Source organism: Narcine bancroftii, chromosome 7 (assembly GCF_036971445.1).
Source record: "Narcine bancroftii isolate sNarBan1 chromosome 7, sNarBan1.hap1, whole genome shotgun sequence".
NCBI classification, from domain to species: domain Eukaryota; kingdom Metazoa; phylum Chordata; class Chondrichthyes; order Torpediniformes; family Narcinidae; genus Narcine; species Narcine bancroftii.
The window spans coordinates 26,156,723-26,374,807 of NC_091475.1; the positions used below are offsets into that span (position 1 = coordinate 26,156,723).

General features: G+C 42.6%; 5 protein-coding genes and 1 long non-coding RNA gene across 15 annotated transcripts; 2 read left to right on the forward strand and 4 right to left on the reverse strand.

The window, feature by feature from the left end:
- Positions 1–14,156: 14,156 nt before the first annotated feature.
- Positions 14,157–43,798, reverse strand: ndufv3 (NADH:ubiquinone oxidoreductase subunit V3). 2 transcript variants are annotated; one of them, XM_069889207.1, is made up of 5 exons: positions 43,583–43,798; positions 38,770–38,808; positions 30,938–31,022; positions 27,382–28,104; positions 14,157–14,383 (listed from the first exon to the last, which is right to left on the reverse strand). In XM_069889207.1, exons 1-5 carry the CDS (start codon positions 43,694–43,696, stop codon positions 14,223–14,225), a joined length of 1,122 nt encoding a protein of 373 aa, XP_069745308.1. In that variant the 5' UTR covers positions 43,697–43,798; the 3' UTR covers positions 14,157–14,222. The 2 variants fall into 2 exon arrangements, with proteins under 2 accessions (XP_069745308.1, XP_069745309.1); XM_069889208.1 differs by lacking the exon at positions 38,770–38,808 and having other exon boundaries at positions 43,583–43,795.
- On the forward strand, positions 43,496–75,479 carry wdr4 (WD repeat domain 4). Of its 2 annotated transcripts, XM_069889205.1 has the most exons (11): positions 43,510–43,799; positions 43,997–44,032; positions 45,331–45,465; positions 45,566–45,722; positions 46,710–46,822; positions 48,258–48,318; positions 51,336–51,425; positions 51,516–51,583; positions 59,990–60,164; positions 65,875–65,944; positions 67,268–75,479. In XM_069889205.1, the coding sequence occupies exons 1-11, from the start codon at positions 43,720–43,722 to the stop codon at positions 67,426–67,428; spliced, it is 1,146 nt and encodes a 381-aa protein (XP_069745306.1). In that variant the 5' UTR covers positions 43,510–43,719; the 3' UTR covers positions 67,429–75,479. The 2 variants fall into 2 exon arrangements, with proteins under 2 accessions (XP_069745307.1, XP_069745306.1); XM_069889206.1 differs by lacking the exon at positions 43,997–44,032 and having other exon boundaries at positions 43,496–43,799.
- On the reverse strand, positions 65,340–149,308 carry pde9aa (phosphodiesterase 9aa). 5 transcript variants are annotated; one of them, XR_011341628.1, is made up of 22 exons: positions 148,269–149,308; positions 146,169–146,500; positions 135,145–135,252; positions 131,180–131,250; positions 128,651–128,728; positions 127,352–127,395; positions 123,940–123,994; positions 123,778–123,848; positions 110,712–110,796; positions 104,349–104,403; positions 103,611–103,685; positions 97,588–97,674; positions 92,551–92,655; positions 92,185–92,267; positions 88,382–88,538; positions 88,079–88,192; positions 86,834–86,938; positions 82,550–82,678; positions 81,154–81,249; positions 75,537–75,600; positions 71,351–71,481; positions 65,340–65,700 (listed from the first exon to the last, which is right to left on the reverse strand). XR_011341628.1 is itself a non-coding variant. In XM_069889203.1 (21 exons), the coding sequence occupies exons 3-20, from the start codon at positions 135,211–135,213 to the stop codon at positions 75,550–75,552; spliced, it is 1,530 nt and encodes a 509-aa protein (XP_069745304.1). In that variant the 5' UTR covers positions 135,214–135,252; positions 146,169–146,500; positions 148,269–149,308; the 3' UTR covers positions 66,921–71,481; positions 75,537–75,549. The 5 variants fall into 5 exon arrangements, 4 of the variants coding, with proteins under 4 accessions (XP_069745304.1, XP_069745305.1, XP_069745302.1 ...); XM_069889203.1 differs by lacking the exon at positions 65,340–65,700 and having other exon boundaries at positions 66,921–71,481; XM_069889204.1 differs by lacking the exons at positions 65,340–65,700; positions 71,351–71,481; positions 75,537–75,600 and adding an exon at positions 76,971–78,841.
- On the forward strand, positions 79,285–136,462 carry LOC138738626 (uncharacterized). Its single transcript, XR_011341629.1, has 3 exons — positions 79,285–79,437; positions 83,350–83,401; positions 136,377–136,462. It is a non-coding gene; the product is annotated as an uncharacterized lncRNA (long non-coding RNA).
- Positions 149,309–166,050: 16,742 nt separating the features above from the next.
- Positions 166,051–193,060, reverse strand: LOC138738628 (V-set domain-containing T-cell activation inhibitor 1-like). The gene is made up of 5 exons (XM_069889214.1): positions 192,955–193,060; positions 184,573–184,622; positions 176,239–176,580; positions 172,836–173,105; positions 166,051–167,970 (listed from the first exon to the last, which is right to left on the reverse strand). The coding sequence occupies exons 2-5, from the start codon at positions 184,619–184,621 to the stop codon at positions 167,918–167,920; spliced, it is 714 nt and encodes a 237-aa protein (XP_069745315.1). The 5' UTR covers position 184,622; positions 192,955–193,060; the 3' UTR covers positions 166,051–167,917.
- Positions 193,061–196,906: 3,846 nt separating this feature from the next.
- trim45 (tripartite motif containing 45) lies at positions 196,907–213,016 on the reverse strand. 4 transcript variants are annotated; one of them, XM_069889212.1, is made up of 6 exons: positions 211,932–213,016; positions 210,928–211,514; positions 206,548–206,677; positions 204,521–204,635; positions 200,532–200,658; positions 196,907–198,544 (listed from the first exon to the last, which is right to left on the reverse strand). In XM_069889212.1, exons 1-6 carry the CDS (start codon positions 212,396–212,398, stop codon positions 198,396–198,398), a joined length of 1,575 nt encoding a protein of 524 aa, XP_069745313.1. In that variant the 5' UTR covers positions 212,399–213,016; the 3' UTR covers positions 196,907–198,395. The 4 variants fall into 4 exon arrangements, with proteins under 4 accessions (XP_069745313.1, XP_069745312.1, XP_069745310.1 ...); XM_069889211.1 differs by having other exon boundaries at positions 204,521–204,632; positions 210,928–211,664; XM_069889209.1 differs by having other exon boundaries at positions 210,928–211,664.
- Between the last annotated feature and the right edge of the window lie 5,069 nt (positions 213,017–218,085).

Consider the following 218,085-nt stretch of genomic DNA (forward strand, 5'->3'; position numbering starts at 1 on the left):
TTCCAGCATTTACAACATGATCCCACTACCAGACATATCTTCCCCTCTATGCATTCCATAGCTCCCTCTGTGATTCCCTGTGCACTCATTCCTTCCTATCAATTGCCACACTTGAGCCCACATCTCCCTCACCACAGTCTGGGGCCCCAAACAGGCCTTTCAAGTGAAGCAACTGGAAGGTTGCTTTGCTGAGCACCTTTGTCTGCATTAGTGACAGGGACCTGCCAGTGACCAAATCTGTATCACACTACAATACTCACATGTCCGTCAATGGCCTTGTACTATCCAACAAGACCACCCTTAAATTAGAGAAGCAACATCTGATTTTCCATCTGGGCACTCTCCATCCAGATGATATTAACTAACCTGCTTCCCTCTCTATTCACCTCGCCAGCCTCCCGGCTCGCCGCTGTTCCCACCCTCCCTTCTCCACATCACTTTGCGACCACGTCTCCCCCCACCCCCCCCCCCCCCATCCTTGCCCTTTTATTCGGACGCCTGCTGATATTTTTCATCTTGATGAAGAGCTGAAGCCCAAAATGATGGTTATGTAATTTTATATTTGATAAATAAAGGACACAGTTTGACCTCCTGAGTTTCTCTAGCATTGTGTTTTTACTTCAACTACAGTGTCTGCATTTTATTCTACCCAACATAAGCGTGATACTATTGAAACGCAGGAGGGAATTTGACCTGGTTAAAAAGTACCTTAAAAATGAATCAAGTTTACCCTCCTTCACCTGGCAATGCTGAAGTCAGTAAGGGTGCGAGGGGAAAGTAAGTTTTTTTAAGGATCCAAGGGAGGCAATGGACTTTGTAAGAACTTTGCCACTGCTTGGGATCAAATGTAAATAAGGTGGAAAGAGAAAATCAGGAAAGATGGACTGTAAATATTGTAATTGTGAGGAATACGAGGGGGATATATTTTTTCATGTTAATTTTTAAATATTTTTTATTGCACCATGAATCATATCAATAACAATATTTACAAATGTTCATTTTTAAAATAGAGTGACATTTCCTTTTTTTTCCTTTTTCCCCTTCATCCCTCCCCCTCCCCTTCAAAAACCAATAAATAATAAAACACATAAAACAAAGAAATAACAAAAGCAAAGAAGTCATATCCTCCACTTTTACATATTTAAATCTTATCGTGCTCATTTTCATATCACTTTAGAGATGGAGGTTTGAGGTTGGCATTTTCTAACATTTTATATATGGTTCCCAAATTTGTTCAAATAATGTAAGGCATCTAATGTCTTTTAGATTGTAGGTAATTTTTTCTAATGGAATACACTTGTTCATTTCTGTATACCACTGTGGTATTTTTAGGCTTGCTTCCATTTTACAAGTTGTAATAATAGACTTTTTTGCTGCTACTAGTGCTATCATAATAAATCTTTTTGGGCTCTATCTAATTTTAGTCCTAATCTTTTGTCTCTTGCATTATTTAACAGAAAAAATTCTGGATCTTTTGGTATATTATTTTTTTGTGATTTTGTTTAATATAAGGTTTAAATCTTCCCAGAAAGTTTTCACTTTTGAACATGTCCAAATTGCGTGTAATGTTGTTCCAGTTGACAGCGGAAGCATCTATCCGATGCTGTTGGGTCCCACTCTTTTAATTTCTGAGGAGTAATACATAGCCTATGTAGCCAGTTACATTGTATCATATGTAATCTAGTATTTATTGTGTTCCTCATTACTCCTGTCCCCATGAAACTCCTCCCATGTTTTGTTCTTTATCCTTATATTTAAATCTTTTTCCTAACTTTGTTTCGATTTATACCTTGTTTCATCCTCTTCCTTATATTGCAGTTTGTTGTACATGTTGGTTATAAATTTTTTAACTATGATTGTGTCTGTGATTAAATATTCATAGTTGCTACATTTAAATAAGTTTTCAACTGGTAATATGCAAACATTGTACCTTGTGTTATTCCATATTTATCTTTTAATTGCTCAAATGTTAATAAATTATTTCCCAAAAATTTCCACTGGCAACTAAAGCGCTTAAGGCCTGACTCACCGGACCCAATTGGGTCAATGAGTTGCCTTGGGTTCTACTGGGAGTTCACATTGCCCCAAAGGAAGATTTGTCTGCATCATCGGCAGAGATGGTTTATGGCACGGTACTTACAGTGCCAGGGGACATTCATTTCACAACCAACTCTGACCTGGATGTCCTTCAGCAACTTCGACACGGTATCACTAGCAGGAAACCTGTTCCTATCAGCTGGCATGGAACCCCTAAACCACATGTGCCCCCACAGCTCCTCAATGCTGATTTTGTTTTTGTACACAGACACCCAAGAGCGCCGTTACAAAGACCATATGAGGGCCCTTTCTGCGTGATTAAGAGGGACGGAGTTGTGTTTACTTTGGACATTGGGGGACATTCGCAGCTGTTGAGTGCAGACAGACTCAAGCCTGCCCATATGGATCCCACTGCACCCATTCAATGCCCCCAGCCCAGGTGGCATGGGCATCCTTCTAAGGCACACGCAACTGGTGTTTTAATTTCTGGCGACGATTCTGGGAGGATGATGTAGCGGGCCGAGCGGGCACACAACACGGCAATGCGAACTGTCGCTGGCACGGTTCTGCGGGCGTGCAGAACCCTAATGCAGACATCTGCTTACTCACCTAATGGACCGCATGCGAGGGATACTGAGTGCCGATGAATGCCACGTTGAGCTGTTGAGTCTCCTGCCGGAAGGCGCGGGACACTCACAAGGCTAAATTTAAACCTGCCGGTCCCTTGGATCAGCAGCAATCTCATAGTGACATCCCATCTTGTCCCGTGGAGCCCGGGACACACAGTATATAAAAGAAGCTTGTAAACCCTGAATAAATTAGTCTTGAATTGACTTCTCTGGCGTGTGTTTGTATTTCTTTAGTAGCTCTACCATAGGAGCCACTACACTCTTCTATTTTCTTTATTCATTTTCTAGCCCATTCCTTGAAAAATAAATTATCTATTGTAAAAGGGATTAATGGGCTTTGTGTCAATAACATTTTTGGTATTTTATAATTTATCTTTTTTCCTTCCAGGTGTATTCTCTTCCATATTTTAAGTATGTGATGTAATACTGGTGAATTGTATTGCACTAACTTTTCATCCCATTTGTAAAGTACATGTTCCGGGACATTTTCTCCCAATTTATCTAATTCTAACCTAGTCCAGTCTGAAAAATATCTTACCTCTGCTGCCCTGTAATAATTTTTTGAAGTTTGGTAGCTGCAGCCCTCCTTGTTTGTATCTCCGTGTTAATTTTTCTAGCGCTATTCTTGATTTCTTATCCTTCCATAAAAATTTCCTTACTATTTTTTTCAGTCCTGTTAAAAAAATTTCTGTCGGGGAAAACATTTGGAACAGATATTGCACCTGTGGAAACACATTCATCTTAATACAGTTTACTCTCCCTATTAATGGTAGCTCTTTCCATATCTATAAATCTTCCTGTATTTTTTATTAATGGTTCATAATTTAATTTGTATAAATGTTTTGTTATTGTCTATTCTGATACCAAGGTAATGTATTGCCTGTGATTGCCATTTAAAAGGGGTTTCTTTTATAAATTCTGTATAATCATCTTTGTTCATTGGCATCACTTTGCTTTTGTTAATGTTAACCTTGTATCCTGATATCTTTCCATTTTCTTTCAGTTTCATATATAGTCTTTTTATTGATCTATCTGGCTGTTAAAGACACTATGATGTCATCTGCAAATAGGCTGATTTTATATTCTTTCTCTTTTATTTTTATTCCTTTTATAATAGCTTCCTTCCTTATCAACTCCGCCAATGGTTCTATAACCAAAGCGAACAGTGAGGGGGACAATGGGCATCCCTGTCTTGTTGGCCTGCTCAATTTGAAGTGATCTGTCACATATCCATTTACTACTACCTTTGGGCTAAAGTTGAGATGGCCTGTATTTCTGAAGTCGAGGTGTATCAATTTATATTTTGATGGAATGTAAATTTGTTGAGGGAATATAATATGCTGATATTAAAACATTTATTAAAATTATGGATTGAAAAAAATAAAATTTTAGGATCAAAAGGTAAATTGTCAATTTTAACACCATTATGTTATAATCAGTTTATTTCTTTTTCAATGTTTAATAGTCATTTAAAGAGTTGGGATCCTAAGGGTATAAAAACATTACAGGGTTGTTTTGTAGAAGGACAGTTTATTTCTTTCAATCAGTTGAAAGAGTGTTTTGATATTGCTGAAAATTCTTTATTTGTTTATTATCAAATTCGATCTTTGGTGAAAAATATGTATGGTCGAGAGATGATTTTACCTATATTGACAGAATTCAAGTCTTTGATTTCTTCTATACCAAAAAGGGGTTATATTTCTGTTATGTACCAAGTATTACAAGACAATATGGATAAGTCGGAATGGGAGAAATCTAAGCTTAAATGGGAAAATGATTTAGCTTTTGTTTTTCCTGAAGACTACTGGGCAGATACGCGTCATGATAGTGTTACTAAATTGACGAATGTGCGGTACGGAATGGTTAATTATAACTTTCTACATCAGTTGTATTTAACCCCAGAGAAATTGAAAAAATATGGTTTTAGTAATTCGGATGCTTGTTTCAGATGTGGTGTATGTACTGGAACTTTTTTACATGCTGTTTGGTCTTGTATGCATGTACAACCATTCTGGGATGAAATTAAGTTAATTTTGGAAAAATTATATAATTTTAAGTTATCATTAAATCCATCTATTTTTTTAATGGGTTTAAGGGGATTAGGGTTGGATAAATTTCAAATTGCATTTATATATTTAGCATTGTCTGTAGCTTGAAAATGTGTAGCAAGTACATGGAAAGATAATATAGTGATTAATATAATGCGATGGCATAATGAATTGAAAGCTTGTATTGTTATGGAAAAAATTACATACAATCTGCATGACAATTATTCTTTTTTTGTTAATAAGTGGTTACGATATTTGGAATATATGCATTTAGATATATTTTGATTTATTATATGCTTTTAGTTTCTGTTTATATATTTTTAGCTCTCCCTAAGAGAGTTGGCTGATGGGGTGGGAGGGGGGGTAGGGACTTGATTTTTTTTGTTTATTTTTATTTTTTAATATATATACTCATATAAATTTTTCTTTATGGAAAGTATTTTGTATTACTATTAATGATTCTTCAAATAAAATTTTTAAAAAACAAAAAAAATCTACTACCTTTGCTAACAGTCCATTATATAGTTTTTTTGTTTTTTTTTTTGGTTGACCGTTTTGAGTTTTGTGTGCCCGATGGAGATGTGGGGGGGCTGGTAGTCATGGTGGGGAGCTGGCTGATGGAGGACCTCAGTTTTCTTCAGGCTGACTTCCAGGCCAAACATTTTGGCAGTTTCCGCAAAGCAGGACGTCAAGCGCTGAAGAGCTGGCTCTGAATGGGCAACTAAAGCGGCATCATCTGCAAAGAGTAGTTCACGGACAAGTTTCTCTTGTGTCTTGGTGTGAGCTTGCAGGCGCCTCAGATTGAAGAGACTGCCATCCGTGCGGTACCGGATGTAAACAGCGTCTTCATTGTTGGGGTCTTTCATGGCTTGGTTCAGCATCATGCTGAAGAAGATTGAAAAGAGGGTTGGTGCGAGAACACAGCCTTGCTTCACGCCATTGTTAATGGAGAAGGGTTCAGAGAGCTCATTGCTGTATCTGACCCGACCTTGTTGGTTTTCGTGCAGTTGGATAATCATGTTGAGGAACTTTGGGGGACATCCGATGCGCTCTAGTATTTGCCAAAGCCCTTTCCTGCTCACGGTGTCGAAGGCTTTGGTGAGGTCAACAAAGGTGATGTAGAGTCCTTTGTTTTGTTCTCTACACTTTTCTTGGAGCTGTCTGAGGGCAAAGACCATGTCAGTGGTTCCTCTGTTAGCGCGAAAGCCGCACTGTGATTCTGGGAGAATATTCTCAGCGACACTAGGTATTATTCTATTTAGTAGAATCCTAGCGAAGATTTTGCCTGCAATGGAGAGCAACGTGATTCCCCTGTAGTTTGAGCAGTCTGATTTCTCGCCTTTGTTTTTGTACAGGGTGATGATGGTGGCATCACGAAGATCCTGAGGCAGTTTACCTTGGTCCCAACAAAGCTTGAAAAACTCATGCAGTTTGGCATGCAGAGTTTTGCCGCCAGCCTTCCAGACTTCTGGGGGGATTCCATCCATACCTGCTGCTTTGCCACTTTTCAGTTGTTCGCTTGACGTCCTGCTTTGCGGAAACTGCCAAAATGTTTGGCCTGGAAGTCAGCCTGAAGAAAACTGAGGTCCTCCATCAGCCAGCTCCCCACCATGACTACCAGCCCCCCCACATCTCCATCGGGCACACAAAACTCAAAACGGTCAACCAGTTTACCTATCTCGGCTGCACCATTTCATCAGATGCAAGGATCGACAATGAGATAGACAACAGACTCGCCAAGGCAAATAGCGCCTTTGGAAGACTACACAAAAGAGTCTGGAAAAACAACCAACTGAAAAACCTCACAAAGATAAGCGTATACAGAGCCGTTGTCATACCCACACTCCTGTTCGGCTCCGAATCATGGGTCCTCTACCGGCACCACCTACGGCTCCTAGAACGCTTCCACCAGCGTTGTCTCCGCTCCATCCTCAACATCCATTGGAGCGCTCACACCCCTAACGTCGAGGTACTCGAGATGGCAGAGGTCGACAGCATCGAGTCCACGCTGCTGAAGATCCAGCTGCGCTGGATGGGTCACGTCTCCAGAATGGAGGACCATCGCCTTCCCAAGATCGTATTATATGGCGAGCTCTCCACTGGCCACCGTGACAGAGGTGCACCAAAGAAAAGGTACAAGGACTGCCTAAAGAAATCTCTTGGTGCCTGCCACATTGACCACCGCCAGTGGGCTGATAACGCCTCAAACCGTGCATCTTGGCGCCTCACAGTTTGGCGGGCAGCAGCCTCCTTTGAAGAAGACCGCAGAGCCCACCTCACTGACAAAAGGCAAAGGAGGAAAAACCCAACACCCAACCCCAACCAACCAATTTTCCCTTGCAACCGCTGCAATCGTGTCTGCCTGTCCCGCATCGGACTGGTCAGCCACAAACGAGCCTGCAGCTGACGTGGACTTTTTACCCCCTCCATAAATCTTCGTCCGCGAAGCCAAGCCAAAGAGATTATACAGTACTCTAATCCAGTTAATAAATTTTTCCAATAGTTTAAATTTCTGTAACACTTTAACAAATAATTCCACTCTACCCTATCGAAGGCTTTTTCTGTATCATTGGGGTTTTACTCATTTGTTCTGCATGGATTAAATTAATAAGTTTACAAACATTATCTCCTGTACATCTTTTTTTTTAAACAAATCCAGTTTGACCCTTACCAATTTCGGTACACAGTGAGTCAGCCTGTTTGCTAGTAATTTTGCTACTAATTTGTAATCTGCATTTAATAAAGATATTGGTCTGTATGATGCTGGGAACAGCGGGTCCTTTCCCATTTTTGGAATTACTGTGATAATTGCTGTTTTACATGATTCTGGCAATTTTTTGGTCTCTTCCACCTGTTTCATTACTTCTCGGAGGGGAGGGATTAATAGATTTTTAAATACTTTATAAAACTCTATAGGGAATCGATCTTCACCTGGTGTTTTATTGTTTGGTAGTTTCATTAATATATCCTTTACTTCTTCAATCTTGAAGGGTTTTGTCAGTTTATTTTGATCTTCTATTTGTAGCTGTGGTAATTCAATATTAGATAAAAACGTCAATTTTGTTGTCCTTTCTATATTTTCAGTTTGGTACAATTGCTTATAGAATTTTTAAAAATTTTCATTAATCTCCAATTTATCATCTTTTCTTGTCACTAGTATGGTTCTTTTAGCTTGCTCTGTTTTAAGTTGCCAGGCCAATATTTTGTGGGTTTTCTCTCCCAATTCATAATATCTCTGATTTGTTTTCATTATATTTTTCTCCACTTTATACATTTGTAGTGTTTCGTATTTTAATTTTTTCTCTGCCAATTCTCTTTTTCTCTATACCTTCTCTTTTTGCTAATTCCTTTTCTATATTTGTTATCTCTTTTTCCAACTGTTGTACCTTCCAGTTATTCCTTTTTAATTTTAGTCGTATAGCTAATTATTTGCCCGATATAAAGGCCTTCATTGCATCTCATAAAATGAATTTATCTTTTACTGACTCCGTATTTATCTCAAAATATGTTTTAAATTGCTGTTCAAAATATTCCCTGAAATCCTGCCTTTTTAACAGTATAAGGTTTAGCCTCCATCTATATGCCTTTGGTGGGACATCCTCTAATTTGATTGTTAATAACAAGGATGAGTGATCAGATAATAATCTTGCTTTGTATTCAGTTTTTCTAACTCTCCAATTGGATCTGCGCCATCAACAAAAACATATCTATCCTTGAATAGGTCTTGTCTATTTGAGTAATAGAGTATTCTCTTTCTTTTGGATGTTGCTTCCTCCATATATCGATTAATTTCATATTCTGCATTGGTTTTCGTGTAAATTTAGTTACTTTATTCTTATTAATTGACTTCCCAGTTTTATCTATCATTGGGTCCAGGTTGAAGTTGAAATCTCCCCCTAGCAAGATAGGTCCTGTGTATCCACTATCTTTAGGAAGATGTCCTGCATGAATTTCCTGATTTTCTTCATTAGGTGCATAAATATTTAGCAAATTCCAAAATTCTGAGTAAATCTGGCACTTCATCATTACATACCTGCCTGCTGGATCTGTTATCATTTCCTTTATATTAATTGGCAAATTTTTGTTAACTAGTATAGCTACTCCCCTGACTTTTGAATTGTATGATGCCACTACATGACCTACCCAGTCTCTCTTCAAGTTACTATGTTCTATCTCGATTAAGAGTGTTTCTTGCACAAATGCTATGTCCACTCGCTCCTTTTTGAGTAATGTCAGTAACTTCTTCCTTTTAATTTGGTTGTGTATTCCATTAATATTTAAGATCATGTAATTCAATGTGCCCATCTTATTCCTCCGTTTTCAGTTATCTCTTGCCTCCTCAACCTCCCTTTTTCCAGTATTACTATTTAAATTATTCGTTCTCGTCTCAATGCCCAATGACACGACTAAAAAACAAAATAGCTTAGAAATCCCCACAAAAACTAACATATAATATACTCCTAACCAAAATAACCTCTGCAATGGGTTATCTTTGACTCCTTGCCAGACAACCACAACTCCCTTATCCACTTGGGTTGTGGTAATAACCACAAGCATCAACAGATTTTGCAGTAGCAGTTCTTGCACCCTCCCAGCCCCCCCCCCAGAGAAACACATTTTTCCATAATATAACAAAGCTCCCTTTTTCCCCCCTTCTTATCTTTTTCCCCTTATCTTTTACAACCTTAAACTTCTATATTCACATTATTATCTTTACAACTTATTTCTTTTTCTTTTTTATTTTTTTTTAAACCCCAAAAAGGAAGAAAAAACAAATCTGAGTTAAAAACTTTAAAAAAAACTTATTTCTATACATTGTCTTGGCAGTCTTTCTCAGTACTCCTCGTCTTGTCTATTCAGCAATCGTTCTGCAGTGTTGGGCTTCTTTTGGATCTAAGAACAATTTATTCCTCTCCCCAGGGATGAATATTTTTACTACTACTGGATGTTATAGCATAAAATTATAGCCTTTCTTCCACAATATCTCTTTTGTCAAGTTGAACTCCTACCGTTTCTTTAAGAGTTCCAAACTAATGTCCAGGTAGAAAAATATTTTTTGTCCCTTGTATTTCCAGTAGTTATTTATTTTCTTTCACTTTATCCTTTGCCCGATCCAATATTTTCTTTCTCGTCATGTGTCTTAGTAACTTTATTAATATGGAGTGCAGTTTTTGGTTTGGTTGCAGCTTTGGTGCCGATGCTCTGTCTGCTCTTTCGATTTCTATTTCTTTTTGTAATTCTTACGCTCCCAAGACTTGTGGGATCCATCCTTATATAAATCCCTTTATGTCTGTCCCTTCTTCGCCTTCTTGCATGCCCACTATTTTTATATTGTTGCATCTGCCATAATAATCTAACACATCAATTTTTTGAATTAGCAAATCTTGCATCTCTTTAATTTCCTTGTCTCTATCCTTCAGCCTTTCTTTTAATTCATTCATCTCTAATTCTACAACTGCCTGACTTTCTTCCACTTCATCTGTTCTTTTTCCTATCTCTGCTATAGCCAGCTCCATTCTCTGCATTCTATCTTCTGTCTTTTCCATTTTTTTATTGTATTAAATTCTGTTGTTAAAATGTCTTTTAATGTCCTCATTTACTCATCAAAATAGTCTCTGTCTATTAACTGCTTATCTTTTTTACCTTCTTCTTTCCCATGTAGGTCTTTGTCTTCTTTTTCTTCCATCTCTGGCTCCTTCTCGTCTTCTTAATGTCCCCTCTTGCCTTGATGTTGCTTCCCCGACTCCCTCTGCCACCTTGGTTGTGTCCCGCTGCCGTCCCTCTCCCGTCGATGTCTTGTTTGTTATGCGCACGTTGCATTTCTCTTTCTGGCTCAGCGAGCCATTTTTGCATTCCATCCCAGAAGTCACCATTCTGCTGGGCGCCTGTCGGCTTCAAGGGTCGTACGATCTTCTTCATGGGAGCTCCCTGCTCACATGTACAGGTAAGGCCTACTTCTTTTCTTTCTGGTGTTTTTCTTTCTTCTTCTTTTGTCTGTCACTCTGATCTCCTTTTTTGGTGCCATCTCCTGGGCCTTCTTGGTTACTTTTATCTTTCAGCTCCTTTATGTTTTCTCTGTTCAGCTTCATTTTTTCTTCTTTTTTTCCTTTTCTCTGTGGAGGGCTGGTATTCCCCGACCAGCCACTACTCCATGACTCTACTACTCCATAATGTTAATGTTTAAAGATGAATGTATATTAGAAGAATCAATATGGAAGTCAAAGAAAGGGAGGGAGGTACAAGTGGTAGATGGGTGCATTTGGCACATCTCAAATGGTGGGGGGATTGGTGCCAATAGCTTGGTTATTACTGCTGGGGGTGGTAAAGATAAACTGGGAGGGGGAAAAGAGGACAGGGGTGGAAATTTAATGGTTTTTTAAAAATTTGGTTCTGAATTTTGGGCGTTAAAGTTTTGTTAATTTGTTTTATTCTTGTGTGGAACATGGTTGCCTGTGCCAAGGATTTATGGAGGAGAACCAGGATGGAGGTGAAGTATTGGAATGAGGAGGGGGAAGGATATAACTAAGTGGTCTGGAGACAATGGATAAGTCAATCAAATTTGTGAGTTTTAATGGGATAAACAGACAAATTAAGAGAGTCTTGCACACCTAAAAAGGATGCAGGCTGATATACTGTTTTTTTTACAGGAGACCCACCTTAGAAAGCAAGATGATTTGAAGTTAAAGAAGGGGTGGATGGGCCAAGTGGTGATGTCCTCTTTCAATTGCAGAGTCAGGGGCGTGACTATCTTGATAGGAAAAAAAGTTCTAGTGTTGATCAAGGAAGTGGTTGCTGACTCGACGGGGAGATTCGTGATGATGCATTGTCAAATATACTTGGAACCCTGGACACATGAATATTTATGGGCTGAACTTCAACGATGAAAAATTCATACAGGACATATTCTTGAAAGTATCTGAAGGGTGGGAGAATGTTTTGATTGGGGGGGGGAACTTTAATTTTTGGATCATGTTATGAACAAATCAGGAAAGAAGGTAATAAGGGCGGTTATGTTTACCCTAGCCTTTATGAATGAGCTAAATCTCATAGATGTCTGGAGAAGGCTGAATCAAGAGAAAGGGATTACTCCTTTCACTTGAGGCAACACGATTCCAACACCAGAATTGATTTATTTTTGGCATCAGTCCAATTGGAGGGTAGGATAGTGGAGACTGAGTACACGGCTTGATCATTCACCCTTGACACTGTCCATTACAATGCCAGATAAGCAAGCCTCGATGTATAGATGGCACCTGAATAATTGCTGTTGGAAAGATGGGAATTTTGTAGCTTTGTTAGAGATCTGATAGAATAGTTCTGTGAGACGAACTGCCTCTCTATTGAGGATTACTTCCTAATATGGGACATATTGAAGATTTATTTAAGGGGCCAGATAATTGGCTGTACCATGAGCATTAAAAAGGGGCACATGAAGGAGGTTAATGCTTTAGAACAGGAGATAGCACAACTGGAAAACGACTATCAAAGAGCAGGCACAGAAGAAAAATATAGAGAGACAGAAAAGCTGATTTTAAGATCTAGACAGCAGTATTATGAGCTGGGGAAGAGGGCCCACAAAGTCTTATCCTGGCAGGTGATGGCAGAAGAGGCCTTAAGAACAATCAATGCGATTCAGACAGGGGAAGGCAAGATCTCATATAAACCAAGAAATAAATGAAACATTTCGAAGGCTTTATAAGGAATTGTATAAATCTGAGACAGGGGTTGATCCTACCAAAGCAGATGATTTCTTGCTTTCATTGGAACTACCAAATTTGGATCAGAAAGAGCGAGAGGGGCTGAGTGCCCTTTACTCTAAAGAGGAGAATGCTGGACCCTGAACTCTATGCAGGCTGATAAATCTCCAGGGGAGGAAGGTTTCCCTGCCAAATTTTATAAAGAGTTCAAAGGCAACGGAGACACATACCCTCCAGGAGTCATTCTCCACAACAATTATCATGGTGATTTCAAAAGTTTCTGGCCTCCACAATGGCCCGGACACTCTCCCCGGTGAGTTTCTCTTCTCCCTCAGAAGCTTTCACCCGTCGCAACAAGCCTATCCTCCTCCTCTGACTCGCTGTTGCTCCCACCACTGCTCACTGACCTTTCCATTGCCTTCTCCTCAACGTTTCCTGCTGTCTTCTTCTCTCCTGCTGTCCATAGGCATCTGCCTGGACCACCCTCTACCACCAGACCTCGCTCTCCCATGTCTCCACTGGCCTGCCTGTTGCTGCCACTGACCCGGCTGCCACTGCTGCTGTCGCCAAAGCCAATGTGGCCGTTGTTGCCGTCACTGACTCCACTGCTACTGCCTTTGCCGCCGCTGCCAATGACGCCACCACTGCTGACACCACTGTCACTGTTGCAGCTTCCTCCTGATTCCACTTTCCTCCCCGACATCCCATGGTCCCCATCACCACTTTCGGGCTCTGCACTGCCAACCCAATTCGGCTTTCCTTAAAATGTGAGTATCCCACAACCTCCTCCCATGGTGGCCTCGAGTAGGTCCTGCCGACTTCCTCACTGCATGGTCCCAATGAGTTGGGGTTGCCTCAAGGCTACACCTTTTACTGCAGGCAAAACTGGTGATATTGTGGACAGAAAAGGAGGTTGTCTATGTTTACAATGAGCTGGATCAACCAGGAAAATGGACAAAGGAATGGCAAATGGAAATTATCTTAAATAAGTGTGACACGTTGCATTTTGGTAAGTTAAACCAGGGTAGGACTTGTTCAGAGTTAGAGAACAGAAAGAGCTAGGGATATAAGTATATAGTTCCCTGAGAATGGCGGCACAGGAGACAAGGTAGTGAAGGTGTTTGGCACACGTGCCTTCATTGACCACAGCGTTGAGTACAGGAGCATGGGTGTCATGTTACAACTACTCAAGACACCCCAGGCACACTAGCATCTGGAGCAACAAATAATCTGCTGGTGAAAGTCAGCGGGTCATGCAACATCAATGGGAGAAAAATAATTGTCAACGTTTTGGAGTTGGAATCCTTCATCAGGACCAACAGTGTAGAGGGATAGCTGATGTAATATGGACAGGGTGTTAAGGATTGGACAGGGATCAGTGTCCCCTGTTCAATCCCTCCCATCAAGAAGTCTTAAAAGCTGGTAGTGGTAATTTTACACAAGCTGGTGTATCTGCTGAGAGTGGATTCCTGGGGGAGATTTTGGTGAATTCCCAATGTAATCTATATTTTGTACTCCCTTGATTTGGGGAGGACGTCATCCGCTGCAAGATCAGGGCAAGAAGTTCACCTAATCTTGATGACAGGATGTTACCTGTCCATGTATATGTGACGGCGTGGATATATATCCCTGAGTTTATTGCTGGGGAAAGGGAGGATCGAAGTTTGTGGCAGAGATGGCACCTCCCAATGACCAGGATCCTGGGTCACCAGACATCAGATAGGCGAGGGAAGGACAAGCAGGGATACAGGTGGGCAAACAAGGCAACTTTATTCAAACCCATGTTCGTTATGGAAATAGAAAGAGACCAGTCAATGCCGTGGGTTCAACCTTCCTGAGGAAGGCTGAGGTAACCTGAACTTTGCTAACTCCAGGTCTAGGTCGACAAATGTCAGAGGGTTGTAATCGTGATGCTGAGTGTTCTTGTAGGTGGAAGGATCCAACACTTCATCAACAGGCTCCTCAACTGGTTCTGCACAAAACAAACAATTAATTAATTTATGGTCATGTTTTACACTGTACCCAGGCTTCTGTCACCACACAGCCTGTAGAACCCATCCTAGGACCCCTCAGCCTCCTGGAAACCATTTGTATCCTGGCCTGAGCCTAGCCATGCCTGAAGTGAAGGAGCAACATTCCCAGCAATCCTTCCCAAAAGGAGGGAGGACAATCTGGCTGAGATCAGAGCTTCAACAACAAGAGAATATTATGCTAGCATCTATCAAACAGCTGCAAACAGTTCTAACACTTGGGGCCTCCTTTTCCCATGTCTGTCAATCTTAGATGGACCGAGGCTAGGATTTGACACATGCATTTTTATCAATTCACAGGGTGCAAAAGCAGGAAGCAGTTATATTTTCAATACAATCTCCTCTGGATAATGAAGCACAGTGAAAAGTTGTCCCTCCAACAGGGGTAAAAGAAATCAGTATGTTTTAAACCTTAAGTTAATCTAAAAAAAAGCAGACTTTTGCCCATTGGTGGAACTTGGGTATTCAACTGTTCCTACATCTAATATTCAATGCTTTATAAATAAATCATTACAGTTTCAAATTGCTGTACACACCAATAGCAAAGAAAAGATGCTGCTGAACAATGATAGACACACCCCTGATGATAAATTATTCAGAGAACATGGATTTGATCATTTCTAATCTGAGGATAAATCACTATATTGATGAAACATGTGCCAGGATGTTAAAATATGCAAAGATGGAAATTGTTGATATCTGACCACAATTTTTCAATTGTCCCTAATGAATCAAGTGGTATCAGAGGTTGCTAAGAGAGAAGTTGCTAATGTTCTTGAGCCATTAAGCCACTAGTTTAATTGGTAGTGGGGACATTATTGGGATCTATTCTAAGGGACGATATAAGTCTTCATTTGGAAATGTAGATTTATAGAGAAAGTTGTACCAAACAGTTGAAATTTTTGAGAAATAACAAAAAAGGTTTACAACATCATTTAAGAACATAAGCAGGAGTCGGCCATCCGGCCCGTCGAGCCTTCTCTGCCATTCAATGAGACCGTGGTTGATCTGATGATGGGCTCATCTCCATCTACCTGCCTTTTCCCCATATCCCTTAATTCCTTTACTATGTAAAAATCTATCCAAACGTCTTAAATATATTTAGAGGTCATATCCAATACTTCAATGGGCAGCAAATTCCATAGATTCACCACTCTCTGGGAAAAGAAACAGTTCTCTCTCATCTCTATCCTAAATCTACAACCCTGAATCTTGAGGTTGTCCCCTAGTTCTGGTCTCCCCCACCAATGGAAACAACTTACCTACCCCTGTCTTATCCATGCCTTTCATAATATAATACTTTTCTATAAGATCCCCTCTTATTCTTCTGAATCCCAGTGAGTACAGTCCCAGATGACTCAGTCTCTTCTCGTAGGCTAATCTAGTGAACCTCCTCTGCACTTCCTCCTTAAAATTTAAAACCAACATATGAATTAGGAAGAGTCGGGCACTTCGTCCATTGAGCCTGACATTTAATAACATATGGTTGATATGATTGTAATCTAACTTTATATTCCTGTCTATCCCAGTAACCTATACCCTTTGACCACACATCCCTCCCCTCCCACCTCTCCATAACCCCTGGAATGTACCCCTGCAACCACAAGAGGTGCACATTAGTTTTTACAAAGCCATACTGACCATCCCTGTGTACTATGTGACTATGTGACTATTACTGGTTGTCACTCACTGGATGTACTTGTGTATTGGCTACTGCTGTAGGAGTTTCTGCCGATGAGGGCTCAGTGTCCCACTGGCCAGACTAAGGTAGCATTGAGTCTGTTAATAAAAGCCAAATATTATTGCATTCATTTGTCTGAACTCTTATTGATGGCACATCAATTTTATTAACAGACTTAACTATGGATACTTCCTTGAAACCCGGAAGACTGGAGATAGATCAAGATGAGCCAGCAAAATATTTCATAATTGGTTCCAGTGCTTCGAAGCTTACATGCGAGTGAATAATGTGGTTCAAGACCCTGTGAAGATGGATCATCTAGTAGGTCTCCTAGGAGAGGTTCCCTTCTCAGTGATCAGGGAAACAGTCAAATATCAGAATGCCCGAGGTTTACTCAGCACCTACTATGATATGCCACTGAATACATTGTTTCCGAGGCACCAACATCACACCAGAAAACAACATCCGATGAAAGCGACAATGCTTTCGCTCTCGCGCTGAAGGGACTGTCAAGAGCCTGTACCTTTGCCGCAGTTACAGATGAAATTCATCAAGATGCTCTAATGTTGGACACCTGGACTCGAGGTACATTAGAGAATGCCTACTGGAGACCCCTACCTGACTTTTAATGCCGCCTTACTGCAGACAAAGACCCTCAGGGCAGCGCTGCAGAATGCTGAAGCCCTAAGGGATGAGGTGGGTTGAAGTGCTGAAGCTACTTCCTCAAAGTCTGCTTCCCACGATGATGATCCGCTGCTGAGCGTAACCAAGCAGCTGCGAAGGAACAGCTTCAGGAACTGTTACTTCTGTGGGCAGACACTGTATTCACGCACACTGTGCCCTGCCCGTCGAGCTGACTGTGACAGATGTGGAAAAAGGGGGCATTTTGTTAGAGCCTGCCGAGCTCGGGAGTTATCGCCCAGCCTGCGCCGAGAGGCGAGAAAAGGAAAGATGGAGAAGACAGACACCAAGGTCAAGATGAGATGCCGCGGTAAGACGGCAGTGATGACTATCTGGAGAACCGATGACTCGTTTGACATTCTTCCTTGGAGACTGCAAGCAGAACCACCACTGCGTGGTCCCATTCCTGTTGTCTCGATCAAGATAATCCCCACGGGATGATGAATGTGAAGGTAAACAGGAAACCTGTTGACTGTTTATTTGATTCTGGGAGTATTGACAGCTATATTCACCCTGTGACAGCGAACTCTTTGGGGCTTCAACTGTACCCTTTAAGGCATAGAATTTCTATGGCACGTTATGGACTCAAGAAATAAATTGCAAACTGCTGTAGTAACATTAAATGTGCAAGGAACTGAGTACAAAGATTTTAAATTGCATGTACTGCCCGATTTATGCGCTCAGATGTTGTTGGGGTTAGATTTCCAGTGCCAAATGAAGAGTATAGTTCTAGCATTTAATGAGCCACTACCATCTATGCGCTACTGACTCTTAAAATTAAACTACCATGCCTTTTTGCCAATTGAATCCCAGACTGTAAACCTATAACCACAAAAAGTAGATGCTAGGGGATAGAGAATTTATTAAGAACGAAACCAACCGAATGCTAAAAGAAAAGATCATTGAACCAAACTTAAGCCCTTGGCGTCCTCAAGTTGTAGTTGTCAAAAATGGGGTAAAACACCGGATGGTTGTAGACTATAGCCAGACTGTGAATAGATTTACTCAGTTAGATGCATATCCCCTACCTCTGACATGGTGAATCAAATTGCCTAATACGAAATATACTCCCAATAGATTTAAAGTCAGCCTACCACCTATAATCAAAAAGGAAAGATAAATCGACGGCATTTGAAGCAGATGGGAGGCGGTATCAGATTAGAAGAGTTCTGTTTGGAGTTACCAATGTATCTCTTTTCCAGAGAGAAATAGATAGGGTGATAGACGCACATGACTTACAGGCCACCTTTCCTTATTTGAAAAATGTCACCATATGTGGCAAAACTCTGGAGGATCACGATCGTAACTTGAATAAATTCCTTCAGATGGCCAAAGATCTAAACAAGTGTGTGCATCGCACTAAGCGCCTGGCTATACTGGGCTATGTGGTCAAAAGGGATGAAATCAGCCCTGACCCTGAAAGAATGAGACCTCTCATGGAACTGCCTCCTCCAACCTCACAGAAGTCTCTCAAACGCTGTCTAGGCTTCTTCTCTTATTATGCACAGTGGTTCCCAAACTCTGCAGACAAGGCACGACCACTTTTTAAAACGACTGTTTTTCCTTTGTCAAAGGAAGCCCACAAGGCTTCTGAGAGCATCAAATTAGACATTGCCAAAGCTTCGATGTCTGCTGTTGACGAGGATTTGCCTTTCCAAGTTGAATCTGACGCCTCTGATTATGCTCTAGCTGCCAAACTAAACCAAGCTGATAGACCTGTAGCCATTTTCTCACAGACATTACAAGGGCCAGAGCTGAGGCATTCCTCCATTGAAAAGGAAGCACAGGCTATAGTAGAATCCATTTGTTATTGGAGACACTATTTAGCAGGGAAAAGTTTCACATTGCTGACAGATCAAAAGTTAGTAGCTCACATGTTCAACATGAAATTAAAAAGAAAATTAAAAATGATAAAATCATGCGCTGGAGGATTGAACTCTCTACTTATGATTGTGATATCCTCTTCCACCCAGGGAAGCTGAATGATCCCCCTGATGCTCTATCTCGCATGACCTGTGCTAGCATACAATCAGATCACTTGAAAGAACTTCATGATGATTTATGTCATCCTGGTGTTATGATATTTTATCATTATGTGAAGTCTCTCAACTTGCCGTTTTGCTCGAAGACGCAAGGAAAATGACTAAGGAATGTGTAGTCTGTGCAGAGTGCAAACCCCTGTTCTGCAAGCCTTCCAAGGCCAGCCTTATTAAATCCACCAGACCTTTTGAGCGCCTCAGTGTCGATTTCAAAGGACCACGACCATTTAACAATAAAAATGTCTACTTCCTTAACGTTATAGACAAATTCTCATGTTTTCATTTCGCTATTTCCTGTGCCGATGTGTCAGCTTCAACTGTCATTTGCTTCCTTGATAAAATCTTTAGCATTTTTGGCTAACCTGACTTTATTCATAGTGATAGAGGATCTGTCTTTGAGCACTAAGCAAAGACAAGTCCTCCTGGCAAAAGGTACCGCTACTAGTCGTACCACTAATTATAATCCACATAGTAAAGGGCAAGTAGAGTGGGGTAATGTCAATATTTGGAAAACTATCACCCTTGCACTGAAATCTAAAGGTTACCCCACCAGCCACTGGCAAGATATATTGCCAGAAACGCTACACTCAATTCGCATGGCTACTAACGAAAGCCCTCACCAATGTATTTTTATCTTTACTAGAAAATGAAAAACTGGGATGACTTTGCCAGCCTGACTATCTAAACCAGGACAGGTTTTGCTGAGAAAACATGTTAGACACAGCAAATCTGATCCACTTGTGGAATGAGTGCAGCTTTTCCACACAAATCCAAGCTATGCTTATATTATGTATCCAGATGGAAGAGAAGACATTTTCTCCCTCCGTGACCTTGACTCGCCCAGTGTGCAGGTAACTACCTCCTTTCCTCAAATCACTCATGTGTCCAAACCGTCTGTTAGTCACATACAACCCTTTTCTCAATGTATCGATCGATATAACAATCTGTTGCAAGATTCTGTGTCAGCCCAGGAAATACCACCACAGCATGAACATGTCCTACCTACCCCTGAACCTAAACCTCTAGCCACAGCTGGAAATGAACACCGTCTCTCCCAACGCCTCAATTCCACCCCCACAGCCTCCATCTGTTCCACTCTGACGTTCAACCCGCATTTCCAAGGCCCCACAGAGATTACAATACACAAAACTCCGACAAAATTTTCTTAATCCAATAGTGACCATGACAACTGAATTGTTATTCTTTTCTCCTTTTATGTTATGATTCTGTGGAATTTTCTTCCAATTAATACTTTATGTTTACTCTTTGTTATCATTTTATGGAAATTATTTCCAATTAGTGCTAAATATATTTTTGCTTTTGACTAACACACTTTGCTACTGCACGTTTCTAAAATGTAAACACAGTTTTGCAGCCATTTTATGTTCCAGTCAGATTTAGCTAAATTCTGGGAGGGGTGGGGGGGGTGAATGCACTATTACTGACTGTCACTCAAATAGATGTACTTGTGGATTGGCTACTGCTGTAGGAGTGTCTGCTTAGCTGGTATAACATATGGTGCTCAGTGTCCCACTGGCCAGACTCGTTTCCTGTAGTAATCTGGGATACATCCTGTCTGCTCCTGAAGACTTATCTATCCATCCTTTCTTCATCTCAGCATGCTCCAGCACATTAGCTTGTTCTACATGGACCTCACATTCACCAACATCCCTCTCCCTGGTGAACACTGAGGCAAAGTATTCATTGGGACTTCCCCAACCTCCTCTGCCTATTTTATCCCTAACCATTTCCCTAACTGTTCCCCCTTTATCCCTAACTGGTCCTACCCCCACTCTCATCATCCTTCTGTTCTTCATGAACATATAGAATGCCTTAGGGATTTCCTTAATCCTACTTGCCAAGGTCTTTTCATGCCCCTTACTACCTCCCCTAAGTTCTTTATTGTTCCTTCCTGGCTATTTGACTTTTGCTTCCTTCTTCCTCTTAACTAGCTGTCCCACCTCTCTTCCACCATGGTTCTCTTCTACCATGGTTCATCATGGTTCCTTCACCCTAGCATATTTTCCTGTCTCAGTGGCACAAACCAATACAGGATCATGCACATGTGGTCCCCAAACATCCTCTGCACTTCTGCTGTGCGTGTCCCTGAGAACATTTGTTCCCTATTTACTCTCCGGTTCTTCTAGCCTAATCCCATTGTAAGAGCCCTTCTCCAATTAAACACTCACCCATTTTGTCTACTCATATTCTTGTCCAGAGGTTAGCACCGAGGGCGTAGATTTAAGGTGCTTGGGAGTGTTCAGGCGGACATAAGGTGTGTATTCACACAGAGTGGTGGGTGCATGGAATGCACTGCCAGAAATGGTGGTGGTGGCAGGTACAATAGGATCTTTTAAGAGACTATTAGATGGGTACATGTAAGTGAGAAAAATGGAGGGTTATTAAGCGGGGAAATTCTCGGCAGTTGTTAGAATCTGTGGACCGAAGGACCTGTACTTTGCTACAGATTTCTATGTTCTACGTTCAGAGAAGCAGAGGTATATAGGTGGGTCAGTAAGTTAGCAGATGACACCACAGTTGGAGGAGTGTGGAGAGTGTGGAAGACTGTTGTAGGTTACAACAGGATATAGACAGGATGCAGAGTTGGGTGGAAAAGTTCAATCTAGATAAGTATGAGATGATACATTTTGGAAGGTCAAACCTGAAGGCTGAGAACAGGGTTAATGGTTGAATATTTAACAGTGTGGAAGAACAGAGGGACCTTGGGGTCCAAATCCATATATCTCTCAAAGTCACCATGCAAATTGATAGAGTATTTAAGAAGGCCTATGGTATGCTGAGCTTCATTAATCGGGGGATTGAGTTCATGAGCTAATGTTGCAGCTCTATATATCTCTGGTGAGATCGCACTTAGAATATTGTGTTGAGTTCTGGTCACCTCATTACAGGAAGGATATATAACAGTGGTTCTCAACCTTTTTTCTTTCCACTCACATACCACTTTAAGTATTCCCTATGCCATAGGTGCTCTGTGATTAGTAAGGGATTACTTAAGGTGGTGGGTGGAAAGAAAAAGTTTGAACCTTATTACGTGCACGGTTTCATAACTCCAAAGGAAATGGGCCAATGACAATTTTTCTCAAGCAAAATATTTCAGTAACTATTGGGTCTAGAGCAGTGATTCTCAATCTTCCCTTCCCACTCATATACCACCTTAAGCAATCCCCTACTAATCACAGAGCACCGAGGGCACAGGGATTACTTAAAGTAGTATGTGAGTGGAAAGAAAAAAAGTTGAGAACCACTGATGTAGAAGCTATGGAGAGGGTGCATAGGAGATTTACCAGTATGTTGCCTGGATTGGAAAATATGTCTTATGAAGCAACATTAACAGAATTTGGGCTTTTCTCCTCCGAGTAAAGAATGACAAGAGGTGACTAAACAGAGGTCTACAAAAATCTGAGAGGCATCGATAGGGTGGACTACCAGCACCTTTTTCCCAGGGCAGGAGAAGCAAACACCAGAGGACATCTATATAAAATGAATGGAGAGAAGTTTAGGGGAGACACCAGGGTTAAGTTTTTTTTTTTACAGAAAGTTGTGGGACATTTAAGAGACTCTTAGAAATAGAGGGTTATGAGGTAGGAAAGGTTTCGTTTTTTTTTGGGTGGGTCAGCATAACATTGTGGCCCAAAGGGCATGTACTGTGCTATAATGTTCTATGTTCAACATTAAAGGTCAGTGAGATGTCTCCAAAATACTTGGCCACTGAGAAGTCTGTCACCTGAATACGTTCATTACCCAGTACTGTCTCCACCATAACCTCTCTAGTTGGCCTGTCCAGGATTTTCAAAAGGCCTTTGACAAAGTGCCATACATGAGGTTGCAAAGCAAGATAAGAGCCCTTGGTATTAAAGGAAAATTACTAGCACAGACAGAAGATTGGCCGACTGACAGGGCTTGGTGCTGGGGTTGCTTTTCACATTATATGTTTGCTGAGCTGTGGGGAGGGTTTAAACTAATTTGGCGGGGGGAGGTGGGTGTGTGAACTAGAATGTAAGTGCAGAGAAGAGGGCAGAGGCCAAAAGCATGATGCTATGTGCTCTGAGTTTGTGAGGAAGAAAAGGCATAAATGTAGTCAGAGGGGTTGAAATGCAGCTGTTTCAACACTAGGAGTATTAGGAATAAAGGGGATGAAGTTAGAACATGGATCAGTACATGGAACTACAATGTAGTGGCTGATGGAGGGAGAGGATTGGCTGATTCAGTACCAGAATTTATATGTTTTAAATGGAATAGGATGGGAGGTAAGTGGTCAGTGGGGGGGGGTGGGGGGGGTGTAGTAGCATTACTGATCAGGTATAGTATCACGGTTATAGAGTGGGAGGATGCTGTAGAGGGAGTGTCTACTGAGACAGTGGGAGTGGAAGTCAGAAATAGGAAGGGAGCAATCACTGTACTAGGAGTAGTTTATAGGTACCAAGAAGCCATCAGGATCCTGAGAAGCAGATAAGAAGGCAGATTTTGCAATTGTGCAGGAAAAACAGGGTTGTAGTTATGAGTAATTTCATCTTCCCTAATATTGAATGACACTTCCTGACTGCAAGAGGGATAGATGGGACTGAATTTGTCACAGGTGTATTCAAGAAGGATTCCTGATACAGTATGTGGACCGGCTGTTGAGAAGAAAGGACATACAGGATCTAATTCTGGTTAATGATCCTGGGCAGGTAGTGGACCACTCGGTAGGGGAGCATTTTGGTAAGAATGAACACAACTCCCTGAGCTTTAGCATAGCTACGGATAAGGATAAAAGCAGACAAAATGGGTAAGTGTTTAATTGGGGAAGGGCTAATTATGATGGAATGAAGTAGGAACTAGTGAGGGTAAATTAGAAACAGATGTTCAAGGGTGAAAGCAAAGAACTAATTTGGAGGAAGTTTAGGAACCACTTGCTTTGGATTCTGGATAGGTTTGTCTCACTGGGATAAGGAAAAGATGGTAGGAAAAGGGAACCATGGTGGGTGAAACAGGTGAGGCAGCTAGTCAAGAGGAAGAAGGAAACAGGAAGAGCTCATGAGAAGTATATGGTAGCCAAGAAGGAGCTTAAGAAAGGACTTAGGAGAGCTCAAAGGGGGCTTGAGAAAGCCTTGGCATGTAGGATTAAGGAGAACCTCAAGGCGTTCTATGCACATGTGAAGAACAGAAGGATGACGAGAATGAAGGTGGGGCCACTAAAGGATAAAGGAGGCAACAAGTGCCTGGAGGCGAAGGAGGTTGAGGAGGTTCTAAATGAATACTTTGTTTCAGTATTCATAAGAGAAAAAGACCTGGATCAGGATGAGGCCGAAATAGAACAAGCTTGTGTGCTGGACAATGTGGAGATTAAGGAAGATGAAGTGTTGGATCTTCTTAAAAGCATCAAGATTCATAAGTCCCTGGGACCAGATGCAATATACCCCAGGTTACTGTTGAAAGTGAGGGAAGAGATAACTGGGGCAGTGGCTATGATCTTTGGCCATAGATGAGATGTTGGAGGATTGGAAAGTTGCAAATGTAGTCCCTGTTTAAAAACGGTAATAGGGAAAATCCTTGGAATTATAGATCAGTGATGTGTAAACTATTGGGGAAGATTCTTAAGGATAAGATCTACAAGCAATTGGAGAAGTACAATCTACTCAAGTATAGTCAGCATGGCTTAGTGAAGGGAAGGTCATGCCTCACGAGCCTAATTGAATATTTTGAGGAGGTAACAAAATAAATTGATGAGGGTAGGGTAGTAGATGTGGTCTATGTGGATTTCAGCAAGACATTTGACAAGGTTGCCATGAGAGACTTGTTCAGAAAGTCATCAGGCATGGGATCCATGGAACCTTGGCTGTGTGGATAAAAAAAAGAGTAGAAGTGGAAGGAAAAGTATTATTCCTGGAGATCAGTAACTAGTGGAGTACCACAAGGATCTGTTCTGGGACCCCTACTCTTTGTGATTTTTATAAATAACCTGTATGAAGAGGGGGAAGGATGAGTCAGTAAGTTTGAAGATGATACGAAGGTTAGAGGAGTTGTGGATGGAGCTGAAGATGGTCGAAGATTACAAGAATGTATAGACAGGATGCAGAGTTGGGCAGAAAAGAAGCAGATATAGTTCAATCCAGATAAGTGTGAGGTGAAGCTTTTTGAAAAGATAAACCAGAAGGCTGAGTACAGGGTTAATGGTCGGTTACTTAAGAGTGTGGATGGACAGAGGGACTTTGGGGTCCAAATCTATGGATCCCTCAAGGTCATTGCACAGGTTGATAGGATAGTTAAGAAGACCTTTGGGATGCTGGGCTTCATTAATAACGGGATTGAGTTCAAAAGTGGAGAGGTCATGTTGCAACACTACAAATCTCTGATGAGATTTGTGTTCAGTCTGGTCACCTCATTAAAGGAAGGTTGTGAAAGATATGGAGAGGTACATGGATGGGAGAGGTATGGAGGGCTATAGACTGGGTGCAGGACAGTAGAACTAGGCAAAAAGCAAAATGGTTCGGCACAGACTAGAAGGGCCAAAGGGGCCTGTTTCTGTGCTGTAGTATTCTATGGTTCTATAGAGGGTGCAGAGGAGATTTACCAGGATGTTACCAAGATTGGAAAATAAGTCTTATGAAGCAAGATTAGCAGAGCTGAGACTTTTCTCTTTGGAGCGTAGAAGGATGAGAGGGGACTTGTTAGAGGTCTAAAAGATTATGAGAGGCATAGATAAGGGTGGACAGCCAGCACCTGTTTCCCGGGGCAGGAATAGCAAACACCAAAGGACATATGCACAAAGTGAAAGGAGGGAAGTTTAGGGGAGACATCAGGGGTATGTTTTTTACGCAGAGATATGGGTACCTGGAATGCCTTGTCAGGGATGGTGATGGAGGCTGAAACATTAAGGGCATTTAAGAGGCTCTTAGACAGGCACATGGATGAAAGAAAAATAGAGAATTTCAGAGCAGGGAGGGTTTAGAACTTTTTTTAAGGAATATATGGGTTGGCACAACATCAAGGGCCGAAGGGCCTGTAGTGTGCTAGTGTCCTATGTTCTATGTCAGACTTGGATGATGGATTAGATCACTTTTTGGCTAAGTTTGTGGATGATACAAGGTTGGGGGGGGGGATATTTTGCGGAAGCACTAAATCTGCAGAAGGATTGAGACAGATCAGGAGATTGCCATGGGAATGACAGATGGAATACAGTGTAGAAAAGTGTATGATTATGCACTTGGTTGAAGGAATAAAGGTGTGAACTATTTTCTCAATGAGTAACGAGTTCAGAAATCAGAGGTGCAGAGGGACTTGGGAGTCCTCATGCAGGACTCCCAACAGGTCAACTTGCAGGTAGAGTGGGTGCTAATGAAGGCATGTGGAATGCTAGAATTCATATAGAATAAAAAAGCAGGGACGTGATGTTAAGGATTTAGAAGGCATTGCTCAGACCACAACTGGAATATAGTGAGTTGTTGCTGCCATTGCTCTCACTGAGCGTCACTACTGTGACTCTCACCGTCACTGCCGTTACTCTCACTAAGCGTCGATGCTGTTACTCTCACCAAGCGTCGCTGTCATTACTCTCACTGAGCACCGCTGCTGTTACTCTCACCAAGCGTCGCTGTCATTACTCTCACTGAGCGCCGCTGCTGTTACTCTCACCAAGCGTCGCTGTCATTACTCTCACTGAGCACCGCTGCTGTTACTCTCACCAAGCGTCGCTGTCATTACTCTCACTGAGCGCCGCTGCTGTTACTCTCACCAAGTGTCGCTGTCATTACTCTCACTGAGCACCGCTGGTGTTACTCTCACCAAGCGTCGCTGTCATTACTCTCACTGAGCGCCGCTGCTGTTACTCTCACCAAGCGTCGCTGTCATTACTCTCACTGAGCACCGCTGGTGTTACTCTCACCAAGCGTCGCTGTCATTACTCTCACTGAGCGCCGCTGCTGTTACTCTCACCAAGCGTCGCTGTCATTACTCTCACTGAGCACCGCTGGTGTTACTCTCACCAAGCGTCGCTGTCATTACTCTCACTGAGCGCCGCTGCTGTTACTCTCACCAAGCGTCGCTGTCATTACTCTCACTGAGCGCCGCTGCTGTTACTCTCTGTGCTAGGTTTTACTCTCATCATGTCACTTGTGTTGCTCTGAATTCGATTCTGATATATGAATATCTTTGTACTCTGTGACCCCTGGACCCTGGAATCTCAGAACACACAGTTCTGCTGCTAGGTTTTCTTTCTACTGTCTGTGAGTCAGAGCAAAATTGCATGAATCTATCCTCCAAGAAACATTTGCTATTCCTTATCTTCCAAGAAATTGTTCATATGTCAATCACCCTCCCCCCCCACCAACCCCCCCACCCCACCCCCCTTGTGTGAATGCCTGTCTTCACTATGCAGGCTTAGTCCTGCTGTATTAGCCTCTCTGGGCCTGATGTCAGCTGTGTGAGATCCTCACACTCATACCATTCACTGGTGCCCTGCCTCCCCCCTCCCTGATGATGGTGGGTGATGATTCATACACCAGCCTCGGTTCACTACATTGATGAAAGTAGAGAGTACCCAGTGGTATGTCTGCAGCGTTAGCTCCAGATGATGTGCCAGAATCTGCTGCTATTTCCTCCTCAAAATGGTGGTCTTTTTTTCTTTCCCCCTGGGCCAGGGGCAACTCTGCACTCTGTGAGCTGCCTGCTGATCCATCCTGGTCTCTGCATTTGGTGTTGGGTGGTCCTGCTGCAACCTCAGTCTGGTTCCTCTGGCCTGCTGCTCGGGGACGGGCCTCTTGTGCTATTTGCTCTTCATCCAGAGTGGGAGGCTCTTTCACTGACATGCTGGAGACTGGAATGCCCAACTTCACCGGGAACTCGCTAGCTGTTGGCTGCACCAGTTTTCTTTCCTCCGTCCATTCATCATTCCTGACTGGGGAATCCCGTCTCACAAATGTAACTGAATTTTTTGAGGCACTTCCAGTCATCAGTTCTTCATCTGAGTCAGAGCTGGAGTCGGAGCTGGAGTCAGATCCTTCACTAGCTGCATCCACTTTCACCTCCCCAGCAATCGGATGATGAGCTGCCACAATCGGCTCGCTGTGTGCAGGACCTCCTAGTCTGGAGTTCTCCACGCTCCCTTGCCAGCTCTTGGCAAGTGGTATTTCTTTTGGGTCAATATTCTTTCCCGGAAAGGGCAGCAGTGTTTTCTTCGACAGGAGGTTCATCCGTTCTCTGGCAGTCATGTCTGCAGCTTGAACTGGTAAAACTCCATGGGAAATCTCTTGGGGCCTGGCTCCTGTGTGACAGACCATGAGAAGGGGTCAGTGCACTGCACTGTGTGACGGACCATGGGGAGAAGGGGTCAGTACACAGCACTGGTGTTTCACTGCAAAGCAGTCCAGCTCTATTCACTGCGGCAGTAACAATGTTAAGAGCAGCATCAAATGTTATAGCTGGCAAAAGAAGCGATTAAAATTATCTAGATTCCAGGCCCATGAGTTAAACACTCAGAACAGAGAACAGCCACAGCCTTAACCTCACCAAGGTCAGAGCATGTTAAGCAAGATGGCTTCAATCATACAGTTGAACAATGCAAAGCCAAGAGGCAGTCACAATCAGACAGCATGGAAACTGGCCCTTTCGTCTAACTTGCCCACACAATCAATCCTGACATTCAAATCGTTGACATATAACATGAAAAGAAACATCCCAGCACCGAGCCCTGTGGAACAGCGCTGTTCACCAGCAGCCAACCAGAAAATGCCCCTTTTATCACCACTCTCTGCTTCCTGCCAGTCAGCTAATCTTCTGTCTGTACTAATATCATTCTTTTAATACCATGGACTCTCAATTTGCTCAGTAGCCTCATGTGTGGCAATTTGTCAAAGGGCTAAAAAATCTGAGTAAAACTATATCCGCTGGCTCCTTCCTGTTATCTCTCCTCAAAGAATTTCAACAGGTTTCTCAGCAAAATTTCCCCTAAAGGAAATCTACTGCCATTTCCTCCTTGAAATGGTGGTCTTTTTTTTATCTCCCCATGGGCCAGGGGCAACTCTGGATCCTGTGAGCTGCCTGCTGATCCATCTTGTCTATTTTACCTTGGGTCCCGAAACCTCATGTTTGATAATAGTCTAACAATTTGCCAACCACCGAAATCAGACTAACTAGCCTATAATTTCATGTCTTTTTCCCCTCTCCCTTCTTAAAGAGTGCAGTGACATTTCCAACTTTCCAGTTCTCCGGAACCACTCAGGAATCGTGATACATGAAAGATGACTACCAAATCATCCAATCTCCTCAGCTATCCCTTTAATAACTCTGGGGTGTGGACAATACAGTACAAGTGATTTATTAACTTCCCTAGTTTGGTGAATGTCTGCCAAGCTGCCTGTCTCCCCTCTGGCGAGCCTTGCTGTACTAACATTGGCTGTGCATTATGTCTTCTGTTAAGGACACTCCCCTTGGGTATATCTGTGTATGCACCTATTGTCTTTCATTATTGTACCATGAGTTTCTAATAAAAGCCATGATTATTGTTTGACCACATCGTCTTTGTCTACTTCATCAACTGGCACTTCACCTACCATCTTCTCCTTAGTAATAATAACTACACTGATTTCCACCCCTTGGCACTCTCGGACTTCTGGCATACTGCTGGCATCTTCCACAGTGAAAATCAATTGAGTTCATCTGCCACAGCCTTGTCCCCCATTACTATCTCCCAAGGGTCGTTTCCAGGATAGGCTGGGAGTTTATTCCTAGGAATGAAGCTGACTGAGGGTGACCTTACAGAGGTTTATAAATCCATGAGGGCTGTGGATAAAGTGATGCTCACAGTTTGTTTCCCAGGAGAGATGATCCCCGAACTAGAGAGCATATGTTTAAGGTGAGAGGGAAAGATTTAAGAGGGAAATAAGAGGCAATTTTTTCACTGATAGGATGGAGCATAACTTGAACCATCTGTCAGAGGAAACTGTAGAAGAGGGAACAATAACAACATTCAAAAGATATTTGGACAAATTTATGAATAAGATAGGTTCAGAGGATGTGGACTAAATGCAGGCAAATGCCAATTGGTTGGCATAGACATTATGCCGAAGGGCCTGTTCTGTGTTGGATTACTTGATAACTCTGAGATGTTACTGAGCAAGTTCACATCTAAAATATGGAAGTTGTTTGAAGACCATTTGGTCAGAATTCAGAACCAACATGTTCCTATAAGAAAGAAAAGACAAGGATGGCAAAGTTCGAGACATTTGGTAATGAGTGATGTTATAAATTTAATAAAAAATTAAAGGAAGCATATTTAAGGTTTAGGAAGTTGGAATCAGACAGAACTCTCGAGGAACATAGAGAAAGCAGGTTTAAAAGAGACTATGAAATGATCTTGGCAAGTAGCATGAGTAAGGTCATAGCTTCAGTAACATGCACATTTCCAGTCACCATATCACAGGAAAGATGTGATGGCACTGGAAAGGCTGCAGAGGATATCTATGAGTCTAGTGGCAGGACTGGAAAATTATGAAGGCTGAAGGAAGATTTAATTCAAGTGCATAAAATACTGAAAAGCCTAAGAAATTAAATAGAATGCTCTTGTTTCCCTTTGCAGTGGGTCTGGCAACCACAGATTTAAAGTACTAGGTAGAAAGACTGGAGGGGAAATGAGGTAAATGTCTTAGCACAAAGGGAGGAATAGGTCGGGAATTTGCAAGGATAAATGAGGCACATTCTAACAGTACTTGGCTGGTTCTTAAAGAGTCATGACCTGCAACATTAAGGAGGCAGTACATGAGGTGGGATTCGGCTGGGTAATGGCTTATCAACCAGCAAGACTTGATGGGACAATTGGCCTCTGTGTAGTAACTTTGTGTTACACCTTCATGCTACCAGTAACCAATAATCTGATGCAGAGCTGAGCGACCCTGGGGCAGACAGCAGTAGCCCCATGGTGGGCAATTGGAGGTTTGAGCCAGGCGCAAGGCATCAGGTTTACATACTTGGTGCATGCAACCTAGTACATTTTTGAAGCAGGTGAGCATTGATTTCCGTTGCTGATTTTCATTCCAGTGTGAAGTCTGCAGATACCCCAACCCACCTTCCCCAAATTTGAGCAAATTTACTTCCCTTACCCTTGATTTTCTTCTTCTTTTTCTCCCCAGGTACTTTAGTTGTGAACGTTGTCATTTGTAATCCCAATCTTTCCAGAAGAAGTATCTGAAATTACAACATAAAGATATATTACTTAAATTAGAAAGTAATAGAAAATGATTGCACTCTCTCCTTTACCACAGTGTTGGAGAAAGGCAGGAAAGAGGCAATTTGGGAAAATATTTAATTGGGGTAGGGGAAAATACGATACTATCAGGCAGGAGACTGGAAGCATAAACTGAAAGCAGACGTTCTCAGGGAAGGGGAGAAAATACAGCAGAAATGTGACCAATTTTCAGAGAAATTTGCATAGCACCCTGCACAAGTATATTCCGTTCAGGCAGGGAAAGGATGGTAAGGTGAAAGAACCATGGTGTACAAGGGATTATTTTTTTAAACATTTTGACGTACAACACGGTAACAGGCCATTTCAGCCTACGAGTCCATGCTGCCCAGTTTACACCCAATTAACTCCCGGTACATTTTCAGCAGAATCCAGAACATTTAGTTAAGAAAAGAAAATTTATGACATGTTCAAGAAGGTAGGAATTTAAGAATTTAAAAATTACAAGATTGCCAAGAAAGAGCTTAAGGACTAGGAAGGCTAGAAGGAGTCATGAGAAGGCCTTGGCGGGCAGGATTAAGGAAAACCCCCAAGCCATTCTACGTGAAGAACAAGAGGATGAGTCATGTGAGGATAGGACCCATCAGGGGTGTTTGTGAAAAGGTGAGCATGGAGTCGGAGGAGGGAGTGGAGGTCCTTAATGAATACTCTGCTTCACTATTCACAAAAAAGACCTTGGCAATTGTGAGGATGATTTGGGTTGGATTGAGATGCCAGAGCATGTTGACATTAAGAAGGAGAATGTGTTTGAGCCTTTGAAAAGCATGAAGTTAGATGTCACCATGACCAGACTAGATTTACCCAGGGCTACTGTGGGAAGCGTGGAAGGAGATTGCTGAGGTGCTGGAGATGATCTTCACATCATCACTGGGGACAAGAGAGGTACCGGAGGATTGAAGGTTTCCAAATGTTGTTTCTCTGTTCAAGAAAGGGAGTGGAGGGAGTCACGTGATGGAGTAGTGGATGGTTGGATGGAAACAGCCCTCTCTAGAGAAAAGAAAAAAAAAGTGTGAAAAAGCAGAGCTCAATAAACATAAAATACAGGAAGAGAAAGATAAAGTTAAAGAGAAGAGACAGAAGATGGCGCCCAAAAGAGAAAAAGTAAGAATAACAGAGAAAAGGGAAGAAGGAAAATCACTGGAGAAGAAAGAAGAAGGCCTTACTTGCACATTGAAGCAGAGAGTCACTGTGGAGAGGAGCGGCCGATCTCCGGTGTTGGTGAGTCCCCAGAGGAGCGGTGCCCTCCCGACCGGTGGACTACGCATGCGCGAAGAGTTGCACAAGTGTAGTGTGCAAGTAAAAGAAAAGGTTAACGCCGACAGGAGGGGGACATAGCTGAGGAGTGGCCAGCTGTGGAGCGGCCAGCTGAGAGACGCCCAGGATCGGGGCATTCGGCTAAGGGAAGTGAACAAGAAAGACGAAAAGAAGAGTGGTGAGAAAGAGAATGAAGGGCTGGAAGAGGGTGAGTGGCAATGGGGCGATCGGCAGGGGGCTGACCTGCAGCAGGAGGCTGACCTGCAGCAGGGGGACCAGCAGTGGGTCAACCTGCTGCGGGAGGCCCAACAACAGGAGACATAGTAGCTGGAAGACCAGCAAGGATACAGAAGCAGCTCACCAGAGAAGGATGAAGATACAAAGATACAGAGAAGAGAAGAAGATGACACATAGATGCAGACACAGAAGAAGAGGAGGAAGAAGACCAAGAATTTCAAAGGAAAGAAGAAGGTAAAATTGAAGGACAAAGTTTAGATAAATCTTTTTTCGAAGAACAAATGAGGTCATTAAAAAAAACGGCAATCATTAGAATTTAGTTCAATCAAAAGAAAAATGAAAAGAGCTGAAGACAGAATGCAAAGGTTAGAGTTGGTAATGACTGAAATAGGGAAAAGAGTAGAAAATGTGGAGGAACGAGAAGCTGCTGTAGAAATGGAGATAAATTATTTAAGAGGAAAGTTGGAAGAGAGCGGAAAAAAAATTAAAGAGACACAAGATTTATTGTCACAAAAAATTGACGAATTGGAAAACTACAGTAGGTGAAATAACATAAAAATAGTGGGCCTTAAAGAAGGCAAAGAAGGGTCAGATGTGAAGGAATTTATAAAAGGATGGATCCCGAAGGTGCTGGGAACGACAGATTCACATGAAGAAATAGAAATCGAAAGGGCGTATAGAGCGCTAGTATCGAAACCACCACCACATCAAAAACTGAGATCCATATTGGTAAAATTTCTAAGATATATGACAAGAGAAAATATACTTCAGCAGGCAAGAAAGAAGGTTAGAGAAGACAATAAGCCGTTGGAATATAAGGGACAAAAAATATTTTTTTACCCGGACAGAAGCTTCGAACTTTTAAAGAAGAGGAAGGAATTCAACACAGCAAAAACAATCTTATGGAAGAAAGAGTATAACTTTATATTAAGACATCCAGCAGTACTCGAAGTATTCATTCCTGGGGAACGGAATAGACTGGTCTCGGAACCAAAGAAAGCCCAAGAATTTGCTGAACATTTGCAGGACAGGAGAAGAGAGGAGGAAGAGTGACTAGAAGGAAGACCGGCAAGAAAATATACAAAAATATGTAAAAATAAAAAGCAAAGATAATGTATATATAAAAATTTAAAGATGGATAAGAGAAAGGGAAGAAGGAAAAAGAGAGCTTTGTTAAAAGTATAGAAAAATAGTGTTCTCTGGGGGGGGCTGGGGGTGGGGGAGAATAATGGTCACTGCAAAATCGGTTGACGCTTGTGAGTAAGTTCGCAAACCGAATGGAAAGGGGAGTTGTGGTTGCCGTCAGGGTACAGGAGGCAATCCAAGGAGAGGAGGTTCATTTGGGTTATTGCTTGTGGGGATTGTTGGGGTATTTCATGTCTTAAGTGCATTGTCATATACTGAGATTAAAAAGGAAAACTTAAAAAACAGTAATGGAAAAAAAAGGGGATGGAGGTGGTGAAGATGCGGAAAAGTGAAAATAAAAACATAAGATGGCTACGTTGGACCATATGACTATAAACATTAATGGAATGAATATATAACCAAGTTTAAGTGTATCCCATTGGGGAAAAAAAAATCACATATAATTTAAAAGACAAAGTTACAATGATTGAAAAAACCTGGGAACCAAATATGGAACATAACAGAAAGAACAGGCCTAGAACCACCACCACCTAAAATGATAAGAAGATAAACAGGATCAGATTTAATGAGAGTAAGTAGATGATACGTCTTTTTTTGTTTGATTGTATTTTAAATGTCCAATATCTACTGTTTATGGAGGGGGGTGGGAAGGGGGAAGGGAGGGATGGGGGGGGGGTGAAAAAGAGAAAATGTCACTGTGAATATTTAAGGAGATACAACTGTAAATATATTGGTTGATCTGGTTCATAGTGCGATAAATAAAGAATTACCAAAAAAAAGGGAGTAGAGATAACCCAGGAAATTATAGACTAGTGAGTCTTCAGTGATGGGTAAACTGTTGTTAAAGATTCTGAGAGACAGGATTTACAAGCATTTAGCGAGGCCTAATCTGATTATGGATAGTCAACATGGCTTTGTCAAGTGAAGATTGTGTCTCACAAGCCTGACTGAATTTGTTGAGGATGCAACAAAGAACATTGATGAAAGTAGAGCAGTGGATTTCATAACGGTATGTTCCCCAAGCAAGGCTCAATCAAAAAGTAGGAAGGGATAGAATCCAAGGAGGCCTTGTTTTGTGGATACAGAATTAGCTTGCCCAAAGAAGCCAGAGGATTGTTGTAGATGTTTTGTATTTTCATTGAGGTTGGTGACCAGTAGTGTTTATAGGGATCTGTTATGGGTCCCTATAAAGTCTTTGTGATTTTTTTTAATGACCTGGATGAGGAAGTGGAATGGTGGATGAGTAGGTTTGTGGGTGAAATGAAAGTGTGTGGTGTTGTGGATAGTCTATAGAGTTGCCAGAGATTACAAAGGACCATTTACAGGATGTAGAGCTGGGCTGAGAATTGGCAGATGGTGTTTAACCCAGAAAATGTTAAGTCGTTCATTATGACAGGTCCAATTTGAAAGCAGAATACAATGTTAATGGGAGGACTCTGAGCAGAGTGGAGGAACTGAGAGATCTTGGGGTACATGTCCATAGACACTCAAAGCTGCTGCAGGCATTGATAGTGTTGTGAAGAAAGCATATTGTGTATTGGCCTTCATTAACCATGGAATCAAATTTAAGAGCAGTAAGGTAATGTTACCTAGGTTAGACCTCACTTGAAATACTGTGTTCAATTCTGGTCACCTCATTACAGGAAAGATATGGATGCTATAGAGAGGTTGCAGAGGAGATTTACAAGGTTGCTGCCTAGATTGGTCTTTTCTCCTTGGATTGATGGAGGACAAGGCATGACCTTAATGAGGTGTATAAGATGATGAAAGGCAGTGATGGCCAGAGACCTTTTCCTCAGACTCGTCTCAGATCGCGTCCACAGAGGGGCAGTTTTTAGGTGCTTGTGAGTAAGTTTAGGGGGATGCAAGAGGTATGTTTTTCATAGAGAGTGAAGGGTGCATGGAATGAGCTACCAGGAATAGTGGTGGTGGCAATTACAATAGGATCTTTTATAAGACTATTAGATGGGTACATGGAATTGCAAAAATTGGTAGGGAAATTCTAGGCAGTTGTTTGAACAGGGTATTAGATTGGCACACCACTGTGGGCTGAAGGGACTATACTGTGCTGTAGATTTCCGTTTGATGATGGCTATTTGGAAAGTTGCTGCACAATCTCATTCCAGCAGTGGGTCTGACAGACGACACCTCACAGAATCATACAGCATAGAAGTCATCTTGTCCACACCCATCAATTCCAATCCCGTTTGTCTGCATTAGGCCCCTATCCCCCTTGCCTTTATTATCAATCAGCTGTCCAAATGGCTTTTAAACATTATAATTGTACACGCCTCTACCACCTCCTCTGGTAGCTCATTCCAGATAACCACCACCCTCTGTGTGAAAAAAACTCACAGAAGACTGCAGATGCTGGAACCTGAAGCTAAAAGCAATCTGCAAGGAACTCCGCAGGTCAAACAGTAACAGTGGGAGAAAAAGAATGTTTGACATTTCAGGACAAAATTCTTTATTGAGACTGAAGATATGGAGAGGAGAATCGAGTGTAAAGTGGAGAGGGTGGAAGTGGTGGGACCGGGGTCCCATGTGGGATTGATGAACCAGGGAGACGTGAAACATGACGGGGCAGAAGAATGGCAAATGCCACACAGAGGTAGAGAGAGGCAAAAAAAAACAAAGGTGTCAGGTAGAGGAAGATGAGTCTCTCAGAGTGGACAAAGGCTGCACCTGCTGAAATCTGGTTAGAAGGAAAATAGTAATGTAATGAGAGACCAGATGGAACTAAGGGGTCGGGTGGGGGAGAGCAAATGGTCCAGAGGGGAAATGTGTCTGGAGGAGGATGGAACCAAAGGGGCTGGTGGGAGAGATTGAGAAGGGGGTCAAAAAAGGGGGCAGAGAGGAGAAAAGTGGAAGAGGAACAGAAGAAGAGAGGAGGCTCATTATCTAAAATATTTTTTAAAACTGTTTTCATACCATTGGGACTACCCAGGAAGAACATGAAGCGTTAATCCCTTAGTTTACATTAGGCCTCATTCTGGCAGTGGAGAAATGCGAAAACAAATGCCAGCGCTGGCAGAGCTGCTGTAATGGCAGCATTGCTGCTGGTGTGGACCCGTGGAGAGTGGGGAGCAGAGTCACAGCACTCCCCCCTGAGGTCCAACCGCCCACCCGACTGCTGTCAACTTCGTACATGCTTTAAACAGCCTCTTAAAGCAGCCTATGGAGGTTTATTTTAAAATCCTGTGACCATGGGGTCTGCATCCAAGATGGTGGCACCTGTGTACAGCCTCAAGTAGTTGAAGACTCTGGGAAAGCACAGCATTGGTGCAGGGCACCAGAAAATGGGTAGACCAACTCCTGTTTTAGAAGGAGAAGCAGAGATGACCCACGAGACAGTGACCATAGTGGCAGACCAGTGAGGTTGAAGAATACTCATGCGGGGGGCTGTTGGCGACTTGAGGCGAGGAATCCATGCAGGCTGTGGCTACTGGAGACTGGCTCAAAATTGGCTGAAGGATTATCAGGTATCGGAACTGAGATATGCGAAAGGGTGCCGAGGGCCCTGGAGGCGTCCTGATTGTGTCAGAAGTTTGGATCTGATGGTTTGGACAATGCTGTGTGGCTGCTGGAGTGCTGGAGATGAATCCACGGACATTCAGTTACTCTAAGAGTGGGGGGGGGGGGGGGTGGAATCTCTCTTTTGCTTTTCTTTCTCTAGTTGTAAGGGGCACTGGGCAATTTCTGGTGATAGCGTATCTTTGCCTTACAGTAGATGAAAAGAAATTTCATATAATATCACATTTTCTGTTTTATTACATGACAATAAAATAATCTTGAATTCAGGACAGACAGGTTAGAGAATTGAAATGGCAACAGATGGGCATCGATGTGGAGGAGGCACATCAGGAGCACCAAATGCTGTAGATAGGTGGAAGGAGGTGCATGTGAATCTTTATCTCTCATGGAGGAGTTATTTGGGATTTTGGATGGTGGTGAGGAATGAGGAATGTGCCACTTGCTGCAGTTTCAGGGGAAAGTACCAGGTTCCACAGAGAAGCGGCTGTGGTGGGGGCGGGGGAATGAGTATAAAAGTGAGTTATGGAGGGAGTAATTGCTACAGAAGCAGTGGGAACAGAAGGCATGTCTGGGGGTGAAGTCAAGTTACAGCTGACAGGATTGGTGGAAAATAATGTGCTGAATGCAGAGGCTAGTGGAATGAAAGGTGAAGATTAGAGGAACCCTATCCCTGTTCTGTTTAGGGTGGAGGAAGTAAGAGTGGAACACCGAGAAACAGATGAAATGAGGGAGATGGCTCTATTGTCCACAGACGAGTGGAAGCCCCGTTGCTAAATAAAGGAGGGCATTTCAGATGTCCTGGGTGGATAAAAAATATTGGCTTGCATGTCGAAAGCAGAGCATAGCCATGGAAAGAATGTATTTGCCTGGTGGTCAGTGACTAGATGAGTTCTGCGAGGATCTGTTCTGGCCCTGCTCTTTGTGATTTATATAAATTACCTAAATGAAGAAGTGGAATGATGAACAAGTTCATTTTGTGAATGATACAAAAGTTGGAGAAGTTGTGGATGGAGCTGAAGATTGTTGTAGGTTACAAAAGGATATAGAAAGGGTGCAGAGCTGGGTGGAAAAGAAGCAGATGTAGTTCAATCCGGATAAGTGTGAGGTGATGCTTTTTGGAAGGTCAAACCAGAAGGGTGAGTACAAGGTTTATGGTCAGTTACTTAGGACTGTGGATGAACAGAGGGACCTTGGGTTTCCAAATTGATACATCCCTCAAGGTCACCACACAGGTTGATAGGATAGTTAAGGGCTATGGGATATTGAGTTCAGCAGTCAAGAAGTCATGTTGCAACTCTACAAATCTCTGGTGAGACCACGTTTAGAGTATTGTAATCAGTTCTGGTCAGCTCATTACAGGAAGCATGCAGAAGCTATGGAGACAGTGCAGAGAAGATTTACCAGGATGTGGCCTGGATTGGAAAATAAGTCTTACAAGGTTAGCAGAGCTGGAACTTTTCTCTTTGAATAAGAGGAGACTTAATAAATTATGAAAGGCGTAGGGTGGACAGCCAGTACCTGTTTCCCAGAGCAGGAATAGCAAACACCAGAGGACATCTGTACAAAGTGAAGGAAGGGAGACATCAAGGTTAAGTTTTTTTTTTACACAGGGAGTTGTGAGTGCCTGGAATGCCTTGCCAGGGATGGTGGTGGAGGCTGAAATATTAGGGGCATTTAAGAGACTTTTCGACGGGCTCATGGATGGAAGAAAATAGAGGGTTATGGGTAGGAGGATTTAGTATTTTTTTAAGGAAAATATGGGTTGGTACAACGTGGAGGGCTGAGGGACCTGTACTATGTTGTATGTTCATCGTTCCGATGGGTCGGAGAGGCTGGATAACCGTGATGGTCGGGGCAGGGTGATGCGGAGGTCGGGGCAGGGTGATGCGGAGGTCGGGGCAGGGTGATGCGGAGGTCGGGGCAGGGTGATGCGGAGGTCGGGGCAGGGTGATGCGGAGGTCGGGGCAGGGTGATGCGGAGGTCGGGGCAGGGTGATGCGGAGGTCGGGGCAGGGTCTCAGCAGGATACCAGTCATTCCTCCCTGTCCGTCCGTCCGTCTTCCTCCCTGTCCGCCCGTCCGTCCGTCCGTCCATCCTCCCTGTCCGCCCGTCCTTCCTCCCTGTCCGTCCGTCCGCCCGTCCTTCCTCCCTGTCCGTCCTCCCTCCCTGTCCGTCCTCCCTCCCTGTCCGTCCTCCCTCCCTGTCCGTCCGTCCTCCCTCCCTGTCCGTCCGTCCTCCCTCCCTGTCCGTCCGTCCTCCCTCCCTGTCCGTCCGTCCTCCCTCCCTGTCCGTCCGTCCTCCCTCCCTGTCCGTCCGTCCTCCCTCCCTGTCCGTCCGTCCTCCCTCCCTGTCCGTCCGTCCTCCCTCCCTGTCCGTCCGTCCTCCCTCCCTGTCCGTCCGTCCGTCCTCCCTCCCTGTCCGTCCGTCCGTCCTCCCTCCCTGTCCGTCCGTCCGTCCTCCCTCCCTGTCCGTCCGTCCTCCCTCCCTGTCCGTCCGTCCTCCCTCCCTGTCCGTCCGTCCTCCCTCCCTGTCCGTCCGTCCTCCCTCCCTGTCCGTCCGTCCGTCCTCCCTCCCTGTCCGTCCGTCCTCCCTCCCTGTCCGTCCGTCCTCCCTCCCTGTCCGTCCGTCCGTCCGTCCTCCCTCCCTGTCCTTCCGTCCGTCCGTCCTCCCTCCCTGTCCGTCCGTCCTCCCTCCCTGTCCGTCCGTCCTCCCTCCCTGTCCGTCCGTCCTCCCTCCCTGTCCGTCCGTCCTCCCTCCCTGTCCGTCCGTCCGTCCGTCCTCCCTCCCTGTCCGTCCGTCCGTCCGTCCTCCCTCCCTGTCCGTCCGTCCGTCCTCCCTCCCTGTCCGTCCGTCCGTCCGTCCTCCCTCCCTGTCCGTCCGTCCGTCCGTCCTCCCTCCCTGTCCGTCCGTCCGTCCGTCCTCCCTCCCTGTCCGTCCGTCCGTCCGTCCTCCCTCCCTGTCCGTCCGTCCGTCCGTCCGTCCTCCCTCCCTGTCCGTCCGTCCGTCCGTCCGTCCTCCCTCCCTGTCCGTCCGTCCGTCCGTCCGTCCTCCCTCCCTGTCCGTCCGTCCGTCCGTCCGTCCTCCCTCCCTGTCCGTCCGTCCGTCCTCCCTCCCTGTCCGTCCGTCCGTCCTCCCTCCCTGTCCGTCCGTCCGTCCTCCCTCCCTGTCCGTCCGTCCGTCCTCCCTCCCTGTCCGTCCGTCCGTCCTCCCTCCCTGTCCGTCCGTCCGTCCTCCCTCCCTGTCCGTCCGTCCGTCCTCCCTCCCTGTCCGTCCGTCCGTCCTCCCTCCCTGTCCGTCCGTCCGTCCTCCCTCCCTGTCCGTCCGTCCGTCCTCCCTCCCTGTCCGTCCGTCCGTCCTCCCTCCCTGTCCGTCCGTCCGTCCTCCCTCCCTGTCCGTCCGTCCGTCCTCCCTCCCTGTCCGTCCGTCCGTCCTCCCTCCCTGTCCGTCCGTCCGTCCTCCCTCCCTGTCCGTCCGTCCGTCCGTCCTCCCTCCCTGTCCGTCCGTCCGTCCTCCCTCCCTGTCCGTCCGTCCGTCCGTCCTCCCTCCCTGTCCGTCCGTCCGTCCGTCCTCCCTCCCTGTCCGTCCGTCCGTCCGTCCTCCCTCCCTGTCCGTCCGTCCTCCCTCCCTGTCCGTCCGTCCTCCCTCCCTGTCCGTCCGTCCGTCCTCCCTCCCTGTCCGTCCGTCCGTCCTCCCTCCCTCCCCGTCCGTCCTCCCTCCCTCCCCGTCCGTCCTCCCTCCCTCCCCGTCCGTCCTCCCTCCCTCCCCGTCCGTCCTCCCTCCCTCCCCGTCCGTCCTCCCTCCCTCCCCGTCCGTCCTCCCTCCCTCCCCGTCCGTCCTCCCTCCCTCCCCGTCCGTCCTCCCTCCCTCCCCGTCCGTCCTCCCTCCCTCCCCGTCCGTCCTCCCTCCCTCCCCGTCCGTCCTCCCTCCCTCCCCGTCCGTCCTCCCTCCCTCCCCGTCCGTCCTCCCTCCCTCCCCGTCCGTCCTCCCTCCCTCCCCGTCCGTCCTCCCTCCCTCCCTGTCCGTCCGTCCTCCCTCCCTCCCTGTCCGTCCGTCCTCCCTCCCTCCCTGTCCGTCGTCCTCCCTCCCTCCCTGTCCGTCCGTCCTCCCCTCCCTGTCCGTCCGTCCTCCCTCCCTCCCTGTCCGTCCGTCCGTCCTCCCTCCCTCCCTCTTCCCTCCCTCCCTCTTCCCTCCCTCCCTCTTCCCTCCCTCCCTCTTCCCTCCCTCCCTCTTCCCTCCCTCCCTCTTCCCTCCCTCCCTCTTCCCTCCCTCCCTCTTCCCTCCCTCCCTCTTCCCTCCCTCCCTCTTCCCTCCCTCCCTCTTCCCTCCCTCCCTCTTCCCTCCCTCCCTCTTCCCTCCCTCCCTCTTCCCTCCCTCCCTCTTCCCTCCCTCCCTCTTCCCTCCCTCCCTCTTCCCTCCCTCCCTCTTCCCTCCCTCCCTCTTCCCTCCCTCCCTCTTCCCTCCCTCCCTCTTCCCTCCCTCCCTCTTCCCTCCCTCCCTCTTCCCTCCCTCCCTCTTCCCTCCCTCCCTCCCTCTTCCCTCCCTCCCTCCCTCTTCCCTCCCTCCCTCCCTCTTCCCTCCCTCCCTCCCTCTTCCCTCCCTCCCTCCCTCTTCCCTCCCTCCCTCTTCCCTCCCTCCCTCTTCCCTCCCTCCTCTCTCCCTCCTCTTCCTCTCTCCCTCCCTCCCTCCTCTCTCCCTCCCTCCCTCCTCTCTCCCCTCCCCTCCTTCTCTCTCCCTCCCTCCCTCTTCTCTCTCCCTCCCTCCCTCTTCTCTCCCTCCCTCCCTCTTCTCTCCCTCCTCCCTCTTCTCTCCCTCCCTCCCTCTTCTCTCCCTCCCTCCCTCTTCTCTTCCTCCCTCCCTCTTCTCTCCCTCCCTCCCTCTTCTCTCCCTCCCTCCCTCTTCTCTCCCTCCCTCCCTCTTCTCTCCCTCCCTCCCTCTTCTCTCCCTCCCTCCCTCTTCTCTCCCTCCTCCCTCTTCTCTCCCTCCTCCCTCCCTCCCTCTTCTCTCCCTCTCCCTCCCTCTTTCTCTCCCTCTCCCTCCCTCCCTCTTCTCTCCCTCCTCCCTCCCTCCCTCTTCTCTCCCTCCTCCCTCCCTCCCCTCCCCCCTTCTCTCCCTCCTCCCTCCCTCCCTCTTCTCTCCTTCCTCCCTCCCTCCCTCTTCTCCTCCCTCCTCCCTCACTCCCTCTTCTCCCTCCTCCCTCACTCCCCTTCTCTCCCTCCTCCCTCCCTCTTCTCTCCCTCCTCCCTCTTCTCTCCCTCCTCCCTCTTCTCTCCCTCCTCCCTCCCTCGTCTCTCCTCCCTCGCTCCCTCTTCTCTCCCTCCTCCCTCTCCCTCCCTCTTCTCTCCCTCCTCCCTCCCTCTTCTCTCCCTCCTCCCTCCCTCCCTCTTCTCTCCCTCCTCCCTCCCTCCCTCTTCTCCTCCCTCCTCCCTCCCTCCCTCTTCTCTCCCTCCTCCCTCCCTCCCTCTTCTCTCTCTCTCCTCCCTCCCTCTTCTCTCCTCCCTCGCTCCTTCTTCTCTCCCTCCTCCCTCCCTCTTCTCTCCCTCCTCCCTCCCTCCCTCTTCTCTCCCTCCTCCCTCCCTCCCTCTTCTCTCCCTCCTCCCTCCCTCCCTCTTCTCTCCCTCCTCCCTCCCTCCCTCTTCTCTCCCTCCTCCCTCCCTCCCTCTTCTCTCCCTCCTCCCTCCCTCCCTCTTCTCTCCCTCCTCCCTCCCTCCCTCTTCTCTCCCTCCTCCCTCCCTCCCTCTTCTCTCCCTCCCTCTTCTCTCCCTCCCTCTTCTCTCCCTCCTCCCTCCCTCCTCTCTCCCTCTTCTCTCCCTCCTCCCTCCCTCTTCTCTCCTCCCTCGCTCCCTCTTCTCTCCCTCCTCCCTCCCTCTTCTCTCCCTCCTCCCTCGCTCCCTCTTCTCTCCCTCCTCCCTCCCTCTTCTCTCCCTCCTCCCTCCCTCCCTCTTCTCTCCCTCCTGCCTCCCTCTTCTCTCCCTCCTGCCTCCCTCTTCTCTCCTCCCTCGCTCCCTCTTCTCTCCCTCCTCCCTCCCTCCCTCTTCTCTCCCTCCTCCCTCCCTTCCTCTTCTCTCCCTCCTCCCTCCCTCCCTCTTCTCTCCCTCCTCCCTCTTCTCTCCCTCCTCCCTCTTCTCTCCCTCCTCCCTCTTCTCTCCCTCCTCCCTCTTCTCTCCCTCCTCCCTCTTCTCTCCCTCCTCTCTCTCTCTCTCCCTCTCCCTCCCTCCCTCCCTCTTCTCTCTCTATCCCTCTCTCTCTCTCTCTCTCTCTCTCTCCCTCCCTCCCTCCCTCCCTCCCTCTTCTCTCTCTATCCCGGCCCCTCGCTTCCCACCGCCCACACCTACCCGCGGTGCCTTGCGAAGCCCAAGCCCCAACGACCAGACAGCCATCTTGTCGGAGCGAAACCGACGCACTGGCCCTGGGCGGGGGCGGGGCTGGAGCCGGAGCGGATTGCGCATGCCCTGGAGTTGTGTGGACTGCCATGCTGTTCGGTCGCTGTGGCTCTGCCGTTTTCATGAGCGGCGGCTCCCGGATCCTCGGCCTGAGGCCGGGCGAAGCCAGGTGAGGAAATGCAGACCGGGGGGGGGGGAAGGAACGGTGGAGAGGGGAGGTTTATCCCCTAAACTCCCCCGGCTACCGTGTCCCTTCGCTCCTGCGCGTTTCCTCCGTCCCCTGGCTCTGTCCCATCCTCCTTCCTAGCTGCTGTTGATAGCCATATATTTGGAATCATTTTTCCTTATTTGCTATTTTCTTTCCAGGGAGCCTTTTGTTTACAACTGTGCTGCTGAAACAAGGTGAGGTTCAATTGCAGCTCATTCAACGTGCCTTGGACTCACGATGAGATGCTGTGTGCAGTGGGGTGGATGTGCTGCAAAGGAGGGAAATTAGACTAGAGATTGTGCCATGTCCCTGGAAACATTGTCAGAAAAGATTTAATGTCAGATTATAAATTGTCTAATTAAGATGCAGTCAGAAAAGTTGACTTCTCTGGTAGATGACACTAGAACAGAGTCAAGAAAGTAGATTTTGGGATGATGAAGAGGAACTGGTTTTTCCAGAAGGTAGTGAATCTGTGGAATCCTCTGTCTGAGAAGGTATATTTAATACACAAACAGACATCAGCATAATAGGGAATTAAGGGTTATGGGTGGAATTGAGTTCATGGCCAGATCAGCTGTGACCTTATTAAATGGAAGAACAGACTCGATGGGGCAGGTTGCATCCTCCTGCTCCTATTTCATGTGCTCTGATGAAGGTGAACAAATATCTGGCTCCCAAATAGTCTCGCTGTCTCTGACCAAGCAAACTCTGACCAAGCAAAGAGATAAACCAGCTTATGTGGTCACAAGGGTGTGCTAAGTCAAGTTTATTGTCACTTGATTGTACAAGTACAACCCAATGAAAAAGCATTCTCCAGTCCTCAGGCAAAAAAAAACAGACACACAACCAGGCATAATGCACATGCAGACAAACAATACATATGCAAGACAAGTATTTTATCTATATAAATGAACCTTTTTTTTGTGTGTGTGAGAGTCTTGTATAATTAGTGAGAGTAGTTCCAAAAGGTTGTTCAGCATTCTCACTGTCTTTGGGAAGAAGCTGTTCCCCAGCCTAGTGGTGCTGGGTCTAATACTCCTGTAGCTCTTCCCCAATGGGAGCAGTTGAAAGATGCTGTTTGCAGGGTGGAAAGGGTCCTCAATGATTTTACGCAACCTCTTCAGACAACGATCCTGGTAGATAACTTTAACTTTAATGGGGGGTGGGGGGGTGGAGAGAGACTCCATTGATTCTCTCTGCCACCCTTATGGTCCTGTGGATGGATCTCTGATCCATTTCTCTGTAGCAACTGTACCACACTGATGCAGCAGCCCAGGATGCTCTCAATAGAGCTCCTATAGAAGGTTGACATATTGGTAGCTAGAAGCCTTGCCCACTTCAGTTTTCTTAGGATGTACAGTTGCTGTTGCACCTTCCTGACAGGAAGGTGTGAAATGGTAGGGAAATGGCCTGTGGATGTTGGTTACTAGGCCAGCCAAAAAAGGGTCCTGTAACTTGCTTTGTTCGGTGCTTATAGGTCTTTATGTTTCAGGGAAGCTGATGCTGGAGTCAGTGATGAGATAGTGTCTTTTGCCTTTTCTCCATCGGGGACCTATCTTGCCGTGACTGCAGACAACAAGCAGCTGATCTTGTTTAGGACGAGACCCTGGGAGTGTCTTAGTGTACGGTAAGATAATTTTTATAGAGCCCTCCATCGCTGGCTTATTTCTTTCTGTCCTCCTTGTGCCCTGCCCTTTTTCTCTCACTCATCCACTGTGCTTATGTAGGAATGCTGTTCGTCGATCTACCTCACTCGCAATTACAGAAGCAGAGGACCAAATCTTACTTGCTGACAAATCGGGAGATGTCTACAGCTTTTCCATCCATGATCCTCAGAGTCCAGGGCAATTGCAGCTCGGGCACCTCTCTATGCTGTTGGCTGTGGTAAGCAAAGGGATTGGGATGGATGAAATAAGGGCCAGATGGACAGATGCTGAGAAGTCCACTGGGATTTTGGCAACTGTTGTACTTGCTGAGTAAATTTAGTGAAGCAGATGGTTCCAGTGCCTGGAATGGATATGCTTACCTTTAATGGGGACATACAAAATTGTTCTTGGGCTTGGTAACAAAGTACAATAAAACCTCTGGTGTCTGGAAATCAAGCAACTGACAAAAAAATTGAGGAAATTTAAAAAAAAAAGAGTAAAGTAATAGGTTGAAAAAATACACAAGTTTAAAATTGTAAATGTTCTCCAAGGAACCATGAAAACCTTTGGTGAAGATGGGAGCAATATTCAGCCAGCAGAGAGCCTTGGTTGTGCTTTGCTCACAGCAGCTGTTTGAATAATGTTCTGTGAAACAGCAATGGCATTTCCCAGGATGAAGAGTTGGTTGATGCCACTCGCAGTTGGGGTGACTCTTAAAGTGTCTCCTTATCCCTGCTTAGTAAGAGATGCCCCGGTCAGAGGCTTTATCTGTAAACTTGTTTGGGGTAGGGGTGGGGGGGGGGGGTAATTATCTATAATGTTCATCTTTCGCATGGCTCTGTGCAGGGGGCGGAATCTTCATATGCAATGACAGTTAAATGCTTTCAAAGAATGTGACTGAAAATAAAGTAAGATGCTGTAAGATTTTTATATATTCATTCAAGAAAAGTTTGTTCAGAGTAAATACAGAATAGTATTTTTGTCTTTTAAACCATTTATTCTTAATGCAGGTGTATTAGTTGGGCATTGTAAGAGTAAATCTCAAGCCTCAGGAAAATACACTCACCGGGCATCTACCAATCCCTATAGGTGCCAGATACAGGGGGTTTTACTGTAGAAAATGTTCAGGCCAAGGATTGTAGTCAGACATTCTCTGCCGACACTTGAAAGTAATAATGCTGCCTCTTGGGATTCCTGCCAGTAATTGCTGTGATTTTCTCACCAGGCAGTTAGTCCAGAGGATCGATTTGTGATTACCGCAGACCGTGATGAGAAGATTCGAGTCAGTTTACTGGAACAGCCGCATATCATTGAGGCCTTCTGTCTGGGACACCAGGAGTATGATGACAGCCAATTCTAAACCACATGGTTATTTTGTTGTTCAGGGCCTGAGAACCCTCTTTGGGTGTCCATGGGTTGTGGTTACTGGGGTGGGTGAGCAGCCAGAGGCAGTGGTAAGGGTAGGGAAGGAGCAAAGGGGTGGCTCATGTATTAGGACCTCCAAGGATGTCAGAAAACCTTTACTTCAATTGAAGTAGGTGTAGTTTGAGACACTATAACCTTAGTGATCAGAAAACAGATTATGTAATGGATGCAGAACAGAATTTCTCAGATTTTCATGTTTTACTAATCACTGAAATGCTGGAGGAACTCAGACGGCCTTTCAGTGTCCATAAAAAGCAAAGATATATTGCGACTTTATGTAAAAGGTCAGCCATATATCTTTTTACGTACGTTGAAAGACCATTGAGTTCTCAAGCATTTCTATGTTTTTACTATAATCACAGTGGCTACAGGTTTTCATGTTTCACTGTGTAAATATTTGTTCTCTGTTTTGTCTCTATTTTTAAATCTCAGCCCTTTAATGCACTTTTTTCCTTGACCTGAAGTCTTTGATTTCCTACTGAGCCCCCTGATTTTGATTAGTGTGAAGATGGCACACTGACCCTTATCACTGTATTTACATAAACTTTGTTCATGCATTGAGCTGCAGGTAGGGTGGGATACCCAGGTCTGATAGGCAATGGGGTGGGGCACACTGATTTGCTAAGTGAGGTGGAGTCCTGCTTAATAAGATTGAAGGAGTGCAGAGAACATTTACTAGATTGTTGCCTGGACTTGACAAACTGAATGAGTTACAGGGGAAGGTTAAACAGGTTGGTACTTTATTCCATGGAGTGCAGAAGAATGTGGGGAGATTTGATAAAAGTATACAAAATTATGAGGGGTATAGATAGAGTAAATGGAAGTGGACTTTTTCCCTGGGGTTAGGTGAGAGACAAATCTGAGGACTTGGGTTAAGGGTGAAAGGGGAGAAGTTTAAGGGGAACATTAGGGGAACTTCTTCACACACAGAGTGGTGGGAGTGTGGAATAAGTTGCCAACTGAAGTAGTGAATGCAGGTTTAATTTTAACATTTAAGAAAAAATTGGACAGATACATGGGTGGGAGGGGTGTGGAGGGCTATGGACTGGGTGCAGGTCAGTGGGTCTAGGCAGAATTACAGTTCGCCAGAGACTAGAAGGCCTGTTTTTCTGCAGTAATGTTCTACATGCCCAATTCTGCACCATCGTTTGCACTGAGATCAGTCAATATTAAGGAAGTTGAAGTCTCCCATAACAGCAACCTTGTTATTTTTGCACCTTTAGCAACTGATAGAATTAATTGTATTTGTATTTAAAGAAGTGAAATTAGTTACACTTCACATAAATTGTTAATTTCATCCAAATTACAATTTAAAAATCAAATGTAACAGAAACTTCTCTTTTCACAGGTTTGTCAGTGAACTATGCATTCCATCAAATCACTCTCACCTCCTTTTGTCTGGATCTGGGGTAGGAATTTAAAATTACATTATATTTTCTGTGGTAATATCACTGTCCTCAATATGATAATGAAGACTGAGCCTCTACATTGGGACTTGAACTACCATTACTTGACTTAGAGACAACAGATGCATCAATGCAGTGGGGTAAAAAAGTTCAAAATTGAAGGCATGATATTGAAGAGTTTGTAGATGCACTAGTATAAAGTTTTGTTGTGCTGACCTGTATAAACCTACTCCCACCATTGATCTAACCCATGCCTACCTCACAGCCCATAACCTCTATTTATTTCATCTATGTGCCTATCCAAGAGCCTTTTAAATACCCCTATTGTAACAGCCTGCACCACCTCTGGCAGGCAGTGCATTCCATTCTTCTTGCACTCTCTGATTAAACTTTCCTCCACTCACCTTAAACAGATGTCCTCTGCTGCCTTTGCCACTCTGGGAAAGAGGTGCTGTCTGTTTCCTTTCTGTGCCTCTCATAAAACATATACACCTGTTTTAGGTTGCCTCCCAACCTTTGTTCCTCCAGAGAGAAAAATCCTGGCTCAGTCAACCTTCACAAGGGATCTAGGGGTCCAGTATCATGGCTCTTTGAAAGTGGCTATTCAAGTAAATATGATGGTAATGAAGGTGTATGGTATGCTTTGGCTTCATTGGGAAGGGCATTGACTGTAAAAGTAAGGTATGTTGCAGCAGTATAAAACTGGTTGTGCCATCCTTGGGACACTGCAGTACTGGTTCGCCCCTTTGCAGGAGGATATGGGGTGTTTAAAACTGATATGGAAACAGTTTAGCAGAATGTTGCCTGATATGGGGGTATGACTTGTGGAAGAAGTTGGACAAACTTGGGTTGTTTTCTCTGGAGCGTAGGAGACTGTGGGGAGACTTGAAGGAGGTGTATAAAATCATAAGGTGTTGATGGGGTACATAGTCTGAATCTTTTCCTCATGGTAAAAGTGTCACTAGAGGGCTTGCATTTAAGATGAGGGTGAGTAAGTTTAAGGGAGATGTTCTGGGCAAATATTTTTCACAGTGATTGCTAGGTGCCTGGAAGAGCAGATGCAGATACAATAGAGACATTTAAAAGCTTTGAATGAATGGAATGGAGGGATATTTATCAGGTGTAAGTAGCAGTAGATTTTTAGTTTGATTTAGACATCGTTTGGCACAGACACATGGGCCATAGGTCCTATTCTGGTGCTGTATTCTTCTAAGTTCTCATGCCAATTTAAATGGACACCTGCCTGTCTATGGTTCTGTATCCCTCTATTAGCTGCCCATTTATGTGCCTGTCTAACTGCCTCTTAAACGTTGATATTTAATCTGCTTCTACCAGTTTCCCTGGCATGGCATTCCAGGCATTCTCCGCTCTCTGTGTATGTTTAAAAAATACTTGCTTTGTAAATCTCCTTTAAACTTGACCCATCTTACCTTGAAACTATGCCCTCTGGTTATTTGACATTTCCATGCTGGGAAAAAGCTCTACATTCTGCATCTCATAATTTCATACCCAACTCCTCCATGCAGACCAAGTTGGCATTCTGGGTTTCCATCAGGTTCTCCCTTGGTCTCCGTTCCAGAGAAAACAATGTAAAATTTATTCATTCTCTAATCCAGGAGAATCTCTTTAGTACCGTCTCCAAAGCCTTCACGTCCTCTCTGTAATGCTGCAACCAGTACAGCACTTAATGCTCTAAATGTGGAAATTGTTGTCACAGGCAGCTGTCGAATCGAAGTCATTGGGTGTATTTGAGGCAGAGATTGACAGGTATTTGATTATTCAGGGCATCGAGGGTTATGCGGAAAAAGCCGGGGAGTAGGGACAAGTGGGTTGATGGATTAGCTCATGATTAGAATGGCGGAGTAGACTTGATGGGCCAATGGGCCTACTTCTGCTCCTATATCTTGTGAAATGTGGCCTAACAAAACTTTTGTATAGCTTCAACATGACTTGCCAGCCTGATCTTCATGCCTTTTTTTTTAATCACCCTGTCCACTTGTGTTCCTCTTTCAGGAAGTTGATTGCACCCTAAAATCCCTCTGTACATTAATGTCCTGACATCTACTGTGTACTTTCCTTTTGCATTGTCTTCCTAAAGTGCAGTGCCTCACATTTGATCAGATTAAACTCCATCTATCATTTCTCTGCCCAAATCTCCTGTATCTCTCAATATCCTGCTAAATTCTTTTGCAACCTTTCTTCCTATCCACAATTCCAATTTGTCTCTGTAGCTTATTAATCAGCCCACTAATATACAATGAAGAAGGGCATAGGCCAGAAATATCAGTAATACAGGTGCACAATCCTTTATCCAGAACCCTTGGGGGATAGTGTGTTCTGAATTTCGGATTTTTACGGATTTCAGAAAGCCAGATTTAAGCCCACCCAAATTGTGCTGCTGTATCCACCCCAACCTGCTTCCAGTCACGCTCCCGGTCTATCCCCCTCGTCCGTCCAACTCTTGCTGCCGTCTCTCTCCCCACTTGCTGGATTTTGGAGCTTCCCGGATTTTAGATGTCCGGATAAAGGATTCTGTACCTGTATATCTTTACCTCCATTGGAATCTGTGAGACCTGCTGAGTTCCTCCAGCATTTTTGTGTTTTACCACAATCACAGCTTCCACAGACTTTCATGTTTCAGCCTACCAATGTTTTTAATTTATATTATTTTTGTATGTATGTCACGGAACTCCAGTCAGAAAAATACCTCTCTACCAATACCCTCTGTCTTCTATGAGCAAGTCATTTTTAAATCAACTTGTTTCATTCCCAAGGAGCCATGTGTCATAATCTTCTGGATCGGCCAAACATGGTGGATTCTTATCAAAAGCTGCACAGAAGGCTATTGGGGATATGATGTGGAGAAGAGAGCCAGTTGAAGTGGATGGCTTCAGTTACCAAGGTGTAGCGGCAATAGGCTGAATGGGTTGCTGTCCAGAATAATATCAGATGGAGCATCGTATGTTGAAAATGTTTTTGATCTGGTGCTGGTTTTAATTGTCCTGTATTCTCATCTCCAGGATGGCACTGTCAGGCTTTGGGAATATCAAAGTGGGAGAGAGCTGGATTGCTTTAATATGTGTGATATACAAGCCTCTGGATGCCAGAAGGTGAGTAGAGTGAAGGATGGTCCTGGAGAACTGTCAATCCATCTGTCTAGGACTATGCCATCATCATTGACCTCTGATTCTGAATTGCAGGCTAGGTGTGCTGTGGTGCAGATTGTCCATTGCAGACAAGGTGATTACTTTGGAGTTCTTTGTGATAGGTAAGTGTAATGTACAGAGGAAGGAGACTGTTGATTCATATCATGACTGCTCTTGGTTGCATTATCCTGGATAATTTCCTCTTTTATTGAACGAGCTCTAATAAGTGGGCCTTTGCAGCTCTCTGAGGTAGAAAATTCCAGATCCACTGTCTTCTCAGTGAAGAAAATCCTTATTTATGTCCTAATGAGTTGCTGTCTCCGACATTGTTCAGGGATCACTCTATCTGGACCTGGAGATTTATCTGCCTTGATATGACCTAAGACTGCTAACACCCCATCATTATTGATGCAGATGTGTAGTCAGTAAGAGAGAAGTACGAAAGAAACCAAAACTTGGCTGCTTCACAGGGAAGGGGGCCCATAAACTTTGAGCAGAATCCTTTGGGGTGCCACAGCTGAAGAAAGGTTGAGAATGGTTGCCCTAGGCTATTTTTAGTTACTTCCCTTCCCTCCCCTCCCACCTCTGTTCAATAGTAAACATATTCACAAATTTAAGATCTTCACCTCCTCTACCTTTACACATGGATCTTAAAGAGGACATATTCTTTCCCTTGTGGCCCTTTTGTTCTTAATATACCATAATCTTTTTGGATTCTCCCTTACACTGTCAGTCAAAGTCATCTCATTACCTCTTTTAATCTTCCTTATTTCCATTTTCACTATGCTCCTACATTTCCTATACTTAAGTGATTCCCTCAAACTTGTCTGCCCGCAACTTTTTCTCTCTGATCTGTACCTCCATATCACTTGTTGACCAGGGTTCCTTTCCTTGCTGCTTCTGCCCTTTACCATACTGGGAACATCTTTGACTTCAATCTTTATCGGCCTCTTCAGTGCCTCCCACTTGGCAGTCATGCTTTAACTCACACTTATTTGCATCTAGTCAACTACTGTTAACTCGTGCCTGAACATGTTGAAGTTGGCCTGACCCCAATTTAGGATTCTAATTAAGGAACAGTGTTATCCTTTTCCATAATTTTCTTCAACCTAACAGAATTATGGTCACTGGTTGCAAAGTGTTCCCTTAGTTACCTGACCAGCTCCAATCCCCAGTGCAAGGTCCAGTCTTACCCCTTCCTGAGTGGGTCTATCCACATGTTGCTGTGGAAGGTTCTCCTGGACACACTCAGTTCACCCCATCCATTCCCTTAATGCCACTTGGATATTTCCAGTCAATGCTGGGAAGTTGAAATCACCTGCTATAACAGCTTTGCCACTTTTACAGTTCTCCACAGGCTCTCTCTACATATTTGATCCTCTAACTCCTGGAGACCATTTTGTGGCCCGTAATTATACGTCCATCAAGGTGACTATATCTTTTCAGTTCCTGATTTCTACCACACTGCCTCACATGATAGTTCTCATGGCACTGTCCTCTCTGAACACTACTATGATCTCTTTGACTGATATTTCAACAATGCCCCACCACCTTCCTTCCCACGGTTTCTATTGCATCTACTGTACGTCGAAGTAACATCTGCAAACTTGCTAACCAACCCATCTACTTTTTCGTTCAAGTCACATATATAATACAAACACAGGGGTCCCATCGATCCCCGCGGAACACCACTGGTCACAGGACCATAGCTGAAGAACAGTGTTCCTACACTGGCTTCTGCCTTCAATTAGCCAGCCAATTTTGTATCCTGACTTTCGACTCACCTTCTGAATCAGCCTACAATATTGGACCTTGTCAACCGCCTGACTTAAATTCATGGACAACTTCCACTGCCTTATTCTGATCAACTTTGTCACTACAAAAAAAACAATCAAATTGGTGAGATGTGACCCGAATGGTTTTCCAAATGTGCACAAATCCTATCCCAAAGTATCCTTTTCCAATAGATTCCCAACCATTGATGTGAGGTTTACTGGCCTAGAATTTCCTGGATGATCCTTTTTTCCCTTCTTTAACAAAGGTACACCATTAGTCACTTTCTCCTGCACCTTTCCTGTTGTCAGAATTGTTTCCCTACCACTGATGTGAGGCTTTCTGGTCTATAATTTCCTGGATTTTGTTTTATCCTATTTGAACAAAGGTACAACGTTAGTCACTTTCCAGTCCTCTGGGCCCTGTCTTTTTGCTAGTGAGAATACAAAGGCTTTTCTCAAGTCCCCAGAAATCTCTTCACTTGTCTGCTTCAATAACTGGGGATACAATATATTTTAGTGGGTGCAGGGCACATCGATCTTAATACTCCTTAAAACCAAGAACAGTAAAGCACAGAAGCAGACCCCTTGGCCACAAATCTGGTCTCCTCTTCATCTCCTATGCTGCAGAGAAAACAACCTAAGTTTGTTCAATCTGTCCCCATAACTTTTACTAAACCATGCAACGTCCTTCCTGTAATGAGGCACACTATCCTGTGTGTGACTGAACTAAAATTTTAAAATATCCAGATTCCTTGATCTCAAATGCCCTAATGTGTGACCATTCACCACCTCATGTTCCCTAATACTGTCCATGCCATTTTTGGTAACACAGATTTTTCACACTCATTTAGTAATTTACACATTTCCTATGTCTTCAAGCACCTATTTTATCCTTTGTTCTTCATTGCTTCTGTCTTCTCCCTTATAATTTTTTAAATACAAGTATAAAGTACTTGGGATTTTAATCCTAATCACCAAGAATGTCCATGCTCTCCTTTTTAAAAAAAAAAATTATTTAAAGTTTATAAGAAGGAATACAAACATAAAACACAAAGCAAAATTATATCTACCCCCTATAACGCTCCCCCCACCCCCCTCCCAACTATCCCACCCCTTATACCCACCCCCCATGGAGCTCATATATTTCTTTCTTTGGCTTGGCTTCGCGGACGAAGATTTATGGAGGGGTAATGTCCACGTCACCTGCAGGCTCGTTTGTGGCTGACAAGTCCAATGCGGGACAGGCAGACACGGTTGCAGGGGTTGCAAGGGAAAATTGGTGGGTTGGGGTTGGGTGTTGGGTTTTTCCTCCTTTGCCTTTTGTCAGTGAGGTGGGCTCTGCGGTCTTCTTCAAAGGAGGTTGCTGCCCGCCAAACTGTGAGGCGCCAAGATGCACGGTTTGAGGCAATATCAGCCCATTGGGTGGTGGTCAATGTGGCAGGCACCAAGAGATTTCTTTAGGCAGTCCTTGTACCTCTTCTTTGGTGCACCTCTGTCTCGGTGGCCAGTGGAGAGTTCGCCATATAACACAATCTTGGGAAGGCAATGGTCCTCCATTCTGGAGACGTGACCTACCCAGCGCAGTTTGATCTTCAGCAGCGTGGATTCGATGCTGTCGGCCTCTGCCATCTCGAGTACTTCGATGTTGGAGATGAAGTCGCTCCAATCAATGTTGAGGATGGAACGGAGACAACGCTGGTGGAAGCGTTCTAGGAGCCGTAGGTGATGCCGGTAGAGGACCCATGATTAGGAGCCGAACAGGAGCGTGGGTATGACAACGGCTCTGTATACGCTAATCTTTGTGCGGTTTTTCAGTTGGTTGTTTTTCCAGACTCTTTTGTGTAGTCTTCCAAAGGCGCTATTTGCCTTGGCGAGTCTGTTGTCTATCTCGTTGTGAATCCTTGCATCCGATGAAATGGTGCAGCCGAGATAGGTAAACTGGTTGACGGTTTTGAGTTTTGTGTGACCGATGGAGATGTTGGGGGGCTGGTAGTCATGGTGGGGAGCTGGCTGATGGAGGACCTCAGTTTTCTTCAGGCTGACTTCCAGGCCAAACATTTTGGCAGTTTCCGCAAAACAGGACGACAAGCGCTGAAGAGCTGGCTCTGAATGGGCAACTAAAGCGGCATCGTCTGCAAAGAGTAGTTCACGGACAAGTTGCTCTTGTGTCTTGGTGTGAGCTTGGAGGCGCCTCAGATTGAAGAGACTGCCATCCGTGCGGTACCGGATGTAAACAGCGTCTTCATTGTTGAGGTCTTTCATGGCTTGTTTCAGCATCCTGCTGAAGAAGATTGAAAAGAGGGTTGCTGCGAGAACGCAGCCTTGCTTCATGCCATTGTTAATGGAGAAGGGTTCAGAGAGCTCATTGCTGTATTTGACCCAACCTTGTTGGTTTTCGTGCAGTTGGATAACCATGTTGAGGAACTTTGGGGGGCATCCGAGGCGCTCTAGTATTTGCCAAAGCCCTTTCCTACTCACGGTGTCGAAGGCTTTGGTGAGGTCAACAAAGGTGATGTAGAGTCCTTTGTTTTGTTCTCTACACTTTTCTTGGAGCTGTCTGAGGGCAAAGACCATGTCAGTAGTTCCTCTGTTTGCGTGAAAGCCACACTGATTCTGGGAGGTCATTTTCGGTGACACTAGGTATTAGTCTATTAAGGAGAATCCTAGCGAAGATTTTGCCTGCAATGGAGAGCAGCGTGATTCCCCTGTAGTTTGAGCAGTCTGATTTCTCGCCTTTGTTTTTGTACAGGGTGATGATGTTGGCATCACAAAGGTCCTGAGGCAGCTTTCCTTGGTCCCAGCAGAGCATGAAAAACTCATGCAGTTTGGTATGCAGAGTTTTGCCACCAGCCTTCCAGACCTCTGGGGGGGGATTCCATCCATACCTGCTGCTTTGCCACTTTTCAGTTGTTCAATTGCCTTGTATGTCTCTTCCCGGGTAAGGACCTCATCCAGCTCTAGTCTCGAGGGTTGTTGAGGGAGCTGGAGTAGGGCGGATTCTTGGACTAAGCGGTTGGCACTGAAAAGAGATTGGAAGTGTTCTGACCATCGATTGAGTATCTACTTTACATTTAAATGCACACCTTCCAAATACGAAGACCACATTTTAACAAAAAAGGAGTAATTATTTTGTAAATTATATGTCATCTTCTCTAATTACAAACAAGATTGAATTTCTTTATGCCATTTTTGTATACTTAACTCAACATCCAAGTTACCGCTATACATTTTCTGGCCACCGCCAAGCCCAATCTAATAAATGCAATTTGAAGTTTTTCCATACGTACTGTAACTGGGTTCACATAGCCCAATAGACACATCCATGGATCCACATATAATTCTGTTTGGAATAAATCTCGCAAAAATTTAATAACTTTCTCCCAAAAAAGCTTCACCTTGATACATTCCCAGACTGAATGTCCAAATGTACCAGTCTGATCTCCACATCAGAAACACAAATCAGACCCACTAAAATCATATCTCTTTAACTTTTCAGGGGTTAAATATAGCTGATGTAAAAAATTATAGTTAACTAAACTATAACGTACATTAATTAATTTTGTAACACTCTCCAAACACAAGTCCGACCATTGTTGTTCAGAAATAGGAATAGATAACTCTTGCTCCCATTTGTCCCTTACCCTAAAAACATCTACCTTTTTCATGTAACAACATATACATTTCTGAAACAAACCCTTTCTTCCCTTTATCCGTAATTAATTTCTCAAACTTCGACAAACTAGGTAATATTAACTCTAGCCCATAACACTTCATTAATAAATCACGTACTTGATAATAAGCAAATAATGTGTTCTGTAATATACCAAACTTCTCTCTAAGTCTGTCAAACGAAAGAAATAAACCTCCTTCGAAACAATCTTCCACTAATGCCAACCCCTTTGAATCCCAATCCTTCAAGTAAGGATTAATGGCCGTCCATACCCTTCTTGAGCTCTTTACTACAATCTTGAAATATATATACGCATGTAATAGTCAATACCATGTAAAAGGGGTGATAGTGGAGGCTGGAACAATAACCCCGCCCCAACCATTTTTGGTCCTGGCTGCCCACTCACCGATGCTCTCGACACTCAGGCCCCGGTCACCCATCCATCCGGGCTCCTGACACCTTGAACACAGACCTTCAGTTGGGCCCTGTTGCCTACCCATCTGAGCTCCCGATGCCCAAAACATGGACTTCACCACCCAGTCCAGCCACCTGCCTGCCCATCCAAACTCCTGACGCCCTTAACGCAGACTTGCCTCACGGTTCTGGCCACCTGTCTGTCCATCAGAACTCCTGACGCTTCAAACGACAGGGGTACTTACTGCAGTCAAAATGCGTGTAGTAGTTGACTCTAAATTTTACCCTAAAATTTGGTCCACAAATTTTGACTATTACACGCATATATCTTCAATGATTCTGGAATGGTAGACCTCATCCTGGGTGCAGGAGACAGGAATTGTGAGAAAGGAATGGAGATAAGGTGTGGAGTATAGTAAAGGATACTGTGGGAGATAGAGCACTTCAGCACAGTGCAGGCGAGCTGACTTTTTCTATACTTTCACAAAAAAAAGCTAAACTCATCCATGTGCCTACCCAAGGGTCTCTTAAATGTCTCTATTGTTCCAGCCTCCACCACCACCCCTGGCAATGCATTCCAGGCACCCACAACTCTCTATATTTTTTTTTTAAAAACCTTATCCCTGACGTCTTCCCTAAACTTTTTTCCCTTCACTTTGTACAGATATCCTCTGGTATTTGCCTGGGAAAAAAGGTGCTGGCTGCCTACTTTATGCCTCTCATAATCTTGTAGACCTCTATTAAGTTACCTCCCATCCTTCTTCGCTCCAATGAGAAAAGTCCCAGCTCTGCTAACCTTGCCTCATAAGACATTTTCCAATTCAGGCAACATCTTGGTAAATCTTCTCTGCACCTTCTCCATAGCTTCCACATTCCTTCCTGTAATGAGGTGACCGGAACTGAACACAATACTCTTAAGAGTGGTCTCAGCAGAGATTTGTAGAGTTGTAACATGACCTCACTACTCTTGACCTCAATTCCTCAACTAATGAAGCCCAGCATACCATAGACCTTTATCCTATCAACCTGCGAGGCAACCTTGAGAGTTGGTGGGTTTGTAGAAAATGTCTGTCAAGAGTTTGTCTCCCGAAGACATGAGCAGTATACCGGACTTCCAAGGGTGTCAGGGAAGAGAAGTGAGTGCAGGCACGATCACCAGATGCTTGGTAAGCTGAATGGTCAAAGGGTAGGTACGCCACGAGGCGCAGTCTTCCAGTCAGAAGTGCAATCATCTACTACCACTCTGGTTTCTCCCACAAAGTTTAGCCTGTGATGTCCTGGACTTTATCCACAACCTTTTGCTGGGCTTTCCACTCAGAAGTATTGCTGGTCCCCATTCCAGGCAAACAATACATATGCAGGACAAGTATTTTATCTATTATATAAATAAATAACCATTGTTTGGTACAAATGAGAGTCTTGGATGGTCAGTGTGAGTAGTTCCTTTGGTCGTTCAGCGTTCTCACTGCCTGTGGGAAGAAGCTGTTCCTCAGCTGACTCTGATACTCCTGTATTTCTTCCCCCGATGGGAGCTGCTGAAAGATGCTGTGTGCAGGATAGAAGGGGTCCTCAATGATTTTGCACACCCTCTTCAGACAGCGATCTCAGAAGATTACATTGATTGGGGTGAGGTAGGGTTGGGGTGGGGGGAAAAGAAAGACTCCAATGTTCCTCTCTGCCAAATGTTGGAGCAGATGCCAGTGTACCGAGTATAACAACTTTCTCTAGGACACAGCAAGTTCTCCTTAAACAGTATATCCACAACAGATGTTTGAATGAGAATAGTGCAGTTTAAATTTTTTGATATTCAACAAAATCAGTGAAGAAGAAATTTGTTTTAACTGACCTGGGAGTTGCCAGTGTGGTGAGAGGGTTACTGTATACCAGCCCTGGGTGTATTTGAAGAGACAGAATAGAGGAAGTTGACCTCTGTAATGCTGCTTTGCTGCACAGTGACCCCTGCATTAAAGCGGTTCAGGTTATGGAAATTTGCACTTGTGGAATATACAAATCACTACCCCAAAATTTGAGGTAAAATGTAAAATTTACTACAGAATTTGAGTGGGGAACAGAACCATTAACACAAAATGTAGAAGAAACAACCAATTTTGTTTTTTTTTTTAATTTTTAGTGATACTTTACCTTGGGGCAATGAGGTTTGTAGATGGCATTGCTGCATCATTTGGATTGGCAGTCACAGCTAAGTCCCTCCTTCGCCATATCCTCTCTAGTCTGGACATGAACAGACGCTGTTGTGCCCTTCATGCACGAGGTGTTTTCTGCACAGTGGTGACATCACGTCCAAATCTTGCTGCCCCACAGTATCGAGTAATTAAATATTTAAAAACAGATTAAATGTGTGGTTCCTTTCACGCAAGCCTGTCCTCCCAATTACAATGCTGGCCTCATTGTTAAATAATGGCAGAAGCTCACTTTGTCTTCATAATTGGAGAGGAAAAAAACATTCTGTGGAATGCTCCTCCACATAACGTGATTAAGTGGGACGAATGTAACAGAATATAGTGATATGTACGTTGTTCTGGGAGCACAAGCCTCGTACACGCTGTTAAGATGTGGCTGTACCTGCTGAGGAGTGGCAGTGTAGACGGAGCATCATTGCTGCTGTTCGATGTTGCTGTATCTTGTGTACTCACACCAAGAATTGTCAGTTTCTCCTCAGTGCATATCCTTGAACTGGATGCTGTATCTCGGAAATTGAGTTATCAGCAGATGATCAGAGTGAGACATCGAGCCTGGGGAATAGCATTTGATGACACGTCAGGTCTCTGGATCTTAGATGGAGAAATGGTTGTTCTATATCAACTTCAGGAAGGTCACTGGCAGGTAAAGGGGTGTGAGCATTGGGGGGGGAAATCCCAGTTCACTCTAGTTGATGGTGCGGTAAGAGCCCAAACATCAGTTTAATTTTTAAAATTTTAAATATATATATTTTTTCACTTAAATTTAGAAATCTAGCCCTTTCGGCCCACAAGCCTGTGGTGCCATTTCTTGCACATTTGCATCTCTGTCTAGAAACTTCGTAAACGCTATCTCTGGCAGCTTCTGTCTAAAATATTTGCCCTACATATTTCCCTGAAACTCAGTACATTTTGAACGGTGAGAGAAAACCAGAGCTTCCGGGGAAACCCACGCAGACACGGGGAGAACATACAAACTCCCATTTGGGATTCGAACCCAGGTTCCAATTGCTGGTGCTATAATGGCGTTGCGCTCACTGAGGTCTCTTGAATTAATTTTTTTTTTTAAGATTGATGATGGGAGGGCAGTGGAGATTATTTATATAGATTTCAGCAAGATTTTAAGATCCTGCATGGTAGGCTGATTTGTATTTTGATCACCTGGGACCCAAGGTGAGCCAGCCAATAAGAGAGGAGATGGAGGGTAGTATTGGAGGCCTGTGACCAATGGTGTGCAGCAGTGATTGGTGTTGGGTCCTCGGTTGTTTGCTATCTATATTAATAATATGGATGATTCATAATTTTGCACATGACCTCAAAATTGATGGTTTAGTAGACATCGAGGTTGAAAATGGCAATGGAATCCAGATCAACTGGGAAAGTGGGCAAAGAATGGGAGGTGAACATTAAGTCACACAAGTGTAGGTGATGCATTTTGGGAACTGGCTCAGACCATTGTTCACATATGATTGGCAGGGCTCTTGGGGGAGTGTGTTGATCAGAGACCTTGAAGTACATTGAATCCTGAAAGTGGCAATGTGAGTAGATATTAGTTTTAAACTAGCCATGGAAAAAGATGGGACTGGTCCACAAGTAAAAGACCTGCATTGGGACATGGCTGCTTTTGGAGCAATTAGGCAGGAGCTGATTGGAGGGGTTGTTTGCAAGTAAGTGACAACTGGAAAGTGAGATGACTTTAAAGATGTGAACGAATATGGGCACTGCATGTTCTTGTTTCAATGAAGGGCAAGGCTGCTAAGTTTAAGGAACCTTTGTTGATGAGGGTTATTAAAGCTCTGGTCAGGAAAAAGGAGGTGTGATTCAGATTTAAGAAGTCCAGATCAAAGGAATTCTTTGAGTATGAAAAGTTGAGGCGGTCAGCATGGATTCGTGCATGGCAGGTCATGTCTCTGGAATCTGAGACCCTTTTGAAAGGGTAACGAAGGGGATTGATGAGGCCAGAGCAGTGCATGTTGAATATAGACACTTTACAAGGCCTATGATAAGGTCCTGCATGGCAGATACATCTGGATGATTAGATCACATGGGATCCAAGGTGAGCAAACCCATTGACTTCAAAATTGGCTTCATGGAAGGATGTTTTACTGATTGGAGGCCTTTGTCCAGTGGGGTGCTTCAGGAGTCACTTCTGTTTGTCAAGTATATTAACAACCTAATAGTAGTCATTAACCTGACGTGTAAATTTGGGAAGGATATCTATCAGGTAGGTAGATGGGCCAAGGAATAGCAGATGGAATTTGACTGTCAAATGTGAAATGTTCCAATTTGCCAAGTCAAACTGGAGCAGAACTTGCATGGTGAATGGTAGAGTGTTGTACAACAGAGAGTCAAAGGGATACAAGTGCAGACTTCGTTGAAAGTGGTAACTCGTGTGAGTATGTTGGTTAAAAGGCTTTTTCTCATGCTGGCCTTCATTGGTCAGAGTAGAGTACAAAAGATGGGCATTATGATTCAGCTGAACAAGGCTTTGGTGAGGCCACACTTGGAGTACTATGTACAGTTCTAGTTGCCCAGCTATAGGAAGGGACAAGGAGAAGATTCATCAGGAAGTTGCCAGGACTAGAGGGGTTGGAGAATTGTCTACCCTGGGAAAGTGACTGTGAGCATTCACCTTATCTATGTCCCCTTATGATTTTGGAACAAAGATCAACACAGGAACAGGTTTAACATGATGCCAGAATCAATTTGGAAACTTGCTGCTTGCACCTGCTAGATGTCCCTCCATTTCTTGCACATTTGCATCTCTGTCTAGAAACTTTGTAAATGCTATCTCTGGCAGCTTCTGTCTAAAATATTTGCCCTACATATTTCCCTGAAACTTCTTCCCTTTCACTGTAATGTCCTTTAGTATATGATGCTTTTGCTTTGGTGGAAAGATTCTGATTGTCTGCCCTATCAACACCTTTCATGATATTATGCTCCAGAGAAAACAAACACAAGCTTGTCCAATCTCTCCCCATAACTCATGCCCTTTAAACCAAGCAACATTTTTTTTACTTAATGCTTTTTGTAATCCTGGTAAACCTATTCCATGTGTGACTTAGTGTTTTTCAAACTTTTACTTTACATTCACATTTCACCTTAAGTTTTCCCTGTGCCATAAGTGCTCTGTGATTAGTATGGGATTACCTAAGGTGGTAAGTGAGTGGAAGGAAAAGGTTTGAAAATCACGGTTTTAATTGTGCACGGATTCATAATTTCAAAGGAAATGGGCCAATGACAATTTTTCTCAAGCAAAATATTTCAGTAACAATTGGGTCTAGAGCAGTGGTTTTCAACCTTTTTTTCCCCCACTTACATAATACCTTAAATAATAATCCCTTACTAATTACAGAGCACCTATGGCATAGGGATTACTTGAGGTGTATGAGAGTAGAAAGAAAAAGTATGAAAACCACTGGTCTGCACTCTGCTTCAGGAAACTCTCCTGGACGTGCTTAATGACAAATTTATTGTCATGTACATCATGGATTTTGTCGATTACATTTGGTAATTAGCACATGAAAGGTATATTGATATACTTTGTACAATATACATATGCACAGAAATTCTTTCTGTTGCCAAATAGATACTTCATTTCATAAAAATACTATACAGTACGTTTCCCCGTATCCGAGATTTTGTTAACCAAAAAGTTCTATGAACCGAACATTTTTTGGCACTAACATGATGTCACAAGTTGAAAAAAATGTATCACCGACTTGCACATGTGGGGCTCTGATGCCCTATTGGTGTCAATTTGGTAACAACAGAGCTCAGAACCAGCCGGGAAGACAAATGCTGGATGTCAGCTCAGAGAAGCAGGCTGGAATCTCAAGCCATCAGTGAGCTACTGGTGCATGGGGAGAAATTAGGAGAAATTCAAATGCCGATTGTCCTTGTTTCAGGTAATTCCCTCCCCTCTCTCTTTCTATTTCTTTACCCTCCACTGTAATTGGTTCTCCTCTGTCCTGGCGTCATAAAGGAGAATGGGCTTCAGGGCAGGAGCGAGGACCTTGGGCTCCCAGGCAGGAGCGGGGTCCGTCGGCAGTGGTGGGGAGGTGTCAGGGTGCGGCGACAGTGAAGGGGAGGTCTCATGGGCTGATGCTACTGTGCTGCTTTTGGGTTTTTTGGGTTTTTTTTTTACCGTTAACTGAAAAAATCCAATAACCAAAAACTGTCCAGTCCCAAGCATCTTGGATATGGGAAACATATTGTAATAGTATAATTTGAATTAAAAGGAGGCCATAAATACAAAAGATACATAGATAATAATTATTAATAGTACAGTACATTTCCGATTATTTGAAAATCGGTTAACTGAAAAGCTCGATTATCGGCGATGGCATTGGGATCAGCAGTGGCTGTGGGGAGTTGTCGGGATCGGCAGTGGTTGTGGGGAGGAGTCAGGGATCTTCATTTATCTTATTTTGTTAGCAGAGATCACATTTTTGATAAGATTTAGACATTATTTCATGTTTGAAAACCACCTGCTTTTTTGTGGTTGTTTAACCACTGATACAAGTATCCTGCTGTTGCTACTGAGCTACTTAAAGCCATTATTTGGTTATCCGAAAAATCCAGTTAAGCGAAAAACATCCGGTCCCAAGCTTTTCGGATAACCAGAAACAAACTCTACAAAAAAATAAGTGGAATAACCTTTGTGGAGTTGGAGCAGTCCTGATTAGTGTAACAAGGGGAGGCTCAAGAACTTAATATTTGTTGTGGGGGAAAAAAAGGTATTCTTGAGAAGATCGACATTCTGCACCATTTCAGTTAATATTGGGGAAATTAAAGTCTCCAACTACAACAACTGCTTTTGCAACTTTCCATAATATGTCCACATATCTGTTCCTCCCTGCTAGTGGCTATTGAGAGGCCTATGGTATTCACCTTTCATATTTCTCATCTCCACCCACGCTGCCTCTGTATTTGAGCCAATCGTTTGGTCCTCTCTGAGTGTAACTGTGACCCTCTCCCCGATGATCAACACTCCACCTCTTTTACTTCCTTCTCTTACTGTCTAAAACAACAAAATCAGAGGCATTGAGTTGCTAAATCTGTCCCTCTTGCAGCCACAACATCATAATTCCAAGTTCTGATCCAGGCTCCAAGTTCATCTGCCTTCTTCACAATATCCCTCGCATTAAAATAAACTCACTTCAGCCTCACATCACTCTTGTTGTGACCATTCACCTGTCTCTTCCTGTCCTTTCTTTCAGGCCTGTTGCTTGTCTTGGCATCTGCCATCCCCTCCACTTGCTGCCCCTGCCACCAGTTTAAACACTTCCCAGCCGTGTGAACTAACCTGCCCACAATAATATTGTGTCCCCCACCCCCCCCCCGTTCAGGTTTAAACCTTCCTCTTTGTACAGGTCCCACCTTCCCTGGAGGAGAGCCCTGTGATCCAAATACAGTAAAAGCCCCCAGTATCCAGCACCTATGGGGACTGGTAGATGCTGGATAAGTGAATTTTCCACTTGCTTGAGATTGTGTGTTACGTGATTGGCAAACTAGGGGCATCAGTTTTAAACTTGTATTATTTACCTATTTATTTTCCGCTATTTTAGTTTGCTGGTTGCTTGAATTCCAGATAATGGGAATTTTACTATATCTGAATCCCTCCCCTCTCACCAGCTAAACTGCATTATATTTCTGCTTCTTGCTTCAGTAGCATGTGGCATCTAATGCCCCTTAAATTTTAAATTCTGGAAGGTTACCCCTCTGCCTCCTATATTCCAGTGAGAATAAACTTAATCTTTCCCTATACCAGTGTGGTGACCAGAACTGTACCTAGTATTCCAAATGTCTCCTAACAAATGCTTTTTAAAGCTACAACACGACATCCCAGAACACTCACTCAGTGTCTCAGTGAATGAAGACAAACATGTCAGATCCCTTCTTCATTACTCTCTGCTTCTGTATCCCTATTTTCAGGGAGTTCTGGATGCATTTGAAGGTCCTGGCCTTTTACTGTAGATGTCCTTTTTATGCTGGATGTCACAAGATCCATCTTCTCATGTAAAACTGTATCTGGTCCAAATTTGCCTTTGTTTTTGCCATTCTACACTCCATAATCATTGTGTTACAGGAGCTCATCGTTGGCCTTTCCTCATTGAATACAAGAGAATGAAAACCATGCATCTCTAGCTCTGCACTGATTGATCTTCTTCCAATCTTATCTGGGGCAAAGGGAAAAATATTCTTGAATTAATTTCTGGTGGGGTGATCCCCAATGAGGTTAGAGGCCGATGTATGAGGCAAGAAGCTTTGGTCCCTCACCGAAGAACTATTAATGTTACAGCAGCATTGCAGATGTGTGCAAGTACCTATATATACAATCACTTTTTTCATAGAATATTCTGGGACATCCAGAGCAACAGAAAATCCAAGAGTCTATTCGTGCCAAGTGGGATGAATTCCAGGGTAAGTTTTTTGCTGACATCCCTGGGACAGGTCAACACCTGTTTCTTACAAATTTAGAATATTTATGACACTGTCCGAGGCATTAAGCCCTTAATGTGCAGCACGGAAACAGGCCATTTGGTCCATCACCCAAGTTGACCATTATCTATCCGAGCTGGTCGCCATACTTCTCGAAACCTTTTTTATCCATGACCCTGTCTAAGTCTTTTAAACATTTGTACCTCACCTTTACAACTTCCTCTGTTCATATATCTAACACCCTCTGTATGAGCACAGGAACATGAGGAGCAGGAGTCAGCCATCTGACCTGTCGAGTCTGCTCTGCTATTCAATAAGACCGTGGCTGACCTGGCCTTGGACTCAGCGCCACTTACCTGGCTTTTCCTTAAGTCCCTGACTATGCAAAAATCTAGTTATCTTAAATATATTTTATAATGGAACCTGTACTGCTTGGGCAGAAAATCCCCTAGATTCACTACTTTCTGGGAGAAGCAGTTCCTCCTCATTTTCGATCTAAATCTACTGCCCGAATCTTCCCAGTGGAAACATCCTTCCTACATTATCTTATCTATCTCTTTCACAATTTTATATATTTCTACAAGATTCCCTCTCAAACCTCCAGTGACTCAATCTCGTAGACTAACCCCTTCAGTTCTGGAATGAACTTGGTGAATGTCCTCAGTACCACTTCCAAAGCAAGGAGGCCAAAATAGCACAGAGTACTCAGGTAAAGCCTCTCCAGTTTCTTGTACAGTTGCAGCAGAACCTCCCTGCTCTTAAATGCAATCCCTTTAGCAATGAAGGCCAGCATCCATTTGCCTTCTTGGTGACCTGTGATGCCTGCAAATGAATCTTTTGTGATCCATGGTCCAACACCTGAGTCCCTCATAACATGTTTATTGGCATACACAATACGTTTGCCCAGAAATTCATTCTTGCTGCAGCGGAACAAGTCCTTGTGATCAAAACTGCAAAAACAACTAAAGTACAACTCAAAGTTCAAATTTATTGTCAGAGTACATTCATGACATCGCATGCAACCCTGAGTTTCTTCTTCCTGCGGGCCAGGCAGAAATTCTAATTACCAGTAACTGTACTCAAGAAAGGAGGAAATGTAAACAAACTGCAAATACAGAAATATAAATATTCAGTGATAAATAATGACCATAAATAACTCGAACAGTACCCTTAATTGAAAGATGAAGAGACAATGAATACAAAAAATTGGATCCCTTCAGTTCCTCCAGCAGATTTTTTTCCCTCTAGATTCCAACATCTGCAGTCTTTTGTGCATCTTATTAATTACCTTTCTTTCCTGAACAGAATCGGCCACTGAAAACAGTTACAGCAGTTTATACAAAATGACTGTGGATAATATGGCCCAGTATCAGTCCAAGAAAGCACTGCGAATATGCCAGAGACACAGCGAAAGGACGTTGGAAATGGGGCAATTGAGTGAACACAGCAAAAGGACAAGGGTGTGAATGCTGCTTGGATAAATCCTGGTTCCTAGATGCCTTTCTTCATGTGATCAAGGTCCTGCAGTGTTTGTTGTTGAGCTCATTAGTGGATGAGAAACTGGCCTGCATCAGCCCTTTCAACAAAGCTATAAATGGTTGGGCCACTAGGTTTGAAGAGGTTAGGGTGAACAAGGAATCCTAACTAACAGACATTTATTCATTCCAAACAGTAAAGGGCCCACTTTTGCTTACTCCTGAGATGTTTGACATCAATGTCAGAATTTTCCAACTGGATTCTCTCCATGTGACATCAGAAACATGTAGGTCATCACAAGCACTGCTCTCACTAGCAAACACCGGTATTCTTCACATTTTTATAGCATATTCATTGTACATCTATCTAAAATCTTAAGACCTCCTCGGACCTGTTTACATGTGGAGAAGCCATGTTATTTAATTCCAGATATCTTTGCCTCCAAAGTTGGACATCTGGATCAGATAACCGATGTATGCTGCCCTATTCATGCTTTCTCTCCATACCCCTTCTCTTTATCCATAAGCGCCACATCCAGCTCCCTTCTGAATCTATCTAACAAAATGGTCTCTACAATATAGAAACAAGCCCTTTGATCTAATCGTATTTGCCAACCCAAGTTGTCTACCTGAGATAATCATGTTTGCCTTTACCCCTCTCAATCTTTCCTGTCTATGTACCTGTCAAAACACTTTTCAAACATTGTCTATGCCTTTTAACATTTCCTCTGGCGATACGTTCCATATACCCACTGGGGGAAAAAAAATTCCTCAAATCCTCTTCCCTCCCCTCCCTTGCCAGGGGTGACATGTTTACCATAGTGGTTAGTGGAGTGCTGGTACAGCACCAGTGACTGGGGTTCAAATCTGGTGTTGTCTGTAGGGAGTTTTCACTTTCTCCTCATGTCTGTATGGATTTCCTCTGGGTGCTCCAGTTTCCTTCCACCCTTCAAAACATACAGGGGTTGTAGGTTAATTGGGATATTTGGGGTGGAATGTGCCCATAGGCCAAATGGGCCTGTATGTCTTTAAAAAAAATTATCCAATGCTCTCTAGTTTTGTTTATACTGGGAACAAAGACTAATTATCCACCTTACTTATGCCCCTCATGATTTTGTATATCCGTAAGAGTGGTAACAAGGGTAGACAGGGTTGTGAAGGCATTTGGCATGATTGCCTTCACTGCTTAAAGCTTTGAGTGCAGGAGCAAGGATGTGATGTTGCAGTTGGACAGGATGTTGGTAAGACTACGCATGGATTATTGTGCACAGGTTTGCTCACCCATTTCTGGGAAATATACCTTCCTTTCAACATAAGGCTTTGAGGGGAATCTAATAGAGATTCACAAAATTGTGAGGGGCATAGATAAGGAAAATAGTCTTTCCCAGGGCAGAGAATCTAAAACAAGAAGGTGTAGATTTTGGGTTGGGGAAAGATTTAAAAGGGAGCTGAAGGCCACCTTCACACAAATGGTGGTGGGATATAGAACGAGTTGTCAGAGGAGGTGGTAGAAGTGTGTACGATTGTAAAGTTTAAAAGGCATTTAGATGGTACATGGATAAGAAAGGTTTCAAGGGATATGGGCAAATGCAGGCAAGTAGCACGTTGGGCCACATGGTTGGCATGGACGTTGGGTTAAAGGGCCTGTTTCTGTGCCCTGGAATTCTCTGACTCCAATACCTCTGGTCACCCCATGCTCCAGGGAAAAAGAATTACTATGCAGTCCCAGTAACATCCTTGTGAATCTTTTTTCTGCACCCTTTCCAGCGTAATCAAATCTTTACTATTTCTGGGTGACTGGAACTGTGCACAATACTCCAGATGTGGCCTTACCAGTGCCTTGTACAGTGTAACAAGACACTCCTGCTTCTGTACTCAGTGTCATGACCAATGCAACCTAGTGTGCCAAACATTTCTTCATCATCCTGTATATGTGTGGCCATTTTCATGGAACTATATACTTGTATCTCTAGGTCTCTGTCCAATAATACTCACCCAGGCCCTGTCATTTACTGTGTAGGGCCTGCCCTTGTTTAATTTAACAAATGCAGCACCTTAACCTCTACAGCTTGGCATCATACCAACAAGAAAATATTCAGCACCCCAAGCAGGCCCCACAAGTTGCAGAATCATGACTGTTCCGTATCTTAGCTCTAATCATCTGGCTTTCCAATACTTCTAAAAGATTTTAAAGTAATGAAGGAACATTTCCAAACTTCATCTTAAAATCAGAACCTAGCCTGTTAATTTGCATGTCTTGTCCCATTGCCCCTTTTCCCCACATACCCTGGTGTGCAAACAGAAGACCTATTATCTACCCGTTGTGTTTTATTGACACTGCCCCAACTGACAGGCATCACTTCCCTACAATTTCCATAATATGAAAATGTCAGGATCACAATTTGAAAACTTCTTTTCACTAAAATACAATATTAATGGAGAGAAGGTAATGCCTTCAGTCATGTCAGCCCAAGTTTCAAGAAAGATATAAGATTGGTTTTAATAAAATCAAAAGATGATTTTGACATCTAATTTTCAACAGCTATAATTTTGAAAAGTAGAATATTTGCAATAATTTGTTTTTATATGTCTTGGGTTTGTTATTAGAATTTGCTGCACAAGTTGACAAGGTGGTTAAGGAGTATGGTGTGTTGGCCTTTGTTAGTCAGGATTGAGTTCAAGAGCAGTGAAATAATGTTGTTGATCTATAAAACTCTTGTTTGACAGAGGTTAAGGATATGAGGGAGAGAAGGTTTAGATTGTAGTGGAGTACGTTTACATAGGGCAGCACAACATTGTGGCCAGAGGCCTATATTACAGAACTGTTCCATGTTTTCTGTTAATACAGACACTTTTATTGTTAATTGGGCAAAGAGAAACAAAAGAGCAGGAGCTATTTTTCGTTTTAATTTGATTTCCTTCCCAGCCACCCACCTTTCAACAATAACCAAGGATTGACGTTACCTTCTTTTATGGATGTGGCTGGTGCTTGTGATACCAGCATTCATTGCCCATCCCTAGTTGCCCCTGAGGTGAGCATGTTGGGTCTGAAATCACATTCAGAGAAGACTGATTTCATGGGTACCATTATTGAGAACAGCTATTTTTAAAAAATATTTAATGAATGAATGAAATGTAAATTCCCCCACATTTGCCCTTTCTGGATCAAGGGTTCAGAGCAACCATGGGTCACTGGAGATAGAAATGATCTCCTTTGACTTTTATATTATTTAAATTAAATATTTGTAAAATTACTGAAGTTTAAAAATGAAAATGTTTATGTAATTTAAATCCGAAGATTTTGGTTTTGGCATCATTTGAACTTTTAAAAAATTATAATGGTGAGATAAACATAGATTAAAAAAAACAAAGAATATTTTCATAACTTTTTCTGAAACAAAACAATTTATGTAACAGGAAGAGACCCACAGAAATAGGCTGAAAAGTCTAGTTAAACAGGCCCCAGGTTCACCTAAACACCCAGAATCAGGCCCTCAGGCCCAGCTAAATCCCCAGAAACAGGCCCCAAGTTCACCTAAACACCCAGAAACAGGCCTTAGAACCCAGCTAAACACCCTGAACCAGGCCCCAGGTTTACATAAACACTTAGGCCCTGGGGCTCAGCAGATACCTAGAAATAGACAAAAGCCCTTGAACTTGGGTTGGGGGGGGGCGGGGAAGAGGAGACTGCAATATGGTGATGCTTTAAAATAAATATAAATTTAAAAATTCTAAATGTTTAAACATTCATCAGAACTAAAATTAATTTGAAAGCTGAAACTGTAAGCAACGTGGAACATCACAACAAGAACGATTGGATTGTTAGCCATTCAGGCTCCACACCCAACATTGACAATGAAGGTTCAGGAACTATAACCTTGTTGGAACAATGAAGAAGCAGCATCTGTAATACCAGGGAGGTGCCTGCAGAGCGAATCTGATCTTCCCCCAGTTCCTCACGCTGTCGTTGGGTAGTCATCTCGGTGCCCGGCTAACTTTCAGAGCAGCAACTTGCAGCTGAAGAGACTATGTTCCATGTGCAACCTTTAACAGTGACAGATCATTAAAGGTGAACCTACTGAACATTTCAGGTAATAGGGAGAGGGGGGGGGATTTTTTATTCAGGAAAACATTCATATTCAATACATCTTTTATCCAGTTAGTTAGATAGCTTCCTGTCTCTAGGCCCTAACCTATACCAACATACTATGCTGGAACTTTATTAAAATCCATATAAATAATGTCAACCACTATGTCCACATTTACCTTCCTTGTCATCTGCTCAGAAAATTCTATCAAGTTTGCGACACAATTTCCTATGTACAAATCCACACTGGGTCTCTCATTTTCCCCTAACTATCCAATTGTTACATAGGACACTACAGCACAGTACAGGCCTTTCAGGCCTCGATGTTGTGCCAACATTTAAAAAAAAGTACTAACCCCTCCCTACCCCTTAGCCCTCTATTTTTCTTCCATCTAAGTCTCTCTTAAATGCCCCAACTGTTTCAGCATCCATCACCATCCCTGGCAAGGCATTCCAGGCACCCACAACTCCCTCACCCCCTGATGTCTCTCCTAAACTTCCCTCCCTTCACTTTGGACAGATGTCCTCTGGCGTTTGCTGCTCATGCCTTGGGAAAAAGATGCTGGTTATCTACCATTATCTCATAATCTTGTAGACCTCTATTAAATCACCTCTCATCCTTCTTCACTCCAGAGAGAAATGTCAGCTCTGCTAATCTTGCCTTAAGATTTATTTTCCAATCCAGGCAACATCCTGATAAATCTCCTCTGCACCCTCTCCATAGCTTCCACATCCTTGTAATGAGGTGACCAGAACTGAACATGATACTCTATGTGTGGTCTTACCAGAGATTTATAGAGTTGCAACATTACCTCTTGACTCTTAAACTCAATCCCCACACTAATGAAGCCCAGAAACTCATAGGCCTTCTTAATTATCCTATCAACCTGCATGGCAACCTTGAGAGATGTATGGATTTGGACCAAGGTTGCTCTGTTCCTCCACAAGTATCCGACCAGCTTTCAGGTTTGACCTTCCAAAATGCATCACCTCACACTTTCCCTGATTGAACTCCATCTGCCAGTTTTCCTCCCATTTCTGCATCCTGTCTATATCCTCTTGTAACCTTCAGCACCATCCACAACATTTCCAACCTTCGTATCATCCACAAACTTACTGACCAATCCTTCCATTTCTTCATCCAGGTCACATTTTTTAAAAATCACAAACAGCAAGGGTCCAAGCATTTGATAAATTATATTTCTCAGAATCCTCTCTAGCAGTTTCCCTACCACTGACATCAAACTAACAGATTTGTTGTTATCTTCTACAAACCCACCAACCCACACGGCTACCTCAGCTACACCCCTTCCCACTCTGTCCCCTGTAAGGATTCCATTCCATTCTTAATTCCTCCATCTGTACCAAGGATGAGGGCTTCCAAGCTAGATCATCAGAGAAGCCCTTTTTCAAACAGTGGCTTTTGCTCTGACACCATCAGCTTGGCACTCATCTACATATCCTCCATTCCCTGTACATCTGCACCAGCCCCCTCCACCCCCACACACAAGGGCAGGATTCCTTGTCCTCACCAGCCTCTGCGTCAGCACATCCTCCTGTGCCATTTCTGCCACTTACTACATGATACCACCACTAGACATACATTCCCCTCTCCATCTTCCGCAGGGACCGCTCCCTCCATGACTCCTTGTCCAGTCCTCCGTCCCCACCAATTGTCTCCCTTGGCACCTATCCCTATGACTGCAGGAGAGCTCCACTTGTGTTCACACCTCCTCCCTCACCACCATTCCAGGCCCTAAACAATCCTTCCAAGTGAAGCAACATTTCACATATGAATCTGCAGGGGTCATTTACTTCATCCAGTGCTTCCATTATGGTCTCCTACATCAGAGAGACTGGACGCAGACTAGGAGATCAATGCTAACATGCCTGTCCGTGGTCTTGTAGTGCCAGATTGAGACCACCTGCAAATTGGAAGAACGACATCTCATCTTCTGACTGGGCACCCTCCAACTCCCCCACTCACCTTCCCCCAGCTCTGTCTCTCCCTTCTGTCTCTTTTCGCACAAACATGATAAATTCTTACCACGTCCCTTATTATATTCCAATTAACACCTTTTGTTGGTCTGGATTCCTCCCCCAGCCAGCACTGTCTGTATTCTGAGACTTTCTGAGATTTCCTGCTTCTGGCTCATTCTGCTTCTTCCTTGAAGAAGGGCTCAGGCCTGAAACATGCACAATATATCATTGCTTTTTATGGACATTGAAAAGACCGGCTGAGTTCTTATGGCATTTCAGTGTTTTTACTATAATCACAACATCTGCAGACTTTCATGTTACACTCTAGTTCCCTGGATTATCCTTGCAGCCCTTTTTTAAACAGTGGCACTGCATTTGCCATCCTCCAGTCCTCTGGGACTTCTGTCCTTGGCGATGATTTAAAAATGTCTGTCAAGGTGCCAACAATTTCTTTCCTGCCTTCCCACAATGTTCTGATCTGGACCTGGAGATTTATTCACCCTATCCCTGAAGTGTTCCCAACTGTTTCCCCAGTTCCCTGACCAGCTTCACTCCCCATTACAAGGTCTAATATAACCCTTTCCCTCGTCTGCCTATCTACATATTGCTGTAGGACATTCTCCTGGACACTCCATCTGATTTCAGTCAATGTTGGCAAGTTAAAATTGCCAATAATAACAGCTTTGCTATTTTTAAAGACCTCAGCAATCTCTCTACTTATTTGACTCTAGTTCCTAGTGACTTTTTGGTAGCCTTTAGTATATGTCATCTAGGTAACAATTCCCTTTTGTTTCCTGATTTCCACCCACATTGTCTCACGCAATAGTTCTCTGCAATATCCTCTCAAAATACTGCTGTGATATCTTCTTTGACTAATATTGTACCTCCACTTTCCACTGTTCTTATCACACCTGTAACTACAGTACCTCAGAACAATGAGCTGCCAGGCCTGGCCCTCCTTCAACCACATCTCCATTACAGTTACAACATCCCATTGTCTTATGCCTATCCATAGCCGAATCTTGCCGGCCTTCCATGTCAGGCTTCTTGTATTAAAGCAAGACAAAGTTAACCTATTTTACTTTGGTGCTTGTCCTCCATCATCCTGTTCTATTTCAATTCACTTCCTTTGCCTTCCTCACTCCCCACAACCTTACTCATTCCTCTTTATCCACTTGGATCCCCAGAACAATGCAGGCCCTAATGCAGGGAAATGGGATTTTGTGCATCATGTTTGGTGTGGATAAGTTGGCATGAAGTGGTCTGCTTCTGTGCTGTACAATGCTGTGATTTCATGGCACAGGGCAGTTGAAAGGCATCTGGTATCATTGTCTTCATCAACCAAGGCATAGAATATGAGGAGAGAGATGATACAACTGCATAAAACAGGTTGGGCAGTGGCTAGAGAATGATATGCTGATCTGCTCCACACACTCTAGGAAGAATGGGTTGACGCTGGAGGCGGTGCAGAGGATATTCACAAGATGTCTGGCTGGAATGTTTTGAATATGGGGGGTGACTGGACAGTTTGGGCTTGTTTTACTTCCAGCAGAGGAGACTGTGGCACCTGAGAGAGGTGCATGAAATGATTAAAGGCATTGATCAAGTTTAAGACCAGAGGGAATTGGTTTAAGGTAAAGGAGGAAGAAATTTAGACGGATCGGAAGTAGAACTTTCTTTTCCAGAGGTGTTATTGGCATCTGGCCCTCTCTACCTGAAGGGGTGATGGAGGCAGAGATTCCCTGCATTATTGTAGAATCCTGACCCGCATTAACATCAGCAAGGACCAAGTGCTGCAAATGGGAGAAATCTGTGGATACTTGATGCTGAAAGGCCTGTTCCTATGCTGTGGAACTTTATGACAGTCCCACTGCAAGGCATTGGGTCAGGATGGTCAGGTGCTCAAGGGAGCACTGTTTTGTCAGGTTATACTGTACTTGTGCAATTGGATGATAAATAAACGAACTTGAATGAATCCTTGTGTTTGTGGAAAACCCAGTCCAGGTTTCAGATTCCCACAGCTTGCTCTCACCTCAGTGACAAGCTCACTTCTTTCTGTTGCCCAGGGTCAAGGATTCTTTCTTCTTCTTTTGCACCTGAAAATGAAATGATTCAGGAAGTGTGAAGTCCTGTGGGATTGATCTGGTTATGACGATCCTTCAGCGGCCTCATCAATAGATGCTGCCAAGTTAGGAGATGGGCTTGGGGAAAAGGATTCAAGAACAATATTGGTCAAAATTCTGCTCTGATAATATGACATTTTTTATTAATGACAGATATAGATTGGTACAATACAATTTTATGCACCAATTTACACCTTGTACCACGAAAATTACACGATTCAAAATCTGAAATTCCGGACTCATGTTTTAGGTGTAGTATAGAGGTTGGAACATTTATACATTCAACCTGGCTATGTGTGAAAGTAAGATCCTTTTGGTATGACTTGGCAGAAATTTTGACAAAAATTATCGAAGTGGATTTTCCATTGGGACCAGAATTGTATTTATTGAGCAATCTTATGCAAAACTATCAAAATATCAAATACAGTTCATGAGGATTGCACTAGTGGTGGCCAGGAAATAGCTCGCTGTAACGTGGAAGTCCGACTCCCCCCTACTTATTACTCACTGGAATATGGAAATACGAAGTTGTGCCCCCCTGGAAAAGGTCACTTATAATCTTAGAAAGAAATATGATGTGTTTGTTAAAATATGGCAACCTTATTTAATTCATACTGGGGTAAGAACATAATTAACTTTCCCAAAAAGGTTTAAATAATATAGTTAGGCAGGTTAATAGTGTTGAATTCCTGAAGATCAAGAGATGGACTAATTAATGAGGGCAGCTCAAACACCCCTTCTTTTGGACAATTGTTAGCAGCTGGGGGATGGGGGGGGGGGTGAGATTTGGGTAATCATATGAGACTCTATAATTTTAAAATACTGTTTATATGATGTATGTAATAATGTTCTATGTGTGTCTTGGAAAAATTAAAATAAAATATTCAAAAGTATAGATGCTGCCATGGAAACCAGCAGCTGCGGATCAGGGAATGTGAAGCTGAAACACAAAGTACTCTTTGCGTCAGGCAGTCACTGCAGGGGACGAACAAGGGTCAACAGGATTGTGGACCTTGCTTTGGAGCTGAGAAAAGTTATAAAACAAGTTTTAAGTTGCAGGGAAGAGGGGGGGGAAGCAAGGCACAATAAAGGAGCAGTTATATTGCTGGTTACAACATATTACACAGGCTAACAAGCTTACTTTGATTTTAACTGTCCTTTCACCTTATCATATCTGAGGCATGCCTTTTGTTCTACTCTCCCCCGCCTTTTGCTACCCAAGATAAATTGTTTGTCTCTCTTAGTTTGGATGAGGGACTGGTATTTGAAACCTAACCTGCCTGACCTGATAAGTGTTGCTTGATTTTACTGTTTGTATTTAAAATCTAACAAATCACCTAACAATAGGGCAACAGGTTAGAGTAGTAGTTACCTATCAGTAGTAGTAGATGCTATTATAGCACCAGTAATGTGGGTTTGAATCCCTTGCTGTCTGTAGAGAGTATGTATACTCTCCCCATATCTCTGTGGGTTTCCTCCGGGGGCTCCAGTTTCCTCCCACATTCAAAGGGGTTGTAGGTTCATTGGTGTATTTGGGGTACATGGGCCAAAAGGGCCTGTTACTGTGCTGTACAGTTTAAAAATGCTCTCTCACGTAGAACATAGAATATCACAGCCCAGAACAGGCTGACGATGTTGTACCAACTTATGTAAATCTTATCTAATTTTTCCTCCCTCACAACCAGCCTCCACTACTCCCAGCAATGCATTCCAGGCGCCTACCACTCTGTGTAAAAAGACTTACCTTTAACTTCACCTCAAACTTTTCTCCACTCACCTTAAACAGATATCCTCTGATATTTGCCATAATTGCTGGGGAGGAGGTGCTGGCTGTCCTTTCAAAGCCCCTCAATCTTGTATACATCTTCTCAGTTTATCTCCGAAAACTAAGCACAGAATTGCACCCAGCCCTCTTCATGTTGGCCTGCTACATGCTGGATAAATTTTCTGATTTCAAATTTCAGATTTATTTCAGAATACATATATGACATCGCATACAACCCTGAGATTTTTTTTTGCTGGCAAGGTAGAATTACCACTTATTGGTAGTGCAGAAAAAAAACTGTACTCAATGTACATATGTAATCAAATAAGGAAATGTAAACAAACTGGCCAAAATGGAGAGGAAGAAAAAATCCAATTAAGCGCAAAAGTAAAAGTCCTTAATGGGTATCCGATTGAGTTTGTTGTTGAGGAGTCTGATGGTGAAGGGGTAGCAGCTGTTCCTGAACCTGGTGGTGCGAATCTTGTGGCACCGATAGCTCTTGCCTGATGGCATCAGCAAGAACAGTGCGTGTGCTGGGTGGTGTGGATCCTTGATGATTGATACTGCTGATGGCAGCGTTCCCTCTAGATATTCTCAGTGGTGGGGAGGGTTTTGCCTGTGATGTCCTGGGCTACGTTCAGTACCTTTTGTAGGGATTCTGATTGCATGTTCGGGTTCTACGCCCTTTACGCCTTTTATTCTGACATGCCGTAACCATCCTAGTGTGTGCACCCCTAAAAGCTCTTTCAGATTTTCTAAGGCTTTGCACCCGGCAGTGTGATTGTCTCCCTTTTGTTCTCTGGTTTGAACCACAATCTTACATCTCTCGTATTGACATCTGCACTTCCATGTTCACCTGCTTTTTCATTCAAACAAAAACTCCAAACAGAATGTTTGACTTTTTGCTCTCCCTTTGGAAGAGATGGGTCTGGTAATAGGTCTAACATGTTCTTGCACAGGCCCATGGGTGCCCTCGTGCTCCTTATTTGCCATTCTGGTGTTTTTACTTATCCCATAAAGCACACTCAGTCGTCTATGATTATTTTGTCACATTTGATGTTCTACCACATTGATTTTATGTCTCTCTACTTCTGCTTTTCTTATTTCTGAACCTTTGCTTACTTTCCCATTCCCCTGCTAAACTCCGTCCCTACCCCTTCAACAGCAATCCGCGCACGAGGGCTCCCATCCAAATTCTTTCAGATATAATCAATCCAGTGTGAACGTGTCTCATCTCCTCCAGAACCATTCCCAAAGCCACAGGATTCTCCCCTTCACCATCTCCAACTGCAGCCTTTTGAACTTGAAGGCAGAGTACATGGTTAATGGCAGAATTCTCATCAGTGCGGAGAAACAAAGCGATTGTGGAATCCAAATCCATTGATCTCTTGAGGTTGCTTCATGTTGATAGGGTAATTAGAAGGTGTATGCTGGTCTTCATTAGTCAAGCTATTGAGTTACAAGAGCCATGAAGAAATATTGTAACTTTATAAAACTGACATATATCCAGATATACAGCACAGTTACAGGCCATTTCGGCTCACGAGTCCGTGCTGCCGAATTACACCAAATTAACCTATACCCCAGTAAGTTTCAAACAATGGGAGGAAACCAGGCCCCCCCCCCCACCCCCATAAGGGAAAACCACACAGACATGGGGAGAGCATACAAAATCTTTACAGACAGCACGGGATTTGAACCCCAATTCCTATTGCTGGTGCTGTAACAGTATTGTGCTAACTGCTACCCTGACCGTGCCATCCACAATTGTGTTAGACCACAGATTGCGTTTAGTTCTGGTCACCCCATTACAAGAAGGATGTGGAAGCTTCAGAGAGGGTGCAGAGGAGATTTACCAGAATGTTGCCTGAAATGGAGAACATGTCTTATGAAGCAAAGTTGACAGAGCTAGGGCTTTTCTCTTTAGAGCGACAGAGGATGAGAGGCATCTTAATGGAAGTGTACAAGATTGTGAGAGCCAGAGTGGACAGCCAGCACATCTTTTCAGAACAGCAATGGCCAATACCAGAGGACATCTATTTAAGGTGAGTGGAGGAATGTTTATGAGAGATGTTGGAGTTTGTTTCTTTTACACAGAGAGAAGTGGGTGCCTGGAATGTATTACTGGGGTGATGATGGAGGCTGGTACAATAGGGACTTTTAAAAGATTTAGATAGGCACATAGATGTAATGAAAAATGAGGGTTATGGGCTATGAGGTTGGGCAGGATTAGATTGATGTAGAATAGGTTTATAGAGGTTGGCGCAACATTGTGGGCCAAAGGGCCTGTACTGTGCTGTAATGTTCTATGTACAGCGTCATCACAACTCTCCTGCCTCTGTGTCCTCGGGCAGATTATCATCTCTTTCCCAATTCTTTGGACTATTCATACAGCACTTCATCCTCTTTTCAGGCCAAAAAACTGATATTTGAACAGCCAAGACATAGAAGTATGTGATACCAATTGGCATGGGATTAGTGTAGATGCACAAAAAGATCAGCATAGACAAAATGAGCTGGGGTTCACCTCCAGGGAGTCAACTGGGGGCAAGGTTGATGGAGGTTCAAGGGGGAGGAGCAAAAGCAGCGGCAGAATTGAGGGATTAGATAGGTGCTCCTGTGGCCATTGAGAATCTATGGTGCCAGGGTTACAGGTATCATAGAATCCATGCTGTCAGGGTCACGGGTATCAGAATGGTTGCAGGGCATTCTAAAGGATAAATAGCCAGAGGCTGTGGTCCACATTGGTCCTGCAACATGAATGTAGGGAGTCTGGTTGCAGATTAAAGCATAGGACCTCTCCACTCCAGGAGATAAGAATAGAATGTGTGTCTAAAGGGATGGTGCTGGACAGAGGGATTTAGATTTCTGGAACCATTTCTGGCAAAGGTGGGACTTGTATAAGGTGGATGGCTTTCACCTGAATTGTATTGGGACCAACATTTTTGCTTGAAAATTTTCTGGTTCTTTTGATGGGAGTTTAAACTGATTTGGCCAGTCTGAGGAATATTGGGGCATGTGTCAAAAATCCCTAAATCACAGCACAACTCGATGCAGAAGTGAAAATGCATATGGAATACTTCCCTTAATTATTTAAGCAGATATGACAGTAGTGTTTCAGAGACTTCGAGACAAACACAGAGAATATGGATCACATGAAAGCAGCAGAGTTTTAGTTTAATTTGGGGATAATATTCAACACAGGCATTGTGGACTGAAGGGTCCGTTCCTGTACTGTACGATTCTTTTAGCAGCGGCAAAGAATACAAGAATGGGAAAGTTATTAAACAAACTTAATAAAGCACTGGTTCTGTCTCCGCTGGGGTACTGCATACAGTTCTATTCACCATGCTGCAGGAAGGATGTGTGGGCAGGGGAGAAGAGGTGGAGATGACCAGGATGTTATTTGGGATGAAATATTTCGCCGATGAAGTTAGGTTGGGTTTAAGATGGAAGAGAATGGATAGGGTTTATGAGAGGAAACATCTACTCATGGCACAGGTGTTGAAAAATAGAGAACACAAGTTTAAGAATAAAGGGGATAGGATTAAAGGGGATTTGAGGACTTTTAAACCCAGAAAGGTGGTTGGAATCTGGAACATTGGAACTCTTTGCAGCTGGGTGAGGTGTGGAGCCAGAGACTCACAACCAGATTGTCAAGGGCCAAGACCTCAACATTGGCTGGGCGTGACAAGACCATGGAGAAATACAGTGGGTCGTAGTTTCCTGGAGGCACCAGAGGAGGAATTCCTAGGCATTACCTCATTCAACGTATCATCTATTTGTTTTAGTTCTTCGTAGTGATTCCGTGAGTCTCGCAGTGGTTGTACCATTGTGTCTTCAATCTGTGGGAAAAGCTGATCCAAAAAATGCTTCATCAGTAAATGGGGAGAATTATTTTGTACTTTTTATGTGTGTGTGAGGTGTGAGAGTGGATGAGATCAGACCACTGGGCATTGGGTGAGGGTCCACTGTTCTTGTGACTGACCAATCAGGAACAACACCTGATTTTCCGTCTGGGGACTCTCCAGCCAGATAGCATGCTTTCCTCTTCCCCCTCCCTCCTTCCCAGTTCTCCTCCCTTTCCCCTTTCTTTACCTAGCCATCCCTTCCCTTGATCACTGCTGTCGCCTCCCTCCCTCCCTTCTCCACCTACCGCCTCCTGCCTTTGCAACCACATGTTCCCTCCCTTTACTCTTTTGCTTGGACACCTGCTGACATTTTTCCATACCTTGATGAAGGGCTCAAGCCTGAAACATAGATTGTGTATTGTGGTGCACTGTTAGCCAGAATCAGACACACACAAAGATAAAGACTGCACAACAGGCTTTAATCCACAAAGATTTCCACAGAGCCAGGCTGGCTGTAGCTGCAGCAACTCTGAGTAAGGCCTTGGGAGGCTGACGCAGGCTTATATCCCGGAGGGTGATTTACACCCGACCGGGTGGGGCTTGATCCATTTAGGTTGACTGATTGACTGCCAGCGAGGTGTTGTCCTGTCCCCTTACACTCCTGCAGGCACAGAGGTTGCCCCCTGCAGTAGGTCAGTGGTGTACCACATGTATCTTTGCCTTTGCTACATAAAGGACACTGTTTGACCTGCTGAGTTTTTTTCAGCGTTTTGTGTTTTTAACTTGAACCACCTTGTGTACAGATTTTTATGATTTACTTCTGACCCCACTGATCCAGTTGACCCCTGGCTTGAACTGTAACCCGATTGGGAAGTTAAACTGCATGTTGGGATTTCAAAGTTTGCACAAGTATGAGAACAGTAACATCAGTGAAATGTAGAAAATTCTTCAAAGGGCTTTGCAGAGTAGATGCAGAAAGGATCCCTAAAATTAGGGGTTAAGAGTCAAATAGAGTATTGAATATTTGGAACTGAGAATGGTGAATCTTTGGAATTCACTAAACAAGAGGGTTGTAGAGGCTCTCTCAGAGTATGTTAAAGAGCAAAGAAGTGGTGCTAGCATGGAAGGTCAATCATGATCTTGTGCATGGGGAGCAGGCATGAGGGGCTGAATGGCTTTTATCTCTCGTTTTGTTTGCGTGGACAATTGTGTGTGTGTGTGTGTGTGTGTGGATGAATGTAGTTGTATGTGCATGTGATTGTGTACACACTGTTGTGTAAATGAGCCACTTCACCCTCTCACTCACTTTCATCACCGTCTCAAACAACGGGATCAGAACGAAGTTGATGAAGCCGATTTGGGCCGTGGCTTTTGTCACCTTGTTCCTGTCCATGAAGGGTGCAACAGGGAGACCCTCTGCCTTCTCCCGGTCACTCTGTAATGGGACAAAAACACTCATCAGGGTTGACATGTGATTCAGCAAAAGTGAAGTGGGATAATTAAGTATGGAATGGGATTGAACAGGGGGGAGGAAGAAAGGTTTCATTGGCAGGGAGAGGGACTGATGAATGGAAGTGGAATGGATTGGGGGAAGGACATTTGAGTCAGGGTGGGTGATTAACTAACATGAAAGCATGGTCATGCCCAACCTGTCCATGCTAACCGTGTTGCCTCAACAAGTCCAATTTGTCAGTGTCTGGCCCCTGTCTCTCATCGTTTCCTATACGCGTCTCTGTTTAAATGTCCTCTAAACATTACAATGGTCCCCACTTCAAATAGCTCATTCCACATACCCACTTCTCTCTGTGTGAAGATACCCTCTGTTAATGCAACTTCAGTTTCTGTTCAGCCGCTTCCTCACCTTTCTCATTCTCTATCCCTCAATCTCCTTTCCTCCAGCTTCCCACCCTCATTTCTTCCACTATCAGAGCTGCCTTCTCCACTATCATTTTCAACTTTTTTTCTCTTCTACCCTCCTATCTGTATCCACATTACCTCTTTTTTTTTTAAAGCCTGTGCTCCTCCCTTGCCCTTTCCTCCCCCTCCCTCCACCCCTCTCCTCCCCAAACCCCTCCTTTTTATTCAGACACTTGCCTGTTTTTGCAGGGCCCAGGACTGAAGCAGTCACCCTTGCCTCCCATGAATACTGCATGACCCGGTAAGTTTCTCCAGCACATTTTTGTGTGCATTCAACCTCAACATCCCAGATTTTCTTATTTAACTCAGCGCAGCTCAATGTTCCTGGGTTTTGTTTGACGTGGGACTGAGAAGGAGGTAAAAGAGGAAGAGTTGGAGCTTTGCTAATCATAGAGAGTGTCACAGCTGCACTCAGAGAGGACCTGATGGTGGGTTCAACTACTGAGGTAGAGTAGGTAGAGATCAGGATCAAGAAAGATGCAATCACTCTGACTGGTCTATTTTTGGGCTCCCAATAGCCACCAGGAGGTAGAAGAAAAGACCATGTAGATAGATTATGTAAAGTTACAAAAGCTACAAAGTTGTTGTAGAGAAAGACTTTTATTTATAACCATATAGACCATTACAGTATGGAAACAGGCCATCTCGGCCTGTCTAGCCCATGCTGATTTAAGTGATCTCCTCTAGTCCCACCTACCTGCTCCCTGTTCATAACCTTCTTATCCCCTCACATCCATGCAATCATCCAATCTTCTCTTAAATAACAAAATTGACCCTGCTGCAACCACCTTTTCTGGATATTCCCCAATATTGACTTGGACATCCTTACTGCCAGAGGCATGGATGGGGCAGAATTTGATCAATGTATCCAGGAGACTTTCTTGAAGCAGCGTGTGGATAGTCTACCAAGAAGGGGGCTTACTTGACCTTGTATTGGTAAATGTATCAGGTGAGGTAATCAGAGTTTCAGAGGGGAACATTCTGAGAACAGTGATCACATCCTTCTTAACTTTTAAGATGGCTGTAGATGAGGATTAGTTGGACCTTGTAGAAAGATACTAAATTGGGGGTGGGCAAATGATGACATGATTTTGACAGGAGGTTGGGGGAGTTAATGGGAGAAGCTGTTATCAGTCAAGATTGTGAAGAAAGGATAGGGATGGAAAGGTGAGAGAACCTTGGATGATGAGAGAGGTTGTGAACTTGGTCAAGAAGGAAAAGAAGCATATGTAGAGTTAAGGAAGCTGCATTCAGATAATGTTCTGGAGCAATAGAAATCTTGCAGGAAAGGCAGGGCATTGGGAAGGCCAAATGGGGCCTTGAGATGTCCTTAGTGACCAGGATTACTTGCATTAAAAACAAAGGGATGACAAGGGAGGGAATTTCTGCTTAGAGTCAGAGGAAGTGGGCAAGGTACTAAACAACTATTTTGTACGAGTGTATTCCAGTGACATGGACAATGATGGCAAATGTTTGTCTTGGGGCATTTTTAGATCGAGACTAAAGTGGTGTTGGGCCTTTTGAGGAGCATTAAAACCATTAGACCATAAGACATTGGAGCATAAATAGACCATTCAGCCCATTGAGTCTGCCCCACCATTCAATCATGAGCTGATCCATTTTCCCACTCAACCCCACTGCCTGATCTTCTCCCCATAACCTTTGATGCCCTGGCTAATCAAAAACTTATCAAAGTCTCCCTTAAATACACCCAGTGACTTGGCCTCCACAACTTCCTGTGGCAATAAATTCCACAGATTTACCATCCTCTGGCTAAAGAAATTCCTCCGCATTTCTGTTTTAAGTGAATGCCCTTCAATCCTGAAATTATGCCCTCTTGTTCTATATTTTCCCACTATAGAAAGCAACATTTCTACATTGACTCTGTCCATGCCTTTCAACATTCAAAACGTTTTAATGAGATTCCCCCCTCATTCTCCAAAATTTCAATGAATACAGGCCGAAGCTGTCAAATGTTCTTCTTACGATAAATCTTTCATACCCGGAATCATCCTTATGAACCTTCTCTGAACCCTCTCTCGTGTTAGCACATCCTTCCTTAAATGAGGATCTCAAAACTGCTCACAATATTCCAAGTGAAGCCTCACCAATGCCTTATATCACATCCCTGCTCTTGTATCCAATTCCTCTTTAAATGAATGCCAGCATTGCATTTGCCTTTTTTACCTTCAGCTCCTCTTGCATCTGGGTATTTTCAATTTTGTCCCCATTTAGTAAATGGTCTGCATTTATTTTTTTCTACCAAAGTGCATGACTGTACTATTTCCAACATTGTATTTCATTTGCCACTTTTCTGCCCATTCTCCTAATCTAAGTACTTCTACAGTCTCCATGTTTCCTCTACTCTATCTGCTCCTCCATCTACCTTCGTATCATCTGCAAACTTCTCCATAAAGTCATTCATTCCATAAACATACAACATAAAAAAAAGTGGTCTCAACACCGACCCCTGTGGAACACCACTAGCATCTGGCATCCAACCATAATATGATCTCTGAATTCCAACTCTCTGCATTCTATCAATCAGCCAATGCAAGTATGTTTCCTGTTATTACCATGTTAAGTAGCCTCATGTGCACTTGTTCAAAGCCTTCTGAAAATCCAAATACACAACATCCACTGCATGTTCCTTATCCAGCCTATTTGTCACTTCTTCCAAGAATTCCAACAGGTTTGTCAACCAAGATACTCCCTTAAGGAGACCATGCTGGCTTTGGCCTATCCTGTCATGTCCTTCCAAGCTCTCTATAACCTTATCCTTTACAATCAACTCCAATATCTTCTCAACCACTAACATCAGGTTAACTGGTCTATAATTTCCTTTTTGCTGCCTCACTCCCCTCTTGAATAGAGGGGTGACATTTGCGATTTTTAAATTAAGATGTCTGCCTGATTTCCTTGAAGAAAGGCTCAGGCCTGAAACGTCGGTAATACATCTTTACCTCCTATGGACGCTGCGAGACTGGCTGAGTTCCTTCTGCACTTCTGTGTGTTTTTCCCAATCTACTCGCATGTTAAAATCCCCCATGACTACCATAACATTGCCTTTCTGACACGCCTTTTCTATTTGCTGTTGTAATTTGTTGCCCACATCCTAGCTACTGTTTGGAGGTCTGCTGAGAGTGTCTTTTTACCCTTGCCATTTTTTTAAACTCAACCCAAAATAATTCTAAATCTTCTGATCCTATGTCAGCTCTTTCTAATGATTTAATGTCATTCCTTACCAACAGAGCCATTCCGCCCCCTCTGATCACCTGCCTATTCTTTTGAATATACTGTGTGTCATAGAGCAGTAAGCCCTATGCAGTAGGGATTTTATTGGAAAGGATACGTAGGGATAGGAGTTGTGTACATTTAGAAAGTCATGGTCAGATTATGGACAGTAATCATTGCTTTGTGAGAGGCATGTCATGACTTAGCAATTTGAGTGAGGTTTTAAAGGAGGTGACAAAGATGGTTGATGAGGGCAGGGCAGTGGATGTTGTCTACATAGAGATGATTTGGGGGAGTTGGATTCCTTTTGGGAAAGGGAATGATCTTGTTAGGACGCATGAAGTGAGGGGATAAAATAGGGGCAAGAAATGAACTGGGGAGAAACAGATTGAGAGAGTTAGGGTGGGTGGGAGGTTTGATTGGGGTGGGATTTCCTTACCTGCATGAAGTATTCCTGCAGCAAGCAGACCACCCAGGGTTCCGCCACATCCATGGGCCGCACCTCGTTTGAGATGTCACAGCATTTGATCAGCACCATTTGTAACTGTAGGAGCAGAACAGGCAGCCCACTGAACAAGTTTCCCATTCTCCCTCACCCACATCCTCTTCTGCCCATATCCTCCTCCTGCTTCTCCCTTTCCCATGTCCCTCTGGTCCATCCCTCAACCCACCCCTACATTCCTCCTCTTCCTCCCTCCTCCCTGTTCTAAAGCCCCTTCTCGCTAGCCCATATTTTTCACTAAGGCGCATGTAGTGACCTGATTGTAGTCTGTCTGAAGCCCATGTCACATGGTGACTGGGAGGAATTGAGAAGCTGCTGATGAAGAGCAGGAGAGAGTCTAGAATGGGCTTGTTACATGTCCGGTCTTGGACTGGGACAGGGTGTAGGCCCTCGGCCTGGGCAGTGTGTGTGGGCCCTCGGCCTGGGCGGTGTGTGTGGGCCCTCGGCCTGGCAGGTCTTGCTATCGTCATTATTAGGCAACAGTCCCTGCAGCCCAACTAATTTGGAGTGTAGCCAGTTAGTTAGATGAATATGAGGAGGGAAGTGTGCTGAGAGGTGACTCCTCATGAACCATGAAAATTTTCCTTGGGGTTGAAGGATTGCTGGATGCTGGAATGAATTTGGTCTCAAAATAACAGTAAACCATTGAGGACAATGAAAACTTTCTTCTCCCAGATTAAAGTGAATTTTTAGAGGGTTTGCATAGACTGTCACTGAGTGTATTCACTGACATTTGTGTACTTTTGGATATCAAGCGATGTGGGGTGAGTGTAGGAAGGGGGTGCTTGGGTAAATGGGCAGGAAAGGGTGCCAAGGTAAAGGGGCAGCAAAGGAGTGCTGGATTCAATGGGCAGCGAAGGGGTGCTGGATTCAATGGGCAGGGAAGGAGTGCTGGATTCAATGGGCAGGGAAGGGGTGCTGAGGTCAATGGGCAGGGAAGGGGTGCTGAGGTCAATGGGCAGGGAAGGGGTGCTGAGGTCAATGGGCAGGGAAGGGGTGCTGAGGAAAAGGCCAGCTTTGAGCTAGCAGGTGAAGCAGGAATAAGACCAACTCCTCTGTCACTATCTCGTGCCCACCACTCTCCATTCGTTCTTTGTGGGCTCATTGTTCATAGGTGAAGCAGTGTTTAGTGCTGTGATCCAACACCCCCCCCCCCGCCCCCCTCCTTTCTCTGTTACTCACACAAGTCACATCATCCTTGTTGGTAAAATCAAAGTTGTCAATTTTCTGTTTGAATGAGTCGAGGATCTCTCCATGTCGAGCCATATCTGTGGCCAGGATCAGTGTAATGATGCCCTGTAACAGATGGAGGAATCGGTGAGCTCTTGACTCTACATAATGATGTCTGTTCCCTCCTTTCCTGAAGGAGCCTCTTGTGGGGACAGGATGAGGTTCCTCGCTCTTGCTGCATCTTGTGTCCATTCTTAGTCCTAGGGATGAGTCTCCTTGCTAACTGTCCCCTGTGTCTGCCTGTGGCAGCCTCACCTGGCGGATCTGTTTGGCAATCTCTGGGTCCATGTTTCTGAAGATGTTGCACTCTGGCTTTGAGATGATCTGAAAAGCGACAGCACAGTGATGGTTCTCCAAGGGTGAGATGTCATTGTAACGGACAGCAAGTTCAGTGCGAGCATTGATTTGGTAGCTGTTCAAAAAAAAATATATGGTCCAGTGATAATACAATAAGACAGCATGAGGACATTCAGCCCATCGAGTCTGATGGTGGTCCCAGAGTCTGACTTGGCTACCTATCACCAAATTGATCCATAATGGAATGAACCAGTCTAATGAATTTCAAGAATTAGAAGCAGGAGTTGGTGATTTTACTCCTCGTCAACAGAGACTGATCTTTTCCTCAGTGCCATTCTCCAAAATCATCCCCAAATTCCCTTAATACTCAAAACTCTATCCATCTGTTTAATGAATACGACAACTGACACTCCACAGCATAAGGGTGAAGAATTGTGAAGGTAAACAAGATGTGGAAGCCATGGGAAGGGTGCAGAGAAGATTTACCAGGATGATGTCTGGATTGGAGAACGTGTCTTATGAGTAAAGGTTGACAGAGATGGGACTTTTCCCTTTGGAGCGAAGAAGAATGAGAGGTCTACAAGATGATGAGAGGTATAGCTAGGATGGACAGCCAGCACCTTTTCTCAGAGCAACAGTAGCAAATACCAGAGGACACCTGCATAAAGAGAGGGAAGGAAAGTTTAGGGACAGCGTCAGGGGTAAGTGGTTTGTTGTTGTAGGGTTTTTCTTTTTACACAGAGTTGTGGGTGCCTGGAATGGCTGCCAGGGATTGTGGTGAAACATTAGGGCACTTAAGAGACTCTTAGACAGGCACATGGATGGAAGAGAAATAGAGGTTTATGGGTGTGAGGTAGAGAAGGTGTAGATTGTTGAGTACATTTATGTAGCTCAGTACAACATAGTGGGCCAAAGGACCTAAACTGTGCTGAAATGTTCTATGTTCTCAGTCTGCAGAATTGGAACAACACATTGAGTGCTGAAGGAAATCAGTAGGTCAGGCAGCATGATGGAAAGGACAGTTGATGATTTGGGACTTCGCCAAATGCAGACTGTTTATTTCTTTCTCCAGATACTGCATGCCCTGCTGAGTTCCTCCAGCACTTGGTGAATCTTCAGAATTCTTCAACGGTACACAAAGGGCTTTTTTCCTCGACAGTGTTTAAATGGCCTCTCTCTTGTTCTGTATGTGGTCCTTTCAGAGGGACACCTCCGAATTTTTGTTTGTTTGTCAAAAATATCGCAGGCCCACTTTTACAGTCCACAGCCTAGCCCAGACAATCTTGACCAGAATGAAGTGGTCATGTCACACGATAAATGTACTGCATTGTGTTTTGGTATTCTCCAACAGCCTTGTTAAAATATCTCCACTATTTACGAAAGAATGGAGAGAGAAGATTAGGAACAATGGATTTGTGAGCCTGGTACCAGTAGTGAGGAAAATTCTGCAGTCTAACTTGGCACCTCAGAAACTTTGACAGGTTTTAGGAGAGGGTCACATGGGATTGACTAAATGTTGTGTTTCAGCCATATAAAACTTGGAATAATGTGTGTGATCCTCATCAACAGGAAGGATGTGGAGGCTTTGGAAAGGGCAGGATGTTGCTTGGATTAGAGCAGGGGTACTCGGTCTGAGAGAATAACCACTACTGGTGTTGTAATCTGCAGTCAGATTGCACAATGTTGTGTTGATTTTATCCTTAATTTTTAGGGGTACATGGGAACCTCTAAAAATCCCCAAGGGGTACAGAGGAACAAAAAGGTTGGGAACCCCTGGAGAGAGTATTAGTTACAGAGAGGTTGGATTGTTTTATCTGGAGCATCAGAGGCTGAGGGAGAGCTGAGGCAGTGATGGGGCGGTCAGTCGGAATCTTTTCCCAGGGTAATAATGTCAAACACTAGAGAACATGAATTCAAGGTAAGAGGGTGAAAGTTTTAAAGGACCATAAGAGTGGCAGGAGAGGATCACTGGAGTCTCCCTCCCTTCCATCGACATGATCTACTGGAATCATTGTCTGAAGAGGCCACGCAAAATCATTGAGGATCCCTTCCATCCTGCAAACAGCATCTTTCAGCTGTTACTGTCAGAGAAGAGATACAGGAGTATCAGAACCATCACCAGGTTGCGGAACAGCTTCTCCCCATGGGCACTGAGTATACTGAATGACCTCAACCTAAGGAACTGCTCACACTAACCATCCGAGAGACTTGTATTCATGAAACAATATTTATTTATTTGTGTATATATAAAATACTTGTCCTGCACATGTATTGGGTATTATGTCTAGTTGTGTGTCTGCATGTTTCGTCAGATTGTACTTGTACAATCAGATGTCAATAAACTTGAACTTGACGACGAGACGTATAGGGTAAGTAAAAACACAATGATGGAGAAACTTATCAGGTCAAACAGTGTACGTAAAGGTATATAACCAATATTTTGGGCTTCAGCCCTTCATCAAAGTAAAATTACTATGGATTACCAGATATCCCTAATACCCTTCTTGAATAAAGATATCTGTTCAGCTCTGGTTGCCTCATTACAGGAAGGATGTGGATACTTTGGAGAGGTTGCAGAAGAGATTTACCAGGGTGTTGTCTGGATTGGAGAATGTGTCATATGAAACAAGGTTAAGAGAACTCAGACTTTTCTCTTTGGAGTGGTAAAGGACAAGAGATTTCGGACTTTAGATTTATTGTCAGAACAAACGTGTGATCACATACAAGCTGAGATTCTTTTTCCTGTGAGCAAGGCAGAATTACCTTATTGGTAATGCAAAAAAAAACTGTGCAGAATGTACACATAAACAAATAAAGAAATGTAAACATACTGTGTAATATAGAGAGGAAAAAAAAATCAATAAAGTGCAAAAGTGAGAGTCCTTAAGAGAGTCCCTGATTGAGTTTGTTGTTGAGGATAATGGTAGAGGGTTAGCAGCTGTTCCTGAACCTGGTGGTGTGGGTCTTGTGGCACCGATACCTCTTTGCTGATGGTGGATGAAAGAGGTGATGTTATAGAGGTATGTGAGATCATGAGGGCCTAGATAGGGTGGACAGCCAGCACATTTTTCCTGGGGCAACAACAGCAAAATCCAGAGGACGTCTGTTTGTAATGAGTGGAGGAAACTTCAGGGGAAATTTCAGAGTTTTTTTTTTACAGAGTTGTGGGTGTCTGGAATGCATTGCCAGGGTTGGTGGTGGAGACTGGTACAACAGAGACATTCAAAAGACAGGCACATGGATGTACGAAAAATAGATGTGAGATAGGGAAAATTAGATTGTTGTGGAGTAGGTTTCCATAGGTCAGCATCACATTGAGTGCCAAAGGTCCTGTAGTGTGCTGTAATGTTCTATGTTCTATATCCTGTCTCTTCTCCAGTGGTCTGGTACCTCATTTTTGTTTAGCAAAGATCTGTTAGAGCCCCAGCATCTCCTCACTTCCTCTCACTGAGGCCAGGGACAAATCCCATCAGGCCTGGAAATTTGTCTGTGGCTAAAAATCAACCAAGAATGCTGCTGTCAATCACTGTTCTGGGAATGTAGGAATGACTATTTCCTGATCAATTCCATGGTGTTCCACTGTAAATAAAATGCCTCCATTCACACCGAAGACTGGAACAGCACTCTAGTGCCATCACCCCAACTCAGTGAAGGAAAACGAAAGCAGGTTGATGCAAACAGGGAGGGCATAAGACAAAGCTGACCAGATGAGGAGGAAGGAATGGAAGGTGATGTGAAGGGAGGTGGAGGGTAAAACTCACGTATTGTTGTAGCCGGGATGGTCCAGATCATGACATACCGCAGCACTCATGAGTATCAAGATGTCGAGCTGTGTGAATTTATCCTGGAAGAGACATCCATTCCATTTGAGGGGCACATTCTCATCACCATCTCCTTCTGACATCCGACCCTCCCATTTTTGACCACTGATTCTACCCTCCTCTTCACTTTTCATTTCCACCCTTTCCCTGCAGACAGTATACCATCCCTTCATCCTTCTTCTCGCAACCTGCTTCTTGCCCACCACCTTGTCACTCGACCTCTTACTGCTCTCTCCAACTCCCCCTCACTACTCCACTATGACCCTTCCTCCACCTCTCCCTTCCCTTTTCCCCCAACATACTGACCTGCAGTTGACATTGCTCAATGATACTGTACATCATCTGTGTGACGCAGAAACAGTGACGGAAATTGTGGAACGGGTTGTTTCGGTAATTCTCATGAACGCACAGCTTAGAAAAAATGGAGAAAGAATTCTGGTTAAATTAGTACTTGATGAGCTCCCACCTCCAACAGCCCTTACCCATTTCATACCACTACACCCATCCCAATATGCACACAGCCCAGTAGTACTCTGCCCTTGCTTCTTTACAGCACTGAGACAGGCCCTTCAGCTTAGCTCGTACATGCAAACCAAGTTGTCTACCCAAGCTAGTTCCATTTTCTTGTGTTTAATTCATGTCTCCCTATCCATGTATCTGTCTAAATACCTTAAGTGTAACAATTGTACCTACTTCGGTCACTTTCTGTGGCAGTTTGTTCCACACACCCACTACCCTCTGTGCAAAGAAGGTGACCCTCAGGTCCCCGTTAAAGCTTTCCCCTTTCACCTTAAATCTATTCCCTCTCATTTTAGACTCCACAGCCAGCACAGGAACAGGCCCTTTGACCCTTTGTGCTGAACATGAGGCACCTGATGTGTATCTTCCATTCCTGTGTCTTTCCAGAACCCCATTAAATGCCACTGTTACATCTGTTTCCACTGCTACCCCTAGCCCCCCCGCGCCCCCCCCCCCTCACCCACCCTGGCCCCTGGGCAGGGAATCCAAAACTGGTGGAAATAGAGATGGGATATTTGGCACTTTGGTGGAGACTCTGACTATTTATATCTGGGGCAAAAAGTTGTGCCTTAAATTTAGAAAAGATTAATGCAATCAAGTTGAGTCAATGTGATTTTATGAAAAGTAAATCACATTTGATGAATCTGCTGGAGTCCTTCACAGATTCAACACCAGAGATACTAGAGGGGAACCTGTTGATGTAGTGCAATTGGATTTTCAGAAGATATTTGACAATGTGGTCACATAAAGGCCTGGGCACTGGATAAAATCTGATGATAGTGGAGAATTGTTTGCATGACTAAAGCCTGCTAATCACCTAGAACAGAGTCTGAGAAAATGGGCTGTTTAGGATGGGAGGATGAAACTAGTTGAGTACCTCAGAATCAGATTTTGGCCTGCCTTCCATTATTTACAATGTGAATCACTAAATTGGAGGAGGGGGTGGAGTGTGAAGCCATGAATGACAGAGGTTGGAAGGCGTGGCAATATTTACACTCTGTAACAGGATGTAAATAGATTTACAGGGCGTTACACTTGTGAAATGGTTAGTGCAAAGCTGTTATAGCACCAGCAACAAAGGTTTGAATCTGGCGGGGACTGTAAGGAGTTTGTACATTCTCCCCATGTCTGCATGGGTTACCTCCAGATGCTCTACTTTCCTCCCACCCTTCAAAATGTACAGGGGTTGTAGGTTAATTGGGTGGCACGGGCTTGTGGGCAGAAGGGTGTGTTACCGTGCTGTATGTCTGAATTTAAATTTATTCTATGAAAACATTAAATTAAGTTTAATATGGGAAAGGTCAACATCTGGGAGGGTGTGAAGGGGTGTATCTGGGAGGGGTTGAGGGGGTGCATCAAGGAGGATATGAGGGGGTGCATCAGGGGTTGGGGGACATAGCAGGGAGGGTTTGGAAGGGCACATCAGGGAGGATTTGAGAGGTTTCCCTGCATGGGAGATCCTTGAACAAGGGGAAATTGTCACCTGATGAGACAACACCTGAAGATAGCAGTTGATTGGGCAATTGAGTTCAACAGTTGAAGACAAAGATGGGAGCAGTCATCGTCTGAGTAAGGCTTTGGCTCAACAGGCTTCAGTGAGAACAGGTAAGAAGTGAGGAATAGTCAGAAAGTGCCACCCTATTCAAGGAACCAAAAGGATTCAGCAGGTAGGCACAGGTAAGGGCTTGGAGTATGACAAATGTGTTCAGGAAAGTTTTCTAAAACAATATATAGAGGTACCAACTAGAGTGTAATACTGAATTTCCTATTAGGAAACAAGACAGGACGGGTGACAGCAGTATGTGTCGGGGAACATTTTGGGTCCAGTGATCATAATTCCATTAGTTTCAAGTTAATTATGGAGTAGGATAGATCTGGGCCTCAGGTTGAGTTTCAAAATTGGAGAAAGGCCAATTGTGAGGAAATGAGAAAGAATCTAGAGTGCCCAGATTGGGATAAATTGTTTTCGAGTAATGATGTACGAGACAAATGGAGGGCCTTCAAAGGTGAAATTTTGAGAGTACAGAGTTTGTATGTTCCTGTCAGGATTAATGGCAAGGCATAGGGAACCTTGGTTTTTGAGGAGTATTGGGGATCTAGTTCGGAAGAAGAGAGAGTTGTATTACGGGTATAAGCAACATGTAGCAAATGAAGTACTCGAAGAGTTTGAAAAATGCAAGTAAAACCTCAAGAAAGAAACCGGGAAGACTAAAAGAAGACATGAGATTGCTTTGGCAGACAATGTGAAGGTTTCTACAGGTATATTAAGAGCAAAAGGATAGTAAGGGACAAAATTGGTCTGTTTGAAGATCAGAATGGTTGGCTTTGTATGGAGTCAAAATAAATGGGAGAGATCTTAATTTTTTTCATCAATATGTGGTGATATGTCATTACACCACTAGGGCACCAGGGGTCATCCCGGTGACTTTGTATATAAAGCAGTCCAGAGCTACAGTCTAGCCTTCCAGGTTCGACTTGCAGAGAGACAAGACCTCTTAGTGTACGTATTAGTTTATTAAAGCTGTCTTATACTCACACTGCTGGTGTGGTTATTGTCAGTACACAATATTCACTCAAAAAACAGACACAGGGTCAAGGGAAGTAAGGAAAACAAACAGTGAGGTCATAGAACCTATACAGATTAAAAAGGAGGAATTTCTTGCTGACAAAGCAAATAAGGGTGGGTAAATCCCCAGGGTCTGGCAAGATATTCCCTTGAACCTTGAGGGAAGCGAGTGTAGAAATTGCAGGGGTTCTGGCAGAAATATTTAAAATGTCCTTAGCCAAGAGAGTGGTGCCAGAGGATTGGAGGGTAGCTCACATTGTTCCATTGTTGAAAAAAGGCTCCAAAAGTAACCCTGGAAATTATAGGCAGGCGAGCCTGATGTCAGTAGTAGGTAACTTATTGGAAGGCGTTCTAAGAGATTGGATATACAACTATTTGGATAGCCATGAACTGATTAGGGATAGTCACATGGCTTTGTGTGTGGTTACCAGGAAAGTTGGAGAAGGAAAGGCTGTGGATGTCATCTACATGGACTTTAGTAAGGCCTTTGACAAGGTCCTGCATGGGAGGTTAGTCAGGAAGGTTCAGACACAAGGTATTCATGGTGAAGTATGAAGTATGGGAGAAGCCAGAGAGTAGTGGTGGACGATTGCTTCTCATACTGGAGGCCTGTGACTAGCGGTGTGCCTCAGGGATTGATGCTGGAACCATTGTTGTTTGTTATCTATATAAATGATCTGGATGGTAATGTGCTAAACAGATGGCACTAAGATTGGAGGTGTTGTGGACAGTGAGGAAGGTTTTCAAAGCTTGCAGAGGAATCTGGACCAGCTGGAAAAATGGCAGAAAGAATTTAATGCAGACAAAGGTGAGGTGTTGCATTTTGGAAAAACGAATCAAGAAAGGACTTGCATGATAAATAGTAGAGCACTGAGGAGTGCAGTAGAACAGAATGATCTGGGAATACAGACACATAATTCCCTGAAAGTGGTGCCACAGGTAGATAGGGTTGTAAAGAGAGCTTTTGGCACATTGGCCTTCATAAATCAAAGTATTGAGTGCAGGAGCTGGGATGTTATGGTAAAGTTGTACAAGACATTGGTGAGGCCAAATTTGGAGTATTGTGTGCAGTTTTGATCACTTATCTACAAGAAAGATATCAATAAGATTGAAAGAGTGCAGAGAAGATTTACTAGGATGTTGCCTGGACTTCAGGAACTGAGTTACAGGAAAGGTTAAACAGGTTAGGACTTTATTCCCTGGGGCATAGAAGAATGAGGGGAGACTTGACAGATGCATTTAAAATTATGAGGGGACAGACAGAGTAAATGTAGATATGCTTTTTCGACTGAGGGTAGATGAAATGCAAACAGAGGACATGGGTTAAGAATGAAAGGGGAAAAGTTTAGGGGGAACATGAGGGAAAACCTTTTCACACAGAGAATCGTGTGGGTATGGAAAGAACTGCTAGCTGAAGTGCTAACATTTAAGAGGAATTTGGACAGGTACATGGATGGGAGAGGTATGGAGGGCTATGGACTGGGTGCAGGTCAGTGGGACTATGCAAAAAAAAAATGTTTGGCACAGACTAGAAGGGCCAAACAGGCCTGCTTCTGTGCTGTAATATTCTATGAAGACTGTGGTACCTCTTGCAGATGGCGGTGAATCACCAGAAAGTTATGGTGTTTGGATCACTGAATATTTAAATGGAAGTTAGTTTTGGGAACTCTGGGGTAGACAGTCAGAACATTTATGCTTAGGGTGGAAATGTCCAATTTGAGAACTCATACATTTATTTGAGGGGGGGGGGGTTAGTGATGTGGGTACCTGAAATGGGCTGCTCCACAGGTAGTGGTAGAGGCAGATACAATAGTTGTTTTTGAGAGGCATGGATGTGCAGGGGATGGCGGGGGGGGGGGGGGGGGGGGGTTGGGGGGGAAACGCAACACAACCAGGAAGGGCCCATGTGTCACGCCCAGGTAGCAGTGAATGTGCAGGGAGTGGGGGGCCATGCCTCACACCTAGGGGATGGGGGGAGAACATGCATCAGGCCTAGGGGATGGGGGACCATGCATTATGCCTAGGGAGCAGTGATTCCATTGAATTTTGGCATCATCTTTGGCCATTCTATCATCCTCCTCCGGATCACCCTCCCTCCACCCTCCTCACCTCCCCCAGAAGAGTGCTCCCTCTGACACTGCACTGTAAATTTAGACGGCCTGTTGCTTCCCCTTCCTGGGTGACCCCACCCCATTTAGCTACTTTCTTCTCATCTCCCGTAGGCTGGGGCAGGCTGCAGATTTCTGAAGTGTTCTTACCAACCATCTCTTCAGAGTCAGTGGGTCAATGTTGAAGTCTTTCACCAGCCCCAGGCTATGGTACATGTGCTCCAGGCAGCTAAGCATCTGTGTGGGATTGGGGTGGGTGAGTGCAGAGAAAGATGTCAGCTCATGGTCGATAATCTTGGCAGTCACATAAAGCACCACAATTAGGAATCAGGTTGCAGATCCCTCCTCCCCCTCGCCCCACCATCCACTGGTTCTTGGGGACCGTGGGTGGTCCTCGCAGTGGGGAGATTTCCCCATATCTCTGCCAGACTCTGTTCCCACCGATTAATTTGCTTCCTCTTTTATGGATACATCTGATCCATATTTTCTTTACAAATAACAAATTTTGTTCTATTAAATTTCTGCTTGATTTGTTGCAGAGATTATGCCAAACTACAGGATGAGAAATCAACCCAGTCATCTCTCAGAGGATGGTGGGGAGGAGGTTTGGGAAGGGAGCACAGGGTGTTTTCTGGGTTGACAAGAACTGTGCATGGAGGAGGGCCATGGCAAAGGGTTTACATGGAGGAGGGATTGAGGGGAGAGTGTGGAGGGGCAGGAAAATGGGTGAGAGAGGGGATAAAGAGTTTGTGGTGGGTATCAGGAATGGAGGGGGTTGGGCAGTGAGAGACTACAGGTATGCGTCTCTTAACGTCCGTTTGGGAAATGTCTGACCACATATATGTTCTTCATCCATGGTCCCTTAAGGTTATTATAGAGTTCAGAAATCCTGATCAGAGAACAGGATGTAGTGGACATAACCGGATGCAACAACTTCCTATACACAATTTCCTGCACACAACAAGTGTATCTCATGTCTTTTGTATACAAAGATTTATATATGTAGGTACTGTACTTTCTATTTATCATGGCTCCCAAACACAGCACAACCAGTGCTAGTGATAAGAGCTGCAAGAGGCAAAGAAGTATTGATGTGGAAGTGAAACAAAGGTTATTAAACAACACAAAGGTGGAAAAACAGTGAATGTTATTGCTCGCGATTTAGGCATGTCATACTCGACAATCTCAACAATCCTTAAAAGCAAAGAAAAAATCCTCCAAGCTGTTAAAGGATCGGCTCCACTAAAAGCTACATGTCTAATGAATATGCAGAGGGACATATCAAATATGAAGAAATTGCAAATCACATGGATTGAGGACCAAATACAAAATCTCAGCATGTTGATGATCACGGCTAAGGTGTGAAACTTATTCCAGATATTTAAAGGAAAAGCAGGACCAGAATATGATATCAAGTTTAGTGCTAGAGGGTGCAATTATGACCAGCACCTTGCTCCTGGGACCCAGGGCTGCCGGCGGAGATCGACCCAACTCTGGCCATCTGCCCTGGTGCCATTGGCCCCCCCCCCAGGCCAGACTCTCCTGCTGGGCTGCCAGCCACTGTCACCAGGTGCAGATTCCAGTGGTGCGGTGGGCCATGCTGGTACATCTTGCTGCTTTGGGCCTGGGGCTGTGCAGCTGCCACACATACACACTGAGTGAGCCCTTGGTGAGATAGGGAGTTGTCTATCCCAACGTGTGAAGACCGACTCCGGTAGACTGAGCGGACAAGATCAATGAAAGGTCCAACGGTCAAGAAGGTGGTTTCTGCAAGCGTGAATGCAAAGAGCATGAAAAGACATAGAAGATGTCTTGCCTAGTCCCATTTCCAGTCATCTCGACTCTATACTGCTTCTGGATCCAGATGGGAATTGGAAAGAGAGAGAGAGTGTGAGGCTAACGCTGCGCAACTCTCCCTCACTTTAATCCAAATCAAGCACTAGTCTTGATAACCATCATCATTGCCCTTTTCAACCTTTAAGTCCTGTGGCAATGGGTGAGTGATGAAGTAGCAGGTGTGAATACACTGGGAACTGTAGTCACGGACCTGCCAACAGGCAGTTCAGGTCTAATGACCAAAGCAGCAGTGAAACTCAGTGTCTATCTGAGCGATTGAGTAGCCCTCTTCCGGAATGCACTGCACATCGTAGCATGAGGAAGGGGCTAGAAAAGGTGCTCTTAATATTGCCTGCTTCACTGCACCCTGGGCAGTTTACTACAGCTGGCGGGGATCCCATCTTAGCAGTCAAACAAACGCAATAAAACACAAGGTGACACCATTTCCCATTGGCACTTGGAATGCACATGTTTTTGGACAAACCAGATAGACCAGAGAGCTTGCAAGACTCAACATTGAAATTGCAGTCCTGAGTGAGACTCGTCTTACTAACGAAGGTCAGCTGACTGAAACTGGAGGTGGATACACTTTTGTCTGGAGTGGTCGCAGCAGCGATGAACATCATGATGTTGTAATTGAATTTGCCATTAGGAGTCACCTTGTTTGGTAACTTGCTAGTTTCCCCAAGGGTGTGAACAACCCAGCTCATGACACTACAACTTCTGCTACAGAACAGGAGTCAAGCCATCCTGATCAGTGCCTATGCCCTAACAATGACCAACCCAGACAAGATGAAAGACAGGTTTTATGAAGAACTAGATGCCCTGCTATCAGAAGTGAGCAGCACCAACAAGTGATCTTGCTCAGCAATTTCAATGCAAGAGTAGGTTATGACTCTGTAGCCTGGTAGGGAGTCATTGGGAGATAAAATACAGGGATACTTCTTGAAATGGTTCTATGAATCCCTCAACTCTCTACGGACCTGAGTCTCTTGTGAGATCCTCCCTCCCGAGTACAGATGGTATGCTCTCATTTCAGAGAAGGCTCAGATTCTGCAGAGATGTGCTGAACACTTTGAAGCCATCCTCAATTATCATTACTCAATAATGAGGCAATAGACAGGATCAACAGCGCCATGGATGACCCACTGGTAGAAGCTGAAGTCACAAAAGCTATCCAGTGGCAAAGCCCCAGGGGTAGATGTCATTCCTGCAAGAGATCCACCAACCTAGTGGTTCTATACTAAAAGAGATGCTCACCAAGTTGTTCCAGTCTTTTTGGATGCAAGGATCTGTTCCTCAGGAGCTTAAAGATGTATCCATCGTACACCGCTACAAGAGGAAGGGCAATCGACAAATATTGCAACAATCACTGAGGTATCTTGCTGCTTTCCATCGCAGGAAAAACACTTGCAAGTGTTCTGCTAAATCATCTGGAGCTGGGCCTGCTGCCAGAGTCTCAGTGTGGCTTCTGCAAAAGCCATGGGACCATTGAGATGATTTTTGCCATTTCAAGAGAAATGTCAGGAGCAGAATTGCAAACTCTACATAACCTTTGTTGACCTCATGAAAGCTTTCGACACTGTCAGCTGAAAAAGCCTGTGGGGGATCATGTCAAAGTTTGGCTGCCCCGTTGTTCAATATGATGTTTACTGCCATGCTGGAATCAACCTCAAGTACAGAATGAATGGGAAGCTCTTCAACCCGAGGAGACTTCAAGCTGTTACCAAAGTGAAGGAGACTGTTCTGAGAGACTTCCTCTTTGCCAATGACTGTGCCCTGTATGCTGGCTCAGAGTCAGAGATGTAAGTCAGTATGGACAAATTCTTTACAGCTTGTGTCAACTTTGGACTCATTATCAACATTAAAGAGACCGAAGTCATGTACAAGCCTGCACCTCATGCTCCGTACACAGAATCCAAAATCGCAAGGGTAGAAACTACAGGGAGTAGACCAGTTCACTTAGCACCCTCTCCCAAGCGTTAGCTATCGATACAGAAGTTAACTGCAGAATAAGGCTTCTGGAAGGCTGCATTCCACTGTATGGTAACGTTGAGGAATCAGTCCAGCAATAAAACTGAAGGTCTATAGAACCATGTTACTCACTATCCTCCTGTATGCCTGTGAAACGTGGACTGTGTATCGAAGGCATACAAGACAGCTCAATCATTTTCATATGACATGTCTTCACAGACTAATAGGCATCAGATGGCAAGACAAAGTACCAGACACTGAAGTTCTCTCAATAACAAGTCTACCATCAGTCCACTCATTGCTGATAAGAACACAGATTAGTGGGCAGGTCATGTCATCCATATGCCGGACAAATAAATACCCAAGGAGCTCCTTTTTGGGGAACTCTCTGCTGATAGATGCTCATATGGAGGGCAGAAGTAATGTTACAGACACACTAAAGGCCTTCCTGACATTGCTTGACATCATCACAACCACCTGGGAAACACCCTACCTGGTGTGGACTTATCCACATGGGCTGCCAAGCTTGTGAAGCAAGGCACACTGCTAAAACACAACATAAGCACGAGCTGCAGAAGTCCAGAGCCATCAGTGAAACAACTGCAGTGCCCAACGTGCGCCAGTACATTCCATGCCCAAATTGGCTTGATCAGTAATCTCTGACACACCGCATCCAATCTTAAAGTGATTAATAGTGTCAAGATCTTCATTGATGACGATGGATGAATGATGAGCTCTGGGTGGTTCAGGCGCTTCAAACAATGTTTTTTGCTGCATAATGTGAAAGTGAGTGGTGAGTTTGTAAGTGTTGATACAAAAGCAGCAGAAGAATTTGTTGAAACCTTAGGTAAACTAATTGTAGAGGGAGATTATTTGCCCCGGAAAATATTTAATATGGACAAAACCTCCTTATTCTGGAAGCAAATGCCTGAAAGGACCTTCATCCATAAGGAGCCAAGTCAATGCCAGACTTTAAGTCTTTTAAGGACGGAGTGATATTGTTGTTAGGAGACAGTGTTGCTGGCTACAAGTTAAAGCCATTTCTTATTTGGCGTAGTGAAAACCCTAGGGCTTTCAGGAACATGAACAAACACACCTTACCAGTTTATTACAGGAGTAATAAAAAGTCCTGCGTGACACAAATGCTGATTCAGGATGCCCTTCTCTATTGCTATGCCAGTGAAATGGAGAAGTACAGCCTGGAAGAAGGCATACCTTTCAAGATATTGCTAATTTAGTCAAGGCTCCAGGACATTCCCGTTTCATTGGTGATCTCCACTCCAACATCAAAGTGGTGTTCCTCCCACCAAACACCACCTCTTTAATCCAGCCAATGGGCTGAGGTTATTGCAGCATTCAAGGCCTATTACCTGAGGAAGACCTTTGTTCAGGCTGTTGATGCAACTGATGACACTGGCAAGACACTGACACAGTTCAGGAAGGAGTACATTTTCCACTGCATAAAGAACCTTGCTTGGGCCTGGGATGATGTGACCAAAGAGTGCATGAAGGGCATATGGAAAAAAATACTGAAGCAGTATGTGCATGTCTTTAAGGAATTTGAAAAAGATGATGAGATTTCAAGGATTAATAGAGCTGTGGTCGACATGGTAAATAACAACCTGAAACTAGACATAGATGATGAGGACATTGAAGAACTCCTAGAGGTGGTTCCTGAGGAACTAACAAATGAAGAGTTGCTGGGTCTAGAGCAAGAGTGAATAGCTGAAGAAGAGGCAAGGGAAAAGGAAACTGCAGAAGGAAAATAACAGGTGCAGAAGAGGGTCACTGTTACGGGATTAGCCAAATTCTTTGCAGACCTTAACAGCTTGCTGAAGAGATGGACCCAAAGACTGAACACTTTTCACTGATAGAGACGAAGGCTCATGATTGTTTGCTCCATATAAAGAAATTTATGAAGAAAAGAAAAAGCAAACGAGACAAACAACACTGGACATGTTCCTGAAGAAGCCACCACCTCCCCAAGAAGAGCCTCAGCCAGGTCCTTCAGGCATCATAGAGTGAAGGTTCATCTATGGAGGTTATTCGACCTGAAACTCTTCCAGTAGAACACTATGAGGAAGTTGAGAAGAGTGATGTAGATAATCCTAATCGTCTTGGTTAAACTGTGTGTGATGTAGGCCAAGAAAGTGTTTACATAAAAGTTTAAGAAGTGAAAAAAAATTAAAGTTTAATTTACCTTAAGTTCAGCATCCCATGTGGCTTTGCTAAGTATATATTAATATAATTGCATAATGCCCAATTTCACAGAGCGTATCATGGACGTTAAGTGGCGCATACGGTGTATATGGAAGTTGATAGGGCCAAGAAATAAATGGAGGATGAAAAAAGGTTGCACTCACTTCATTGGCTTCCCAATGCCAAGCATCAAAAATTGGCTTCCTGAGCATCTGAATGGTCTCCTCAGAGAGCGAGTACTGGAAATGAAACCAATTCTGATGATTCACAAACTATCACAGCCTCAATTCAAACCATCCTTGCAGAACCATAAATCATTTTTTCTGGATTACTGTCACATTGCAGATGCAAACTGATGAGAGAGATGAAAAAATGGTGCGAAGATTTGATGGGGGAGAAATGTGTTTAAATTCAAGGAGAACTGGAACCAGTTCCAGCGTGAACAGCAAGGCCACCTCGAATGGGAAGGGCACCATGAACGGCAGGGGGACGGGCAGCTCCAGCGAGCGGGGGGAGGGGGGGAATGGCACCACGAATGAGCGGGGAAGGCCACCACAAATAGGCAGGGGGAAAGGCATCATCTACAGAGTCCACTACAGTAGCTCACCCAGGCTATTCTGACATCTCTGAAACCCAACCACGAAGGAAACAGACAGCAATGTCAGGGCACCCATGGATTTCCCTTCATGTTGTACATGATCCTGACTTGGAAATGTTTTGGTCATCCTTCATCATAGTTAAATCTAAATCTTGAATTTGGGAACATCACCATTAGAACAGCAATGATCCAAGAAGATGACTCAGGAAGGATAAGCAATGCGCATGTGGCCATGTCAGTAAGTTCCAGATTATGAATAATAAAAACAGATTTGGAAAAGTCAACTCATCAGGAGTTCTGGTACCTTTGAGTATGATGGAACATCACGGCGAGGGATCAGCTGCTTCTCATCCTGTAAGCTGCATTCATATCAAGCATTAGAGCACGACATCTGCAATGTCAGTCCCAACCCTCGTCTCAAAACCATGAGCCCAATCATCAAGCCCATTGCTCCTTCCTAGTGCACTAGCCCACCCTGACCGGCCTATCTCTAGTACAGGACTAGAAAAAGCTACAGAGGGTTGTAAACTTAGCCAGTGTCCTCATGGGCATCATACTTCACTCCATCAAGGACATCTACAAAAGGCAATGTCTCAAGAAAGCAGCCTCTATCCTCAAGGACCCTCACCACCCTCTTTACACTGCTACCATCAGGAAGGAGGTACAGGAGCCTGAGATGAACACACAAAGGTACAAAAGCAGCTTCTTCCCCTCTGCCATCAGATTTTTGAATGGACAATGAACTACAGACACTACCTCACTTCTTTTGCACTATTTATTTTAAATAGTATATTTAAGGAACTGTAATTTATAGCAGTTTTTTGCACCTGTAATGCACAATACTGCTACAAACAACAAATTTTGTGACATGTTCATGACAGTAACCCTGAATCTGATTCTCTCCCCTTTTCCTTTTTGAAAACAAACCATCTCTAGACATCTTTTTTAAACCCATTAACCTCCTACCCAGTCTCCTGTCGGATTCTATTCCTTTCTCTCAGTTTCTCCATCTCCGCCACATCTGCTCCCAGGATGAGGTCTTCTCTTCCAGGACATGAGAGGTGGCTAAAGACATGGTGCAGGAGGGAGGGCTTCAGGTTTCTAGATCATTAGGCTCTCTTCCAGGGAAGATGGGACCTGTTCCGACAGGGCTGTTTGCACCTGAACTGGAGATGGACTAATATCCTTGTGGGAAGGTTTGTTTGTGCTGCTCCAGGGGGATTTAAACTAGATTTTCAGGGCAATGGGATCCACTGTACAAGAATAGATAGGGGTGAGGAGGAGGGGAAGGATGATGTGAAAATTGCATATAATGTTAGAAGTCAAATCATTGTACATGGCGGAAATGTTTTCAGGGCATCTATTTCAATGCAAGACATATTGTAGGAAAAACAGATGATCTTAGAGTATGGATTAGCATGAATTATGACATTGAGGCCATTAGAGAAACGGTTGCAGGAGGGGCAGGACTGGCAGCTCAATGTTCCGGCTTCTGTTGTTTCAGATGCAATATTGCGGGAGGGATGAAAGGAGAAGGAGTGGCATTGCTCATCAAGGAAAATATCACAGCTGTGCTCGGGCTGGACAGACCAGAGTGCTCATCTGCTGAGGCTATGTGGGTGGAGCTGAGGAATGGGAAAGGTATGCCACACTCATGGGGTGTATAATAGACCGTCCAATAGTCAGCGAGAATTGGAGGAGCAAATCTGTAGAGAGATAGCAGAGAGCTGCAGAAAATATAAACTTGTGATAGAAGGAGATTTTAACTTTCTTCATATTGACTGGGATTCCTAAACTGTAAAAGGGCTGGATAGGTTGGAGTATGTCAAATGTGTTCAGGAAAGTTTTCTAAATCAATACAGTATATGGAGGTACAACGAGAGAGAGTGCAATACTGGATCTCCTATTAGGGAACGAGACAGGACAGGTGACAGAAATATGTGTAGGGGAACATTTTGAGCCAAGTGATCATAATGTCATTAGTTTCAGGTCAGTTATGGAGAAGGATAGATCTGGGCCTTGGATTAAGATTCTAAATTGGAGAAAGGCCAATTTAGAGGAAATGAGAAAGGGTCGAGAATGTGTGGGTTGGGATAAGTTGTTTCCGGCCAAGGATATGTGAGGTAAGTGGAAGATCTTCAAGGTTGAAATTTTGAGAGTACAGATGCTCATCGACTTATGAGGGGTTTGCATACTGTTAAGTGGAAAAATTGTAAGTTAAACCATCGTAAGTCGAGGAGCATCTGTACAGAGTTTGTATGTTCCTGTCAGGATTAAAGCCAATGTTTAAAGGCATAGGGAACCTTGGTTTCAGAGGGACATTGGGGATCTGGTTTGGAAGAAGAGAGAGGTGTATAACAGGTATAGGCAACATGGAGCAAATGAGGTACTGTACTTGAGGAGTATAAAAAACTCCAGAAAAAATCAGAAAGGGTAAAAAAAAAAGACGAGGTTGCTTTGGCAGACCATGTAAAGGAAAATCTTAAGGGTTTTATAGGTATATTAAGAGCAAAAGGACTAGGGACTAGTAAGGGGCAAAATTGGTCCCCTTGAGGATTAGAATGGTCGGCTTTGTATGGAACCAAAAGAGATGGGGGAGATCTTAAATGTTTTTTTTCCATCAGTTTTCACTTAGGAAACGGGCACGGAGTCATAGGAAATAAGGAAAACAAGCAGTGAGTCATGGAACTTATACAGATCAAAAAGGAGGAGGTACTTTCTGTCTTAAAGCTTATAAAGGTGGATAAATCCCCAGGGCCTGACAAGATATTCCCTTGGGTCTTGAGGGAGGGTAATGTAGAAATTGCAGGGGATTTGGAAGAAATATTTAAAATGTCCCTAACCATGGGTGAGATGCTGGAGGATTGGAGGGTAGCTCACATTTTTGTTTAAAAAAAAGGCTCCAAAAGTAACTCTAGAAATTATAGGCCAGTGAGCCTGATGTCAATTATTAGAAGATGTTGATTTAGATAGCAAAGGACTGATTAGGGATGGTCTGCATGACTTTGCACTTGATAGGTCATGTTTAACCAGTCTTATAGAGTTTTTCAAGGAGTTTACCAGGAAAATTGATGAAGGAAAGGCTGTTGTCTACATGGATTTCATAAGGCTTTTTACAAGGTCCCATATGGGAGGTTAGTCAGGAAGATTCAGACACTAGGTATTCATGGTGAAGTAGTGGAATGGATTCGACAATGGCTAGATGGGAGAACCCAGAGAGTAGTGGTGGACGATTGCTTCTCAAACTGGAGGCCTGTGTCTAGTGGTGTGCCTCAGGGATTAATGCTGGAACCGTTGTTGTTTGTCATCTATATCAATGGCCTGGATGATAATGTGGGAAATTGGATCAACAAGTTTGCAGATGACACTAAGATTGGAGGTGTTGTGGCAGTGAGGAAGGTTTTCAATGCTTGCAGAGGGATCTGGACCAGCTAGAAAATGGGCTGAAAAATGGCAAATGGAATTTAATGCAGATATGTGTGAGGTGTTGCACTTTGGAAACACAAATCAAGAAAGGACATACACAGTAAATGGTAGGAGACCGAGGAGTGTGATAGAACAGAGGGATCTGGGAATAACGATACACAATTCTCTGAAAGTGGCATCATAGGTAGATAGGGTTGAAAAGAAAGTTTTTTGATGTATTGGCCTTCATAAATCAAAGTACTGTATTGGTAAAATTGTACATTTCATTAGTGAGGCCAAATTTGGAGTATTATGTGCAGGTTTGGTCTCCTAACTACAGGAAAGATATCAATTAGATAGAAAGAGTGCGGAGAAGTTTACTAGGATGTGGCCTGTACTTCAGTAACTGAGTTACAGAGAAATGTTAAACAGGTTAGGACTTTATTCCCTGGAGGGTAGAAGAATGAGGGGATTTGATAAAAGTATTTAAAATTATGAGAGGGATAAACAGAATAAATGTAGATAGGCTTTTTCAACTGAGAGTAGGTGAGATACAAACCAGAAGACATGGGTTAAGAGTAAAAGGGGAGAAATTTATGGGGAACATGAGGGGGAATTTCTTCACACAGAGTGGTTGGAGTGTGGAACAAGCTGCCAGCTGAAGTGGTGAGTGTGGTCTCAATTTAAATTTTAAGAAGAATTTGGATACGTACATGGATAGGAGGGGTATGGAGGACTATGGACTGGGTCAGATCAGTGGGACTCGGCAGAAAAATAGTTCAGTGCGTACTTGAAGGGCCAAAGGGTCTGTTTCTGTGCTGTAATGTTCTGTGATTCAATCTCTTCTTTCTTCAGGACATGTGGCCTCCCATCTACTGCCATTATTTCAGTCCTTTCCCTGTATCTCCTCTATTTCCCACACCTGCCCTGGCCCCTTTCCCTCAGGGACAGGGCTTTGGTCTTCCTTATCTCTCACCCTGCCAGCCTCCACATCCAATATATCATTCTCTGTAATTTCCACCACATCCTATAGGATCCAACCATCAGATACATCTTCCCCTTCCTTCTCACTTTCTGTAGGGACCTCTCTCTCCGAGCCTCCCTCATCCACTCATCTCTTCCACCCCTCACCCCCTTGGTACCTACCCCTGTGACCACAAGTGCTACAATTGCACCTCCACTCTCATCACTACTTGGGGCCCAAAACAGTCCATCCGAGTGAAGCAACACTTCACCTGTGAACCAGTGTAGAGGTTGACTACTGCATCTGGTGCTCCCAATGTCTCCTCTACATCGGAGAGACTGGACCCTGGGGAGATCACTTTGTTAATTACCACTCTGTTAATTGCAACAGTGGCTGCCCACTTCAATTCTACACACCATTGCCACACTGACTGTTCTTTGCCTCATATATTGACAGGTTGAGGCTATTTAAATTGGAGGAACAACTCCTTATATCCTGTCTTGGCAATCTCTAACCAGATGGCATCAATATCAATTTCCATTCACACTTCCCTGCTCTCACTTCCCCTATCCCTCTGTCTCCTTTCCTTTAGCTACCTACTCCCTGCCCTTCTCCCCATCACCTATGCTCCGTTCTCTCCATCCCCTTCTCACTTATATTCACCTATCACCTGCTAGCCTGTGCTCCCCCTTCCCCACCTCTTATTCATATATCTACCTGATGTTTTGCACTCCTGAGGAAAGGCTCAAGTCTGAAATGTCGACTCCTCAGTTCCTCCAGCAGTTTTATGTATTCTCTCGCTCCATCTGTTGGCCCAGGTGGCATTTTCAGGGTCCAATCTCAGACAATAGTTCCAAGTGAGTCTTTAACTCTATAACTTTACCTCAGTCCAAGACCCAGGACTCGCCTAGCTATTACATCGCTGTTGTAGAGCCATCGAGAGGAAATAGGCCGCTCAGCCCAAATCATCCATGCTGACCATTCTGGACTGGTCCCATTTGCCAGTCCATATCATTTTAAGACTTTCCTATCAAGGTCTTACCAATCTATGAAGAAGGCAAATGGAATGTTGGCCTTTATTTTGAGAGGGATTGAGTTTAAGAGCTGCAACTGTACAAGGTTCTGGTGAGGCCGCATCTGGAGTACAGTGTGCAGTTCTGGTGTTATTGGAGGAAGGATAGCAATGCAGGCGAGGCTCACTAGGCTGATTCCAGGTATGAGGGGGTTAGCCTATGAGGAGAGATTGAGTCATCTTGGACTGTACTTGCTGGAATTTATAAGAATGAGAAGGGGTATTACAGAAATGTATAAAATTATGAAAGGTGTAGATAAGAGAGAGGTAGGTAAGTTATTTCCATTGTTGGGAAGACTAGAACTAGGGGACGTGGCTTCAAGATTCAGGGTAGTAAATATAGGACAGAGATGAGGAGGAACTGCTTTTCCCAGAGGGTGGTGAATCTGCGGAGTTCACTGCCCATTGAAGGAATGGAAGCGACCTCAGTAAATATATTTAAGACAAGGTTGGATAGATATCTACATAATAGGGGAATTAAGGGATATGGGGGAAAAGGTAGGTAGGTGGAGATGAGCCTATCATCAGAACATCCGTGATCTCATTGAATGGCAGAGTAGGCTCAACAGGTAGGATTGCCGACTCCTGCTCCTATTTCTTATATTCTTAAGGCCCTTGCAATTTATCCACCTTAATATGCTTTAAAATAAAACCCAAAAAATCAGGCACCACTTCTTTCTTGATTTAAAAATGGCCCAACATATTAATATCTCCACATTGCTCTCCTTTTCCTTGGTAAACACAATGCAAAGAATCATTTTGTAGTTTGTCCACTTCCTTTGACTCCAAGCATAAATTCCTTCCTTTGGATGGTTGTATATTTCCCTTGATTTTCTTCTTGCTTTTAATATTATTATTGGATTAACCTCTGTAACATCCCCCCTCACTTCCTGAGCTCCGGCACCACAGCTCTGTCTCCATTCCCAGTTCAACACACCTCACCTCATATCTCAGACCCTGTTGCCATCCTCAGCCAAAGCTGTGGGTCTCAATCCAAAACCCCAGAATTAAGTCCAAATTGGCTTTGTCCCAAACCCACACCTCACCTAGCTTCAGGCCCCAAAGTGACCCCAGGCAGCTCCCCAAACCTGTCCCCAACCCACACCTCACCTAGCTTCAGGCCCCAAAGTGACCCCAGGCAGCTCCCCAAACCTGTCCCCAGCATGAGTTGTGTTTCCACTTCTCAATCAAACCCATCACCAGCAGGAAATGTGCCCAACATTTACCTGTTATTTCTCATTGCAATTTCATCACGCAATTTTCGTATATCATTTTGACATTTCTCGATTTCAACCACCTTCAGCCCTTCCACTGCCAAGAAACAGAGTTGAATGAAAAGCAACACAGAATTTAACTGGCAAAGATGAGGTGTTGATTTGGTAAAGCTAAACCAGGGAAAGACTTGCACAGAGAATGGCAAGGATCTGGAGACTGTTGTAGAGCAGAGAGAGCTGGGATGCAGGTGCAGAGTTCCCTGTATGTGGTAAGTGATGGAGAAGGTGTTTACACTGGAACATATTCATCTGAAATGGAACGTTACTGGGATTGGAGAGCTGGAGATGCAGGAAGAGTTTTGGTAGGCCAAGTCCTCATTCCCTGGTCAGTGATCACTGGGGGAATCAGAGGGGAAGAGGGCCAGCAAATTTAAACTCCTGGGAATCACTATGTCAGAGGATCTTTCCTGGAGACACCATATTAATGGCATCAAAGAAAGCATGTCAGCGCCTCTACTTCCTTCGGAGTTTGCAGAGGTTTTGTATGACATCGAAAACCCTGGCAAATTTTGACAGATGTGTGGTGGAAAGGGTGCTGACCAGCTCCATCATGGTCTGGTATGGGGACACCAATACCCCTGAGTGTAAAGCCCTGCAAAAGATACCGGACACAGCCCAGGATATCTACATGAAACTCTGCCATCGGAAAGCAGCAGCATTCATCAAAGATTTACACAACATTCTGTTCTCACTGCTGCCATCAAGAATGAGATAGGTGCCACAAGCCTTGCACCACCAGGTTCAGGAACAGCTGGTACCCTCCACCATCAGACTTCTCAACAACAAACTCAATCAGGGACTCATTTTAGGACACTTACTTTTGTACTTTATTTTTTTTAATTCTCTCTGAATTGCAGTCAGTTTGCTAACATTTGTTATCTACATGTATATGTTGAGTACAGTTTTTTTGTACTACTAGTAAGTGGTAATTGTGCCTTGCTCACAGGAATAAGGAATCTCAGGGTTGTATGTGACGTCATGTATGTACTCTGACAATATGTGAAATCTGGTGTGTAGGAGGCTGAGGAGCGATCTGATCAAGATTATGAAATCATATTGGTGGCATAAATTAGTCTTTCCCAGGGTAAAAGACCCTTGAACTAGAGGGATAGGTTTAAAGTGAGGTAAGATTTGAGAGATATCAGTAAGTTTGGAAGAGTGAAGGGAAGATTAACAAGGCTGTTGATAGGACTTCAGGAACTGAGTTGTAGAGAAAGGTTAGGATTTTATTCTCTGGAGTGTCAAAGAATGGAAGAAGATTTGATCGAGGTGTGCAAAATTATGAGGGGTACAGATAGAGTAAATGCAAGCAGGCTTTTTTCACTGAGGTCGGGTGAGACAGGAACTAGACAGGTCAAGGGTGAAAGGGGAAATCTTTTAAGGGAATATTAGGAGCAGGCTTCTTCACACAGAATGGTGAGGGTGTGAAATGAGCTGCCAGCTGAAGTGGTTAGTGCAGACTCAATTTTGACATTAAGAAAAATTTGGATAGATACATGGATGGGTGCAGACAGTGGGAGAGGGAGGTGCTCTTTGCATTCCCGTGGCGAGAATGGGCTACTACGGGGCAGAGACACTTTTAGAAAAGCAGCAGAAAAGATAGGTGCTCCTTTAAATCTCTCCAGGGTCCAATTAGCTGCACCCAATAAAAAGTTTTTTTTTTAATTTAAATGCATGCAGCATAAGGAATAAAGTGGATGTAGTACAGCTACACATTGGCAGGTCAGATGTTGTGGCCATCACGGAGTCATGGCTAAAAGATAGATGTCATTGGGAGCTGTCTGTCCAAGGACACACAGTGTATTGAAAGGATAAGAAAGTTAGCAGAGGGAACAGAGTGGCTCTGTTGGTGAGGAACGACATTAAATCATTAGAAATCAATGACATAGAATCAGAAGATAGAGAATAATTGTGGGTTAAGAAATGGCAATGGGTAAAAAGACATTGTTGGCAGTTATATACAGAAGCTGGGATGTGGACAACAAACTGCAACAAGAGATAGAAATGGCATGTCAGAAGGACAATGTATGGTAGTCATGGGGGATTTTAAAATGCAAATAGATTGGGAAAACCAGGTTGGAAGTGGATCTCAAGAGAGAGAATTTGTAAAAAGCCTACGAGATGGACTTTGAGAGTAGCTTGTTGATGTCATTGAGGGGATCGGGTGTACTGGACTGGGTGTGTGTGATGCACCAGAAGTGATTAAAGAGCTTAGTGTAAAGGAATAATTTTGGGGCAGTGATCACAATATGATCGAGTTCAATTTGAGATTTAATAAGGAGAAATTAAATTCAAATGTGTCGGTATTTCAGTGGAGTAAAGGGAATTACAGTGGCATGAGAGAGGAACAGGCCAAAGTAGATTGGAAGGGCGCACTAGCAGGGAAGGCGGCAGAGCAGCAACAGATGGAGTTGCTGTAAGAAATGAGGAAGGTGCAGGGTAAATGCATTCCAAAAAAAAAGAGGAAATATTCAAATAGAAAAATGTCACAACTGTGTCTGACAAGGCCAACATCAAAGCAAAAGAAAGGGCATAGAAGGAAGAAAAAAATTAGTGGGAAGATAGAGGTTTGGAAAGTTTCTAAAACTTGCAAGAGGTAACTAAAAACTCATGAGGGAAAATATGAAGTGTGAAGTAGGCTAGTAAATAATATCAAAGAGTATACAAAAATCATCTTCAAGTCTTCTTTCTTTTTTTCTTTGGCTTGGCTTCGCGGACGAAGATTTATGGAGGGGGTAAAAAGTCCACGTCAGCTGCAGGCTCGTTTGTGGCTGACCAGTCCGATGCGGGACAGGCAGACACGATTGCAGCGGTTGCAAGGGAAAATTGGTTGGTTGGGGTTGGGTGTTGGGTTTTTCCTCCTTTGCCTTTTGTCAGTGAGGTGGGCTCTGCGGTCTTCTTCAAAGGAGGCTGCTGCCCGCCAAACTGTGAGGCGCCAAGATGCACGGTTTGAGGCGTTATCAGCCCACTGGCGGTGGTCAATGTGGCAGGCACCAAGAGATTTCTTTAGGCAGTCCTTGTACCTTTTCTTTGGTGCACCTCTGTCACGGTGGCCAGTGGAGAGCTCGCCATATAATACGATCTTGGGAAGGCGATGGTCCTCCATTCTGGAGACGTGACCCATCCAGCGCAGCTGGATCTTCAGCAGCGTGGACTCGATGCTGTCGACCTCTGCCATCTCGAGTACCTCGACGTTAGGGGTGTGAGCGCTCCAATGGATGTTGAGGATGGAGCGGAGACAACGCTGGTGGAAGCGTTCTAGGAGCCGTAGGTGGTGCCGGTAGAGGACCCATGATTCGGAGCCGAACAGGAGTGTGGGTATGACAACGGCTCTGTATACGCTTATCTTTGTGAGGTTTTTCAGTTGGTTGTTTTTCCAGACTCTTTTGTGTAGTCTTCCAAAGGCGCTATTTGCCTTGGCGAGTCTGTTGTCTATCTCATTGTCAATCCTTGCATCTGATGAAATGGTGCAGCCGAGATAGGTAAACTGGTTGACCGTTTTGAGTTTTGTGTGCCCGATGGAGATGTGGGGGGGCTGGTAGTCATGGTGGGGAGCTGGCTGATGGAGGACCTCAGTTTTCTTCAGGCTGACTTCCAGGCCAAACATTTTGGCAGTTTCCGCAAAGCAGGACGTCAAGCGCTGAAGAGCTGGCTCTGAATGGGCAACTAAAGCGGCATCATCTGCAAAGAGTAGTTCACGGACAAGTTTCTCTTGTGTCTTGGTGTGAGCTTGCAGGCGCCTCAGATTGAAGAGACTGCCATCCGTGCGGTACCGGATCTTCAAGTATAAAAGAGTAAAAGAGCGGTGAGAATAGATATAGGACTACAGAAAAATAACACTGGGGAAATAATAATGGGAGACCAGGAAATGGCAGAGAAACTAATTGAGTATTGTATCGGTCCACTGTGGAAGACAGTGGCATTCTGTCACATGTCGAAGGGTATCCGGGAAGGAATATGAGTGTAGTTACTATTTCAAGGAAGAAGGTGCTCAGAAAGCTGGAAGGTCTAAGGATGGATAAATCTCCAAGACCAAATGGATTGCATCTTTGGGTTCTGAAAGAGGTAGTGGTAGAGATTGTGGAGGCATTGATAATGATCTTTCAGGAATCAATGGATTCTGGTATGGTCCCAGAGGACTGGAAAATCACTAATGTTACCCACTGTTCAAGAAGGGAGTGAGGAAAGGGCAGCAAAGAAACAACAGATGGCCAACCCAGAGGAAGAAGAAGAGGAAGAGTATGGTGAAATAGAAGAAGAAAAGAGAGGCAAGGTAAAGGATATACTTGCTCTTATTAGAGGATACATGGAATCATTTAGAGAATGGCAAACACAGGAATTTAAGGATTTAAGAAAAAGAATAAACAACACAGAAGAGAAAATAAATAAAATGGAGATGACCTTAACAGAAATGGGAAAGAAAATGGACAAGATGGAAGAGCGGGCAGTAGCAGCAGAAATGGAGGTAGAAGACTTAAAAAAGAAATTGGAGGAATCTAATAAAAAAACTAAAGAGACACAAGAACTACTAGCTCAAAAAATAGATACAATGGAAAACCATAACAGAAGAAATAACATAAAGATAGTGGGCCTTAAGGAAGATGAAGAAGGCAAGAATATGAGGGAGTTTATAAAAGAGTGGATCCCTAAGACCCTAGGATGTCCAGAACTACAGCATGAAATGGAAATAGAAAGGGCACATAGAGTATTGGCCTCTAAACCACAACCACAACAAAAACCAAGATCTATTGTAGTAAAATTCCTAAGATATACTACAAGAGAAAAGGTACTGGAGAAGACAATGGAAAAAGTAAGAGAGGGCAACAAACCACTGGAGTATAAAGGACAAAAAATCTTCATTTATCCAGATATAAGTTTTGAACTCCTAAAGAAGAGAAAAGAGTTCAATACAGCAAAGGCGATTTTATGGAAGAAAGGGTATAAATTTATACTAAAGCATCCAGCGGTATTGAAAATATTTATTCCAGGACAACAAAACAGACTATTCGCGGATCCAGAAGAAGCACGAAAATTTGCAGAACAATTACAAAAATAGACTGAGGGAGGAAGACGGGTAATGAGAGTTAAAATGATCACGACTGATATGTATGTGGGTAAAGACAAAAATAGACTGAGGGATGAAGACGGGTAATGAGAGTAAAAATGATCACGATTGATATGTATGCAGGTAAAGAGGTATAAGAGTGAATAGAGACAATGAGCATACATGAATGTATCTGTACTTAGAGGAAAATATGGATAGTATAGACAAGAATTAATAAGGGAAGGTAATGGAATAGAGAGAATAAGGAGGGAATTAAAAGAGGGACCTTTGTGACATATGAAAAGTGAAATCTTTTCTGGGGGAGGCGGGGTGGGGGGAAATAGCGGTCACTGCAAAATCAGTTGACGCTTGCGAGTGGATTCGCAAATCCAAATGGAGAGGGGAGATGTGGTTGTCCGACAAGGGATAAAGGACAACTCAGGAGGTGAAGGGGAGATTGGGGATAAATAAGATAGAAATAGGAGAATAAGGAAAATGTTAGATGTTGTAGGAATGTTGTCTTATAAAGAGTTGAAAATAAGAAAACAGAAATGGAAAAGGAGGAAAGGTAATGATGGAAAAACGGAAAGAGAAGATAAACAAAATATAAAAGGGCTACGCTGAACTATATGTCTTTAAATATTAATGGAATACATAACCAAATTAAAAGGAAGAAACTACCAAATTTAAATGAATAAATGTATTCCATTAGAAAAAATAACATATTGGTTAAGAAATAACATTGAAATATTCGAACAAGTATAGGAGCCTTACATTAAATACAATAGCGAAAACCTACCGGGGACAAACATTACCTAAGTTGATGGAAGGAGAAGGAAAGAAAAGAATGGACTCAGTAGAATTTCTGGTGTAATTTGGTTGAATGACAACATTGTCTGACTGGCTTAATGCAACCTAGATTGTATACCTAAAATGGATGAGAGAGGGGGGTGGGGGGGTGGTTTGGGAGGAAAGGGGGGGGGGGAGAAAAAGTCACTGTATATGTGTGAAAAGAAATAGTGTATATCATGGCTAATGTGATTTATGGTGTGAAAAATAAAAAAAATTTAAAAAAAAAAAAAAAAAAAAAAAAAAAAAAGAAGGGAGTGAGGCAGCAGAAAATAAATTATAAAATAGTTAGCCTGACATCAGTGGTTGGGAAGACTTTGGAGTCGATTGTCAAAGGTAAGATTATTGAATACTTGGAGGCACATGACGGGATAGGCCAAAGGCAGCATGGTTTCCTTCAGGGAATATCTTGTTTGACAAAACTGTAGGAATTCTTTGAAGAAGTGACGAACGGGCTGGATAAGGGAGATGGAGTGGATGTTGTGCATTTGGATTTTAGAAGGCCTTTGAAAAGGTGCCGCAGATGAAGCTACTTAACAAGATAAGAGTTCGTGGTACAACTGGAAACTGCATGGGTAGAGCATTGGCTGATTGACAAGAAGCAGAGAGTTGAAATTCATGGATCATATTCTGGTTGGTAGCCTGTTGTTAGTGGTGTTCTACAGGGGTTGGTGTTGAGGAAACAGGGAGGCTGCAGAAGGATTTTGACAGATTAGAAGAATGGGCAGAAAAGTGGCAAATAAAATATAATATCAAAAAGTATACAGTCATGCACTTTGTTACAAAAATAAACAGGTAGATTATTTTCTAAATGGGGAGAAAATTGAAAATACCCAGGTGCAAAGGGAGTCTTCATGCAGGATATCCTGAAGGTAAACTTGCGGGTGGAGTCGGTGATGAAGAAGGCAAATGTAATGCCAGCATTCATTCATTTCAAGAGAAATAGAATACAAGGGCAGGGATGTTATGTTGAGACTTTAAAAGGCACTGGTGAGATTTCACTTGGAGTATTGGAATAGTTTTGGGCGCTTCGTTTAAGAAACAATGTGCTAACCTTGAGGAATGAAAGGGTTATCATACGAAGAGCTTTTGAAAGCTCTTGGCCTGTACTCATTGGAATTTAGGAGAATGAGAGGGATCTCATTGAAACATTTGAAATGTTGAAAGGCATGGACAGAGTAGATGTAGAAAGGTTGTTTCCCATGGTTGGAGAGTCCAGGACAAGAGGGCACCACTTCAGGATTGTAGGGCGGCTGTTTAGAACAGAGATGCGGAGGAATTTCTTCAGACAGAAGGTGGTAAATCTGTGGAATTTGTTGCCATAGATGGTTGTGGAGGTCAGATCATTGAGTGCCTTTAAGACAAAGATGGATGTTCTTGATTAGCCAGGTCATCAAAGGTTATGGGGAGAAGGCTGGGGATTTGGGCTGAGTGGGGAAATGGATCATGACATGATTAAATGGTGGGGCACACTCAATGGGCTGAATGGCTTATTTATGTTCCTGTGTCTTGTGCTCCATCAACTGCCTTCTATAGGCAAGACAATTCTGAATCCACACAGCCAGGCCTCCATGGATTCCATGCCTCATGGCTTTCTGAATGAGCCTACCATTGGGAACCACATAAAAGGCCATGTATACCACACATCCATCAATTTATTTTGTTATCTCCTCAAAATACTCAGTCTCATAAGGCATGACCTCCCCTCACAAAGCTATGTTAACTATCCCTAAAAAGGCTATGTTTGTCCAAATGTTCACAAGTTCTGTTCATGAGAATCCTCTCCAGTAGTTTGCCCACCACTGATGCAAGACTCACTGGTCTATAATTCTCAATATGCTCCCTCTTACCTTTCTTGGACAAAAGGACTATATTTTCCATTCTCCAGGATATATAGTTAGTTGGGTTGAAGCAAATCCCTTGACAAATATTGGAAATGCGGAAATCAGGAGTGTAAAAAGAGATGTCTTTGGCAGATACAGTAAAGAATCATAGGAGATTAAGTGACATTAAGAATCAATGTGGTTGTCTAATGTGGTGCCATAGCAGATGGGTCTTTCATTTCTGAATTGACTGTAAAGAAGGACATGGAAGCTAAAGAATGAAAGAAAATGACCAGCAATGTCTTAGAACATATTCATATCACGGTTATGAGTGGCACTGTTTCTGCAATCCTATAATAGTGATAGAGACCTGGGTTCAATGGCACTGCTTGTAAGGAGTTTGTACGTTCTTCCCAAGTCTGTGTTTGTTCTGGATGCTCCCGTTTCCTCCCACCCTTCAAAATGTACAGGTTGGAAGTTAATTGGGTGCATTTGGGTGGCACAAGATCAAGGGCCTGAAGGGCCTATTACCTTCCTATGGTATGTCTAAATTTTAAAAAATTAGAAGGTGCTTGACGTCTGAAAGTGCTGGCAGACTAGATAAATTCTTTGGGCCTGATTAAGTGTGCCCTAAGACATTGTGGGAGTTGGGAGCCAGTCACAGGTGGGTCAGGGGTGGAAGCAGACAATGGAAAAATGAAAAGGGGAAAATGGAACCAGGTGGAAGGAGAGGCAGGAGGTGATGGTGGAGGCAGCTATTGGGCAGTGGTAAGGAGAAACACAGGCCTTCAATGCTTGAACAAAATCAGGAAGATGATAATGGGAATCCTCAGGGGAGGGTGAAGGGCAGATGTAACCAGATGAATGGAGGGAATTTGGAAGGTGAAATGTGAGGAGTAGGTGGATGAAACAGGGAGGGGAGAGGATGGAAATGGGTAATGGAAAAATGGAGCCTGAACAACTTCCCTTTTATGTCATTTTCTACGAATGAAAGGTGTGGCCATGGAAGGTAACAAAAGTGCTGGAGAACTCTTCTTCAGGACTGTCAAAAATCAGGCAGACAGCTGAATAAAGGTATTTATACATGGAGGTAAGAGGCACTGTGGTCTGCCTGAAACCTGTTGGTTTTTCAGCACACGGAGAAGTCGGTGAGGGAATGCTGCCAACTGGCACATTCCAAGCTGCAGGAGTATGTGCTTGGTGCAGCCAATGCAAGGGTACTGCATTACCAAGCATTGAGGGGCTGAGACCAAGGGAAAGCCCCTCAAACAACAGAGGGGGGGAAATAACAAGGTGCCACAGGGTAAGAAGTAAATCACAAAATTCTGTAGACAACATGTTGAAGTAAAATCACAAATTGCCGGAAAACTCAGCATGTCAAATGGTATCCTTTATATAGGAAAGATAAAGGTACATTTCCAACATTTTGGGCTTGAGACCTTCCCAAAAGTATGAGAAAATGCTGGCTGGCATCAGAACAAAAGGGGAGGGGAGGTGGCAATGGCAGGAGATGTTGGGTGGAGAAAGGAGGGAGGGGACAGCAGCATTGAGGGGGAGGAGGGATGGCTGGATGAGTGGAAGAACTGGAAAGACAGGCAAAGGGGAGGAATAAAAAAGCAAGCAGGTTTAATGGAAAGCAGTAAAGTCAATGTTAATGCCATCTGGCTGGAAGGTGCCCAAATGGAAAGTAAGGTGTTGTTCCTCCAATCTGCAGGTGGTCAGGGTGAGATAGGACACAAGGCCATGGATAGACATGAGCATGGCAGTGTGACTCGGAGATGAAATGGTTGGCCATTGGGAGGTCATTTTGGTTGCGAATGGAGCAGAGGTGCTGAGCGAAACGATCTCCCAGTCTGCGACTGGTCTCTCTGACGTAGAGAATGCTACAAAGGGTGCACTGGATGCAGTAAATAAGTCCTCTGGATGTACAAGTGAAGTGTGGCTTCACATGAAAAGCCTGTTTTGGGCCCCAGACCGTGGTGAGAGAGGAGAGTGGGCGCAAGTGTTGCACCTCCTGTGGGCACAGGGGAAGGTACCAGGGGTGCAATGGGTGGCAAGGGATGAGTGCATGAGAGAATCGCGGAGGGAGCAGTCCCTGCGGAAGACTAGGAGGGGAAGAGAAGGAAAAATGTGTCTGATGGTGGGATCCTGTAGTACATGCTGGAAATTCTGATGGATAATGTGTTAGACACGGAGGCTGGTGGGTGGTAGATGAGGATGAGGGTGATTCTATGTTTGTTGAGTCTGGGGCAGAGAGGGCCAGGGCAGATAAATGGGGGAGGTGCGGGTGAGGGCTGAGTTGATTGTGGTGAAGGGGAAGCCTCGTTTGTGGAAGAAGGCAGACCTTTCAGAAACTCTGGACTGGAAAACCTCATCTTGGGAACAAATGTAGTGGAGAGGGAGAAATTAAGAGAAAGGGATGGAATCCTTGCAGGGAACAGGGTGTGAGAAAATGTAGTCCAGGCAGTTGTAGGAATTGGAGGGCTTGTAGAATATGTTTGTGGAAGATCGTTTCCTGAGATAGGGACAGAAGATCCAGGAAGGGGAGAGAGTTATCGGAGATGGACCAGAGGTGAGTTTGAGATAAGGGTAGAAGCTGGCTGTGAAGTGGATGAAATTGACAAGCTCATCGTGGGTGTGTGAGGCAGCCCCAATGTAGTCATCGATATTCCAGAGGAAGAGTTGAGGGGTCTTGCCTGTGTAGGCTTGCAGCATAGATTGCTTCACAAAGTCCACAAACAGGCAAGTGTAGCTGGGACCCATGTAGGTACCCATGGCTACTCCTTTGATTTGGAGGAACTAGGATGAGTTAAAGGAGAAGTTATTTAGATGATGACAAGTTCTGCCAGGCAGAGGAGGCTGGTGGTGGAGGGTGACTGGTCGGGTCTTTGGTCCAGGAAGAAGTGAAGTGGTTTCAAACCTTCTGTATGGGGGATAGGGATTGGACATCCATCGTAAAGATGAGGTGGTCCGGTTCAGGGAATCTGAAGTCATTGAGGAGATGGAAGGCATGTGAGGTAACGTGGATGTAGGAGGAGAAGGATTGGACCGGGGAGAAAAGAGGGAGTTACAGTAAGGTGAAACTAGTTCAGTGGGGCAGATGGTTGGGTTTATGTATCTTGGGTAGAAGGTAGAAACGGGCAGTGCAGGGGTGAGAGAGAATGAAGTTTGTGGCCATGGAGGGGAGGTGACCAGAGGTGATGAGGTTGGAGATGGTGCTGGAAATAGTGGCTTGATGTGTAGTGCTGGGGTCCTGTGGGAGGAGGTGTCTGAGAGCTGTTGACTGGTCTCAGACAGGTAGAAGTCAGTGCATCAGACAACTGCACCACCCTTGTCTGTGGTTTTGATGGTGAGGTTGAGATTGTTGCAGAAAGAGTGGAGAGCACAATGGTCCAAGGAGGTGAGGTTGGAGTACGAGAGGGGGGTGATAAAGTTGAGGTGATTGCTGTCTCGGCAGGAGTTGGAAATAAAAAGATCCAGAGAAGGCAGCTGGCCAGGACGAGGTGTCCAGGAAGGGGAAGAAGGCTTGAAGTGGGGAAAAAAGGTCTTGGGTTGGTGGGGGGGCGGGGGGGGGTGGTGGGGAGTGGGGAAAGGAGAGTTACGTCCATGGAAGTGAAACTGGAAGCAGAGGCGATAGGCAGGGGTGGTAATGGGGTAATTAGAGAACAAATGTAACAATGTACAGTGGTGGGAATGTATAGATATCATTATGGGTATAAAAAGACTTTTAATGGTTTTCTATTGAGTAAATAATTTATTGTGAATAAAGTCTAATTTTGAAAGAAAATTGCATGGAGTTCTGCTGAGTTTCTCCAGTACTGTCATATACCACACTAGACGCCAGTATCTGCAGACTTTCTTGCCAGTGGAACTCATGGCTAAGCTACATCTATCTGTGTCCTCGTTCCTCATTTTCTCTGCTACAACACCCCAATTCTTTCTCTATTGCATCAATGATTGCATTGCTGCTGCTTCCTGCAGCTGTGCAAAACTCAATTTTTGTCACCATTGCCATTAACTAGCTCTCAAATTCAAGTCACAAAGCTTGGAAATAGACCTTTGGGCCATCTTCTCCATGCTGACCAAGACATCCACCTCAGCTGATCCCAGCTTGAATTTGGTTCATATCCCACAAAACCTATCCATGTGCCTGACTAAATATAATTTAAACATTGCAATTGGACCTGCCTCTACTATTCCCTATGGCAGCTTGTTCTATATCCTGACCATCCTCTTCTGTGGAAAAAGGTACCCCTCACGTCCCCTCTAAACCTTTATCCTCTCACTTTACACCTGTGCTCTCTACTGTTTACCTTATCTAAATACATCATGATTTTATAAATCTCCATGAGATTCCCCCCTCAGCCAGTGTGAAAACTTTCAGCCTGTCAACCTTCTCCTTGTAATTCAACTCTACCAGTTCCAGTAACGCCCTCATAAATCTTTTCTGCATTCTTTCCATCTTTCCTATGGCTTGGAGACCAGAACTGCACACAACACTTCAAGTGCGGTCTCACCTATATCTTGTACAATTTAAAAAATCTTATCAATTCACTTTGACTTTCTGACACTTTTCTCCCTTTTTTGGATCTCTCTATCTCCATCTCAGGAGACAATTATTTACTGACATTTATTTTCAACTCACTGACACCAATAGCCATTGAGACTACCCCTCCTCCACCCTGTCTCTTGTAAGGACATCATTCCATTCTGTCAGCTTCTCTGATTATTTGCCTTTAACAAATCCATGTTGACTATGTCTGATTAATTCACACTTGGGCAAAGTGACAACTAATTCTGTCACCAATTATTTTGTTTTCAAAAGGTTCCCCACCACAGTGGTAAACTGACTGGTCTATACATTTGTTTTTGTTTCTCCATTCCTTAAGCATTCACGCTTTATTTCCCCACCTTAATCAAGCCTCATCAGCCAGAAAATAACAGCTGTAGGAGATGCTCTTGCAGTCCTTCGATGCTTTGTCCTTATTCTTCTAAATTCCAGTTAGCATAGGCAAACTTACAGAATACCTCCCTGCTGTGGGTAATCTTCTCAGCCCAGGAGTCAACCTATGGTGACTCCAAAGGATTCTTCTTTATTAAGACTAAAATTACATACAGTTGTCCCAAAGTCTCAATAAAACTGTAAACAATCTCCATTCTTTCCATCTTTTTCCACTATATCTGTGTTACTTGCATGCAGACACACACTCATGCAAGTGCATTTTCTCTTTTTCTTTCTTTTTCTGTGCCTGGAACTTCATGCTACACACTTCTTTCTGCATTCACTACTATGCATACATACGTTCTACTCTCTTTTCCAGAATGGCCAATCGATTTGTAACTTCAGATTTCAGTTCAGTGATCTTGAAAGCCCTGTTTGAGACAGAAGAAGCTCGTTAATGTTTCAGCTTCATGCAGACGTTAACAGGAGTGAGATGTTCACTTGTAAAAATTTGGGGATTACCTGGAAAATTGCTCGGCAACCTGTGCAAGGACACTTTGGAAAACTTCATCTTTCTCTGAAATCAGATGATGAGAATGAAGGATCTTTATTATTCTATCAAGGCCTATTGTGTAGCTGGCCGAATTATTAATTTACCACTACCAAAAAAAAATGTCCTAATCCATGACATTCAAAATATGTGGCCTACTGGTTTAAGAGCATGAGAGGTAGGACCAGGAGTCAGCCATCCGGTCCATTGAGCCTGCTCTGCCACTCAATGAGATATGGCTGATTTGGCCATGTGCTCAGTTCCACTTACCTACCCTTTCCAAAAACCCTCAATTCCCCGACTATGCAAATATCAATCTAACTGTCTGAAATAGATTTAATGAGACAACCTCTACTGTTTTTTTGGGCAGAGAATCCCACAGATTCACGACTTTCTGGGAAAAAATAGTTAAATAAAACACAGAACATAAAAATCTATAACACAGTACAGGCCCTTCAGCTCACAATGTTGTACCAACCTAATAACCTACTTCCAAAAATTGCTGAGAATTTCCCCACTGCATAATCCTCCACTTTTCTCTGTTCCAAGTACCCATCTAATAGTCTCTTAAAAGATCCTGCTGTACCTGCCAACACCACAGTTGCTGGCAACATATTCCATGCACCCACCACTCTCTGTGTGAAGAACTTACCTCTTTCATCCCCCTGAACATATTTCCAAGCACCTTAAAACTATGCCCCCTCTTGTTAGCCATTTGAGCCCTGGGGAAAAAGCCTCTGGCCATCCACATGATCAATGCCTCTCATCATTTTGCACACTTCTAACAGGTCACCCCTTATCCTCCTTCACTCCAAGGAGAAAAGACCAAGTTCACTAAACCTACCCAGGCAGTAAATCTTCCCTGCACCCTCTCTACACCTTCCACATCTTCAATGAGGTGAGGTAACCAGAACTGAACACAATATTCCAAGTGAGATCTAATGATGGTCTTGTCTAGCTGCAACATTACCGCACTGTTCTTGTACTCAATCACACGGTTAATCAAGGCCAACACACCATACGCCTTCTTCACAGTACAATCAACATTGCAGCAGCTGTGAGTGTTATGGACACACACCCCAAGATCTCTCAGTTCCTTCACATCAACGTTGAATTCTACAGGTACACAATCCTTTATCCGGACGTCTAAAATCTAGAAAGCTCCAAAAACCGGCATTTTTTTCCTGATGCTGCTACAGCAGAGAGAGAGAGAAAAAGCAGGTCGACTAGGTGGGGCGGGATGGGGGGAGGTTGGGGTGAGACGGCAGCCTGACTCAGGTGGCCAAGGGGGGAGAGAGACAGCAGCGCAACTCGGGAAGTGAGAGACGGCAGCGTGACTCGGGCAGGTGGGGGAAGGAGAGAGAAACAACAGTGCATCTTGGGTGGCGAGGGGGAGAGAGACGCCAGCGGAACTAGAAGGGGGTGGATACGGCAGCACAATTCAGCTGGGTTTAAATCTGGGACAGCTGGCTTTTGTTCTGAAATCCAGAAAAACCTGAAATTCGGAACACACCGTCTCCCAAGGGTTCCGGATAAAGGATTGTGTACCTGTACTTCCAAATCTGAATTGCTGAAATGAACCACTTCACACTTTTCTGGGTTAAACTCCATCTACCACTTCTCATTCCAGCTTTGCATTCTACCAATGTCCCTCTGACAACCCTCCAGAGCATCAGCAACACAACCTCCGTGTCATTCATAAACCTACACACCCACCCTTCCAGGTCAATTATAAAAATCAGAAAGAAGAAGGGACCCACAACAGATCCCTGAGGAACCCCACTGGTCACCGACCTCCATGCAGAATACAAAACATCTACAACCAACCTTTGGCTTTACTGGGCAAGCCAATTCTGTATCGACAAAGCAAGGCCTCCTTGAATTTCATGCCTTCCTGTTTTCTGATTGAGCCTTGCCTGGGGAGCTGATCAAATACCTTTCTGAAATTCATATGCACTACTTCATCCACTCTACTTTCATCAGTGTTCTTTATTTATATCAAAGAATTCAATCAGGCTGATGAGACTTCCCCTAATGAAGCCATGTTGACAATCCCTAATCAGATTAGGCCTTTCTAAAGGCCTGTAAATCTTGCCTCTCAGGATCTTCTCCAATAGTTTGCTCACCACTGGGTCTATAATTTCCTGGGTTATCTCTACTCCCTTTCTTGAACAGAGAAACAACATTTGCAACCCTTCAATCCTCTGGTATCTCTCCTGTCCCAGTGATGACATGAAGATCATCTCCAGTGACTCAGCAATCTCTTCCCATAGTAGCTTTGGGTAAATCTTGTCTGGTCCTGGTGACTTATCTAACTTTATGCTTTTCAAAAGTTCCAACACATCCTCTTTCTTAATGTCAACATGCTTTGCCATCTCAGTTCAGCCCAAATCATCTTCACAATTGCCAAGATTCATTTTTTTTTGGTGAATACCAAAGCAGAGTATTAATTAAGGACCTCCATTCCTCCGAATCCATGCACACATTGCCACTAACACCCCTGATGGGTCCCTATCCTCACACAACTCATCCTTTTGTTCTTAGAATGGCTTGGGATTTCCTTAATCCTACCCACCAAGGCCTTCTCATGGCCCCTCCTAGCCTTCCCAGTCATTAATCTCTTTCCTGGCAATCTTGTAATTTTTAAATTTCCATCTTAAACATCTCACAAGCTTTTCTTTTTTTAAACTAGATTTTACACATCCCTTGTACATCATGGTTCTTTCACCTTATATTTGTGGTGGGATCCTGAGTACATGCTGGAAATTCCGACGGATAATGTGTTAGACCTGGAGGCTGGTGGGTGGTAGGTGAGGATGAGAGGGATTCTATGTATTCTAGAAGGTACCTTCTACCCAAGATACACCTATATATTTGCGCAGGGTGCCATGCAAATACTCTCTGAACATTTGCCACATTTCTGCCGTACCTTTCCCCGATTCCACACCCCATTCCCGCGCCAATATATCTGTCCATGGCCTCATGCACTGCCAAGCCAAGGCCACCTGCAAATTGGAGGAACAGCGCCTGATATTCCATCTGGGCACCCTCAAACCAGACGGTATTAACATCAACTTCCCCGGTTTCTGCTCGACCAGTCCCTGCCTCTGTCTCTCCTTCTCTGACCTCCTGTCTGTTGGTCTGTGCTCCTCCCCTGCCCCTTCCACCTTCACCCTGGCCTTTCTATTTAGGCACCTGTTTTGTTTCTGTGCATATCTTGATGGAATTTCAGGCCTGAAATTTTGGCTCTACATCCTTACCTTGTGAGTTCTGCAGTTTTGCCGCATGAAACAAATGATGTTTACATGGAGAAGCACATTCACTCAAATCCTACAGTTCAGAAGGGAGCTTAATTCCACTTTTGATGTGTAAAGAATAGCTCACCTGATAATTGTGCCCCAGGCAGAGTGATGACCCTATATGGGGTGCTGAAATTAAAAGATGAAAAAAGATGTCTCAGAATGGGAGGGATGCTGAAGCACATTTAACGCAGCACTGGAAGCTGGAAATCACATCTCACTACTGGCAAACCCTGCTTTACGCAATTAATTCATCCCAATTTTTACTCATTAATATAATCAATGGGAATAACTACAATGAATCCCCATCCTTTCAGATCATCCATCAAGACATAAAAATGTGTTTTAAAAGCATCTTTTAGCTGCATATAATGCCAAAACTGTTAAAGTCAATGAAAATAATTATGATATTTTTCATTTATTTCATAATTACATCATAACTAAACTATTTCTTAGAAAAATATTTGTTCAAAGTTGACTGTACAGATTTTGATATTTGTTTCTCATTATACAATTTCCTCTCACTGGCGATCGCTTTTTCTAACTTGCTGCAGACTTCTTTCCATGTTAGGATCGACATTTAGATAAAAACCCTTGGCGGCTTCAAGTTCAAATCCTTTTTGAGAAATTTCTGGAAATTTTGCAGCAGCATTTTTATCGGCGCCAGCAGCTTCCCCTGGAACTCTCGCGTTGTGTAATCCTGGTTAAACCAATCTAAACTTGCAGCAAAAGTTTCCGTATCCCCTTAAAATTTATTTTCTTTAAACATCAAAAAGATGTTTCAAGCTTTGGTTTTAATTTTTTTGTACGAAGTGCTGTTCGCTTTTGGTTACAATCTCCAATCCAAATATGAAGTAGCCGTTCCATTACAATCATTAATGGGCTTCTGTTTCGAGTCTTTTGCATTTAGAGAAACTGATGCAACTTTACCTTGTTCTTTATATTCGTGATTCTTACTCAAAATTGTCTGAACCATTGACTCATTGTTGCCCAGATCGTGTCCAATTTTCACATTGCTGGCGCCGTCTTCATGTCGTTTAATAACTTCAAGTTATTCTTCTAAAGCGATTTCCTTGTAATATCACTGTCAGATTCTTTTCCATGTTTTCTTTTATCCATATTTAATAGGGGGCCCACACTGAATCTGACTGTCATTTGTGCATCTTTTAATTAGGGCCGTTCACATGATCTACTTGTAACACAAGTTTTCCCAGAAATTTCCAGAAAGATCTCGCCGCAACTGAATAATTACATGCATAAAACTGAATTTTGCATTGATTGAAGTAGCGTATAGCGCAGTTTGCCTGTACTCAAGCTGTTTCTAAACACAATTGCTCATTGAATAACCAGTCATGGGAGAAGGTGCTGTTGGAATGGTGAATACCTCTCTGTATTTGAAGGCATGGTAGGATCAATGGAGATTATCGCATTGTCTGGATCCAGCAGAGAAATAGCTGCACTCCTGCAACATACCCGGAACAGTTAGACTGCAGATGTTTGAGAAACAGTGCTATTTCATAAATCACTCCTTTGAAACAAAACTGAGATCATAAGTGGTATCCATTTCAATGAGAAATAACAATCAACCTTTCTACATGTACTCAGTCCACATCTTTCAACATTTGAAATGTTTCAATGAGATCCTACCTCATTCTCCTAAATTCAATGAGTACTGCCTGTCAAACACTCCTCATATGTGAGCCTCTTCCGAACCCACCAATGTCAGTATTCCATGTTTGAAGTAAGTATAAAGAAAGAAAGCAAATTATCTGAAAGACGAAAGCTCTGAGATTCAGAGAGATATTGATGTCACGTATCAGGCTGACTGGCGTGTAGGAAAGCAAATAGTTATTGTTTAATGATAGTGGAATTTAATACAGATGCAAGGAGGTTAGGCTTCAGTTCCATGGGACATTGATGATGTCTTGTGAGGGAAGATCGGACAGGTTAGAGTTTAGAAGAGAGGGGATTTGATTGAAGTATGCAAGATCCTGAGGGAGTTTGAGTGGATAAACATAGACAAGATGTTTCCTCCTGTGGGTGAACCTAGACTTAAGCTATGATTTAAAATAAAGGCTCATTTATTTAATTCCGAGGCAAAGCAAAACTTTTTCTTTCACATGATTCTGGGTCTTTGGAACACTTTTTCTCAAAGGGCAAGTTCAGAATCTTGTTTCAATGTGTAACATGGTTCAATATATCGAGACCCCGGTATTATTCGCCTCCTTATATATTTCTTTGTTAAGTAATAGGTCACCAGCCCACCTCACTGACAAAAGGCAAAGGAGGAAAAACCCAACACCCAACCCCAACCAACCAATTTTCCCCTGCAGCCGCTGCAACCGTGTCTGCCTGTCCCGCATCGGACTTGTCAGCCACAAACGAGCCTGCAGCAGACGTGGACTTTTACCCCCTCCATAAATCTTCGTCCGCGAAGCCAAGCCAAAGAAAGAATAGGTCAAAAGGTTACTTTGGGAAGACTGAAAAATAAAATTGTGATTAGCATATCTGTCCTCCTAATGAATTTATTTATAATGAGAAAAAGATTTGAACATATCAATTTCAGATGAAGATTGAGATACTATACTTGACCTGATTAACAATATACTTCATTTTGTGCACAACATTGTTTAAATATGATTCAAAATGGTATATAGAATACATTGGTCTAAAGTTAAACTTATCGGACATGGATCCATTATGTGAGAGGTGTAGAATTTATGAGGCATCTCTGATCCATACGTTTTGGGATTGTCCGAAACTGAAAGATTTTTGGGGACAATTTTTCCAAATGGTATCAGAGATTCTCAGGATCAAATTGCTTTGCCTGGTTATTCTCAGCAGGCAAATATTTTCTTGAATCAAAAAAGAGTTGTAGCTTCTACTTCATTGATAGCCAGACAAGCCATTTTGATCAAATGGAAGGATAGCTCACCATCTACTCATAGGTGTTGGATATTATGTCTTGCTTGAGTTTGGAGAAAATTAGATAGAATATTAAAGAAATTCCATCAAATTTGACAAAATATGGGGCCCATTCATGGCCTATTATCATAACTTGATTATATAGGCTTCAGTGCTCTGGGGGGGGCATTACTTGCTTGTTGTGTGGGGGCCAAAACTCGATTCTTTGTTCTCTTTTTGCTGATGACTGTGTTTAGTGAGAGGGGTAAGATTAGTATTCGTGGGGAGGGGGGGTCCTTTTTTTTCTTTACATTTAGAAGAGATTACTTTATTTAGTTATCTAACTAGGAATTTATTTCAGTAAGAGAATATGAAATGATTTTTTCCCAAATGATTTTCTACTATATATGATTTTTTTGTATACAATACGATGTATAATTTGCTTTATGATTCCTGTTCTGTACTTTATTGTATTAAGATTTACAATTATTGTTTGTTCAATATATGGCATGTAATATTTCTCTCTTCCAAACCAATAAAAAATATACTAAAAAGAAAGAAAAAGAGTTTATTTATTTGTTCCAGAGAGAAATTGAAACAAAGGTTTTCTCTCAGAGTGCCTGGAAGTTACCACCTGAGAGAGTGGTATAGATGTAAACTCTTTTCACATTAAACATGACTGGAACAGAAATGGGGCCAGTGCTGGAAAGTGGGATTAGGTAGAAGAGCTTCATCTCAACCTGAATAGCCTCTCCATATTAGAAATGTTGCATTTCAGTGTCTCACCAGTGTCTCCCATGTCCCATGGAACTGAAGCCTAGCCTGAGAGTGTTTGGTGGGTCAGTGTGGAAGGGCATCTACTCTGTTCACTGCTGTCCCTCTTGTGGGAATGTTTAGGCACCAAAAATAGAAAGAATTATGTAAAATATTTGAGTGGTTATGTAACATGTTGGTGAGGTCTGCCGTCTTTGTTTTCTCTGAATATGCAGAAAGATGTGATCGGCCTCACCGAGCTAGTCCAGCTGTGTTACACAGCAGCTCCCTGATGTCACTGGGGCTGCAATACCGACTGAAAATCACCTGTTGAAACAGAAAGAATGGAAGGAAAGATTAACTAGAGACTCTCATGGGACTGCAAATGCTGGAATTTATAAAACAGGGAACATTACAGCACAGGATATTGTTCTAACCTGTATAAACCTACTCAACAATCTGAACCTTCCCTAACTCACACCATAACCCTCTATTTTGCTTGCATCCATAATATATAGGAGCAAAAGTTAGCCATTCAGCCCATCGAGTCTGCTCTGCCATTTCAACATGAGCTGATCCATTTTACCACTCAGTCCAACTCCCCTGCTTTCTCCACATATCCTTTGATACCCTGACTATTCAGGTGCCTATCAATCTCTACCTTAAATATGCCCAATGACCTGGCCTCCACAGCTGCCCATGGCAGCAAATTCCGGAGGTTCACTACTCTCTGGTGAAATAAAATTCCTCCTCATCTGTTTTAAATTTTCAACCTTCAATCCTGAAGTTGTGCTCTCTTGTCCTAGATTCCCCTACCATGCAAAACAACTTTGCCACGTCTACTCTGCCCAGGCCTTTCAACATTCAAAATGCTTCTATGAGGTCCAAAAGCCATCAAATGTTCCTCATGTGCTAATCCCTTCATTCCAGGAATAATTCTTTTTTTTTTGAGATTATTTAAGTTTTAAGAAAATGCAGAATATAAGACTCAACTAATATAATAACAATAATATATTGAATATAAAATCATGGAAAAACATTCATTAGTTTTGAAAAAATTAAAAGGAAAGATAGCTCTTTTCCCAGAGTCCCTCCCCAGATTTGAAAGAAAAGGGGACAGACAGCAGGGAATAGAGGGAAATAAAAAGAAAGAAAAGAGAAAAAAGAAAGCAGCAAAAACAAGGTTTGACATCTCAGTCACATCATTTTAAATGAATTACATTTCTAATAAGGAGTATGCTAATTAAAAAAAAAGCAATCCCTTACTAATCATAGAGCACCTATGCATAGGGATTACTTAGTGGTACATGAGTGGAAAGAAAAAGTTTGAAAACACTGAATTAGCTCATGATGGAATGGTGGAGTGGACCTGATGTGACGAATGGCCTACTTCTCATGTATTTTATGTAAAGTTTTTTTTTGTATTTTTTGTAATTTTTTGTTTTTCACACTATAAACCATACTGACCAAAAAAAAAGGAGTATGCTAATTAACAAATATCAAAATAAATTATACAATCTGGCAATTTAAGTAATCTAAATAAGTTTGTCAAATTTCGACAAACATATTACATCTATTCCTAAGACTCTAAGTGATCTTCTCAAGGGGATACAACTTTGCACTTCCATGTTCCAACAGTGGAATCAGATTTCCATGTTTCTGCTATACATTTCCTAGCTATCGACAATGCAATTTTAATAAATAGTTACTTCTGAAGAAGTTAACTTTTACAACTGTAAAATTCCCTAGAAGAAACAATTCCAGGTCCAGAGGGATGTTCACCCCCATAATTTTTCTCAACACTTCCCTAATTCTATCCAAAAAGGTCTTAATTTCGTGCATAACCAGGTGGAATGTAAAAAGGTACCAACATCTATAACACACCTAAAACACCTATCAGAAAATTCTAGGTTATTTTATATATCTTTTGAGGTGTGAAATATAATTGGTGCAGAAAAGTATAATGAATCAGTCTATATCTAGAATTAATTAAGATATGTCATACTATCTACACATAGACCCGACTAGCATTGTGGATCGATTACGATGTCCAAATCCGATTTTCATCTCTCCCTCGATCTACGTAGTCCAGATTTTGGGCTTTGATCTTGGTTCAGAGCATATATATTAGAGATAAATTTGGTTGCATTCCCCTTTCGAATTAGGATTTCCATGTCTGAGCACATTGGTAGGACCATACACTTTTCCCTCAAAAAAGATCACAACTGGAGATGGCAGAAGAATGTGTTGTTGAGTAAATTATATTTATTTTTAAGGCCCTCAAAAGACATAAATTTCCTTTGTTGATCATAACAATCTTCAATGCACCTGATATCATGTTGGTTCCAGGTAGCCAAGATTCTATTACCCAAAGTCATGTGTATTAAACTGTTTTGAGATAGAGGCGTCTTTGAGGATACTCCCTTTTATAATCCCACAAATAGTTTTAATTTTATCCCAAAGACATTCCAGGAATCATTCTCGTAAAAATTCTCTGAACCTTCTTCAATGTCAGCACATCCTTTCTTAAATTAGGAGCCCAAAACTGTACCTCACTGGCAATTATTCTCAAGCAAAATACTTCAGTAACAATTGGGTCTAGAGCAGTGGTTCTCCACCTTCCCTTCCCTTCCCACCCACACACCACCTTAAGCAATCCCTTACTAATCACAGATGGAATAGGGATTGTGTCAGGTGGAGTGTGAGTTTAGGGGGGCAGTTTGAAAACCTCTGCTTTAGGGTATCCTGCATGAGGATTTATCTAATAATGTAGTCTGTCCTTTTATTCCTCTCACCAATGTTCGTGGCCATGTTCCAGCATTGCATTTCGTTGGCCACTTATTTGTCTATTTTCCTCAACTATCTAGGTCTCTCTGCAGCCTCTCCATTTCCTCTACACTACCTGCCCCTCCACCTATCTTTATATTATTTATAAACTTGGCCACAAGGCCATTTATTCTGCAATCCAAATCATTAACGTGCAGCGCAAAAAGAAGTAGCCCAACACTGACCCCTGTGGAACCCCACTAGTAACCGGTAGCCAACCAGAATAAGATCCCTTTATTCCCACTCACTATTTCCTGCCGATCAGCCAATGCTCTACCCATGAGGTAATGTTTCAGCTCTATAAAACTCAGGTTGGACCACACTTGGAGTATTGCACTCAGCTCTGGTTGCCTCATTATAGGAAGGATGTAGAAGCTTCAGAGGGGATGCAGAGGAGATTTACCAGGATACTGCCTGGAATATAGAATGTGTCTTATGAAGCAAGGTTGACAGAGCTAGGGCTTTTCTCCAGGGAGCGAAGAAGGGTGAGAGGTGACTTAAGATGATGAGAAATATAGACAGGGTGGACAGCCAGCATCTTCCCCAGGTTGGCAATGGCCAAAACCGAAGGACGTCAGTTTAAGATGAGTGGAGGAAAGTTTAGGGAGATGAAAGAGGTAAGTTTTTCCACGCAGAATGATGGGTGCCTTGAATGCATTGCTAGGGGTGGTGGTAAGGCTGCTACAATAGGGACATTAAAATATTACATAAACACATGGATGGAAGGAAAAACGTGGAGGTTAGGGTTGTGGAGATGGGGTGGTCTAGGTTGATTTGAAACTTCTTTCACTCTCAGACCCTCATAACCCATTGATCAGGAGTCAAAACCTGACTGAAATGCCTTCTCTCTAATCGAGGGTTGAGGGGACAGTAACAGCAGCAAGAACCATGGGTGATTTTCTCCGCCTCCCTTCCATGGCTCATAAATGCTCCTTGGAGGTTCCCACATAGGGTTGCCATAAACAAATGGCACTATATGTTTCCAGCCCTATACTTTTCCAAGCATCTAATGGCGTTTCTACCTGGCAAGCTTGAATTGTAAGGAGAGGCTTGGACGTCTCCTTGGAGGCACAGGGGCAGAGATAAGTTAATGTGGCAATAATGTTTTCCCAGGGTAGGGAAGTGGGATAGATTTAAGATGAGAGGGAAAAGATTTTAGGGACCTGAGGGGCTCTTCGACACATGGTGGGTGGTGTGTGTGTTGAACAAGCTTCCAGAGAAAGTGGTCAAGGCAGAAATCACTCCAACATTTAAAAGACATTTGACAGATAAATGGATATGAAAGATTAGGGGGGGGGGGTGGATATAGGCTGTATCAAATGTGACCAGCTTATTTGGCATGAACACATTGAGCTGCAGGTCTGTTTTATGACTCGATATAACCAGTGTCTCTACCTTTTGTTTGCGTCCCTCGATGTCCAGGAAAATGGCTCTGGGCTGGTAAGCAGAGGATGCAGATCCCATGGCACAGTAGCAGAGTTGATGAAGGGAAGCCCGTCAGAGCTGTCAATGAAGAAGCGAATTACAGTCTCCTTTGTGGACTAGTGTTTCATCTCAGCTCCACACATCACCGCTCAAGCTGCCACTGACACATACACCCGCTCCCTCCTTGCTCTCAGCTACCCATAGTGCCTGTCTCAAGGTTCTCAGCATTTCTATGGCAACACATAGTAGAGACAAAAGCATCTGGCCAAGTTCTATAATTACCTCAATTTACAAGGCATTTTGAAAGGAATGTATTTGAAGCAAAGAGACAATCAGTGGAATTAAGCTGATTCAGTCTTCTCACAGCTCCCGAATTAAAAGGAAGGCATGCAGAGAATGGTCAGAGTAAAATATCAAATTCCACAAAGCATTAAACAAGAAACTAAAATGAACACACGTCAAATATTCCCAGGGCAGAGGCAGCATGGATTAGTTCCAGATTTCAGATTTATTATGACATCACATACAACCCTGAGGTTCCTTTTTCCTATGGGTGCATCAGAATTACCACTAATTGGTAGTGCGAAAATAAACTATACAGTTTGTAAACAAAAAAAGAACTCTGAACAGATAACAAATGTAAACAAATGGACTGTGCAATAAAGAGAGAATAAGGGGTGTTAACATAGGAGTGTTTGATGGCTCTGGGCCTGATCTGATTGAAACCAACCAAATATTGAAAAGGCTGTATAGAGTGAACATGGAGAAGATGTTTCCAGTAGTGGGAGAATGGAGCAGAGGGCACAGCCTCAAAATGAATGGATGTCCCTTTAGAACAGAGATAAGGAGACATTTCTTCATGCAGAGGGTGGTGAATCAATGGAATTCGTTGCCACTGACAGCTGGGGAGGCCAAGAGGGAGAACATATAAAGTGAAGGTTAACAGACTGATGATTAGAAAGGATGTCAAAGGTTATGGGAAGAAGGCAGGAGAATGGGGTTGAAATGAAAAGGACATCAGCCATTATTTGAATGGGAAACAGACTTGATGAGCTGAATGGCCCAGTTCTGCTCACAAGACATCCAGCCTGTAGATGTTGCCTGATATGCTGAACATTTTCACTGTTTAATTTACACCAAATAGATTTTGTTAAATTTTCTCTCTGTTATTTTTTATATTGCTTTTACTCTCCACATTCAAGTGCTGAGACTGGGAGAAAACTGATTAGCAGCAGATGAAAGTGACTGGACTATTTATATGTTCCAAATCCAAATTCAAATAAATGAGGCTACGTCACATTAATTGTGGTTCATCAGCACTTGGTGTCAGAAGCAGGTGAACATGGAACATGGACACGATCAGCTAACTTGCAAAGAGCAGCTATAACTTGAATATACCTCGGCTAGATAGGTTTATTGAAATAAAATCAAATTAACAAACAACTTCTTATCTTCATTCTTGTCAAGCTCAGTTCAGCAAATCCTTAAGGCAATCAACCATCTGTAAATGGTTATATGGTTATGGTTATATGTATGCAAATTCTAGACATCAAGAACTCAATGGAATTGCCACATATTAATCCTTCACATTGATGAAATATTTCCATCAGCAGATTTCACCAACACAAAGTACATTCGGCAGAAAATAAGCTTTGCTGAGGGTGAAATTAAATGAAAGGCAACGATATCTGGATACATACTGCACTCCATCCATTTCCTTATGACCTGCCCTCTCAACTCACGCATCTTCTTCTTGCTGCCACTTACTCCATTTTCCCAGTAAACTGCACACATTTTCCCTCTGCTCCCAAACACTTATTTCAACAGCGCTGCTGCTGGTCCAGACCCGTGGAGAACAGGGAGAGGAGGCAGTGCTGCTCCGCAGAGTTCTATCACCCAGTCCAACTATCAGCTGCTCCCTGCCGGCTTTAAACAGCCTGATAAAGGAGCCAATGGTGGTTTATTTTAAATCCTGCAACGTCGGGGTCTGGGCTAAAGTTGGCAGCACCTGTATTTGGCATGAGGGGTTACACTGGGGAAGCAGAGGACTGATGTAGGGCACCAGAAAATGGGAATAGCACCCCTTTTGAAAAGGAGAAGCAGAGGAGATGACCCCAGGATGGTGACCGTGGTGATGGACCAACAAGGGGATCTGTGGATCAAGAACACACAGACAGCAGGCTATTGGTGACTTGACGCAAGGAACCTACGTGGGCTGCAGACTGCTAGAGATTATGGTCAAAGGACTCATCAGGCTCCGGACTGCTGGAGACTTGCTAAGGGGGAACCAGGTATTGCAATCAGGATAAGAGTGAGTGCCAAGGGCACTAAAAGCTTCCTGATCATGTCAGAAGTTTGGATCGGGAGGACAGATTGCGATAGTTTGGACTGAAGTCTGTGTGGCTGTGAACGCTTTGGATGCATTGGATCCAAATCCATGGATGCTCAGTGACTCTGGAGGGACTCTCTTTTGCTTCACATTCTTTGATTTTAGAGGTGCCTGGCAATTTCAGCTGATGGCGGATCTTTGCCTTACGGCAGACTTAAGTACGTTCCAAGCAATATTACACCTGATTTATTACAGGACAATAAAGGAATCTTGAATCTTCACATACACTATAGCTAATGATGCATGAACTACCACAATCATCTCACCCTTCCTTTGTAGGGAAAATAATCTTTGCAGATGATGCCGCTTTAGTTGCCCATTCAGAGCCAGCTCTTCAGCGCTTGACGTCCTGCTTTGCGGAAACTGCCAAAATGTTTGGCCTGGAAGTCAGCCTGAAGAAAACTGAGGTCCTCCATCAGCCAGCTCCCCACCATGACTACCAGCCCCCCCACATCTCCATCGGGCACACAAAACTCAAAACGGTCAACCAGTTTACCTATCTCGGCTGCACCATTTCATCAGATGCAAGGATCGACAATGAGATAGACAACAGACTCGCCAAGGCAAATAGCGCCTTTGGAAGACTACACAAAAGAGTCTGGAAAAACAACCAACTGAAAAACCTCACAAAGATAAGCGTATACAGAGCCGTTGTCATACCCACACTCCTGTTCGGCTCCGAATCATGGGTCCTCTACCGGCACCACCTACGGCTCCTAGAACGCTTCCACCAGCGTTGTCTCCGCTCCATCCTCAACATCCATTGGAGCGCTCACACCCCTAACGTCGAGGTACTCGAGATGGCAGAGGTCGACAGCATCGAGTCCACGCTGCTGAAGATCCAGCTGCGCTGGATGGGTCACGTCTCCAGAATGGAGGACCATCGCCTTCCCAAGATCGTATTATATGGCGAGCTCTCCACTGGCCACCGTGACAGAGGTGCACCAAAGAAAAGGTACAAAGACTGCCTAAAGAAATCTCTTGGTGCCTGCCACATTGACCACCGCCAGTGGGCTGATAACGCCTCAAACCGTGCATCTTGGCGCCTCACAGTTTGGCGGGCAGCAGCCTCCTTTGAAGAAGACCGCAGAGCCCACCTCACTGACAAAAGGCAAAGGAGGAAAAACCCAACACCCAACCCCAACCAACCAATTTTCCCTTGCAACCGCTGCAATAGTGTCTGCCTGTCCCGCATCGGACTGGTCAGCCACAAACGAGCCTGCAGCTGACGTGGACTTTTTACCCCCTCCATAAATCTTCGTCCGCGAAGCCAAGCCAAAGAAATAGAGGGGGGCAGAAGAAACAGAGGGGGGCAGAAGAAATGGGGGGAAGAAGAAACAGAGGGGGGGGGTGGAAGAAACAGAGGGGGGGCAGAAGAAAGAGGGGGCAGAAGAAACAGAGGGGGGTGGAAGAAACAGAGGGGGCGGAAGAAGCAGAGGGGGCAGAAGAAGCAGGGGGGCAGAAGAAACAGAGGGGGGAAACGGAAGAAATAGAGGGGCAGAACCAATAATGAGGGAAAATGCAATTCTGGAATTGGTGCTGGGCAATGAATCAGATTTGATTTGGAGCTTAAGGTAAAGAACCCTTAGGAGGTAGTGACCAGAATATGATAGAATTCACCCTACAGTTTGAGAGGGAGAAGCTAAAATCAGATGTGTCGTTGTTACAGTTGAGAAAAGGTAACTATGGAGGCACGAGAGAGGATTTCTGGATTTTGAACATACTAATCTTTTCCACCTCCATCCCATCAATGTGGACAGTTGTGTGATCCCTCAACATCCTTTTCCTAAAGTTCACAATAAGTTGTAACAGCACTGATTTACCACAGCTTACAAACAATTAAAGAATACGCTCACTCATTTCTTTCAGCACACCAAAAAGTCGACTTTCTTTTATTATTCATGATTCACAACATTGCATTCTTCAACTCCCCAAACCAAACTGCTCTGACCTTCTCATTGGCTCACTACCACATGGGTGATCCTGACACTCACACTCTTTTCCTCCCGACAAAGGAAAGTATGTGATCACAACAAAGCTTCTTCATCTTCTTGGCATTGAGACCAATATTGCTCTGGAACCACCCAACCAGTTCTTGATCTCCATCCTGACTCATCATTTCCAGTTATTTGGCCAACAGGGCAGTTGAAAGTGAACTTGTAGATTGCATGTGATCCAAAGTTAATTATGCAGCCATGGGTCAACTGAGTTTGTATGTTCTTGACAGGATTAAAGGAAAAGCTAACAGGCATCGGGAACCTTGGTTTTTAAGGGATATTGGGGATCTGGTTAAGAAGATAAAGTGTATATCGAGTATAGACAACAAGGTGCAAATGAGGTACTTGAGGAGAATAAAAAAAAGTACAAGAAAAACCTTTAGAAGGAAGTCAGGATGACTAAAAAAAGAAATGAGGTTGATTTAGAAGACAAAATGTAAGGGCTTCTACAGGTATATTAAGAGCAAAATGTTAGTAAGGGACAAAATTGGTCCTCTTGAAGATCAGAGTGGTCAGCTATGTATGGAGCCAGAAAAGATGGTGGAGATCTTAAATATTTTTTGGTATCTCTATTTATTCAGGAAACTGGCACAGAGTCTAGAAAAATGAGGCAAACAAGCAGTGAGGTCTCGGAATGTACAGTATTCAGATTAAAGAGAAAAAGGTGGTTGTTGTCTTACAGAGCGATGCCGTTAGTGTAGTGGTTCACCAGTACTGCACCATCTGCTCAACATTTGGAAGAAGATTCATGTAGAAAGGAAAAAAACAAATTACCAACTACCAAAATTATTATTGACACAAAATCAACTAATCCCTTTCACAATAGATAACCTTTCCTTTAGAGAATGGGAGAGAAAAGGAATTAAAAGAATAGAAAAATGTTTTCTGGGAAATAATTTATTATCATTTGAACAAATGAAGTACAAATATGGAATAACTCATGGTATAATGTTTGCATACCATCAACTGAAAGCCTACTTAAAGGACAAATTGGGAAGCAGAGTGAGATTCCCAGAAGGAAGCAGCTTTGATTATGTGATTACAGAAACAATGATAATTAAAAGATTTATAAAGAACATGTACATCAAGCTGCAAGAGAAAGAAAATAATGAAATAAGCTATGAACCGAAACAAAAGTGGGAACAAGATCTAAACAAAGATAAAAAATGAAATATGGGAAAAGTTATGCTCTGGAACTATGAGAAATATAACATTATTACAGTGCCAGTGAACTGGGATCCAGCGCTGTCTCTTAGGAATTTGCATATCCTCTTTGTGTCTACATAGGTTTCCTCCAGGTACTCCGGTTACCTCCCACCCTTCATGAGGAGTTTGTAGGGAAATTGGTGTATTTGGGGGGCCACTGACTTGTGGGCTAGAAGGGCCTGTTACCATGTATATCTAAAAATAAAAAGGGTTGATAAATCCCCAGGCCCTGACAAAGTATTCCCTCAGGCCTCTAGGGAGGCTAGTGTTGAAATGGCAGGGCCCTGGCAGATATATTTTAAAAGTCCTCTGCCAAGGGTGAGGAGCCAAAGGATTGGAGGGGAGCTCATGTTGCTCTGTTGTTTAAAAAAAGCTGCAAAAATAGCCTTGGAAATTATAGGCTGGTGAGCCTGACATCAGTATTTGGGTAAGTTATTGGAAGATGTTCTATCAGATTGGATATATGAGTATTTGGATAGTCAGGGATTGATTAGGGATTGTCAACATGGCTTTGTGCATGGTTGGCCATGTTTAACAAATCTTGTGGAGTTTTTTCTGAGGAGGTTAGAGTTAGGTGAGATACCAACCAGAGGACATGGGTTAAGGGTAAAAGGGGAAAAGTTTGGTGGAACATTAGGGGAAACTTTTTTAAAATTTTCACACTATGAACCATATTAATCAAAATACACACAAACAGTTCCCTCTTGAATATACACTGTCATTTTCTCCCCTTTTTTCCCCCTCCCTACTTCCCAGCCCCCTCCAAACCCATTAAACGTTCAACATATACAATACAATAAACCCCTTAAACAATGTCATCACACAATGAAAATAAACAAGAAAATTGTGTCATCTACTTTTACACACTGGGTCAGTTCATTTTGTCTTCTTCTCATTCTATCATTTTAGGGGGGTGGTAGGCCCTCTCTGTTGTGTTTCATGTACGGTTCCAAAATTTGTTCAAATAATGTGACTTTATTTTTTAAATTATATGTTATTTTTTCCAATGGAATACATTTATTCATTTCCATGTACCATTGCTGTACTCTCAGGCTCTCTTCCATTTTCCAAGTTGACATTATACAATTCTTTTTGCAACAGCTAAGACTATCATAATAAATCTGTTTTGCACTTCATTCAGTTTGAGGCCTAATTCTTTACTTCTTATATTACTTAGAAGAAAGATCTCTTGATTTTTTTGGTATGTTGCTTTTTGTGATTTTATTTAATACCTGATTTAGATCTTCCCAAAACTTTTCCACTTTCTCACATACCCAAATTGCATGTACTGTTGTTCCCGTTTCCTTCTTACAGTGAAAACATCTGTCTGATACTGTTGGGTCCCATTTATTTAACTTTTGTGGCGTGATATATAGCCTGTGTAACCAATTATATTGTATCATGCATAACCTTGTATTTATTATATTTCTCATAGTTCCAGAGCATAACTTTTCCATATTTCATTTTTTATCTTATGTTTAGATCTTGTTCCCACTTTTGTTTTGGTTCATAGCTTATTTCATTATTTTCTTTCTCTTGCAGCTTGATGTACATGTTCTTTATAAATCTTTTAATTATCATTGTTTCTGTAATCACATATTCAAAGCTGCTTCCTTCTGGGAATCTCACTCTGCTTCCCAATTTGTCCTTTAAGTAGGCTTTCAGTTGATGGTATGCAAACATTATACCATGAGTTATTCCATATTTGTACTTCATTTGTTCAAATGATAATAAATTATTTCCCAGAAAACATTTTTCTATTCTTTTAATTCCTTTTCTCTCCCATTCTCTAAAGGAAAGGTTATCTATTGTGAAAGGGATTAGTTGATTTTGTGTCAATAATAATTTTGGTAGTTGGTAATTTGTTTTTTTCCTTTCTACATGAATCTTCTTCCAAATGTTGAGCAGATGGTGCAGTACTGGTGAACTTCTATATTGCACCAGTTTTTCATCCCACTTATAAAGTATATATTCTGGTACCTTCTCCCCTATTTTATCTAGCTCTAACCTGGTCCAATCTGGCTTTTCCCTTGTTTGACATCTCCAAGCAAGAAAAAAAAATAGAAAAAAACCAAAAGAAAACTTTTTAAAAATCCTTAAAAAAAGTACTGATAAAAAAAAACACCAGTACTACTTTCCTCTACTATATGGGAAGTGGTCTTCACTATAAAAATGGCATGTGGCTACAGAAGGAGAAGACAAAAGTTCCGCCTCTCCTGGACAGAATATACATTAATTAAATAATACATTTATAGGAATAAAGAGCATCTTTAAGATTTTTATTCACTTGGTCATCATCGTTCCAACCAATTTTTGCTGCTTTATCATCCTCTACCAGAATATTTTTCAAATGCAATTATAACGGTGATACCCAAGAAAGATGGCCTCCAATCTGAACTGGCATTTGGCTGGGTTGATTGTCAGGCCGAACTTGCTCAGTCAGGTGTAGAGGTGGGAGGTGCACCATATGCTCCTGTTGGTTCCTGCTCGACACCAGGATGTCATCCAGGTACATAAAGGTGACATCCAGGTCTGGGCCCACTGCATCCATAAATTGCCTGGGTTGTAGAACATGTCATTTGAAGCAAGTTTGACAGAGCTAGGGCTTTTGTTTTTTGAGTGACAAAAGAGGAGAAGTATATATGAAGGTGGAGAGCCAGCAGCTGCTGGGAGGGAAATGAAACCCCTGGGTAAAACCCACATAAGACACAGGGAGAACATACAAACTCCTTACAGGCAGCACAGGTTTTGAACCCTGGTTGCTGGTGCCGTAACAGTGTTGCTATGCTACTTATTCTACCCTCCATGCTAACTGTGCCACTCTTAATTAGGAGTTAATTGGGTGTAATTGGGAGGCACGGGTTTAAACGGCTGGAGTCGGCTTCTATTGTGTCGTAAATACATTCATTTTAGAGTTTCATTCACGATCAAAATATAAAATCTCTGTAAAGACTCATTTGAGTCACATGGTCAGCCCCCTATAGTGAAACAACAAACGCATTTAGTTCTGGTCGCCTCGTCATAGGAAGGATAGAGATGACTTGGAAAGTGGGCAGAGGAGATTTACCAAGATGCTGCTTGGATTGGAGTCTTATGAAGCAAGGTTAACAAAGCTTGGGCTTTTCTCTTTGGAGCGACAAAGGATGAGAAATCATTTAATAAAGGATAAGATTGAGGGACATAGATAGGTAGGATGGACAGCCAGTAGAAAATACAAGTGGAGGAAAGGTTAGGGGAGATTTCATGGGGTGTTTTTTTAAAATAACACTGAGTGGTGGGTGCCTGGAATCCATTTTAAAGGGTAGTGGTGGAGTCTGGCAAAACAGGGATCACAAATAATTAAAGACAGGCACGTGGATGTAAGAAAAATAGAGAATCACGATGTAAAGTAGGAAAAGATTAGATTGTTGCGGAGACTGGTGTCAGGGTGAGCAAACTGCAAGTGCCCATGTTAGGTACATTACCGCCATCTGGTGTCAAGGTGAGCAAACTGCAAGTGCCCATGTTAGGTACATTACCGCCATCTGGTGTCAAGGTGAGCAAACTGCAAGTGCCCATGTTAGGTACATTACCGCCATCTGGTGTCAAGGTGAGCAAACTGCAAGTGCCCATGTTAGGTCTTCTTTCTTTGGAGGGGGAGGACATGGACATGTCCTCGGGCTTGCGCAAAGGAGCTTACCGCCATCTGGTGTCAAGGTGAGCGAACTGCAAGTGTCCACGTTAGGTACATTACCGCCATCTGGTGTCAAGGTGAGCAAACTGCAAGTGCCCATGTTAGGTCTTCTTTCTTTGGAGGGGGAGGACATGGACATGTCCTCGGGCTTGCGCAAAGGAGCTTACCGCCATCTGGTGTCAAGGTGAGCGAACTGCAAGTGTCCACGTTAGGTACATTACCGCCATCTGGTGTCAAGGTGAGCAAACTGCAAGTGCCCACGTTAGGTACAATACCCCTTACAGACAGGGGCAGATTTGAACCCTGTCACTAGCATCGTAATGGCATTGTGGTATCTGCCACATTAACTGTGCCGCCTTTTTATATTTTTAAGATGTGGCAGATGTCATCAGTTAATCACATCAAAAGGAAGAAAGTGACCATGAAATGAAACACCAGAGACTGCTGATGCAGTGATGGAAGTAACAACACAATGCTGGAGAAAATCCAGCAGTTCAAACAGTCTGACTTATTTTGCAAAGATACCCTTTCATTAAGGTCTGAGCAAAATGTATGCAGGTGCCTGAATAAAACGGTGAAGGGGAGGGGCAGGGGGAGGAGCGCAGACTGACAAGAAATGAAGGGAGAGCACAAAAAAGTGGAGGGGGGGGATGGCTCTGTGAATGGAAAGAGGGTAGAGAACTGGAGAAAAGGGAAAGGGATGGGTTGGAGAATAGGGAGTGGCCTAACAGAAATCAGAGAAGTTGAAATTAATGTTGGAGAGTTCCCAGATGGTGTTTCTCCTCCTACTGGTTTGGCAGTGCATGAGGACATGGACAGACATATCAGCACAGGAGTGGGGTACAGAATTGAAATAGCCACTGGGAGATCCCGGTCACTGATGCGGAGAGATCAAAGCTGCACAGCAAAGCAACCTCCCAGTCGGCTTCCAGTTTCTCTGATGTGGAGAAGGCCACAATGAGAGCACTCGATGCAGTAGATGACTCCTGTGGATTCATAAGTGAATTGTTGCTTCATTTGGAAGGACCAGTTGGGGCCCTGAATGATGGTGAAGGAGGGGGTGTGGCCACCAGTTTGGAGAAAAATAGCTTCAGTTTTGGACCACTCTTCCAAGATTGCACTCAAGACTTAGTTTGCTTTATTATGCTCAAATCATTTTGTACTTCATAAACATAAGCTTCTGACAATACTTGAGAATGAGTCAAGACAGAGTATTAGTGGATGGAATGAAAAAATGTGATTGATATTGCCACTAATTACAGTGAAAACAAAATTCAGACAAGCAGAGACCTATAATGTTCCTTTTTCCAGATTCCAGACCAGTTATTCTAATCAATATTTTGTTGGTTGGGGTGAATATAACTAGGCTTCTTTTGGATTTGTGCAGACTGGTTCATTACCATGCACAGCCTATGAATTTTATACCCAATAAAACTAACAAACGGATAATTTTGTATACGATTTCATAACATATGCTCATGCTAATTTAGACCATATCAGAGCATAGAAAGTGTACATTCCCTTCTCATCAAATCTTCAAATTGAAATAAAGTACAGTAAAATCCCCATTAACCAGAATTCAAGCAACTGGCCAGTCTCAAGCAACCAGCAAAAAAAGGTTGTGGAAAATAAATTTTAAAAATGAAAATATATAAGAATAAAATAATAGATAAAAAATACACAAGTTTAAAATCGTAAAAGTGAATGTTCTCTGAAGTAACATGCAAACCTTTGGTGAAGACAGAAGCAATATTCAGCCAGCGAAGTGCCTTGGTCGTGCTTTCCTCGTAGCAGCTGCTTGAATAAAGCTGTGGGAAACAGCAATGGCGTCGTCCAGGATGAAAAGCTGGTTGATGCAACTCACCGTTGGGGTGCCTCTCTTAAAGTGTCTCCTTCTCCCTGCTTAGTTAAAGTCATTCCGTTCAGAGGCTTTATCTGTAAACTTGGGGGTGGAGGGGGTGCTAATTATCTATAATGTTATTGTTCGTCTTTCAGGTCATTCCATGGAGGAGGATTGAACCACCAGATGCAGCGAATGTTAAATGTTTTCAAAGAATGTGACTGAAAATAAAATAAAATGCTTTGAGGTTTATATATTCATGCAAGTGAAGTGCAAGTACCATATAGTATTTTTGTATTTCAAACCGTTTATTCTTAATGCAGGTTTATTAGTTAAGCATTGTAAGAGAAAGCCTCAAGCAACTGGAAAATACACTTATCTGGCATTTACCAATCTCCATAGGTGCCGGATAGCAGGGGTTTTATTGTATAATCTTTAAGACCATTTTTTAAATGTTGAAACCATATTTCCCTCATGCTTGACTACATTTACTGTGGCAGTTGAGGAAATGTAGACTGAGCAGTAATACAAGGAGACCACTCCAAAAATAACTCAATCATTGATAAAAGTGGAGCACAGCATGCAAGTGCCAACATCAAGGCAGAAGTATCTGCAAATGTCCTCAACCAGGGATGAACTTACAGAACTGATCAACAAGGAGCACAACAGAGTTCTGATAATCACAACCCTGAAAAGGATTTAACAATTCATTCAAATAAAATTAGCATTAAAGTGAACTTCAAAATGGTCAGAAAGCATAATGTTGTTCAACAGGGTTCATTTCTACTACTTATTCCATTCGCTTGCAAACAGAAATAATTTGGATATGGACAATTTACATATTTACACATGACACCAAAACAAATTGCTGTTGGGGGTCAGTTTGTTCGCTCACCCCAATCTTTGCATTCATCCCCAACAGACTGAAAGAATCTTGTGGACAGAAATGAAGTTTCTCAAATGCTAACTCCTGAAACCTAACACCTACCTGCACACCTCCTGTCCCTCATGACTGATAAAATATAAAGTACTTTTCTAAGGGTTCAGTGTTCAGATCACTTTCCCACTTCCTAATGCATCACAGATTCAGAATATACAACTCCAGATCATCAGCTCCAGGTCAAAGTTCTAGAAACTGCAGATAGATGTGGTCCCATCAAATCGAACATTAACATCTGTAATACCTCACTTGATTTCAAATTTATTGTCAGAGTACATACATGACAACACATACAACCCTGAGATTCTTTTTCCTGTGGGTGTGGCTGAATTGCTACTTATTGGCAGTGTATCAACGTACATATGTAAACACATAAAGAAATGTCAACAAATTGCAATAAAAAGAGGAAAAAATCAATAAAGTGGAAAAGTGAGAGTCCTTAAATGAGTCCCTGATTGAGTTTGTTGTGGAGGAGTCTGATGGTGAAGGGGTAGCAACTGTTCCTGAACCTGATGGTGCGAGTCTTGTGACACCGAGACCTCTTTCCTGATGGTAGCAGCGAGAACAGAGCATGTGCTGTGTGGTGTGGATCCTTGATGATTGCTGCTGCTCTATGATGGCAGCGTTCCCTGTAGATGTTCTCAATGGTGGGGAGGGTTTTTTTAAAAAACCTGTGATGTCCTGGACTGCGTCCACTACCTTTTGGAGACTTGTAAACTTTCTCCATAAATCTAACTCACACCTATAACCCTCTAGTTTAGGGATAGCCAAACATTTTTGGTTGTGGGCCACATATAGAAAAATATAATGAGTCACATGCCAAGCAATATTAAGCCCAGCAGTTTTCACCAGTTACACTGAAAGAAGAGTGTTTTTAGACCAGAGAACCCTTGTGCAATCGAAAATTCATTTTCTATCAAAATAACTATCCAACATTATTGAACAATTTAACTGTAGTCACAATTATAGTCAACAGTTGAAAAGATTAAACATGTTTTTAACAAGAGTCAAAAAGTACAAAAATATCGACAAGTGGAATACATACGTACATTAATTGGAGACCTTGGGTGTCTGAAAACGCCAAACAACAAAAGAAACACACGGCTCTGAAATATGATCAGGAAATTGATATTAACAAGGCCTTTGAGCTCTGCACCAATCAGGCACCGCGCTTGTTCCATCACAAGATGTATGTAGGTGATGAATTTAACATATGAAAACACTGCAATGTAAACACACCAAAATGCTGGAGGAGCTCAGCCGGTCTTTTCAGCGTCTTTAGGAGACAAAGATATACTGTTGACGTTTTGGGCCTGAGCCCTTATTTAAGGAATAAGCAGAATAATGCAGAAGCGGGAAATCTCAGAAAGTCTCAGAATACAGACAATGGGGGAGGAATCAAGATCAACAAAAGGTGTTAACTGGATATAAGGGATGAGGTAAGAATTTATCATGTTTGTGTAAAAGGAGATGGAATGGAGAGACGGAGATAGAGAAAGGTGATGGGGGAAGAAGTTGGGGGGGGGGTGAATTAACGAAAGCCAGAGAAGTTTATATTAATGCCATCCAGTTGGAGGGTGCCCAGTCAGAAGATGAGGTGTTCCTCCCATTTATGGGTCGGCAGGTGCTTGTAATCAAATTGAAGCTATCGAAGGAGATATTGACATTAGTCCAACTGCAGTCTATTAAGAAAAACAACCCCAGGAATTGTATCACAATTATATCAAAAGGGAAAAATCAAATAGCAGGAGGAAGCTGTGGTATTGTCAGTCAACCTGTAGTCAGATGGAAGAGAGAACTCCAAATTACAAAGGAGTCAGTTGAATCACATTCCATTCACAACCATTTTACTGAGCTAACTCCTGCCACTAAATTAGTAATCAAACCCATTCTCTTTCTTTGCAATACAGGAGTGTGTTGGAGAAACTCAGTAAGTAATGTAGCATCCATAGGAAGCAAAGGGTAAACCATGATTCGGTCCTGTGCCATTCATCAGGAATAAGAAAAGACAGGCAGAAACATCAAACACCTTATATTGCATTCAGCATTCACCCACTGGACAACATCAACATGGTTTCTCCAGTTTCCGTTAACACCTATCCATGACTCCCACTTTCCCTATCCATCTTTCCCTCCAGCTTCCCACCCCCTTCCCTTTCTTCTCCTATCAGAGAGCTATCTTTTTTAAGCCCCTTGCCCTGTCCCCATTACTTTTTGGATATTTTCTCTTCTACCCTCCCACATGTATGCACTGATTGCATCTCTCTCATCTGTTAGCATGTGTTCCTTCCCACCCCCGCCCCCACCTTTATATTCAGGCATCTTCCAGTTTATTTCACATTCCTGACAAAGGGACCAGGCCTGAGACATTGGTCACCCTTTGCTTTCATCAGAACATTTGTGTGTTGCATTTGACCACAGCAGGTTTTCTTGTCTACCCTTTTTTCTTGTAGGATTTGTAAAGTGTGAAGTGTATCATCTTTCCACTTTTTAGAACTGAATTTCTGAATCATCAAATCCTCATGAACCCTTAGTATTTTGTCTGCAAGCCTCCAGATTATCTGGAAATTTCACATTGCTCACATTAAAGCCAAGTCAAATTTATTTCCCAAATAATCAATTCAAAATTCCATGATGTTCTTGCATCTGGAACTGAAGGCTCTCATACAATTCAAAGCATCATAAATAGGAGCAGGAATAGGTCATCTCGGGAATCGAGCCTATTTTGCTGTTCAGTAAGAGCTGGCTGTGGTCTCAGCTCAACTTGCAGATCATAAATCACTACATTAAATACAAACTGACCCTTGTTTAATTCAGATTACAATGTTAATTCAAATTTTTTTAAAAACTAACACAGCGAAAGAGAACAAAGAACTTGGTTAAAAATTAATGTTTAACATGGAGAAGAAAATAATTTTTAGTTAATGGAGCTAAACAGAAAGTCTACAGACACTGTGATTGTAGTTCAATACATAAAAGTGCTGAAGAAACAATTCTTTACAGCATATATACAAAGAGAAACAGCCATTTCAGGTCTATCCCTTCATCAAGGTATGATCAAACAGCAGGCATGTGCCTAAATTCAATTGTGGAGGGAGGGATGAGGGAAGAGCACAGGTCCACAGCCAAGAGGGTATAGATGGATATGGGTGGGACGGCAGTTGAGAAAAATGTTGGGAAGTGATAGCTCTCTGAATGGAGGGAGAGTGGGAAGCTGGGGTAAAGGAGACAGGAATAGGGAAAGAGAGGCAGGGAAGTGGCCAGACAGAAACCAGAGATTGATGTTAATACCATCTGATTGGAGAATGTCCAGACAGAATATTAGGTGATGTTCCTCCAATTTGCCAGTGGCCTCGGTTTAGCAGTGCAAAAGGCTATGAACAGACATGTTGGGTGTGGGAGTCAGGCATAAAATTGAAATGGTTGGCCACTGGAATTGCAGCAGAGAGGAAAGGAGCTGAACAGAACAATCCCCCAGTTTGCGACCATCCTTTCAGATGTAGTGGAGGCCACATTGGGAGCACCAAAAGCAGATGCACAAATGAAGTGTAGCTTCACTTGGAAGGACTGTGTGGGGCCCAAAATGGTGGTGTGGAAGGAGGTGTGAGCATTCCTGTGGTCACAGGGGTAGATGTCAAAAGGGTGATTGGCTGGAAGGGATGAGTGGACAGGAGCCATGGAGGAAATGGTCCTCGCTGAACGCGAAGAGTGGAAGATGTGTCTGGTGGTGGAAATTGCAGAGGATATGTTGACTGTGGGGCTTGTTTTCATCTTTAGGAATCCTTACACACACACATATATATTTAAAAAGCATAATTTACATAACAGAATTAGTGTTAAATGATACACAAGTAACTTGTACTGCTCTCATCTTCACATTGACATTGTCTCCTACAGAAGTGAGCAGCGTTCTCGTTCACTCGTGTGATAAATCCTAAGCAACCTTCTGCACACACATACACAAACTTTCTCTCGTGGAATGAAAAAGCTGCAAAATTCTATCCAATATTTTGAAACTCAACATTCGAATATTCCTTTGCAAGAGTTCAGAATTAAAACTTGATTTACTGTCTATGTGAAATAAGGTAAGACAGGAGGGGAGGGGCAGAGAACGAGAGAGAAGGCAAGTTAGCAGGAGGCAGTCTGAGAAAAGGCTGGACAGAAGGAGCCTGCTGAAAAGGTTTCCTTTTTCAAGACTGGGCAGAGTTCTGATATGGTAGTCTGAGTGTACTCTCTGTGGAAATCAGGAGTGGCGGCTCGTCTTCCTGGTGTGGCAAGGAGGAGAAGAACTCTGAGAAGAACTTGGAAAGAAAACAAGTTTCTTCTGGAAGACGTTCCTGTTTGGGGTGTCCAACAAGCCACAACCATCTCTCTGGAACCCTCCACAACTATCCTGCCTGGTAATTCTAAGCACTAAAGTTTGCTTGAATGTAATGACTGTTTGATTCTGTGCACAGGATTGAAGATTACTGGAAACGGTAGTCTTGGAAGATTGGCCAGTAAAAAGGACTTTCTTGAAAACACATTACACACACTTGCACTTAGATTAGGTTGGATGGAGGGATTGTGTAAATAATGTTGATAAATTAAGAGTTAATCGTGTTGTTCTCTACTCAGAGAATTAAACTAATTTTATTTAAGGAACCATTGCTTTTTTTTTAATATTTTTTTTATTTTTCACACTGTGAACTATAATCAACCAAAATTCATACAAACATTTCCCTCTTAAATATACACAGTGGCATTTTCTCCATTCCCCCCCACCTTCCCTCCCCCCTCCAAAACCAATAAACATTCAATATATACAATACAATAAAACCATTAAACAATGTCATCACACAATGAAAAAAACAAGAAAAATGTGTCATCTACTTTTACACACTGGATCAAGTCATTTTGTCTTCTTAACATTTTAGGGGTCGGAGGCAAGCCCTCTCTATTATATTCCATGTACGTTCCCAAATTTGTTCAAATAATGTAACTTTATTTTTTTAATTATATGTTATTTTTTCCAATGGAATACATTTATTCATTTCCATGTACCATTGCTGTATTCTCAGGGTCTCTTCTGATTTGCAAGTTGACATTATACATTTTTTTGCTCCAGCTAAGGCTATCATAATAAATTTGTTTTGCGCTTCATCCAGTTTGAGGCCTAATTCCTTACTTCTTGTATTACTTAGAAGAAAGATCTCTGGATATTTTGGTATGTTGTTTTTTGTGATTTTATTTAATATCCGATTTAGATCTTCTCAAAACTTTTCCACTTTCTCACATGCCCAAATTGCATGTACTGTTGTTCCCATTTCTTTCTTACAGCAAAAACATTTATCTGATACTGTTGGGTTCCATTTATTTAACTTTTGGGGCGTGATATATAGCCTGTGTTTTTATATTAATTATAAATTTGGAATGTTGTTTTTTGGATCACATTTTTTTTAAAGTGGCTTAAATTATTATCTAACCTAATACCTTTGGATTTGCATTCTGCAAATTCTTCGGTATCGGATTGCTTGTGTTTGCCATTTAAATGGTGATTCTTTTTAAAATTCTGTATAATCCGCATTAGCCATTGGCATCATTTCACCTTTATTTGCGCTGATCTTGTACCCCGATATTTCTCCATACTCCTTCAATTTCTTATGCAGTTCTTTTATTGATATTTCTGGTTCTGTTAAGTATACTATGATGTCATCTGCAAATACTCCTTTTATACTCCTCCTTTATTTTTATCCCTTTTATTTTATTTTCTGTTCTTATCAGTTCTGCCAATGGTTCTATTGCTAAAGCGAACAGTGAGGGAGATAATGGACATCCCTGCCTAGTTGACCTACTTAATTTAAATTGGTTCGATACATATCCATTGATCGTCACCTTCGCCAATGGTCCATTATATAATGCTTTAATCCAATACTTTAAATAAATTCTATTCTACCCTGTCAAAGGCTTTTTCTGCATCTAGAGCAACAGCCACAGTTGGCATTTTATTTCCTTGAACTGCATGAATTAAATTAATAAATTTACAGATATTATCTGCTGTTAATCTTTTCTTAATAAATCCAGTTTGATCTAGTTTTACTATTTTTGGTACACAGTCGGCCAATCTGTTTGCTAATAGTTTTGCTATCATCTTATAATCTGAATTAGGTAGAGATATTGGTCTATATGATGCTGGTGTTAGTGGATCCTTCCCCGTCTTTGGTATTACTGTTATTATTGCTGTCTTACATGAATCTGGCAAGTTTTGTGTTTTGTGTTTCTTCTATCTGGTTCATTACTTCCAAGAGAGGAGGAATTAATAACTCTTTAAATGTTTTATAGAATTCTATTGGGAATCCATCCTCTCCAGGCTTTTTATTGTTCGGCAGCTTTTTTTAATATATCCTGTACTTCATCTATTTCAAATGGTTTTATCAGTTTGTTTTGTTTCTCTTCTTGCAATTTTGGCAGTTCAATTTTAGCTAAAAACTCTTCTTTCTCCTCATTCTCAGTTCAGTATAATAGTTCATTAATCTCCATTGAATTATATGTAATTTGTTTGTCCTTTTTCCTTGATGCCAATACAGTTATTTTAGCTTGTTCTAAGTTGCCAGGCCAATATTTTGTGTGTGTTTCTCCTAGTTCATAATACTTTTGCTTTATTTTCATTATGTTCTTCTCCACCTTATACGTTTGTAATGTTTCGTATTTTATTTTTTGTCCTCCAATTCTCTTCTTTTTGTTACATCATCCCTTGTTGCTAGTTCCTTTTCTGTACTTACTATCTCCCTTTCCAACTGTTCTATTTCCCAATTGTAGTCCTTTTTCATCTTAGTTACATAACTTATTATCTGCCCTCTAATGAAGGCTTTCATTGCATCCCATAATATAAATTTGTCTTTCACTGATTCCATATTTATTTCAAAGTACATTTTAATTTGACGTTCAATAAACTCTTCAAATTCCTGTCTTTTAAGTAGCATGGAGTTTAACCTCCATCTATATGTTCTTGGTGGGATGTCCTGCAGTTCTATTGCTAATAACAGGGGTGAATGATCAGATAGCAATCTAGCTTTATATTCAGTTTTCCTAACTTTCCCTTGAATATGGGATGACAACAAAAACATATCAATCCTTGAATACGTTTTATGCCTACTCGAATAATATATGTATTCCTTCTCCCTTGGGTGCTGCCTCCTCCATATATCCATAATTTTCATTTCCTGCATTGATTTAACCATAAATTTGGCTACTTTGTTCTTTTTGCTAGTCTTTTGTCCAGTTTTATGCAACATTGGATCCAAATTAAGGTTAAAATCCCCTCCTATCAATATATTTCCTTGCGTATCTACAATCTTCAAAAAAATATCTTGCACAAACTTTTGATCCTCTTCATTAGGTGCATATATATTGAGCAAATTCCAAAATTCTGAATATATCTGACACTTTATCATTACATACCTCCCTGCTGGATCTATTATTTCCTCCTCTATTTTGATTGGTACATTTCTATTAATTAATATAGCTACACCTCTAGCTTTTGAATTATACGTGTCCTACCCAGTCTCTCTTTAATTTATTATGTTCCACTTCAGTTAGATGCGTTTCCTGCACAAATGCTATGTCTATTTTTTCTATTTTCAGTAAATTTAATAGCCTCTTCTGTTTAATTTGGTTATGTATTCCATTAATATTTATAGTCATATAATTCAACATGGCCATCTCATATCTTGTTTGCACTTCATTTCCGCTTCCTCACCACCACCATCCCCCTTTTCATCTCTCAGTTTTCCCTTTTTAAACTCAATGTATGACAACACATTTAAAATATTAAATACTTCAACAACTCCCACATCCAATATTCCCTTAGCCCCAAATGTCCCCCCTCTCTGATTTGCCCCTTATCCCTTGCCGGGCAACCACAACTCCCCTCTCCATTTGGATTGCGAACCCGCTCACATCAAATGATTTCGCAGTGACGGTTATACTCTCCCACCCAACCCCCCCAGAAAAGACTTTTTTTTTTACACATATAACAAAGTTCACCCTTTTTTCCCTCCTTCTCTTTCCCTTCCTTAGTTCTTACATATACAGCACTTTTACATCTTTATATATATTTTTTATCACCGTTCTTCATTCTTATTACATCTCTTCATCTCTCCTTCTGACCTGCAGGCATTCTGCAAATTCTCGTGCTTCCTCCAGATCTGAGAACAATCTGTTTTGCTCCCCAGGGATAAATATTTTAAGCACAGCTGGATGTCTTAACATAAATTTATAACCTTTTTTCCATAGGATCAATTTTGCTGTATTAAACTCCTTCCTCTTCTTTAAGAGTTCAAAACTTATGTCTGGGTAAAAAAAATATTTTTTGACTCTTGTATTCCAATTGTTTATTGTCTTCCTTGCCCGCTCCAGTATATTTTCTCTTGTTGTATATCTAAAAAAATTTACTAAAACTGATCTTGGTTTTTGATGCGTCTGTGGTTTTGGAGCTAATGTTCTGTGTGCCCTTTCTATTTCCATTCCTTCCTGTATTTCTGTCATTCCCAGGACCTTTGGGATCCATTCTTTTAATTTCACTAAATTCTATGTCAACCATTCTTTTAATGCTCTCATTTGTTCTTGAAAAAAATCTTTATCTATATTCTGTCCATCTGTTTTACCTTCTATTTCTCTGTGCGGATCTTGGTCTTCTTCTTCCTCTTCTTCTGTGTCTGCACCTGTGTTTGTGTCTTCTTCTTCTCTTCCTTGTATTTGTGTCTCTTCTGACTTTCCTGATGAGTTGCTTGTCTCACTTTGCTGGGCTTCTTTTTGTTTGGCTTCTTGCCATTGGTCCTCTTCTTCTGGGCTATTCATCTGTTGGGCCTCCTGCCGCTGCTCTTCTTTCCTTTTATTTCCTTTCCTGTCACTTTCCTCTTCTTCCAGCTGAGAGCTCTGGTGTTGGGCATCCCTCAGCTGGTCACATTGTTTGCCCGCTCCTCGGCTGAGGCCCCCTCCCGTTGGTGTTCTCCTTCTCCTTAGTTAGCGCAGCGCACTTTTGTTTGGCTCAGAGAGCCATTTTGCAGTCCAGCGGTCGGGGGAGGGGTCACGACTCTGCAGGGTCATCACCCTCCACGATGGCTCCATTTCTTCATGCAAGTAAAGCCTTCTCCTTTCTCTTGCAGGGTTTTTCCTTCTTTTTTCCCCATTGTTTTTACTTTTTCCTTTTTGGGTGCCATTTTCTTTCTTTTCTCTACAACTTTATCTTTTATTTGTTATGTTTTGTATTTCTTTAAATTTGTATTTTCTTCACTTTATTTCTTCTTTTCTGGAGAGGGCTGGTATTGCCCTACCGGCCACTACTCCATCACGTGACTCCTCCCAAGGAACCATTGCTTTGGTGTGTTTCTATTGCTGCTGATATATGGGGTTCACTGAACTCGTAACAATCTCCAATTTATTTATTTCCGCATTAAATTCTTTTAATTTTTTTGTATGAGATAATTTGACCCCTCAAATATGCCTTTAACATATCCCAGATTAGAAAGCTATTGTCCATTGATCCCAAATTAGTTTCACAAAAAAGTTCAATCTGTTGTTGTATAAATTGTTTAAAATCCTCCTTTTTTTAGTCACATCGTATTTAATCGCCATCTGTATTCATTTTCCTGCTTCTCCGATAATTGTATTACCAAGGTTAGCGGTGAGTGATCTGAGTCCAGCCTAGGTAAGTATTCAGTTTTTACTACTCGATAGCAAAATTAAATCTATTCTGGTATGTGAGTCTTTTTTTTAAATGAAATGAATAATCTCTCTCCTTAGGATTAGAACGCCTCAGACATCCATCAAGTTTAAATCTTTCATATATAAGAGAGTTGATTTAGCTGCCTTGGGCCTTGTTACCGTTTTTGTCTGTTTATTTAGGATCAGGTCCTCTGCGGCTTTTAAAAATACGTACTTCATAAAGACCTCGTCGTCTTAATTCGGGGCATAAATATTCATTAATGTCCATGATTCTGAGTAAAGTTTGCCATTTATTACATATCTACCCGCTTGGTCCATGGAGACATTTTCTACAGTGGTCAGGTTCTTATTAATCAAAATTGCCACGCCCACTGCTTCGAATTGAATGAGGAAGAGAAGACCTGCTTCCCCCCCCCCCCCCCCCCCCCACAATCGCCTCAATTTATTGTGTTCCCCTTTAGTAAGATGTTTTTCTTGGAGTAATACTATGTCAGCTTTTATCTTTTTAAATATGAGAGCATTATTAGTCTTTTAACCGTCCCATTCAAACCATTGACATTAAAACTTAATAAACTTCAATGACTTATCCATAACATATTAAAAATTCTGTGCAAATATACAAGTGTGTAAACAGTTTTGTGATCTGTGACTTCTCCCTAAAATTCATGCAACCTCCACCTCGGCAGTGACATAGACAGGAAGTCCCCAAGGCCCAAGAAAAGCCCACAAAAGCCTTCAGGGAGAAAGAAAAAGAACCCCACCCAAAAGTGCCATCTTGAAAACTATCCCCCCTCCATTGACCCCATTACCGCCCCCCCCTTAACCCAGAGTTGTACCTTGGTGTACCTTCAAAATCTTCTTTCCATTTTCCGAGCTACCTGAGACGTAGATGGGATAGAACTTTTGACATTTCACCATAAGAATTAAGACGACCACCACACACAATAAAGCTTTACGAAGTCCTTAAATATCTTATTTACACCAGTCTTTCACTGTCGGCTTCACTGTTCCTCTTCATAATTGTCAAATAAACTTCTTTCAATTTAAAATATCTTCTATTGCCTTTGGAAATGTCCGTTCTCAACATTGCTGGGTACAGCATTGTATATTTAAAGTTCTTTTCTTGGAGTTGACAACGTTGAATTGCCTTCTTCTCTGAATCACCACGTTACTAACGTCCTGGAAGAACATGATCTCTGCATTGCCCAATTTCAAGGGAGAACCAGAGTTCTGAGTATTTTCATAAGCAATTCTTAGGATCGTCTCTATCCTTGAAGCTCAACAATCTCACCAGAACGGGTCGAGGGCAGGCTTCACTTGAGGAATTCTAATCTCAAATAATTTCATGGCATCTCTGCCTTCTGCACCTTCTCTCAGGCCAACAATTTGCAAATTGTTCCTCCGACTGAAGTTCTCCATATGATCCAATTTGTCCATGAGAAACTGTTTATCTGTCACCCATTGTTCAGCTTGTTTCTTTAGTTCTTTGATTTGTTTATCGTGTTTTCCCCCCCATTAGTCACCACCCACCATCAATCACTATCCCCCCAGTCAGTCACTTTCCTCCCATCAGTCGCCACCCCCACTGTCAATTGACACTCACCCCATCAATCATTTGGCCCCTCCTCTCAGCAACATCCCACTGCCACAAGCAATGAGCTGTAAAATGGCGGTCCTGGCTCGACAGGCCGAAGGGCCTACTCCAGCTCCTATTGTCTATTGTCTATTGTTACTGTGAACTGGAGTGGCATTCTCAGAAGAGGCAGTTCGCGGCCACCCACTCTAGCAGCCCCTAATTCTAACTCCCCCACCACCCTGGGCCCCACAGCAACAAACCATCTCTCCCTCCCGATCGCAGCAGGCACTTCAGCCAGTGGTCACCGGAGCAACCAGGTCAGCCATTTTCTTTTTTTTTAAACTTTATTTATTAAAAAAACAAATAATATGATATATACAGCAATTAAATATGAAAATTTTTTCTATATATAGAAAAAAGAAAAAAAGAAACCCCCCCTTCAGCCATCTCTCCTAAGCCATTAAAAAAAGAAATATTTTTAAAAAGTTAAATATACATATTAAAATCTAATCAATATAAATTGAAATGTAAGTATTCAGCCACTTATTAATTAAAAGATTATAATTATTGTTATATAGAGAATTTAGGTTAAAATGACTTAAGTTAAAATGTGATGATTAATCATAAACAGGGAAGCCAGAACGGACAGGGAGTTTACTAGCAGTCAAGGACAAAAGGATCTGCTGAATATGTTTTTTTAAACCTATCTTTTCATGGTCATAGTGAGAGACATGCAGGAGACAAAGGATTGATAAGAAGGGTGAGAAACAGAATTTAGTGTATGTAGAGTTCACAGCGTACGTAACGAACGTGATAATTAAAAATGCAGTTATACTTAGAATGCTTTTGTAATACTAACCAATTAAAACAGTATTAATAAGAAGGGGAAGGGCAAACAATAAGGGTATAAAAATCAATGCACTGTATGTATCGGGGCTTAACTGGTGAGAAACCAGTTGAGTCCAACTCTGCAGACTTGTAAATAAAGCTTGTCGTGTCATCAGTTTTAAAGAGACTCATGTGTGAGAAGTTTTATTTCTGACAAATGGGGGCTCGTCCGGGATCTACACTCCGGCCGTGAGGGGAGGCGAGAAGAGGGACATCGGAGGCGGTGCGCCCCGCTGAGTTCAGCGGCTCCTAGTCCCTTGCTCGTCGCTTCGGGCGGCTTGAGCGAGTGGTATCCGGACAAGGTGACACGACAAGACGGAGAGGAGAAGGGTGACGGTTCAATCCCCGGGAAGACACCGGTAAGTGACGACTTACGATTGTGGTGTGGGGATTGGGTAACAGGTGTAACGGGATACACCTGTTTGAATAAAAACCAAACGTAATAGATCAGGTATAGATCTTTTGTTGTAGCGTGAGGACCCTGTCGCGGGACTCTAGGATAGACCCCAGGGAAACCTCGGCGGTAACCGAAGGAGGGACAGCACCTCCAACGAAGTGCCGAGAAGAGAGGGGTCAACCCCAGGAAAACCTCAGCAGTAACCGAAGGAGGGACAGTACCTCCGACGAGGCGTCTGAGAAGAAGGGAGTAGGGTCCAGAACGAGAGGGTCCTCAGCAACGATAAACAGATCTAGGTGGGAAAATGGGAGGATCAAAATCTAAGGGCTCGTCTGAAAATTCAGGACAATTCCTGGGAGTTCCCCTTGACAGCCCTTTGGGGAGAATGTTTGAAAATTGGGATAGTAAAAGATATCGGGACAAAAACAAGAAAAAGATGGTCCAATATTGTCTCCTTTGGTCAAAACAACCTATTAAAGGTTCCTCGGTCTGGTGGCCGAAATTTGGATCTGATGAGGATTGGGTTAGACAAGCATTAAACATATATGTAAATTCGAGACCAAAGGTGAATCAAGAAGAGTCAGCGTATGCATTTTGTTGGGTTCCCTGGCCAGGATCCTTAACAGAATGTTTTAAATTGAGGGTAGCGGGAGAAAAGAAATGGGAACCTCTGGACAACCTTCCCCCTCCTTATATTCCCCCGGTGCCTACTGCGCCCGAGGAAAGCTCATTACCGGAGTGGAAAGGTGATGAATCTGATTGCCCCGAAGGGGGCCGGGAAAAAAAGGATGAATTAAGGGAGTCGGACCCTAAACTTCCACCGGTAAACCGACCCTGGACAAGATCCCAGACTGGTCCAGGACCATCAAAGTTTTCAATAAGCCTAAATCCCCTGAGGGAAGTTCCTATGGGAGGACCGGGAGGGGGAACGGGATATGTGAATGTTCCCCTAACTAGTACAGAGGTGCAGGGATTTAAGAAAGAAATGAAAAAGTTATTGGAAGATCCTATAGGACTGGCTGAACAGCTCGACCAATTCCTGGGACCAAACACATATACGTGGGAAGAGATGCAGGCAATAATGGGAACATTATTCTCACCCCAGGAGAGGCAGATGATTCGACGGGCTGCCCTCCTCATGTGGGAATATGAACAACCTGGGGACCCCAGACCCCATGAACAAAAATATCCCTTAAATGAACCCAGGTGGGACAAACGAACACCCGAGGGATTGGCAAGTATGAGACAATATAGAGAGTGGACAATTAAAGGGATACGGGAGGCTGTGCCAAAGGGTCACAATTTCACCAAGGCATTTGGGAACCACCAGGGGAAAGATGAGTCCCCAACTGATTTTTTGGAGAGGGTGAGAAAGAATGTCCAACAGTATGCGGGCGTGGACCCTAGTACACCAATGGGTGAACAGCTTATTCGAATTGAATTTGTTTCCAAATCATGGCAGGACATTAGAAAGAAATTAGAAAAGGAGGAGGACTGGAGCGAAAAACCCCTAAGTGACCTGTTAAAAAAGGCGCAAAAAGTATATGTGCAGAGAGAAGAAGAAGATCAAAAGAGGGCGACAAAGGTTATGGTACAGACTATCCGACAGATGAATGCCGAATCCAGAGGGGAAAGAAAAGAAAACCTTCCTCTAAACAATCCAAGATATCCAAGAGAGGGAAGACCCCGGAGGTTCGTTAAGTGCTATTACTGCAATGAGGAAGGACACTTTAAGAGGGAATGCCCCCGATACAAGAGGGAATTGCGTGCCCTCGAACTTATGGAAGAAGATTAGGGGGGTCAGGGGTTCCAAATGTTAGGGACCAAGTATAAGAGGGAACCCCTGGTAAAACTAAAAATTGGTCCCAAGGGAGAAGAGGTGGTGTTTATGGTGGACACAGGAGCGGAACGAAGTAGTGTAATAACTGTGCCAATCGGAACTGAGCCTGTAAAAAGTAATTTGACAATTTCTGGGATAGAAGGGGCTCCCAGAATGGTATCAATAATTCGCCAAGTAACAGTGAAACTGGAAGAAAGAGAAGGGGTACAAGACCTCTTGTTGTTACCGTCGGCTGGATTTAACCTCCTAGGAAGGGACTTACAGGCTCTCCTAGGTTTGGGTGCTCTCCCTGTGGACGGAGAAGTGCGAGTCCACCTCTGTGCTCTAAAGGAAGAGGATGAACGGCAGATTGACGAGAGAGTCTGGTATAAGGAGGGAAATCGAGGAGGTCTGGACATCCCACCTTTACATGTCACATTAATACCAGGTCATCAGCCGGTAAGGAAACGTCAGTATCCTATTTCTTTGGAAGGGAGAAAAGGGCTACAGCCGGTAATTGAGACTCTAATACGAGACGGACTATTAGAAGAATGCATGTCACCTTATAACACCCCTATACTCCCAGTGAAAAAGTCAGATGGATCCTATCGCCTAGTTCAGGATCTAAGAAGTTTGAATGCTATTGTTCAGACCCGCCACCCAGTGGTGCCTAATCCCTATACTATTATGAGTCGGATTCCCCCAGACCATGAGTGGTTTAGTGTTATCGACTTGAAGGATGCCTTCTGGACGTGTCCATTAGAAGAGGAAAGTAGAGATATGTTTGCGTTTGAATGGGAAAATCCATGGACAGGTAGACGGAGACAGTTTCGGTGGACTGTATTGCCCCAAGGGTTCACTGAATCTCCAAACCTGTTTGGACAAATGCTAGAACAAATCCTGGTGGACTATCCACAATCTGATGATTCCCAACTAATGCAGTATGTGGACGATTTACTATTATCAGGACCCAAGGAACAAGAAATGAGGGGAGATACCATTAGACTCTTGAATTATCTGGGGAAAAAGGGTCTACGGGTGTCCAGGAACAAGTTACAGTTTGTTGAGAGAACTGTGATATATCTGGGACACCAGATAAGTAAAGGACAGAAACGGATTACCCCTGAACGGATTGCGGGAATCACTAGAATGCCGTTACCCCGTAATAAGAAGGAAATAAGACAATTCCTGGGACTCTTAGGTTACTGTAGGTTATGGATAGAGGACTACTCAGCTTTGGTGAAGTTTATGTATGAAAAACTGACAAATGAAAATGAATATCCATTGAAATGGACCCAGGAGGAGGAAGGATGGTTCGAGGATTTGAAGCATCGCCTGACACGAGCCCCAGTACTCACTCTGCCCTCTTTAAAACAGCCCTTCCAGCTATTTGTCACTCATAACCAAGGAACAGCTGTGGGAGTTTTAACACAGGAAAAAGGCGGTCAGCGACACCCAGTGGCTTTCCTTTCCAAAATGATGGACCCAGTGTCTCGCGGATGGCCGACGTGTATCCAGGGAGTAGCGGCTGCTGCTCTATTGGTAGAGGAAGCACATAAACTTACTTTTGGAGGAAAGATGACTGTGTACACCTCCCATTCTGTGAGTGTTTTATTAACACAAACTGCCCATCGATGGCTGACTGATTCTCACATATTAAAGTATGAAACCATTTTAATGGTCGGAGAAGATCTACAGTTTGCAAAGATTAATAGCTGCAACCCAGCTCAGTTTTTATACGGCAGTGAAACAGAGAGAGAGGTGGAGCATGACTGTGTCGAGTTGACAGATCTTCAGACCAAGACCCGAGAAGACCTTTGCGATACTCCTCTGGGAGAAGGATATGAATTCTACATTGACGGCTCCGCCAGATGTGTTGACGGAATGAGAAGAAGTGGGTATGCTATAATAGAAGGAAATACTTGGAAAGTAGTAGAATCCACGAGACTACCCGGAAGCTGGTCAGCACAATCCTTTGAACTATATGCCTTGCAGAGAGCCCTCAGAATACTGGCAAAGAAAATTGGAACGATTTACACTGATTCCAAATACGCATATGGGGTAGTGCATACCTTTGGTAAGATCTGGAAGGAGCGTGGTCTAATTACATCAAGAGGAAAGGAATTGGCACACGAACAGATGATTACTCTGACTTTAGAAGCCTTGACATTACCCCAGGAAATAGCAGTGGTCTACATACCAGGCCATCAGAGGGGAGATACCCCGACGGCAATTGGAAACAGACTGGCTGATGAAGAAGCCAAAAGGGCAGCCATGCAACAAGAAGTCCGTTTGCTGACCTTAATCCCAATAAGGCAAGGCATAAAGAAGGCTCCTATTTTCACTGCTAAGGAAGAAAAGGACATGGCTCAGCTGGGCGCAAGCCAGTTGCCTGATGGAACATGGAAGACACCAGATGGAAGAATGGTTCTAAATAAAGAAATAACTCGCAATATTTTAAAACACCTGCATCATCAGAGCCACTGGGGCACCCAAGCCTTATGTGACACAGTGCTTCGAGAATATGTGTGTAAGGGAATCTACACCTTGGCCCAACAGGAGGTGCAGAATTGTCACCTATGCACAAAAATTAATAAGAAGGTGATGAGGACAGGGACCATGGGAGGTCAACCATTAGCCATACGCCCTTTTCAACGTATCCAGATCGACTTCACAGAGTTACCTCAAGTCCAAAGATGGAAATATCTGTTGGTGATAATAGATCACTTTACCCGATGGGTGGAAGCCTTCCCAACAATAAATACTACAGCCTCTACAGTAGCTCGCCTCCTCCTAGAGCAGATAATCCCCAGATATGGTATAATGGATTCTATAGACTCAGACAGGGGTCCACATTTTTCTTCAAAAATCCAGCAATTGATTTGTAATGCATTACAGGTCTCTTGGAAATTACATACCCCTTGGCATCCACAAAGCTCAGGGAGGGTTGAACGTATGAATGGAACACTAAAAATGCAATTGACAAAGTTAATGGTGGAAACTAAAATGCCTTGGATAAAGTGTCTGCCCCTGGCTTTATTGAGAATTCGTACTGCCCCACGAAAAGATGTAGGGCTGTCCCCTTATGAAATGATGTTTGGACTTCCCTTCTGGAGTACAGTTGAGGGGTGTCCCACCTTGGGGGAAGGGGATATATTTGTTAGGAACTATTTACAGGCACTGTCACGCTCTCTTGCAGATTTACGAAAGAGAGGACTATTGGCACAAACACCGCCTTTAGACTTTTCTTTACACAAAGTGGAACCAGGAGACTGGATTCTCATCAAGACCTGGAAAACTGAAAAACTCCAGCCCCAGTGGGAAGGTCCATACCAAGTTCTCTTAACTACAGAGGCTGCAGCACGAACAAGAGAGAAAGGGTGGACGCACGCATCCAGATTTAAGGGACCTGTAGAGGCGCCTCAGGACCCTGATACGAACTCAGACTGGACTTGTGTTCCTGGAGAAAAACCTCTTACTTTACGATTTCGCCCTGCAATTACTTGCATCCCAGCAAGGTCAAATGCGCTCTGCTATATATCAGAACCGTCTGGCCCTAGACTATCTCCTAGCCACGGAAGGAGGTGTATGTGGAAAGCTTAATTTGACTAACTGCTGCTTACAGATTGATGATAATGGCAAAGCCATTCGAAAAATCGCTGATAATATTCGTACATTGTCCCATGTACCGGTTCAAACCTGGCATCCTTTCCCACAATTAAATTGGATGGACAAATGGTTTGGAGGAACCTGGTGGCGTACCTTCTTGTGGGTCATCGGAGGTATTTTATTCCTCCTACTTATTTTGCCCTGTATTATTCCCTGTCTACGCAGCCTGGTGATTTCCATGGTCCAACAAGTTATGCAACCAGGGGGAATGCGAGACCCTGTAAGACTTTTATTTCAGCGTGAGATTAATGTATCATAAAACGTTTCTCTTCCCTAGGTTACAATCCCCATTCATATCTATATATATATTCAACACATTTTAAAGAGAGAAAGGGGTGGATTGTTATATAGAGAATTTAGGTTAAAATGACTTAAGTTAAAATGTGATAATTAATCATAAACAGGGAAGCCAGAACGGACAGGGAGTTTACTAGCAGTCAAGGACAAAAGGATCTGCTGAATATGTTTTTTTAAACCTATCTTTTCATGGTCATAGTGAGAGACATGCAGGAGACAAAGGATTGATAAGAAGGGTGAGAAACAGAATTTAGTGTATGTAGAGTTCACAGCGTACGTAACGAACGTGATAATTAAAAATGCAGTTATACTTAGAATGCTTTTGTAATACTAACCAATTAAAACAGTATTAATAAGAAGGGGAAGGGCAAACAATAAGGGTATAAAAATCAATGCACTGTATGTATCGGGGCTTAACTGGTGAGAAACAAGTTGAGTCCAACTCTGCAGACTTGTAAATAAAGCTTGTCGTGTCATCAGTTTTAAAGAGACTCATGTGAGAAGTTTTATTTCTGACAATTATCACATGAAACATACATATTTTTTCCATTATTAAACAATATTTCATCTCATTATGCCATCTATTAATATTAATCATATTTGTATCTTTTAGCATACTAGCAATACATTTTTTTGCTACGGATAAAGCTAAATATACAAAAGCAACCTGAAACTTGTCTAATCCCAAGCCTTTCAGAGGTTGAAAACTACCCAATAAAAATACTGTTGGATCTAAAACTATTTTAATCTTATAGATATTCTAAAAACGTATCATCACATCTAAAACACAAATCTGATTCATTAAAACCATATTTTTTTAATTTTTCAGGTGTCAAATATATTTGATGTAAAAAATTGTAATTAATCATTGCATAATGTGTATTTATCAATCTAGTTACACTATCAGAACAGATATCTAACCAATCCTCTTCAGAAAAAGTAAAACCGGGAGGAGGGAGGGGGGGGGAGAAAAAGTCACTGTAAATGTGTGAAAAAGAAAAAGTGTATATCATGGCTATTGTGATTTATGGTGTGAAAAATAAAAAATTTAAAAAAAAAGAAAAAGTAAAACCAATATCCACTTCCCATTTACTTTTAGATCTATCCCAACCCTTTTTATCCATACCATCCTGTAATATTTGATACATAAATGAAATATAACCCTTCTCTGGTTACTTCATAAGAGAAGTCTCAACTTCAGTCATTTCCAGAGCTACCAAATTTTTCTTTGGGAGATATTGGTGGACTACGACTTTGTCCTCTTATATCTGGCAATGAGTCAGCAAAATTCATTGCTTCACAATCAGTTTCAAAAAACCGAAATTGATAGTCACTTGAAAACAAAGGGTTAAAAAACAGGTATTTAAAAGTCTGGCCAGAGAGGTCGAGATTGCACGTCCAGACTCTACGCCATCTTGCCACGCCCCTAGGTCGACCATTTTCCTGTTCAAATTGCCTGTGGACGCAACCAAGTTTAACTAGGTTCCCTGACTACCTCTGAGGTAGGTCAGGGACCTGGTTGGATTAGGACCACGCTGACTGGGTTGGACCCTTTCCTACTGCTGTGAGTAGGGCACTAACCAGGCAAATTTCCCATTTAACCTGGCAGCTTAAAAGGGCCGAAGTAGTCAAACATGTGGCTCATGTGAGTGACCTTTTCTTGAGATGCTATCACCTGTTATTTTTACCTTCACCAACTCCTGCTGTAAATCTGACACACTCTCTCTATCTAGAATCATGCTTTTTTTCCCCCTTTCTCTGCAAAATCACATAACCCCTCTTAGAACAGCAAACTTCAACCAGTCTTAGATCACTGGCACCAGAATCATTTTCAGAGCCTGGACATCTGTTCCTTTAAAACAATAATCCATTTATTCCATCCAGAACCAGAAATCTAAGAAAATAAGCCTTTTTAAAATGTAGAGTGGGGCAGAGGTGGTGACAATAGGAGGGAATAATATAATGAACAAAGTTGTCAGGGTACCATCAGAATTAGAAACAGAAAAGAAACAAATTGAACCCTCCCCCTTAAAGCTGTTCTGTCCCTGTCTGCAAAGATCACATGTTCCCAGGCAACCTGCTGTATGTTGATACTTTGTTGCCTCTTGCAAAAAGCATTCTGCAAAAGTCCTGTAAATATTCTGTGTTTTAAAATGTGTGTGTGCGAGCTGCTCTAGAAATTCTTCCCAAGCCTCCAAAGGGTTTGAGGTTCATTTGGGTTGCGTGTATTTAAATGGTTAGAATAAGCTTCTACAATGCTGGAAATAAAATGCAATATCTTTGATTTAAAATTCCAATGATTCTTTTCATGGAATAAGGTCAGTCTTCAGAGAGACCCATTTTTTATTTACAAATCCACTGATTTCTTTGCATCATTTATGTGGATAAGGGTTTTTCCATCTGAAAATAAAGAAAATGGAAAAAAAAAATCAACATTTCTCAAATTATGGTGTGTCAAAACAGGGTTATCTTAATGGAACAATCTTGTATATAACTGCAGATTTATTTTATTTATCCAAATTATTTTATGCAATGCTATAAAAGAAGCATTTGAAGCATTATTCTAAAACTGCAGTTCAATGGTCACACGGAGTTCTGAAATGTGCAGATCCTCAATTTACTGCATTTCTACCAACAAGGTCATCATTTCATCTGAAAGTTCTGAGTTTATGGACACCATTTAGTTAGTGAAATGTAGAAAACAATTTTCAATCATTTCTGCTTTACTAAGCAGTGTAATATTCAAATGAATGCTTTCCCAAAATAAACATTTGATTTATGCCAAGTTCTAAATATGCTTAATTTGCCTGGGCACTTTCCAACCAGACAGCAGGAATACTGACTTCTCTACTTTTTGTTAACCCTGTCCAAGTCTTCCTTTCCCAATCCCTTTGTCTCCTTTCCTGTACCTCCCCACCCCTTTCCTATCAGAGAGCTACTTTTTTCCTTCAATTACTTCTCAGCTTTTTTTGCTTCTGCCCTCCCTCCTGCACCCGCCCATTACCTCTTACTTGTTGGCCTGTGCTCCTCCCCTTGCCCCTTTCTCCCTCTCCTCCTCTGAATGAACAAACTGTGTACTGTAATTTCTACATTGTCAAACCAAAATGTACACAAATACTCTTGGGCAAATAAAGGAAAAGTGTCTTTTTCCTAAATATTATGGAGGGCACTGTAGGTGGGCACACGGATGAATGAAAAATAGAGGTGTGAGGTAGGGAAGAATGAGATTGTTGTGGAATGTGTTTACACAAGATGGCACAACAATGTTTGATGTTCTAACAGTCTAAATCTTCAATGTTGTCCTTCACTCACCACCTCACCTGTGGTTTGTGAAGATGTAAAGATTTTTATAAGGTCCCTAGCAATTTTCTTCCTTGTTTCCCAAAACACCTTGGGATGCATCTCATCAGATCACTGGGCTTTAGCAGTCGACATCTGCTTGGATATTTAATTCTAGGTTTTCCCCATGACCACGTGGGTTTCTTCCAGGTGGTCGTTTCCTATCACGTTCCAAAGATGTACGGGATCACCAGGTTAATTGGCCACATGGGTGTATCTGGTCACCACAGGCTCATAGACTCTAAGGGCCTGTTACCGTGCTGCGTTTCTAAATAGAAAAATTCTATCCCTGGATGATCTAACTCCATCATCATGTTATTGACTACTCCTTATTCCCACTAATCTCTAATGTTCCAAAGCTCATTGCAGTTCTTGCCTTTTCTGTCCTTTCAGATGACCAGCTTCAACTCTGAGACCAGGCAACTGCAACTTTCAGGAAAGTATAATTCAGGAGATTCTCATCTTCCCCAGTGCTCCGCAATGACATCAAGTTAGTAAACTGAAACTGAACTCAAGACATTCTATGGATATTCTATACACATGAAGTTCCTCAAGTTTTCACACATAGCAGAAACATTCTCTTAGCTGTCCCTTAATGAAGTAAGAAATTTCTATTCCCTTTCAGAAATTCTTATTCAAGTTTGTTTTATTGTCATGTAATAAAACAAAAAAATGCGATTTTACACGAAATTTTCTTTAGTCTACTGCAGAGATTTGGGCATCAGCACAAATTGCCAGGAGTCCCTTTCAGTCAGAAAAAGAAGCAAAAGAAAGAGCCCCAGAGTCACTGAGTGTCCACGGATTCATCTCTGGTGCTCCCGCAGCCTCCAAACCCACTGATTCTATGGTTGGCTTATCGACAAACTGCTCCAAAAAGGCATTCTACAAACTCTCTCCTGAGATCCAGTACAGTCCTGACTATTCCAATCCTCTTTCATGTTAAAATCCCCCATTATTTTGAAGCTTTCCTGACACACTCTTTTCTATCTCCAGCTGTAGCTCTTAGTCCACTTCCCAGCTGCTGTTTGGAGTCCTTTTACCCTTGCCGTTTCTTAATTCGTAAGGATTCTACCACTTCTGACCCTTCTTTCTAGTGATTTAATATCATTTCTTACCATCAGGGCCATGCCACCTCCTCTACCTACCTGCCTATCTTTCCTATACACTGTATACCCATGGGCATTCAGCTCACAGTTACATCCATCATCTCGGTGATGGCCACAATGTCATATCATTTAATCGGCTGCCGTACAAGGTCATCTATTTTATTCCTAATGCTCTGTGCATTTAACAACAGTGCACTTAGACCTATATCTGTTACCAATTTCTCTGTATTCTATTCGAAGTACTCGAGATGGCAGAGGTCGACAGCATCGAGTCCACGCTGCTGAAGATCCAGCTGCGCTGGATGGGTCACGTCTCCAGAATGGAGGACCATCGCCTTCCCAAGATCGTGTTATATGGCGAGCTCTCCACTGGCCACCGTGACAGAGGTGCACCAAAGAAAAGGTACAAGGACTGCCTAAAGAAATCTCTTGGTGCCTGCCACATTGAGGGCTGATAACGCCTCAAACCGTGCATCTTGGCGCCTCACAGTTTGGCGGGCAGCAACCTCCTTTGAAGAAGACCGCAGAGCCCACCTCACTGACAAAAGGCAAAGGAGGAAAAACCCAACACCCAACCCCAACCAACCAATTTTCCCCTGCAACCGCTGCAATTGTGTCTGCCTGTCCCGCATCGGACTTGTCAGCCACAAACGAGCCTGCAGCTGACGTGGACTTTTTTTTACCCCCTCCATAAATCTTCGTCCGCGAAGCCAAGCCAAAGAAAAAAAAACTTAGACCTATATCTGTTACCAATTTCTCTGTATTCTATTGTACAGCAAATAATCCTGATTTACACCTGTCCTTTTTGTCATCTTTGCTGCACATTATTTTTTACTTTTTCCTATTTTCCTCTTTCTCAACGCTAACACCCTGATCCTCTTCTACCCTAATCTCTGCATTTACATTCTGATTCTCAGTCCCCTGCCAAACTAGTTTAAACCCTCCCCAACAGTTCTAGCAAATCTACCCCGCCAGGATATTGGTCCCCCTCCAGTTCAAGTACAGGTCAAACCTTCCCCAGAAGAGACCCTAATGATCCAGAAATCTGAAGCCCTGTCCCAACACTTCAGCCACACATTCATCTGCCACAACTTCCTGTTCCTACCCTCTCTGGCATGTGACACAGGCAGCAATCCTGAGATTATCACCCTTAAGATCCTGCTTTTTTAAACTTCTTTAAAACTCCCTGTATCCCCTCTTCAGGACCTCGTCCCTACTCCTCTCTTTGTCATTGGTCCCCATGTGGACCACAACATCTGACTGCTCATCCTCCTCATCCAGAATGCTACAAACTTGATCTGAGACATCCCTGACCCTGGAACCTGGGAGGCAACATACCAACCAGGAGCCTTGATCTCATTCACAGAACCTCATACTCACTTGTCTAACCAATGAGTCTATATTCACCATCACTCTCCTCTTCTTCCCCCTTCACTTCTGATCCAGAGGGGGGTGGGGCCAGCTTTGTGTCGGAGATGTAACCACCTCATCTTGTCCCTGATAGGTCATCCCCACCAACAGTATCCAAAATAATATACCCATTGTTGACGAAAACAGCCACAGGGGGACCCTGCACAGTCTAACTCTTCCCCTTCCTTCTCCTGACAGTCACCCAGTTACCTGTCTCCTGCTTTTTAGGAGTGACCGTCTCCATGAAACTCCTGTCTACAACTGCATCTGCCTCCATCAAGATCCGCAGTTCATCCACCTCCAGCTCCAGGGAATAAAGTCCTAACCTGTTTAACCTTCCGCTGTAACTCAGTTCGTCAAGTCCCAGCAATATTGTAAATCTTCTTTGGACTCTTTCGATTTTATTAAAAATCTTTCCTTCAGTTACATGAGCAAAACTGTACACAAATCTCCAAAGTTGGCCTCACCAATGTCTTATACAACTTTACCATAACTCCTATAATCAATACTTGGATTTATGAAGGCCAATATGCCAAAAGCTCTTTGTTACCTGTGACGTAACGTGCAGGGAATTAGGTATCTATATTCCCAGGTCTCCCTGTTCTACCGGACTTGTCAGTGCCCTAAAGTTTACCGTGCACGTCCTTTCTTCATTTGTCCTTCTAAAATGCAACACCTCACACTAACCTGCATTAAATTCCATCTGGTCCAGATCCTTCTGTAACCTCTGAAAGCCTTCCAAGCAGTGCACTGCAACTCCAATCTTTGTGTTATCTGCAAACTTGCGGATCCAATTTTTCTTATTATCATTTAGACCAAGGATGGCCAAACTACAGCCTGTAAGTGGCTATTACAATATATTCTCTAACAATAAATCGCACATTACATGTCTTAGTTTCAAACAAGATGACGCAACCACTTTGAACAATACTACTATCATTTTGAACCATCTTCTGTTACCAGAGGTGACATGGATACTGTTGGCAAGAGGAGCATGATCCTGCCCTGGTTGTCATTCCCTCTGTCTATGAAATGGAACGAAATGTGTTAGAAAAAAGTCCTTACCTGTGCGCTCTTGCTGAATCCTTTTGTTCCTCAACAGAGTTGTCCTTTCCTTACCACAACTGCTGCACCACCAATGCAGCCTCTGCTCACCAAATCATCTGGAGTCACTCTCAAATTCCCACTCTTACGCTGGCCATTCCCACAGTGGACAGTCCACTTAAACTCCCCTTTCCTTTATTGGCTATAGCTAATACGCCATTGGTGAAATTTAAACAAGCGCCTACCTTTCCCGGTGCTTTTAAACCATCCTCTTCTCATTCCAATTCCTGCTCTTGCAGTTCTTGATGAGAAATAGACAAGCACCTACTTTTACCCTTCTCTATTGAGTCATTACCTAAAACCTACCTGAGAATGCCACTCGAATTCTCTTCGGAGTTTGAATCCACTTGTGCCATTTCGAGCAGATATAATGATTCTTCTCATTATCTACTTTCAGGTTGTTGGACACATTAACAAATCCAATGCTTTCTCGCATTACTTTTATTTCACTACTCTTGTTTAAATTGTTCCCATGTTTATCCATCCATTCCACCTCTGGCTCTGGGTACCACCCTGAAGACTGACAAGAGAGCACTTCAGAATTAGGGTTCCAGAAAACTTGAATATCCGGAGCAGCTGTCAAGAAAGAAATACAAATGACAACCAGTGAATACCAACATGTGGGGGATACAGATCAAAAAAAATGCTTCAATACAGAACATTAGTTACACTATAATAACCAATGGTATTTACTTTGGAGCAAGTAAGCACTTGCTTGTTCCTTTAATCCAAACAAAATGTCCCAACTAAATATTATAATTAATAGATAGTCTTAATGATCCAAGTCTTTTGTAAACATTGCCACTGGCTTATTTTATTTTCATAAACATCATTTCCTTGGCTTAATAACTAAGTTTGTAAAAGTAAATTCTTAGGAAATTTATATTGATTCTATAGGTATTCTTGGGCAGGTTGAACTGGCTGGAATCAAAAAGAATGGCACAGTTTCCTTCTCATAATGTAAATGAACCAAAGGCAGTGAAAACATCTTGATGGGTAACTATTACCCTGCAAACTTCCCTTCCATCTTGTGTGAAAGTGATTAGGGCATTCAATGCACAAAAAAAAGTGCGTATATATCTTTTTTTGCCAAATAACTATGAAGTTTATAATAATATTATGCATATCTTCATCTTTATTAAAACATTTAGATTTATTTAATGGAGCTTCCCACATTCACTGGAGCTAACTTGCAAATTTCATCTTTGCTTCAAAGGAAATGGTCATGCATCATCTGTGGATACCAAGTGCATTTGAACCAGGACCAACCATTAGATACTAGAGGATAACCTGATCAATTTTTCTCCACACCAGTTTCAAGTTGGAAATAAGTCCCTTAAGAGTTTGTAAATTAGTATCTGGCACTTGTTAGAGCACCAGAGAAGAGTTGGGTGGCATGTGGGTTCCTATCAGCAATCCTTAGACACAGCAGCAGCTGCTCCCCACAAGGGGGAGCTTTTTGATCCATTGCCATCAAGCTTATTTTGTTAGTCACAGAGTTTGAAAAAGGCCCCCATGTCCGCCAGCAGCCTGGTTCATATACTGCCATCTTGTGTAAAATGTTACCACTCAAGATTCCTGTTAAATCTCTCTCCCCTCACCAAAAACCTATGTCCTCTAGTTACAGACCCCCTTACTCTGGGCAAAAAAAAATCCACATTCACCCAATATAATTCCCTCATGATTTGTATCCAAAATTACTTCTAAGCATGTTTTTGCTTGTTATAGAATTGCTACTTGTGCCAAGGCATTAGCAACAAAATCCATCAGCTGCACAGCATTATGCAGTTGCTCCAATCTAACCTATCCATGCAGAAATGTTTTCCAGCTGTATTAACCAATGACACATGGTGGAGGGCCATTTCTGCAGATCTCTCTCCATCTTTCACTGAAACCACAGTGGACAGTCTGGATGTGGCATCATTAGTGACGGAGAGCTAAACAGCATGGAAGTGGGCTCTTTGGCCCAACTCACCCTGAGCAACCGGATTGCCCAAAGGTCACGGGTTTGAGATGGGCCATTTCAGATTTATTGTCAGAGTACATATATGACATCACATTCAACCCTGAGATTTATTTTCCCCTGATGACATGGCAAAATTACCACTAATGGATAGTGCAAAAAATAAACTGTACACACCATAAAACATATAAACAAATAAAGAACTGTAAACAAAATGACCGTGCAATAGAGAGAAAAAAAAATCAATAAAGTGCACAAGTCGTTAAATGAGACTGATGGTGGAGGGGTAGCAGCTGTTCCTGAACCTAGTGGTGTGAGTCTTGTGGCACCTATACCTTTTCTGATGGCAGCAGTGAGAACAGAGCGTGCTGGGAGGTGAGGATCTTTGATGATTGCTGTTGCTCTCTGATGGCATCATTCCCTGTAGATGCACTCTATAGTGGGAAGGGTTTTGCCTGTGATGTCCTGGGCTGAGTCCACTACCTTTTAGAGGGCTTTACACTCAAGGGTATTGGTGTTCCCATAGAAGACCATGATACAGCCAGTCAGCACACTTTAAACAACACGTGTAGAAATATGCCAAGGTTTATGCTGTCAAAAATCAAGCCTCTGCAAACTCCTGAGGATGTGCTTTCTTCATGATGTCATTGGTGTCTTGGGCCAAGGAAAGGTCCTCTGTGGTAATGACTCTCAAGAACCTAAATTTGCTCACCCTCTCCGCCTCTGATCCCCCAATGATCACTGGATTGTATACCTCTAGCTTTCCTTTCCTGAAGTCAACAATTAGCTCTTAGTTTTGGAGTCGTTGAGTGCAAGGTTGTTGTTGGTGCACCATTCAGCCAAGTTTTCAATCTCCATCCTGTACGCTGACTCATCCCCTTTCTTTATACAACCCACTACCATGATATCACTGGCAAATTTGTAGATGGTGATATTGTCATACTGAGCCACACAGTCATAAGTGTACAGTGAGTAGAGCAGGGGGCTAAAAATGCAAGACTGTGGTGCTCTGGAACTGATGGAGACGGTTGAAGCACAGGTGAATTTTTTGGATGCTATAGTCTGCTGTATCTGGGCAAAAGCTGGTGTTCACCACTGACGTATTGATAGTTCTGTATTTATCTAGGCACATGTGGAGTACTCCATCATACCCTCAACTGTGTTTTGTAGATGGGAGAAAGGGATTGAATAGTTAAGAGACGAGTGACTTGTAGTAGCATATTTAATCATTCTATTGAAGCTGCAATCATATTGACAGTTCCTGGTTAGTTATGACATCCAGTATGTTGGAGATTCAATGGGGGTATGAGCTCAGTGGTAGAGCATTTGACTGCAGTATGTTGGAGATTCCATCTCAATCTCCATCAAATTGTAATTCAGAAGACAACCAATAATGTTCTGGCATGTCCTTCAACATGACCCATGGAGGTAGTTATTTTTTATTACCTGGAGCTTAATTGTAGAGTTTTGGTCCTGTTTGTGTGATTGGTTGAACCCCCTAGAATAAATTGTGTTTGGTACCACTTGCAGGAAAAGTCATGCTGATCCTGACATTAAACTAGCATTTCTGATCATACGGCCCTGGTGCAAGTTCCAAATCTTGGTCACAAGTGAATTCCATGATGAGATGACACCAACACTCTAAGCAACTGGTTCTCTGTCCAAAAAAAAACTTAATAAGCAAAAATGAAAACAGTTCATTTCTCTATTGACACTGTAAATGTACATAACAAGTAGCTGACATACCCCAAACAAACAGGTGAACAAATCCATCTCCATATCCACTATCAGTGCTAACACTGCACACGTAGATTCCTTCATCCCAGATATTGACATTTCTCAAAGTAAGAAATGCTTTTCCATTATTAATTGACCTTTCAGAAACTTTAATTCTTCCCGAGTAGTTGGCATTCTGTTTGCGGAAATCACTTTTATTCTTTCTGTACTCAAACAAGGTTCCAGCAACATGTTCCTTCTCCCACTTCACTGCTGGGTCACACGCTCCTTCACAATCAAATGTACATTCAAAGGTGACATCTTTGCCAATCTCTACATTTGTTTCTTGCTGACAGGAAAGATGGAATGCATCTAGATAAAAGATGGAAATAATGCAGTTATAAACAAAATCTTCACCTAAAAATGTTCTGAGCTGATCGGCTTTTCGATCACTAACAAGTGTTAGGAAGTATATTTTTCCTTTAAAGTTATACATTCTGGATAGAAAAGTTTCTCAGCTGATTTACAGCTTACTTAAGGTGTTTTTATTCAGGCCCCCGTTTTGAGGGCAGCTTCAATCATGGATTTTAAATTTACCTGTTTGTGGAGTAGCCCCAAAAGGCTGTTCCAGCGCTGCTTTTATGTGGAGCGGCGCCTCGGCGCGTCGTCTGGATTTGTTATGGGGAGGTGGGGTGGGGGACTGTTACCACTGCACCGCCTGTCATAAGTACATGGCAGAATAATGGCAGTCTTCCCTACCCATAATCCCCCACACAGCTGAAACTGCTCTGCATTTCCCAGAACATTTTCAGCTGTGTGTGGGATTATGGGTAGGGTAGATGGCCATTGTTCTGCTGCGCATTGAGCCACTGGCACCAACAAGTGGCCCTGAAGGCCAAAGCAGCCTGGTGAGGGGCTGGATTGGCGGTGGGGCTGTCACAGCCCACCCCGATCACCCCAATGACTACTCTGGCCCAGCTCCCACTTCCCTAATGGCCCTCCGCTGGCCGCCCCTGCCCTGAGGAGGTCATGGAGAGAGAGGGGTGAGTGACTGGGAGAGAAATAAACTGGGTTGCAGGCTGAGGGCATCATCATGATGTCATCAGGCCGCCCCCTAGCCAGCGCTTGCAGAGGATGTACCTTTATGCAGCGAGGTGGAGCGCACCGCTCCATCTCTAGCACTACCTTGGAGACATATCCCAAACAAACAGGTGAACAAATCCATCTCCATATCCACTATCAGTGCTAACACTGCACACGTAGATTCCTTCATCCCAGATATTGACATTTCTCAAAGTAAGAAATGCTTTTCCATTATTAATTGACCTTTCAGAAACTTTAATTCTTCCTGAGCAGCCACTCACATACCATTTATGAAGGTAAATCTTCCAATGCGAGGACTGAGAATCTTCACATTTACGTTCGGATTTTTTTGCTTTATAAAAGGGCCTTTAGTCAAGTTATGACAATGGATGTCTGTGAAACTTTATCATTTCTCCAATTTATTTAAATTCACCCAATTACTTTTTCTTACAAAAAATAGAATTGGTTGTATGTCTCCAATTAGTGTCAATGTTCTTTGCAGAATTTAACTCTTTGGACTCTGCGTCCTTGTTCTCAGGGATTACCGACAAGCTCACATACTCTGTCTCTGTTTTCCAGGACTGCTTTTATTCCACCCGCCCCCCCCCCCCCCCCAACCATCAGCTGCTTCAACTGGTGTCCATACTGTCGTTTACCCATAGACTCAGCCCGGATTATATATTATGAAAGGATAAAAATGGCTGGAGTCCAAAGGGTTAACATTCCATTGTTGTGGTTACATTTAGAATTAAATACTTAGAAGTCCATTGAAAGATGAGGTGCAGGATGGTAAGTGGATAATTCAATGCTCCTGCCAGGTTCAACCTGTACGCAAGTCATCACTGTACCTTGATCCGACTTTAGGTAAAAATAACATCAAAACTTCATGACAGGGGGAGTCACGTGATGGAGTAGTGGCCGGACGGTGAACTCCAGCCCTCTCCAGAAAAGTCGGGAAAAACAAGAGAAAACACAAAGGCACAGAAATAAAAGTTACAGAAAAGTGAGTATAAAGGTGGAAAGAAGATGGCGACAAAAAAAGAAAAATCGAAAGCAACGGTAAGAAGAGAGGAAGAGAAGACAAAGGAGGAAAAAGGTGAAGGCCTTACCTGTCCAAAGAGGCCCGCTGCGGAGAGAGAAACCCGCTCCCTCAGGTCGGTAAATAATGGACTACAAAAATGGCTCGCAGAGCCGAGTAAAAGTGCGCAACCGCGCATGCGCGAAGTATCGCGCATGCGCGATGCGAATGAAAAAAAACACACCGACGGGAGGGGGGACCAGCTGGGGAGTCGATCTCCACAGCCGGCAACGACAGCTGCAGAACACCTGCAGCAAGAAGAGACCACAGAAGACAATAGAAACAAGAAAGAAGAGGAGGAAAGGGCAACAAAGAAACAACAGATGGTCAACCCAGAGGAAGAAGAAGAGGAAGAGTATGGTGAAATAGAAGAAGAAAAGAAAGGCAAGGTAAAGGATATACTTGCTCGTATTAAAGGATACATGGAGTCATTTAAAGAATGGCAAACACAGGAATTTAAGGATTTAAGAAAAAGAATAAACAACACAGAAGAGAAAATAAATAAAATGGAGATGACCTTAACAGAAATGGGAAAAAAAATGGACAAGATGGAAGAGCGGGCAGTAGCAGCAGAAATGGAGGTAGAAGACTTAAAAAAGAAATTGGAGAAATCTAATAAAAAAACTAAAGAGACACAAGAACTACTAGCTCAAAAAATAGATACAATGGAAAACCATAACAGAAGAAATAACATAAAGATAGTGGGCCTTAAGGAAGATGAAGAAGGCAAGAATATGAGGGAGTTTATAAAAGAGTGGATCCCTAAGACCCTAGGATGTCCAGAACTACAGCAAGAATTGGAAATAGAAAGGGCACATAGAGTATTGGCCTCTAAACCACAACCACAACAAAAACCAAGATCTATTGTAGTAAAATTCCTAAGATATACTACAAGAGAAAAGGTACTGGAGAAGACAATGGAAAAAGTAAGAGAGGGCAACAAACCACTGGAGTATAAAGGGCAAAAAATCTTCATTTATCCAGATATAAGTTTTGAACTCCTAAAGAAGAGAAAAGAGTTCAATACAGCAAAGGCGATTTTATGGAAGAAAGGGTATAAATTTATACTAAAGCATCCAGCGGTATTGAAAATATTTATTCCAGGACAACAAAACAGACTATTCTCGGATCCAGAAGAAGCACGAAAATTTGCAGAACAATTACAAAAATAGACTGAGGGAGGAAGACGGGTAATGAGAGTTAAAATGATCACAATTGATATGTATGTGGGTAAAGACAAAAATAGACTGAGGGATGAAGACGGGTAATGAGAGTAAAAATGATCACGATTGATATGTATGCGGGTAAAGAGGTTTAAGAGTGAATAGAGACAAGGAGCATACATGAATGTATCTGTACTTAGAGGAAAATATAGATAGTATAGACAAGAATTAATAAGGGAAGGTAATGGAATAGAGAGAATAAGGAGGGAATTAAAAGAGTGACCTTTGTGACATATGAAAAGTGAAATCTTTTCTGGGGGAGGCGGGGTGGGGGGAAATAGCGGTCACTGCAAAATCAGTTGACGCTTGCGAGTGGATTCGCAAATCCAAATGGAGAGGGGAGATGTGGTTGTCCGACAAGGGATAAAGGACAACTCAGGAGGTGAAGGGGAGATTGGGGATAAATAAGATAGAAATAGGAGAATAAGGAAAATGTTGGATGTTGTAGGAATGTTGTCTTATAAAGAGTTGAAAATAAGAAAACAGAAATGGAAAAGGAGGAAAGGTAATGATGGAAAAACGGAAAGAAAAGATAAACAAAATATAAAAGGGCTACGCTGAACTATATGTCTTTAAATATTAATGGAATACATAACCAAATTAAAATGAAGAAACTACCAAATTTAAATGAATAAATGTATTCCATTAGAAAAAATAACATATTGGTTAAGAAATAATATTGAAATATTCGAACAAGTATAGGAGCCTTACATTAAATTCAATAGCGAAAACCTACCGGGGACAAACATTACCTAAGTTGATGGAAGGAGAAGGAAAGAAAAGAATGGACTCAGTAGAATTTCTGGTGTAATTTTGTTGAATGACAACATTGTCTGACTGGCTTAATGCAACCTAGATTGTATACCTAAAATGGATGAGAGGAGGGGGTGGGGGGGTGGTTTGGGAGGAAAGTGGGGGGGGAGAAAAAGTCACTGTATATGTGTGAAAAAGAAATAGTGTATATCATGGCTAATGTGATTTATGGTGTGAAAAATAAAAAAATTATATAAAAAAAAACTTCATGACAGAAGGAAGCAATTTTGAATATGTAATTACAGACACAATGATAATTAAAAGATTTATAATAAACATGTACATCAAACTGCAAGAGAAAGAGAACGAGCTGTAAACCCAAATAAAAATGGGAACAAGATCTAAACATAGAGATAAAGAATGAAACGTGGGAAAAGCTACGCTCCGGAACTATGAGAAATACAATAAACACGAGGTTACACATGATACAATATAATTGGTTACACAGGCTATACACCACGCCCCAAATGTTAAATAAATGGGACCCAACAGTATCAGACAGATGTTTTCGCTGTAAGAAGGAAACGGGAACAACAGTACATGCAATTTGGGCATGTGAGAAAGTGGAAAAGTTTTGGGAAGATCTAAATCAGGTATTAAATAAAATCACAAAGAGCAACATACCAAAAAATCCAGAGATCTTTCTTCTAAGTAATATAAGAAGTAAAGAACTTGGACTCGATTTGGATGGAGCACAAAAAAGATTTATTATGATAGCCTTAGCTGTAGCAAAAAAATGTATTGTGTCAACCTGGAAATTAGAAGATAGCCTGAGAATACAGCAATGGTACATAGAAATGAATAAATGTATTCCATTGGAAAAAATAACATATCATTTAAGAAATAACATCACAGTATTCGAACAAATTTGGAAACCATACATGGAACACAACAGAGAAGTCCTACCGCGGACCTCCACCACCTAAAATGACAGGAGAAGACGAAATGAACTGACCCAGTATTTAAAATTAGATGACAATTTTCTTGTTTATTTTCATTGTGTGATGACATTGTTTAATGGGTTTAATGTATCATATATGTTGAACGTTGAGTGGGTGGGGAGGGGGGGTGAAGGAGGGAGGGTGGAAAAGGGGAGAAAATGACACTGTGTATATTCAAAAGGGAAATGTTTGTGTGTATTTTGGTCAGTATGGTTCATAGTGTGAAAAATAAAAAAATTTAAAAAAAAATCTTCATGACATTATTAGAGCCCAATCTAAAAGGACTCTGATGGCTTTGTGCCAATATCCTTGTGCTAAGTATTAGATAGAATATTAGTGAATACTTTGCCAATAGTCACAGTGGAAGGAATTCAGACAAGCAGAGACCTGTAATGCTAATATAATGCAAGACCCTTTTCCAAATCAGATATTCTGATTGATGCTTTCTTGGTTGGGGGTGTATATAACTGGGTTTCTATTAGATTTGCACAGATTGGTAAATCACCATGAAGTCACACTTGCTTGTATTCGTTAAGGGGAATGGGATTGGACAAAATTCAAATTGCTTTTGTACATTTGGTGTTATCAGTAGTGCGTAAATGTGTTGCTAGTACTTGGAAAGATGATACTGATATTAATATATTACACTGGCACAATGAATTGAAAGTATGTATTGTATTGGAAAAAATTACTTATAATTTACATGATAATTATTCTTCTTTTGTTAGTAAGTGGTCTCCGTATTTGAAATATATCCATTTAGATACACTTTGAAATTTTATTAACATTTATAATTTTTTTAATATATATAATCTATATATTATTTTGCTCCCCTTAAGGGAGTTGGCTGAAGGGGTGGGAGGGGTGTTAATATCTTTGTAAAATCTTTTCTTGATTATTTCTATACTGCATGCTATGTTTTTTTCCTATCTTTTAAATAAAGTTTGAAAAAAAAATTGTCATACTTACATCGCCCATGAATTTTATATCCAATAAACTAACAAATGGATAATTTTGTTTGTGATTTCATAATGTGCTCCTGCTAATTTATTAGCCATAGAGCACAGAAAATGAACCTTTGTAGCAATGGCTACTCTACTTACTGAATAACTCCACAACCATACGGGTTGAGTTCAGTGAGCAAAACTGATTTATTGAGGTCTGCCTGGCTGTTCTTATTCTCCCAGCCCAGACCTAGCTGAGAACCGCGCGGTTGGTCCGGACGTCATCTGGGCATCACGTGGGCCGCAGTGCACGGACTTCTAAGCCTGGTGCTGAGGTCAGGAAGAAACTCCCGATGGCACCATTTTGGCCGGCTGCCCCGTCGCGTGAGTGACATGCGGAGCCGGTTCACCTGCCTAATGGCGTGCCACCACACCTTCCCATTAAATCTTTAAATTGAAATAAAATATATTTTTCATCCATTTATGACATTAAATGTTGAGATTTTATTTCCCACATGCTTGTTTATATTTACCATGTCAGTTGAGGAAAGGTAGACTGAATGGTGTGACAGATTATGTTATATTTTATATTGCATATAGATATGTTTTAAAGGAGATAAATTGTGGCAGGTTTTTAGTTAGGTCACACAGATACAAACACTTCAAAACTGATCTCATTTAACATGCAAGAGCTTGGCTGAAGCCAGACAGTCCAGGCTCCGAGTGCCTTTGCAAAAACTTTGAAAAATGCCTATAGGACTTCACAAGTATGCTTGGAGTGGAACATGACAAGCTGGTAAGCTTGTTTAAAACCCAATTTTTAAGACGGGTTGTGAGTTCTTAGTTCAGCCTGGTCAAGACACTTATGGTCCATACAAGAGGAGATGGCTGGCTTTATAATGTTTCACTTGAAATAAGGGAAACAAAAAGGAACTCTTTGGTGACCTGAAAGAAAGAGGTTATCATCTGGAAAATCCTGAAGGGGCAAGTTTCTTCGGCAAGACACTGAAGTGGCTGATCGGAAGGAATCAGTTGTGGGTATCCAACGAGCAACAAATCTCTCTCTGAAAACTGACAAGAACCTTCCTGAGCTGTAACCATTTACCTTTCAAGCACCAAAGCCTAGTGAAGATTCATAAATGTTAAATTCTGTGCACAGTATAAAAATTGCCTGCATCCAGTGAACTTGGGAGGAGTGAGAAGTGAGACTGGACTGTGAATTAAAGAACTTTTTTGAACTTATACACACATTACATGCACGTGCGCTTAAAGTGAGAAGGGGGTTAAGTTAGGTTAATAGTGATAAGTTAAACTTTGATCCTGTTTTCATGTTTAAAGATAATTAAAAGCAACTTTTGTTTAAGTAACCATTTGTCTTGGTAAATTTCTATTACTGCTGGGTTTTAGGGTTCTCTGGGCTCATAACATTAGTACTGTAGAAATGTGAGACGACGACTCCACAAATACCCCAAGACAAAAGTAGAGCACGGCATTAGAGTGCCAAACCAAAGCAGAAGTACAGAACATTACGTTTGTTTTCCTGTTTACTAAGTTCTGAATATAAAAACGATCCAAAAACGGAACTTTTTTTTGTGGTGCCGACGTGACGTCACAAGTTGAAAAAAATTTATCACCCAACTTGCCCATGTGGGGCTCTGACACTGTTGCCGCCAGTTTGGTAACAACAGAGCTCAGAACCATCTGGAAAGACAGACACTGAACGGCTGGATGTTGGCTCAGAGAAGCAGGCTGGAATCTCTAGCCATCAGTGAGCAACTGGAGGAAGTCAGTGGGTCAGTTGGTGCCTGGGGAGAAATTAGGCAATTGTCCTTTTTTTCCCTTCAATTTTTTATTTTTCACACTATGAACCATATTGACCAAAATACACAAACATTTCCCTCTTGAATATACACAGTGTCATTTTCTCCCCTTTTTGGCAATTGTCCTTATTTCAGGTAACTCCTTCCCCTCTCTCTTTCCATTTCGTCTTTACCCGCTGTTGTACTTGGTTTACAAACTGCATGCCACTGTTTCCCAGCCGCAAGCGGTTGGAAGAATCCTTTGTCCCGGCATCATCAAGGATACAGCCTCCTGGGCAGGAGTGGGGATCAGCGACAGCAGTGGGGAGGTGTTCAGAACTGGCGGTTGCAACTGTGCTGTTTTTTGGGGTTTGTTCCGAAAATCGAAAAAACCCAATAACCAAATAACATTCGATCCCAAGCATTCTGGATACAGGGAAAAGTAGTGTATCTACAAACCTCTTCAACCAGGGAAGAACTTACCAATAGAGCTGATCAACAAGGAACACAACAGAGTTTTGATGTTCAACATCCTGAAAAGAAAGTAATAATTCATTAGAAGGAGAAACTGAACATTTAACTTCAACTTCAAAATGGTCAGAAAAGCATAAAGCTGTTCAACAGTCTTCAGTTTGACAACCGATTCTGTTCATTTATATACAAAAATTATTTGGATATAGGACAATTTCCATGTATGCACATGACTCCAAAACAAATTGCTATTGGGGTCAGTTTGTTTGTTCAACCCAGCCTCATCCACACAGGCTGAAACAATCTTGTAGCCATGGACAAGGGCAGGAATGAAGCTTCTCAAATACTAACTCCTGGAACCTGACCCCTGACTGCACACCTCCTGTCCCTCTTCAGTGATAAAATATAAAATATAAAATCTAGTAAACCTCCTCTGGACCATCTCCAAAGCCAGTATATCCTTCCTCAAATATGGAGACCAAAACTGGACATAGTACTCCAGGTGCGGTCTCACCAGTACCTTATACAGTTGCATCATTACCTCCCTACTCCTGAATTCAATTCCTCTAGCGATGAAGGCCAACATTCCATTTGCCTTCTTAATAACCTGCTGCACCTGCAACCTAACTTTTTTGCGATTCATGCACAATCACTCCCAAGTCCCTCTGCACAACTGCATGCTGTAGTTTTTCACCCTTTAAATAATATTCAGCTCTTTTATTTTTCTTGCCAAAGTGGATAACCTCACACTTACTAACATTGTACTCCATCTGCCAGACCTTTGCCCACTCATCCAGCTTAACTATATCCCTCTGCAGACTCTCCACATCCTCATTACAATTTGCTCTTCCGCTCAATTTGGTGTCATCTGCAAACTTGGCTACACCACATTTTGTCCCCTCCTCCAAGTCATCAATGTAAATGATGAACAGTTGTGTGCCTAACACCGACCCCTGCGGCACCCCACTTACCACTCTCTGCCAACCTGAAAAACTCCCACTTATCCTGACTCTCTGCCTCCTGTCAGTCAACCAATTTTCGATCCATGCCAATATACTTCCCTGGACTCCACTTTCCTGTAACTTACTGATAAGTCTCTTGTGCGGCACCTTATCAAACGCTTTCTGGAAATCCAAATATACAACATCAACCTGTTCCCCTCTATCCACCGCACCCATTGTATCCTCAAAGTATTCTAACAAGTTTGTCAAACAAGATCTTCCCTTTCTAAAACCATGCTGCGTCTGCCTGATTGAACTCTTATGTTCTAAAAGTTTCACTATTTCATCTTTAATGACGGCTTCAAGCATTTTTCCAACTACAGACGTCAAGCTAATTGGCCGATAATTTCCAGTCTTCTGCCTACATCCCTTCTTAAAAAGTGGCGTGAAATTTGCTGTCTTCCAGTCTGCCGGGACCTGCCCAGAATCCAAGGAATTTTGGTATACATCAACTATAACTTCTGCCATTTCCTTCAGAACCCTTGGATGCATATCATCAGGACCAGGTGATTTGTCTGGCTTTAGTCCCATTAATTTCTCCATCACTACTTCCTTTGTAACATCTATTTTATCAAGGCCTTCCCCAACATTCGCATCTTTAACTCTGGACTTGGACATGGTGGACGTGTCTTCCACCGTGAAGACTGACACAAAATATTTGTTCAATGCCTCGGCCATTTCCTCATTTTTTTGCTACCAGTTTTCCTTTCTCATCCCCCAAGGGTCCTATGTTAACTCTGGCCACCCTCTTCTGTTTTATATATTTATAAAATTTTTTGCTTTCTGTTTTTATATTTTGTGCCAATTTACTTTCATAATCCTTTTTCCCATTTCTTATTACCCGCTTTGTAACCCCTTGTTGTCTCTTAAAGTTATCCCAATCTTCCAGTTTCCCCACTGCTCTTTGCAGCTTTGTACACCTGCGCCTTCAATTTTACACTCTCCTTTATTTCCTTTGTTAACTACGGTTGATTTTTCCCTCCCTTGCTGCCCTTTTTCTTGACCGGAATATATTTCTTTGAAAATCTTCCACTGTCCCTCAACTGTTTCATCAATTAGCCTGTGCTCCCAGTCCACTCTGCCCAATTCCTCCCTCATCCTATGGTAGTCACCCCTGTTTAAACATAATATATTAGTTTTAGATCTAACTATTTCCCCTTCCATCTGAATGAGAAATTCAATCATACTATGATCGCTATTTTCCAGATGGTCTCTGACTATTACATCATTTACTCAACCTATCTCATTGCACAACACTAGATCCAGGAGAGCATTTTCTCTTGTTGGTTCCTTAACATGCTTCTCAAGAAAGCTATCGCGGATGCATTCTATGATGTCCTCTTCCAGACTCCCACGACCAATTTGATTTTCCAAATCTATGTGGAAGTTAAAGTCCCCATGACTACTGCCGTATTATTATTACATGCCTCACTTATCTCTATTTATTTCCTGTGCCACTAAACTATTGTTATTTGGTGGGTGATAGATAACACCCACCCATAATTTTTTCCCTTTGTTATTCTTTATCTCTACCCAAATGGACTCAACATTATGCTCTTTGAGAACTTTATAAACTACGACCACTTGGTGGTACAAGTTAAAGGTCTACTCCACAGACTACCGTATCTATCTAGCGCCATAATCATATTCGGAGACTATTCAGGGGTATTTTACGGTCCAGTTATCTGTAAAAGGGTGGGAATTTTTCAAGTTCTGACTGTATGTATTGAAAGGTTTGTGTGCTTCTGGGTTGTTGGGCCTAGACTTCTTGTGTCACCTTAAAAGCCTGATCATGGAGTACTCAGACCCACTTCCCCCAATCACGGTGCGAAATGGAAGGTCCCAAAACCTAGACACTACATGCTGCCTTTCCACACTGAAAATCAAACCCCATCTCTTTTTCAGAACCCAACCCTTGACTCTAAGCCGATAGCTACAAAGAGCAGGTGATACAGTACAGGGGACTGAGAATTTATTAGAGCCAAAACACAGTGGCTGCTTAAGAAAAAAAAACATGGAACCCATTAACAGACCGTGGAGAGCCCCCGTGGTAGTCGTGAAGAAAAGCCCAGGCTAGTGATTGACTAGACAAATTACTAATCGCTTCACACTCCTGGATGCACAACCCGTGAATGAAATATCACAGTACCGGGTCTATGCAACCATTGACCTGAAAGCTGCATGTCACCAATTATCAATCTGTTCCAAGGACTGCCTCTACACCGCATTCAAGACAGATGGACGGCTTTATTAGTTCCTTTCGGCATTACGAATGGGGTCTCAGTCTTCCAGAGGGAGATGGATGGACATGGTAGACAAGTACGGGCAAAGTGGCAGGAGAGGGAGTGAAGTACCAGGTGAGAAAGAAAGTTGACGGGGTGAATGGAAAGAGGAGCAGCAGCAGGAGACTCGACAGATGAGCAGCTCAGAAGAAGAGGACCAACATCAAGAGGCCAAGCAAGAAGAAACCTGACAAAGTGAGACAAGCTACTCATCAGAAAAATCAGAAGAGACACAGATACAAAGAAGAAGACGACATAAACACAGGTACAGACACAGAAGAAGACCAAGATCTTCACAGAGAGGTAGAAGGTAAAACAGATGGACAGAATATAGATAAAGCTTTTTTTGAAGACCAAATGAGAGCATTAAAAGGTTGTCATTAGAATTTAGTGCAATTAAAAGAAAAATGAAAAGAACAGAAGATAAAATGCAAAGATTAGAACTAGTCATGACAGAAAAAGGGAAAAGATTAGAAAATGTGGAAGAACGAGAAATGGCTGTAGAAATGGAAGTGAATGAGTTAAGAAAATTGGAAGAAAGTGATAAAAAATTAAAGAGACACAAGAGTTGTTAGCTCAGAAAATTGATAATGTTGGAAAATTATAGTAAACGAAACAACATAAAAATAGTGGGCCTAAAGGAAGATGAAGGCAGCACAGATATGAATGAATTTATACAAGAATGGATCCTGAAGGTCCTGGGAATGACAGAAATGCAGAAAGGAATGGAAATAGAAAGGGCACACAGGCCACTAGCTCCGAAACCGCAGACACATCAAAAACCAAGATCCATCTTAGTAAAATTTCTGAGATACACAACAAGAGAAAATACACTGGAGCGGGCAAGGAATAAAATTAGAGAAGACAATAAACCATTGGAATACAAGGGTCAAAAAACATTTTTTACCCAGACATAAGTTTTGAACTCTTAAAGAGGAAGGAGTTTAATACAGCAAAATCGACCCTGTGGAAAAAAGGTTATAAATTCATGTTAAGACATCCAGCTGTGCTTAAAATATTTATACCCAGGGAGCAAAACAGACTGTTCTCAGATCTGGAGGAAGCACAAGAATTTGCAGAATGCTTGCAGGACAGAAGGAGAGATGAAGAGATGTAATAAGAATGAAGAACGGTGATAAAAAATATATAAAGATGTAAAAACAATGTATATGTAAAAAACTAAAGAAGGGAAAGAGAAGGGAAGGAAAGAAGTAAGGGGAAAAAAGGGAGAACTTTGTTATATGTGTTTAAAAAAATTGTTTTCGGGGTTGGGGGTTGGTGGGGAGAGAATAACTGTCACTGCAAAATCAGTTGACATTTGCGAGCAGGATCGCAATCCAAATGGAATGGGGAGTTGTGGTTGCCCAGCAAGGGATAAGGGGCAACTCAGAGAGGGGGGGGGGGGTGATATTTGGGGTTAAGGGAATATTGGATGTGGGAGTTGTTGGAGTATTTTATGTTTTAAATGTGTTGTCATACATTGAGTTTAAAAAGGGAAAACAGAGATGAAAATGGGAAAAAGGGGGATGGTGGTGGTGAGGAAGTGGAAATGGGGTGTAAACAAGATATAAGATGGCCACGTTGAACTATATAACTATAAACATTAATGGAATACATAACCAAATTAAACAGAAGAGGCTATTAAATTTACTGAAAAATGAAAAAATAGATATAGCATTTGTGCAGGAAATGCATCTAACTGAAGTGGAACATAACAAATTAAAGAGAGACTGGGTAGGACACGTAGCGGGAGCATCAGATAATTCAAAAGCTGGAGGTGTAGCTATATTAATTAATAAAAATGTACCAATCAAAACAGAGGAGGAAATAATAGATCCAGCAGGGAGGTATGTAATGATAAAGTGTCAGATATATTCAGAATTTTGGAATTTGCTCAATATACATGCACCTAATGAAGAGGATCAAAAGTTTGTGCAAGATATTTTTTTGAAGATTGTAGATATATAATGAAATATATTGATAGGAGGGGATTTTAACCTTAATTTGGATCCAATGTTGCATAAAACTGGACAAAAGACTAGTAAAAAGAATAAAGTGGCCAAATTTATGGTTAAATCAATGCAGGAAATGAAAATTATGGATATATGGAGGAGGCAGCACCCAAGAGAGAAGGAATATGCATATTATTCAAGTAGGCATAAAACACTCAAGGATTGATATGTTTTTGTTGATGGCCCATATTCAAGGGAGAGTTAGGAAAACTGAATATAAAGCGAGATTGCTATCTGATCATTCACCCCTGTTGTTAGCAATAGAACTGGAGGACATCCCACCAAGAACATATAGATGGAGGTTAAACTCCATGCTACTTAAAAGGCAGGAATTTGAAGAGTTTATTGAATGCCAAATTAAAACATATTTTGAAATAAACACGGAATCAGTGAAAAACAAATTTATATTATGGGACGCAATGAAAGCCTTCATTAGAGGGCAGGTAATAAGTTATGTAACTAAGATGAAAAAGGACTACAATCGGGAAATAGAGCAGTTGGAAAGTAAGATAGTAAGTACAGAAAAAAAACTAGTAAAAAGGGATGATATAACAAAAAGGAGAGAATTGGAGGACAAAAAAAATAAATGATACCAAAATTGTTATTGACACAAAACCCACTAATCCCTTTTACAACAGATAACCTTTCCTTTAGAGAATGGGAGAGAAAAGGAATCAAAAGAATAGAAAATTGTTTTTTTGGGAAATAATTTATTAATATTTGAACAGCTGAAGTACAAATATGGAATAACTCATGGTACAATGTTTGCATATCATCAACTGAAAGCTTATTTAAAGGATAAATTGGGAAACAGACTGAGATTACCAGAAGGAAGCAGCTTTGAATATGTGATTACAGACACAATGATAATTAAAAGATTTATAACGAACATGTACATCAAGCTGCAAGGAAAATGATGAAATAAGCTATAAACCGAAACAAAAGTGGGAAAAGGATTTAAACATAAAGATAAAAAATGAAACATGGGAAAAGTTATGTTCTAGAACTACGAAGAATATAATAAACACAAGGTTACGCATGATACAGTATAACTGGTTACACAAGTTATATATCACGCCCCAAAAGTTTTTTTAAAAATGGGAGCCAACATTATCAGATAGATGTTTTCGCTGTAAGAAGGAAATGGGAACAACAGTACATGCAATTTGGGCATGAGAGAAAGTGAAAATGTTTTGGGAAGATCTAAATCTGATATTAAGTAAAATCACAAAAAATAACATACCAAAAAATCCAGAGATCTTTCTTCTAAGTAATATAAGAAGAAAAGAATTAGGCCTCAAACTGGATGAAGCACAAAAAAGATTTATTATGGTAGCCTTAGCAGTAGCAAAAAGAATTGTATAATGTCAACTTGGAAAATGGAAGAGAGCCTGAGAATACAGCAATGATACATGGAAATGAATAAATGTATTCCATTGGAAAAAGTAACATATAATTTAAAAAATAAAGTCACATTATTTGAACAAATTTGGGAACCATCATGGAACGTAACAGAGAGGGCTTGCCTCGGACCTCCACCCCCTAAAATGATAAGACAAAATGACTTGATCCAGTGTGTAAAAGTAGATGACATAATTTTCTTGTTTATTTTCATTGTGTGATGACATTGTTTAATGGTTTTATTGTATTGTATATGTTGAATGTTTATTGGTTTTGGAGGGGGGTGGGAAGGGGGGAGGGAGGGTAGGGGGTTAAAAAAGGGAGAAAATGCCACTGTGAATATTTAATGAGAAACGTTTTTATACATTTTGGTTGATGTGGTTCACAGTGTGAAAAATAAAAATTATAAAAAACCTCTGTAAATATTGGCCATGAGTTGTGTTAATAAGTGTGTACAGTCACCATCACCTGTAGCTCACTGAAGTCCAAGTTTGTGGGTGGAAACACACATTGTGTTTTTAGTTAGCTGCAGAGATGCAAATTTCTAAACAATGATATCTGCGTCATCTGATTTAAGTTAACCAGTTGCAGCGTTAGTCAGGTCTGCGACATGTGAAAATAGCAAAGTTGTTTGTTTATGTTTGGGGTAAAGTCCGGACATGGATCAGACCCACTGTGACAACATCTGGTGCTCGTGATTAATCTCTAATTACAAAATATAGTGAAAAGACACAAAAGTACCCGCCACCCTTCTATCTGGTGCAGGTATGGAACCCTGATAAGTTAGGGAAGAAAGAATTTACAATGATTGTTGCAACACAAGAACAATTGTGATTGTAATTGTGCACTCTTTCGTGGCACATTTCTTGACAAAGACTCTCCAGCATTGTCCACAGCTCACAACCTGGAGTGGAGCTTGGATTCGTTCCCAGGGGAAGAGATACCCAGCCGCTCTATGCTTTGGGCTTGATACCCTGGCCAACCAGTGAGGCTGGCTTGGGCATGTCTAAAATAGGGCAGGTGATTAAAGGAGCACATGGCAAGGTATGTATTCTTTCAAAGGGGCCAAGGGCAAGGTGTGTGCTTGCTGTCGTGGTCTTGACCTTGATTGGCAGATGTGGTGGCTTTTGACCAGGTTCCACCCAGAATGGACAGATCATCCTCCATACTAAAAGCAGGTTAGCCAATAGACTTGGAAACTTGTTACCCTGCTTAACATCACAAATTGAAACTACAAGGTCAAGGGAACTGAACTGCAAAATTAATTTAAACTAATAAAGTTTTGAAGGTAACAAAATCACCTCCTTACAAAACTTAATGGACAAAGCACAAGTAGAATAATGAGCCAAAAATAATCTGTGTTCAGGGGATGCAAGTAGCTATCCCCATTGCACCCATTTGCTGATTTTCTGACTTTACCTGGTTTGTCACCGTCCAGGTCTTTATATGACGAAATAGACATTAGAGATGCTTGCAAATTCAAACCAATGAAAGCAGAGCAGTGAGGCTTGAAAACCAGAAAAAGCATTTGCTACAAAAGCAAGTTCAGTGGCCTGGTGAAGGCCCCCAAAATTATGAAAGTTTTTAAGATGTTTCTTTTTAAAGAAACTTTCCTCCTGTGGTGTTAGTTCTGGTTTTCCCCTACCCCAAGAAAAAGACACTGTCTACCCCACCTTCAGTAAGTCACTTCATACTTACTCTGAAGTCGTTTTAACTGTGTCAGCATTACAAGAGACGCGAAATACATACGTGCGTTCACTGGAAATCTTTTGTGAAAGCTCCAAACTGCGACAAGGAAATTGAAATTTACATGGATTCGAAACTCTGAGCCAATCAGACGCCGCGGTCGCTCATCGGTATCAAGTTCAACATTGCGTCAGAAACGAAACTGAAACGGAGTGGAACTTCTCGGAAATCACCTGGGTGGTTTTTTTTGACCAATCACGATGTGAACGTGCGATAAACCAGACTGGTTAATAAAAAACAACCCCACGTCTTTCACTTGGGTGGTAACGCAAGACCAGCTAAGTTCTTGCTCTCACTGTAGGCACTTTCAGGTGGCCAAATTCCCCACTTGTTAAGCCTCATTTATGGCAACTGCTGCTGTCGGGAGGCCACCTGAAGGCGCCTGTGAGGCAAACTTTGGGCACTTTCAGGTGGCCAATTGTCCCGCTTGAGAAGCCGCATTTTGCCAAAAGATGGGAAGGCCACTGTCGGACTCTGGCTTTACCCTCCCCTCAATTTAGTCTATGTGTCGTCTGAGTCCAGCGTGCTCGTTGAATGAAGTGATAGGAGAAGGTATTCGGTTCAACCATCAGTTTATTACGCAGCACAATAAAGCTTAACAGAGCTCAGGTTCAGTCCTTAGTTCATAGGTCACCTGCTCAGTGAGCTATTCCCCAAGATTGACTCCTACTGTCCAGTCTCTACAGTTTATATAGATCAACATTATTACACTGAACAAAAGTTATGCTAGATTCCTTGCATAAGATTTACCTCAAGCAATTTCCTGCTCTGCAGTTATCTAGGGTGTAGACCTCCCATCGGTAGGTCACGTCTCCAGAATGGAGGACCATCGCCTTCCCAAGATCGTGTTATATGGCAAGCTCTCCACTGGCCACCGAGACAGAGGTGTACCAAAGAAGAGGTACAAGGACTGCCTAAAGAAATCTCTTGGTGCCTGCCACATTGACCACCGCCAGTGGGCTGGTATCGCCTCAAACCGTGCATCTTGGCGCCTCACAGTTCGGCGGGCAGGAACCTCTTTTGAAGAAGACCGCAGAGCCCACCTCACTGACAAAAGACAAAGGAGGAAAAACCCAACCCCAACCAACCAATTTTCCCTTGCAACCGCTGCAACCGTGTCTGCCTGTCCTGCATCGGACTTGTCAGCCACAAACGAGTCTGCAGCTGACGTGGACATTACCCCTCCATAAATCTTCGTCCGCGAAGCCAAGCCAAAGGAGACCTCCCATCTTAATCCTCAAGGCCAGAACATCCTGGCTTGATCAGAAAACAATTCATACCCCATATATTTCTAATTATTTCTTTGTACTCATCTGGCCATAGCCTTCTGTTCTACTCAACACCTCCTTACGTCTTAACCTTCCTACTGAATTGGTTTAATACATTTTCTTTGTCTCCGACATTCTCAGTCATGGTACTCTTTGTTCTCGTCTGGCCATAGTCTTCTTTGTTCTACTCAACACCTCCTCATGCCTTAGCATTCCGCCTAGATTGGTTCATACATTTTCTCTCTTTTGTGTTTGGAGACAACAAATTCGGCATGTACTATACTCAGCCAACTTTGCTACATACGGTGGCTGTTACTTAATTGCATTCCTATTTCCCTTAAACAGTATAATTGAAGTAAATAGTAAATTGTTACATAGTACTGGATTAATGAATACATAATGAATAGTACATAGGCATATTTTCTATGATTACTTAACCCCTTGGTTCCAACACCACGTGAATGTGCAGGAGGCACCTGCAAGGTGAGTTTGGTAACCCTCCTCCGAGAGGGATAATCGCCGCAGCACAGTGGTCCTTCCGGCCCCTCCCCCCCCAGCCATCTGAATGCAGCCGCCTGAAAGCGGCTGCTAAGGGGACGAGTCAGCTGACAGCTCCCCTTCCAGCTGCCCCAACCCCGGCGCAGGACCTCAGGGCAGGGGCAGTCGTCGTGGGCTGTCAGCGCAGGGACGTCCCCACTCTCTCCTAACAGCCCGATATCAGTCCCCACACTGTGGGGGGACTGGCGTGGGCATTAGTGGTTGGAATGGCCGGCCCGCGCAGTCTGCAGTGGTTCAGATGGCCGGCATGGGCTCTAGAGGTTTGGGGGGATGGCACGAGTTGCAACTGTTGGGGCAGCCGGCGCAAGCCGTCACGCAACCCGCACTGGCTGCCCCATCCGCTGCAGCCCGCGCCAACTGCCCGATCCTCTACAGCCCTCTCTGTCCGCACCAACCCCTACAGCCCGCGCTTAGCAGAGAATGCACCTGAAGAAGCTACTTTCACCCTCTCCAGCTTCCCCTTATTTATCTAGCTCCATCAGCCCTTTTTGTTCTTGAACAGTTTCACCGTTAGTCCTACATGTCAACTCCAAACTGGCAAAAAGCGAGGGGGATGTAGGGGTTGGCTCCTGGGGTGTGTACCTCTGGTGTCCCTTGCTTTGCTTGCAGATCTTTTCTACACTGCTCATCATTTTCTCTTTCAAAATGCCATCCTTTGAGTAAACCGCAAGCAGGGTGGACAGAGGACATGCAGTGGATATTGAATATTTGGACGATCAAAAGGTCTTTGACAAGGTGCTGCACACGAGGTTGCTTCACAAAATGAGAGCCCAGGGAATTACAGGAAAGATACCAGCATGGGTACAGCATTGACTGATGGCAGAAAACCATGTGGGAATAAAGGGATCCTATTCTAGTTGGCTACTGGTTACCAGTGGTGTTCTGCATGGAATCAGTGCTGGAATAAAGTAATGCAAGGTCTGTAGCAAATATTTTAAGAGGCCCTAAATTGTGCTGGCTGGTGCATGTGCAGACCTAAATAATCCCAGCTGGCACATATGCAGTGAGGGGGCGGGGGGAATGGGGAAGCCCTCCCCCCCTATGAATAGCCCACTTCTGCTCTTGTATCTGATAGCCTTTCAATTGTAAAATAAATTGCTCTCCAGTTGAACTTTCAACATTATATCTGAAATGAAAATTTAAGCAGTTTTTAGTCGCCATGATCTTTATAAGGAACACATTGTTACTTCCTTTTTTTTTGCAATTGAAATAATTCTGAAATTCAAAATCTCTATCTCACAAATAAAATAAATACTTAAAACTTAAGGGGTTAACACTTTTGTGAACTAATTGTTGTGAAATTCAAGATCTCTAACAACCCCTTAAGTTTTAAAGTATTTATTTTATTTAACACTTTTGTGAACCATTCCAACATTTGTTGACTGTCAACTTACTTCCCCGACTCGGAAAGAATGCTTCCATTCAACTCTCAAAAATTTTAATAGATGGGTGGCAAATGGAAGAAGATCATTTCTTGAGTAAAGAAGTCCATTGGTGTGCAGAAGGAGATAATAGCATTTCCAATGTGCTACTGAACTAATTAAGTGCCCTCCTCTAAATATGATGATGACTAAGTAGCCACATGATGTGCGGCTCAGCAGGAGCAGCATTTTTAGCATCAATGCTGATTGTGCAGTTTTTCAAATTTCATTAAATTGTACAGCATGGAAATGGGCCATTCAGCTCAACATCCACTGACCAGCACAGCAGGAAGCCCTCTCGATTAATCCCTTTGCCAGCCCTTGGACCATAGCTTTCTACATTGAAGCAAATTGCGTGTTCAACTAGATGTTTCTGAAATGCTGTCAGTGACCTAGATTCTCCGGTAGTGCATTCCAGTTACTGCTACTCTCTGGGTGAGGAAGGTTTTTCTCGTATCCCATCTAAACCTCTTCTTCATTGCCCTAAATCTGTATCCTTGCGTTTTATCCATCTTTAGGGTACACTGCAAGAAACTTCCCCATAGCTATGCACCTCGTCATTCTGTATACCTCGATCATGTCCCCTCTTCATCTTAAAAATCATGAAGATCTGTAAACCGCGATTGAAGTAAAAAACAAAAACGCTGGAGAAGCTCAGCATGTTGAACAGTGTCCTTTATGAAGCAAAGGTAAAAATACATATACGATGTTTCAGGCTTGAGCCCTTCATCAGGGTATGAGAAAATGCCAGCAGGCATCCAAACAAAGAGTTGGGAGTGGGGGTAAGAGTGGAAGTGGCAAAGGCACGAGATGATAGATAGAGAAAGGAGGGAAGGAACATCTTAATCTTCTCTGTTCTCAGGATAATGGCTCTAGTTTCTTCAGTCTCTCCTCATAACTGAATTGCTCCATCCAAGGGATGGAGAATCTCTGCTGCATTTTCACATTCGTTTGATACTTTGGTGCCCAGAATTACACGTGGCATCCCAGTTGAGGACTGACCAAGGAATTTTCAGATAGATCATAACCATCCTACTTCTGCACTTGCTGCCCATTGATCCAACAGCCTTCTTAGGTGCCTTCACAGATCTATGGATGTTTACTCCAAGGTCCCTCTGTTCTTCCCTACCTTCCAAGGCCCTACCGTTAAGAGAGCAAGCCCTAGCCCTCATTAGTTCTTCCCAAATGCACCATCTCGCATTTGTCAGTATTAAGCTCCAACTGCTACTTCTCAACCCATTTCAGTAACTTATTGATTTCTCTCTGCACCCCAAGACCACCTTCTATGCTATCAATCCTACTTTTAATGTCATCCACACACTTGCTGTTTCTGCCTCCCACATGATTTACAAATGTTACAAACAACAAGGGTCACAGCATAAATCCTGAGGGTCACATCCAGTCATATGCATATAGTAACAAAAACTACCTTCTATCTATCCAAGAGCAGGAAATTGCTTTGAATTACGTTCCCCCCAAGATACATGGGTCATCCCCACTCATGATTGCTTTATAGGAAATGTGCAGTGGAGCCTCTCCTGTCCCAGAGGCTCTCGGGTTGCACCTAGGGAAAAAAAAACCAGGAGAATACATTGACCATTCCCAACATCAATGCTTTAAAGAACTACTGGAGGAATTCAGCAGGTCTGTCTATATCCAAGGTTTCTACCCATAGATCTTGTCTAACCTGCTGAGTTTAAATTTCCATCATCTGCAGCTTTCATGTTGTTGAGGAATAAGTTGATTCAATGTATACATGATTCTTTGTTATGGCTCAATAAATCTGAGAGGCAGAGCTACAGATTTGCCCCTCAATGGAAAGTTTTGGCACCATATTTAGTAAAATACTAGTTTTCATAGTCTTGGGCATTATTTGAGAGAATACGTGTATTCAGAGGTGAATAAAAGGTTTCAGCCTAAAGTGTTTCCACAGATCATGGGTAATTTAGGTAATCAATACTAATCTGAACACAGAATTTCTATTTCAGTCATCATCTTGCGTGGAAAACTAACAGCAGACAACAAAACCATCAGGGGAAAAAAAAATTCTAAAAAAGTCACAATTAATTGGCTGAACTGGCATCTTCATCATTGCCATGTATACTATACATCAGGCTTGGGATTGCAGTTCCTTGTTTTTTAATTGCTACAAAACAACAGTCCTAACCAGGTTCTGGTATGGGCCATCATTTGACGCTCCTAAGCATTCCGAACTTTTGCTTGGATTTCCACAACAGGACCAATGCGGATGGCCAGGATGGCTTTTGTGTCCATGCCCACATCCTTGAAACCCACCTACCAATCAAACATAAGGACTTATCAGTAGTGTAGACATAATTCCATTTGCTCTTTATCACACAACATGTACCCTCACCTTCTGGAACATTCTTAGTCTTGAAATAACCCATGTGCATCATCCTTGGTTTGCTGGAGTAGTAAAATAGTATGTTTTTTTTACAGTTTACAGATGGAGCACAGTAACAGGCCCTTGCGGCTCATGAGACCATGAAGCCCAAATTCACTCGTGATTAATTAACCTATAAATCCCGCCCATCTTTGCCAATCTATGTGCCAATGGTGAACCACTTTAAAATGTTCACAGAACTTCTGAACCTAAAGATGCCTCCCCTTGACCTGATGGTCCTGTTCATGAGAAACAATGAAAAGGTGGGGGGGGGGGGGGAAAGAAAGCATGAAAATCAAAGAAACTGCAAATGCTGGAATTCTGAAAATAAAAATAGAAAACAAATACTGTCTCATCAATTCTAATGAACAATCTTATTCCTGAAACATTTATCTGGTTTCTCCATCAACAGATACAGCCTGGTCTGTTGAGTGTTTTCAGCATTTTGTTTTTATTTATTAAAGAAACCATATTGGATTTTAACATTGCAGAAGATACTAATATTAAATTTATTTTTAGATTGTCCTATCATAATTTATTCTTTCTTTTTCAATAATTCTTTTTTAACATTGAAATTTCACATCCAAAAAATACAGAGTACAAATGGATATATGCTAAAATTCAAAAAAAAAACATTACACTTAAATCACATAATTTCATCCAAGGTAATTCACATTTTAATCAAACATTGTACTGATATTATATTATTTTATTATAAAAAAGGAAAATCTAAACCCACTACCAAGAAATAAGCTGTTTTGCCCAAAAAAGGAAGACAGAATTCTTATCAGTGATAAATTACCTCATTAATCAATACTTTCATAACAAATCAAAGATTATAAAAGTAATTCAAAAAGGGTCCCCACAATGTTTGAAAATTTGAATTAAAATCGGAAATTGAGCATCTAATCTTCTCTTTCTTCTTTTTCCAATCTGTTTATTGAGTTATATCGAACATATATACAAGGGGAGTTACATTGCATTCATACATTTACAAGTGTGTAAGAAAAAGAACATATTAGTATACAAATATATATTAACCATAAATTTCTTCTCTTGTAAAAGCGAAAGGAAAAAAAAAGAAAAAAAAATTTTTTTAATTGCAAAATCCCCTCTAACTATCTTAAAAAAAGAAAGAGGGTCTGGGCAGTCATTCTGAAAGTAAAGTAGGAAAACAAAGGGTTTCCTGGATCTAATTTAAACATGGCATCACGTAGCCATTGAACATGATTAGGCAGGGTGATGTCTCTCCATCTGAGCAACACCGCCTGCCTAGCCCTAAGAGAAATAAAAGCTAATACATGTAGTTCAGATGTTGTTAATGTTATGCCACTCTCTCCAACAACCTATCAAATAAAGCAGTTAATGGATTTGGTTTAAAATTTACTTTAAAAAGTGCAGAAAATGTTTGAAATACTTTTATCCAAACTTCACAAGATTCTGGCACATCCAGAATATATGAATTAATAAAGCATCTCCATTGTTGCAATTGTCAGAATGAAGAGAACACAGTAGAAAGTCCTTACAGCCCAATAACACCCAATTAACCTACCAACCCCATTTGTTTTGGAGAGCAGGAGGGAACTGGAACACCCACCAGGACATGAGGAGAACATTCAAAATCCTGGATTTGAACTCTGGTCATAGTATTATAGTGTAAGAGTGTTCTATAACTGCTGTGCTAACCGTGCTGTTTGCTTGCTTGATGTCATTAACTCAATCAGTATTTGGTAATTAATACATGTTCCCTCTGTACCTAACCCATAATTATGGTTGAGGATAGAGAAATCATTAATTACAAAGTCTTCAAATCTGAAACTAAATGCAAATAATCCACAAGGCCATTACACCAGACAAGCATTTTATTATTACACTCACCTGGCATTGTTCCTTTGCAGCCACAACGGGCATCTTTTTGTCCACCACTGGAGCAGAATGTACAGCAGTGGAATATACCAACATGCTCACGGGACTTGCTTGCTACTGTTATGGTGAATGGAGAACCCTGGGAGAAAACAAAACTATTAAAATCACAATACATGTCACACCAAGTTAAAAGAAAATTTATAAATATATAGAATCAGAATTTATTGTCAGGAACAGGTCACAAAATGCTTTGTTTTGCAGCAGCTTCACAGTGCAAACATTTACTTAAACCACCTTACAAATAAAAATAGTGCAAGAAAAAGTCAAAGTATGGCAGTGTCTTTGGTTCATTGTTTATTCAGGAATCTGATGGCAGAGGGGAAGAAGCTGTCCTTGTGCCGCTAAGTGCTTATCTTCAGGCTCCTGTACCTTTTTCCTCCAATGGTAGCAAAGTGAAGAGGGCATGGCTTGGGTGTTGTGGGGGTCCTTGAGAATAGAGGCAGCTTTATTAGGATACCGCTTCTTGTAGATGTCTCCGACGGAGTGAAGACTGGTACCTGTGATGTCACAGGCTGAGTTAACAACTCTGGGGTTTTTTCTTGTCCTGAGTTTTGGCACCTCCATCCCAGAAAGTGATACAACCAACCAAAATATGAAATGAAAGCATTTATTTACTTTTTTGTTAATTCACAGCAGACAGGCAATGATGGAAAAGGTAAAAATCATTGACTTAAGATGAAGGTATGCTAGCTTTTTGTTACTAAAGTCCATGAAGAAATTTACACGAGTATCATTAAGTAGTGAGTTGCTGGGATATTTTCCTCAGAATCAATGAAAAGTGGTAACATACTTCCAAATTAGGATAGTATAGAGGAACTTGGAGGCAAACTTGCAGCAGTTGGTGGTGGTGTTTTACGTACCTGCAGCTTTGGATCTTTCAAAGAAGTGCTAAAGCAGCTTGCAGCAAATCTTCTAGATGGCAAACACTGGAACCACGTTCGAGAAATAATGTACGATAAAAGCTTGCTGCTTTGAGCCAGACGTCAAGGCTCAATGCCGTTGGAACCACGTGCATCATGGTAAATGCAGAATATTCCCAGTATGCCATGTACATGGTGGAAATGGTTTGGGAAGGTGCACAATACATTACTTAGAGTGGAATCTTCTCCTTAGCAAGTGTTGCGTTGCTCGTTTAGTTAAATTATTCGTCAATGGTGACTCTGAATAGCTAAAAATTCAATCATTATAACTGCACTGAATGTTAAGGTGAAATGGCGGATGCATTTGTTGGAGCTGATCATTGCCCATTACTTGATATGTATCAATTCAAGCCAGAGGTTAAATCCAATCTTAGCATCTTGGTGTAAACAGCTTCAGTCTGATAATTCTGAATGGAAATGAACACCACATAATAATGAAATGCCTTACAGCAATGTCCTTGATTATGATATGATATAGTTTATCACAAATATAATGTACATATATACAGAAATTCATACTTGCTGCAGGTAAATATCTTGTAAAAGAAATTATGGCTACATGAGTAAAATTAATTGAATTAAAAAGAGACAATAAATACAAAAAATAGTTGATGGCCAGCAAGGAGGAGCAATGTTACCAATTCACACTGATTGGGGCATGCCAATGAGGAAGTTAAGGATCCAGTGCAGAGGAACAGGGTCTCTGATCTTTTAGTTTGTAACAGGTTTTGCTGATATGGTGTTGTACACCGAGCTGTAGTCAATGAACTACAGCCTGATACAAGAATTCCTGTGGTCTCGATCAGGTATACTCAAACTTTTATTTTTGTTATGGCCCCCTTAGAACTCTGCTTAGTTTATGAGCCCCCTTCCCTGGGAAGTTGTCAAGATTCGTTAGTTTCTTCCATACTTCAACTAACTACATAAAAAAACAATTTTTTAAAAAGATTTCAGTCTGTGGCCGGGAGTGGGTGGGGCAAGGAGTGCCACATGACCCCCGTTGAGAATGGTCTGGGTAATCTTATGTGGAGTGCAAGGCCAGCAATATGGAGTCTGCCACTGACTCGCTGTGACAATACACACATTGATGTAGGACCAGGTCCTTAATGGGATTGTTGATCTGCTCCATAACCAATCTATCAAAGCATTTTATCATCTTTGTTTCATATATCTCACTTATCCAGCAACTCCCGTGGTCCAGATCATTGGAATCTGCCGCCATTAGTGCAAACTCCTTACAGACAGTGCAGGACTTGAACCTTGGTCCCGACCGCTGTAAAGGTGTTGCGCTAACTGCTACACTAACCATGCTGCCCCACAGTATTATTTCCTGTTTTAAGCTTTACATAGGGGTTTCCCTTAGAGATTAATTTCTGTTTTCTGGCTTTTTCTGTGGTCCGGCAATGGCCAGGTCCCAATGTCGCCAGATTAAAGAGGTTCAACCTGTATTAGGAAAAGATTACTTTATTACATTTTTAAATCAACCACAGATATGCTCAAGAGTGAATGGTAACAAGAGACTCAATGATAGATTAGAATCCATGAGAAAGCAACAAGAATCCAAGCTGAAGTGATGAACCAACACTGATCAAAGACTAACCATGGAGCCCAGAAACAATGAGACTAAAGAGAGAAGACTAGAGGCTGCATATTCTGGTAACTTGGCAAAAACTCCTCAAAGCTGATCCACCACCAACAGATTATGACAGAAATGTGATGGAAAACTCTCCTCTTGTTGGATGATTAAAGTTCCAAAGATCAAAAGGCTCTGCCACTCCTATTTCCCCAAAAACTGCCTTTTCCTCTCTACCCTTCCAATTCTTGCTGGTGTCAGATCAGAATCAGATCAAAATATATGATTGCAAAATAAACTGGCAGAATATGAATTGGTTTCATTTTGCACCAATGGATTTTTGCAGAATTAAATGAAGCATCAGATAGACTATAGAGTTAATTTTTGGATCCTGTCGTTATCGCCCAGTATACTGGCTGATAGCTTCCATTGGGAAGCCTCCAAACAAATATTGTGATAGCAGCAAATATAACAAAGTTTGTATATCAGCCATAATACTGGAATTGTGATTGTACCCTCAAGTTGCGTCATGAACATTCAGAAGGACAAACAGGGGAGATCTTCCAGCTTTAGCAGAAACAAAAGCTGAGCAATTGTCTATCAACTGAGCAAGTATGACTGGGGCAATTCTTAAAAATTAATTTTTTTAAAAAATTTGGACTTCTTAAAGTTATTGACAGCTGATGGAAGTGGTTGTCCTGTACTTTTAGGGTAAAGACTGCAATGGTCAGTGTGCTTAACTATTTCAATGGATAATACATGGACTGGAAAATAAGTTGTTGACCCTCTTAAAAATGCAGGGAAGGATGAGAACACGACTTATTTTCGGCATGCTGATGAACCCAGGTGAAAATGAAACCCATGGATGGTTAGGGTTAGGGTGAATTGTAGCAGCACTCATTTAATCATCGATCTTTTCAACAAATCAGCAAAATGGGTATTTTCTGCCACAGATCCCAATCACCAACAGATCAGAATATTTGAAAGGTCAAACAACAGGATTTTGTTAGAGAAAGGTTCTAAGATATTTCCATTTAGTTGTACAGAAATACAAAATGGAATGCATTTTTTCCATGAAGGGAGAAGTGGTCATGCTAGCTGCATTTTTTTTCTTTGAGGAAGGAGGACTCTAGCACTATTTTCCCCCATTGCTGTGAAATTCTGTAATGATATTCTTAGGATAGTATCAATTTCAAAATAACTACTGTAGACTCCAATGCCTGATGCATCTTACTCTTTAATTAGGGCATGCAGTTTTACAAATGTACATCAATGTGATCACCAGAAGCAAAAAGGCATTTAATTTTAAGACAATAGAAAGTATTTATGATAAACCATATTCAAATCCAGCCCTCAAAAAGCAGAATGCAAGTAATCCATTGCAATGTCAAGAGAATTGACACTCTTTGTATCCATCATTTATACGAACTAGAACCCTCTTCACTCACCTGCACATGCTGTCCTTTCACACAGATCCATGCCACATAACAGCCTGATGTCCGGGGTGTGTACGTAATTTGATAAGTTCCATCATGATTATCTTGCAGCAATGTCCTGATACTGCTGATTGAAATAACAGAAGGCCAACATATTCAAAGTAAATACTTTTGGTTAAGCAATAAATGACTCTCGAGCTCCAAATACAACAAAGCACCTCAAACGGTGCCACTAGAAACCATTGAAAGAAGGATGATTGCAGGCTGATCCCAACACATTCCACCAATAAAGAGCCATCATGTGCAGAATGAATAATTCACAGTGTCTTGATGATACAATAACGGGGCTAATGGCATTTTCTCCTTCTGAAGTGTTTTTAATTCTATTTAGAAATATTATTTTAAAACAAGTTTAAAGATTCTCCAAAAAAAATCTGTCGACTCCAATACCACTAAACGTAGAAGCCCTACAAAAAGGTAGTGGACACAGCTTAGGACATAACTTGCAAAACCCTTCCAACCAGTGAGATCATCTTCAGGGAATGCTGCCATCAGAGAGCAGCAGCAATCATCAAGGATCCACATCCTCCCCAGCACACACACTGTTCTCACTGCTGCCATCAGGAAAGAGGTTTCGATGCCACAAGACTCGCACCACCACGTTCAGGAACACCTGCTACCCCTCCACCATCAGATTCTTCAATGACAAACTCAATTAGATAGCCACTTAAGGACTCTCACTTTTTTCTTCCTCTCGTATTGGACATCTTGTTTACATTTCTTTATTTGTTTACATATGTATACGAAGTAGTTTTATTTGCACTGCCAGTAAGTGGCAATTTTGCCTCGCTCACAGGAAAAAGAATCTCAGGGTTGTAATGTGATGCCATGTATGTTCTCTAACAATAAATCTGAATCTGAACTGATTTTTAAAAATCTGCAAATGTCAAAAGAGCTGTATGTGATTTTTTTAAAAATTCTCAACAGTAAACAAAATAACAATCTTAAACTAAAGTATTAGAAGCAATGTTTATCTTTAGGATCCTTAATGGCTGAGTGCCATTCCACAAAGTTGTTGAGGCAGCTTTGCAGTCACGCACTGGCCAGACAAGATGACAGGAATGACAGGTTCCTTCTCTGTAGGATTTCGGTAAGTTAGATAGGGCTTTGTAACAATACAATCGCTACTAATAATGGCTTCTTTTAAAAATCCCAAATTCTTTACAGAATTTAAATGCTACAGTCCATGATAGAAACATAGAAGATAGGAGCAGGAGAAGGTCATTCGGCCCTTCGAGCCTGCTCCGCCATTCAATGAGATCATGGCTGATCTTAAGTTCAGTGATCTGCTGGAGAAACTCAGCAGGTTGAGCAGCATCAGTGGGAGAGGAAAAACAGAACTGTGAATGTTACAGCTGGAACCCTCCATCAGAACAGTGTGGGAGAGAGAAGCAAAGGGAGGAGGTGGAAGAAGATGAGTAGAGGTAGGGTAGCTAATCACCCTGTGCAATATCTTCCTCTACCTCACTTTCACCCCTTTGCTTCTCATTCCACCCCCTACCCCTAATCTGGTAACTATCAGTCAGCTGCCTCTGTCCATCATCCTTCACCCCTCCTTGGTCCAGTAATCCCACCTCCCCCCTCCCCCCATGGCCCAATCCAACCCCTCACCCTCAGTCCTCATTACACCAGATCTCTCTACTGCATACTCTCAGACCTGATGAAGCATACCAGTCTGCAACGCTGACAACTCTTGCCTCCCACCAGATGCTGTTCCAGTTGAAGCTCCAGTTTCCAGCATCTGCAGTCTCTTGTGTGTCTTAAATTCTACAAATACTGTAGAATGATAGTTGATTGCATCACCACCATTGCAAATGCAAAATCTAACTGCAGTATCAAATTAACGCGTCTTGAACGCAAGAATGGAAGTTACAGTAATTAATTACTTATCCAGTCTTAATTGGTTTAACAAAGCAAGACATCTGCAATGTGTTAGAGGTTCATTTACTTTCTTGTTGACCATCACACAAGTTACCCACCATTCTTTCTTGTCCTTTTTGAAGATGCTGACCCGAACAGATTCACTTCCCCTCCTCATCTGCTGCCCAGACTGGTCATTACAGACCAACGTGAATGAACTTGCTTTGTCTTGTTGAGCAACATGGAGTCCTAATTGAGAGGAAACAGGAAATGAGTTACACAAAATACAGGGATACCCAACATTGAAACGACTGGTTCTCACTACTGAAGCTATACAATGAGGTACACAAGTGCATCCTTAAGGACAGTACAAAACAAGATTGATTTCAGTTGCTTAACACAATCCACACTCATTCTGGGAAGAGAGGCATATAGTGTCTGTACACAAGCTAGCAAAACCAGAAGCTTCATCTTGCAAATCAATAGGCATTGAAATAAAATTAAAAACACTTGATGGTGACGTTGCTTAAAAAAATGATTTGAAACAAAAATAAATCAACTCTATTTCCACCTTCTCAAAGGCAGCTCCCATTTCCAAACATCACCATCTCCCAATGCAGCATGCTTCTGAGTAGGCAGTGAGATGAACAAAACTGCATGAGACAAACAGTCGCCCATTTATCAAGTGGTGAAATAACCAATTTTCACCTCATCTCAATAAACAGCAACATTACAAGCACATTTTCACTCAGAAAGCAGACAAGACATAGGGTGGAATAATCTTAGAGTAGCCACCAAAGACCAGCTCATCTCATTTATTTGCACAATCACCTCTCACCAGAGCACACAAGTTGCTGGGTTCCCACCCAATCTGATACAGTAGGTAAATTAAGATAAGGGTTTACAGCTAACATAAAAACTGAAGGGCTATTTATCTTAAGCAGTGGTATAGAATTTATTTTTAAATCTTACTCAGTTTATTTTGCTCAAAACCTGAGAGACAACCACAGGAAATAACTCTCCAATGTCACAGAATGAGGCACTTAAATAGTAGAGGGAAGGACACAGAGGACAAGAATGATAAAAGCAAGACCTCGTGTGGGCAGGAAAGATGAAACGGAATGCGGAAGGGTGACCCACATATGGAAATAATGTATTTTTGTTTGAAGTGATCACTGTCAGCAATGTCAGGAGGTAGAAGGACGTCAAACTTATATTTGAGAGACTTCTCAGGCAGAGATTCTGATTCAATACCAAATTAGCACTTTTTAGAAAAAAGCTGTTTATAAAGGTCTTTCTAGTATTAAAATAGAGAAGCTTTGGATAGCCAAGATTGGTCTTCAAACAAGTAGTCAGTTTGCCAATATCAAGGTAGACAAAGATCCAATATGTTTGAGATATACAGTTTAGCATTACAGAATAAATGTGGAAAGCTTTTATCTGTACCACAGCACAACTATAAAGAACAAAGAAACAATGTAATATAAATAGCATGCTAGAAATATTCAAGCCTGATTTTAGCTGTGAAGGGAATCAGGTGAAATAATAAAGGTATGAATCTTCAAGAAAATAATGAGGCTAGGAACTCAAACATATCATAACCACTCTGTTTGAGAAGTGAGGAAGGTACCAGACTTTAAAGAAAGACAGTGAATGGCATTTAATAGATCATGAGATCTAATTGTGAGACAACAAGGATACCTACTTCACCTATAGCATGAAAGGTTTGATAAGAAAACATGACAATGTCATTTGGCATTTTGTTCCTGTTTTGCACAAGATCTTGGTTGATCTCCTTTCTTCAGTGTTGCTTACTGAAACTAACCCAATACTGTATCACTCGATTCCCTTCATATCCAAAAATCAGTTCATCTTAAATATACTCAGTAAGTGAATGTCTTTTTCACCCCTATTTTGAAAGGTCAACCCCTTATTTTGAGACTGAGTGACCCTCTAATCCGAGGCATCCAACCAGGGAACATCAACCGTACATCTCCCCGTCAAATCTCCAAGAATTTTGTGTGCTGACTTCGCCTTCTAAACTCAACATTGTATGGGCTTAGTCTGCTAATCTCTCTTCATACAATGAACCCATCATCCAAGGAATTAATCTAGCATTAATCAGATGAACCTGCCCTGCACACTATTTACTTTGTATATATCCCTCCTTAAGTGGGGAGACCAGAACCAGAAACAATACTCCAGATAGAGTGTAACAAAAATCACTCTATAACTAGAGCAAGACATTTCAATTTCCTATCCAAACCTCCTGAATAATGGGTCAATATACCATTTCCTTCCTATTCGTTCTGTTCCTCCACATTAATGCAGGGATTAGTGTACAAGGACAAACAAGTTCCTCTGAATGTCACCTTGAAACTCTTACCATTTAACTAATCTTGTTCTTCCACCTGCAATTTCCTTATTTATACAATACTCTATATTATTATTTTTGGAGGCTTACATACAAATTCCTCTAACATTTTCTGCCTTTATCTTAACCCTACCAAAACTGATTCCATTTGATTTTTTGAGCAATTTTCTTTTTTCTTCTCTATTATTTTTATTTCATTCTTCTAAAGAAAAATCAGGGCCACTGATCTTTTCAATTTTGCATATCGATTCGAAAAGTACCCAGGAATCTTTACTTCAGCTTTGGGAATTTTCGTTATGCTTATTGGACTGTATTCACTTATTTCTATTCCTGCCATGAAGCCATCCATATTGCAACAAAGGCAAAGATAAAGAACCTTCCAACTTATCTTTGTACCAACTGTTCTCTGCTCTACCCCTAACTGGGGCATACTCTTAACTATGTCAATATCAGCCCAGTCCTTTCCTGTTAAAGCCTGGTGATCATCACCAGACACATTTGTTTTGTCTCTGACTCTCCAAATTTCTTCACACTAAAACTACAATTAGTTTTCAAGTTTCAATTCGCCTATCGTCACAACAGGCCAACAGCAGATGCCAGCTTGCTGGCTCTCTACTCTGCGCTAGATCACTGGACCACAAGAACACAAGGTGTCAGGTTGTTGTTTGTTGACATCAGCTCTGCATTCAACACCATCATAGATGCAAAGCTTCTGATCAATCAAAGGTTCATCCCTCTGCAACTGAATCTTCGACTTCTTCCTCATCCGCAGACCCATATCAGAACAGATTGGCAACATCATCTCCACACTGACCATCAATGAAGTGGCACCTGAAGACAGCGTGCTTCTTCCCCTTCTCCATTCCTGTACACTCATAACTGTGTAGTCAAGGTCAGCTCAAATCAACCTACAAATTCACTGAAGACATCATAATTTTTGGCTGCATAATGGAAAATGACGAGTCAGAATATAGAACAGAGATCAAGAACCCGGATGGGAGGTGCAACAATCTTGCTCTCAAAACGTCACCAAGATTGATGGGGTGGAGAGGGTTAGAACTTTCAAACTCCTGAGGGTTCGTATTTCAGAAGCCATCTACCGGAACCGACCTATCGAGACAACTATATACCACTGCAATGCTCTTTACTTGCTAAGAAGTCTGAGGTGATTTGGCAGGTTGTCAAATTCTTGATCATAGGAGCACTGTAGAAAATATACTCACTCGTTGGATTACAGCATGGTTTGGCAATTCAAGTGGCCAGGAATGCAGAAAGCAGCGGACATAGCCAGTTCCTTCACAGGTGCTGAAATCCCATCCAGTGAAGACATCTAGGTACGGCTCTGCCTCAAAAAGGCAGGCTAGATCATAAAGGAACCCCATCACCTTGGTCACAAACTCTTCTCACTAATACCTTCAGAATGGAGGTATTGAACCGTGAGGTCCAGCAGATCTAGGTTCTCCACCAATGCCCTCTACCAACAAGGATAGGTCAATGGGTGTCAGAGTTGTACAGCAGAGAAACAGGCTCTTTGGCAAACCATCATGCCTATCTATACTAATCCCAATTGTAACATTAATCCATGCCCATCTATTCCTCACCCATTCAAGTACCTGTCCAAATGCCTTTTAAACGTTGTTAGTGATCCCATTTCCACCACCTCCTCATACCAGATACCAGCCATACTTTAAGATTAATGTACCCCTCTGGTCTCCTTTAAACCATCTCCTCCTCACCTTAAACCCATGCTCTCTAATTTTAAACACCCCACACTTTCAAAATAACAAAGTCTGGTCTCTGAAGCATGATTTTTTTTTTTAAATGGTCTCAGCAATGGCTCCAATCCTGATTTTCTGAATGAAACTAATGCGGAGTCACATTATAAAAATATACTGCTTTACTCTCCAGTCATTACTGCACAAAATAGGAAAAAAGTCATCATTTCACTTCACCATCAGCATCCGATTCTTGGTATTTTTGGGCTGATTCTTGGTTTTGTTGCTAGGTTTTCAGAGTAATCTCCTCTTTGTTGCTTTAAACTCTGCACTCCCATGTGCACCTAATGATCATATCAACATAGTTAACTTTAAAGAGATACAATTCCAGTGAAACAATTTGCTCTTACCTTCACCTTGAAGGATACACTTGGTGGGATCAATTTTTTTTGTGGTAATGATTCCAAACACCTCAAACCCATCACACTGTTCAGCTTTCGCATGTGACTGGAACTGAATCCAATCATCCTCTGCAGCAGGAACACTGTAACTAATCTCATTCAGTTGCTTCAACCGGTTGACTACTACACACTTAGTTAACAGGATTTCTCCATGAGAGCCATTGGCCAACAAGCTTTCTGTGAAATCCACTCCAGTCCTGACATCTGCCAAGATCTGTTCCAACTGGATTTCTTGCACATAGAGCGAGTTCTCCTTCTGGAGTCTCAGTTCTTCCAGCTCTTTCAACAGTCTGCTCCGATGTTTTTCCAGAACCTTGATATAGTCCTCCGTAAAATTATTAATTTCTTCTGCTCTCATACACAGCTGCTCTTTTAGGATCTGCCTGGAGCTGTGAATCTTCTGCAAGATCTCCTGTAGAGCACCAATGCGTGGCTGTGTCTGCTTTAGAAGCTGCTTGATGAAACCACCTTGTTGGTTGATGACATTGGTAATAAAGTCACAGCTGTGGTCACGATGATCTACGATACAACAGTCTCTGCAAACCAGACAGTCACACGTCACACAAAACAGCCTCAGTTCCTCTGAAGGATGAACAGAGCACATGAGGGGTTGAACAATTCTCTCAGTTCCACCTTTCAGGTCCTTCAGGGCAACTGTGTTGTGACAAGCAGTCGCTCTCTGCCTCCTGCAGGAAGGATTAGGTTTTGTTTAAATGAAATAGATTTAATCATACAATGATCAAGCCACAGATTGAAATGGGCAGCTTTGTTTTATTTAATTGCAAGGTACCAGAACAGGGATATTTATAATGAAGTGGTATACACGGAAACAAATGGGATATCTCTTGTAAAAGATTGTAGCGCACTAAAATCATTGTTCAGTCCACACACATAACACCTTGAAGATGTATGTAAGGGGAGGGATAAATTGTCAGTGACTCGAACAAGCTTACCTGTGAGCTTGAGAGCAAAAATCACAGAGATTTGCTGAGCAAACATGACATCTTCTTTCAGCAACCCCATCGTTACAAAGATCACAGACCAACTTGATGTTGGGCCTGTTCAAACTCTCCAGTAAAACCTCATTCTGGATCAGGTGGTTAGTGGTCAATCCTTGCATTCCTGCCTTGGGGACCTTCACCTCACAATCGCAAGCTGGACACAGGATACTGACCCCAGATTCAGAGCAGAGCAAGGGTTCCCCAGATCCTGACCTGACCTCTCTGCCTGTCTGTGAAACAGAGAATTGCTCCAGGCCACTTATACAGTCCAGGCAGAAGGTGTGCAGGCAAGGCAAGAGCTTGGGATTGGTGTAAAGATTTTTACAAATCAAACACCTTGTCCTGAAATTCCTTGGAGATTCTGACTTTGAGGACAGTGCAGAAAGCTTGCAATCCAATCCTTCCTGGCCCGCTGACATTTTGGGGAACTTCCATAAATAATCCACAATCAATGTCCTAAAACCTCAGTACTTCAAAAATGCACCATTTAAAAAAAAATCCCACCCCAATTATTAATTTAACTCTTATTTCTTCACTAGGGCTATAGTTTCTACTTTAAAACAAACCATCTATTTTCCATCAGAATATCCAATATAGAGGACCAGTTCTAACATATACTCCGTCCAGAAAAAGCCAATTCACTTTTATTCCGAATTCTGCCACAGGTCAGTTTTCAAAAGAGCGCTGTCCTGATACCTCCTTGTTAACTACCGTGAAAGTGACTTGGCACACCATACCCTGCCACACTACATCGGAACGAACCCGTCACTCGGTACAAATCACCTTCGCTGATCTGAAGTCCGAACCCATTTCCAACATCCACCCTCCCACATTCCGTAAATCCCGACCACCTCCCCGTTGGACTCCTCCCCACCGTAGATCGTTGAACCACTCAACATAGAGTCCGCTACCGAGCACCGTCCGCTTGGACTCAAGCCTCCAAATCCAGAAAGTGCCCTATCTAAACCGGGCAAACTCTTCCAAACTCCTCACGCCCGGCCAACAATTTGCTCGGAGAACGAGCGCTTCCTCCCGACGACAGCGCACGCCGGTGCTGCTCTGGAGGTTGGGAGGACCAATGTTCGGGAGCGCGGATCTGGATTATGCACGCTCTCAAAATTCACATTTGCATTCACTCAAAATTCACTAAGTATCAAAAATGGAGGAAATCCCCTGAAAATGCAGGACAACTGTCTAGAGGCAAAAGACACACCACTGGGAAACTCAGCAGGTCAAACCATGTAGCAAGGATAAAGATACATAACCAACATTTCGGGCTTGAGCCCTTCATCAAGGTTCCCTCACTAACTCTAGACATTGAAGGTTGGCCCAGCTGGGTACTCTCACCTTGGGAGTCAGAAGGCCAGAGAGCTTCTGGAAAACGGAATGTCTGGAAACCTGAAAGCTACGTGCACCTGAGTGAAAAGAAACACCTCAATTTGTCCACATCATTCTCTCCTCTCCTCCCAGTTCATTCCTTGGCCAGGTTCTCCTTCCCTCATCCCCTTTCGTGCAAAGCCAGAACACGAATGCAATTCTGATCTGCCTGCTGTACCCAACTTTCAGATGAGAAGATCCTTCGCTTTTTGTAAATTGTCCGCGAATTACCTGATAAATACCTTCTTAGACCACCGCCAGTGGGCTGATCTCGCCTCAAACCGTGCATCTTGACGCCTCACAGTTCGGCGGGCAGCAACCTCCTTTGAAGAAGACCGCAGAGCCCACCTCACTGACAAAAGACAAAGGAGGAAAAACCCAACACCCAACCCCAACCAACCAATTTTCCCTTGCAACCGCTGCAACCGTGTCTGCCTGCCCCGCATCGGGCTTGTCAGCCACAAACGAGCCTGCAGCTGACGTGGACATTTCCCTTCCATAAATCTTCGTCAGCGAAGCCAAGCCAAAGATATCTGATAAATATAAAATAATTAGAAAACGCGCCTAAACGTTAGACAGTAAGTGCTCGCTCGCCCACCCTGTTACATGTCTCAAGGATTTTATAACCAGACTGTTGGCTTTTATGATGGCACAGGAATGCCAGTCAGGTGTGCAGAGACCTCACTTCCTCCATTGTTCTGTATGCACCTACACAATTAAGACTCGGAGACGTGGTGCTTTTCTCATTCTTTAATAACATCAGACTAACATGGCTACTGACATACAGTTTTATATATATAAATATGTGTGTGTGTGTGTGTGTGTGTGTGTGTGTGTGTGTGTGTGTGTGTGTGTGGAGGGATGACATCATGACGTGGGCATCATGATGTACAGCAGGGCAGGCTTATACATAACAATCTTCCCCCTGTGCAATAAATGTTGAATGGGCCCCCCTCTAACTACCATTACTACATTGGGCTCATGACTACTAGTGCAAATTAGAGCACATATACTGAGTGATTATAATAAGGGAAAGAACTTAATAATAATTAGGGAACATAATCCCTAAAGCGCTCGGGTGGTCTTCTTTCTCTCTTGGACCACATTGCCGTGGCATGCTGGACCGGGATTTGCTCGGGGCTGTTCTGGGTGGGACCCATCGATAATTGGATCGACGGCAATTGTTGGCCTTCGCTGGCCTCTGGGGTTCTACGTGCTGGGCTGCTTGTTGCAGTTACTGGGCTACTCGTCTCCGTCCCTCTTTCACTGGGCTCAAGGGGTTGGATTGCTGTGGCAGGCTATGGCAGGTCTGGTTCTACCTCCTCCAGATCATGAGTAGTTTGTGGACTTTGGTGTCAGACAATGGCCGCAATTGGTCAATGTGTCATTTCCACAATCTGTCTCCCATTTGAACAGAGTATGACCAGGGGCTCAACTTTTGTAGGATCCCCTCTACCACCCATGCATCTTCGTATTGTCTGTAATCTTGTGCCAGTACTCTCTTGCCCGCCTCTAGTGTTCTAGGTAAAGTTTGTGGTGATGTGGATCTTTCTAAACAGAGGTCCAGATCAGGGTGAACTGTGGATAGTCTTATCTGCAGGTTGTAGCCGAATATCAATTTTGCTGGGGTCGTTTTGTGGTAGAATGCGGTGTGTTTCTGCACCCCAAAAGGAAATCTGTAAATCTGAGAGTCCAGGGAGTTTTTTGGTTTTCATCGCTTTTTTGAATGTTTTCACAAAGCATTCCACCTCTCCATTAGTACTTGGATGATAGGGTGCTTACAAAATATCTTAAAAGGTTCTGATGTAACTGGGGTCTATTGTCCGTAACCAATTTGTGAGGTAATCCATATGTGGCAAATGTGACCCGTAAACATTCAACTGTAGAATCAGTTTTGGTGTTTTTCATATGCAAAACTACTGGCCATTTGGAATATGCGTCCACTGCTATAAGGAAAGTCTGTCCCATGAATGGCCCCATGAAGTCTATGTGAATCCAGTGCCAGGGTCTGGAAGGCCATTAACATGGGTTGGCCTCGGCCTGCGGGATTTTTGGTTGCATTGATTGACATATTTTGCATTCTCTCACTGTTGTTTCAATGTCTCTGTCCATTGATGGTCACCAAACATGCATCTAGGCCAGCGCTTTCATTCGTACCATTCCTGAATGGTTGTGGTGCAGCTCTGATAATATGGTGGCTTGCCATTTGGCCGGGATAATTGCATGGGTCCCAAAAGTAAACATTCTTCTTCAACTGATAGTTGATGGCAGCATGTGAAGTAAGCTTTCAGGTCTTCTGGTATGATCTCAAATTCTGGCCATCCATTAAGGGTGAAGTAGACTTTGCTTAATGTTGCCTCCTTTTGGGTTTATTTGCTGATCATTTGGGCTGTAATGGGCAATTGTAGTTGTTCTTGGTTAATAGCTGCTGCTTCTGGTGTCCATTTAATCATTTCTTCTTTTTGTTCAGTTTCAGGTAGTTGTAAGAGTGATAAGGCATCCTCATGGCTGTTGAGAGTTCCCGGTTTATGTTTTACCTCATAGTTGTTTGAAGCTAGTAGCATGGCCCATCTTTGAATTCTGGCTGCAGCTAATATTGGTATCCCTTTGTAGGGGCCCAGATTCAAACTTAGAGGCTTGTTGTCAGTGATTAGGGTGAAAATTCTTCTGTAGAGATATTGGTGGAATCTTTTTACACCAAAAATCATTGCCAATCCTTCTTTTTCCAGTTGTTCATAATTCCATTCGCTTGCAGTTAATGTCTGCGAAGCAGATGCCACTGGTTGCTCACCCTTCTCTGTGATTTGGAACAATACTGCTCCCAGTCCTACTGGTGAAGCATCAACGGCTTACTTGAAAGAGTCACTTCCTTGTTTGGGTCATAGTGGATCAGAACCTCATTTGTTGATGTTAATATTTCTTTTAGTCAATTGACTGTGTTTTTAGTTTCTGTATTCCAGTGCCATTTTTGATCTTTTTTGAGTAAGTGGTTTAGGGGACTGCATAGTGTAGACATGTTAGGGAACTGTTTCCAATAGTGATTTATAAGCCCTTGAAAGGACTGTAATTCCAACTTGTTGGTTGGGTATGAGGCTTTGCGAACACTTCTGTGGCCACTAGATTCATTTGTACCCTCTTTTTTTTTTTTTTTTTTTATTATTATTTTTTTTTTTTTAAATTTTTTAATTTTTCACACCATAAATCACATTAGCCATGACATACACAATTTCTTTTTCACACATATACAGTGACTTTTTCTCCCCCCCCCCCTTTCCTCCCAAACCACCCCCCCACCCCCCCTCTCATCCATTTTAGGTATACAATCTAGGTTGCATTAATCCAGTCAGACAATGTTGTCATTCAACAAAATTACACCAGAAATTCTACTGAGTCCATTCTTTTCTTTCCTTCTCCTTCCATCAACTTAGGTAATGTTTGTCCCCGGTAGGTTTTCGCTATTGTATTTAATGTAAGGCTCCTATACTTGTTCGAATATTTCAATATTATTTCTTAACCAATATGTTATTTTTTCTAATGGAATACATTTATTCATTTAAATTTGGTAGTTTATTCCTTTTAATTTGGTTATGTATTCCATTAATATTTAAAGACATATAGTTCAGCGTAGCCCTTTTATATTTTGTTTATCTTCTCTTTCCGTTTTTCCATCATCACCTTTCCTCCTTTTCCATTTCTGTTTTCTTATTTTCAACTCTTTATAAGACAACATTCCTACAACATCCAACATTTTCCTTATTCTCCTATTTCTATCTTATTTATCCCCAATCTCCCATTCACCTCCTGAGTTGTCCTTTATCCCTTGTCGGACAACCACATCTCCCCTCTCCATTTGGATTTGCGAATCCACTCGCAAGCGTCAACTGATTTTGCAGTGACCGCTATTTCCCCCCACCCCGCCTCCCCCAGAAAAGATTTCACTTTTCATATGTCACAAAGGTCACTCTTTTAATTCCCTCCTTATTCTCTCTATTCCATTACCTTCCCTTATTAATTCTTGTCTATACTATCTATATTTTCCTCTAAGTACAGATACATTCACGTATGCTCCTTGTCTCTATTCACTCTTATACCTCTTTACCCGCATACATATCAATCGTGATCATTTTTACTCTCATTACCCGTCTTCATCCCTCAGTCTATTTTTGTCTTTACCCACATACATATCAATTGTGATCATTTTAACTCTCATTACCCGTCTTCCTCCCTCAGTCTATTTCTGTAATTGTTCTGCAAATTTTCGTGCTTCTTCTGGATCCGAGAATAGTCTGTTTTGTTGTCCTGGAATAAATATTTTCAATACCGCTGGATGCTTTAGTATAAATTTATACCCTTTCTTCCATAAAATCGCCTTTGCTGTATTGAACTCTTTTCTCTTCTTTAGGAGTTCAAAACTTATATCTGGATAAATGAAGATTTTTTGCCCTTTATACTCCAGTGGTTTGTTGCCCTCTCTTACTTTTTCCATTGTCTTCTCCAGTACCTTTTCTCTTGTAGTATATCTTAGGAATTTTACTACAATAGATCTTGGTTTTTGTTGTGGTTGTGGTTTAGAGGCCAATACTCTATGTGCCCTTTCTATTTCCAATTCTTGCTGTAGTTCTGGACATCCTAGGGTCTTAGGGATCCACTCTTTTATAAACTCCCTCATATTCTTGCCTTCTTCATCTTCCTTAAGGCCCACTATCTTTATGTTATTTCTTCTGTTATG

What these genes read in the sequence shown, in the direction of transcription:
- pde9aa (XM_069889201.1), bottom strand. Translation starts at nt 135,213, where the DNA reads ATGGGATCTGCATCCTCTGCTTACCAGCCCAGAGCCATTTTCCTGGAC. An exon ending in GTTGCCGAGCAATTTTCCAG is followed by an intron (nt 123,849 to 123,939) that starts GTAATCCCCAAA and finishes TGTCTCAAACAG; the next exon opens with GGCTTTCAAGATCACTGAAC. An exon ending in TCTGGAAAAGAGAGTAGAAC is followed by an intron (nt 110,797 to 123,777) that starts GTATGTATGCAT and finishes GTTTCTTGGCAG; the next exon opens with TGGAAGGGCTGAAGGTGGTT.
- ndufv3 (XM_069889207.1), bottom strand. Translation starts at nt 43,696, where the DNA reads ATGCGCAATCCGCTCCGGCTCCAGCCCCGCCCCCGCCCAGGGCCAGTG. An exon ending in ATTCCTGCTCTGGGAAACAG is followed by an intron (nt 31,023 to 38,769) that starts GTACTGGCTGTC and finishes TTGTAATTTCAG; the next exon opens with ATACTTCTTCTGGAAAGATT. An exon ending in CGCTGCAGACATACCACTGG is followed by an intron (nt 14,384 to 27,381) that starts GTACTCTCTACT and finishes TGTTTTGTGCAG; the next exon opens with AACCAGTTGAGGAGCCTGTT.
- LOC138738628 (XM_069889214.1), bottom strand. Translation starts at nt 184,621, where the DNA reads ATGTTGAACATCAAAACTCTGTTGTGTTCCTTGTTGATCAGCTCTATT. An exon ending in CTTGTTGATCAGCTCTATTG is followed by an intron (nt 176,581 to 184,572) that starts GTAAGTTCTTCC and finishes TCTTTTATCTAG; the next exon opens with ATGCATTCCATCTTTCCTGT. An exon ending in TGTTCACCTGTTTGTTTGGG is followed by an intron (nt 173,106 to 176,238) that starts GTATGTCAGCTA and finishes CTTTCTTGACAG; the next exon opens with CTGCTCCGGATATTCAAGTT.
- wdr4 (XM_069889205.1), top strand. Translation starts at nt 43,720, where the DNA reads ATGCTGTTCGGTCGCTGTGGCTCTGCCGTTTTCATGAGCGGCGGCTCC. An exon ending in CTGAGGCCGGGCGAAGCCAG is followed by an intron (nt 43,800 to 43,996) that starts GTGAGGAAATGC and finishes TTTTCTTTCCAG; the next exon opens with GGAGCCTTTTGTTTACAACT. An exon ending in TTTGGAGTTCTTTGTGATAG is followed by an intron (nt 51,584 to 59,989) that starts GTAAGTGTAATG and finishes AAGAATTGTCAG; the next exon opens with TTTCTCCTCAGTGCATATCC.
- trim45 (XM_069889209.1), bottom strand. Translation starts at nt 212,398, where the DNA reads ATGTCAGCGGGCCAGGAAGGATTGGATTGCAAGCTTTCTGCACTGTCC. An exon ending in GTGTATCCTTCAAGGTGAAG is followed by an intron (nt 206,678 to 210,927) that starts GTAAGAGCAAAT and finishes CCTCTCAATTAG; the next exon opens with GACTCCATGTTGCTCAACAA. An exon ending in TGAAAGGACAGCATGTGCAG is followed by an intron (nt 200,659 to 204,520) that starts GTGAGTGAAGAG and finishes GTTTTCTCCCAG; the next exon opens with GGTTCTCCATTCACCATAAC.